At 51.9% G+C, this 272,237-nt stretch overlaps 4 protein-coding genes and 1 long non-coding RNA gene across 10 annotated transcripts; 3 read left to right on the top strand and 2 right to left on the bottom strand.

Moving 5' to 3' along the window:
* Window positions 1-421: 421 nt before the first annotated feature.
* MKI67 (marker of proliferation Ki-67) lies at window positions 422-22,262 on the top strand (the record flags this gene model as incomplete). The annotated part of the gene is made up of 11 exons (XM_053910130.1): window positions 422-514; window positions 3,178-3,223; window positions 3,700-4,767; window positions 6,194-6,363; window positions 7,526-7,844; window positions 7,932-8,050; window positions 8,155-8,326; window positions 11,307-11,465; window positions 12,435-17,380; window positions 18,233-18,676; window positions 20,960-22,262. Coding segments are annotated over 11 exons (7,602 nt in total), but the record flags the coding sequence as incomplete, so codon positions are not given.
* A 6,435-nt stretch (window positions 22,263-28,697) lies between these two features.
* On the bottom strand, window positions 28,698-189,582 carry PTPRE (protein tyrosine phosphatase receptor type E). 6 transcript variants are annotated; one of them, XM_053910048.1, is made up of 21 exons: window positions 189,468-189,582; window positions 125,254-125,276; window positions 72,181-72,299; window positions 65,888-65,987; window positions 65,526-65,599; window positions 63,513-63,649; window positions 57,293-57,383; window positions 53,602-53,678; window positions 52,664-52,700; window positions 50,802-50,899; window positions 46,973-47,092; window positions 45,593-45,756; window positions 41,629-41,764; window positions 41,158-41,307; window positions 40,735-40,828; window positions 39,391-39,467; window positions 38,490-38,624; window positions 35,574-35,699; window positions 34,675-34,841; window positions 32,748-32,883; window positions 28,698-30,096 (listed from the first exon to the last, which is right to left on the bottom strand). In XM_053910048.1, the coding sequence occupies exons 3-21, from the start codon at window positions 72,290-72,292 to the stop codon at window positions 30,022-30,024; spliced, it is 2,106 nt and encodes a 701-aa protein (XP_053766023.1). In that variant the 5' UTR covers window positions 72,293-72,299; window positions 125,254-125,276; window positions 189,468-189,582; the 3' UTR covers window positions 28,698-30,021. The 6 variants fall into 6 exon arrangements, with proteins under 6 accessions (XP_053766023.1, XP_053766022.1, XP_019280155.2 ...); XM_053910047.1 differs by lacking the exon at window positions 189,468-189,582 and adding an exon at window positions 188,700-188,901; XM_019424610.2 differs by lacking the exon at window positions 189,468-189,582 and adding an exon at window positions 125,549-125,734 and having other exon boundaries at window positions 45,593-45,753.
* Window positions 186,397-192,183, top strand: LOC128779062 (translation initiation factor IF-2-like). The gene is made up of 3 exons (XM_053910129.1): window positions 186,397-186,522; window positions 188,052-189,607; window positions 190,910-192,183. Exons 1-3 carry the CDS (start codon window positions 186,397-186,399, stop codon window positions 190,938-190,940), a joined length of 1,713 nt encoding a protein of 570 aa, XP_053766104.1. The 3' UTR covers window positions 190,941-192,183.
* An 11,167-nt stretch (window positions 192,184-203,350) lies between these two features.
* On the top strand, window positions 203,351-218,074 carry CLRN3 (clarin 3). Its single transcript, XM_019424615.2, has 3 exons — window positions 203,351-203,756; window positions 210,085-210,264; window positions 215,493-218,074. The coding sequence occupies exons 1-3, from the start codon at window positions 203,528-203,530 to the stop codon at window positions 215,771-215,773; spliced, it is 690 nt and encodes a 229-aa protein (XP_019280160.2). The 5' UTR covers window positions 203,351-203,527; the 3' UTR covers window positions 215,774-218,074.
* An 11,959-nt stretch (window positions 218,075-230,033) lies between these two features.
* LOC109252272 (uncharacterized) lies at window positions 230,034-233,213 on the bottom strand. The gene is made up of 3 exons (XR_002073920.2): window positions 233,086-233,213; window positions 232,455-232,530; window positions 230,034-231,963 (listed from the first exon to the last, which is right to left on the bottom strand). It is a non-coding gene; the product is annotated as an uncharacterized LOC109252272 (long non-coding RNA).
* Window positions 233,214-272,237: the final 39,024 nt, after the last annotated feature.

Raw genomic sequence — 272,237 nt, 5'->3', positions numbered from 1 at the left:
AAACTGAGGAGATCACAGCAGCCCTAAGGTCTAGGGTGGCTCTGTGGTGACCCTGCAGTAAATAACATCACAAAGTGACTCAGGCCTCAGGTGCCGCAGGGCTTCCTGGGTGACCTTCCAAGTCCTCAGATGATTTCCAGGAATACAAACCAGTGGAAATCCGATCGGCCATCCTATGCACTAAGTTTTCACATAGGAGGTACTCACACGGGCTCGTCCGTGTTCAGAAATCAACCCGGGCCCCAACCTATGACGTTAGCGTTCCAAAAGAAATTTGAGGTGACCTAAGATCTCTCCTAACTACGTTTATTTCCATGAATAAGGTAATATCTTGAATGAAACCTGAAGTCTGTTCCTCGCTCCTTGGACATTAATCAGATAAGGAAGTTTTACCGTCAGTTACAGATCTTGAATCTGAATATGTGTCTGTCCTTCTGTGCACTTCAGGTACGAAAATGAAAGTCACGAGGACGGAAGGAAGTCGACTGAATTCCCAGGACAAAGACGCAAACAGGTGATGAGCGAGAGGTGGCATCCAACTTTGAGTTCTGATTCCTGTGCACGATACTATGAAATCATTAATGTGCACGTTGATGAATGGTGTCTCACAAGTGAGGATGACTGGCCAGTTGTAAGGAAGGTGTGACTGAGATCTTAAACATGATGAACTTAGACAAACTTGAGTTTGTTTGTTTGTTTATATTTCTTTATTGAGAGAGAGTGTGCGAGCAGGGGAGACGGGCAGAGGGAGGGAGGGAGAATCTTAAGCAGCCTCCATGCTCTGTGTTAGCCCCACACGGGGCTGGGATCCCACGGTCCTGGGATTATGACCTGAACCCAAATCAAGAGTCGGACACTCAACCAACTGACAGACCCAGGAGCCCCATAAATTGAAATAATTTCATTTTTTTTTAACATTTATTTATTTTTGAGAGACAGAGAGTATGAGCAGGGGAGAAGGAGAGAGAGAGAGGGAGACACAGAATCCGAAGCAGGCTCCAGGCTCCGAGCTGTCAGCACAGAGCCCGACGTGGGGCTCGAACTCACGAACTGTGGGATCATGACCTGAGCCGAAGTCGGAGGCTTAATCGACTGAGCACCTGAGATACCCCATAAATTGAAATAATTGAAAACTGTACTTCTTTTATTCACAAAGAGTGGACTAGGTCAGTCTAACATTTTGGCCCAAAAGGCCCCTTTAGCATCTCACGATCTGATCTTGCAGACCTTTGGTTAGGACAGCCCATTGCAAGGAATTAAAATCTGGGGATTACATTATCTAGTGGCTCTTGTTGTCTCCCGGTCACTGCTCTTCTCCATCTTTATGTACCTGAGATCATCACATCGGAGCTCTGGGTACCAAAGGGGTCCTGCACGGTGTCACGTGACAGACGTATTGGCGTATCAGAACGCTTGGCTTATCTCCATCCTTGGAGCTTTAGTAGGACGTGTCCCGTGAACTTCTCTTCTTTATGAAGCTACCCAAGCTGGTCTCCTGTGAGCGGGTTGCGATTCTCTGGCTTACAAGTCAGTACCCGTGCCCAAAATGAGCAGGAAGCCACTCTACCGAAGATCGAGGTGCTGCTTCCCCCCTAGAGCAGTGACCTTAATGTTGACCTTGCCACTCATCAGCTTTGGGGGAAAACTAGCTTTTGAGGTTTTCCACCTACTTGGTTGGTGGGTGTAAGGGAACCAACCAAAACGCTGAACTTTGGGTTAGATAAGTGGTCTCGGATTTTGGCTCAGGTCATGATCTCACAGCTTGTGGATTCGAGCCCCCATCGGGCTCTGCGCTGACAGCGTGGAGCCTGCTTGGGATTGTCTCTCTCCTCCTATCTCTGCCCCTTTCCCACTCTCTCTCTGTCTTTCTCAAATAAATAAACTTTTTAAAACATTGATAAGAGGTCTCAGAGGTCTATGAACTGTTCATTGTTGGGATTGTGCTAAAGCCAGTACTGAAACTAAATACTGAGAACATGTGATAGCAGTTGGGCAGTGACTTTTGTGCTGTGGAATATAATGGTACAAAAATGGGCTTGTATTTTGTACATAACTTTTAAGTTTTAATTTATTTTTCCTGTTTAGTCATAAGACTATTGGCCAACTTCATATGGGAAATTAGAAACTGATCCCTCACAAATTTGAGAAGCAATTTTGAGAAGCAGCGGGTTAGATACCAAGAAATCTGAAACAGATTGAAGGAAAAAGTTAAATTATTTGCCCTTGGATATATTTTGTGATTTCTTTTTCCCTCTGTAGTAACTCAGATGAGATACTTTTCCTCCTTTGAAGCAACACTGAACTTTTACATCTTGCATAATTGTTATTCTTTGGTTGTTCCTTGCCCCTTAAAAATTTTTCTGACAGATAGTGAGGGCAGCAGTTGGGGGGACGGGGGAGGGAGGAGCCCAGATCCAATTGTCGTGCTCTGAGGGTGAGCGCCTGTGGTGTGCTGGTTTCACTTGGCCTCACCATCCCGGCTCTCGGGTGCACCTGCCAGCCAAAGCACACGTGCCCAGTGGGGCCCCAGCAGGTCCTGTACCCTATTTCTGACAAAGCTGAGTACTAAGTCAATAATTCCGTGCCCTTGGTAGGTTCACAGACGCTGCATGCAGGTGATGTCTAATTGCAGCTCTGGCTCTCTCGTGGGGGGATGAGAGAGAAGTTTGAGGAACTTCCCAAAACTCAACTGAGCTTCAGTTTATTTATCTTGTTAATGTTTTTTTAATGATTATTTTTTAGAGATAGAGAGAGTGTGAACAAGGGAGGGGCAGAGAGAGAGAGGGAGACTCAGAATCTGAAGCACGCTCCAGGCTCTGAGCTGTCAGCACAGAGCCCGACGCGGACCTCGAACTCACAAACCTGGAGATTATGACCCGAGCCAAAGTCGGACGCTCCACCGACTGAGCCCCCTGGGTGCTTCAACTGACGTCCAGTTTAAACAATTCTGAGCTTCAAGTTTGTTTCTTATACTATCATTATATATTTTTAAAATCAGCTAAGAAATACTTGTATTACGAGCACTTGCCCCTGAGCGTCTTGGGTGAAAGTCTCTAAAATTCATATAAGGACAGTTTGGTAGGGAAGAGCCTCCCTAGCAAGAATATTTTAATAAATATGACTGCCCATGTTTGAAAAGACACCTAAATCACTGTTTTTTATTTTGCCAATTCACAGGAATCTCTGCATCGAGTCTCAAGATCTAGCCTCTCTTCCGACCCTGGTTAGTAGTTTTGTGGTTTTCTCCTGGGATCCTTCAAGGTCAGCTCTCCACGTAGCGTTACGGCGAGGAAGGGGCAGCAAGAACGCCTGTGTTCTGCATTCAGCTTCACAAAAGTTAGGAGGTTGTGTTACTTCCCATGGCACACAGGCAGACATCTGAGTTCACTTTTTCCTCAAGTGACTTAGAGGGCACCGTGCTCACTGGAGCATCCAGGTATAAGCAGTCTCGTTCAGTTACCGGTTTAATTGAGTAGATTAACAGCATTCCATGCCTCACATGGGTTATAGGAGGCTGACGTGACCTATTTGTTTGCCTCATAACACCAGCATCAGAATACTTCTGTTACACGTTTTGGGCATTAAATAATTTGCAGGCTAAGTGAAAAGCTAGACTAGAAGACAATTTGAATACTATAGGTGTTCATCACTGAGGAAAGATTGAACTTTCTGTTTCTTATTTCATAACTCATCGCCCAGACGGGAAGCTTCAAGATTCCGATGCCCGTTCAAGAGCCTCTGAAGACAGTGTTTCAGGAAAGCCTCTGAAGAATGTCCAAGCAGTGGGCACGGTCTCTGGTGGCTGTGAGGACCGGGTTGCAAGCAGAACGCCTAATGTCGTTCGTCCCTCGGAACTTGCTGGAGGTAACTCCAGAAATACCACGGATCCTACAGGCAGGGATTCTAAGGAAGATTTCAGCATAACGTTAGCGAGCTGTAAAGGAGACCTGAAGCCTTTACCCTCTACGCGGGGTCTGGAGAATGGTGCAAACAATGAATCTCCCTTTAAGAAGCTTTACGAGTCAATGAAGGAAGAGCTTGATGCGAAATCAGAAAAAGGAGATGTGCTACAGAGCGGTAAAAAATCCGGAACGCGGAGCCATCGCCCACCAGAGAAGGAATGTTCTGGTGGTTTACAAGGCAGGACACAAGTCCCAGGGTCACTTAAATCCAGACCTAGGTCGGGTCGGAGCACCCAAATGAAAGCAGATCCTGCTTTGGGAGAACAAGGTATTAGCCAGACCGAGGACAGGAGACAAGGTGAGGAGGCTGTGGAGACTCCCAAGGAGACCAGGAGTCCCATCGTCCCTCCTGAGATGACAGCAACCAAGACCCTGGCACAACGTTCCCCGCAGACCTCGCGGAAACGTCAGCATGAAGACATGACGGTCGCCGGCGGAAGTGCGTCTGTGAATTTGGATCAAAAGGAAGGCTTCAGGACAGATAACAAGACGTTTACTCCTAGGAAGTCCTTAACCAGAAACCAAACACCCGCTAAAGTCGAAAACGCTGATAATTTTGGAGATACACCAGAAAACCTCTTTTCCAAAAGGAGGAGGAGTATTCCTACCAGTGTGGACATTCTTACGCCAGAACCAGAAACTCAGAATCACGCGATTTTAGCTCCGTTGCCCGTTCAAGTTGAAAGGAAGATTCCAAACAGTTCCGTCCACCAGCCTGAGAAAGTGGGCGCCGCCGTGGGGCGCATGCACTCTGCATTACCTGGTCGTAGTTCAGTTGATACAAGCAACTTTGGGGACTCCATCAGTAAGTTTACTTAACTGTGCATTTATCGCCACCCCCCCCCCCCCCCCGCCACCAAGCTCATACCTTGTATCTAGATAGGAACCGATGAGCCCTCCCTTCCGTCGGTGGTGATTTCACCACGGCAGGGAGTCTATGTGCACAAAGCCAGATGCACCGTCTGCTCTCATAGACTCGTCCTGAAGACGCGCACGACTAATCCGGGGCTCCGGAGGGAGGGCGGGTTGTCAGGGACGAACACAGCCGGGGACCTACAGGGGTCCAAAAATGTGTTGGATTCTCCCATTCCACCCACAAGAAGATAGAAAGAATAAGCCTAGTAATAAGCATAATGGCTTTCCAGAAACTTTTGAGTTCCGAACTATAAGCACTCGTATCCTGTGAGTTTGCTCCTATAAACTAAGTCCAGGGAAGTCCCTTGGGAATGTTTAAATACAGGGAGGGTGTCTCTCAGATACTTATACTCTGTTTTCCGCGTCTCCTAATAGTAGTTTGTTGTTGTTGTTGTTGTTGTTGTTGCTGCTGCTGTTTTATAAACCACTGGACTATCCCCACGGGTTTCTGTATCAGGAGCTGTTGTAGGTGTTTTAAAGACATGGGCACTTTTGATCCTCTGTGCAGGTAGCAGGTGGGCCCCTGGGACAGGTATCCCTGTTAACTTCCCTTTTGTAAAACGGGAAACTGTGGCCTCCTGTCACCCAGTGAGCGGCAGGGCTATGACCCCCGAGTGGGCTCAGTAGCTCCTGGGTTTTCTCCCATACTTTTCGGAGGTGGGGGTGGTTCTGTGGGTGTTCTGAAGTAGCGGGCTTACCGTCCAGGCTCTGTTTTGCAGACGGTCCCTCATGCGAAGTGCACCCCTCTCTGCAATTAGACCAGCACGCATCCATCACTGTGTCCCTATGAGTCTCAGAAAGGGGGCATCACTCAGACAAGGGATTCTTGTGGAGTGCCAGTTCATGGGGATGTGCGGTGGGGTTGGGACTCGTGAATCGCCTGTTTGAATCACCTGGAGAAGTTTTCAAGTTCACGACTTCTCACTAGGTAGGCCTGGGCGAGGTCCGAGTTCATAGGTGTCTTTGGAAAAAGCCCTATCCGGTCACCGCGGAAGCATCTGTCTGTCATTCCCCTGCTCCAAAGTGAAAGCTGCCCCATCCACACCGATCCCTTTATCAAGCTCTGTCCACGTGGGCATTTTCAACCTTTCCTAGGAGATCTTTGTACTGTCCGGTTGGGACGTGACGCTTTGTGGGTTTGTCCCTGGGTCTTTTCCTGAGCTCCAGCTCCGTGAGCATTACAAAAGGATGAGACGCTGTGGTGTTAGTTTTCAAGGGGGCTTTTCCATTGGTTTGTCTTTAACGGCAACTTGAAACACGTCTTAGGTGTCCGTACATCTTCCATTCCTTCTCCATGTTTGTATTCATTATTTCAGATAAGACTGAGGGAACACCCCTGAAAAGAAGGCGGGTCTCCTTCGGTGGTCGTCTGAAGCCGGAGTTATTTGATGAAAACTTACCTCCTAATACACCTCTCAAGAGAGGAGAAACACCCAGAAGGTCACTTGTAAGCCACACTCCACCTGTCCTGAAGAAAATCATCAAGGTAGGGTCAACGGTCAGTATTCTCACTCCCGCCTAGGGCACATCCTTTCCAAACGCCCCACGCCAGCACAATGGCAATGGAGACCTTTTTCTTTCTAAAAATGTAGTAAAGATAAAAAATTCTAAAGGATGGCTCACTCACTGAGGGGTGGAAAATGGACCCCTGGGCTTGGAACCCCGATTCTCACGTGGCTGAGCACAGCGGAGACCTGTGAAGGCCTCTTCGGGCGGAGGCCTCCTGCCAGCCTTGCTTCCAGAAGACCACTCAGGCTGGGGGAGGGGGGGAGTTCGGTAAAAACTACCAATCAGAGGGGCGCCTGGGTGGCTCAGTGGGTTGAGCATCCGACTTCGGCTCAGGTCATGATCTCCTGCTTCATGAGTTGGAGCCCCACGTCGGGCTCTGTGCTGCAGCTCAGAGCCTGGAGCCTGCTTCAGATTCTGTGTCTCCCTCTCCCTGTCCCTCCCCTGCTCACGACGTGTCTCTCCCTCAAAAATAAATAGATAACCATTAAAAAACAAACAAACAAACAAACTACCGATTAGAAAGAATCTGGAGACATCATGACACAAACCGTAAGGTGGTTTGTTTGTTTGTTTTCTTTTAGAATTATAAGGTGAAAAGGAAACCCTTGAATGGCAACACGCCCATGATTTCCACCATCAGCTATTTAGAACTTTGTAATCACCTACCCTAGGCTGTGTTGTCCTCCTGAGTTTAGGTCTTTGAAAGGTATGGCCTCCCAGCTCACCCCCCTCAGAGGGCCTGGGCAATCTTTCATTTCTTTTCCTACCAAAAGGAGTATAAGGTATGTGTGGCTCCCTTTCCATTTTCTATTGGCTCCCAGAAATGAGCGGCCCTCCTTCCACGTAGACCAAAGGGGATTAGATGCCCACAGGTGGTGTTTTTTCCAATTCAGATCGGAGCATGCTCACTCCTCACTTAAGACTGGTTTGCTGTCCCCCCACCCCCCTCCTTCCTTTTTCTCTTAAATGAGGAGCACAGACTCCCATCTCTGCCTTCCACTTGACAGACAGCGCTTGAAACGTTTTGGTGCTTCCAGATTGAAACAGTTAAAATTCTTTAACTGGGCAGGGTTTTCACATCCACTACAGAGACTCTGTGTTGGCGGTAAGGTATCTTATGAACATTTAAATCTTGTCAGGACCGTCCTCAACCATCGGGAAAAGAAGATTCTTCCGGACTCCATTTGGAAGTGACCGCACAACCGCAGTTCGCGGCATCTCCAGCTCGAGATCCGACCAGGACTTCTCCAGGTGCCCGTGACCCACGTCGCAGGTCACCCAAGGCGTCCTCGGTCTCCGGCGGCAGCAAATCTCATCACACGGATGTTCCGAAGAGGGGAGGCAGGAAGAGCGGTGGCTTGCTTTCAAAGAGAACCTCCATCGACCGGAGCCAGCATGACATCTTGCAGAGGATTTACTCCAAAAGAAGGAGCGGAGCTTCTGAAGCCAATTTAGTCGGTTAGTGTCATGTTCGCGGATGTCTTACGGTCGGTTTTCTCACTTACGGGGCTTCGGAAACCTTTCAACACGTTTTCCTTCTGACAGTGGCAAAGTCGTGGGCGGACGTAGTGAAACTCGGGGCCAAACAGACCCAGGCTAAAGCAGTCAAACACGGCCCCCAGCGACAGCTGAGCAAAAGGCCAAGAAAAGCGAACACTCCGAAGGTATGAACAGCTCCTTGGCCACGTGCTATGATGTAAGGTCGCGTTGGGTGGGGAGGTACATGCTGACGTTTTCTTCATCTTGTTACATTTTTTTTTTTTTCCAGAAGCCTGTTAGCGGTGTTCACAGTGAGTTTAGTACAGGCCATGCCAACTCTCCTTGTACCATAATAATAGGGAAAGCTCACCTTGAAAAAGTAAATGTGCCTGCCCGGCCCTACAGAATGCTCAACAACTTTGTCATCAACAAGAAGGTGGACTTCAATGAAGATCTGTCAGGTAAAAGCACAACCTCGAGGCTTAGAAACCGTAGCCCTTCGATCCCCCTACACGTGAGAACGTGGACGGATGCTGTAGATGTGTATGGTGGGGAGCAGACGGGAGGATCAACGATCTAGTCAGCTCCTGGGGTTCTGGTGGTTCAAGGAAGAACTTGCTGGGTTGGATGAGAGCCGGACCTCGACCGTATCGGGGGTCATGAGTCCCGCACGAGGCAGGTATGAGCGATAAATGCACAGCTTTGCCTCGGATGGCAGCATCCGTGTAGAGTCCTGGAGTCCGCTTCATGGTGAAGAGAGCAGGCTCGCTCTTATAATCGCCCCTCCCCTGCATTTATACTAATCGACCGCCCCGAAGTTGAACAATATTTTACTGCTTCAAGAGTTCCTTCCTTTCCATGACACTTAACTGTTTCTAGAAATGAAAGCCTGTGAAGAGGCCTTCCCTTAAGCATGAACAGTTGAACCAGTGTTTCCATTCTCAGTGACGGTGGGATGTGACTTCCTTATGGTTGTCCTAGATTAGCACCAAGACAGGAACCCAGGGCTGGGATTTCACGCTCCATGGTTTGACCGGTGCTTTCTGCCTTCAACACTTTTGGAGGGAGGGGAGACTTGATTCCACCTCCCATTAGATGGGGTCTTTTTTTTTTTTCTTTTCCTGGCGTAGTTTTTTAAATGTTTTTGTTTGAACGTTTATTTATTTTTGAGAGAGACAGAGACAGAATGCAAGTGGGTTGGGGTAGAGAGAGAGGGAGACACAGAATCTGAAGCAGACTCCAGGTTCCGAGCTGTCAGCACAGAGCCCAACGTGGGGCTTGAACTCACGAGCTGCGAGATCATGACCTGAGCTGAAGTGAGATCGGACGCTCAACCGACTGAGCCACCCAGGCACCCCTATTTCCTGGTGTATTTTAAGATGGAATAGTTCTACTCCTCTGTATAACCCAAATAAAGTCCCCTCTGAGTACTGTCACAATAGGATCACTACACATAGTTTTTTGGGGCACCTGGGGGGCTGTCAGTTAAGCGTCTGACTTTGGCTCGGGTCATGATCTCACGGTTCATGAGTTCGAGCCCCACGTCAGGCTCTGCGCTAACGGCTCAGAGCCTGGAGCCTGCTTCGGATTCTGTGTCTTCCTCTCTCTGCACTTCCCCTGCTTGTGCTCTGTCTCTCAAAAACATATAAACATTAAAAAAAATATATTTAGCTTTAAAAAAAAAACATACCCGTAAAATCGCAGAACAATTGTAGCCCATTTTGATAGCAAACTCAATGAGAAAAAAGTTTTGAGTATGTACCACCCAATATGCAGTCATATGTACATACGTGTACATTATGTAAATTATGTTCATGTGTGAGGGTTCTAATGTCCTTATGTTACAAAGCATTAAAAACCAATCCTCAGGGGCTCCTGGATGGCTCAGTCGGTTGAGTGTCCGACTTCAGCTCAGGTCACGATCTCGTGGTTTGTGGGTTCGAGCCCTGTGTCGGGCTCTGTGGTCACAGCTCAGAGCCTGGAGCCTACTTTGGATTCTGTGTCTCCCTCTCTCTCTGCCCCTCCCCACCTTGTGCCATTTCTCTGTCTCTCTCAATAATAAACATTAAAACAGGGGCTCCCGGGTGGCTCAGTCAGTAGAGCGTCCAACTTTGGCTCAGGTCACAATCTCGCAGTTCGTGAGTTCGAGCCCCACGTCGGTCTCTGGTGCTGACAGCTCAGAGCCTGGAGCCGGCTTTGGATTCTGTGTCCCCCTCTCTCTCTGCCCCACCCCTGCTTGTGCTCTGTCTCTCTGTGTCTTTCAAAAATGAATAAACATAAAAAATTAAAAAAAAAACAAACACCAATCTTAAAAAATATTTTTAAGATAAAATTAGTAGAAATTTAAATGCTCAGTACTCAGACAGTGGATTTTCCCAACCTCCCTTCCAGACCCCTTCCTAGAGAGTGCAACAATTTCCACCCCTTGGTGTGAATAAGTTTCATGACAAAACAGCAGTCTGTACTGAAGCCTGGATCCTGGCTCTTTAAGGGGGGGCCTGAGTAGTGGCAGGAGGAGGAGACTTTTAAGTGAAATGGCTGGTTCGAGGGCCTCCGGAACAGTCTTCTCAAAGACAGTTTGCAATCAGATGCCAGACCGAGAGAGCATTTTGATCCATTGCTGGCAGGATGAGAGTAAGACGAAAGCGGGATAACGTGAGTGTTCTGGAAAGATCAATCTTCCCTTCAAAGAACTGAATTGTGCTTTTCTTTGAGATGATGTTAATACTACTTTCTGGCGTTAAAAGGAAAACATGGTGATGTCGCCATTTGACAGTACTATCGATGGGCAGTCTTTTTTTTTTTTAATTGGGAAGGTTTTATTTGGACATAAGCCCCGGTCTGCCTCAGCTAGGGCTTTTCAAGGCAGCATGAGCGCACCGGGTTTCTGGATGTCTGGCTGGGGGCGCCCGGGGTGGCCTCTGTCTCCCGGCTGGTGGTCAGAATTGGGGCAACGTTGCAAGACTGAGATGTCCCCTTCCCGTATGTGATTTTCTCACCAAGAGGAAAAGCAAAGAAGACGAGATGCCATCGCAACTTCTCATTGCGCTTCTTCACAAATGAGTTTGTTATTTTAAAAAAAATCTTTATTTATGTTTGACCGAGAGAGAGCGTGCGAGCAGGGGAGGGGCAGAAAGAAACGGGGGCAGAGGATCCGAAGCAGGTTCTGCGTGGACGGTAGAGATCCCAGTGCGGGGCTCGAACTCAGAACTCACGAACCGCGAGATCACAACTTGCGTGGCAGTCAGGCGCTTAATCAACTCAGCCACCCAGGCGCCCCAAAATGAGTTCATCATTAATACATGACTGTCTCCAATGAACTCTGGGGAGTGATTCACTGTTCCTTCTCTGCCACTTCCTCTGGGGTCTGTGCAGACTGGCATGGTTGCTGGCATGTATGAGCGATGTGTTCATTGCTTTTCCCATATTTTCGTATACCAGGGTTAACTGAAATGTTCCAGACTCCAGCAGCGAAAGTGAAGCCACAAACAATGAGCCTGCGTCCCAGCGCTTTCTCAGATTCAGAGGACGTTGTCAGAAAAGAGTTTCAAGTACCTGATTCGGGAGAAAAACCTCTGCTATGCACGTCAGAAACTTTTGGTTGGTTTACTTTTGTTTTTTCCTAGCACTTTAATATTTTCAGTAGGAATTGTAGGTGGTATTTTTTTTTTTTTTTTTTTTTTTTACAAGAGATACACTATTATTTGTCTATGACGGATACTCCTGAAAAAGTACCATTTCCAGGCTCTCTGTTCTGTTGTTTTTAGGGGAACTTCCTATTCGCAGTTGAACTAACATTGGCATTCAGCGAGTTGCGTAAAAAAGAGTACTCCTTTAATAATTGTAAACTGCCTGTGCACATTTCTGCTTTCTTTATTTAAAGGGGTTGACCAGCAGAGAAGTAGAGTGATCTCTCATCGTAGTTACATAAATTATTCCAACTCAAAATTGCTATAAGTAACCCAAAAGAAAGAGAATGTGTACATTTAGTGCTGCGAATCTTCTAGAAGGCCTGTGCCCCAGTGTGAGCCCAAGATGGGATGCTCTTGCACTGAGTACTGGTTACCCAGGGCCTGGCATGAAGGGAACAGCTTTACTATATGAACAGTGCATCCTGTGCTGAAAAGTAGATGTTTCCTGTGCAGTTAGGACCCCACACGTCCTGACGATAAGCCCTGTTATTGTATTAGTGGTTCCCCAGGAGAAATGGCTGTTTGCTTCTCACGTTTGAAGGAAAGAATGTCTGCATTCAGGTGACTGAGACACGGTGCGGTAACCTTCGGGATCCTCTTCTTAAGGAATTTTTTTTCTTTTATCTGATCTCTGTGGATCCTAATCACCTCCTAAGTGTGAACCCGCCGTATATCACCAGGTAACGATATTCTTAGGTGCGTGTGGCTCACATGCAATACAGATTTATGGCCATGTAAGTAGCCTCATATGCTTAGCCCAGGTGGACAGGAGGCTGAACTATTGGGTTTTACACAATATCTCATAAGGAAAAAATACCAGATTGGCACAACATACTGAACAGAGTAGATTTCTCACGCGTGTTTTTATTTCCTGTAGGAGAGAATGTATTCCCCGTGACTCAGGATGGACCGCAAGAGCCGTCTGATAAAAGCTTCGCGAGCCCTGTCCTCAGACGTCAGAGTATCAGAGTAAATGTGAACATTGAGAAAACTCCGGGATTGGGGGCTCCGAAGGCCACGTCAAGCGCCAACAGGCTTCGAAGGTCCGTGGGGCCCAGAAGTATACAGATGCCAGGAGCAGGGCGCAAGGACGAAGAAGCCAAGATGGGCGCTGTGGAGAATGCTCCGGGACGACTTCTGAGGAAGACCCCGCAACGAGAACAGAAACTGGAGGGAGCAGCGAAGGAACAGGAGAGCTATTTTGAAGCGAGTGAGAACGATACTGAACCAAAGGAAAATTCTGAAGAGGTGGTCGCAGTGAGGAGATCGAGAAGATATTCAGAGCAAAACCAGGAACCAGCTGCAGACCTGACCCCCCTCAAAACAGAACCCAAGGAAGACCTGGGAGGCATCCAAGGTCTCCTCCGCACGCCCATTCGTGCGCTGGAACCAAAGGAGGCTGAGAATAAAACCGCAGAAAAGCGCCAGAAATCTTCAAAGTTGGAACTAGCTGGCACGCCAGCTGCAATGAGCGTACAGCTTGAGACCCCTCCCCAGAAAGTGGACCTGGAGGAAGGGCCCCTGGCTCTCGGGAAGCCCATCCAGATGCCAGGAGGAAGCACACACTCACACGGAGAACCTGCAGGTGGTGATAAAAACAGCGGATTGTTTAATAGAACTCCAGAGCAGAAGCTGAGCCCTGCAGAAAAAGTACCTGGAAGCAAGAGGAGGCCAAGAACACCCAAGAAAAAGAATCATTCTCTAGAAGACCTGGCTGGACTCAGAGAGCTCTTTCAAACCCCAAGCCACACAGATAAACCAATGACTGGTGACCAAACCACCAAAGCACCCTGCCAATCTCCGCTACCAGGACCAGGCAACACGCCAGCGAGTCAAAAGAGGCGGCTCGAGACCCCTCCCCAGAAAGTAGGCCTGGAGGAAGAGCCCTCTGCTCTCAGGAAGCCCACCCAGATGCCAGGGGAAAGCACAAACTCACACAGAGAACCTGGAGGTGATGATGAAGACATCAACTTGTTTAACAAAACTCCAGGGCAGAAACCAAATCCTGCAGTAACTAAAAGCAAGAGGCGGCCAAGAACACCCAAGAAAAAGGCCCATTCTCTAGAAGACCTGGCTGGACTCAGAGAGCTCTTTCAGACCCCAAACCACACAGATAAACCAATGGCTGATGACCCAACTACCAAAGCACCCTGCAAATCTCCCCTAGCAGAACTAGTCAACACACCTGCAAGTCGCAGGAGGCTGTGCAAGACCCCTCTGCAGAAAGTGGACCTGGAGGAAGAAGCCTCGGCTCTCCAGAAGTCCACCCAGATGCCAGGGGAACGCCCACATGAACACAGAGAGCCAGTAGGCGGTGATGAAGTCATCGGATTGTTCAAGGAAACCCCAAAGCAGAAACTGGACCCTGCAGAAAATGTAGCTGGAAGCAAGAGGCGGTCAAGAACACCCAAGAAAAAGGTCCAGTCCCTAGAAGACCTGGTTGGCCTCAAAGAGCTTTTCCAAACCCCAGAGCACACTCCAGACCCTGTGACTGTTGACCAAACCACCAGAGTTCCCTGCAAATCTCCACAAGCAGAACCAGTCAACACGCCAGCAAGTAGAAATAGGCGGCTCAAGACCCCTCAGAAAGTGGACCTGGAGGAAGAGCCCTCTGCTCTCAGGAAGTCCACCCGGATGTCAGGGGAAAGCCCACACGAACACAGAGAGCCAGTAGGCGGTGATGAAGACATCGGATTGTTCAAGGAAACCCCAAAGCAGGAACTGGACCCTGCAGAAAATGTAGCTGGAAGCAAGAGGCGGCCAAGAACACCCAAGAAAAAGGTCCATTCTCTAGAAGACCTGGATGGACTTAGAGGGCTCTTCCAAACACCAGACCACACAGATAAACCAATGACTGGTGACCAAACTACCAAAGCACCCTGCAAATCTCTGCCAGCAGGACCAGGCAACACGCCAGCGAGTCAAAAGAGGTGGCTCAAGACCCCTCCGCAGAAAGTGGGCCTGGAGGAAAAGCCCTCTTCTCTCAGGAAACCCACCCAGATGCCAGGGGAAAGCACAAACTCACACAGAGAACCTGGAGGTGATGATGAAGACATCAACTTGTTTAACAAAACTCCAGGGCAGAAACCAAATCCTGCAGTAACTAAAAGCAAGAGGCGGCCAAGAACACCCAAGAAAAAGGCCCATTCTCTAGAAGACCTGGCTGGACTCAGAGAGCTCTTTCAGACCCCAAACCACACAGATAAACCAATGGCTGATGACCCAGCTACCAAAGCACCCTGCAAATCTCCCTTAGCAGAGCTAGTCAACACACCCGCAAGTCTCAGGAGGCTGTGCAAGACCCCTCTGCAGAAAGTGGACCTGGAGGAAGAAGCCTCGGCTCTCCAGAAGTCCACCCTTATGCCAGGGGAACGCCCACACGAACACAGAGAGCCAGTAGGCGGTGATGAAGTCATCGGATTGTTCAAGGAAACCCCAAAGCAGAAACTGGACCCTGCAGAAAATGTAGCTGGAAGCAAGAGGCGGCCAAGAACACCCAAGAAAAAGGCCCAGTCCCTAGAAGACCTGGTTGGCCTCAAAGAGCTTTTCCAAACACCAAGCCACACAGATAAGCCAATGGCCGGTGACCAAACCACCAAAGCACCCTGCCAATCTCCACTACCAGGGCCAGGCAACACGCCAGCAAGTAAAAAGAGGCGGCTCGAGACCCCTCCCCAGAAAGTGGGCCTGGAGGAAGAGCCCCCAGCTCTCGGGAAGTCCACCCAGATGCCAGGGGAAAGCCCACACGAACACACAGAATCGGGAGGTGAGGATAAAGACATTAAATTGTTTAACAAAACTCCAGAGCAGAAACTGAAACCTGCAGACAACGTAACTGGAAGCAAGAGGCGGCCAAGAACACCCCAAAAAAAGGTCCAGTCCCTAGAGGACCTGGTTGGCCTCAAAGAGCTTTTCCAAACCCCAGAGCAAACCAAGAAAACAACAGCTGTTGTCAAAACCGCAGTAGTGCCCTGCAAATCTCTGCTAGCAGAAACAGTCAACATACCAACCCACATGAAGACACGGCTCAAGGTAGCTCTGGGGAAGGTCACCATAGAGAATGAGCTCTCAGCTGTCACGAAGCCCACCCACAGGCCAGAGGAAGCCACATGCACACACAGAGAACCAGTAGGGGAAGATGAAGACATCAGATTGTTCGAGGAAACTCCAAAGCAGAAACTGAAACCTGAAGAAGATGTAACTGGAAGCAAGAGGCAGCCAAAAACACCCAAGAAAAAGGTCCAGTCCCTAGAAGACCTGGTTGGTCTCAAAGAGCTTTTCCAAACCCCAGACCCAGGGACTGGTGACCAAACCACCAAAGTTCCCTGTAAATCTCCACGAGCAGAACCAGTCAACACGCCAGCAAATGGAAAGAGGTGGCTCGAGACCCCTCCCCAGAAAGTGGACCTGGAGGAAGAGCCCTCAGCTCTCAGGAAGCCCACCCGGATGCCAGGGGAAAGCCCACACGAACACAGAGAACCTGGAGGTAAGGATGAAGACATCAACTTGTTTAAGGAAACCCTAAAGCAGAAACTGAACCCTACAGAAAATGTAACTGGAAGCAAAAAGCAGCCAAGAACACCCAGGGGGAACATCCAGTCTGTAGAAGACCTGGTTGGCCTCAAAGAGCTTTTCCAAACACCAAACCACACAGATAAGCCAATGACTGGTGACCAAACCACCAAAGCACCCTTCCAATCTCCACTAGCAGGACCAGGCAACAAGCCAACCAATAGAAGGAGGCGGCTCAAGACCCCTCCCCAGAAAGTGGACCTGGAGGAAGAACCCTCAGCTCTCAGGAAGCCCACCCAGCTGCCAGGGGAAAGCCCACATGAACACAGAGAACCCGTAGGTGGTGATGCAGACATCGGATTGTTCAAGGAAACCCCAAAGCCGAAACTGGAGCCTGTGAGAAATGTATCTAGAAGCAAGAGGCGGCCAAGAACACCCAAGAAAAAGGTCCAGTCCTTAGAAGACCTGGCTGGTCTCAAAGAGCTTTTGCAAACCACAGACCCAGTGACTGGTGACCGAACCACCAAAGCACCCTTCCAATCTCCACTTGCAGGACCAGGCAACAAGCCTACCAATAGAAGGAGGCGGCTCAAGACCCCTCCCCAGAAAGCTGATCTTAAGGAAGAGCCCTCAGCTCTCAGGAAGCCCACCCAAACGCCAGAGGAAAGCACTCACTCGCTCAGAGAATCAGGAGGTGATGATAAAGACGTTAAACTGTTTAATAGAACTGCAAAGCAGAAACTGGGTCCCACAGAAAACGTAACGGGCAGGAAAAATCGGCCAAGAGCGCCGAACCCCAAGCAACCCTTGGAAGACCTGGCCGGTTTCAGAGAGTCCTTCCCGAGGCCAGATCACACCAAGCAACGGGGTGATGCTGGTAGCATCCAGGGAGCTCCAGAGCAAACACCAGACGGAGGGAAACCTGTGAAACCCCTAGCAAGAGTCCGTAGGGCCCCTCGAGGAAAGCCCGTGGAAGATCTGGCGGGCCACCGAGACCCTGTAAAATCTCCGAGTGAAAGCAGCGTTTCCCCGTCCCCAAGGAGGAAACGAGGAAACGAGGGAGGTGGCCCAGGAACAAAGAGGCTGCGCTCTGTGACACCTGCCCGGGCCACTGCCGAAGAGAAGCCTCCCCTGAAGAAAAGAAGGGGGGCCCCCAGAGAAGGACGTGACCCCCCTGAGCCCCTGACCGCGAAGAGAAAGCTAAGGATTGTAGCGGAAAGGATGGAAGTCCCGGAGGACCTGACCAGCGGCAAGAGGGAAAGCAGGACAGAGGGGCGAGAAGTAGGAAGGACGACGGCCTCTCCACAACAGGTGATGGCAGATGTCACTTAGTCGCTGTATGCCATCTCGGATGGTGTTCTCCATTCGAGGCTCTTATCCGGTATAAGCCGTTCATAGCTTGAATCTATATGCGAATATCTTCTCCCAAAGGGGTCTGCATTCAGCACAGTGAATAACTGCAGACAAGTTAAAGAATCCTTTGGGGATTTATAGAGAGAATAGACTTCGTGTGGGAAAATAACAGGTCAAAATTCTTATGACCAGTTTTGACGAGAGTTTCTCAGGAACTGAGTGAGTTATGGTCATCTGCAGAGGTGCGAAAGGTGTCGAGGAAAGGTAGGAGCTCGGTCCTGTGTTGTCCCAGAGCCCATAAGCAGGAGCGCTGGGTGGGCGGGGGATCGGGGTCAGTCTTTACGCGGTTAGAACAATCTGCGTGGCCGTCCGGGTCCCGAGGAGAGCCCACCTGTCAGGGTTGTGAGGCAGAGAGTTACTCCTGCACGGACAGTACTTTGTACGTTCCGTTCCAGAAACCCTGACTCTCCTGTCCTGCTTGAGCAAATGATTGCGAAAGGCTTAGGAATTCATTTACTGCCTGGAAAGGGGGCATTTTTCTAGAATGCCCACGTAATGCTTGTTGTAATCGAATTTGCCATATATGACACTCAGGTGTTGTGATGGAAATTGAGCCTGGAAATTCATGGTTTGTCAATAGAGAGGATTTCACCCTGGAATGAAGCGATTGCTGGCCTCTTAAAACAAACGTGAAGTTTTCACATGATTTTTTTTTTTGGAAATTCCCTTTGATTGTTTTCTTCTCCGTGTTGAAGTGTGAGGTTTGTATTACTCATGATTGGCGTGTGGCGGCTGTCTTGCTATTTTTAGGCGATGTCTCTCCGCTCGAGACGGCCAAATAAAACCAAGCTCGAAGAGCAAAGGCCCGAGCCTGTTAAAGCAGCAGCAGAGAAAGTGAAGACAGACAGAAATGACAAGAAGCCCCGGAAGACCTCCCAACAGACGAAGCCACAAAGCCCTGAAGGCAGAGCCAAGAGTTCTACACCTGCGGGCCGAGTCCGTGCAAGCAGAATGTGTCTACGGTCTACAAGACCGAGGAAGGTGCCCTTGCCTGACGTGGCAGAGGAGAAGCAAAGGGAGAAAGGTGTGGGTGTCCACGTGAAGAACCAGGAGGAAGAAGTAACACAACGTTCAGACGTCATGTCTTTGAGATCCAGAAAAGTTAAGATCCCTCCTGGAGGAAATGCTTTGGAGAGTGAATCCCAACAGCAAGTAACTCGGAGTGCCAAGAGATGTGCTGGAAATGTAAAAAAGGTACGTAACTCACTGGTCTTCTTTCCTTTTTTCTTTTTCTTTTATTTTGAGAGAGAAGGAGCGAGAATCCCAAGCAGGCTTCGAGCTGTCAGTGCAGAGCCCCACACGGGACTTGAACTCACGGACCGTGAGATCATGATTTGAACCCAAATCAAGAGCTGGACGCTTAACCGACTGAGCCACCAGGAGCCCCTGTTTTCCTATTTTCACGAGCAGAGGATGTTTCAATCCGATCTTGCCCCATGTTCAAAAACAAACAAACATTACATATAACTTGCTGCCGGGTCCCAGTTACACTAGTGTGGGAAGCATGAGTGTGAACCACGTATTTTGTCGTCGTAGCTGTGTTTAGGGGATTCCACTTCAGATAGAAAACTGACATGAAGATCCCATTCAGGAAGAGGAAGCACTTACTGAAGCAGAAGGGTGGTCCTGTCTGGATCTCCTGGGATTTGCTTTGGAAAGCTAGACCGGGTGAAAGTCAAGAGTGTCCATAAGACGAGTGGTACCACGTGCTTGCTAACGTGGCATCACGTTCAGGAGCCCATGAGCCGTCTGTCATTTGGATAAATCCACGGTGCATGGTTAAATTCAGTCGGTGTTCTTCTGGGGAGTACTTGATGTTGTTAGTTTAAAAGTAGGGAGGGGGTTCAGTAGCTCCCTGTTTGCGAGTGGTGTAAATTTCTTAGCGCGCGGTTGGAGATCTCCAGAGGCCGGTGCCGTGGCCGCCCCTCTGATGTGCGTGTGCGAACTTACAGCTTGACCGGCTGGTCTGATTCAGTGCGAGCGGCGAAGGCAGAAGGGGTCTGTTCACCGCGTGTTGGAATGATGGTGACGGTGCCCGCGTACGTCCCCGCCCGGGACGTCACTGGGTGCCCCCGCCATCCTTTGAGCCGTGAGGGAAGAGGGACAGAGCGGGTGTGTGTGGTCAGCAGAAACCGAATGTATTGCCCCCAGCCCCTGATTAGCTGGTAGAGCGCCCATTCTGCTGTCCTCTGCGGTGTGGGTGTCCACCATGACACTTTGCCGATACTCCGGTCATCGGACGGCCATCTGCGCTGGAGTAAGGTGATACCTTCAGTCATCGTTCAAGGGGTTCAGGGCGCGTGCATTCAAACTGAGCCTTTGGCTTTTTTAATTCTTGCCTTTTGTTCTCCTGACCCTTCCCTCCCTTCAGGTGTTAAAGACCACTTGGTAAGGGGGACCCCTGGGTGGCTCAGTCCGTTAAGCGGCCCGACTGTTGGTTTCAGCTCAGGTCATGATCTCACGGTTCGTAGGTTCGAGCCCTAAATCGGGCTCCACGCTGACGGTGCGGAGCCTGCTTGGGATTCTCTCTCTCTCTGTTTCTCTGCCCCTCCCCTGCTTGCGTTCTCTCTCTCAAAATAAATACACTTAATAAATAAATAAATATCACTTGGTAAAGTCACTGGTGGGGGTCTGCTTCCGAAGTATCCTCAACATGACATACTTTTTCTGAGGGGCTGTTGGGTTGGGGGACAGCGTAAAGTAGGAGCAGACACCCGACTTGGTTCTGAAAAGGCAGATCGTCCTTTGTTTTATCTCGCTGTCCAGAGGGCTGAGCCTCCTCTCGGCTCCTTCTGGAGCACACACAGCGGGAGGTCTCCGGTCACACGCGCTGAGTGTGGAGAGATTGTGCACCTCACACCAGAGATGAGTTAGAAAACCCAAAAGATTTTGTCCTGTTGATAAATTTGAATTCACTTTTTTGAGTGGCTTTTTTTTTTCTTAAGTTTATTTATTCATTTATTTCGAGAGAGAGAGAGAGAGCGCGCAGGCAGGGAGGGGCAGAGAGAGAGCGAGAGAGAGAATCCCAAGCAGGCTCCACGCTGTCAGCACAGAGCCCAACACGGGGCTTGAATTCACGAACCGTGAGATCATGACCTGAGCTGAAACCAAGAGTCGGGCGCTTAACCGGCTGAGCCACCAGGAGCCCCCTGAGTGGTATTTTTTTTTTTTAATTAGTGAAAATGTGTGTATTTGCGTGGCAGTTTTCTTTCTTTTTTTTATTACTGTCTGAACTTAAAAACAGGTTACAGAGCTTCCTGTTTAAATCTAAAAAACCAGATAGTAAAAATATTTTAAAGGACAAAAGCAACGTTCACGGGTTACCTCCTAAAACTCATTTCCAACCTTAAAATTAATTTCCTAGACCTCCAGGCGTGCATCACACCTAATCAGGCTTTGGGATTTTGCAGAGTGGGGTTGGTTACAAAAATTGTTCGCTTCAATTACTTAAGAGTTCTATTTTTTCTTTCCAAACAGGATGAGGACAATGCGTGCATCAAGAAAATAAGAACCAGAAGTCGTCGGGACAATGAAGATGTTTAGCTAAGACGTTTAAAAGGGGTGGGGGGAAGCGATACATTCCATTTAGTGATATGTTGTAGTAGCATATTTGGGTCAATTTAAAAGGGAGTTGTGTAAATAATGTTATTCGGGTGTTTAAGAAATCTTAGAATTTTCTATCTCCAGATGGCTTATTCACAGAGGCCTCGTGGAGGTCATGGAGAAGACTATCCACCATCACTCACAGAGTGATAAAAACGTAAACCTTGGGTTGGGGCGGGTGGGGGGCTTGGGACCTAGAAATGGCTTTCAACTTGGCGAAACGAGGCCCTGAAGTTTATGACCCGTCCGTCCTTGTCAGCCGTGTATGCCAGCACGTGCCGCACGGCTCTGTAAATGCTTCGCGTGGTCTGGGTCCCACATCAGAATGTGAAAGCAGGGGCTTCTGTCTCTGTGTCCCCAACACTGGGCAGGCACTCAGGAAACGTTAGGGAATGGGCAGATTTGAATGGATTAATGAGACGTGTCAGATATTTCTTTACAATGGGGGAGGCTTTTGGCCCCGCTCGCCACGGCTCTTGGCCAGCTGCACAGGACAGCCCTCTCCTCGGTGTCCCCAGCACTGGAGGGAATACAAGTGCGACCTGGAGGAAGCTGGTGGCCCCACCTTCAAGATGGAAGGGGTCACTGAATTTAAGGACCGACTGGGAGGGGGCCTGCCTTCTTCGCTTGAAGAATATTCGTCTCACCTGGGACTGCTCACATCTGAGAAGGCCTCCACCCCGAGCCTCAGGGCCGTCGGCCAGGGCACCCCTCGTCCTTGAACAGTGCGGCCTCTTCCGGCTACTCGTGCTTTCTGTCCCGTCTTTTCCCTTTTCCCAACCTTCTGGATCTGCGCCTGCCTGTGCCTTCTCAGACTGCACCTGTCGGCCTGCCTTAGGGCCCCGCACGCCACCTTGTCCAGAAAACAGCACAAACCCTCCTCCTAAGGAACGGCCGTGATTCCCGGGCTGTCCTCAGACCCAGGCCGCTGGGCATTTCCACCTTCTCGTGTTCTACTTTGTCTCTTTCCTCTTTCTGTGTCCCCTAAGTTAGAAGGTAGCGCATCCTCCCTCCGGTCACCTGTCTGAGTCTTCCCCACTCGTCCAGCCGTGTCGAGGCGAGGATGGGACACAAGACAGGGTAGCTGTCCCCCACGGCGTCCCTGTCTGTCCATTCTTCTGTCATTGTGTCTGGCGTGGAGCCAGGTTCACATAATAAAAAATGTTTGCTGAATGAATGCATGAATCTAGGCGTGTCTCTGGGTCACTGGGAGTTGTCTTTGCCGTTGTGGCTGCCGTAAGAACACTCTGAACAGTGTTGTCTAAAATCGCACGGAAGAGTGACAGCTTGGGGAGGGCGGTAGGTTGGAGCGGGGGTAGGGGGACATCCGAGAGTCCACAGACCAGGTGATGGTTGAACTGGGCCAGAAAGGGGTGGAATCTCGGGGAGCAGAAGAAGGGAGAGTAGTTTAGGAAGGGCAGCTCTTTTTTTTTTTAGAAAAGGCACTTTTTTTTGAAGGTGCGAGTCATAAATGTGTCATTTAGGTAGCAAAACACAAGGAAATGTAAAATAATAGGATTTTCCTATGATTAAGTTGTTCTGCCGACACTTCAGATTTCGTAGTAATTATGAACCTCGCACGTAGAAAAATTTCAATTAGCCATATGCCTGGGGAATGGAATATACTGGTTAATTAAAAACCCCTTTAGGGTTCAATTCTAACCAAAAATCTCACTGCAATATATCAGATTTCCTCACCTTCGTAAGGGTACAGTATTTTAAGAGCACAGTAAGGGTGGTTTTCATTTTACCGTAAATGCTGCGTTAGAAAAGCTCATTCAAACAAGTGTTTGATTAAACATGTCCGCAGGACACAGGTTTCGCTTAGCATTTAAGCATCAGACAAACATTAACCAGCTAGGCCAACTCTGTTTGAAAACAGGGTTGCAAGAAATAAATACCTACTTGCTGTGTGGTTTGGTGACTTCTCTGGGCCTCGGATTCCAAATGAGTAACATCCATCTGACAGAAAGTTCTCGATGAACAGAAAGTACTTTTTTTTTTTTTTTTTTGCCTCCAAGCTTCTGCGTGATCTGCCTGCCAATCTCTCTTTGCCTTTCTTTTAGGTTTTTAAATTTATTTTGAGAGACAGACAGAGCACAGGCAGAGGAGGGCTGGGTGGGGGGGGGGGGGAGAGAATCTCAAGCAGACTCCACACTGTCAGCGTGGAGCCCGATGGGAGGCTTGAGCTCACGAACTGTGATGTGACCTGAGCTGAAATCCATCAGGTGCTTGGGGCACCTGGGTGGCTCGGTCAGTTAGGCATCGGACTTCAGCTGCTTCAGATTCTGGGTCTCTCTCTCTCTGCCCCACCCCTGCTGTCTCTCTTTCAAAATAAATACACAATAATAAAAAAAACAGTCGGACGCTTAACCGACTGAACCTCCCAGGTACGCCGCTCTTTGACCTCCTTTACTCGAGTTTTGTACCAGCCAGCTTTTGACTTCCTTAGGCAAGACCCTTCCACACATACACCCTCCTACACACACTCCTACAACCATATGCTACACGTGCATGTGCACACACACACACACACACACCACTTGTCCCCACCTCCTTCCTGCCTCACAAATGATTTCCTCCAGTCCTGAGCTCAGCTGTGGTGAGGCTCCCTCAAAGAAGCCTGGGTCACCCCTTTCCCAGGCCGGGTTGGGTCCCCGTTTCTTGCTCTGGGGTCATCCTGTGCTAACTTGTGACACGCCGTTCTGTGGAAACTGGAACATTGACTGAGAGCGGGCCTCCTGTCCCAGGACTAAGCTGTGGCCTTCCGTGAAGGGCAGACCGGGTATTTACCATCGCCGCGTGTCAGTAGTGACCCCAGGCAGAGGAGGTACCCAGCCGGGTATCCTTGAAATGAAATTTTAAAACCCAGGGGATTTTTATTAAAGGGAGGAAAGGAAAAAGGAAAAAAAAAAAAAAAAAAAGCAAACTCAGGAGCCAAGAGGGGGGAGCAGCAGACCGGGGCTGAGTCAGAAGGCCTGCTCTTCTAGACTGTCTCCATTTCTACAGCTCTGACATGAAGGGACGGTTTTCCTCCTGGCCCGTGAGCCATCACGTTAACTCTGGGAGCGGCCCTCACATGTAGGGGGAGGGGACTCCTGGAAACCCTAGTCATATATCTGATCAGTCCGGGCACGAGTTGTGTCCAGGGACAAGGACTTGACCCAGGGCCACCAGAGATGGCCAGGAAGGCTGAGGTTGCTCAGTCTCTTATCTGGCTGCCCAAATAGGTCCTGGATCCTGGGAGAGAATGTGTGGGCAGGTCTTGGAGATAGGGGCCAGGGGTGAGTGGGATTGTCCCCGGGAGGAGGTTTTCTGTCGGGAGGTAAAGTCAGGTGTCTGGGTGTGTCTGGAATCTATCACCACGTGGAGGGGCTGAGGAAGGAAGGGAGGGAAAGCCTCCCTCAATCCTACACACAGATCAGGACGGAATCTAGGCCGTCACTGCCTGGCCCCTCACCTGGCCCAGGCATCCCAGGTTGTCGTGGAAAGACTCCTTCGCAAATGTCAACTCCATAAATTCTATCTCTTCACTAAAAATGATTTAAGATATGTGGCTGGGATCCCAGGTTTTGCTGGGCTTTCTAGAAGCTTCCTCTAGATGCGCTGCTGGAGTCATCTTCTAGGAAACAGATCTGGTATTCCAGCCGCAGTTCCCGGGACCCCGATTCCAGTGCTATGCAGATGGCCCAGGCCCCCGACGTGCCTCCAGGACATGGTCCCAGTCTTCCCCCTCTAGGTGTCACCAGCACGAAGGGCCATGCTGGCACAGAGCATTCAACAATCTGTAAACTGGGATTGCATGAATGTTGCTGTTTACAAAGGAACAAGATGCCCATGACTTGTTCCCATGAAGCCCCTCCTTGTGTCTACATTCCTGGGTCCCAGGAATGAAGGCTCGATTTGATACGTTTATTGGCTATCGCCATGCAAGAGCCACAGAGGGCCCTGCTGTGGGCAGCCCCGCCTTGTGCTCATCAACCCAATCTAGAAGCTGGCGAGCCCCAAAGCTTCCTGGACAAGGGGCTTTAACAGCCAGCACTGACAATCTTTTATCAAGCATGGAAGGGAAATATTCGTAGTAAGAATAACAGAGCGTTAGTGTCCGTGCTATAAAAAGAATCACCGAGGAATCAACAATAGATTGAGGAAATAAACCAATGAGGAAAAGCCAAATGACACAACTTGGAAAATGGATAAAAAATATGAATTGGAATTTGACAGTAAATTTCATATATTAAAAAAATAAATAAATAAAAATATGAATTGGTGATTCGCAGATGAAATATAAATACTAAAAGCATGAAGAGATGCTCAACCCAGTAGAAGTTAGGGAGATGCAAATTGAGATGACGTATTTTTTTTTTTTTTTTTTTGGCCTCTCAGTTTTGCACAAATGAAAGGGATCTGCTAACACCCAGGGTTAGTGGCATGTCGGGAAACGGGCACCCCCTGCACCGTGGGCGGTGAGGCGCTGGGGCACTTCTCGGCGGTGGCGAATTGGCAATTCCTATTTCTATCGCACGTGCATTTGCCCTTCGCCCCGGAAACTCCACTTCCAGAAAGCTCTCCCGGAGAAGCGCTTTGCAGCTGAAACGCACACGTGTGCAAGCGTTTTCCTCGGAAAACGACGCGGGGACGCCGTGAGCCGATGCCCACCGTGGAGGAACGGCCACCAGAGCTCGTTAGGTTTGGAGAGGGCCAAGCAGCCCTCGGAGACCAGATGAGGAAGGTGTTCAAGTGCCGACTCGCCCGGATGCCGAGACAGACCTTCGGGCAAACAGGCAATTCACACAACGGCACACCGGTGGCATATATGTCGTCACGGCAAAGACGCCAAGTTTCCATGTATTAATGTCTCGAACATTCAAATGCAGCTCACCGTTGAGCCCTCCGCTGCTAACAGGTGCATTCCTGACCCACACCATTCAGTCCCAGGGAGGTGCTAACCTGCCTCGGAGGTCGTTCAACCCGCCTGTCTGTCCGAGGTCGCTCGCACCTGGGGTCTTGTTCGAAATGTTTCCATTTGATGGCGGGGGGGGGGGGGGGCGGGGGGTTTCCTCTACGGCAGGCCTGGCGCGTCTTCCCTTCCTGAGGCTGTGGGCTCCGGCAGGTCGGCTGAGCCACCTGGTCCCTGGTTGGCTGGTTGATGCCCATCTTTGAACCCCCCCACCCTCCCCCAAACCTCCTTTCTTCCATCCGTCCTCCCCTGTCTGCTCTCTCCCTTCTGTGGTTCCCCTCTCCCCAGTGGAAGGGTCCTGCTGTACCTAGCACTGCTAAGGGGCGTGCAGACAGACAGACAGACCCATAAGGAACCGCCAGTAATTAAGCAGTCCGTACGAGCATGTGGCATTTCACAGCAGGTGACATTTTTCAGAGGGAGGAGGGGAGAGGAGAATAAAAGGTTACGAAATCATCCATTTTAACAAATACAACAAGCCTCATAACATGTATTAAATAAATGCAACCACTAATAACAAGCGTGTGTTTACACTCCACGTGAGGCCTGAAATATCTCGCGGGTGGGTCCGGAAGGGGGGTGGAGGTGGAAGGAGCACAGAGGCAGAGTTGGGGGGTGAGCAGAGACACGCAGATATGCGAAGGGAGGCCTGACGGGGTTTCCGATTTTAGGAGGGAAATCAGCGTCGGAAGGACTTTGTGACTCCGCCTGGCCGCAGACTTGACGCGGTCTGTCATCTTCCTTGGGGACTCCAAGAAACCACCGCTCAGAGCTCAGATCCCTGTCTGGACTCCAGGAGGAGCACGGCTCCCAGAAGGGCGAGTTGTTAGTCTGTGCTGCACGCACGGCTCACGCCTACTGAGGAGCAGCGGGGAGCTGGGGCCACCCCCGGCCGGCCACTGTGCCCACGGTCGGGGCTGTTTCCAAGCCAGGGCGGAGCTACATTTTAGAGGTCCTAAATTAATGGTCTACATGAATCGATGTCTACCTCCTAATGAATGTCTTGTCTAAAAGGACATAAGGCACAGGAATACAACGAAGAGATTTCATGGAAGAACGAGACGCAGGCTGGAAGTCAAAGTAAAGATTTATCCTTGCATCAGACTGTTTTAGATCTTGCAATTTGCATATACAAAGAATTCAGCAACATTCACTGGCATTATAATCAGAGCAAGATCAAATTACAGATGTAATAAAAGAAACTATGATAGTTGAAACGGGGACTACAGATGTATATTATAAAGATTGCACATAAATTAAACACGATTTAGTTAAACAAAAGTATCAGGAACCACACATCTTAAAAATCACATGGGCATGTCTTCGAATGCTGAAACAGACGTGTCAGGCTCATTTAAAAAAGTTTTTAAAAACACATAAAAATACCTTTCAAAACACTGGTATGCATTCTTCATTCGTCTAGCACATGGAGAGAAACAGTAGAGTGAGTCACACAGTGACCGTACAGCTTGTCGATCAGAACGGTAGGCTCCTAATCGCTATTTGGCATTTGGATGCAGCCTCATGCGACACACAAAAACGTGAAGGTAAGAATGGCCTCGTCAGCCCCGTCAGCGGGGCGCTGTCATGTCCATGGACCTTCTTTGACAGAGGGGGAAGGAGAGGTCAGCTTTCCCGGTTGCACAGAGAGGGTAGCGCGTCCCCAAAGGGATTGTTTGGACTGGGTGGGTCGGGGGGGGGGGCCTGGGCAGAGGCCAGGAGGCTGCAATTCCCAGGCCCCTAGAAAGGCAAGTACTGCCCTCGACTGGGGACAGGGGTCCTGTGCCCAAGGGGTCGCGGCTTCTGCCTTGTTTCCAGAGGCGGAAGGACCAAAGCGGGTGCCAGGATGCCTGTAGCGGACACAGGGAGACAGAACAACGCACAAACGGGGCACTTTCCCGAGGGCACCCCTGGTAAGTTCGACCTGAATCGCCACACAAGAGATGCCAGGTAGACCACTGAGGGCCCGACAGCTTCTCATGAGGGCTCCTGAATTAGACCCAAGTCCATTCCCTTGACTTTGACCCTGAACCCTCGGGTACATTACAAATCACTTTCATCACCACGTAGCCAGCTCGGTTTCTAGGGTTTGGTGCCAAATGAAAAGCTTGGTTCTCTCTCTTCTCCTTCAGTCACAGAAAGGCTTTGGTGGGGGGGGGGGGGGTTCTGACAATGAAAACATATGGGACCAGCTGGTGCGTCTTGCAGAGCTGCCTCCATTTTCCTCTTCGACCCGAACGTATCCTCATGGTCCCGGGAAGGACGGAGGGATGTATTCAGCACTGTGTGTGCCCAGGGATGCGGCTGGCGGCGGCGGCATCGGTCACAAAGTTGTGCTCTCGCCCTTCCGGCTGGCACCCCTTCTGCCATGGAGTGGAGCTCAGAGGAGCCACGGAGACTTGATCACCGTGAGGCTATCGTTAGTATGCAAGAAACCCTGGGGTCACATTATGCACACCAGAAACAGACACGGGATGAACAGTGCAATAGGAAGGTGCAGTCACTTCTCGGTGGAAATGTCAAATAAGGCCTTTATATTTCTTTTTAAAAGCAAAAAAACCCACTGTACCCCAAATGCACATCTTAAGTGCTTTTAGTATGTTAGAGCAGGTGTCTTTATTTTTTATATTTTTATATATATATATATATATATATATATATATATATATATATATTGTGCTCATATGCTCATCTGCTACCTAATGGCCACAGAAAGATCACCGTCATTAAATTACACTTTTCTACATTCAACCTCCTCCCTTTTGTCGCCCCATAAGCCAATCCAGTCTGGCAGTGAGATTATTATTATCCAGTGTCAAAGGTCTCAGTAGTATTTCCATTCAAAAATAAGTTAGCCTTTAGATTAAGGATTTCTCTCTCTGTGTCTTTTATTTAAATATTGAGGAGGGGGACTTTAAAAAAAACTGTATAAATCTAGATTTTAAGATTTCTTTTCTTACAAACAATCTTAGCTTGTACAAGATTTAAAAAAAAAAAAAAACAAGCCAAAATATTCTCAGAAAGTTGAAAGCATCAGTGCTTGTGGTGGTCTCCCCAAGCGTGTGCTCTTGGCATCTGCGTGAGTCAGACGTTTGGCTCCCTCCGCACGTTAGGATTAGGAAGTGGTTTGTGTTGAGCCTCTAGGTAGCTCGAGACCAGAGGCAAGAGTGAGAAACGCAGTTGGTTTGATTCTCAGAGACTCCTCTGAGCCAAACACTCAGACAGACGGACAGCAAGTGGCCACGTGGGAACGCAGCCTGATAGCTGATTTTGCCGTACCCAAGGCCACGGGTGACCGTGCCACCAGCACCGACATCTCCCCACTTCCGGCCCAGACAGCACGGACCCAGCCGTGAGTAAACGCACGTGTATCACTATATGGTCACCAACTGCGCTCATGCATTTTATACCTGCACGCGGGCTGTGACGCCCTTGATCTTTAAAATGTAAAAAGTAAACCACATGAGTTGAGACGGAGGACTTCACAGGATCCCCTACTTACAGTGTATCTCCATGAACATTTTACCTCCCGCAAAACGCCACTGCGCAGGGCTGTAAAAATCAGCGTCTGGACAGGGAATTTTCAACTGATTTTTGAGTCCTCGACCGCTTTCTTAACAGCGGGCTCTGTGTTTACTCTCCTGCGTCAAGCACACATTGCATATTAAGATTTTTAACATTTAGACGTGCTGAATGTGTGAAATTATAGGATATGATGAATCTAATGCAAAATTAGAATATTTACCGATATTAGCAGAAATGCATTTTACGGGATATTACTTGACCTTAATACATTACTCCCGTTTTTAAAAGGGGTATTTAAGATTTAATAACTTTATAGCAGTGGCCTTGAAAGCGTAACAAAATATATACAAAGAAATTAGGACGGGTATTAATGTCAACTATGAAATAAATTAACATGATTTTTATAAAATATACTGACCATTAAATTAAAAAATATTTTAAGGCAGGAATTTCATTTGAAATTAGCATAATCAGAAAATATATCAATAAAATCTTGTACCACTTTGTAGCAGAATTCATACTGTTCCTGAAAAAAAAAAACAAGAATATATTAAAATGATTTTTTAAATTCCATTAATTCAATTAGGAGAAACTCATAAAAAGAAGCCAAAAAAAAAAGTCTGACTAGTTACATACTGGTTACACAGAGACGTTTCCAGGTAAAACTGTTTTTATAATATAAAAAAATGTCAGTGATTAGTTTCAACTTAGCGTATTTGAGGAGAGTCTGAGTAAAAGGTCTTCAGTTTTCATACTTAAAATGGAAAACAGGGGCGCCTGGGAGGCTCGGTTAAGTGTCTGACTTCGGCTCAGGTCATGATCTCGTGGTTCATGGGTTCCAGTCCCGCGTCGGGCTCTGTGCTGACAGCTCGGAGCCTGGAGCTGCTTCGGATTCTGTGTCTCCCTCTCTTTCTGCCCCTACCCTGCTTGTGCTCTCTCTTTCTCTCTCTCTCTCAAAAACTAATAAATAAACATTAAAAAACTAGAAAACAACTATTTTTGAAACAAAATTAAAAAAAACCAGAATATTTAACTTCAAATAAACTTCATAATGTAACAAAGAAGTAACCTATGAAAGTTAAAAAAGATGAAAATCTAGGGTATTTTTAAGCCTCAATTTACTCCAAAAAGGGACATTGTTTTATATAAATTTTAGAATTCAAAAAACATCGCCTTCTATCTAAGGCATCTGACCTATTAAAACACTCCTGTGCATCATTTGACTCTCACCCTCCTCACAAATCGTGAGTTAGTTGAGCATCCAACTTCAGCTCAGGTCACGATCTCACGTTTCATGAGTTCGAGCCCCGCACCAAACTGTTGATGAGTTCGAGCCCCGCGTCGGGCTCTGTGCTGACAGCTCAGAGCCTGGAGCCTGCTTTGGATTCTGTGTTTCCCTCTCTCTCTGCCCCTAACCCACTTGCATTCCGTTTCTCTCAAAAATCAATAAACATTAAAAACAAACAAGGAGGTGTTTGCATGCTGAGTCGGATAAGAAATGTTCTTTGCTACAATCGCTGGGAGCCTCCCTGGGTCAGGCACTCACGGGGCCCCTGAGGTACAGACATAAAACAAATCTGCATGCCAACTGAAGGCAGGTGCTGTCGCCCCATTTTCCACAGATAGGGAACTAAAGTCCGGAAAGTGGGAGGAGCTTGTCCAAGCACGTCCAGCCATGATGTTGGGATGACCTCCCAAAGCCCAAGCAACAAAGGGACGCCATGACTTAGCTTTTATACTTAACTGGGGGCAAGACAGGACTAAAGCTATTCATTCTGCCTGGGGAAGCCGGGAGTGGACTCAAAAAACAGGAAAGAAACTGAAAGAGTATGGCTCATAGTTAAAAACTGAATTTCTTGGGACCCCTGGGTGGCTCAGTTGGTTAGGTGTCCCAACTTCGGCTCAGGTCATAATCTTGCAGTCAGTGAGTTCGAACCCCACATTGGGCTCTGTGCTGACAGCTCAGAGCCTGGACCCTGCTTCAGATTCTGTGTCTCCCTACCTCTCTGCCCCTCCTCCACCCACATTCTGTCTCTCTCTCAAAAATAAACATTAAAAATTAAAAAAAAAAAACTGAATTTCTTTTTGCAGGTATTCCTGTTATCATTATTATTTTCATCTAGAAAATCTTCCACGGAGTGGTCTGCTTCTGTTTTTCCCATGCCCAAAGTCGTTCAAGTTCACGATGCCTGTAGGAGGTATCAGCTGTCAGCAGGCAGGCATAACCTTTAGAAGATGCCTCTAGCGTCTTCCAGAGCCCTAGCAAGGACAGTCCGCGCTGGGACCAGGGCTCTAGGGAAAGCAGAGGAGCCTCAGGTTTCTGCCCCAGTCATGGCCCGAAGAGGGGCGTGGCAGGGAGGAGGGTGGGGGGCTGGTAGGCACACCAGTTTTCCTTTACTGATAGTGGCTCTCGAACCTGTATTCACTTCGGGACCACCTGGGAGGGCCAGAGATACGCCGATGCCAGCCTGGCGCCCACCCCCAGCAAGTGTGAGGGCAGCCTGGCAACGGAGCAGGACTGTGAACACTCTCCAGGCCAGGCTGGTGTGCCCTCAGGGTGAGACCCGCGCTCTCGCCCAGCCTGGGGGCGCGAGGCGAACCCCGTTCTGCTCAGGCGATCCTAGCGGCTGAGCTGTCCCTGCGACGGGAATGTGCTGGAGGGGCCCTCCCGGCACCTTCCATGTGATGGCCTGCTTGCCTGGGCACCCTGTGAGTATAGAGAAGGAGCGGGCGAGGAGGGCACATCTACAAATAGGAAGGCTTGAGAAAGAGGACGCGTGAGAACATTTCTTGAAATTGCATTTACTGGGGCCGAATGATTACTTGTTGAGGAAGCATGTCTTCTGCAAACCAGGAAGCGTGTGTTTTTGTCACAGAATGAAAGAGGATGGCCCTAGAATCTGGCGGAATGGTCACGTGACACAGAAAGCTGGGGTATTCAGTGCCTCTGTCCATGGGGTCTTACAGTCTGAAGTCATGGCTGCACCTCTCCTCCAGCGTCCAGCTCAGGGGACCGTCCCCAGCCAGACTCAAGGGAAGGAGAGGGTCCGTGGAGCTTCACCGGGGAGAGTGCCCTGAGTTCCGTCCCCCGAGAAGCTTGCTCTCCTCCCTCTCCCCACACTCAGCACAGACAATTCTCAGCCCTTCCGGAAACACCCTCGCCACTCAGTTTCTTACCAGGGTTTGCACCATATGCGGTCTCTGAAGTCGTAAACTCTTCACAGCTTGGAATACGTCTAAAAGGCCCTCGGCTTTCACTCGTTCCAGAATGTTGCTGAGCGCAATGAATGTACCTGTTCGCCCGGCTCCAGCACTGCGGAGGAAAAGTACTTAAGGGAGACGACGGGGCTTGCCCGTGGGGACGAGACGCGGACAGCCTGCAGCCCATCCCCGAACACCAGCACAGAAGCAATCGCCCCCGAAAATGAGCCAGGTTTGGATTTCCAAAGATCATCTGCGTGGAGCGAGAGTCCGCAAATGTGACATTCCTAAAGCACTGGCCCAGGTACAGCAGACAGGTAGCTCATGAGTGGGATCAAGACCCGGCACAAGCTTTCAAGCTGCAACTCGTGTAGGCGGGGGGTTCTCCGGGTGTGGTCCCCGGGACCAGCAGCATCAACGTTGCCGGGGAACTTGTCAGAAATGCGAACCCTCCTGCTTCAGGTCTGGGGAGAGGTAACTCGGCCTGGATTCTCCTTCTGTGCGAGGGACCTGCCTTCTGAGAGGCGGTGGCTCACAAGGTGTGATGTTAAGACAGAGGGCGTCCCCTGCCAGGGACGGTTAGATAAGAGACACTTCTCAGCGATGAAGATCTGGGTCCACTCCACTTAAGACGGTCATTTTCTTGATAAACTGGATAAACCCCACAAGAGCAGAGCCCAGGCAGCCTTAGGATAGACAAGAGGCCAGGCCCAAAGTGGGCGGGCTCAGCTGGCTCCCCCCAGAGAGCCCTCCAGGCCCCAGAGGCACCCCCCACCCCACCCCACCCCGGGTGGGCTGATTCTCAGGCTCCCGTCCCATTTCAGTGACCTGTCCCCACATCTGCCCTTGTGGGATTTGTTCGTTTTTGCATCCCTGGTGTCCTACACTCAGTCCGGGCCTGGGGAGGCGGGCACTTGTTTCCAGTTTATTCTAAAGGACTTCTACAAAGCCCACAGGAACTGAAACCTGGGGCGTGTGCTCCACCTGCTGGCCAGGCCAGAAGCGCACCCAGGCCCGTCCCAGGCAGAGAGTTCCAATCCCCCCAAGTGAGGCCCAGGCTCTGGTGGCTACAAGGGATGGGTGGGGTGGGGCAAGCGGCAGCCACGCAGAACGGAAGCCACGAGTGGAAAAATAAATAGAAGGGCAGCTTCAGAAGCAAATTAGCACCCCCGACAAGGAAAGCACCCCAAACTCCTGCGAGGAAGAGATTTGCTTTGGTGGCCAGCCCGCCCGCCCCCCCGCCCCCGCTGCTGGCACGGGGAGGGGCTCTGGCATAACCAGAAGTGGGTCAGCACAGAAGGAGGGTGAGCCGACACGTCTTTAGATTGGGCCAGATTCACCCTTCCACACTTGTGATGCTGCTAATCAAGGACCTTGGTGGGGTGCCCAGCTGTCTCCAGGGGCACCCCCAGCCACGTTTCCTTTGGCCTCCCTTGTGCCTGCCTTGGGAGCGGGGCTGGGGTGGGGCTGCAGGCCTTGGGCAGCGATCCCAGCCTGGACATCCTCGAGTGACTCAAGAAAACCTTCCTGCCTCGGGGGTGTGCTGTGGTGCGGACTTGGCTCCCCAAGCCCAGAGGCGAGGACAGGGAGGGGCGGGCACATCAGCCAGAACAATCTTTCAAAAGGAAGGCCAGCAGGCGAGGCTCAGGAAGTGGGTCTGTCAGAGCTGTGCCTGGAGGGGTTTTTGAGGACTTAAAAGGCATACGGAAACGTGTGTTTGAGCGGGTTCCCTGACTCCTCCCCCCAAATGCATCCTGCAGGTACAGCACATGACGTTTCCGCATCCCTGTGACGCCCTCTGTGTACGGGGAAGGTGAAAACTACAGTCCAGAGCAATGACGCCGTTGGGGGCAGTTAACCGGGCGTAGGGTCTGGCTCGGCCCCACCTGCAGGGGGCGCCCACCTGCAGTGCACAGTGATGGGGTGGTTGCCGGTCTGTTGCTGCTGCTTCTGCACGGCCGCGATGAGGTCGAGCATGCCTTTGCCCTCCGCCGGGATCCCGATCTCGGGCCAACCGTGGAAGTGGAACTGGCGCACCAGTCGGGTCTGCTCCTCCTGGCGGGCCAGGGGCTGCGGGCGGGGAAGGGCGTTCAGTGCCGCCTGGCCACAGGACCCTGACCACCGAGGAGCGGGACCCGGGCCCACCCGTCCTCCCGGGGACCCGCGCCAAGGCTTGGGTCCCTCCTGGGGCCTTCGAAGGCCAGCACGGTCCCCACCTGGCGGGCCTGAGGGGCCTGACCAGGCGGTCTGTGGGCTGTGTGCACCCTAAAGGGCAGGGATGCCAGTATTTCCTTCCGAGTGGGGGCAAGACATCCAGAGGATGTTCCCTGGAGCCCCTCGCCAGGGCCCGCCAGATACCTTTATGGGATCCCTGGCAACCTTGCTGGAGACAACACGATCATCTCTTTCTTAAGAAGCCAGGACCCCTCCTGTCCTAGGGGCTCTGAACAAGCCTGGACAGGCCTCTGTGGCTTGACCCACGGCCTTTCCTCCTCCTGCCCCCCCACCACTGCCATTTCTCCCGAAAGGGGAGGTGGTGGCCGTGTGACGCCTCTAGGAGTCGGCCACTCTGCTCCACCATCTCGTGCAGCAAGGAGGCAGGTGACCCCGAGGGTGCGAACGTTGTAGGAGATCTGCCCCTTTGTGACATGGCTCCCTACTCACCGCACTGAACGTGGATACTAAGGTACCAGTTAGAGGAGGTGGAAGGAGCAGGACATTCTGGTACCATCGCCAGCAGACCCTGAGGGATGCTGTGGTGCATTCTGTCTACAAGGGTGGAACGCACTCTGGCGACAATACCTGATTGAAAGTGACCAGGAAGTCCCGTATGCTGATGGCTTCGGAAAGCGTGTCGCTTTTTATTTCGATTGTTATTTCGCCGTGAGTCACCGAGCCCTCTGTTGGCCAATACTGGTAGCATTTATCCTTGGGGTAAAAAATAACATGTTAAGTCTCATAGCGAATAACTTGCTGTTAGCAGTTTGAGGATATGAGGCAGAATCACTCTCAAACCATTTAACGTACTTCATCTGACCAAGTAAATCACATATGAATACGAACATGAATGCCCGTTAATACCCATTGACCAAGGGAATCCAGAAACAGACATGCATGTGGTTGCAACTCAGATACAGAACATGATGGAAAGAAAAGATTCCATAAGTGGAATTGGAAAAACTGGTTTTCCACGCAGGAAAAGCACTGGGTCCCTGACTCACAACCAACCAAGCTTGATATGAACAGTCCAGCCCTCCTGGAGTTGGGCAGTGCACAACCTACACTACCATATGCAGTAGGTTTGAGTCTTCATAAAAATAAACCCAGATGGGTTAATACTTAAAATTAAAAACAAAACTGTGAAGGCCTTAGGAGACAATGTCTTTCCAGTCTGAGGTGTGCAGAAGGACTCGTTAAGCAAGACCCCGACAGAGCTAACCATCCACGGCGCGAAGATTGCAACATCAGATGACAACACAGTGAACTTCACTCCGTCAACAAACATTCTCAAAAGAGTGAAAAGACATGCCATCAGCTGGGACAAGACATCTGTGGTACGTAAAACCCGCCAAGGGTGAGTATCAAGAACATGTAAAGAATTCTTGTAAGTCAAGATAAAAAGAGCCAACAACTCACTAGCAAAACGGGAGAAAGGCAAGGCCAGGCGTCTTGCACAGAGGAAAACGTCCATCTATACATATATGAAGCGAGGCTTGACCTCACAGGAATCAGAGAGATGCCAATCAAAGCTACAAAGGGATGACAGGTACTCGTATTCAACGAACAAAAATGAGGGTGCCTGACGGTACTAGGGGCGTCGATCGAATATCTCTCTCATACACCGCCAGTGTCCGCTTTGGGAAACGGAACCACTTGGCAAAGCAGTGAGGAAGTATCTTGTAAACCCAAACTGTCACACGCTCTCCAGTGTGGCGTAATGTCCCTCTGGAGTCTGCTCTTCATTGCGCAGCATGAGACACGAAGGAGAATGTACCGGTAGGTAGCGCCACGTGTAAAACAATAAAGGGGCATCATCCCAAATTCCCATAGCGGGAGAAGGGATAGAGAAGTGGGTTCAGGATGTCCAGTTCGTATCGTGGAACAAAACAGAGTCACGATGAATGAACCACAGCGATACGCTTCAGGGTAGGAAAGTGTCAAAAGCATCATTCTGAGCGGAAGGAGCAAGTCCCGGCAGAACACGCGCTGTAATGATACCCTTTGTATGAAGTTCAAAAGCAGTAGTTGCTTCAGACACACACGTACATGATCTGAAAAGATTTCTGGAAAAAGCAAAGAACACATCCACTAGGATGGCTTTAAAAAGACCAGTGACAACAAATGTTGGTAGAATGAGGAGTCACTGTAGCCCTGGTCCACTCCCGGCGGGAATTCAAACCGGGGCAGCTGCTGTGCAAGGCAGTCTGCAGTTCTCCAAAATGTTAAGCTGTATGAGTCTGTACGACAGAGTTATGATACGGCCCGGTAATTCGGCCCCTAGGCGTCTCCCCAAGAGAAATGAAAACACAGGTCCGTGTCAGAACCCGAACGTGAATGTTCCCACCATAATGCGTAACAGCCCAAGAGTGGAAACAACCCAAATGTCCGCCAGCTGACGAACGGATACACAAAACGTGGCCTGTCCTTACCATGGAATATTATTTGTCAAGAAAAAAAGAGCTTATTCCTGATACTACACGGTTAAACCTTGAAGACATTACACTAAGTGAAAGAACTCGATCACACAAGACACGTTGTAGGAACTCATCTTCATGAAATGTCCAGAAGTGGCAAATTCATGGTGGTTGCAGAAGCTGGAGGAAGAAGGAATGGGGAGTGGCTGTTCTTGGGTGTGGGGTTTCCTCTGGGGGTGACAAAAATGATCTAGAATTAAATAGTGGTGATGTTGCACAACGCTGTGAGTGTATTAAAAACCGCAAGGTGCCTGGGTGGCTCGGTTGGTTAAATGTCTGACTCTTGATTTCGGCTGAGGTCATGGTTCTCATGGTTCGAGAGTCTGACCCCCCAAGTCGGGCTCTGAGCTGACAGTGCAGAGTCGCTTAAGGTTCTCTCTCTCTCTCCCTCTCTTTCTGCCCCTCCCCAGCTCGTGCACACACGCTCTCTTTCCCTCAAAATAAATAAATAAAATTTAAAAAATATCGCCGAGCTCTACCCTTTGAAAGGATGAACTGAATAGTATGTGAATTGGACGTCAATGTGCTGTTTCCAAGAAAGCAAAGGAAACACAGATTCAGGGTAGCGGCTCTATCTGGGGTAACGTACAGGTAGATGTACATTACTGGTAAGGTTTGGCTTTTCGGTCGGATGGTGGGTTCACGAGTATTTACTGTGTCATTCAATAAAAGACACAAGAAGGCCCTGGACGGGTCTCTGGGGAAAGGGAAGCGTTTGACTCATTCGGCCCACCCAGGACAACACCTGTAAGGTACACATATGTCAACGCCTACGTCCTTATGTCTTGAAGACAGTTAAGATAGGTGAAATGAAATGCCGGCTAAGAGCGAAAGCCAGTGGGCGGTCATGGCTGAGCAAGAGTGGAACCTCTTTCATCTCCAGCCTGGCTCCCTCCCCAGTCCCTGTGGCCTCAGCAGCTGACGGCTGCCACGGGGTGGGACCTGTGGGTGGCGGGGGGCCGCCAGGGGCGCCGTGGGTTCTCGGGAGGCCCCCGCAGGGGGCAGGGCGGCGGGCGTCCCTGACCTGCTCTCGCTCCTGGACCTCCGTCAGCATCACGACCGTGTGGCACTTCCACTCCCAGACCATCCGCCAGAAGTCCTCCACCGTGTGCGCCAGGGGCCCCTGGGTGGCGATGAAATAGTCCTTCTGTCGGTAGCCCTTCAAAGGGGGAACAGAGATTAGAGTCTGACTCCCTTTCCCCCTGGCTCCACTATGGACAGCGGGGTGCAGGAGAGGCCAGGGCCCGGCCAGGGAAAACGTTCTCCGGCTTCCAGGGCCGGGCTGGGCCCCAGCAAACCACCTGCACGCAGCGACAGCCCGAGATGCCCATTCCCTCTGCCACCCAGCCACCTCCTCTGCAGCGCCTGGGGTCGCCTCTGAGCGGGTGGCATGAGCCACGCTGGCCCCGGCCACCTGAGAGAGCACCGGTGACTCTGTTCTCGTGTGTTGCTGTGTTTCGGCTCAGTTAGCATCATGGTGGCGGGCTGGGGGCGGGCTTAGAGGGAGTGGATTCAAATCCAGTTCCTCCATGCGGCCCAAGTGACCTCTGGCAACGTTTTCTCATCTGCAAACGGACGTACTAATGCAGATGTGGCCGCAGCGTCCTTCCGTCCACGCGGAATGGACAGGAGGGCACAGAGACTGCAGGACAGCCAGCCGTGCAAGGGCCCATGTGACCCTGGTGCGTCAAAGAAAGAGTGCCGTGCCTCATAAAGCAAATTCCTTAGCAGTGCACCTGTTACCTCTGTTTCCAAAGTTCATTGTTCGTGTTTTTTGCTTTTTAGAAGCAAGTAATTCTGCTAACGAAATGGTTGGGATTTCAGGACTCCTTCCTGATCGTGAAAATGAGTTAATGAAGAGTCTGCGATCACAGATGAAGGTCACAGTCATCTTTGCAAAGCACAGCCGGGGCCGCTATACTTACGTCGATAAAGGAGGCGTTGATGTAGTCTGTGTATTCTTGACCCCTTTTCATGGAAAGGATCACCCGATTGAAGTCATCTGCAAAGCAGTATGATCCCTCAGTCACAGCACAAACACCGCCCTGCCTTGCAAAGCTCACTCAGTGGCTACAAGCTTCCAAAACACAAAACTTGTTAATAAAATCGCGGAGTCGAGTCAAGTCCCTGGAAGGTTTACTTTATAAAGTAGGTTAATTAAATTGGCCCAGGAAATTGTGTTTTGGTAGGAAAGCTCTGAAATTACCCCAGTTATCATTTTCGTGTGCCATGAATTGATGTAATTCATACCAAAATATGAGCATTAAAAATACTGCATTTCAGGAGTAAAAGGAACGTGGCCCGACAGGTGACCTGGAATTATGGCTGCAGCCGCACAGAAGCCAGTGTCTCAGGCCAAAACAGGCTTCACCCAGCATTCATGCACTTTTTTTTTTCTAACTTTTTTTTTTACTGTTTATTTTTGAGAGAGAGAGGGAAAGAGAGAAAGCATGAGCAGGGGAGGGGCAGAGAGAGAGAGAGGGAGGCACAGAATCCGAAGCAGGCTCCAGGCTCCGAGCTGTCAGCATAGAGCCCAACGCAGGGCTCAAACCCACTGACTGTGACGTCACGACCTGAGCTGAAGCCGGATGCTTAACCGACTGAGCCACCCTGGCGCCCCAGCCTTCACACACTTCTGATTCTCGGCAATCACTAAAGCATGTCAGGAACCCTGAGTCCACATCTGCAGTGAGGTGCTCTCTCTCTCTTCACCCTCTCCCTTCCTTTCCTGTGGTCCCTCTGATCTCTGTGGAGTCTGTTTCTTTGCCTGCACTCAACAAACATGGGCACCCCTTCCTCTTTCTCCCCCTTACCTGGGACCTCGGGGCAGGCCAGGGTCCCAAATCTACCCCTGCCCATTCCAAGGCCTTTCAGGTCCCCTGGCCTGGAGCAGGGCCCCCTCCTCCATATACAGGCTTGGGGGACTACTGGATGAGATGAGAACCACGCAGCCCCAGAGTCACGACCAGAGCAAATCTCTCCGCTTCCAGGAAGTCCTCCCTCTGTCTTGCCACCTACATCTCGTATCACATGCTGCCCGCCTGACACACAGGACTGTCTGGGTCGCTCACTGCTTCACAGGTGGGTGTTCTCTCACCTACCCTTGACATAGCCCCCCAGGAGCCCTTAACCCCAGGCCCGGGGGCTGTCCTGCCCTTGGATCCTGGCTTACAGAGGCGGGCAGTCAAAGAATTCTCCCAGCGTGCCAGCCCCAATCCCATCCTGCCTTGGGGTTTCAATCCCACGGGGCGGCCCCAGGGCTGCCTTACACGGAATGATCTGGATGACTCTGGCCTTCTTCATGTTGGCCGGCAGGTTGCCCGTCCTCATGTCCTCCTTCATGATCCGGACATTTGTCAGTTTCTGCAGTCAAGGACATGGGGTCACAGCTCCAACACGGACTCTCCCGCGCGACTCCCTCAACCCCGGAACAGCACCCCTGTCAAGGGTGCCTGCTGACCCGCAACAACGGCCCGTCTCTGACCCCGGACGTTTCCCGAATGTTGGGAAATGAGAGCCCACGCGTGACGCGCTCCCCCACATGGGCCCCTGCTCAGCTCTGAAAGCCCCCAAGAATTCTTCCCTCTGTGTCACAGGCGGGAGGGCCACCCTGCTTGTTCCGGGCTTGGGCCAGAGCGGGGGTGGTGATTGAAAGGGGACTCCTTTGGCCGGCTGCCCGCCTTTGCACGTACCCTGAACTCCTCCTCCAGCCCGATCTTGTCGAAGTGGGTGGCGGTGCCGTGCAGCGTCTGCAGGTGGTTTTCCAGAGAGGACACGTCCAGCTCGGTGTCCCCGTAGAGGTAGTACTCCAGTAAGGCTTGGTAGATGAACGTGTACTGCATCTGTGGGGAGACCCAGAGCACCCGCGCCCTCGAGCGTGCCCGGCCACCACTGGCCCGGCCACTGCTCACAGCTCAGAGCAACCAACTCCACGCTTTGCCAAGGTAGGGAGGTTTGGGAGCAAAAGTCAGATGCACGGCCGTTACCAATGGCCGCTTATGGCCTTGAGTGAGGACCATATGGCAGCAGGCATTACTGAGCACCTTCTCCCCGCCAGGCACTGTTACCCGTGCACCGACAGCCCGGGGGTGGCCCAGGTGTCTGGGTTTGCTCTGTGCAGCTCTCCCCAGGGCGAGGGGCTGGGCTGGGGGAGGGCTACTCACATCTGTTTGAACCATCTGAGGACGCTGGTTGCGGATTCTCGACACGAAGTCGAAGACGTCGACCTTGTGCTCGGCGTGCATCATGTCCATCATGGCATCGATCACTATGAAGGTGCCCGTCCGGCCCACGCCGGCGCTGCCGGGGAAAAGCAAGAGGCCGAGTCGTGAGCCACGGCACCCGCCCCCCCCGCCCGCCAAAGCTGACCTGTGCACCCGGACCGAAGGACACGCTGCCCTCAACTGGGAGACACAGCCCATCGCTTAACCGAGCCTTTGCCGGGCAAATGAAGAGCAAGTCTACGGGGAGGCCACCAGAGGGCACCACAATCTTCGTAAAATTATCTGACACTGTTCCTCTAATAACTAGACACTGTTGAAAGGCATGTCGAAAAAATCTGTCGTAGTCGTCTCACGTGAGGTTGTAATCGTCCTCTCCTACCAAATGCCGTCTTCTTGTTGTGTGTGCAAGTGGAGTTTTTCCAACGTCACACTGGAAATGGCTTTTCCAAGTTCGTTATAAAAAGGAGGCTCCCCAGGCTGCGTCTGTGCGCTCTTGAGCCAAGGCCAGCCCTCGTGGGAGGCACTGGGTCTCTCTCTGGCACCCCGGCCCTCCTCCCGCGGCTGGCTGAAGCCAGCTGGCCCTTGGGGTCACAGCTGAGCAGTCTCCTGGCCAGGAAGCTGCCCCACTGGCTTCCTGGGTTTGGCTTTCCTTGTGCCGCCGGGATCCCGGTCCCACCCTCCCCCCGCCCGCCGTCCTAGGTACATCTCCACCAGACAGTGGGGCCATACGTGTTTGTTCCCCGGCCCCCAGGACTCAGTGGGCACAGAGCTGCACTCAGCCAACATCTGCTGAAGGAGGAACGCCCTAGTGACCCAGACTCATCTATGCAGCATGAACCACTCCTTCCAGCCCCTGCAGCATTACCCTCTTTAAAAAAAGAAAAGAAGGAAAGAAAGAAAGAAAGAAAGAAGAAAGAAAAGAAAAAATAAAGAAAGAAAGAAAGAAAATGAAAAAAGAAAGAAAAAAAAGAAAGAAAGAAAGAAAAAGAAAGAAATCTAACAAAAAGACTCACGACTTAATGAGTCAAGTCCCCCGCTTTCCCCTTTGTTTTTTTTTTTTTAATTTTTTTTTAACGTTTTATTTATTTTTGAGACAGAGACAGAGCATGAACGGGGGAGGGGCAGAGAGAGAGGGAGACACAGAATCGGAAGTAGGCTCCAGGCTCCCAGCCATCAGCCCAGAGCCCGACGCGGGGCTCGAACTCACGCGAGATCACGCGAGATCACCCGAGATCGTGACCTGAGCCGAAGTCGGACACTCAACCGACTGAGCCACCCAGGCACCCCCCCCCCCAACTTTCCCCTTTGGGTGGGTGGGAGACACCACAACGGGGCTAGGACAGCGGCGAAGACCGTCCCCTCGGGCAGATCCCCTCATTCAGCGGGGAGAACAGGTGAAACGTGAGAGGTCTTCTGGGAGTCTTAGTTCTTTCTCAGATACGAAGTCCGAGAAAATCATCAGGTGCAGGGCCAGGTGAGACACTACCCAACAGGTATGAGAGGGAGGCCACAAAATAACCCCCTGCAAGGCTGTGAGGGTCCCTGAGCCGCTTACAGGACCCCCCCCCCCCCACCTGGCCTGGGGTACATGTGCGAGAAGCCACTTGGTCCCCCATGGAAAGGCTGAGGCCGGCTGACCCGTCCTGGCCGCCTCCGTGGGGACGCTGTTCTCAGGGGGACTCGGGCACAGAATGTCCTATTAAGTGATCAAGAACCAAACGCTGAGGATGAGTGTTTCAGCAAGGATGGCCATCAGGAAGTCAGAGCCCCGGGGCGGGGGCCGTGCGTGGCCCGGAGCTGAGGAGATCCTGTATGAAAATGAACTTGGGGGTGGGAAGGTGGAGTCAAGTCCGCCCTGGGTCTCGGGAGCTGACAGCCAGTGTGAGCCTTCTCCCTAACCCTGCTGGCTTCCGGCAGGCCTGCCCTCCTGGCTCGAATTCCTGCCACCACATCACCGCCAACAGGCAGGCGCCCAGAACCGCCCATCTGCCCACACCGGCCTCTCAGGGGGCCTCAGCCCAGGAGGGGAAGGATTCCTTCCCCCAGAGAGGAGGGGGGCTTTGGGAAGCCCGAGTCGGAGGGCGCCACTGCTTCCATTTACTGTCCATTAAAAACCCGGTGACAGAAGACAGGAGAACGTGTCTTCTGAGTGACGGAAGACAGGAGAACCCGGGAGCCCCAGGAGCTGTGCCAAAGGAACACAGAACCGCAGGGAGACGACCAGGCGCTCAAGAGCGAGAGCTGAGCCTCACGGCCACGGAGGGCGCCCAGCGCGAAAATAAGACGAACGGCGGACGCACCTGCCCTGGGCACCTGTGGTTGAGGGAGAAGGGAGCAGAGAATGGACAGTGGTCGTTCATTGAGATGTCACAAGCACGACAGATCTGGAGGGATGGGGACAAAGCAGAACGGAGCCAGCTCCCAGCGGCTGCCCTCCGACAAGACAGAGGCCATCTCTTTACCTCCCGCCATCCAGGGCGGAGCGGGGCCACCACCACAGGGAGCGGGAGGCAGGGAGCCCGCAGCGGCAGGAACGGTCTTGTAGAGCCAAGAGGACCTGGATGCGGAGACCCCCTACGGCTTCTCCCGCTGAGGGCGTCAGACCCTGGGGCCTGGGGACAGGCTACTGGGGAAGCACCCGCCGTCCCTGCTACGGCAGGGCCCCGGATCTCTGATGGGACTCAGGCCCCTCCGGCCAGGCTTGTTCCCGCCTCCTGGAGGGCAGGCCCTGCTCACTAGGGCGTCCTCAGGATCGTATTCGTTTTCGGCTGTCAGAGCCAGGTTCGTTCTGAGTATCTTGGCACTGACGAGGGACAAAGGGGACGAGGGACGAAAGGCACCTGCACACAGTGATACTGATGCTTGGAACCGGCCACACCGGAGTTCGGCAGAAGCGGCACAGAGACTCAGTTTCACGAAGCCTGGGCAAGCACGGGAGCAGCTGACGGGACCCCCAGCTGCGGCCGCACGGCATGGGCCTCCACCCCCTTCCCCTCTCCAGGGCACCTGCTGGGAGGAACTCGTAGGCCCGGCAGGTGTAATCCCAAGGATGCCACCTCACTCGACGCACAGATGCTCCAACGTCCCTCAGCTCCCAAGCGGCAGGTCCAGGAGTCTATCCCTGGGCGGATGACAGGGGCCTCCCCTTTGGCCCCCAAACTGTCTTCAGGTTCTAACTGAGCACCCACCGGGAGGATGGGGAGTTTGGCCTGGAGCACTGCTCCCCACTGTGCCTTTGTCTTCAAAAGCAGAAAGGGCACAAGCCAGTCAACCAACCCGAAGTCCGAGGCCTTTTCTCGTACGTGACTTTCTGCACCAGCGGCCACGCTGGGCAGGCAGACATAAGCCCCAGAGGGAGTTAGCCCACCCTCAGAGTCGAGTCCCGGGCCCCTCCAGGACTGTCCCTCCCACTGCAGACCAGGAGATCGCAGCTGGGAGGGGGGACGCCCCGCCCTGGACAGCTGCTTCTGGCCACTATTGGCTGTTCCTGGGCCACGGCCCCCAGCCCCTCTGAGCCTCGCACACTCATGTAGAAAGACTTGGGGGGGGGGGCTCTCCATAGAAGCATGGTTTCCACCTCTGTCCCCGGAGATGACCTGGGGTCTGCGGGGGCAGTGAACCTGCCAGAGCCCCAGTAGCACCATCAACCTGGCCCCTCGGCTTTTGTCTGTTTTAAGAATTGGGGATCCCGCTCAGACGCTGCTGACGGACGGGTCCTGCTGTCACAGAGTGGGCTGAATGTCCCTCTGGCTCTCACCCCCAGGGATCCCCCAAGCTGTCACTAGTAATTGTGTTCACAGCAGGCAGGGGGGTGCTTTCACTACGCCCCTACCTGTCCTTCTGCCCACCTTGGGACCGGCCCAGCCACGAGGGCGAGTCCTCCGGGGGCCCCGGCCCGACGTACCTGCAGTGGACCACTATGGGCCCGGCATGGGCGGGGTTGAGGGCCTTCACTTTCTTCAGGAACTTCAGCATCCCGATGGGGGTGAAAGGCACTCCAAAGTCGGGCCAGCTGGTGAAGTGCAGCTGGGAGACCAGCCGTGGGGCTTTGCAGCCATCGGGGAGCTGCTGCGGAGAAGGGGGACACGTGAGTGGGGGAACAGCGCCTGCCCCTCCCCCAGCATCACGTCCTGAGGATGCTCGCCGCCCCCACCCCTGCCATCTAGGCCCCGGGCCGCCGTGGGTCCACCGGCGGCACGATGGCTGCTCGCGGGGTCCGCACAGCAGGACCCACGGCACCCGGCCCAGGCCCCCGGCAGCCAGACGCATCCCTGAAGCCGACCCTGGAGTTCACAGACCCCACTCGTGAGCGGGGAGACCACATCCGGGTCTGCCTGCGTAACTGCCAGCAGCCAACACTTTCGCTCCCCAGAGGCTCAAGATTGAGGGGAAAGATGTGGCTGGCCTGTTATGGGAGACCCCACCCCACCAGCCCCGCTCAGAGCCTCTCAGGTTTCCTCCCCGACAAAGGCCCATGGGTGCGGTTCTCTGGCCAGATCATGGAAGGCTGGATAGTGTATGTGGAAGTGCCTTTGTGTGTGTGTGTGTGTGTGTGTGTGTGTGTGTGCATCAGTGTGTCCGGGAGGGACACAAGCAGGGGAGAGTAAACACCATCACCATCAAGCTCATCCTCTTCCCTTCTTTGCTGTGGCTTCTAGGAACCTCAGACTCCTATTCTGCCATCTGACTATGCCAATCCCTCCACCTTTGACTCCTGATTGCATGATCTTCTGGTTTTCATATATCTTAAATCTCTATTTCATCTGCTTTGTCCACAGGCATCCGTGCCTTACATTTTTCTAGGCAGGGATGGAGTAGGGACAAGTAGGAAATAAAGGCAAAAAATACTGAGCAGGTGACAGATCAACTTTTGAGACTGTTAAAAAAAAAACCTCACTTCATCACTTCAGTGTGTGACATGACATCATGTGACTGAGTGGGGGACCCCAAACCCCGTGCCCCCATGCAAGTGACCTGCCTTCTTCCACCCAAAACAGTGACTGGGGCCCAGGAGCATCCAGAGCTGTCTGAAGACTAGGGGTGCACCTGTCTCCTCCCCTGTAGACCCGACCTCAGTCCACGAAAGCCCAAACCCGCCCCTACCCCCACCCCCGCACTTCCTCCCGACTCAGCCCCCCCTCGGCCAGAGCTGCTCCAACACTGCGGGGAGGCTGTGGTGGGGGTGAGGCTCTTCATGCTAAAAATAATGACACGTGTATTTATTCTTGACCCTGCTCTCTCAAAGGGTTGCCTTTCCAGAAAGTTGGTAACTCAGAACGCTTACCGACTGTATGCAGAACTTCCGGATGGTGTAGTCGACCAGAACCACACAGTCCTCCACGCACACGCGGATGTTTCCGTAGGTCCAGCATCCCTGGTCCGGCCAGTACTGATAGCATTTCTCCTACGTGGGGCAGTTGAAGAGAAAGAAATAGGTCTGGGGCGCCCGGGTGGCTCAGGCAGTTGAGCGTCTGACTCTTGGTTTCGGCTCGGGTCACGTCACGGTTTGTGGAATCGAGCTCTGTGTTGGCCTCTGTGCGAGGAGCCTGCCTGGGACTCTCTCTCTCCCTCTCTCTCTCTCTGCCCCTCCCCTGCTCATCCACATGCACTGTCTCTCTCAAAATAAATAAATAAACTTTAAGAAACAGTAAATAAGTCTGTGTGTGCCCTTCAGGCACATCAGCACCCTCACCCCCTCACCCCCCCATCAACACAGGGCCTCACACACACCAGGTTCCCTCAGACAGTTCCGGAGCTGGGAAAGAGCACTAGGAGGTGTGGAAGCTGGGAGACTGAGGCCACAAAACAGCCCTGAGCCTATACCTGGGCCCCTGTCTGCTTTCGACACCAACAGAGGCTGGGCCTCACGGGAGGACGGCGTGTCCCCAAACGCTTCCCACTGGACTCAGCAGGGTGTCCTTCGGCTCGCGGAGGACAAAGCTGGCGAGCCCACCGCGGAAGAGGGGTCAGCTTAACGCTCCCCACTTATCTCCGCCTAGGACAAGGCAGATGCAGAAATCTGCAGAGGACGGGCACCCTGCCACGCAGAGCCCCACCTCTTTACCTTCCCTCCCTCGGAGCTACAAATGGCTCCATTCGGGGACAGAGCGCAAGGGGCCTAAAGGGCAACAGTCTTCCGTGAACACGGGGCACAGGAGTGTGTGAGGACCCACCTATGGGGGCCCAGATGTGCTCAACAAGCCTTCTAAACGTCAGACAGACAGGGTGCCTGGGTGGCTCAGTCAATTAGGCATCCGACCTCGGCTCAGGGCATGATCTCACGGTTCGTGGGTTCGAGCCCCGCGTCGGGCTCTGGGCCAACAGCTCGGAGCCTGGAGCCTGCTTCGGAGTCTGTGTGTGTGTCTCTCTCTCTGCCCCTCCCCCACTCACACTCTATCTCTTTCTCTCTCTCAAAAATAAACATCAGACAGTTTATTCTGGAAGCTGCCCACAAGTGGCACAGCTAATAAGTCACGAGGATTAATAGTCTTATGAAAAAAGGCAGCCTGGCACTTACCAGGCCCGGCATTTATATTACGACACTGCAGGACAACTTCCCCTCCCTACTCCAGGGCATCTCTGAGGTGCCTTGAAGAGAAACAGTTACCCAAAAGTGCTAATCTGGGCCAGTCCTGGCTTCCTGGGGACCCTCCAGGACCTCCTGAGATTCTCCCCTTGAAAGACTCTGGCCCGGGGCCCGAGGGCTGGTTCCGAGGCCCCCACAGGGCTGTGGGTGTGGACACTTCTCCACCCTCTGACCTCTGGTCTCACCCGACGCCCATGGTGCCCTCCCTCCGGTCAGATCACGAGAAGTCAGGGCGACCGCATTTCACAACGTTCAGCCAAGATGTTGAAGCCGGGAGACAACGAGAAGGGTAAGCACTTAAGAAAAGGGAACTCTACTGAGAAATGGTCTCATCTGAAATGGTCAAAACCAAGATACAGAAGAGGCCGGCTCTGAGTCACAAAAATGGAAAAATCCAGTAGGAGGCTTCAGAGAAAGATCGGAGATAAACGTCGAGTAACATGACGACGGCGGCGGGGGGGGGGGGTGCAGGGGGGGGGTGTCTGAGTCTCCCTGGGTCGCATGTGTGTAAACAAGCCCCCTCCCCCACCCCCTTGCAAGTGGCAGCTGTGGGGCCGCGGGTCCCAGGGGACCCAGGGCTCCCGCGAAGCTTTGGGGGCCGGGTCCTGCCAAGGCATCTGCTGAGAGTGTGGGAAGGGTTCAGGGCTCCTGCCTGGAACCCCCCGTCTCCTGTCACTCTTTCCATCCACAGGACAGGATTCGCCCCATGAGGGTGACCCTTTCCAGCTCTGTCCCAACCGCCCTGGTAACAAAACAAAAACTCCATCCTACTCAACCGGAAACAGTGACTGGAGGCTTTTTCCTGTGCTTTTTGGAAGGCATAAAACAAACCAGTGATGGTGGCGCGGGGGGAGGGGAGGATTCTGCCTGAGGGCCAGTGTCTGCCTAGGGCCTCAGCTGAGCTGCCCCAGCAGGCCGCCTACTTCCATCCCGGGGGACAGCCCTTCCCCTTTCCCTTTCCCAGAGCCCAGCTGCCTGGGGGTCCCCTGCCACTGTGCGAAGACAGGGCCAGGGTGGAGACCAGCACCGCGTGGGGACATGGCAGGCCCAGACAGGGACCAGGAGGACAGACGTCTCCCACCACACAGAGCCTTCCTCGCCCCCGGCCAGCCCCCCCTTGTTCTGGGCCTCAAGCTGGAACATGCTAGAACAGCGTCCCCCTGTCTGGCAAGCCTCCTTCTAGCCTGCGATTCTTTCATGCTGGTGAAAACTCACTTCTGAAAACCCAGGCCCTGCTTTCGGCAGAGAAACCCTCCCCGGGCCGCCTGCCTCAGACTGTCACCGGAGACCCCAGCCCGAGACCCCAGCCCAGTTCCCTGACCCATGGCCAGCGGTTCTGGGGGCACTAGAGGTGCGAGCCCAGCCGAGTACTCCTGGCTTTATGATCACGTCACCCTGTCCCCGGAGCTTCTCTCGGGCTGGATTTGCAAGTTCCCTCCAGCCTTTCAGACATGGTGCCACTCCTGCCCCCACCCTGACCTACACCCAAGGGGGACTGCTCCTCCCTCTGGGGTCCCCTCCTTCCTGCTCTAGAAACCACCATCACGCCTTGCTCTGCCTTATGCAATACGGGTCTGTGCCCCTTAGGTAAAAAGTCAATGGCTGGAAGGCAGGAGAATGGCTCCACGTGCCCCAGCCCCAGATGCCCCGCCCCTCCAGTGTCCCAGCCCCAGATGCCCCACCCCTTCCCAGTGCCCCAGATGCCCCGCCCCCTCCCAGTGCCCCAGCCCCTGAAGCCCCGCCCCCCCAGTGCCCCAGGCCCAGGCCCCTAAGTCCTTGTCTGCCTGGCTCACTTGGCCCTCCCTGCTCATCAGCCCTTTCCTCTCCGTTATTTTTTATGTCACCTCCTGGCACAGTTTATGTTTATTTGCTTTCTGTTTGGCGCCTGCCCCTCCCAGCGGCACTTAAATCACAGGAGGCGGGGTTTGTGTGCTGCCCCCTGCACACTCCCCTGCGGCCTGTCCAGCAGAGCAGACCAGGAGGAGTATCTGTCCCCTTAGGACGTGAATCCGCTTGACCTTCTTTATAGAGGCTTCAAGTTCCTCTGGTGTCCGTGCATTACGTTTTAAATTAGAAGTAGCTAATTAAATCCACATTCCTTCAGTATACCTTGTGTTTCAAATACAGTTCTCTAGTCTGGATAATAAGCAGGAAATCCACTTTGATTGGTCGGCCGAGGCCCACCGTAGCGTATGCCCAGCACGCTGAGCCTCTGAGTGCTGAGCTGCACACGGCCAGCACCGGAGAGCAGCCACGCTGGGGCTGGGGTGGGGGGCTCTCGGCTGAAGAAAGAACTAACCCTGTGACATTTGCGTGTCGCCGCCTAGAGCAGTGAGATGCTTGGAACACAGAATATTTGTTTCGCGATAAAAATGCTGTGAGCCCCTCGTGTTTTTTTTTTTTTTTTTCGTCTTTTTCTGCAGCGATAAGAAGGGAGAGGGATAGGAAAAGGATGTGGTGAGCACACCCCCAGCCAAGCCCCAGAAGCTTAAAGAGTAGAGTCTGTGAGTCAGAAGGCTTGGCTCACCTCCTTCCTTTCTTTCAGGTTCGTCAACATGACAATGGTTGCAGACTTCTGTTCCCAGATCATTCTCCAGAAGTCATTAACTGTCTCCTGTTTAGGGCCTGTATGCAGAGGAGGAGCCCAAAGTCAGACCCGAAGAGGGTCTCTGGCCCCTGTCACCCTGGCCTTGGGGCCCTGGGACCGGGCTCCTCCCAGGCACAGAAGGGCCGACTGGCCCACTGGGGAGGGGGTGCGGCCTCCCCGCCCCACCGCCCACACCCCTGGCCACCCCCTGGGGCTGGGATGTCTTTGGGGAGGCACACAGCAGCGTCCAGGGGGTGACCCCATTCGCAGGCAATCAAGGGTATTCAGATGAGGCTGGGGTCTGAGCCTGCCTGTCCAGAGTGCAGTGCGGCTGCTCAGGGGGCCCCTCAAAGCCTCGGCACGCCAGCACCCGCTCCAGAACTGCACGAGGGTCTGTGTGTGCATGACAGACAGACGCAGACAGAGACGCAGACGGGCTGCGGGCCGACCCACTCACCCTCCACGTCTAACCCCCTTCCCTCATCTCTCAGCTGCCCTCGCAGCTGGCGATGATTCAGTGCCGTCCAGCGGGGTGTGGGCTGAGGTTCCTGGGGAGCGGTCTGAACCAAAGACAAAGCGTCCCCAGAAGAAAGTCCTCTGCCCTTTGCCCTCCTTCCTGCCTGAATGCAGACACAGGGCCTGGAGGCGCAGCCATTTTGTGACCCTGAGGGAGACAGTGACATGCCACGGAGGGCGGAGCAGGAAGATCAAGAGGTCCCTCTCCTTTGAGCCACTGCCTGGGCCCCGGGCTGCCCCCCCCTCTCACGGGAGAGAGACTCCTCTATCTGTGTCAGCTGATGTCTGTCGGGTTCTCTGAGGCTGTACTCTGGGTGTATGCGTCTGTGTGCTTCCCTATTTCCTAAGAGATGTACATTTTTAATAAGCTCTCAAGTGATTCCGACGTGCGCTGAATTTGGGGACCTGTTGTCGGAAAGACTGTCGCCTGCGAGGGAGGAAGCCCGCGAAAGCCGCTGTGGGCTCCACGTCCCCAGCCACCTCTGGGCTGACGGATGGCAGGTCAGACCTCGTCCGTGCAAAGTGGATCGTGTGCAAGGTGAAGGGCGCCTGCGAGGCGCCCCGGGGGTTAAGGCCTTGATCTGATAAGCGACTCCCTCCCTTCCCCAACCGCCTGGAAACAACCGCAACTGGGAGCCACACCCGAGCTCGGCCAGCTGAGAGAGGTTCAGGGTTGTCTAATGAAAGAATCAGCACGTTCAAATGATAACCGTTAACCTACTGGGTGCCCTGTCTTTGCACCATGCATGTGAGGGAACAGGCATGTGTCTGTCTGTCTGTCTACACGCATGCTTTGCGTGGATGTACGTCCAATGTGCCGGCTACACCTACTTATAAATGATGACACCCTCCCCTGGCTGCCCGACCACGGAAGGGGGACCTGGGCTCTTGGGCTCCAACTCGTCTGTTCTTTTGAAGCTCTGTTTGTACAACACGCTTCGTCATCTCGTGGGGCAGAGCTTTGCGAACGAAGGCACAGAATGACCCGAGAAGGCCTGCTGAGAGGCAGATGTGAACGTAGCACGTCTGAGCAGCTCCCAGGACATGCTGACACTCGGGGTCAATGGAGCGCCAGCCTTGAATCGCAAGGCTCTGTGAGATTCGGGACACCCCCGCATGGCCTGTGCTCAGGGACAGCTTGGACAGACTGCAAACAGGCAACACAGACGGGGCGGTACAGGAAGCCCAGGGGAAGCCTCGGGATTCCTGGCAGCAGATAAGGACCAGGTAGCCTCCCACATCATGTTACCAAAATCCCGTTTTGAAAAGAACAGCAAGAAGCTTACCTTGAGCCGCTATGAATTTATTCTTCTCCTTGTAACCCTAGAAACATAAAATCAGGTTTGTAATTCTTCCTCGCTTTCTTGGCTGAAGGCGTTTGCCGTTGTGGTTTGGAAAGTAACGCGTATCAACCACGAGAAAGTTGGAAAACACAGAAATAAGAAGAAAACTCACTAGTCCTTTTGGAGCCAGGGCTACTTTTGTTGGCCCCGCCGTAGATTTTTCCTGGGAATACTTTCCCAGTCGCACACGCACACACACAAGCAGACACACGTTCAGATACTTTGAACTGGTTAGTAAGTACAAATTCTCCTATGTTGTATTTTTATGATAATTTTATAATTTATATTAAACGACATTTTAAGGTTCACTTAAAGTGAACGCTTAAATCTTTTTATCTTTATGTTTATTTTTGAGAGAGAGAGAGAGAGAGAGACAGAGAGAGGGAGAGAGATAGACTGTGACCTGGGGAGGGGCAGAGAGAAGAGAGAGACAGAATCTGAAGCAGCCTCCAGGATCTGAGCTGTCAGCACAGAGCTGGACGCGGGGCTCGAACTCACGAACTGTTACATCATGACTGGAGCCGAATTCGGGTGCTTAACCGACTGAGCCCCCGGGCGGCCCAATTAAAATGAATTCTTAATCCATTGCATTATGGTTCTACCATAGTTTGTTTAACTGATCCCTCTTGTCCTATTTGGTCAGTAATGTAACGAATGCTGTAACAAACATCTTTGTGCTTATCTGTTTCTTGAAAATGAATCCCCGGACAGATGCTAATTCAAAAGCCCCGGGCGACTCTGTGCTCTCTGCGCTGTGGCCAAGCTGCCCAGGAAGGTTGTGACCCGGCCCCAGAGAGGAAAGTCACGATTCACACTGAGTCCCCAAATGGTGCAGGTGTGTGCATCAGGCCCGGCCGGGGACAGGAAAACGGCAGACTTACATCTATGTACGAAGCATTAATATAGTCTGAACAGGGGGCTCCATCCACTTGGCTCAGAATCACCCTGGAATGATCATCTGTTTAGAAGAAAACAAAAAACCATGATATCAGGATAAGGAAATCACACCTGCCATACATTTCTTCCATCTACAGCATTAAACACGGCACCTGACACGACCGGGTCTTGCGTGGTGATCACCGGGACAGAGGACGCGTCCTTTTCAGTGTCCTCATGAGCCCCTCTGTGTCATGAGGATGGGAATACACCTGTTTCACTGAATGAGCACTGCATCTCAGCACTGAGGACAGTGCCCGGCCCTAACCAGGTGTCCGGTAAGACCTGTGGGCTGACAGCAGAGGCATGAATTTCAGCGTCCAGGAGTGGGGGCTGCTGGGCCTCACATAGAAACAGAACAGCAGCACGTGCTGGGGCCCCGCAGTGAGATCACCATATTCTCCGAAACCCCAGCTGGGCCCCCGTGTTCACAAGGCCCTTGCGCACTGAGGAGAGCCCCGGACGGAAGGGCTGGGGTCCACGCTCCCGGGCTTTCCAGGGAAGGGACAAGCCGACTCCACACCCCGATCCCCATCCTTCCAGTCGGCCCTAGGGCTGGAAGGTGGGTGGAACTCACGCTGACCTGAGCTGGGCCTGGCGGGCCACCTGCCTGGAAGATTCTGGCCTGCTGTACAAGCAACTCTCTAGTGAGGGGGCTGACCACAGAGAGCTCTGTGTGGGTGTGTGATGTGTACTTCCTCCGTGTGGGGGCGGGTGGTGTGCAGGTGTGCGTGGTAGGTGGGGGTGCGGTGTGTGTTTTCTCTGTGTGCGTGGGTCTCGCGTGTATGTGTTTGTGGAGTGTGTGTGTGTGTGTGTGTGTGCACGTTTGGGGAAGTTTCAACCAGGGCCCCCACTGTGACCTTGGTGGGTCCTCGTCACTCCTGCCTTCATGGCCCCTTCCTCCATAAAAGAAAAAAGTAAACATTTTATTTTACAACTGTGTTATTAGTTAGTATAAAGCTTACTGTAACCAGACTGGATTATGGTGTTGTTTTTGTTTTTCTGATTTTAAAGGAAATCAGATGGTGTCATGGGCCCTTCAAAGTGTCATGGCCCCAGGCCTGGGTCTCCTACTTCTAGCTGTACAACAGCTAGCGGAAATACTGAGGATGACCAGACCGGGCCCAGGGCCAGGGTCAAGAATCAAAGCTGCTCCAGGGGTGGCTCACACAACCCCGGGCACGGGGCTTGGGACAGAGTGAGCACTCCATATGTATTTACCGCGTTCTATCGTCCTGCTTTGTCCTGCTTTACCCCCTGCTTGTCCCCACAGGTCTGAAACTAACTGAGACATGTGTGTTTGCGGGGTGGGTCTGCAGCAAAGGAGCTGTTGTCTTCCGCATTCTTGGAAGGCGCTGCTGACCTCAGACACCTGTTGACTAGACACGGTATCGCTGGGCCCGATCTATCCTGCCCCCAGCAGCAGAGGCCACTGAGGCTTTCAGGGAAAGTCATGGCTCATATGGGGCAGCCAGGGTGTCAAACCCCAAGCGTACAGCCCGATGGCCTCCTCTACGACACCCTCGTGCTCAGGGGCTGACAGCCCTAAAGCAGATACGGCTCCGGCTGAGCATGTGTGAAGCCAGTTGAAAATAATTTGGAACCATTTTACGCTTTGAGAACAGCTATAGAAAGCCGAGGGTAGAAAATAGCATTCTGGTTAGATTTAGAATCTTGCAGTTTCGGAGAGCTTCCTGTCTTTTTATTCTGAAAGTCACACTTCACTGTCAAAACATTATATTTTGAAATTATTGGCTGTTGCTGTTTTTTTTTCCCCAGAGTAGAGGATGCTGTCTCCCTACCAGTCACCAAGCTTTTCCGAAGCCCAGCCTCATGGACACGCCAGGCATCTTGTTCTCTGTCATCCAAGCTCCCTAGAGCCATTTCCATGCCTGGGTCGAGGGGTTTCTTAAAAATCTAGTAAATTTAGGGGTGCCTGAGTGGCTCAGTTGGTTAACCAGCAGACTCTTGATTTCAGCTCAGGTCATGATCTCACAGTTTGTGAGACTGAGCCCCACATCAGGCTCTGTACTGTCTGCTTGGAATTCTTTCTCTCTGCCCCTCCCCCGCTCGCTCATGAGCACTCTCTCGCTCTCTCTCGTTCTCTCTCTCTCTCTCTCTCAAAATAAATAAACTCACTTTCAAAGAATTTTAAATAAGGTTTTTAGTGAGTAAGAGGCAAATGGGGGCAGGACCCTAGAAAAGTGCTGGGGCTGGGTAGGTAGGTCCTCAACAGATACATTCAGTAGGTCAATGCATAAATTAAATTAATTAACGAAGCTAATTAGTCAAACTAATAGTAGATAATAATACTAATTTGCAAATATCCCGATTTTTATTTGACACAAAATATCCCAAAGATCCCCAGCCTCCCCCACGGTTCTCCTTTCCCTCGAGCTGCTCCAACCAAGCGGCTTGCCTCCCTCCTTCTCTGATAACCCACCCCAGATCCAGCGGCCCTCCCGATTGGACCCCCACTGCGTGTCCAGAGTCTAACCCTGGCCCAAGCCCCTCGTCACTGCACAGCTTCGTGTCCCATCTCCCTGCGGCTCCCTTGGCTGCCTACGCAAATGCGTTTTAGCCGAAAGACTATTTGGTTAATTTCTCATCGTAGTTGGATCATAGTCTTATAGGGGCCTTTGGAAAAAAAAAAAAAAAAAAAGAGGTGTCAATCCTATGCTTGTAAAGTGCAAAAGAATTATTTCTATTAAGTGCTAAGAGTCCAGAGACCACACAAATTGGGGGGACCACAGCTTCTTGTGCCCCTGAAGAGACAGACTTAATTCCAATCCTAAAAATGCCACTAAGTAGACTGAGGCCCACTGCACAGGCTGGCTCCCTTGCTTCCACGGAGGCTCTGTCTGAGAACAGGGAGATTCTCTGGCCTGGGGCTCAGGATTTAAACCCTTCCCGGCTGCCTTTCTGTTAGCCTGATGGGCAAAGCCCACAAGAGGGGTCCAGCTGAACGAAGAATACTGCAACCCTCCTTGGCCAGCTGACAGCTTGGAACATTCAGGTTTGTCCTGGCACCAAGGTGGGCTGTGAAAGGCACCCCCGGGGCGAAGCCTGTCCAGCCACATCCCTGGACAGATCTGTCAGCTATCTGGCCCGACGGCCTCCCTGGACCCCACACCCCGCAGCCCATGGCCCCGTTTAGCTGCTGGCGTTGCTAAGCCCTCCCACAAAGCTGCCAAATCTCTGCACATTTCTCATTCTGTCATTTCTGCCCCTGGTCTGGGGGACACACGGCTGGTGGCCGAGAGCACTGAGTCTGAGATGCGGAGATGCCCAGGGCCGCTGGCAGCACAAGACTGCGGCTCAGGACTGGGCCCAGGAGCAGGCCCCTGCCAGCCTGTGCGGGGGGCACTCCCCTGGGCCCCTGGGCAGCCCAGGTCTCAACATCGAGTGCAGGCTTGGTGGCCAGACCCACGACAACAGAGGTGGCCTGAGCCCGCTGTGGGAGACGGCCACCTAGACCTCCCTGGACAAGCGCCAAGCAGCGGTGCTGGCCCGGGCCCTCGTCCCCTCGTCCTGGGACTGTTATGCTGCCCGGGCAGGTACAGTCCCCAGGAGCTACAAAGGAATGTTGAGTTTACTCCACACGCTACCAATCATGCAGAAAAAGTAAAGTCTTACTGGGAAGGATGTTGGGATATCTGTTTTTTTCTCTATTTTCTTCTTTATTAGCCAGTTCAAAAGTTCCTTGTATGTGTCCAGATGGCAACGACTAGAAGAAAATACACAGTTAGCACTAAACGTGATGAATCTGAACACAGCGTTTACGTCCACTTCGCTAACGGGCACAGGAATTAAGGAAACCCCGGCCTAGCAAACTACGTGCAGTCCACCGCCCTCCCTGCCCGGCGGGCTGTGCCAGGGGCCGGGTAGACACGTGAGGAAGACACAGGCCCGCCTGCCCTCAGGGCGCTCTCGCCAGCGGGCCAAGTGAGCTGTGGACGTGGTGACGACCCCACCGTTGGGCCCTCAGCTGCATGAAGGCGGGGACTTGTCTGTGCACTGTCACCAAAGCCCTGGGAGCCACAGGTCCTGCCCCGGAGCAGGGACTCCACGGATACTTACAGACTGAGCACAGGAGAACTCTGGAGCAGGAGAGGGCAGAGCAAGGGCACCTTGCGGAGGGGCTGTGGAGGCCAGCTGTGCCCGTGGGGCTGGGCTCGGGGATGGGCAGAGGATGTTCGAGCAGCTTAGATGTGGGCCTCCTGCTTGAGAGGCCGCGCGCTCGCGGGCCAGCGGGTAAGGTCCAGCTGGCCTCTTGTGGGAAGCCCAGACTCCAGCCCCAGCCCGGATCAGCGCAAGATCCCCAGGGGTCCTGTGTGCGCACCTGGCTTCAGGAACTCTGCCCTATCCCCCCCGCCGCCTCGGATGAGGACACCGACGTGTGAGACGCTAGCTAGCACCCTGTGACTGATGTGTGGCTCCGTGGACACGAACCCGGCTGACCCTGGGCTCCCTGACTTCTACTGATTCTAGTCGTCCCCCCGCATTCGCTGGCTGCTGGGACGCCCTCCGCACGTAGGCAAGCCCCGTGCAGTGCACTGTGGGAAAGAGCCTTTTGAACCCCCAGATCACGGCCTTCAACGTTAACCTCAACATTGACTGGACTGGGGAGGGGACACTGGAATTCGAGGAACGAGTGTCAATATTTACCAAGCCGCTGAGATGTGCCAGGCACTGGAGGAGGAGCGGGTCACCTGCCCCAGGCCATAGCTCAACCTATTACAAGAGGACACTAGCATCACCCGTTTTCCAGATGAGGAAACTGGCCCCCAAGGCTGCTGGAGATTTGTCCAGGTTCACCTGGCTGGCAAGCGGCAGGCACCGGGGGAGACCTTCAGTCTGGCCTGGAGCTGGCCACCAAGACTCCCCTTCTTCAAGTGTGAAGTCCCCGGAAGACGGGGGCAGACCTCACAAGTGCTGCGTGGCCCTAGGCTTATTCACACCATGAGTCACGAGGGCCGGACTCACCACCCACAGGGGCCCAGAGCCTCCCTCTTCTGGGGCGGGGGGCTTCTCCCTCGCAGACTGAGCCCCTGCCAGCCAGTGAACTCTTTCTTTTGTTTTCAGTTCACCAAACTGGACGGCCACAGGCAGAGAGCCTGGTGGGTGCCTTGGGGTCAATGCCTTCTCTACCCAAAATTCTTGCTTCTCTCTCTATCTCTCTCTCTCTTTTTTTTTTTTGTTAATGTTTATTTATTTTGAGAGACAGAGGGAGACAGAGCATGAGCAAGAGAGGGGCAGAGAGAGGGAGACACAGAATCCGAAGCGGGCTCCAGGCTCCGAGCTGTCAGCACAGAGGCCGACGCGGGGCTTGAACCCACAAGCGATGAGATCACAACCTGAGCCGAAGTCGGACACTCAACGGACTGAGCCACCGAGGCGCCCCTCACAATTCCTGGTTCTTATCAAAGCTGTCTTGACACTGATTTTCTGGACCTAACCTAAACAGAGAACCTGTGGCAACATTCTACAGACTTCTCTCTTTCTATACTCGAAAGCTTTTTTGTCCTCACCCCTGAGAATAAAAACGAGGTATAACACTGTAATGGTGGGCGCATGATGTCATGCATTTGTCTGAACCCACACAACGTACCACACTGGAACCCCAGCTCTGGACGTCGGTCAGTTAGTGACAATGAGTCAACATCAGTTCTCATTTGGAACACACGTAGGGCGTGAACACGGGACACTGTTGATTTGGGATACTGTGGGCTAAGGGGGAATGCTGTACTCTATGCCCAATCTTTCCCTAAGCCTAAAACGGCTCTAAAAATTAAAATCTATGCAAGTGATTAATTGAAAAAGAAAAAAAGAACCCAAGAAACCTCGGAAGGTGGGGTGGCTACGGTGCGGTATGTGGGGAGGTTGGAGGGTTAGGTGTTGAGGGGGGACCCAGCTCTGCCCATTCCCACAGTGGCCTGAGACCCGGGATATGAAGTTGGGGTGGCGATCCCGGCTTTTTGGGCTGTGCGGGGCCACTTGGGGTGAGGCCAGGTGCTCTGTGTAGAAGGCATATCTCCGTCTCCAAGCGCACAGAATGACTGCCACCCCTCACTTTGTCCCGCTGTCAATCTGCCTGCAGACTCGAATCTCCGAGCTGCTCAGTGGGCACAGGGGAAACGGGGCAGCACCCGGGGAGGGCTCTGCCGCGACCGGGTCACCCCCACAGCGCTGAGCGGGAGCCGTGCAGGTAGTGATCGGTCAATAAATACCTGGCAATTGAAGGTGCAATTACATAAATTGGCCGAACAGGGTCGGCTGGTGTGCTTGCTTCTGGACGTGGGATTTCATCTCGGTGAGCACACACAGGAGCCACAGGTCACGTCCCTGCCCCTTCCTCCCTGCTCTGCAGTGCTGGGCAGGTGGTAGCCAATGAGAAGAACAGAGAGCAGCCGGGTGTGGGCTGGTCCAGCATGCTCCAGGGGTCGGGTCTGGCTCACGCCTCCCCTGCGCCTTTCTACAACACGCATGCTAGGGCTGGGGCAGGGCCCCTGAGCTGGACAGACTCTGTCTGGGGAGGGGGTGTTCCTGCCCTGAATGGCACTCACTGGCCGGGGTTTCACTGGGGGGCCTGGGAGAGCCTCTGCTGGGATGGCACTCTATCATGGCGGGCGGAGACTGTGAGACTGGATGTCCCCAGGAGTCGTCCTAAAATGCATGGCAGCCCCAGACGCCTCTCCTGCAGACACTGGGCGAAGCTGGGCACACATCTGCCTCTTTTACGTGTTCGGACAATCCTACGGGGACAGGCAGCGTCCTTCTGGTACAGGCGAGCAATCCGAGGCAGGCAGAGGTGGAATCAATGGACCAAGCAAGCACCCCAGGCTGGTGAGAGGCAGGCCGGCCAGCATTCACGCCTCGACCATGCCACCGAAGTGACCCAGGGCCAAACTCCTTCAGCTCACGGATGCTCTGGGTCGGCAATACACAAACGTCCAAACTCGTTTGGAGACTCGTCCGTCCCTTTCATCGTCTCTGGGACTGGAACTCAGGACATCAGGCGAGGAGGAGGAAGAGGGGAACAGCTGTCTAACTCAAGCGGGGTCATCACAGAGCCAAGAGTGGGCGGGTCCTGGAAGTCTCCAGGGCGCTTAGGAGACAGAAGCCACACAAACACGGCTTGAGACACAGCCAGCTGAGGAGCGCATGGGTCGCTTAGTCAGGGAAGCGTCCGACTTCGGCTCAGGTCGTGATCTCACGGACCGTGGGTTCAAGCCCCGTGTCAGGCTCCGTGCTGACAGCTCGGACCCTGGAGCCTGCTTCAGATTCTGTGTCTCCCTCTCTCCCTGCCCCTCCCCTGCCCGTGCTCTGTCTCTCAAAAATAAAACAAACAAAAAAGACAGGGCCAGCTCTCACTGGCGAGAGCAACAAACTGGGGTTCAGAGACTACAAGCAGCTTGTCCCGGGTCCCCCAGCGCCGGAACCAGACCCTCCTTCCCTCTGCAGATCTACTCATCCTTCACTGCCCGGACGCCTCCAGTGGGCAGCTGGGCAGGGCAGGGCAGGAAGGGTGACGTACTTGCTTCGGGGGCAAACTCTGAAGTGGCACCATAAACCCAGGAATCGAGGTAAAATAATATCCAAATGCAACATTGAAAAAATTTTAAATTCAAAATTGAGGCATGATGTCGAAAACACCAAGCCTTTAAATAATGCCAGGACAGGTGACGGTGGGGTGACAACTCATGGTGTAGCCTGGGACCGCGGGAGAAATCAGTCGGAATGATCTTGTCTTCATTTACTATTTCATTCGGCATGGATGGCCTGCATTAATTTTGATATTTTGGGGGCGCCTGGGTGGCTCAGTTGGTTAAGCATCCGACTCAGGCTCAGGTCACGATCTTGCAGTTCGTGAGTTTGAGCCCCGTGTCGGGCTCTGTGCAGACAGCACAGAGCCTGGCTGGGATTCTCTCTCTCTCTCTCTCTCTCTGTCTCCCTTTTTCTCTGCCCCTTCCCCACTCTCTCTGTCTCTCAAAACAAATAAACAAACAACACAAAAATTTTTTGATATTTTTGAATAATTGAAATACTATTTATCCCGACTGAGCTGCTCATGCCTGGGGCAGGTGCGTCGCCTGCCTGACCCTACTTCCAGCCCTGCTGCGTTGGAGTCGCCCTCACTTTATTTTTTTTTAATTTTTTTTTTTCAAAGTTTTTTATTTATTTTTGGGACAGAGAGAGACAGAGCATGAACGGGGGAGGGGCAGAGAGAGAGGGAGACACAGAATCGGAAACAGGCTCCAGGCTCCGAGCCATCAGCCCAGAGCCCGACGCGGGGCTCGAACTCACGGACCGCGAGATCGTGACCTGGCTGAAGTCGGGAGTCGCCCTCACTTTAGAGATCTCAGCGGAGCCGGCTGGTTCTGACTCACGGTCCTCCTGCTGGCAGAAGGCCGACCCCCACGTCCACGCGGGGAAACACAAGCACAAGGGGAAACAGGACAAGACAGGAGGGGACAAAGTCACACCGCTGCCAACTTGGGTAGTTACTGTGAACGCGGAGAATGAACTTCTCTCGCCAGGCTGACAGATTGCAAAACAATACTGCGTCGAGCTGTCTTTCAAGATGACCTAATTTCCCCAAAATAGAAGACACATTTGGAAACAAAGGGAAGCAAGGCAAAGGCGGGCGAGGCTCATGTTAAAAAAATAAGCAAAGTACCGATGCGACGCTCCGTCACCTCCCGTGCCCTCGCGGGATGCTTCCGTGTGAAAAGCCACGCGTCTGCTGGAGTGCCGTCTCTGGATTAAATAGCTACACCGCACGCCGCTGGTTATGCGGCCCGCTGCCCAGAGCCCCTCTTACAGGCCGGCTTAGAGGCCGGCTGCCCAGACGTTGGCCCTTGTGCCAGGGCCTGGGGCGGGGGGGGGGGGCAGCAGGCTAAGCAAGGCGCGGTCAGCGTCACCGGCCTCTCTTTGGGGCTCAACGCTGAGCACACGGCTGCGTGTGACGTGAGCAAGACGCACAGAGCTCACGAGGAACATGGTCAGGGGTAAACACTGAACGGCTAGACCCCAGATGAGTGTCCCCGGTGTCTCTCTTACCTGCCCCCCCCTCCATGTGCCTCCCTCTCTCCCTCCCCCCACCCCCCAAATCTCCGTCTATCCAACAGAGTCACAATTCACAGGACATTGACGGAAACTTGAATCGCACGAGGCGAGGCGTCACGGACGCACCTTCGTGGTTTTTGTGGAGAGCTGGGGGAATCGGCTTGCTCCCGTGGGGACCGTCACAGTTGGTTAAAGCCGTGCTAGTTGGCTGCTGCCGTTGCCAGGTCCGCAGAGGCGATTCGCCCAGAACGGCAGTAGCTGGGTGATGCCCAGGAGAGGCTGGGGCACAGGTCGAACCGAAGCCCGTGGCCCCTCAAGCAGCCCCACGGCTGTTTAAGTCACGCCACGAGGGTGGTTCGCAAGAGGGACGTTTCCTTCACCCGCGAGATGCACGAGGTCTCCGAGGCCCGTTAGAGGGTGGGGGTGGGGGGGCTCCACCGCTTTCCACACAGAACTGTCACCCTGCCGCCCGCTCGGGCCCTGGTCTTCCACATCAGGGAGACCGCCGTGTCCCTATCACGCTAGATTTTGGGACTCGGCACTCAGAGTGTCTGCGCTGGAAGGGGCCTTCGGGAGCCTCTCGCTCGACCGTCTCATCTTACGAATGAGCAACGAGGGGCGTGCGTGGACCTCGCAGGAGAAGCCAGGCGTCCAGAAACCCCTCTGGGACAGTGTGGTGACCCACGCGGGTGTGTGCGGTCTTTGGGACGATGTGCCCTGAAATGCGGTGCCGCGTTTCCCAGGCCCCGACCCCACGACAAGAACAGCAAGGAACCTCCAAACTCACGTTGAACTCCTCCCGAAAGCGCTTGCAGTCATCCGCCGACCGGACGCGGATCTCCTCCTCCAGGTGTGCCACGGGGATGGGGAAGTACTTCTTGGGCCCGGAGGGGGACCTGCTGAGAAGCATCACTCTTTGCTGCTCTGTGGGACCAGAAGACACATGGGGGCCACTCAGCCAGGTTTCCGGATGGCTGACTCATGAACCCGACGGACCAAGGGCACCCCGGAGGAATGACACAGCCAGAGGGTGGACGGTGCTCTCCGAGCGGGGCCCCGCGCAGCGGAGCGCAGAGGTCTGCCCCCTGCGATAACATCCACACCAGAGGGGCGTCCCTCTGGCCCGTGTGACCTGCTCTCACCAACCACAGTCACCTCGTCTTCCAGCTCAGCCCCCAGCCCCTGCTCCCTCCACCAAGGACCCGGGCACTCTCACACTCCAACTCACTTTTCCAGGCTTGAAATAGGGAGAAACGATTGCACACTAATCAATACGGAAGAATAACTTTGGTTCAGGCGGGAAAGACAGGGAATCGGTTAGGATATGCGTCTCCCTCAGCCCTGTCTCCCTTGTGACAAATAGTCTGCTTGCTGAAACCCCACAAGCTCCAGAAGAAGTAAGAGAAACCCTCCTGGGGGCTCCTGGGTGGCTCAGTCAGTTAAGCATCTGACTTCAGCTCAGGTCATGATCTCGCGGTTCGTGGGTTCGAGCCCCGCGTCGGGCTCTGTGCTGACGGCTCAGAGACTGGAGCCTGCTTCGGATTCTGGGTCTCCCTCTCTCTCTGCCCCTCCCCCCCTCAAATAAATAAATGTTTAAAAGAGAGAGAGAGAGAGAGAGACCATCCCTGCTTTGCGGGGAGCGGGCAGGGAGGCACTGACAACGAGGACGGGCCTCAGGAGAGATCCTTCCATCAACTCAGACTGAGACAAAAGGAGAGATCGCTGGCAGGGGCTTCTCTTCCTGCAACGTGACTGATACTCTTGACAAAGTCCACGTGAACACTCTGCTGTCACTCCTGCAAAGGGCCTGTCCCCACCTGCAGAGCCTTTCTGAAGCCCAGCCAAGAACTCCTCACAGGGCTCGTTCCTCTGAGAGCAGACGCGTCAGAGTGAGTCTGGCTGGGCCTCTGGGCCTCGCCAGCCACACCTTCTTCCCTCCCTTTCAGGGCTGTTGAAACGTGCAGGGAGCGAGCTGGGGCAGGAAGGAGGCGCCCGCAGGCCACAGCAGCACCGAACGAGGTTCTCGGTGACGTTCAGGTCCCGCCAGCACCCCAGGACTGCCCTCCAGCCCCTTGCTAGGTCTTTTGGGGCTGACGTTCTTTTTTATCATCTGGGGGTCGATTCTACAATTCTGTTTGAAGGCTGACCGTACGTTTGCTCCCCCAAACCATGGAACTATTAGGTAGCAGGCTGACTAGAGGAAGTCACAGTCACTGGTGTGAACCAATCATTCTGAAAGTCTCTGCCTCACCGAACTTTCTCAGCCACCTGCACTTGTGGGGAAGAGAAACAGTGTGCCTTGTAAGTAGCATTGAGGCACGGAACTGAGCCCAGAGCCTGAAAGACAAGGCTGGGAATGCCCTCCACGGGGACCTTCCCTGCCGCACACGTTGGTGGATCAGCTCTCTTCCAGCGTCAAGATCCGAAAACGGTGCGAATTTCAGGCGAGCCCTTTAGAGCGTGAACCAGGCTGTCTCATCGTAGGGTGATTTTAAAGGGCTTCCTGAAAACTGTTACACGTCAAAACCCTGTCAACAGGGCAGGATGTGAACAGCATTTCCAACAAAGCCACAAACGGAAAGTCTCCAATGTCTGTTTCATGGCCGAGGGAAAGGAGAAAAGTTTTGAAATGGTAAAACTCTACCATGGCAAACGCCAGCATTACACCGGGTAAAGGGAGACCCAAGTCGCAAAGGCGAAGGGGTTTAACGTTGCAACTAAGAGGCGGACGACAGCCCCCAGCAAACCCTCCCGGCAGCCCCTCCCCCCCTCCCACCGGCCCCCCGGCCCCGCAGGGTACCTTGTTCTTCCAGGATTCCGTTGGGCACCTTCTTGTCATTGGCGCTGACCACGGCTTTCCTCTGCTTCCTGAACCTTCGAGACACAGACTGGTTAGCCTCGGGCACAGGGAAGGTCCCCGGGACGCGGGGCCCTTGCGCGAGGATACCCACCAGGTGAGCCTGGAGAAGCTCTTCCTGCCGCTCATGGCTGGACCCTGCCACGCCGGCCCCCGGTCGCCAGCCCTGCTCGTCCCCGGCCCCTCCGGTCCCCAGCCCCGCCGCCCTCTGCCTGGGCCCACACCCGCAGTGCGGCCTGGAGGAGATCATTTCCTCATCAGAGCTGGTCGGGGCAAGTCCGCCCGCGCCCCGGGGACACTCCTACCTGAAGAAGTAGGCGGCGAGGAGGAGGGAGACGACTAACAGCAGCAGAGGCAGCAGCAGCCAGGCCAGCAGGGGCTGGGACGCGCGGGGGTCCGGAGGGCCTGCGGGCAGAGCCGGTCCCCATCACGATGGGACTCAGACGAAGGGGAAAAGGGGGTTTGGGCGAGGAAGGAGCCCCAGCACCAGACCACGCTTCCCCGTCGGCAAAGCAGGCCACCGCCCGGTGCCTTGTGCTCTCACCACGGATGAGATGAGCCGCCGTGACACGGGGGACAGAGCGTGAACTGAGGGGCCGGTGACTTTGACCCTGGTGAGGGCTGAGGGGCAGTGAAGGCGCGACAGGGAGCTCCCTGCCCGCCTCAAGGAACCTGTTTCCCCGGGCCCGGGGCACCGGGGAGGTGGAAGAGGGTGGAGGGTCAGATGCCCTGCTGTTCTGGGGACAGCGTGGGGAGCTGCCAGGGCCACGCAGGAGCTCAGGGCAATGGGGGTGCAGCCTGGCCCGTGGGCTGGGTGGAGGTCTGTGGCCAGGCCACGACCAGGTCCCCTGAAGCTTCGAGCTCCCGATCTTACGGGTCCAGGCTGACTTTCCTCATTCAGAAGGACCCACATCCCTGGACCAGGGGCAGCTGCCTTTGGCTGCCCAGGACCTGCCCAGTAAGCCCAGATTCTGAGGGGGCTCTGACAGGCTGGCTGTTTTGACTTAGCCCCTGCCTCCCCAGACTCCCACTCACCAAAATGCCCCCACTCCCAGGGAGATCTCGAATGCCCCCTCCTCCAGGAAGCCCGCTTGGCTCCCCTTCTGTGGATCCCAGAGAGTCTCTGTATGCCTCCAAGCACAGACCCTACTCTCTCGGAATGAACAGACCCTGGGGGCGACCGCCTTCACTCTGAGTCAGTGGACGTTCCTCAAAGACAACAATGGTCCTCCCATAGCTTTGTGTCTTCCCAAAGCTGAGCCCAGTGGGGGCACCGCGGTCCTGCAGCTTCCCTCCCCTGGCACCCTGTCCTCGTGTATCCTAAAGGTCCCTCCCCACCCCCGTCCAGGTTGTAAGCAAACCCCCCTCCGGGGCCTCACACTGGCTCTGGCACCTGTCAGTGGCCAAGGCACGTATTTCTAATAAATGCCAGTTTTTACTGATTCGAGTGACCGTCTGATGTAGAGGTGCACTGACTGAGAGACACCTGGTCTGTGATGAGGTGGCCCGGGATGCCAGAAGCCTGGCCAAACGAGACTCCCTCCTTCCAGGCTGAGCCAATGCCTCTCCCATCTGGCCAGGGACCTCCCAAGTCAAGTTGTAGGGCAAAGCCAGGGTGACACCAGGCAGAGCCTCTAAGAGCATGTGCCCCAGTCCCTCTCCCCTGGCCCTACCTGCTGCAGAGCTCCCCTAGGGAGCTGACCCCGCGGGGGGGAGGGGGTGGGGTTTTGGGGGGGGGGAGAGCTTCCACACTCGCCCACCCACGGAGGCCCCGCCTTGCTCTGCCAGGCCCTTACAGCAAACTCAAGCCCGCCTGATGGGGAGATGCCTGACCCCGGGGGGCGGCGGGGGCCTGGGTGTTCCACTCCCCGACTGGGGTCCATCCCTGCCCTGCCAAATGCAACCACAGGGCACAGGCAGGTGCCCTTCTCTCGCTCCCCACTTCTGCATTTGCACAGACCTCGGCTGCCCAGGCCAGCGTCCATCTTGGCAGTGACCGAGTGGTGAGCAGCCCGGTCCGAGGGCTGGCTGCACCTGGCTGAGGGTGTGGGCACTACCCGGAGCCTTGACGGGCACCTGGGCCACAGACAGCCCATCTCTGGGGGGCCTCATCAGGAGGCTCCAGGGTCCAGCCTCCAGGCTCAGAGGCTACAGTTACAGATGTGGGCTTTCCACAGCGTGCTCCTGAGGACCAGGCTGAATGACCCGAGGCTCCAGCGCAGGGCTGTGTGCATGGGCAGAATCGGGACAAATGTCAGCAGCTGCCTCTGTTCTCGGGGTGTGGGGGGGGAGGGGGCAGAGAACAGGTAAGATCACTCAGGGGCCGGCAGGCCTGGCGGGGCTGGGAGAACTGGGGAGTCCGTGCCCCGTCTGCAGGGGCGGCCCCACTGGGGTCAAGCGGAAGGTGGGCCCCCCACACCGTCCAGTTCTCCCGGCTTTGCCAAAAAGAAGAAACTCGTAGCTATTGTAAAACTTATCTGATTTTTAAATTCTGGTAAGTAATTCAACCTAAATGCCATTTTGTGAAACAAAATGGTCCAGAATAAAAGCTCCGCGGGCTGGGCCGTGTCCCCTGGGCCAAGTGGAGTGTGAAAATACAGCAACAGCAACAAAAACGGACGCCGTCCTCTACGGGGCCAGCTCTGTGGCTCGGCCTTGTCGCGCGGTCGTCTGTCTTGGCGAGCCTCTGGGTCAGCACACGCAGCCTCTTCGTCCTGCTTAACGGCTGCTTAGACTTCCACTTTCTGAACAACCCGAGATTTCGACGGACATTTAGGTTCTTTCCAGCTATTTTTTTTTTTTTTTTCTGTTACTTACGATTTCACATCGTGTATCTTTCTCTCTGGGTATCTTGAAAGTGCTTCCGCAGAAAGCTCCAGAAGGACACTTTGTGCGTCAGTGGGCACACACATTAAATCGTCATAGAAACTGCCAAGTTGCCCCCTGCAAAGTTCCCACCATCCGTGCTTACCTAGACTGGATGATGGAGCTGATCCCCCCTGGCTGTGAGCAATCCTTTTAAATTTTGCCAAACAGCTAAATGAAATGATACCACTGCAACCTGCCTTTCCCTACTTTCTACAGAGTAAAGCATCATTTCGTGATTAATAAAACAATCAATTGGGTATTTGCACATCGTTTGGTCATATATGCTTGCTTTGCCACTTTCCTACTGGGCTGTCTTTTTCTTATTAATTTTTAGGAAGCCTTCCTGCAATACGGACAACAGCATTTAATTGTACTGTTTGTGAGTATTTACCTCCAGCTCCTGCGTAAAGGAATGTCTCTTGATGATTATTTGATACATTTTGTTCAAGGAACAAACAGGGCTTCCGGTTATTGGCACATTGTGGCAATGTGCTGTGATCCCACCAGATGATCCTTCTTTCAGGGAACAAAGTTCCAAAGGGCACTTCCCGCGGGTCAGGCTCCCGTCTGGAATTCTAGGCCAATGCAGCCCGTCCACCTGCTGTCACCGAGACCTTGAACTGGAGCCAGCGTGGACTTGCCTCCTGGTTGTGTGACCAGAGGCCACTGCCAAAGCCGTGAAGCCCCGGGCAGAAACTGTAACAAGCTGTGAGGGACACATCTGTTCTCAGGGGCACGAGGTCGCTTCCCTGTCCCCGAAAGGAGCGCCTGACACCCACAGCCACCTTACTGGCCAACCGTTTTCTTTCCAAGTGAAGCGAAGAGGCCCAGGGGTGAGGCTGAGTCACCCTGACGGTGCCCTGGGTGCTAGCTAGGGAAACGCCCACGCAGCTCTCTTCTGGCTTCTCCGCTTTGGGGCAAACGATGCTCTGCCCGGTAGAATCGGGACACACTGTCCTCGGGGCAGGTCTGCAGGGTCTCAGGCTGTGGAACAGCACCAGGGACCCAGCACCCAGGGGCCCTGCTTGAGATGAGGACAGTGACACGGGGCACCTGGGTGGCTCAGTTGGTGAAGCATCCAACTTCGGCTCAGGTCATGATCTCGCGGTTTGTGAGTTTGAGCCCCGCACGGGGCTCTGTGCTGGCAGCTCAGAGCCTGGAGCCTGCTTGGGATTCTGTGTCTCCCTCTCTCTCTCTCTGCTCCTCCCCCGCTCACCCTCTGTGTGTGTCTCTCTCTTTCTCAAAAATAAATAAGTATTTTAAAAAATGTGAAAAACGTACATGAGGACAGTAACAAATGCAGCTTCTGTCTGCTAGGGGCTCCTGTCTTTCCTTTTTTGCAGTTCTGGATTTCTCTGGCTGGCAATGTGAGGACAGGGCTGCTCCGGCCGTCCTCTCTGGGGTCTTGCACCAATGACTTGAGCCCTACTTCGCCCTTCTCTTGGGGGCCAAGGGTGCATTTGTAGGTCACGTGTCTGGGCTCAGAAAATCACGTCAGGCCCTTGAGCTGCATGGGGGTTGAGTCCCTGATCCCAGCCCGAATGGGGCACTTCTAATTATCTCACTCAAGCTTTTTCTTCTGGAAGGAAGTTGATAATTTTTGTTTACCCGGCGCCTTGTGATAATCAAGTGTGATGCTGAATGCCAACCTAGCTGAGCCACGGGGTTTCAGATACGTGGTCCAACGCTGCTGTTCTGGGTGTTTCTATGAGGGTGCTGTTAGGATGAGATTCAGCATTTAGATTGGTGGTCTCTGAAAAGATTACACGCCTCCCCATGCTCCACTGTGGGTGGGCCTCACCCAATCAGTCGAAGGCCTGCAGAGACCAAAAAGCCTGGGCCTTTTGTGAGTAACAGGGAATCCTTCCTCCCTCACTGCCTTCCAACTGGGACATCACTCTTTCCGGTTCTGCAGCGGCAGCCTGCCAGCCTTCGAGCTCAAACCGGCTCCCTGGCCCTGCGGATTTTGGACTCAACAGCCCTAACGGTCCTGTGACCCTGTTCCTTATAATAAATATAAATACAGACATAGATACAGATACAGATATAAATGAAACTATAAGCACATGTCTCACTGATTCTGTTTCTCTGGAGAACACTAACCGATACACCAAGTAATACCTTACCCGAGATGCCTTGAGTTTTATGCCTGGGAGTCTTGGGGGATGGACAGGGAAGGGACAGGGCAGGCGTGTAGGGACTGGCAACAGGCCGTGATACAGACTCAAGGGACCAGGCCTTGCCGGTTACAGGCTCCTACTAAGCCGGCCAGGGGACAGAGCTGGCAGCCACAGACGGCCTCTGGTCTCCCAGGGAGGCGAGTCCGGGCCTAGTCCTTGGGGACCCTGAACTCATCAGCTGGGCACACATCCAAGAAAGAGATACCAAGGGACATTGAAAGGCCGCGTTTCCGGGCTGTAAGCGACTGGCGGGTGACGGGCCTCCCCCGACACGTCCAGCCATCCACAGCGGTGGCCCACGTGGACGAGCCTCTGTACCCAGCTCGGCGGTCTCGTTCATGCTCACAGCGTTGCGAAAAGGAGGCACTGTTATTACCTCCGACTCACAGATGGGGATACTGAGGCCCGAAGAGGTTCAGGAACTTACTCCAGGTCACCTGGCCAGGTCAGCGGGAGCTGAACAAGGGTCACGTGATTCAAGAGCCCCTGCTCTCTCTGCCGCTTCTCCTCCCCTTCCCGTCAGCTTCGCACGGCCTTTAGTTCAACTCCGTGACGCCAAATCTACATTCTACACAACCCACCCGTTTTAAGCAGAAGATCCAATGATTTTTAGTTAATTCCTAGTTGCCACTGCCACCACAATCCAGTTTTAGAATCTTCCCGTCCACCTCTCGTCCACCTGAGGTCACCTGGCCTTTGCCACACACCCCGCCCCCCCCGCCCCCACCAGGCCGGCCAAGCGCTCAGGTACCTTCTCCTCGGTCACCCTGACTATTCCGGGCATTTCCTATCAACGGAGATCACACAACACGTGGTCTCGCGTCCGGCTTCTTCCACTGAGCGTGTTTCTGGGGTCCGTCCACGCTGTCACACAGATCTGTTCACTCTTCCCCAGTCTCCACTCTAACTTTCAAACCACGGAAAAGGCAGGAGCACGGAGCGGTGACCCCCACGTATCTGCCACCGACTTTCTGATGGGGACCAGGCAGCTGGGTTGGCCTATGGCCCCGCCTACCTCCTGCTCCCCAGGGGCTCTTTCTCGAGCGGCTCCCCGAGGGAGGGTTGCTTCCCTCAGAAGGACTTCAACATGCATCTCTAGACACGCGTGGACTCTTCTTTTAAAAAAGTGACTCCAGCCACGGTACCAACATCATGCCTGAAAGGACTCACACTGATTTCTTGACTGGATCAACTGCCATGTCAGTGCCTAACTATCCCCTAGGCACTCGTCCATGTCCCCACTTGTTGAGGATCGCTAGAATCGGCTCCCCACGGCGGGGTCGGGACTGTGAACCCCTGCTCCCCCGCTTCCCACCGAAGCCGATACCAACTCTGAGCACGGGGTTGTGTTTGCCGCCCCCCGAATGCTAAGCTTTGTTCTGGTCAAATTCCCAACAACTGGCTCGTGCGGCCAGCCTGCTTTTGAGAGGCGTTCCGTGTTCGATGCTCCTTCTCCTCCCCCAGCGGGGTCATCACCCCCGGTCTTGAGACCCTACCAGGAGGGTGGGGGATGGCAAGGGCAGGTGAGCGGCAGACAGCTGGGTCCTCACCTGCGGTCGTAGAGGTCAAGTTGCTCTCCGCTGGGGTGGTCTCGTTGCCCTTGAGAGCCTTGGCGAAAGGCAGGCTAACACCTGCCAGGAGGAGCAGACAGAAGGGCTCCATGGCGAACCTGCAGGAAGCAGGGACAGGCTCAGAGTGCTCCCCGCCATGCGCCTGGGGCTGCCCCTCCTCCCCCCTGCCCCAGCCCAGGAGGGAACCTCACGTAAAACAGGGCAGTGGGGGGGGGGGGTGAGGAGGGAGGGGATGACGGTGGGAAGGCTCTGGAGCACTGCTTAGCGAATCTGAGTCCGGGAGAGGGGTCTGTGCACACGGCTGGCACAGTTCACAGCTGTGCCATTTCACTGTAGAACGAGCCAGGTTAGTAACTCCGTGAGCTGCTCCCAGGTTATAAAAGCTCTCGAGGTTCTGGTTAACTTTTTTTTTGGTTTGTTTGGTTTGGGGGGGGGGGGAGGGGAGGCGAACAAGGATGTGGAGGAACCCGGAGAGGAAAAACCCTGAGCACACAAACAAGGAGATCTAAGATTCTGAGCGGCAGCCTCACGGACACTCAGCGAGGCCCTTGACCCGTTGCTTCTAGGTCGTCGCACGGTCAGGGCACCTGGGTGGCTCTGGTTCTTGATTCTGGCTCAGGTCACGATCTCTCGGTTCGTGAGTTCGAGCCCCGCGTCGGGCTCTGTGCTGACAGCTCGGAGCCTGGAGCCTGCTTCGGATTCTGTGTCTCCCTCTCTCTGCCCCCGTTCTCTCTGCACTCCCTCCCTCTCCCTCTCCGACCCCCTCAAAATAAATAAACTTGAAAGAATAAATTGCCACACGGCAATGATTTGTTCAACATTTGGGGAACGTGGGAACATTCTCTCGTGTCCGCTGTGACACAGGTTAGGGTTTCCATTTGCATCATGAGAGCCCAGGGAAGAGCAGCCCCTGGGGAGCAATCTTGGGCTCAGGAGTTAGGCTACCTGGCGTGTGGTCACAGGGCCAGGGGGTTGGGGGTCCAGCCCACCCGCACAGGGTCCACCTCTGCTGTCCCCCTGGCCACAACCCACACCACCGGCCCTTGTTCTGAGTGCCGACCCTCACTGCCTCCCACCTGAGCCTCGGGGCCGGGGGGAGGGCAGGCCCCGGGCCCATGTGTCCCATACTCCCGAGCCCGATGAGCCTTTCAAAGGCCAGCCAAGTCCTCCCGTCCTGAGGAGCCAACCACGAGATTGGAGATGGGCAGGCCGGCCTAGTCAGCGTTCTTCCGAGCCTCGCACTTGGCCTGTTCTCAGGAACTTCCCGCGTGGCTCTGGGGTGAAGGCCTTGCCCGTGACTGTCCTCCTGTCTGCGCTCCCAGGTGAGGCGCAGGGAGGCTCCCTCCCCGCCCAGGAGGGGCCACCTTTAGTTAGCTCATCTCTGAGGAGCCTCTTGGGAATGGAAGGAAGTCTTTACCGGGTGGGTGGGGACATGCACGGAGCAAACCCGGGTTGCCACGTGGCTCAACACGGGAAAAAGCAATCTTTCACCCAGGAGACCTGCAGGGCCACCACGGATCCCTGCCTGGTGCTCCAATTTTGCCAAAATACCTTAGGTCCTCGGAAAATGTGGCAAGGACCTCTCGGGGGTATGGGAGAGTCACCTCAGGGCAAGGCGTGCGGCTGTCTGGGCCCAGTGAGATCTGGTGGTGACCGTGACTGTGGGCTCCCTCCCTCCTGACGCCCCCCTCCGTGGTCCCCTGGCGTGCCTGTCCCCTCAGACGGCACTTTCCTGCAAAAAGCCTCCCCGGGGCACACGGATGGACCGAGGCCCAGAAACACTGGTTCCTTGTAATTAGAGGGGACGCTTGAATGAGCACAAAAAGTCTAATCGCATTTCAGCAGTCACCACTGCTGAAATGGAACCATTCTGAGCAGACAATTATCCTAGAGCAACCATGATGGCCACAATCAATGCTTCCAACCTCTTTCCTCTTGTTTATTTCCCAAATACATTTTAGATTGTTAAAGTGAGCCACACACGCGCGCACGCACGCACACACACGATAGCTTGTATCCCGTGAGCGCCTACCAGTGCTGGGCCCTTCCTGTGGACACTGCCCCACGACAACCCTCCAGGACTCAGGAACAGGCCCGAAGCGGGGGCAGAGGGGATGGAAGAGGCGTGAATGGAACCCAGGACCACCCGAGACAAAAGCTCTCGAGCCCTGACGGTCAGCTCTGCATAGGCTGCACCAGACAGAATCTGTTCTTGAACAACACTTTTACACAGCTGAATACACTGCAGAGTAAGTGATTAGGAAGTATTAACTGGTTTAATACAACTCAGAAATGCACACTTCCTAGTTGAAGCATTTGTCTTGCGATATGCATTCATTCAAGACCCTCCTCTCCAAATGCTCAACGACCTAAGAGAAAGTTGACACTTTCAGGCCGACAAAGGCCATCTCATCACCCATCAGACACCCAGGGGGATGGGTAGTGCCCCCTGGAGCAGCAGGTGATTTGCCCGCTGTGGCCAGCAGAGGGCACTAAACTTTGCAGAATTCAAACCCCCTTGAGTCCCTTTATTGCGATACTTATATTTCCAAGCCAATGACAACTTTCCTGTCCCTGGCGATTCACCCTCGGAGGGTTTGCGCAAGCTACCAATAAGCACAGACACGAATCGGCACAAAATAGTCCTTGAAGTAGTTTAAACCCGTGGTGAATTTTAAGGACTTGTATTGAACCTACCGCATGTTAAGTACTGTGGGCATACGACACGTTGCGTCTCAGAACAGAGATTATCAAAACAGTTTCCAACAGAGCAGCTTTTGTGTTTATTCTTATCAAAAGTCAGCCACCTATCAGTTTGGTTAGCACTGTTTTCTTATTCCACTTGATGCTTTTTTAATACTCTGCTGGGCCACTCTGGAGCAGGCCGACTGTCGGGTCCCGGAGCCGCGAAACTAAATACGATGCCGGTCCTGCCCCAACGCAGATTTGTGGAGCTGGAAGGAAGAGTGGAAACACAGCATCCCCTAGGACCCCCTGTCCAGAGATGAGTGTCCACAGTGCCAAGGAAGGAAGGTGAGTTAGTGATGATTCACTCCCCCCGGGACCGAATCGAGAAGGCCCTTGAATGTCGCGTTAAAGAGTTTGGGTTGGTGTTACAGGCTCGTTTTCCACAAGCAACCTACATTATTAGAGCCACTCAGAGGTATTATAAGAAGATGCCAATTCCTGAGCCCAACTCCAGACGTATGAAATCCAAGTATATGGAGAGCGAAGGGTGTGGTATAGACAACCTTGGCTGTGAGCAGCGAGCTGCCACTGAAGTTTCCAGAGAGAGTGCCGGAAGCCGGTCACAAGCCACAAGAGGCACGGCGTAAGCCTTTGCCTCCCCAGAGTGGTTGGGGGCATGGGCATCCCCTGGGAGCATACTAGGGATGCCGCATCTCAGACACAGCGGGACCTCCTCCTACGCAAGATCTCCAGGCGGCTCCCATGCACATCAAAGCTGAGACGTGCTGGTTACACAGCAGAGTAGGAAGGTCTGGACGAAGCCAGGACAATGGGAACGGCAAGGAGGGAGGGATTTGAAAGGGGCTTCAGAGGTAGGATCCGTGTGAATGGTAGTCAGCTGGACGCGGTGTTGACTAGGGCACCAAGGCACTGGGATTTCCATCTCGGGAGACGGAATGCCATGGGGCATCGTTCATTAGCTGAGATCTGGAGACTGGGGTCCCCAGTCTGGGGATGGAGTGGATTTTGGCCTGGAGTATACAGCAATAATACAAGCTACCATTTACTGAACTCCCCAGAAGTGTGATAAGCTATCTGAACTTCTGGGATAAGTTACCCTCACCATCCCTCACCGCAATCCTATGAGAGATGCCCTGCTGTCTTCGGAGATGGCCTGTTGACTCTCCGGGTCCTGAGAGCACTCTAGCAGAGTGCCAACAGGAACTGTGTCGAGGACCTGGGACCACTCTGGGGGTGTGTAGAGGGGCAGAGGCCAGGCCTCGGTGCCCAGCCAAAGGAGGCCATTACCCTTGGGGACAGGAGTAGAGGAGTTGGGCTGGGCGTCTGGCAAATGGCGGCCAGGGAACAGGAGAACAGGAGGCAGGTGCAGGTGGAGACCCCAAAGCAGGAGAGGGATTCTTCTGACCCGTCTACATCCCCCAGCCCTTGCTCACATGCTTCCCCTCACCGGATGACCCCTGTCCCCTCTGCCTTGATCCCACCAACCTTTGAGGTCCAGCAACCCAAAGACACTCTCTCTTCCTGGGATCAGACCGCCCGGAATTGTTCAGAGTCATTTGGACATTGGGTCTCCCAACCAGACGTCGAGCCTCCTGGGGACTGGGGACATCTGCCTCCTCCAAGCTGGCTTCTCCAGCTGACAGGGACCTTCAGGGCTTTTGAGGGTATGGAGTCCTGCCTGAGCTAGTGTCTTTGAGGAAGGGCCACCCTGCTGAGCCTTCCGGTGTTGGGTGTCCCGCAAGGACTGAGCCAGACTGCCCCCTGCAGCTCCAAGATGGTAGTGTTTTCTTTCTGCAGCTCAAACCCATCACGAGTGGTTCACATGCCTGCTGCTTCTCAATTACAAGACAGACTCCGTTCCCTCACAAAGGAGCAGAGCTAAATATTTGTTCTACCCTTAAAGGAGAGCCCCTGGGATGGGCCACGTGTAATTTCTCATCCAAAACAGGACCTCCGAGAGCAAAAGAGAGGCTGAAACAGTTAAAGCCATATGCTTTCCTACAGTGTTTCATTAGTGGTCAGCATTTGGTTTTATTAAAATGGGAACCCACTAAGTAGTTTCTATTCAAAACCTATCTTTAAAAATTAAAAAAAAAAAACAACCCTTTCTAGAAAACAAAACTAACCTACCAGTGCACTTTAGAGCCATAGTTTATTTTATAAAAAACGTTTCTTGTATTGATTATATGAAAATAAAATGAGAACATGAACAGAACACCTACTCTTGGTACATATTCACCTGCTTCAATTGCCTTCTCAGCCTTGTCTGTTCTTTTAAATTTTTTTTAATGTTTATTTATTTTTGAGAGAGAGACAGAGTGTGAGTGGGGGAGGAGCAGAGAGAAAGAGGGAGACACAGAATCCGAAGCAGGCTCCAGGCTCCGAGCTGTCAGCACAGAGCCCGACGTGGGGCTCGAACTCACAAACCGTGAGACCACGACCTGAGCTGAAGTCTGACACTTAACGGACTGAGCCACCCAGGCACCTCACCTTGTCTGTTCTTAATACATTTCACTTTTAATATATTTTCAATATCCTTAATATTTAAATTTTTTCACGCAATTGTCTGCAAAGTTTTCAAAGGAACATCTTGTGAGCCCTCATCATTCTGTTTGCTTTATTCTTTCCTCGCTTTCATAGAGAAAGATTTTAATGTCTTCCTGTTCATAACCTATGTTTTCATCAGTTGTAATTGTAAAACTTTAAAACGCTGAGGGGTTTTTATTGGTGGTTGTATTTTCCGGTTGCATTTACTTTTACTAAATATTTCCGACTAATTCAGAATGACAGGCAACCAATACTTGGAGCCTTGTTTATAGAAACATTTGCCGTCTTTGTAGGATACTTAGATTGATTTACTGAGCGACTTTTTGAAGCCCCAAGCATTTCTGAGCTCTGATGGGGCGGGAATAGAACATGCCTGTTCCCAAGCTAAGTATTTTTCAAAATTCAACATCAGCTTCATTACATAATATTTCAGTTTAATTCCCCTGCAAGCGTAGCTGTTGCTAAAATCTGACATCTACAGCCTCTATCTTCTCTGCCAGAATATTTACTTGGCGTGGGCGCAATTAAAAATTATCTGTACATCACAATCAAGTCCAAGCGTGGGACGTTTACCACAAACGCCGAGGTCCGCCAGCCCTTATATACTTCTATTATCCCACCAAACAAATGCACGCGTCCTCGGTGTTGAATTCTTTCGTGGCATTTCCGGTGACATTAGCAATCAGGTCAGGTGTTCACCTTTCACAGAAGGAGCCTCCCACTCGTCGTTGGATTCCACGAAGCGGATGAAAAACAACGGCGCCACTACGGGAATTAACTCGTTTTCCGTTTGCAAAGGGCACCGATATAAAACCGGTTATCATCTGACGGGTTGTGAAACGCACCTGCTATTGGGAGCACTGATGGCGAACGCTTCACCTCCCGTAAGTGCGCAATGAGACCTGGAATTGATAATGATCTTGACTCGCTATGAATAGTCATCTGATCTAAATAAACAGCCCTTGCTTCCCAGGGCCGTGTGTAAAGCCCCTTCAATCCATCATCCTGGGGCACAGAGGTCGTTGAGTCACCCTTCAGGGGAAGCGGTTGCTTCTCTTAGAGGCTTTTTTCCCTCTCACGGCTTCTCTGTGGTCAGCGGCACCAGTGCGGACCCCGACACAGAAGGTAAATGCTGATGGCTATTTTGTGCAAATTGTAGCCTCATCATCAACTTTCTTGAAAACAGAGACTCAGTGCTTAATGTGTGCCCTTTTCCACACTTCATTCCTGACGGACGGGTTTAGGGCAAATTCATAAAGTGTTATTAAAAACTAATTAACGCAAAAAGATGTAGATTTACGCCCGACGGTAAATGCCCAAGCAAGTGTCGTGAGAGTTCAGACTGTTGTCTACAAGTTTTATGGCAAAACTCTTTTGCCTCTGTTTCCTGCAACTATGTCAAAATCCTGTAATCTCTCATTTTCCCCATGGATCCTGATGACCAGTGGCCCCTGCCATGGCCTGGCCATGACCAGGGGCCATGGCAGGGGCCACTGCTCAGCTGGCGGGTACCACAGGTGGCCTGCGGGGGGCCTCAGCCTCAACTACTTTTCCCACCACACAGGGGCCAGAAGGAGTTAGCACCCAACCCACTCTTGTCCAAGCTCATGCCTTCTTGTCTAGCCACGTGGTGTCCTCCAAAGGGCACTGCTGTCCCCACTGGGCTAGGGGAGGGTGGGACAGAGTGGAGAGCATGGCTGCTCATGTTTCAGAGGTGATCGCCCCTAAAGAGAGCCCATCCCTTCCCGTGGGTCCCTTGCCCTAAGATGAGACCCTGGAGAAAGTGCGATAGCCAAGGGGACAGGCCACCAAGCCCTTCTTGGGCTCCTTCAGTGCAACTTTTCATAACTAAAATTCTCACTTTTAATTGCAATGAGATGGGAAATGTGGAAGAAATGTGAACATGGACAGGATACAGGGACAAGAAGCAAAGAAGCAAAAATAAAAAAGCAAGTAATGAATAATAAGAGGCCGTCGCAGCGAGAGAGGTCACTACGGGAGCCTGGAGAAGACTGTGGAAGGAGCATGCACGGAACGGAGTAGGATGTTGGGAATCAGCCCGGACTCTCCAGGAGTGCGATTCTGAGGCCAGTGTCATAAGGACGAGTCCTTGTTCTTCCTCCTCTCACCAAAATACACCGTGGGGCTCACCCTATCCAACCTCTTCCAACTTCTTTTGTCCTGAAGGTCACAGCTGAGCCGGCTAGTGAACACAACCGTGTTCACACCTGACTGCTGGCTTGACCCCCCCCTCCCCCCCCACCACATCTGACAGTCACACTCACGGGTCCTTCATGCTCCCCAAAGGCCTGTTCGCCCATCACCCAGAGGAGATGCGTGTTATCAGAGGACCACCGCAGCGACCCATCAGGAAGGTTAATGTGGAGGGGGCGCCTGGGTGGCTCCGTCGATTACGCATCCGACGCCGGCTCAGGTCATGATCTTGTGGCTCCTGAGTTCGAGCCCCGCGTGGGGCCCCGTGCTGACAGCTCGGAGCCTGGAGCCTGCTTCGGATTCTGTGTCTCCCTGTCTCTCTGCCCCTCCCCTGCTCGTGCTCTGTCTCTCTGTCTCTCAAAAATAAACGTTAACCAACTTTTTTAAAACACAAAAAATGAAAGGAAGGCCAATATGGAGGGAGAATCCCTGCCCAAAGCACCTGAGCAGGAAAACAGGGGCACCCACACGACAAAGCCCCATCCATCGGACTTTGGGATTCGGCAGTAGTAGCTGAAAGATGGCAATAAAAGTGGGAAACGCGCGGCCCTCTCCCCACCTCTTCTTCTTAATAGAAGAGACACCCACGCTGAGGCTCACCCCCTCCGCCGACCTTCGACTCAGAGGTGTGGACAATGGAGGGGAAGATGGCGGACCCCAGGGGCTGGAACCACCAGGACACTAACACCAGCTGGCGAGTGGAGGCACTTGTGGGACGCCAGCCCAGAGGGGTCAGAATCAGAAGGCTGCCTAGGGCGAAGGGGTCTCTTCTCAGGTGAGCAGCCGAGCAGTCCAGGGGGTAGTGGGAGAGGAGGCAGAGGCAGCATGAGCTGGCGGGGGCAGCGGGTGCCAGGGGCAGAGAACACGGCGCCTTCAGGAAGCCCCCGAATCTGCACAGGAACCGGGAGACCCAGTGTCTCTGGTGGCAGGACTGACTGATGATGGCAGCGTTTGAGGACGTCGGGGTGGAGGGTGGGGGAAGCTTTCCAGAAGGACTGCTTTGAAGCGGAAGCTAACAACACTGGGCAGAACGATCTACGCCCTGGGGCTTCTTGGGGGCGGGAGCCGCTCTCAGGCACGTCCATCTGGCACAGCGGAGAGGCTTGATGAACGTTCTTGAAGGAAATAGGTCATCAGGGGTGATCGCGGCAGATTTCTCTCCATCTCATCAACCCAGGTCGGTTTTCAAAGAGAATGGGGCCTCCGAGGCTGGGCTCGTTGTGCTTCCGTCTCCCTGTCTCTGTCATCCTCTCCTGCCTCCTTCTCTCCTCTCCCTGGGCCAGGTGAGAGCCTTCGCCAGAACACTTCACCCCTGTGACCTTGCTTCCCTGTGAGTAAGACAGGGGGACCCGTGAGATAATAAATGTGCATAAGTCTTGAAACTGGGCTGATTTTACTTAAACCACTGGGCCCCCCTGTGAACCAGGCACCATCGTGCTGCCAGCACCGACCGAGAAGGCCTGCTCCCCCATCACTTCCTTCTGGAAGCAGCCAGAGCTGTGGGGGAGCACCTGCTGTTTCCACAGTGGAGCCCCAGTCCCAGAGCCTGGGCCCCACTCTGCGGCCCTGGCCGGGAATGTCTACACCCACGTCTGCTCTGTTCTCTTCTGGGGAGGTCGGGTCTTCTTCTGAAGGGTTGGGGGAGACAAGGGGCCTCTCCCTTTGCAGATGAACAATTTCAGAGACAGCCCTGACAGATCTGACCGTGGCCGGGCAGATGCCTGAGAGTCGCCAACGAATGCAGGTCGGTGCCACGATGTCGGCAGCTACGAAAGCCCCAGACCGGCCTTAGAGAGACCTTAGACGAGCCCAGGCTCCGAATCCAAATTCAGCCCCAACCTGGACACACACTGTCGCTTCCTCGCCCTTTGTGTGAACGGCTCGTGATTCCACTGGAACACGTGTGTGATTCAACACATTTTTCTGGAGTCAGAAATAGACTAAAGCTTCTGTCGGAATCTGGCATCATGAAGAAAGGAGACGCACAGGCCTTAAGCGGTACACCCCCCCGAGGGAAGTGCACCCAGGGTCCCTCCACATCCATCTGACCTGCAGTGACTGCGGTCAAGGACAGCGCCCTAGGGCAGTGAGCACTCATGTGAGAGGTCAGTTGTGCCTCCTTCTTCCAGACGGCCCGTGGGCCCAGAGACTTCGGTGTGAATGCCCACGCCGGACTTAGCTCACAGTAGGTGCTCAGTCAACGTTGGTGGCTGGTGATGTCCCCCAGTACCATGGCCCCACCGGGTGCCAGGAAAAGGTAGAGCTTGGGGAACTATGTGGTTCTGCCGTAAGTCTGACGTAAGTCTCTGAGAACCAGCCTAGGCATCCTCGGAGCTGCTCCCTCTGGCTCAGACACCAAGTCACCAGGCGCTTTCGGCACGGGCACCCTGTGGGCATTCAAGTCAACCATCACACAGGTCCCTGGCCAGGCTCAGCGGGAGGAGTCCAAGAGTCAAAGATGGAGACGGCCAGGGTCTTATCTCTACCTCCGAGAATTTGCCATCAAGAGGCCTGCAGGGTAGATAGAACCGCTGGACGGCTTTTAGGTCAAAAGGGAAAATGGAGTGGAAGCCAGTCCCCAGGGGCAGTTGTGACCAGGAGGAAAGCCTGCCAGGGGCACTTGCATCAGCCAAGGAGAAATGGAGCAGGAAGGGCTTTTCCAGGAGCAGCCTCGGCAGGAGAAGAAGCACGGGGGCAGGGTGGGGGGTGATCCACGCGTGGGCGGCCAGGGCCTGAGGGCCACAGGACGGATGTGACGGCAGCAAGGTCTCCAGGCCTCCCAGTGTCGGGGGCTTTTTCCCGGAGCAGACCCACACTTCCAGCCCAGGTTTGCTGCTCTGTGAATGAAGGTGCCAGAAGCTGACAGCCAGGAACCTTGCCTTTCTGGCCCTGGTCCTCCAGTGGGTCACTTAGCCATGGCGGGAGACAGTCCCCGGGAGCAGAACGGGCTGCCCCTTCTGCTCGGCGACAAGCTTCTTCCAGCCGGGCAGTGGCCAGCAGCCGTCTGAACGTTGCCCGCATGCGGGGGCAGATGCAGAACCGAGCACATTGTGCGCCCCGCTCCCCCAATCTTTCCCGGGAATGTGGGTCACAGTGACCTCCAGGGGCAGCTGGATAAAGAAGACAATGGCGCACTCAGAGCCCAGGCAGGCAGTGGTCAAATCCCCGAGCGCGGCTGCTGGCGCGCCTTCCAGAAGAGAGGTCACCTCACGTCACCGAACGGGAGGCAGGCACGCCACACGGCCGTGAGATCCCTTATTTACCTGCAGGGGTGGGGGGGGCAGCTCCTCACTCCTCCCCTGAGTCTGCAGAAGTGGGTAAGAATGTCTGCTGCTCCTTTCTAGAAGGTTCTGAGGATAATGTATGTGACAGGCTGGTGAAGCTTAGCGTTCCCCAGGAATCCAAGGATTCACATCGTCACTGCTTCTGGTCTCCAGAGCCAGAGGGAAGCCCCCAAGCTCCCGGTCAAAGTCAGAGGCACTCCAAGGTCGCTGACAGCCCTGACATGTTCCTCTATGCCATGGCTCTCGGCCTCATCATTTCTGCCCAAAGTCCCGCCCCTTAGCAGCCACCTCTGCCTACCTGGCAGGGGCAGTATCTCTGATCCAGGCTGGGCCCTCTCTCTGTGCCGGCTTTTCCAGGCCTTTTCAGAGGAGGGCAAGCAAAAAGAGAAAGACCAACCATTAACCCCTTTCGGGTGGTCTTCAGCTGCTTTACAGACCCTTCAAGTTCATCTGTGGACCAGGAAATGCAAACTGGAGCTACACTTTCCCCAGCGCCCGCCACCCCGCACCCACCCGCTTGCTGAGGCTACTGTAATTAGGCACAGACGCACCCCCACCTTCTGGGTTAGGAAGCAAAGCGAAGGCCAGGAGACCCAGCCAAGTCCTTTTGTTTACTGAGAAATGTCAAGAGCAGGAAGTCAGTCAGCGGCAACCCGGACGATGACAAATGGGGACCCTTAATGTTCCCAGAAAACGGCCAAGTCCTTCTCTGCACCTACAGGTGGGGGTTTCTCCTCGACACCTGTGGGGTTCAGGTCTGCGAGGGGTGAGTCCTGGGGCACGGGAGATCCCTCCGCCCAGCAGGCAGCCGAGAACAGACGGTTCTGGGAAGACAGTCACGGCAGGCACAGACGGGTGGGCGAGCCTCGTCAGCCTGCTCCCTCCGGAAACAGACTGGGAAGGACACTGCCAGTTTGCTGAAACCTTGGCCGCAAACACAAGTCAAGCACGTTCTGCCACCAGGCACCAAAGTAAGCCCCCCCCCCCACGCCCCTGCCATCGTGTCAGCCCCCGGTGAATCCTCCAGGAACCCAGGACCCCCCTGAGCCTCGGGGGGCCTTGCCTGCCCACGTGTCTCGTACCTAATGCCACCGTGCCTGTTTTCCATAAAATCAGGGCAACATTCCTCACAGGGCACGATTATCATTTTGTCATGCACTGGGGAAGCATAAAACCTCAAAGAACAAAGAGGTGTCCTCACGGTAAAGGAGAAACAAATCTAGGCCTCTTCTGAGCTTCAGGTGTGAATACACATACATGGTTGAAAGACTCAAATAATAATAATAAAAGCCCCGAAAGCAGTCAAACTTGCAGCCTCAGCACATTCCAGATGCACCCACGGTGAGCCTGCCTTTTCGGAGGTTTTGCTTGTTAAAAAGAAAATAAAAGATGAGAAGGGCATATGCTTTTTATCCGAGTTGGGGAAAGGCTGGAACTTAATTGCTTTTGAACAATTAAGCAACTGCAAACATCTAAATGTGAAACCATTGAGACATCACGGAAAAGAGAAGGGCAAAGAAGTCCACTTGTTAGGAGAGAAAAAGGGGGAAAATCCAGAAAGAAATGGCAAGGAGATGCCCGCAGGGGTCGGCGTCACCCACGATGCCCTCCAGGGTCCTCTCGTCTGACCCTCCTCTGGCAGCCACCGAGAGAGGCAGGGGCCGCCTCTGCCTTGACAGGCGAGGACACGGAGGGCAGAGACAGTGTGGTGCCCGCCCACCAGCCCCGGGCTGTCAGGGCAGAGAGCTGGCTCCCTTTGGAGACCGAAGCACCCCCCAGGCTCTGAGGGGGTGAGACCGCACAGTTGCCCACCGCGCACACACGGGGAGTCTGGCCGGGGTTCCCTGGCATACGCAGAACCCCCGGGGGCCAGGAGAAGAATCCTGAGCCCATAGAATTGTGCGGTGGGACCCGCAGAAGTCCTGGGTTGTGGGGTGACCCGTGGAAAGAAGCCAGGGACACCCGCCTCCCTCTCCGTACACCCTTGCCTCTCATACCCCATATACACAGGCCAGGTGTGTCCAGAGATGGCTGAGGTCCCTGGGGAATACACAGCATGCCCTGGAGGAGGGGCCTACCCGGAAGGCTGGGGGAGCTGAGGAGGCGTGGAGCCCCCAGATTCCCTGCAGCAGGTCGTGGGGGAAGTCTGGCTGGACACCCAGGGCCCTGCAGACAGCACCGCTCTCGGCTCACATGGGCAGAGGAGACCTGGGGAGGCAGGTCTCCAGAGAAGAAGGGGCTGTGACCTGCAGGTCAGCGTGGGGTCCCTCAGGCGGCTGCCGGCCCAGCCGGGGGAACCGGTCTCTGCTAGAGACTGTGTGTCCCCCACTGAACCTCAGCTAGCTCCGCCCTGGGCCTGGGACCATCGGGTACCAAGCGCACCGAGTCCGGGACAGACACACCAGTGCAGTGACAGCTTAGAGGACATTGAGATCAAGTTCCCTCCTCAGTTAGGAAGCTACGCACAGGCCGTCAAAGAACTTTCCAGAGAACTGCGTTTTTGTTTTTTTGTTTTGCACTTTCTCACCATGCAAGTACCAAGCGACATTTTTTCTTAAACGAGAGCCGAGGAGACGCAAATTATTTTCACAAGTTGGAGCCGATCACATTGTACTTAAATCACTGGGCACGACGCAGCAGTGGGATAAACTAAGAACAAACGGTATGTCTTAGAAGGTCTCGGTGGGCCTTCAACGTGGAGCGTTGGAAGCAAAGTTGTTTTCAAACAGGCGGCCTCCCTGGCTGTGAGCCCCTGCACCGGTGCCCCGCTTCCCTCCGTAACCGCAGGCTCAGTGCTCCCCAGGTGGACGGAGTGCCCTCGCCCAAGGAAGCTGCTGGCCATGTAGTCAAAGCAGAGGTTAAGGGGGGCTCTTTGGGTTCTTGATGTTGCTCTTCCTCAACGTGGGGTTTATGAAAAGGCAGTTCTGGAAGCAGAACGATTAAGCCTTCCTCTCCGGGTTCATCAGGACCTCCTGGGCCCCTGCCGCTTCTCGGCACAACCCTGAGACAAAGCATGTCCCGAGACAGGGCGCATCCCCAAGACGAGGTGCATCCCTGAGACAAGGCGCATCCCCAAGACGAGGTGCATCCCCGAGACAAGGCACATCCCGAGACAAGCTGCAGATAACTAAAGTCCCCAGAGGGGCCACACATGGTTCCAAGTGAGTAGACCAGTCTGGGAGGTGGGACTGCCCTCATGGGGTGAGGCAGGGAGACCTCATGGCTGACACTGAGCTGAGACATGAGTCATGTCTCCGAGACATGAGATGGCCTCAGAATAATAGGCCCGAATATTGGGGCCATTAGTTCTCAACTCATTAGGAAAAAAAAAAGAAAAAAATGGCTCTGCAGCAAATCTCATTACTCTTCCTTTTAACTGGGGGAAATAAAACCACATCAGCTCATGAAATAGCATCTGAAAATGTATTTTGCCAGGTAAAGGACAAAAGGATATTTCTAGAAGACAAAAGGGCTGCCTGTTTTAGGTGCAAAAGGCCTTACTCCTGTGCTCCCTGTGAGTGGAAATGTGTTTGGAGGTTTCCAAAGTCAAAGGCTTCACGAAGAGAAGTGGCTCCTGGGGAATCGAGAAGTTTTCACTGCAGAACGGGAGGTCTGTTTGAAACATCTGAGGCTTGGTTTGAGGACTGCTGGAGGTGAACTTAAAGTCTTCAGAGGAATCCTGCTAGTAAAGTCAATAGGATTTGGCATTGTGATTGGACATAGACCTTTATCCACTCAATTTTTTCTTTCCTAACAAGCAGGTAACTTGCTTTCCGTGACGGGGCGGTGGCCACATGGTATTCAATTTCACTTTCTCTCTTGTCGTGGTGGTTACTCTTCTCTGGTGTCCATGCAGTTTTGGGGACTAGAAGGGGGCCAGGGGTGGGGGGGGGGGGCATCTGTCGGTGTCGAGGTGGCCCAGATGCACCCCGGGGAGCGGCATGGGGAGGCCCTTGCAGGGGCCGGGGGCAGAGGGTGTCTCTTCACTCCCAGGTCTGCCCCTGACTCGTCAGCTTACTCCTGTGACTAGTCTTTCCATTCAAGAACCGGGAACGATTTGTTAAATGAGTGGCTAACTTTTACGAGAGAGAGAGAGAGAGAGCAGAAAATGTGGAAGATTTGAGTCTGGAAGGTTCAACCTGTGCCCAACTTGACTGGTCTCTTAGAAACTCAAGTTATTAGATTAGGAAAAAAAAAAAAAGAAAAAAGAAAGAAAGAAACAAAAAAGAAGGGGGTGGCTGCAGGTACGATGTCTCAGGTTACTCTTCCATAAAGTAGGACAGGAAATATCTATTGTTATGCCATCCTCAGTTGGCCAGGGGCAGAACCTACCTCCCTTATGGGGGCTGAGAAGCTGGAGAAGGGGTTTCCCTGAGCAAAGGAGGGGTCCGTGAAAGGAAAGGACAAAGCATCCTAAGCAAAGAATCCCCCCTGGGAGTTCCGCTGACCCTCCGCCCCGATGCTGACCTAGTAACAGAGGGGCAATTGGTCTTGAAAGAATTTAGAAAATCCTTTGTGTCTAAGAGTAAAAGCCCTTTATGATTCATTTGAGTGCTTTATTATAAGCACACTGCTAAAGTCCTGTGTGCACATTTCTGGATTATATGCTGAAACTGATTTCACGAACGGATTTTTTTTTTTTTTAAACCCCATACCTGCACACGAAAACCATAAAGCCCCAGTGTATCGCAACCTCTGATGTACTGGTCTGCACCAGGCTCCCTGCCGGCCCCTCCCAAGCAGGGCCCTGGATCAGCACAGGCAAGGGACCCTCCTGAGGACGGGGCGGCACTCTACCTGGGCCCTCGGCAGGGACCTGTAAGAATGCTGGCGTGTCAGTAAGTGTGTTACGGGATAATTTCAGTTTCGATTTCCCATGGACCGTGCACGGATTTGCATCATTCCAATTATGCATCTTGCCCTCTTGAAGCTGAATAGGAAGTAAAGAGCTTATTCTGGAAGAATGAAGTCCTCCCTCACAGTAAAGACAACAGAACCACAGATTGTTAAAGATACAAGGAAGTTTCTCAAAGGCACACTTTCACCCATCCTAACGCCATACTTGACTTTGCTTCATCACCACCAACAAGCCCACCGACCACTCACCTGTTAGAGAACAGGAAACTTACCGTGTTTCTATGGCTGGGGACCAAGAAGACAGAAATGAACCATAGCTGGGCTTGACAGATAAATCTTCCCCCTCTTGAAGAAAATCCACCCTTATTTTCAAAGAACAAATGAAGGAATCCCTAAACGCCTGAAAATGGTAACTCTTCACTCCTGAAAGCATTCACATAAAACCAAAGAGGATGATGAAAGTTTTGTTGCCGAATCTCGAACAGCGTGAATGATGTACAAGGCCTCACAATCGCTCATGGGCTCCAAAAAACTACAAAGTACCAATAACTAATTTCTTTACCCTTGTAGGAGCTTGTAGATTTCCATTTGACAGAAGCTAGACCTTCACCGAATTCTTTATTCATGAAAAATTACCCCTCAGCAGTGACAAGACAGTTCTGTTTGGGATAGTGTTTGGATTTCACCAAAACCAAATTACTATCATAGAATAGACTGTAACTCAGACGGAAAAAATGCCCGGAGGACAGCAAGTTAACCTCTGCAGATATAAGTAAACATTAATAGAAACCAAGGACCTGCCTTCAATACGTTATCAGCTCTTGTTACCTTTTCAGCCAGAAATTGCCACGGCCCTGATGGAGGGCACCAGCAATTTATTTGTAGCAAATTTGAATGGTGATCTTTACTCCCTGGGAAAGGCATTCAGATTATTCTTCATTCGCATCCTGGTGCATTTTAATTTCAATGGAGATGTTCAGAGATGGCCTGCCAAAGCAGTATGACTGAAAGGGGATCCTGGGGCGAAGGTAGCTTCTTTCCATCCCAACTGTCATCTCCTGACCCTTGCTCACAGGCTGCCCCGGAGGCACATGCCAGCCTCGCCCACGTCGCTTCAGGGTCTCACCCACATCCAGGGCCCTGCACCTGCCACTGCCAAGGGAAGCCCTTTCTCCACACCAGTCCCCGGGCCTGGAGGTCTGGGCCGGCACCCACATCTGGTGGTCCCTGCTCCACAATGCTTTCTAGCTCCTCCTCCTTCTGAACTTGGACGTGAACTCCTAGAGAGCCAGGATCAGCTCATGGCCTTGTACTTCCTGGAGGGGCCCGGCAGGCGGAAGGCAGAGTCTGCAACAGTACCCCATAAGCCCGTACGGGTGTCTTCAGGACAAGACTTGGTGGAAGGCTGACTGGGGAGGCAGGACAGCCTGGTGTGGGAAAGGACAGGTCCCGTGTATCTCCTTCTAGGGGACCATCCATCCTCAAACTGTCGGACACCTCCTTTCCTGGACCCGTGTTTCACTAAAACCCCGAAGAATGCACGGAAGGAAGGTGGTCGCGGGCACAGATACCATTTTCACAAAGGCCTGCTCTATTTTCTCACTCGGGCCTGGGGCAGGGAGCAGGTGTGCCGACAGCCCTCGGGCGCGAAGGTCCTGCTGATGGAGGGAGCTGTGCGTTAAGTGTGGTGGCTGAAGAGTTCTCTGGGGCTTCAGAATATGGTCAGAACGCCTTCAAGGGGGGAATCAGACAAATACCTTGTGACTTTCGTCAGGGCCCTGTCGGTAAATCGATTTTTGACATCCTTCAAACAGGATCCATAAATAAACCAACACTCCCATCCCTGCCTCCGGGGGAGAAGCCGAGGTGGGATGCTAAACCAACGTCCTCTGTCTAAATGGTGAATCCTTGTGCTGCAACCTTGGGTGAATTTCTCAGCAAACATGCCAATCGCCTGGGCACGCAGCTCTATCAGAGATCAATCCCTAAATGCCTATTCTAGAGTCGTTCCTGAAAACCGAGGCTGATTACGGTAGAAATCAAAGCCCTTGGAAAGGAAATGTGGAATCGACATAAAAGTCAAATAAGGATGCTCAACCTTCACCTGAAAGCAATCTCAAGGGGAAGCAAATGGTAAGAAACCTTGGACCCGTCTCCTCTCCTGGGCAGCAGGCACCTATCACGGGTTGTGCCAAGACTCTTGGGTTGGGAGAGCTGACAACAATAGCTTTACCTTCTTACCAGTGCTCTGACTGTGCTAATTCTGGAAACAGCCCACATGCTTGAGCACCCACTCCCGGGAGAAGGGTGGAGGTGGCCCAAAGACGGGAGGCCGCCCTGAGACCCGCGCGTTGCTGTGGAACACGGGCGCCAGCCGATCCCGGGGCCTTAGCTTCTATTAACCTCAGCCCGACTGGGTTCAGTGAGCCTCCTCCCAACACGTGGGGGTGAGCTCATGCCGCAGAGGCTCACAGGCTGTCCGAGAGCCCATCCTTGCCCACCGGGGTCACAGTCTCCTCGGCGGCCAGGACGGGACGCGGAGAACGGATGGACGCCCTTGTCACTGGAGACGCGGGGTCTGCGATGCTGGCGGGCGTAGCACTGCCTCGTGGGGTTTGCGACAACCTCACCTGAAGACAGACGCCACACTGGCAGTGATGCAACGCGGCTCAAGCGCCCCTGTCCAACCACAGGGCTCCCGCTCGAGTTCATCACTGCCAGTGGAGCCCATGCTAAAAGCCTGGAGATGGAACCGCGGCTGCTGCTGTGACGACGCTCCCTGACTCCACCCACGTGACACTGGAAACCCAGGGCACCTGCTGGGTACTCACGGCGGGCCAGGCAGCTGCAGAAGCTACTGGCCGTTTTGTTATTGCAAAACCAAATAGTTTGGTTTTAGGTGTGTATTTGAACATATATCTATATATCTATACACACACACACACACACACACACACATATTTTTCAAATATAAATTTAGTGGGCGCCTAAGTGGCTCAGTTGGTTAAGCGGCCAACTCCTGATTTGGACTCGGGTCATGATCTCATGGTTTGTGGGGGTTGAGCTCTGTGCTGACAGTGTCGAGCCTGCCTGGGATTCTCAATCTTTCTCTCTCTCTCTGTCTCCCCCTCCCCCACTCGCTCTTTCTCAAAATAAATTAGCTTTAAGTAAGTAAATAAAGGAAATGAAATGAAATGAAATGAAATGAAATAAAATAAAATAAAATAAAATAAAATAAAATAAAATAAAATAAAACCGAGGAGAGAAGAGACCCAGAACTATCTAGCTATGCATGCTCTAAAACCTAACTACTGAGCCACGGTGAGACTAGCCAGTTTTTTATTTTATCTTATTTTATTCCATTTTATTTCATTTTGTTTTGTTTTGTTTTGTTTTGTTTTATTATTTTTTTTAAATGCTGAAAAGTCCTGAAGTAGATTTCTGTTGTGGTCTACCAAACGGCAGTAAGTTAGTGCAAAAACTGCTTATATTTGAGATCTGATTATATACTTGAACTTGGGATCCAGAGACCAATCAGCAAAGACCAAAGCAGTTAGAAACGGATTTGCATCAGTGCAGGACGCAGCCCTGGAGCCAGGACCAAGGGCAGGACAGCACACTTCACGACACTGCTCACATTCTGACCCTTCGGTAGGAAGGTCCACGGTCCGCCAGCAATTATCCTTGCTTTGAGCACAGTTTCTCTGCCTCGCCGTCAAACAGCTGCCCTCTGCCTCACAGTTGCACAGTCTCCACCTCCCCACCTTCCCTGGGGAACCCCAGGGAAGAATCTTTGTCCTCCCGAGAGGACTCTCGTGCGCCTTGCAAATGGAACAAAGGTTCACACAGGGAGCGTCACTTGGGGTTTGGGCAAAGGCAGACGGTCCCTCCTGACTGTCCATCCTCACAGCACAGATGCAGCGGGGAGGGGTCCCCCAGGAGGCACACTGCGTGCTGTGCACCCTTCACCCAGGACCCCAGCATGGCACCCCTGCCGATCCCCACCTCGACTCACCACTCTGGCCTTGGTCAGAGACCCCTGCCCAAGAGGGGCCTGGGGGACAACCCCAGGGCGCATGGTAAATTCTCAGGAATGTGTAGAGGACAAGTGATTAGATAAATGAATGAATGAATGGACTGTGCTTGAGCAGGACACCATCAAAGAGCCACAGAACGGCAAGCCCACCTGCCACATCTGCCCAGAAAAATCTGGAACAGAGTCTGGTCCTGACCGCTTACTCCCCAGAGCTGTAGGCCTGCGGGAAGCCCAGGACGAGGCCGCAATCACGACCGGGGAGGCCTTCTGAGCTCCAGTGAGTGGCAGGGCTGGGATGTGAAGCCAGAACACCCAGATTCCAAAGGCCTTGCTTGAACCACTGCACAGTCGTGCCTGGGAGGTGGCAGAGGAAGGAGGCGCCCGGGGACAGGGTGAGGTCCCTAGAGCCTGAGGGGAAACGCCCTCGGCGTGGCACCTGTTAGAGTCCCTGGTTTCAACGTGGTGTCTCCCTGGTGCAGTGTGTATGTTACACAAGTCATCTTCCAGAAACCCACTAAAAATGGTCTGTGTGTGTGTGTGTGTGTGTGTGTGTCTGTGTGAGAGAGACAGAGACAGAGGGACACAAGAGAGGGATCCAGGTGGCCTGAGTGGGACAGCACACCCTGGAGGCTGAGAGGCCCCCACTTTCCAGCTGTCTTGTTTTCTGACTTCACTCATCCGGGAGGAAGCAGACTCTGGGGAGGGCTGGTGGGGGGAGCACTCATCTGGGAGGAAGCGGACTCCGGGGAGGGCTGGGCAGGGGAGCACTGGCCAGGGGCAGCTTGAGGTTCAACCCACAGGGGTGGGGGTCCTGACTGCAGAGGAGTGGGAAGCTACAGGGAGGGCATCTCCTGTCTCATCAAGGGACGCGTCCACTTGGCCTCTCATCTTACTCGGCTTCTAGGAACAGAAGAAACGCATGCCTCACCGAGGCCACCTGAATGCAGATCTTGGGGGGGGGGTCACTGAGACCCACTCTGAGTGCACCTCAAGATGGGAAATTCAAGAGCAAGGATGGCACGGGGCGCCTGGGGGGGCCCATCGGTTGAGCATCGACTCTTGATCCCAGCGTCGGGTTCCTCACTGAGCGTGGAGCCCGCTTAAGATTCTCTCTCTCCCCCTCTGTCCCTCCCCCCAGTGACTGTGCTCCTCGCCACCATGCAGCCTGGCTGACTGACCTGTCTGTCTCCCCTTGCCTCTGAGCCCCCTGACTCTGTAGTCTGATGGGTATACAGCAGGTGCTCGATCCATGTGCACATAAGTGTCTGCCTTCCGTTTTTCAGATGTACAGTATTCTCATTCCCTAAACACTTGCAGAGTCAAGAAGGAAAAGGAGGACCTCACAAGACGCCTGGCTGTTGGGTCCACGGCAGAGATGGGGCATCATGCCCTCTGTCTCCGTCCGCCCGAGACCCCAGCTGGCACACCGACCTTCCAGCAACGGATCTTCCCGTCAGGAGGACAGGAAGGCCGATGAGCCTCCGCCATCTCGGTCTAAACAAGGTGAGCACGTGCCTTTAACCTTGCATTTGAAAAAAAGACCAGGAAACGGCAATAAATGCAAGGCGGTGGCGTTGCAGGGGCGGCTGGGGGGGCAGCTATTTGGTGGGATCAGAGCTTCCTGCTTGCCCACCTGCGCCTGGTCATACCACACAGACACCTGCTAGTGAGGGACACGTTTCTCCACCTGCAAACTGAGGGGCCCGGAGGAAGCAGATCCACACAGAAGTTAGAGATCAGAGCCTACGGACCCAAGGCGACCCACGGACAGCCTGGGTTTGACCTGGGATGTGTTTCGGAAGTTTTTCCTTTTTGAAAAGGTACAATCACACACAGTCCATGTACACGCTTTACGCCTCTGGGTTGGAGCCCCTGCGACCCCGGCTGCCGCGTCAGTCTACCCTTCCCCCGACCCCAAGAGGCGGGCGCTCTTCGGGTCTCCGTCTCCAGGGATGATTAGCTTTGCCTGTTCTTGAACTTCCTATAAATGGAGCCACACAGCACGTACTCTTCTGAGTCTAGTGTCTTTGATTCAGCGGGTTCTGGAGACTCGTGCACGCTGCTGGGTCCACGTCTTTCCGGCGTGAAGAATTTTCCAGGGTATGACTGCCATAACTCGCTTCCCCCGTCTGCTCTCGATACACGTTTGGGTTGTTTCCCACTTTTTGCTGTAATGAGCAAAGCTGCTGTGAGCTTGCTTACAAGTCTTCTTGTGGACAAATAGTTTTCATTTATTTGGGGCTTAATGTCTGTAAGTGGAATTGCTGAATTCAAGGAGTGGGTGCACGCTTGGGGTTTAAAGGCTTTTAGATTCGTCTGAGATATTGAAAAAGGGGAGAGTCTACATACAAAGGCTGGAGATCTGGCTTCTCGTGGGAAAACCAGGTCCGGTGCGCATTCCTGCGTGGCTGCAGAGGTTGGTCCCGAACATGAGTTTGGATTTGCAGAGTGCCACGTGGCCCCCACTCTGACCCCATTCCCGCTGTGTCAACCCCACCTGGCTCCTTCGTGACACAGCCTGTGGCTGCCACCCCACACGTGGGCACTTGGCCCCAGTCTCTGGATTTCAGGTGGTTCTCCGTCACCGCCACCCTCACTCAGAACCCCACCGGAGGATGCGGACGTGGGGTGGGGGGCAGGGGGGAGGGGAGACGGGGGGGTTGCCTGAATGTTCTCCTGTCTCAAGGCAAGAAGTTTGACTAATTCCAAGCGAGACCTCTCTTCTCAGGCCACCACTCTCCACTTTGTGGGAGGACTTCAATTTGGTTCGTTTTTCCTTAATATGCTGTAGATACACAGGTTTTAATCTTCTTTTATTAAAAATAAATCCACCCCCATCACTCCGGTCTCTTGTGTAAATATCTAATTAGGCCAGAAGCTCAGCCCAGCCCAACAGGGTGTGTCGCTGTCCCTCAAGGAGAAACCGACTTCAAGCGTTGCCCCCGTCTTCTGAAGAATGTTAATTGGGCCAAACAATGAGCATGAATTATTTATAACCACACCTCTGGTTATTTGGAAGAAAATCTGCCTGCAGATTGCAACTAAGGAAAGAGCTCTCACCATTTCATGACTCAAAAAGCTGCTTCAGACCCTCCTTGGACACCCAACCACAAGGTGGGTACACAACCCCATTTGTGCCTGAAGGGGACAACGGGGGCCAGGGTCCCTTCTGAAGGCCTGGCCCTCTTTAAGTCTGCCCTGGGTGGCATGGCTCATGTTTCCCAGGCAACATGGGAGGTGCACGGGCTCCTGACAACGTCTAGGCTGGATGTTTATGGGATAACTTTGCAAACGGGTATGCCAGGTCCTCCTGAGTGCCAGGAACATTATGCGGTGGGCAATTTCACGCCCCCCCCCTCCCCCAACCTCTGCTCTGCCAATCCGGAAAGGAGAAATTAAGATCCTTCTCCTGGAGCGGAGCTGACCACAACCAGAGAGTGAGAGCAATTTGGCCCAAGTCACATGGCTAGAGAATGGCGGAGGCAGGTTCCCACCTGAGTCTCGTGGAAGTGGTCCCCCGTAGCTTCATTCATTCATTCATTCACTCATTCCTTCATTCAACTATTTACAGGCACCTACTGTACGATGGTAAACAAGATACACGTAGCCCTGCCCTCAGCGACCTCCCTGCACACACCTCCTCTGTCGGCTGTGGGGCTCTTCACAAGACTGCTTTCCTCAACGGGCTGCACCCCATAATGTTGACCTCGATCAAAATCCTTTCTACTACCAGCGCCCAGGGGCACTCAGAAGTAAGACCTCCTTCCATTCCTAAATTATCCCAACACCTTTCTTCATAGAGCCCCTACCTGCTACGTATTTTGACCACACAAATCCAGACCTCCAGATCATCTCCCAGTCTCCTCTTCTTACAGTTCTGGGGGAGAATATTCTCTTTGCCACCTTCGACTCAGCTAATTGATTAGTTTCCATCTGATAGGGCTAAACGCTTGAAGTAATATAGTTCCAGGGTAACATTTTTCTTTATTGGTGCTCTGTCAGTAAACTACCATCAACACCATATAATTATGGAAAATTATAACAGCAGCACACCAGTAAACCAGAAAAAAGCGCTACCCTTTGGGAATATTAATAAATAGAGACTCTTCTCTTTAATAGAAAATTCACGCCTATTTCATAAAATGCTTTGCTCTCACACTGGGAAACATTATGGCACTCATGAATTTTTAAAGAAACGCTGATTTTCGTACGACCAGGAGCCAGTAATAGAGATTTGTTTGTTTATTCATTCAACAAATATTTACTGAGTATCTTCTGGACAAAAAGCATGGAAGGAGGCCTTGTTTAATCAACAACATTAGATACAGATGCTGCCTTCGTGGGATTTTTTTATTCTGACCAGGGAGACCAGTTGTCCCCTGAAAAGAATTTCACTGGGGTCAAGGTGGGGGCGTGAGCTGTGGCTGGAGCCAAACCACTTGAAAGTTTGCCCCTGTCTTTGCGTCCACATAGATACACCCGGTGCTGGAGATGCCACAGGGACTAAAACCCCATTCCTGCCTCTGGGAAGCTGCCACAGGCAGGAAAGGCTACCTCTCCCACACCTAGCGTGGGGTAAGCGTGCATGACCACCACTGAATCGAGGAGAAACGCAGACGGTCAACTATCCGGCTGTGGGAGGAAGCGGAGTATACAACCATCTTCTGAGGTCGCGCTCTCTTGCTGTTCCTGCCTTGGTGAAAAGCTTTACTTGCTTTCAGCAAAGCAAGGAAGGTGTCATATTTTAAGTGTTTGGGCTCCTGGGGTTGCTGTGTCTGCTCTCAGACACAGGACAAGTTGGGTTTATGGGCCAGGAAACTGCGGAGCTGTTGGGTGACCATGACCTCAGAGTTATCCTCAGGGCCTTTTACTCCCCCCACGATAGCCCTTGAACTCACCGGCAGGTTCCAGAAAGCAGCCAGCCCAGTGAGAAAGGCCTTAACACAGGAGACAGGTGGCCCTGGGTTCACACCTGGGCTCCTCTGCCTGTCACCGGGTCAAGTCCCTTGCTTCCCAGAGACTCTCCTCGCCTGCAACCTGGGGGCACAGTGCCTGCCTGTCAGGATTCATGGGGACACACGTAGATTCTCAGAGCTGCTGGGAAGGGCTGCAAGGCCACAACCCGGTGCTCAGGGCACCGCCTGTGCACTGAAATGTAGGTGCCACCCATAGTCGCTGAACTTCTCCTGCTGCACACCAACCGAGACCCCAGGAGCCTCCCAGCCTAACGGGGCAGGTAGACACATGAAAACGAGCATGCTGTTAGAAAGGGGAAGCCGAGTGGCAGGAGTGTCTGAGAAGGGGGTTTCAGTGATGGAAGTATCATAGTTCACATTTCACGGGCTCAACTCGCTCCCCAATTTGGAAGCATCAGGGATGCAGGCCAGCGGAGGGCGGTGGAGCGAGGCGGGCCGGGCCTCCACGCATGCGCCTTCGTGGACACTTGGGTGCGATGGCAGAGATGACCAGCAGGTGGCGCCGTCGGGGAAACCAGAGACCCGTCCACTCGCACCTGCCTCGAGCTCCGGGACCCAGACCAAAATATTCCCGACTCCCGCCTCCTGCAAGGTCAGGCTCTCACACACCCAGCATCTTTCCTGCATCTTCCCGGAGGTGTGGTTTCTGGTCCCCGCACTGCCCCAAATAACAGCCCCGCCGAGGCCAGGACAAACATTGGTTCTCCAGTGACTTCCCTCCCCTTCGTGACGTTGAAGCGATGGACCAGCAGGCAGCATTAGGAGACGCACCTGAATTCTCCCTGACAGGCGCTCTCACACCCACTTTCCAGCCTGGAATTTTATTTTATGATCTGTGGCTCCATTATCTCCACCACAAGCAATGTGACACTCGAACGGCCTTTCCTGGCCTGAAACGAGGGGAAAACTAATAATACATCGGATGACAAGTCACATCCAGGGAGCTGACTTGGTTCTCCCGGTAGCCACCATTCATATTAAAATTAATTGTACCGGACACCGCAACTCAAAGTATGTACAAATAAAGCTCAGCACAAGGACAGAGGGGGGTAAGTAATTAACACAGAAGACTTCCGGGCCACTCTTGTCCTTGGCCTGCCTTCCGCCTAACGGACCAGTTATCAGTCACGTAATAAACCAAGTGATGACAGCTGTGAGGTGTGCCGTTTGCATTCAGGGAGCCTCAGGGGGAGAAAGAAGGAGAGAGAGAAAAAGAGGCAGGAGGGCGGGGAGGGAGAGGGCGTCTACGTGGGGAGGGGAGGCCAGAAGCCAGGCTGGGTGGACCGCATGGCCTTTCCCTGCTGTGCTGTGTCCCAGGGAGGGGAGCGGCTCTTTTATTGGTCAAAGGAAAAACGCCAGTGCCCCCAGCCAAGCCTCTCTTGCCCCCAGGGCACGTGGCAAGGACCCGCTTTGGGAGGCCTCTGGCTTTGCCACCCTCCCCCGCCCCCCACCGGGTGCAGGAGCCCAGGCAGGCTGCCTCTCCTGTAAAATGCGGAGGGGTCCCCAGTTCAAGGATCGCACGAGGTCATGAAGGACCAAGGCCAGGTGTCCAATGTGCCACAAACACAATGGGTGATGGAGGCTGGGATGGGTCGGCCTGGTTCACTACCAGCGGAGGACCCGGCACCGGGGGGCTGCCCGGGGCGGGGCGGGGAGGGGGGCTTGCCGAAAGAAAACGGAGTGGATGCATGAACGACCCCCACGGGCTGTGGTGCCTACTTAACAGAGTGACCACGTGCCCACCTGTCCTGGACAGTCTCGGTTCGTGCCTGCTGACAGCGCGATCCTCTTTCTCTCACGAAGGCACGGAGGCCTGGATGCTCCACTGTGCGCCCGCCCGCCTGGGACAGATGGGTGGACGTGAGGTCACCGCGCTCAAACGAGAGAGACATCTTGTGCCTCAGTACGAGCCCTCACCCGTCAGAAATGTGCTAAAGGAATCCCCCTCGGCATAACCGATCTGTGTAAACCACTCGGAACCGGAGAGACCCAAGTGTGAACGCCAAACGGTTGAGTTCTTCTCAACATCTCTTGAACTGCAGCAGCTCTCCCGGCAGCACAGGTATTAGAAAGAGCCTTGGTCACCAGTTCAGGGAGAGACCCGGGCTCTGGTCCATCGTCTGTGTGGCCTCGGGTCAGCTCTTGCCCTCTCTGAGTCTGTAAAAGCAGCAAAACGGTGACCTCACTGAGCCCCTGGGGAAAGCCTGCGAGATAAGAAGAAAGCCCTTCACCGCCTTTCTGGAATGTGAATAAACACTTTGAAATATGTTCAGCTCCAAGACAGCCAACCAAGAAGCAAGAGAATCAATTTTATTTCTCTTATAATAGACTCTGCCATTCCCAGTCGGGGAAGGGAATCTGGAGAGACCTCAGGTTTCAGTCCCGGAGACATAAGCCTTCAGAACGACCAGGCGGTTCTGGCACAGTGAGAAGTCTTGGGTTCATACACCCGGTAGCATTTATGGAGCCGTGGCTGGGCCCGTGCCCTCCGCTGGGCCCCCGAGACCCTGCCAGGAAGCTACGCCTCTTAGACACCAGGAGAGGGCTGCTGTGATGGCCTGGATGGGACAGCATCACAGAGTAGGTGACAACAGTGACTCCCTAAGCCACCCCAGATGGAGAAGCTTATGCTGGTAAGATCGGCAGACGACACGTGAAGCATGGCCATGCCAGGCGGACCAGAGACCTCCCCTGTCTGTCACCTCTGAGCTTAGCACTGTGCCTGGAACTCACACAGGGTTTGCTGACTCGTATGTTGGCTGGACGCGTGAGCCACTTAAGGAGCAGAGGGATGTGGCAGGATGAGACCACAGCGTGGCTGCCTTGTGCCTCTGGAAGCCCGTCTGCTTCTGAGAAAGGGCCAGAATCTTCCAGCCCCTGCTCCTGAGTCTCCCTTGCTCTGTCTCCTTCTCACACCGCTGGCCAGTGGCAGGGGTCAGGACAGAATGTCCGGAGAAGCTGTGACCTCAGCCTGCACGACCTGAGGAAGACGAGACAGCGGCTCCTCCCCACATCGGGACCGCAGGGGGAATCCTCGCCTCCCACTAGCCCGGGCTGGCTGCTGCCTCCACTCCAGAGTCCCCCAGCCCACCGGGAGGAAGGACACTGCACAACTTGATTCAGAGACAACAAGACTGGGTTTGGAGGCCTCCACGTCTTTAAAATTCCCCCTGGCTCCTGAAAGTTGCTAACAATCTCTAGGATTTCTTCTTTCCTTCCTGAAATGAGGCTATTTCAGGCACACACAGAGAGAGCCCTGCCTCATCCCCTGGCAGGTGCCCGGGCCAGCGGACTCTGCAGGTGCCCCTGGCCCAGAGCTAGTGCTGCCTCCCCAGCTGGGAAGGAAGCCTTCTTCCTGGGGAGGCGGGGGGCTGCTCCCACCCCAGTGCATGCCTGCCCCTTGCAGACGATGGGGACGAATGTGAGTCAGCACTGGGATTCAGGAGGTCTACCTACGTAGGAAGTGGGTACCTGGGACAGAACATGCACCCTTATTTCAGAGACAACCATTTCCAGAAGCAGGGCAGGCGAGGACAAGCAAGGGCACTGGTGATCATGACAGTGACATTTCCAGGGCACTTGCTCTGGCATGGATGGTGCTGCACAAACTTTACATCCTTGGCCATCCCAAGTTCTGGGAGACTCCCCTCATGCCTGTCTTACATTGGGGGGGGGGGGGTCAGAGAGGTTAAGAAACCTGTCCCAAACTTGACAGCTGGAAATCGGCTCACCCTGAGTTCCAACCCAGGCAGTCTGAATATGACCAGACTTTAGCAAACCAGGCCTCCACCATCACAGCGAGCTCATCAGACCCGGGAATTATTCTGAAACTCCGTGAGATTTTGCCGGGACAAGCGTAAGGAGCTTGGGACTCTGTGTAAACTGAAAACCAGTTCCTTGCAGGAAAAACAGAACACATTCTGTAAATTCCAAAAACTCACTGAAAATATTTACTTTCACTCCCGCCCCACCCCCCAAAATCTATGAATTGTTTTTGGCACTAACCCACATTAGCATTTTGTGGGTTTCCGATTCCAAATATCTTTACTCAGAACTTCATTTCCATTCTGTTCTACCTGGGAAACGCCCTTGCCTCGTAAAACGGGCACTTAATAAATATTTGTTTAGTGAGTGAATGGAATGGCAGAAAGGTTTGCAAAAAAAAAAACAAACAAAAAAAAAACACAAAAAAAAACCCAAAACCACAACCAAAGCCTGAGTTGACTTTGTTTTTCCCCAACCAATGTCTTTATAAACACCAGCTGTGTCTCCTCAAATATTTATCAATATAGAGTCACAGAATTTTATGCCCTTTGAGAATTCCTTGTTGAGTTACCAGGAGGAAAAAAAAAAAAAAAAAAGGTAAGGAAAGAGACCTCAAAGGAAATCAATGTCACAATCTGCCAGAAAGTCAGGTAACAGGAAAATAGGAAACAGGCCGTGAGAATTTGGGTTTATTTAGCAATGTTCGGGCCAAATCAAGGTTGGCCTCGTTAAGAACAGTCAAACTGGACATCGGCTGTATCAAACCCTTTTGAGTACAGAACGCTCCTTTATTTGAAATCTGATGACGATAAGGGGGGGGCGAGGGGCAGAGCCATCCCAGAAATGCTTTTTCTGGTGGAAGATTCCTTCATGGGGCCTGACACAGTCTCTGGGGCTGAGGAAGGCTCCTTCGACGGCCCTGGGGTAGGCTTTCTCCATTCTTTTGGCCACCCGAAGGCTGACGGATCTCCCTTCTGCTGTACCCCCAGTCGGGCAAAGTCAGGCCGTCAGAAGAAAAGTCAGCTGCCTTGCCACTCCACGCAGGGAGCCTTTCCACAGGGACGCTTCCCAGGATCAACACGGCCTAAAGACTACTCCGTCTCTAGTTTGTTTCTAGAAACTACGTAAACACAATTTAACCAACTTGAGACACTGTAAGCCTCCCAGTAATTTCTATTTGGCTCAGACAGGAGGAAAGAGACTTAAGCAGTCATTTGCATGTCAAAATCATCGAAGTGTGTAAGGGGCACCTCCACGTTGATTCTGGTGCTCTGATTTAACCTGGCCCGTGAAAATCCACTTTCTCCTTGGTCTGGGAAATTGCACCCGGGGACCCTGGTGGCGCAGACCCCCACTGAGGCCAGAACTCCAGAGAGGAGGTGGAGGCACTGGGTTTGGTCTTAGGAAACCCAACGGTATCATTACTACCCCCCAAGACCTCCAGCAGAAGGGGAGAAACCGCCAACTTCCATGGGTTGAATTGTGTTCCCTGCAAAATTCGGGTGTACTGGGAACGTGACCTGTCTGGAAATAGAGTCTCTGAAGATGTAATGAGTTAAGTGGAAACGAGGTCATGAGCGATTAGGACGGGCCCTGAATCCACTGACTGGTGGCTTGTAAGAAGAGAGGATACGGACGCACACGCACAGAAGGCCACGTGAGGACGAGGTGGAAAAGGGCCAATTGCGGCCATAGGCCAAGGAAGCCAAGGGTTGCTAGCAGCCATCCAAGCTGGAAGAGGCGGGAAGGACTCCCTCCCAGAGCCATCAAAAGCGGTGTGGCCCTGCTGACACCTTGGTGTCACGCTTCCAGCTCCCAGAACTATGACAGAACACGCTTCTCTTGGTTTAAGCCACCAAGTTTGTATTAATGTCTTACAACAACCCCACCAGACTCATACAGGTGCTGAGCTAAGAAAGGTTTCTAAAAATGCATCTAGTGATCTAGTGTCCTGTCTGCCCATGTCTCCCTTTGTTGGCTGCTGGATCCTTCCAGATCCTTCCAGACCCGCCTCCCTCCTCATGTGCCACATTCATCCATCACTAGGTCCCACCACATCCTTCTCTCAGGCAAATTTCACAGCCTTCCTGTGCTCTGTCTCTTTTCCCGGAAGGTCAAGACCTTCTTCACCTCACCCGACGGCGGTGAGAGCTCAGGGAGGAACAGGGCCTAGTATAACCCCGGAACGCGGCGTGCAGGAGCCCGCGGGGGCAGGCCTGCCCGGCGCTGTCCACCCCCTCTGCACCCCATCACCAGGCTGGCGGTCCTCACGCACCCCTCACCTGCCGCCTGCTCAGGGACACCCAGGGGCTCTCTCACCGCCTTCACAAGCTTCCTCACATCATCCACTCATTTTTCTGAGAAAATCAAATATGCAATTTTTAAAAAAAATTTTTTTGAATATTTATTTTTGAGAGAGAGAGAGAGAGAGACAGAGCATGAGCAGGGGAGGGGCAGAGAGAGGGGGAGACACAGAATCCGAAGCAGGGTCCAGGCCCGGAGCCGTCAGCACAGAGCCCGATGCCAGGCTCAAACTCACGGACCGCGAGATCATGACCTGAGCCGAAGTCGGACGCTCGACCGACTGAGCCACCCGGGCGCCCCCAAATACCCAATTTTAAAAAGAAACTTTTTTTTTAAGGTTATTTATTTGGAAAGATGGACACTAGGGGGAGGGCAGAGAGGGAGAGAGAGAATCCCAAGCACGTTCTGAGCTGACAGCCCAGAGCCTGACTCGGCTTGAAGTCACCAACGGTGAGATGGTGACCTGAGCCGAAACCAAGATTTGGATGCTCAACCGACCGAGCCACCCAGCCACCCCCAGAAAGCAACTCTTTGTCATTAGTGTAAATGGAAGAGGCAGCGTTGCTCGCCGGGTCCAGAGCTGACCTTCACGATAAACTCAAGGACCGTGGGGAAGGGGAACTGTGAAATGAAGGCTCTTGGGTCAAAGCCTGCCGTCCTTTCGTTAACAAGGTAGACGAGCAAGCTGCAGAGATGTCGAGGGCACACTGGATCCAAGGTGAGCCTCTCTCTGAGTCCGAGGAAGACAGCAGGAGAATAAAGAAGGAAAGGACTTTGTCTCTTTGTGATTCAAAGTGTTTCACTGCGGAGCTCAGTTTCCACCGAAAACCCTCAAGGACTTCTGTGCATCAAAGGATACTATCAAGAAAGGGAAAAGACAACCTATGGAATGGGAAAAATACTTGCAAACGATGTAGTGGGTAAGGATCTTGCGTCCAGAATGCACAAAAACACTGTTGTTAGCTCAGCAAGAGAAAGACAAGTAACTCAGGCAAAACCAAAATGGACAAGGAACTTGAGTGGACATTTCTCCAAAGAAAACCTCTGACTGGCCAGCAAGCACACGAAAGGATGCTCAATACCACCGATCGTTGGGGCAACGCACGTCAAGCCCACAATCACATAACTGCTTCACGCCCACTAGGGTGGCTATCATTTTTTAAAAACAGAAACTAAAAAGGGTCGGTGAGGGAGTGAAAGGGCTGGAACCCTCATACGTGGCTGGTGGGAACATAAAACAGCGTGGCCACTGCAGGGGACTCTGGCAACTCCTCAGAAAGGTAAACAGAGTTACGATGGCCCCGGTAATCCCAGCCCTGGGTATACACTGGAGAGAACTGAGAACGGCACGCCCGAACACAACGTGGACCCGAATGGTCACAGCAGCACCGTCCACAATGGGCAGAAGGCAGAAAACTTCGAGATCCACTGGTGGATGAATGGATAAACCGGATGTGGCCCATCACCCAATGGGCTGCTATCCAGCCATGAAAAGGAAGGATGTATGGACACATGCTGGGCCGTGGATGATCCTCAAAAGATACTGCTAAGGGAGAGAAGCCAGACAGAAAGGTCACAGATTGTATGATTTCGTTTATGTGGAACAGCCAGAATACTAAATCAGGAGAGACAGAATGCGGATTACTGGTTGCCTGGGGTTGGGGGGGAGGGGGAAATGCGGAGTGATGGCTACCGGTTGCCGGGAGTTCCTTCTGGGCTGAGGAAAATGTGTTGGAACTAGGTAGAGATAGAAGCTACACAACCTGACGGATGCACTAAGCGCTCCTTAACTGTTCTCTTTAAGATAGCTAACGTTACGGTACACGAATGATATCGCCGTAAGGACAGATCGTCCGAGGACCACCGCACGCTGTACTTTGGGATAAAAGGCACCCTCCCCCCTTTGGCTTCCAAGATCTTCCTTCATAGCCAAGGACATCTGCAGAAACGAGAGTAAGCAGCATCCACTGAGTACTGTGCACTCAGAGCTAAGTACTAAGTGCTTTCCATCTGTAACCCATTCAACCCCTGCCACAACAGTAAGAGAGTGGGGCCATTCGGATCCTCACTTTCCAGGAAAGGAAACGGCACAGAAACACGGAGTGACGTGTGGCAGTCGTGACACAGCTTCCCGAGGCCGAAGGGGCGCACACCCCGGGGTGGGGGCGCCCGGAGCCCCGGAGCCACCGCTGCAGATGGGATGTGCCAGCAGGCACAGGGGGGCCCCATGCGGGCTTCCAAGCTCTAAACCTTCCCCCTTCTGCATTCGTCATGTCTCCTGATGAAATTCTAGTCTGATATTCTGCTGGTCCCTTTGTGCTGAATTACATGGTGAGCAGGTACTGAAAATGACACTCATGATTAGAAGTTACGCGGCGACATTCACACTAATTAAGTTAGGTCTTTTTTTTTTTTTTTTTTTTTGGACTATAATCAGGATGAATGTAACAAGGTATAGTTTTTTTTTTTTAATTTTTAAATATTTATTTTTGAGAGAGAGGAGAGAGCGAGTGCATGCGAGCAGGGGAGGGATGGGGGGGGACAGAGGATGACAGCAATGAGCCCGATGTGGGGCTCGAACTTACCATCTGTGACACCGTGACCTGAGCTGAAGTCAGATGTGCTCAACCGACTGAGCCCCCCAGGCGCCCCCAAGGTATAGTTTTAAAATCCAAATCTTATAGTCTGCTTCAGAACTGACAGGGCTCATATTCTTTAATGCATTAGAAAATATTTTGCAAGTTGTTTTTTTTCATTTTGTTTTGTTTTGTTTTGTTTTGTTTTGTTTTTGCCCTAGAGCCTGGCTGGTTTTTAAAATTTATTTCCCGAAGAAATACAAATCACTGCTCTCCGGGGGCATCAGGAGAACAGGAAGGCAGAAATAACAAGAAGGGTAGTAACAGCGATGTTGCCTGGGCCCTGCTCCCAGGCAGGTGGCATGGCCGTGCATCACAAGAGCGGTCTCATCTGGGCCCCCTGGGCCCTGGCTCAAATGAGGTCTCATAGTGACATAGTGACAAGCCAGGATTCGAACCCAGTGTCTAATTCCAAGGCCCATGCTGCTTTTCAATACTCTACGTTATGTAAGTATATATGCACGGTGGGTGGAGAGGGACAGAACATATCATATATGACAAACCTTGCAAAAACGAGTTGACGTTGCCTGTCATTTCGTTCACTTTTATTTACTCATAAAATACTTTTTTAAATGTTTATTTATTTTTGAGAGAGAGAGAGAGGGAGAGAGAGCGTGGGGGAGAGGTAGAGAGAGAGAGGGAGACAGAATCGGCAGCAGGCTCCAGGCTCCGAGTTGTCAGCGCAGAGCCCGACGCGAGGCTCGAACCCACGAACTGTGAGATCATGACCTGAGCCGAAGTCGGCCGCTTAACCGACGGAGCCACCCGGACGCCCCAGGAATGACTTTGTGAACACCTGCTCTGTGCCACGGCGCTGGGAAGACAGGACAACGGACTTCTGCACGCCTGGGATAACGGACTTCTCCTGCCAGCAGCCCCATTGGTGCCTCCTCCCTCCTCAAACCCGTTTCTGTCGCCGGGGCCCCTGGACTCAGAGAGTGAGTCCCAACTTACTCCTGAAGCGCATGCTCTTCCCTGTGCTTTTCCTTTGGAGCTGTCCTGCAGGTGGCCACCTGGGTACTAACTTCCTGACCCCGCGGTCACCACCCGGCGCACACCTGGGACAAAACACCCCGCACAGAAAGCTCCGGTTTCACCCGCGATGCGCCCTTCTCCAGCGCACCAGCAGCCCGACGTGAAAGGAAGCAAATGGAAAACCAAACGCTCCTTGAGAACTTCTCACGTGCACGCGGCGCAGTACCCCTGACATTTTCCTTCATGCTGTCCCGTACACGGGCACGCGATCAGACTTCTCTTGAGCCAAGAACAGTCGGGATGGTTCATAGTTGACTTCGAGGCAAGGGAAGCCCGTTCACGTCATCGACAAAGCACGAGTAAGTTTTCCCCCTCGACTTTCTAACATGAAATAGTCTAATGTTCTCTCTGATGCAAACGACATAAAGCAAACATATTTACCGTGAACTGTGGATGCACTTGCCACGCTCCGTGCGGAGGCCCAGATGCACAGGGACCCCTTCTCCCTGGGCTCTGAGGGAAGCTGGCCGGGCAGCTCAGCTTCCTGTCACCTCTTGAGGTACGATGAGGCTCTGCTCTGCTGAGCACTCAGGGGGCAGGGATTCTCAGGGTAATGGGGCGACGACCGTGTCCTTTGAGTGGAGAACAGAGCTCAGGGGGCACCAAGGAAAGACTGACGTTCTGGGATAAACTGGTTGAAATAAAACACCGCATAGGGGCGCCTGGGTGGCTCGGTCGGTTAAGCTCAGGTCATGATTTCGCGGTCCGTGAGTTCGAGCCCCGCGTCGGGCTCTATGCTGACAGCTCAGAGCCTGGAGCCTGTTTCAGATTCTGTGTCTCCCTCTCTCTGACCCTCCCCTGTTCATGCTCTGTCTCTCTCTGTCTCAAAAATAAATAAACATTAAAAAAAAAAATTAAAAAAAAAAAACACCGCACAGAAGGCAACCTATTCTTTTCTTCCCAGCAGGAAAGGTGTTCTCACCATACGTATCAAAAATAATTCACAGGTGAGTTGTGTCTGGGTTTACCCAGGTAGTAGCGTTAGTAATTGAAAAGTCATTCGTGCATTTATCAAATACAGTCTCTATGAGAACATGTGCTGCTCACTATTATGATACAGCCTTCGGGGCGCCTGGGGGGCTCCGTCAGTTAAGCGCCGACTTCGGCTCAGGTCATGATCTCACAGTTTGTGGGTTCGAGCCCCGTGTCGGGCTCTGTGCTGACAGCTCGGAGCCTGGAGCCTGCTTCAGATTCTGTGTCTGCCTCTCTCTGCCCCTTTCCTTCTCATGCTCTGTTTCAGTCTCTCTCTCTCAAATATAAATAAACATTAAAAAAAAAAAAATATATATATATATATATATGATACAGCCTTCAACCACAAGCCGTGTGGTAGAAAGAAAGAAAGAAAGAAAGAAAGAAAGAAAGAAAGAAAGAAAAAGAAAGGGAAAAATCTCTTCCTCCGGTTTTATCGTGTAATGTTTCAAGTAATTGGTTAGTCAGCTTTCAGGTCAAATTCCTCCTAAAATGCCTTTATAATTTTCACATTAGTTGAAAGACGCATGTCCAAAATTTTAAGTATGTTCTCGCTGCTTAAAGTACATTTGGTTATTGTATTTCAAGTGAAAGAGAAAGCACTTCTATATTAAATAGCAATTTATACCGAAGGAGGAAGGCATAAGACTGGCGTGAATCACGGAGGGTTGATGGGAGGGGGCGGGGGAGAGGGAGAAATGGGGGATGGGCGTTGAGGAGGCATTTGTTGGGATGAGCACTGGGTGTTGTATGTAAGTGATGAATCACGGGAATCTGCCCCAAAACCAAGAGCACATGTACATAGTATTATGTTAAAAAAAAAAAAAAAAAAGTCCAGGATCTAGTCACCATTTGTACATTATGAAAATGCTTCTTGAATCTGTTCGTATTTTCATTCTAAGCCCTATTTGGGGAAAAGAGCTCCAGTATGAAATTCTTTTTCCTTTTATGTATGCTTAGAATTCTTTTAATAAAATATAGCAAAAACAAAACAAAAAAGCAAAACAAAACAAAGCTGCGGAACCAACACCTACAGGGATGTTACGTCTGACCAACTGGTGGCATAAACTCACACGGGGGCTTGGCGAAGAACAGAACGGCCATGACATCCCTAACTTATCAGGGAGAAGCAACATTAGATATTAAACTCTAAAAGCCGGTGGAGAGTGCATTTTTCCTCACAACCTCCATGAGAGACAGGAGGAACCTTCTGGAAATCCCCTTCCGTGTCTGTATTCTGCATCCATGGATACTTACACAGCATCACTTTGTAAGCAGCCCCTAGGTGATCACCTTGCTCAAACCCACGTTCACGGCGCTGGAGTCTCACCGGCTGATAACGTGAACATTTCCAAGCGGGCTACAGATGCGAGAGGTGATACATTATTTACGCGGGGTTTTCCCTTTGCAATTCTCCTCCTGAGGCTGCCGGCCGCAGGCACTCAGACGATGTCATCAGAAACCAGAGCCGAAAATCCAGCAGGGAAAAAGTGACAGGAGCGCGTGCTCATCTCTCGTTGAAATCAATACTTAAAAATAAATTTATAACCGTAGTGGTGTAGTGACATTTTTTTTTTTTAAGCTTAAAATAAATCAGTAGGACAGGCAGCATACAAGCCAGTCTGGCTGCTGGCAGCGGAGGGGGCTGGGGGTGGAGGACAGAGGAAGGGAGAGGACCCGGGGCCCGCAGGCGGAGGGGAGGAGAAGACAGGGTCAGCCCCGATCACAAACCCCCACGCTGCACATGCAGTTTTCCAGCAAAAGTCACTGCTCATGTTATACTTTCAAAAGGGTTCTTTCAAGGCAAAAGGAATTTGAAATGCAAATACAGTGGAACCGGGAAAGAGGCTCCCTGGCACATCCATTAGGAGTCCTTTTCCCCCAAATAGGGTGTAAAGGTACATTTTTTTCATTCTAGAGTTTTCCACTCGGCTTAAAGAGCAGTTCTATTTCAGGCATGGTGCTGCTCTGCAGAGTCAAGTCCTATCAAAAATATCTCTGTTTTCTTCCACAGCACTTCCTAAACTAAAAAGGGAAATGTACCCACAAGATTACTCTCTCGTCTGTTATCCGAAAAGCTGAAACTCTCTGCTGCTTGTGTATTGCCTGTTCTTACCAAGTTCCCCTTCCCTTGCGACAAAGTGGAAGCTTCTGGGTTTCACGTTCTATGGGTTGAACATCCCCGGGGAGGTGGTGGCTTCATACAGAAAGTGCCCTTCCCCGAGGATGGGGCTGTGAGTGCTGGCGTCACAGGTGCACAGACTGTTCTAACACAGGGTCTAGTGTTTCAGGGAGACACTCACATAAACCCACCAAAGTGGCCCGCGACGTTGGAGGATGGTTGGCTGTACTCTCTTACTTTTTTTTTTTTTTAATACTTTTACAATCCCTCTGACCAGCCCCAGGCACTGACTTTCATTTGGTCCTGAGCATTTGATCCTAAGTACTGTTTACTGAGTACTTGCTATGTGCCAAGGAGGTGCTAGTTATATACTCAAGTTCCTTGAATTCCCAATTATGTCTGCCTCCCATTAAAAAAAAAAAAAAACCAGCAATGATCCTGCGCGGCAGGGCCAGTGACCAGGCTTCGAGCAGGCACGGCGGTGGGCACGGGACATACCCGTGGTATTCCCTCCCCAGCTTCTCAAATCCCTGCCCTGCTGTCCTCGGTGACTTAGATTATCACATGGGTTGTCTGCAGATGCATTTATTTTCCGAAAACGCCGCCTCTCATTCAGGGTCTGTTGATAAGGACATTTCTGAAACAATCACCGAAGACCATCTCTCCCGCAGACAGCCAGCGCGGCTCGATCGCAACAGGATTGAGATCTCTTTTATTCCCGAAGGGGGCCATTATTTCCATCGGTTGCCATGGTGACGCCACCGCACGGCGGCCGTGGGTTCCGCCCCTCCCGCTGCAGCCACGCCACACGCTTACCCCCAGCCATTTGTTTCACACGGCACGGGGTTTTCATACAACAAACACCTGACTAGGTAAAACTGAGTCAATAGAAGCCCCAGCTCCCCCTCACGGCGGGGATGAGCGGTGACAGCCGAAAGTGCCCTTGACCCAACGGCCGAAACACGCGCCACGAGATCGAGATCGAAAACAAGGAGACGAAACACCTCCACGGTACCGCCACGTATCCCCCTCTATGAACTTCAGGAAACGTTTCTCACTATTCCCAGTGACCCGAGGAGAGCTGCTCGGAAAGCAGAAGTGAGAAAACTAGAAATCGGCCAAAATACATTTTTGGGGGGGCAGGGGGAGGGGGGCTGGGAGTTCCCTTTAATTGAACCCCTGCCATGTTCGTTTTTGAAGCATCGGCTGAGCATTGTGTACGTCTCCTGTCTTGCTTGTATTTGTCACCGGTGCACACGCACATTCACACACAAACACATACACATACGCTTCTGCGGGCTCCTGGGGGCTCTCACCTGTGAAGCCTGGCTTCACACAACAACAGCAATAACAATAAAACAAGGCAGGTACTACTATTCGAGTGCTGAACTCCACTTGAACTCGTGGAGGCTGGTTCCCTGAGGCTCCAGCCCTGGAGTCCAGGCTGGAAGAGGGTATCTACCCTGTGACAGCCCCACAGCAGAGCAGGGACGTGAGGGATGGCCTTGAAGACGACAGGTGGAAACCTCCCTTTGGAGCACAGGGGCTTCACGGCTTTACCTTCTGCAGACTCCGAGTTTATCTGGACACTTGGCTGCCCTTAGCTCTTTTTTTCTTTTCTTTTTATTTTTTTAAAATTTAGTATTATTTATTTTTGAGAGAGAGAGAGAGAGCGAGCACAAGCAGGGGAGGGGCAGAGAGAGAGGGAGGCACAGAATCGGAAGCAGGTTCCAGGCTCCGAGCCGTCAGCACAGAGCCTGATAAGGGGCTCAAACTCACGAAACGTGAGATGGTGACCTGAGCTGAAGTTGGACCCCAACCGACCGAGCCACCCAGGCGCCCCTGCCCTTGGCTCTTATAGCAAAATGGTCTTAAGGGCTGGCTTGGCCTCCCAACAAGATGGTGTCCATCAAATGAGGAGAAATAAACCTGGAGTGGACCTAAAGTGGTAATTAACTAAAGCCAAGCTTCCAGGAAAATGTCAAATCTAAATTTGGCCCCAAGGGGCGCCTGAGTGGCTCAGTTGGTTGAGTGTCGGACTTCGGCTCAGGTCATGATCTCAGAGTTGGTGGGTTCGAGCCCCGCACCGGGCTCTGTGCTGACAGCTCTGAGCCTGGAGCCTGAGCTTCAGATCCTGTGTCTCTGTCTCCCTCTGCCCCTCTCCCTCTGTGCTCTGTCTCTCTGTCTGTCTCAAAAATAAATCAACATTAAAAAATTTTTAATTTGGCCCCAAATCATGAAGTTAACCTGAGTTTGAGCCAGGTTATTTGTGCATGCAAATGAATGCAAATTCCATCACTCCCGCCTCACCCCCCCCCATCCCCGCCAATGCCCTTTATTTGTTTTTTAGTTTTTGCTTTGCTTTACTTTTTTTTTTTTTTTTTTTGCTACGACTCTATTAAGATTGGCCAGGCTTGAAGCTGAGAAGCTGTTGTTTTAGGAACAGAAGGAAAACTCTCCCCACACAGGAAAGAATGTCATGGGGGCCTTACACCGAGGCTACAACAATGAATAGACACACTTCTCGAAACACCCACTCCACAAAGAAATGGGGGGCGCGGCATTTACAGTAACTCCCAACAGCCAGGACTCGCCAGCCCGGTTTCTGTGACTGCAGAGCCTGAGGGCATGTGGGTTTCTTCACTGGAAGGAAGACTTTTCGTGAGCTGAGCTGCCGACATTCAAGGAAGCGGACAGCGGAAGCTGGGGCCGGGGAGGTGGGGTATCCTGGACGGATGCAGTTGCACAGACATGGGTTCCATACTGAGGGGCCACGCTTAGGAAAACACGGGTGGCCTCAGCGGTGAACCTTCGGGAAGGGGCTTCTTAGGCCAGAGATTGTACAGTTAGAAACTTGAGCAACTCGATGTGCTTTATTGCTAAGTTAGTATGATGCAGAAGAATGGGGCATCGCTGCACTGCCCACCCTCCTGGTGCGCCCACCGGTGTCCGACCCGCCCGGATCTGTCCTTTGCTGCTTATTTTCCACGGCGGAAGCAATGATTTGAACAGGGCAGGTGCTGCGATCTTCCCCTTTATGTGCCACCCGTACTAAATGGGCTTTGCCCATTTACCTGCCTTTGGTGAAACACAGGTGAAATTACACGTTGCTGAGCAACGGAAGCTTCCGGCATCGCGTGTCCTCCTCCGGCTCTCTCCCCTTCCAAATCATTAGACATCGTTCATGGCTCCACGTCCACACTGGGAATAACACACAAGACTTCACAGCATCTTGAAACGAAAAGTGAGTGGCACTGCTTCCTGGCAACGAGATGTCCACGACGTGAATTTTCCCAGAGACACTAGACTCTTTAAACGCCAGGGCCGTCAGCTAAGGCAGACGCAGGTGGGGTGCACGGCTCGCTGAGCTCTCACAGAAAGCTCCCTACTTCCTACTAACACACATTCTAGAAAGAGAGGTCACGTCCATTTGCTTCAAGGCGGTCTGGGGTTTTTTCTTCCCAGCGTGTGTGCGCACGCGTGTGGAGAATGAGTGTAAACATGGGCAGAGATGCTAAATGGGGGCGGGGCGTCTGGGTCGCTCGGTCGGTTGAGCGTCTGACTCTTGATCTCAGCTCAAGTCATGACCTTGAGGTTTGTGGGATCGAGCCCCTCTGCCGTTAGCAAGGAGCCTGCTTGGGATTCTCTCTGCCCCCACTGTCTCTGCCCCTCCCCTGCTCGTACTCTCTCTCTCTCTCTCAAAATAAATAAATAAACTTAAAAAAAAAAAAAAGAAATGACAAATGAGGCATGTAAGAATGATTAGGTTCCTGACCTGACAGTTTTCCCCAACGCTCAGCAAACTCTCAACCACTCCAGGCAATGTTTACTTCAGCCATTCTGCTATGCCATCCAGAAGAACTCACGAAATATTGCAGTGTCACAGGAAAACAAGGCTTTGACGTGTTTATAACAACCTATTGCATGAAGCTATTTATGAAACCCCAGAAAGCCTCGGGGGCCGTCCACTTTCAAACCCCACCGCAGGCTCTGGGCCATTAGCCGAGCTGAGTAATCCCGTGGTGTGATTCTGGATCCGCCGACCCTGAGAATTTAGGGGCCTCGGGGACCCGTCTTAAGTCCTTCAAATGGAGGCCCCAAAAGGCACATGACTGTTTTGCTGTCGTCGGTCTCCTGGCAGGTATGCCCGAGTTCTGGCAAGCCCCCCCACTCTGCACTCTGCATTTCGGGGTGCCAGTTGACTTCATTTGTGTATTTATATCCACCTTGCTCCAAAAAGGATGTGAGGCAGCGTAAGGAATAATAAACACACACTCCCTCATTGTGCCCTCGCTGGTGTGCCTACGTTCCCGCAGGGGACAGAGTGCACCCTCGCACTAGGGCTTGAACGACAACATAAAGAAAGTGAAACAGGGCTGCAGAACGTGACATGGGCTGGGGGTTGGGTAGCGAGGGCTGTTTCAGGGAAGACCTTCCTATGAACTAATGATGCAGAGAGAAATAAAACACTCTTTGGAAATGGACCGCGTTCCTCGGGAACAGAAGTCCCTTATTACAAAATCCAGGAGTGAACATTCCAGCGCTCTGACCATCTTTTCTTACGGCCGGGCTGCTGGGGGGGGGGGGGGGGCGGGGGTAAGAGACCAGAGCTGTCGCCCAGAGACCCACACTCAGAAGGGCCCGGTGCATGGGGTTTCACGCCCAGTAGCCGCTGTCTTGAAGTCTGTAATAACTTTACCTCTGAATTTCTGTGTTTTGAAGGCGCAGGCTGATGGGACAATGGCGCAGGGCTCCGGGACCCTGCAGCCTTACACCTGGCCCACCTGCTGCCACCTCCCCCAGGGCTGGTTCTTGACTCCCTGCTTCCTGCCCCCTGATGTGTGCACTTCCTTACCAAGTCGCGGGGCACGGTCTGGGGCATCTGTGACAGTCTGTGCTGCCTAGAGTAACCCCGTACCCCAGGGACCATGACACTGAATAGAAGGTAAAAAAAAAAACAAAAAAACAAAAACCAAAAAACCCAGCATGACAGGTCCAGAGAGAGACCACAGAAGGAAGAAAAAGGCTTTTTGTCCTACACTTTGAACAAGCAATCCAACAGCTTCTGTAGCTGGCCCCGTTCACACTAAGTGCCACCCAGGCACCGTGGAGAAGGCACAGGTGGAGTTTTCTTTCTGCCCACTGCCTGCTCTCCCCCGCTCCCCGTGCCCGACCACTCTTGCACTCCCCCTCCTTCCGCAATCGTTCGTGGACCTGGGGAGCTGCTGGGTCCCAGCGAGGACACTGGCCGCCCCTCGAGCTGCCGCGTCCCGCAGGTCACAGTCAGGCGCGGAGCCAACTCGCTTGGTCTCCGTCCCCTTGTCTCCTAGCCAACCAGGCGACCGTTCCAGCGATGTTTTCCATATTCTACAAATCATGGAGAACAGAAAACAGGAGTTCAAGAAAAGACGCGTTTCTACAGCCGAACCGGGAGCTCTCTTTCATCAGGCCATTCGCTTAATTTGACTTTTCATTTCCCAAGACGAGGATGTAATTAATTCTCTTTTACCCATATCCTCAAAGAAAACCCTTTCCTGTGGATTTAAGAAACTTCCCACCAGGATTGCCGAGACCCCGCCGACACTGGTTCTTGGTCTTTCGCGGAATCTGGATTAGAGACGTCACGAAAAAGCTTCCTCAGCCATCCACTGAGCCTCGCTGCGCTGTGTGACAAGGGGCGACTGCCAACTGTTTCGTATCTCCCAGGGTCACCCCGACTCAGACAACAGACAAGTTTCTACAAACTGCATAGGAGCCCAGCTGAAATAAAAGTTACCTTTTTTTAACTTTTAAAATGAATTTCAGAAAAGGGGCCACACATTCTAGGGAAAAATGAGGACCCGACACGCACTACAGTGACAAATGCTCAGACGTGGTACTTGGGTTCCTAAAGAACCCTAAAGAGGCATTTGGATTTATTTTATTTTTTTTAAATTTAAACTCAAGTCAGTTAACATCTAGTGTCGTATTGGTTTCAGGAGTAGAATTTAGTGATTCACCTCTTACATACGACAGCCAGTGTTCATCCCAACAAGTGCCCTCCTCAATGCCCACCCCTCACCCACCCACCTCCCTCCATCAACCCTCGCTTTGTTCTCTGTACTTAGGAGTCTCTTGCAGTTTGCCTCCCTCTCTGTTTTTACCTTATTTTTCCCTCCCTTCCCCTATGTTCATCTGCCGTGTTTCTTAAATTCCACATAGGAGTGAAATCATCAAATACTTTTGCACTGTTGACGAGAAGTATTTGGATTTCTTACATGCTACTTGAATTTCTAACCAGGCACTTGGATTTCTGACCAGGTATTTGGACTTGGAGTACAACACCTGCATTTCTGCCATGGTATCTGAATTTCTAGAAAAGGTACTTGGAGAGCCGTCTTGGGAACTTAGATTCTTGATGTAATATTTGTATTTCTGATGCAGTATTTAAATTTTTTTAATGTTTATTTTATTTTTTGAGAGAGAGAGAGAGAGAGAGACAGACAGAACACAAGCGGGGGATGAGGAGGGGCAGAGAGAGAGGGAGACAGAATCTGAAGCAGGCCCCAAGCTCCCCACTATCAGCATGGAGCCCGACATGGGGCTCGAACCCATGAACCGTGAGATTGTGACCTGAACCAAAGGTGGACTCCACCGACTGAGCCACCCAGGTGGACCTGATGCACTATTTAGATTTCTGGGGGCGCCTGGGTGGCTCAGTCGGTTTTGCACCCAACTCTTGATCTCCGCTCAGGTCTTGATCTCAGGGTTGTGACTTTAAGCCCCGCGTTGGGCTCTATGCCGGGCATGAAGCCTACTTAAAAAAAGCAAAAAAAAAAAAGATTTCTGATGCGGTCCGACTCAGTACACAAGCCCCACGCTGGGGTCCTTGGTGCCAGGCGTGGGGCACGAGCTTGGCCGGCTACGCCCAGGCCAGGCAGGAGTGCCTCACTGTACAGATGGAGGCACCCCCCACCCATCTGAAGGAGCGATGCTGATCTGCCAAGGAGTGGAAGCAGGCTGGCAGGGAGTGACCGTGAGACAGGAGCTCAACAGCTCTGGTCCCCAGGATGTGCCCCGCCTCCCGGTGCTATTTTCCATTAAGGTTATGGACCAGAGGCGGCACATGAGCCCAGCTGGGTGGACAGAGGCCGCTTGGAGTAAACAGGCAGACGAGGAGGAAGCTTGAGTGAGTGGCAACTGATTATATTACTGGGCTCTCCGGGAGGGAGACTGACCACGTGGCTTTCCAAGCAGAATGGATTTGTAGCAACGTGAAAAAAAGAATTTTTTTTTTTTTTTTAAACAGCTACACGGCATTCAACAACATTTGTAGAGAAAGGAGGGTCTGGGGATGTATAATGAGGTCCGACCGCCTCTACCCTGGAGCAGCATAGTCACAGGATGATTTCATCACTGCTGTTTCATAAGAGTCCCGGGGAGGCTAAATGCCTCCCCTTTGTGGTATCACCATGTCCCCCTGTCCCAAACACGCCGAGTACCACGGTACCCAGATGATAGCACAATTTTTTTTTAAAGGAAACATGTCTTAATTCTCAGCAGGAGGAAAAACAGACAGCCATGGGTTGTGAATCACTCATTAAAAATTAAATAAATCCACCCACAACAGGAAACAGCACAACAGAATGTCGGCGGTGACTTCACGTTGGAAGGAAGCCAGAAACAGGACTTGGAAACAGTGATGGCTCTGAGGGTGATCTTGCCCACACCGCGTGCATTCAGGACGCTAACTTCTTCCCGCGACAGGCACTTTCCAGCCTGTTCTTCTGCTGAGAACTCGCACCAGAGGGAAGCAGAGCGGCCCCAGGGGGTTTCCATGGTTTCTGAAAAGATTAAGCAATCTGCCTTCCCAGGGAATCACTTCTTCGGGTACCACAAACCATCATGCAACCCCCAGAACCATTTGCCAGAACGGGTCTCAGAACGGTGGGGAAAGGGCCTTTGTTTTACTAACTCGTGTTTCTGCTCAAGTTTTAAAATCAGAGCCGAAGGATTCGCAGTCTTTAATTTGTGCACGTGCACATCATGGGAAGAAGACTGCCCTTCAGAAATGTTTTCCCACTGGGGCACCTGGGTGGCTCAGTCGGTTAAGCATCCAACTTCAGCTCGGGTCGTGGCCTCTCGGTTTGTGGGTTCGAGCCTCGCTTCGGGCTCTGGGCCAACAGCTCGGAGCCTGGAGCCTGCTTCGGATCCTGTGTCTCCCCCTCTCTCTCTGCCCCTTCCCTGCTCGTGCTCTGTTTTTCCACCTCTCTCAAAAATGAATAAACATTAAAAAAAAAATGTTCTCCCACTAATAAGGCCCTGCTTTCTATGCTTCCTGGTTCTTTTGGAGGCAGTGGGAGCTAACATAAACAAGAGCAGAGGCAGAGAGAGCGGCAAAGGACGGCTGCTTTCCTTCCCGAGCGAAGGTTGTAAAACATTTACATCAGGAGGTATAGACAGACATCCTCCAGGGAGGGAAGGAGATGGACGTAACTGGTGGATTCACAGCAGTGGCTCCTTTAGGGAGATTCCTGTGTTAATGCCACATCCAGACAGGCATCGCCCTAGATCATCAACTTCACGTCTAGAAGAGACCTTAAAGAAATTGTCACCCAGCCCTTTACTTTTTTAGACCAAGAAGGTACGGCTCAGGGCATGAAGGGGCATGTCTGAGTCACTCACACTCTAGGTCTGTCCAAATTCCTCTCCTAGGGTTCTGTGCAAAACGCACAACCCCACCTGCCAAAAGAAAGGATTCCGACATAGGCCCTATCGGCAATATTTGCTCAAGCCGGAAACTCGGACCTACCACTTGGGTTTTGAACACCCGGCACGATTATGGGCCCACAGGGGCCACCTGAGGCACACCGGCGGAGGGAACAGACAAAACCTGGGAGGAAGCCGGGCAAGTGTGTGCAAAGAGATTAGAAAACTGAATTTGGTCAGCACATAGCATGTGGAAACACTCGGAACGCTGGCCAAGATCAACTCAACTGAGTGTAAAGTCGTTCCAAAATATAATTATCTACCAGCACGCCGTTTGCCGGACCCGTGGGACATGTCCTCATTTATTGCTGTCCTCTATGCCTCGCATAACTGCAAAAGGATAGTTTTTCATGATGGAAAATGTTGCTTTCTTTTCGGCAGGGCTGCGTCCTCACTGCGGGGGGCGGGAATGAGTGCGGCCCGGCTTTTCGGTTTCAGAGGGAACCTGTGCCCCAGGGCGGGGGCCGCTGCACACGGGCGGGTCCCTTCCCACTGTCCTACCCGCTCACTTCTCCCAGGCGGCCTGGGTCTCTGTCTTCACTTCTTCAAGGCGGAGGTGAGAACGCACGCCCGTGCTGCCTCCAAGGAATCTCGGAGGCCCGAGTGAGGTCGTGAGCCGGAGCTCTGCAAACTGTAAAGTGCTCTACGTGCGTGTGCGTGATTATAAACGGCACAAGGCATTTAACTTATGTGGCAAAACAGGAAATAGATCAAGTCCTGTTTTGGTGAATAATAATTTCCACCAACATGACGATTTTAAAAAATTCATTTCTCAGCAGCAGCAGCAACAACGTGGTAACGGGGTGGCTTTCAACATATTTTTACGTACAGTATTTGAACACAAAACCTCTATCATTGCTGACAGCAGACCAGTCTTGGTGGGGTTGTTTGAGATCAGTTAAACGCCACCAACGTATTTTTAAAAAGTTGTTAGAATCCAATCAGTCCCCATCATAAAAATCACACAAATCCATTTTTTTTTTTTCTGGCTTGTTGCTTATTGCTTGTTTCCACTCAAAACAAGAAGGAAAACTACTCAGAGAATCCGTTACAGGACGGATTTTCGTTCAGCAATTCCACAGAGGGTTTTCCGACATCTTAAATATTTTATACCAAACTCTGTACCATAATAAGCTGTTTAAAAAAGTCACCTCAGAGGGTCAGTCTTCGAACAGAATGGATTTATACTCCTGTTGCCCAGTGTCCCAGTTCATGTGGGGACATCCCCCAGGCCGTGGGACTAAAAGTTGGGGGCCAGCGAGTTCCCGCATCGAATGGGGGTCCGTCCCGGCTCCTAACATTGTGCAGACCTCATTCCCGATTCTGTGGCCCCGGGGGTCTCAGAAATCCCTCTGTAAGTCACACACCCGGGGGGCACCTGGGAGACTCAGTCGGTGAAGCGTCCGACTTCGGCTCAGGTCGTGATCTCGCAGTTCGTGAGTTCGAGCCCCACTTCAGGCTCTGTGCTGACAGCTCAGAGCCTGGAGCCCCCTTCCGATTCTGTGTTTCCCTCTCTCTCTGTCCCCTCCCCTGCTCACGTTCTGTCTCTCCCTCTCTCTCAAAAATAAATAAACATTTAGGGGTGCCTGGGTGGCTAAGTCAGTGAAGCGTCCGACTTCGGCTCAGGTCATGATCTCGCGGTTCGTGGGTTCGAGCCCCGCGAGGGGCTCCGTGCTGACAGCTTGGAGCCTGGAGCCTGCTTTGGATTCTGTGTCTCCCTCTCTCTCTGTCCCCTCCCCTGCTCATGCTCTCTCTCTCTCTCTCTCTGTCTCTCAAAAACAAATAAACATTAAAAAAATATATTTAAAAAAAAGTCATACATCCCAAAAGTTTGATACTCCTCCTGTCCTCTTCCCCGCAGTGTGACCGACGCCACCGTCAGGCAGAGGACGCCGTCTGTTTCCACACCGAAGTGCACAGGCTGGAAAGCCCGGCACACAGAACGCCAGCCCTGCCTCGTGCACCTGATCACAAGCTCCTTGAAGGACCAACTCACTGTCCTGCAGACCAGGTCCTTCCCACGTTCTCACTGTGTCATTTTGAACTAAAATGCCACTGCACAAATCTAGCTGATAAGGCAAGTTAGGAGGGTGGGTCTGATTATAAAAAAAAATAATAATAAAAAAAGGAAACGTCCCATTTAGAATGACTGGGATTCTGACGTGTCACCCAGTCAGCCTGGGGCCCCAACAACAAGTGGAGATTGTTTTCCTAAAAGGTGGACCTCACCATGGATTCCTGGCAGTCGGACAACCCGCCGGCCCTGAGGCAGCCGGCTCTCCACGGCACCGTCCCTGGGCACCACTTGGCCCGGCTGCGGTGGATTAAAACAGTTTCCTGAAGCATAAATCCCAGATTTCCTGCACGGGGCTGGACAAAGCGAACGGAGGCGCTTGCCAAATTTTCCCTTAACGACCGCTTCCTGCTAATACTCTTGCACTGGATTTTTAAACGCCTTAGGAATTATATCACAAACAACCACGGCCTAAATCCCAAGCGACGAGGAAAGTTCCCCTTTCCGGCGCCCCTTTACCTCCGGTCCTACGGGGATGATGCTGGGGAGCCATCCCGGCCCGCGAGAATCCATGGTTTCCTGTCAGCTGGAAAAAGATTTGTGGAAGAATTCCAGCTCTGAACTGGGTCCCCAGGAGCTCAGGGACGAGACACGAGTTTATATAGAAGAGCTGTGTTCCTATTTCCTCTAAGTGGAAACCATGACCGCTTAATATCCATGGCTTTGGCATATGACAAACAATTACCCAGCGGACCCTTTTAGGTGGTACTTCTTGGAAGAATGTTGAAACTTTCCTGGGGGGAGGGGGGTGGAAATGGAAACAAATGAGGGATGAATCCGTTTGTCACCAGCCGGCCCGCAGGCATTCTTCCAACGTGCCGTCACCTTCCAATCTCAGTTACGGGAGAATAACTTCTTCGCGGTTGGGAGAAACACATTTTGCTCGGATAGGAAACCCAGAGGATCCGCTGATGCCAATAAAAACCCAAGAACAGGGCAAAGGCAGGAAATCGAAGTCAAATATCTGAGAAAGTGTTCAAGTCTTGTGAGCTCTGCACATCATACATCACGCTTGTCATTTCTGAAGACGCAGAGCCCAGCAGAGAAACCACCTGCAGAAACGGAGGCCCAGCTGAGGTGGTCAGAAGGCATGTTCCGAGGGGTCCGCCCTGCCTTGCCAAACACAGGCCAGGCCCCCGCACCTCATTTAAAAACCTTCAGATGCTTCTTTTCTTTTCCTGCCCTGGTGGCCATTCCCGCCAACACCGGAGAAGAAAAGGGACTTCGAAGAGAAAAATCACACATACGGAAACTGATAGAGGAGGAAAGATAGATCATTAAAGAGGAGACAGCTAGCGAATGAATACCGCAAGTTAATTTTAAAATAAAATTCACTGTTAATATCAGCACTTTAATTTCATTGCCTTTTATCCCTTTGGTATTTCCAAGAACCAAAGTGAAACAGCCAAGTTACGGTATCATTTAATTTTCCTCACTGGTGGATACCCTTTGGTATAACAAAACAAGACCTCCCAGAGCCTGGAGAAGATATTTAAACCTTAATTACGTGTCTTGCATAAATTCTTAATTCTGACATTCCACTGCATTATTTAAAGACAAGGCAACGGAGACCCACAGAGTCGTAAGCGTTGTCGGGTTGAGGGACTTTGGTCATGTTCAATGGTGGATATGAATTATAGTATTACTTCCCCAGTCTGTATTTACATAGTACAAAAAGGAGAAACAAAAGAAAACCAGGGGGATGGTGGTCATGCTAAAAAGGCCCTTCTTAATCCAGTTTAACAGGGGAAAGTGGACTCTTTTTTTTAAGGCCAGATATTAATATAGAGCGTCTTTTTTTTTTTTTTTAATGAAAAATCAGGCTGTGTGGCTAGAAAAAAAGAACTCCTTTGCTCTCTGTTACAGTCCTGGGACATACATCACTACCCACTTAAATGCCCGCTTGGTATTTTTACTTTTTACTTTTAATTGCAATTTTTTAAAAAGTTTATTCATTTACTTTGAGAGACAGTGTGAGCAGGCAAGGGGCAGAGGGAGAGGGAGAGAGAGAATCCCAAGCAGGCTCCACGATCAGTGCACAGCCCGCTCGAAACCACGACTGTGAAATCATCTGTTAGTCGGATGCCTAACAGACTGAAGCAGTCAGGTGCCCCTTATTTTTATGTTTTTATCTTAAGAGAGAGAGAGAGAGAGAGAGAGAGAGAGAGAGTGCACGCATGTGTGCAGGGGGAGGGGCGGAGGGAGAGAAAGAGAGAGAGAGGGAGGGAGGGAGAGAGAACCTTAAGCAGGGTCCATGCCCAGGGTGGAACCCACGGCGGGGCTCCCTCCCACAATCCTAGGATCACAACCCGAGCCAAAATCAAGATCGGATGCTCAACCTACTGAGCCACCCAGGCGCCCCTAAATGACATCTTTAAACGTTGGAAACAACTGCCATAATTTTGCGATGATGTTAATTACATCAATTTTATTACCTGCTAACTCGGGGTGAGCTCATTTATACATTACAATGACCCCAGGAAGGGACTGACAGCTGAGAGCAGAGGGGGCGCCCGGGGCTCCTGGGTTCACCCAGCAGGTGTCTACTGGGCTCCTGCAGCCACCCCACCACCTGAGCACCATGGCTTGGGACAGTCACCGACCTCAGGGGGCTTGTTCTCTCCTGCCCTGCCCAAAGTGAGCTGTTTATTTAGTTCTAGCTGACTCCAAACCAAATTTCTAAGCCCACAAATTAGAAATAAATTCCTTTCTGTTAGTGGAAATCCTGAAACTCTGGGACAAGACTCAAATGTTTAGCAGTGAATGTTTAGGCTAAGAGAGCCATCCGATGTTCTAACCCTGATGCCCCCAGCAGCAGATTCCAACAAAGGCTTTAAATGAGGTAGCCACCAAAGCAGGGGCTTATGCTTGGAACAGACTTTCCTCACATCGAAGAGAAAATTCCTAAAATAAGCAGCCCTTGTTACCTAACAACTCATAGCTTCCGAGAGCAACCTTTACTTTCCTCCTGGAAGGGAGGTGAAGCGGGGGCTGGGTGGCTCCATCAGTGAAGCATCTGGCTCTTGACTTCGGCCCAAGTCATCTCACAGTTCTTGGGTTTGAGCCCCATGTCGGGCTCTGCGCTGACAGGGGGGAGCCTGCTTAGGAGTCTCTCTTCCTCTCCCTCTCTCTCTGGGCCTCCCCTGCTCACATGTGCTCTGTCTCTCTCTCTCTCTCTCTTTCTCTCACAGAATAAATAAATAAACCTTAAAAAAAAAAGAAAGAAAGAAAGGGAGGTGAACGATGGGACCTGGTTGAGTGACATGGCCAGGGAGTAGGTGGAGTTGCCAAGAGGGCAGGAAACTCTGGAATGGGCAAATGGCAAGACTGGGTTTGGAGGAACCGGTGCGGAGTGAAGAGCCAAGGAGGGTAAAGGTCAGATGTCATAACAAATCATAACCCGGATCTTGTATTTGGGGAGGGGATGAGTCTGTGGGATGAGACCCTCAAATGTTTCATTCCAGCAAGATAGGGAGCCCGTGCTCCTGACGAACAGCATGTTTAATATCCATTGAAACCAATATGGATGAGCCAATGCCTCTCGCTTAGGATTCTGAGGCACTAAGGGACTGAAGACTTCTTGTACGTAAGTCTCTACCCCTGGATATGATTCCAGTAATATTCCCGCTCTTGGAGCCCACTGTTGACTTTTGCTGAAGTAGATCATGCCATCGAAAACTGATTCACATCCGATAATGATGGCATAGAGAAGAGGGTCAACGCAATTAGCTTAGCAGGTGACAAACGGAGCCTTCCCCATTCTCTATCTCGATAAACCGCTGGCTGTATCTGCATTCCTCTGAGACGGGGAGCAAGAGTGCATACAACCCACACGCATTCGATCGCACCGGGACCACCGTAAGCATTTACACCCAGACGGAACACTGCCACGAGACCAAAAGGGGGGGAAGCCAAAGCCAAACAATCGACCCACCGACCTTAGAATAATTCAGGAGGGAGTCAGAGTATTTCATACAAGGTGACGCATGTGAGAAATACAACGTCCTGGCCGCCTACATCCGGTGCACTCACCGAACTTGAGGACACGCACCACCGTGCCCCCAGAGCCACCTGCCCACATACTGCGGCCACTTCAAGAGCTCTTAGATTTTCTTCCCTTGATCTCTTTGGGGGATCTTAACACCAGTAAGTCGACTGAGTAGAACACAAAAAGGCGGTGGTGTTTCCTTCTCTAAGTACTAGGACATCAGGGCCGTGGAACATTGCCTCGATCTCAAAAGGCATAAAACGATGTGACAATGACACTGTTTCTTTCTTTCTTTTTTTTTTAACCCAAAGTGCATTCCAGAAAAGCTCCTTTTCAGCAGTTTCCCCCAAAGCAGATCAATTTAAGAGGCAATTACCATCAATGCAATTACGTGCCTCTGTGTTCCCTAATAGTCATCCAATGTGTTCAGCGAGATAAGGAGAGGCCCTTTGAAAAGTACAGACAAATCAGTGAAAGGAGAGCAGGTTGAAATTGTATTCTCAACAATATAGTTCAGGAGACTGAACAGCAAAGCCAGATTTCAAACACACACACACACACACACACACACACACACACACACACACACTGATGTAACCAAAAGTATGATATGAGCCTCTTCAAGTAGGTTAAGGCGTAACATTCAAATACACCAGCTGATCATACTGGCCCTCTTTCTCTAGAAATAATGCTTCACTAATAATGAAGTCCCATGAAATTCCACACCCCCCTTTTTTTGTTGTTAACTACACATCAGAAAAAAAATGTTTAAGTTTTGTACTCACCCAGGGAAAACGAAGGCTATAGTCTGAAAAAGAAAGGGGGAAAAAAAAGAGAATGAATTAGTTTTCTGGTTACCTGTGTTAGTTAGTTGCTCATTCTAGTCACTTCTTGGTCTACAGCTCTAGTTGGATGTGCTCATTTTTGCTTCGTTGTTGGGGTCTTCTTGAGGCCTCTCTATCTATCTACGTGATGATGACATTTTTTGCTACAGTCATCAGCTTTCACAAAGTGCCCTGCCCCAAGCTCTCCTGTGATCTCTGGTTGTCAGTGTTGGGGGTGGGGGGCGTGGGGGCTGACCTGGATCAGAAGCACTGGGTGTCTAGTCCCCAGCCTGGGAGCCCCCCTCTTCCGAGGCGGTGCCCTCCGTCCCTCTTCCCAGACACTGCCTCTTAAAACCTCCATGGCTTGGCCCCTCATCCAGGTTTTCCAGCTACATCATTATCCAGCCTGCTCACTCCTCAATAATTTAGCTTTTATGTCCTTTTCGTTTTTAACAGCTCATTAGGATATAATTTACATGCCATAAAGTCCACCTGTGTACAATTCAATGGTTTTTAGCATAACCACAGAGTTTTACAGCCACCACCATACCTAAATTTAGAGCATTTTCATCATCTCAACAGAAACCCCACGCCCATTAGTTCATTTTAGCTCTCCAGCCCATCCTCCCCCCACCCCCTCTCCCCTGGCAACCACCAATCTACTTTCTGCATATGGATTTGTCCCTTCTGGACAGTTCATAAAAATGAGATCCTACAGGACGTGGCGTTTTGTGATTTGCTGCTTTTACTTAGTACATTTTTGAGGTCCGTCCATGTTGGAACATGTACCAGTTCTTGGTTCCTTCCTGTGGACGAACACTCTTTCATTTCCCATACACCATATACCGTGCTCTGTCTATCCACTCCTCAGCTGGCCCTCGGGTTCGTGGACATGGCCCTTGGGTTCTTGTGTGAGCGGCTAGTAGGGAAGCCTCACGCTGGAGCTAGAGACCATGAAGAGTTGTCACCATGCATCTGTGCCGTGAGATGTTTCGATCGCCACTATTTTTAAGCAGCTAATGCGGTGCCCGGTGTCTTCCACCAAAATAGAATACTTCTTATCTTAGTCATGGCCAGGCTAGATATTTGACACCAAAGACAGCACTCTCCAGCACACAATCATAACAAGTTGTTGCAGGAATTAAGAAGCTGACCCAGGAAGTAGGTCGAAGTCAAAAAAAAAAAAAAAAAAAAAAAGCAGAAAAAATAGTTCTCCTAATGCTAAGGAATTTTAAATCTAGTTGGGCAAGTCTACAGCTAATGTGATTTTCAGTAGGGAAGACTGAATGCTTCCTCACTAATACTGGGAACAAGGCAAGAATGTCCACATTCACCACTCATATATAACATTGTACTGGTCAACGTAATAAGGCAAGAAAAAGAAATAAAAGACATTGAAACTGGAAAGAAAAAAAAGTAAGACTTCAGCATTCTCAGATGACATGAGCATCCACATAGAAAATTCCAAAGAATCCACCAAAAATCAACTGGGAACCAGTCTGTTGGGTAACATATAAAGTCACAGAGTTCCCAGAGTGCAGCAGGGCCCGACATAACACAAAGCGAATGGCGGGAAGGTGAGGGAGGCACTGATTGTTGGGCCGCTGGTGATCATGGGAGGTGAGGGGAACTGCTTTTCGTAAGAATAATTGTAAGAGTCCCCTCCTTCCAATCCCCTAAGAGAGCCTGGGAAAATGCTGGGGAGAGAGACGTGTGTGTTTGTCTGGGGCCGAGCATGGTGAGAAGCCAGGAGCAGAAAGTGCCCTTGACGGTTCCGCCTTCGTTAGAAATGCTCAAAACTACCTCCCAGTGTAATGTTCAGTCATTTTATCATAAAATAAAACCCAATGATATGCAGAAGCAAAGGTGCAGGCTTGAGTCAAACCACACTGAAAACCACAAGGGAGAAAAGCCAAGAGTGTGTAGAACCAGGCGGGGACCCTGCCCAACGATGGTTAAACAAATGAATAAGCATAATTGACTACATACCAACCAAAAACACACACAACCATTTTGAATTCAGCTTTGAACTCAGGCTGTTTTAGTTTTTAAACTAAGCAAGGATACACGGAACTGTGGGCTGGTCAAGTAGATCACACACTTCATAGCACAAAACCACAACTATCAGTTTCTCAAAGAACAATTAGAACCAAACCCAAGCAACCAGAATACCCTCTCCAGTCAACCCTCGGCACACGAACACTTCCTTCAGCCTAAGGCCCTGATGCAGACTGCAATTCTAATACTGAACACAAGGTCTGAAAAGATGAAACAAGGGCATTTAAAGCTGGGGGTGGGGGAGGTCGGTTCGCGGGAGCAGAGCTGCTCCTCTCGCCAGGAGGGTGTCTCTGAGCTGTTTGCATGGCATCATTCCACACCTGGAAACCTTTCTGGTTGTGGCAGGAATGGTGCCACCCTCCAAACAGGGGAAGGAGAGGAGCCATTGGATTTTGGATCCCGTCCAGGGCCGCTCACGGTGTCTCTCCCGCAGCCCACAGCCAGTCCCACGAAACAGGCCAGGCGAGTCCCATTTGGAAGAAGGGAACACGGAGGCTCGGCGAGCCCCTTGACCAATGTCACACAGAGCAGGGAGGCAGGGAGGCTAACCCAGGGCTGCTGAGACCACTCTTGGCTGGGCCGCACGGGCAAATCCAGCTTACCCTGGAGTTCATTTACCTTTGTTCGCTGGCCGTTGGTTTTTCTTTCTGTGTCTCCGTCCCCAATCCCCCCCGCCAACGAAGCCATAATTCTTTCAGGGCAGGGACAGTCGGCCTTTTCTTTACATTCCTGGCGTCTACCACCAGCTGCCAGCAGGAGGACCCATGAAAGGCATCGGTGGGGCACAAGGCTGCCACAAGCAACTCCCTCAAATCCCTCCGAGCCCCCAGGGAAAGCTGCGGCGAGGTCTGTGTGCGGAAGACCTGGAAAGGCTCAGGCTGGCCGCACACGTCCCGGGCTGGGGGGGGGGGGTGGGGGGGTGGGGAGGGGGGGGAGACGTGCTTCTGTGGGAAGCCTGAGCCAGCGTGACCACGCAAGTGTGGAGGTCTGTCCCTGGGGCGTCCAGACGCGGCCACTCTGCTTCCAGGGCACAGAGGCGGAGGACGCCTGCCAAGCTAGACCCTGGGAAAGAGGAGGTGTGAGGACGAGGGACAGGGGAAATCCACCGAGAAGCGGGGGGGGGGGGAGCCGGGCGGGCGAGGTCAGGAGGGCGGGCACGCCGGCAGGAAGTGGCCCCAGGCTGCAGGGCTCGGTCCTGATCGCTCACGAGATATGGAAAGACCCAGCAACGTTACCGTGTATCCAAACCTCACAAAGAAGAAAATAAAACTGTGACGTTTAGACTCCATCTGCCGGGGCTTCTTCATTTAGGGAAGGAGGTAGAATTATGCTGACTTTGTCCAGCTCTGAGAGGGACGGAGCCGGACAATCGTACCAAACTCAGAGAAAAGTAAAATGTCTTTTGCACACTCACCCTTGGCCCGAAGCATCCTAAACATCCAAGTGGGCGGCCTGTGTGTTGCTGAGGGTGTATTTACAAGCTACTCTTTCACGTGGGCCGGTGGGCAGCAGCCTTTCAAAGCAATTTGGATGCAGGGGTGCCTGGCTGGCTCAGCAGGTTGAGCCTCTGACTTCGGCTCAGGTCACGATCTCGAGGTCCATGAGTTCGAGCCCCGCATCAGGTTCTGTGCTGAGAGCTCAGAACCTGGAACCTGCTTTGGATTCCGTGTCTCCCTCTCTCTCTGCCCCTCCCCCAGTTACGCTCTCTCTCTTTCTCTCTCTCTCAAAAATAAACGTTAAAAAAATTACAACGTTTCCGTTTGTATTTCCACGTGTATAGTCTATCTAAATTGTGAACTTTTATGAAATTTCGCAAAGCAAGGGCACACAAAAAAGCAAACTCGTGCAATCAAACACCATGAATCTGGGCTTGCCGCAGTCTTATCGGCGTGGTCAGACCCCACGGAGAGGACGGCCACCCTGGCCGCATTCTCCTGGATCCCAGGGTTTCCGGAGACAAGGAGTTGTCCCAATCGATCAGCTGTCGGAGCACTTGGCACAGCAGGAGTGTCGCTCACCCTCAGGCACAGCGACTCTCAAGACGAGGAGTAGGGCAATCCATTTAGGCGGGTTGCCCAAAGAGCCTAAAATCCACTTACAAAGGAGCAAACGACGGAAACCGCATCACCTATGCGGTGAGCAGCGCAAGTGCAGGGCGCCCTGGCCGTGGCACGTCGGCTGCCTCCGCATCCCGTCAAGGAACAAGTGCACTCTGCCTCCACGCGGCAACTCACGCCATGGGACACCGTGCAAAATGCTCCCGAATCACCTGGGCTGCAGATTCTACCTGAGATCAGACGCTGACAGAGTATCACGGTCTCCTTGCCTACCTTCCTTCCAGGCATCCGCAGAGCTGTTAATTTCTGTATTTTGTAACCTACAAAAGAGAGGCTGAGAAGGGCTGCTGACCTCACCCGAGGCGGGAAACCTCCCTGAATGACGAGCTGGGGAGAATCCATGATATTCTGCCCACCCCACAGCAAGCCGCCTTGAAGAGGTGAGAGCAGGGGTCCTTCAAACAATGTTGCTAAGGCTGGAGAAAAGATCTGTCTTCCCAACCAGTTTTGCCAATCTGTGACCAACGAGCTGGACTTCTAAATATCCGGCAAATTTTAAAAATGATTCAGGGACAGCTGCTCAGCAAAGACCCACGTGCGTCCCTGCCTGCTTCTTGACACTGTTTCTGAAGCTGGATCCCCAGTCTCCCAACTGCACAGAAGGGCACCTCCCTAATTACCCCACAGTTGGGGGAGGGGCCTCTTTGGATTGGAAAACTATGCCCATTAGCAAGCCAATGACTCCATATTGACAAGTTCAAACGGCTGCTGGCTTCTGAACATCCATGCTCCTCTCTGCCATTATCCTGTGGGAACACAGGACTTTTTGTTTCCTTCTGAGGCACAGGGTGCTCTCCCAGCCCCAGCCTGGAGGGTGGCCCCGCCTGTGCTCCCCTCCCACGGGCCACGTGTGCAGGTTTAGAACAGGCACGTGCCCCTCCCTCTGCCCGGAGCCAGCACGAACCTGGCTGTGGCAGGTGCAGGATGGCACCTGGTCCTTCTGCCCACCTCTTCACCGGCCCACCTCTTGCATTCGGCACAAACGATTCTCAAATAGTGACATTCGTCAATGTCATACTTTAAAAGCCTTTGCCCCAGAAGTAGCATCTTGGTGAAGGTTCTTGTGCTCGAGGGCTAGGACAGTGTGAAAACATCCTTGGAGAAAGTGTCCACTGTAATGACAGGTAGTCCACACCAGAGATCCCGTCAAGTGCACACAGGGATCACTGAAGTCTCTCAATGCTCCCATACAGAGTCTGGTTTAGACCTACTTTGCAGATGGGAAGACTGAGGCCCAGAGAGATTAAGTAACTTGCCACCGGGCATCCCACGACCAGGCGGTGCAGTGGGACTCGGGACCTGGGCACAGGCTTCCTGGAGCTCCCAGGGAACTAAACCAGCTGCACTAGGGACTTAAAGACAAAAGGGCTCTCTGCCTGGACTGTGGAGCTTACCCAGGCTGTGGGGTTTGTCCACGTCCCCAGGTCATTCTACAGCTGTGTGGCCCAACTGGGGCTCTGAGCAGGGCTGGGCACCCACAGCATGCTCAGCCTCTACCTGGGCCCTGAAGGCGAGAGGAAGGTGCTCACCTTGGGACCCTCCCTCCCCTCCTCCACTCACCCCCTAGCCAGCACCGGGTGGTAGGTTGACTGCCCTCATGCGCGTCTGCTTCCATGAACCTCTTTTTCTCTAACTGTGTGGATTTTGAGCATGGAAGCGGAGGTGAGGAGACAGGGCTCCCCAAATACACCTGTTCCCACATGCCCTCCCCTCCCCCAGCCAGCCCACCTGGAAGAATTTGAGGGACCAAAACAGGCGTCTGAGACTCAGCCTCCGAGCCCCCCACTTCCCCTGGATGCTCACTCCCACCCGCGTCCAAAATCCAGTCCTGACACCAGGGGTCCAGCTTCCCCCGGCAGGGGGGGGGGCATTACCCAGGGCTCCCAGCTCCCCAGGTGTGGGAGGTACGGATTTCACATTTTCCTTCAAAAAATTTCATGAGGGAAAAAAGTCGCTCTTGGTGGAAATGTACTGGCCTCTCAAACCCACACGACCCCTGTTCTATAAATGATGGCTCTTTCTATTCTGCAATCGTGTACGAATGAAAATTTCTAATAGATGGAGAAAACCTGGGAACCCTTGGCTTGTCAGCAGGTGGCACTGGTTCAGCCTCCAGGAGGCCTGCTACGTCATACTGGGGTCATCTGTGAGTGTGCCCCTCCCTCGCTCCGATTTTAGTCACACATCGAGCTGCCCTTACTCCACCATTCTCTTCACAGGAAACAGGGTCTCACCTTGAGCCTCGGCCCCAGAGACCTCTCATTCCCTGGCTGCTGGCTCCTGACCCCCCCCCACCCCACCCCATGTGGATACAGTAAAACAAGTCATGCTCAGCCACGTTCCCAGACAATGCTGACCAGTTCCCTTCCCCACCCTTGTGGACCCCAGGGTTCTGGTCTGTGAAGTGGGCTCTGCACCCAGGGAAACCCGGGCTCCTCACGTCGGGTCCGGGCTTGCTGTCTAGAAACAGCAAACATCAGCATCTTTTTTTCCAGTTTGCAGGAAAAAAAAAAAAAAAAATCAGTAGGTTAATCCAATCACTTTCCTTTTTCCACTACCGCTTGCTTACTGGCAATAGAAGGACTGAAATATAAATTAACCATCAGTGGGAAAATGGGGACCAGCCAATCCCAGTGGCTCTCTGGGCCTGTTTTGGGGGCCTCACGAGCTTAGAGGTATCCTTCGATGTGCACACGCAAGGCCGTGTCTTTCCTAGCGAACGCGGAGAGGAATAGCCCACGCGCTTAGAGCCGTGACTGGCCCAGGGGAGGCATCCACACCGAATGGGGGGATGAATTTCACGGTATTCGGAAGGAGGACCGAAGGACACAGGGACGATAAACCTGCACCTGCCCACGCATGTCTGAGGACCATCCTCATCATCCAGGTGATGCTGTAGGTCGAGTTGGACCCTCAAGTCGGTGCTAGAGGCCAGGTGTATCTGCCAAGTGCCGGCAGAGAACGGAAAGTTCCACAGACCACCTCTGAACACGACTAAATGTGTCTGCCAGCTGGGCGAGGCAGGGAAGAAGGTGGGACTGAGAACCGGCTCAGAGAGGGAGCGAACCTCATCCGAGCACTGCCTCCCCTGCGGGCCCCGTGCTTCTCGCTCTCCGCTGCCAGAGCCTTGATCGCATGTGACCTGACGCTGTTTCTCCTGCCTCGGGCAGGGTGGATGGAGTCCGCAGGGCTCCCTGAAAGCAAGGCCTGTTTCCCTCCTCCCCCTGCCTCCAGCCTGTGAAAGGTACTGCCGATGGGCTTACTGGGTGCACGACGCTAATGGCAACTGAAAACCGGATCGGATTCAAAAGATGTTGTTCTTGGTCTAATTAAGGTCCGGTGAGCCTCAAAGAAAACGATTTATCTCTAATATCTGGATCGTTAACGGATGTTTGCAGGTGCTAATTTTTAGAATGCCAGTTTCGAAGGCCCCTGCCTTTCACCAAGGGGCCCCAGGCTTGTGATCAGCCTTAACCGCCAAGGCTTTGGCTGATGACCCTCACGCTCAGCTGTGAACAGCAGCGAGCTGCGGAGGCCTGGGCAAGGCGAGATTTCCCAAGGCAGAGTAAGGGATGAGCCGTAGCGTTAAATAACTCTTCAGGAGGCCCATTATTCCCGTGGACCCAGAATGAGAGGCAACTTATAACGCGCTTCTTAATTTTAAATTATCTATTGTTGCTGTTAATTAAAATGCTAGCTACTACCCGTCCTATACAAATGGCAAAGGGACCAGCAAAACATGCCAGTTCACCAGTGTTAACAAACACAGTTTTATTATCATATAAGAAGAGCTACCGTTCACGAATAGAGAGAAGAGCGTTTTTCCCATCAGACTGGTAGGGATTGGAAGGGGGGAATGTGCCGGAAAACCACCGTCTGGAGAGCGTCACAGAGCTTGGAAGTTTCCGGGGAAGAGCTCCAGCAAGCCACCCACACGCGGTTCATGGGCACGGGCACCCTCCTTCTCCAGGGGGCCCCTTCCCACTTCTAACATCAAACCCCCCTTTCGCAGCCCCGCCAAAGTCACACGGCGCTTCCTCTCCACGGTGTCCGGAGCAGGAACCTTCCAGAGACGCCTCCCCCACACGAAACTGTTTCCACTGTCCTCTAGACACATCGTGGTCTCCCCGTCCCCCACTCTCCTCACGCTGCCCCGGCCCGGCAAGCGTTCCATCTCAGCCCAAACAGCCAGGAGCTCATCATACCCACACCGTCCTCGACACCTCGTCCGAGCCTCCGGGCTCCCCTGAGTTTGTCCCTCCTGGCCGCCGTCCTCCGCTGCCCCATCCGCCTCGGTCTTCCTGCTCCAACCACACTTGCACAGCCGCATAATATCGGTGGGCAGTGGATCAGGACTAAGTCGGACCACCTCTCCGCTGCCCTACGGTGCGGGCAGGCACAGTCCACCGAAGGTTACCCATGACAACAGCAAGGTGCACACACTCACCCAAAGATACATAACCTGTAGCTAGTTTGGTGCTTTCTGCTGGGAAATCCTGTCATCTCTACCTTGAACTTCTTACGTGAACAATTCTACGCACATATCAGCAACTCAGAAAATACCAGTTGGGTCCATGAATAAATGCACCTACACCAGTGGCTACCGTTCGTGGGGTATCTACTATGGGCTTGTGCTGTGCCAAATGCAGAAGGTCTAGGGATCAAAACAGACACACAGGCAAACAAAACACAAGCATAGGAGCTCTAGGTCACCCCCTCTGGAATTCCCAAAGACTGGCTTATAATCAGATCACTGATATGCAGGGGTGAGTTCTATGACCACAGCTAGCCTGGGGGCTTTGAAACGTGGAAGCAATGGAATCTAACCTGTGTTTGGCCAAAGTCAGGGCATCTTCCTCAGGAATGAGATTCCCAGGCAGACAGGGAAGCCAGAGAGTACATGGAACATTCTGGAAATGGCAAATAATTTAAATCCTGGCTTTGAACTTGGAACAAGTCACTTAACCTTTTTGAGCCTTACCCTCCTCACCTGGGAAATAGGAATAATAATCCTCACTGTGCTGGGCAAATAAGAGAGGTAATCCACGCGAGGGACCCGGCGCTGAACTCGGTATACAGAAGATATCCAATAAATCACAAGTACGGGTCTGGAATGTGAGGTGTGCTGGGCCTGGGATGCTGCAAAGGCGTTTGGATTCGGGCAGAAGCTGCAAGGGGGCTGCAGACGGCTGTAAGCCTGGACATCCCTCTCTCTGCCAAAAGGAAGGCCACTGTGGTGGCTGCACAGGGGAGAAAGACTGAGCGTGGACAGTGGATCTGTGAATAAAATATGGAGGCCACGCTGAGTCCAGGGGAGGGATGGGGAGGTGCCCCTGGGGCGGCGGCAGGAGGGATGGAGTTGGGGATAGGTGGCTATTTAAAGATCAAGGGGGCTGAGCCCACCAGTCTTACAGAATGTAGAGGAAGGAAGAAATCAAGGGAGACCTAGGCCTGACTTGGGGCCTGGGTAAAGGGCTGGGCCATTCCTCAAGACGGGGTCCTAGTCTCAGAGTTCCCAGGAAGTGAGTTATGTGGGCGTCCCGCACAGACACCAGAGGAGGCTGCTGAGAGACTCAAAAAATATATTAGCATCATAATAAAAGGAGAAGAACCACTCTAAAAATGGCACAATTCTTTTCCAGGAACCTGATATCCGGAGCAGAAAAGATGTTAGCTATCCCTAGAAAGACTTTTTTTTTTTTTAATTTTGTTTGTAATGTTTATTTCTTTTTGAGAGGGAGAGAGAGAGAGAGAGAGAGAGAGAGAGAGAGCATGAGTGGGGGAGGGGAGGGGAGAGAGAGGGAGACACAGAATCCGAAGCGGGCTCCAGGCTCTGAGCTGTCAGCACAGGGCCCGGCGCGGGGCTGGAACTCGTGAACGGCGAGATCATGACCTGAGCCGAAGTTGGAGGCTTAACCAACTGAGCCACCCAGGCAGCCCTCCCCGCCAAAAAAAGACTTTGAAAAGCAATAAACCAAGTGAGGAAAGATCGGTTCATCAACCAGTTATTTTGCCCAAATAACGACAAAAAGAAAGAACAACAAAAAATTTCAAAAAACACACCAAAACCCTGAAATATTTTACTTTAATAACTTCCCCCAACCAAACTGTCAGATCTGACCCATTAAACCAGGTCAGTACTACGAATCCATGTAACGTGCGCAGAGCAAAGGCTAGCTTTAAAACATGGTGAGGGGGCGCCTGGGGGGCTCAGTCGGTTAAGCGTCTGACTTCGGCTCAGGTCACGATCTCGTGGTTCATGGGTTCAAGCCCCACGTCGGGCTCAGCGCTGACAGCTCGGAGCCTGGAGCCTGCTTCGGATTCTGTGCCTCCCTCTCTCTCTCTGCCCCTATCCCGCTCACTCTCTCTCTCTCTCTCTCTCTCTGTCTCCCTCTCTCAAAAACAAATCAACATTAAAAAAATTTTAAAGAATGTGAGGTGGCAAAGACTACCTTAAGCATCGATATAGCATCTTAAAGTTGAAAGACTAATTATCTCCATCTAGTGCCGAGTTCGTAACGAAAGGTGAGCTTTTGGAGACTTCATACATCACTGAGCTATTAACTAAACTGTCTCCAGGCTTCTGCATATACTCTGCTGAGGACAAGCACCTATCTCCCCCCGCTGCCGCCACTGAGAAAGTTCCGTGAACTTGTAATGAATCCCTCCTCCACATCGAAGAACACTGCAGTATTCACTCGGAAACAAGAACAGCATTATAGCACAAATATGCCTCACCCCATTCTGGAACAATGCGCCGTAACAGAAGTGTGATGTCGGACCTAGAAAGGTCTACCTAGAAAGGTCAGCCCTCCTCTTCCACGGGGAGGCAGTGCGTCCGTCGTTCTCAGGAAAAAGTTTTCGTTGTTTGTTTGTTTTTTTCTTTACGGCTCACGGAATCATCCTAAAACGCACGGGATTGAGTTGCTTCCGCAAACAGCCTGCGTAGGGTCAGGCATTTGGGCCAACGTGGAGATGTCAGAGGCTGGAGGGAGAGCTGAACTAGGATGTCTGCACACTTTGCAGGGACCCCTGGGGCCTCACCTGCTTCGTGCGTGGCTGGTGGTCTGTCCTGTAGCCCAGGTCCGAAGGGAGGGAGGGAGACCCAGTGTGTGTGTTCCCCTGGCCAGAGCCCTGCACACCATCGCAGTGGAAGGGTGGGTGACCTTGGGCGGGCCTCTACACAGGAGGTCACGGGCAGCTTCAGACGATGGTCCGAGGACACAGCATCGTATGAGCGAGCTTGCGAACCGTGAACGAGAGACGGTGAGGTCCAGAGAAGGGGCAGTTCTGGTAAGGACAGAAAGTCCAGGGCCATCCCCTGGGGATGGCAGGGGGGTGGGGCCACAGCACAGGGGTCAGAATGGCACTGACGATCCGAAGGCACAACACTGGACATTCCTCACACGGGAGCCCATCTATCCTCATAAGGACCTTGAAGCAAGTTGCAGGAAGTCGAGTGCCCAGGAAGAGCGAGGGCCTGAAACAAAACCCAGCAGGATGCGTGCCTTCTGCCCCTGGGCGAGAATGCCCCCAACATTAGGAAAACCCCATACTCCCGGTGCCCAGGCCAGAAGTTACTTCCTCGGGAGACAAGCTGTGTGCAGAGGAGTGCTCCCCCAGGACCACGGTGGAGGAAGTGGTCATGACCCAGCGACCAGAGGAAGGACACTTGCAGTGAAGCTTCCTCATGGTCAAGAAGCACCACTTCCTGGGGCGCCCGGGTGGCTCAGTCAGTTGAGCGTCCGACTTCGGCTCAGGTCATGATCTCACGGCTCGGGAGTTCGAGCCCCGCGTCGGGCTCTGGGCTGACAGCTCAGAGCCTGGAGCCTGCTTGGGATTCTGTGTCTCCCTCTCTCTCTGCCCCTCCCCCGCTCACACTCTGTCTCTCTCTCTCTCTCTCAAAAATAATAAATGAACATTAAAAAAAAAGTTGTTTAAACGCGCCATTTCCTTAAAAAGCCAACGGTTTATCTGGTGTGTCCTGTGAGGACCCCGAGATGTTATTTTCCCCCTAACCCTAAACTCAGCTCTAAGGTTCACGAGCAAATGCAAAGGAAGTCTGGCTCATTGAAAGCAGGGCTGGTTTCTGCAAAGGTAAGATCTCTGGAAGGTGAGTTTGGGAAAACTGCACCGAGCTGGACATCCGCACTCGGCAGGAGCCTAAGGGAGCACTGATGGAAACCCCACGGTCTGGCCATCCCAGCAGGGGTCCCGGCCAGCCTTCTGGAGACACCCGCCCTCCTGGCCCACATCTCTGGCCAGTTGAGAGCTGCGAGTCTCATTGCAGAGCCACCGTATTTCCGACAAGTGTCCTTCCGCTTCGACCAGACTGGAAATCACGGGCTCTTGAGGGTTGGCCCGAGAATCACCTTGCATTCGCCTCACGACTGGATGGGAACCTGCGTACCCAGGTGTTCATTCCGTCAAGAGAACCGAAACGCACCGTAGCCATGACGACAGCAAGGCCACGGCTACCGCACACGGGCTCTCCTGCCACACACACCAGGCAGACAATCATCTCCAAGCTCTTGTCACGGGAGGGGGGTGGGGGGGGCTGGGAATGACCCTCCCCACCTCACAGAGAGGACACAGAAACTCCAACGACGGAGGTGACATCCTTGAAGTCCACGTCAAACCTTGTTCCCACCCCAAGTCTGTTATTCCAACACCTGTGCTCCAACCGTTCCCCGGTCCCTCGGCCTGGGCGGGACTCCCTGTGCCCACGAGGGTCCCTCTGTATGGCAGACGTCAGTGGGGTGCGAATGTCTGCACGCGCCCCAGAGGTGTGGTGAGTGCCACATCAGCAAGGCGAACAGAGCCCACAGCTCGTGCCAGACGGGCAATCTCTGTGACACTCCAGTTCTGTGTGATATACTGGCAGGCCCTCCGCGTGTGACAAGGGACACAGAGCTCTTCGCTGCTGTGTGTTAGACGGTGAGCCCTCCATGCTTGTGTCACAGATAGGGGACAGGATGATGACTCAGTCGCTTTTGCTACCACAATTAGTTTTAATGACATAGAAACCTATCTATCCAACCACTAGCCCCAGATAAGTTTCACCAGGGGTGGGGTGGGGGGAGAGAATGGTTTATTTCTGAAGTGACTAATTATTCAAAATATTCATAATTAAAATGAAATGTCCTTTCTCCAACACACGATTCCTCTAACAAGAACAGGAACGTCATCCGCCTAAAATCTTCAGCAACGAGGGGAAAATGTTCACAAAAGCAGCTATAATGAAAACTTCAGCGTCCATTGGTAAACTTAGCCCACTGTGGGGTTAATGAAAAAATAGTTAGAATAATCAAGCTTTTGAGTGTAGAATAAAGAGTTTGCGGGCGACATCCTTGCATCTGAAGCTATATAATATGTAATCGGGTGACAGAGGATATTTACGGAATGTCTGCTACGTTTGATGCATTTGTACAACAAAGTACAACACATCAGTTGTGGATGGTGGTGAGGGGACCCGCCCCCACCGGCCGGTGAGGGGGCGGGGACAGGCAATGAGGGTACAAAAGATCAGCAGTTTTAAAGGGTGGAAATCCAGCCCTGGGTGGTCAGAGACCAGGAGGAGAGCTTGCTCTGGTTCCAAGGAATTCTGCAAATGCAGACCTTTCATTTGCAAAGCGATGGTTATTGTGATGGAGTCCCTCACTGTCCTTGCATCTCAAGGGCCAGCTCTGAGGCCCAGGGTACTCTGGGTGCCCTGTAACAGCTGGGTTCCTGAAGGCCCTTGGAGGACAGGGTCCCCAAGAGCCCCTTTGTGAAGTGGCCCCCTACCCTTCACATCTCCGTGGACTTTGTGTGTGCTGAATTTCCTGACCATTGAGAGCTGGGGAAACACCTTGGTTACACGCTATTCTTTGCGTGTGTGTGTGTGTGTGTGTGTGTGTAAGTTCCTCTATGAAAAAGCAAATAACTGGGGCACGTGGGTGGCTCAGTCGGTTGAGCTTCCAACTTTGGCTCAGGTCATGATCTCATGGTTCATGAGTTCGAGCCCCACGTCGGGCTCTGTGCTGACAGCTCAGAGCCTGGAGCCTGCTTCGGATTCTGTGCCTCCCTCTCTCTCTGCCCCTCCCCGGCTCATACTCTGTCTCTCTCTCTCTCTCTCAAAAATAACTTTAAAAAAAAAAAAACATTAAAAAAAGAACAAAAACCTGAAATGCTTTGATCATTCATGTCGAAGTTGCAAACTCATCCAAATTCTGAAGTTTCCAGGCAGGTGAAGAGAAGAGACCGCCATGCCTCCCTAACTCGGGCAGCCCCACAAGGCTCCGGGCTCTGGATCCGACCCCCATGAGCCCTTGGAGCAAAACTCTGCGCTCACAAACCAGAACGAGCACAGTTGCACAAAGCACCCACGGCGTGTGTCAACGGCTCACTCGGCTTTTGATTAATCAGAGTTTACACTCACACTGATCCTACAGACATGTGATTTGATAGCAGAAAAGGCTCCCAGCCTGAATCCTTCCTCTACAGATGCCGATGCCACAGGACACTTGCATGTACATCACCTCCACCCTCACAGACACATGCGAGCCATCGGGGGCGTCAAAAACCAAGCAAAGGAAGGACTCCCTCCTGTCACCCCAGGCCCTATGCCCTTTTGTTCTAGGTTGTAAAGAAACCGAGAAAGAGAACTCACTCAATCCTAATGGCGACGCATTAGCTCTCCATACTTAATTTATAGCCTCGGGAAAGTATTTTTTAATTAAGGGATTCAAACATGCTATGGAGATAAAAAGGTGATTTCTTCATCTTCTGGCAGAAAAAAAAAAATGGTTGCAAACCCCATCAACTGAATTACTCAGGCTTTCAAAAGAGAGTTGCCTTCGAATCTAGCTCCGGGAAAGTGTTTATATTTCCTGAAAAACTGGGAACATTCTTTTAATCTGACCAGAACAATACAAGCCATTGTGTTTTCATTTTTGCCTCGTCAGCCAGGAAGTTTCGGACCGAATTTTAAGGCACAGTTGCAATCACATCTTATCTCCAGGGAAAGGGAGCTGGTATTTATCGGATGCCTACTTGTGCAAGGCGCTCCCACAAAGTATTTTTAATTGAATGCTTGTAACCGCCCCGTTATTATGATTCCACGTTCATGGAGTAGAACACAGGGGGTGATGAGGAAGAACCCCGGAGCTCAGTCATTCAGCTAGCACGCGGATGAAAAGCACAGAGTATCAAGACATAACAAGGGTCATGCCAGCCTGCAGGCCGGAAACGGCAGAAGCTTCCAGGCACCGGCCGAGGGCTCCCAGGACGTTAGAGGCAGGATTCATCGGTGGCCAGGATGGACAAGCATGTTGTTGGGCAGAGCCCGGGGCTGGAAGGGGACCGTCTGTTGAGACAGCTGTGCCTTCACATCAGGTCCCCGCCGGTGGCTGCCGGGGAAGGTGACTTTGGAAAACCTACCTCCCCTCACACCTACTAGCGACTTCTCTTTATTGTCCTGACTTGTTTGCTCGAGCCCAGAGTGCACAGGACCTCAGCATTCACAAGACCCCCCAACGCAGAGGCCGCATGACCCTGCTGAACTCCGTTACGGTGAGGCTTACATGATTGATTTACCCCGTGGCAATGCCTTCCCGAGCACGCACAGTACGGGTGAGCCGGTCATCGGCGGAGTGTGGTCTTCTAGGACTGGCCTACTCAGACACCTCTGTGACCCATATGGGACACACAGGCTTCCATAAGAGCATGCTGGGATGCACTCGAAGCCAAGCCATTGACAGTCATCGAAGATCTACACAGCTCCTTGTGTATCGTCGGTATTCAAGAAACCTTAAAACAAAATGGACTTTACACCCTCCATGATTCCATTTACACAGAGTTCAGAAGCAGACAAACAGAATGAATGAATGTATGGTGTTAGAAGTGGGGACAGTAGATGTCCCTGGAAGGGACTGGAAGAGAGCACCAGGAGGCTGGGGTGGGGGCCTGGGCATGCGGCATTCCTTCACTCAGGTGCTGGTTACACAGCTGGGTCACTTTGTGGGAATCTGAGGCGTATACATTAAAAAAAATTTTTTTTTAACATTGATTCATTTTTGAGAGACAGAGAGAGACAGAGCGCAAGTCAAGTCGGGGAGGGGCAGGGACAGAAGGAGACACAGAATCCGAAGCAGGCTCCGGGCTCTGAGCTGTCAGCCCGACGTGGGGCTCTAACCCATGAACTGCGAGATCATGACCTGAGCTGAAGTCGGACGCTTCACCGACTGGGCCCCCCAGGCGCCACTCAAGGTGTATACATTTAAAGCTTACGTGCACTTCTAAGTTTTAACTTGATCGACTGTTTTGGATGATGGCTGGAATTGCTTTTTATCCTGTATAAAGAAACAGACAAATTAACTAATTTGTCTTTAAAAAGTCAACTGAGGAATATTCTTGCATCATGCACTCCTCACACAACAGGGCGACAGACGACCGACCGTCAGCGTCAACAGACTTAAGGCTGGAAAAGGAACCGTGCCGCTGGCCTGACCTTGCCCTGGGAGTGTCTGTTCCTTTGCCACCGAAAGCCTGATTTCCAACAAAACAAGTTTGTGTACCTTTAGGCATGAAACTCTGTTTAAAAATAATTTTCTGGGGGCGCCTGGGTGGCTCAGTCGGTTAAGCATACAACTCTCGGTTTCAGTTCCGGTCGTGATCTCATGGTTTCGTGAGGGGCTTTGCACTGAGAGTTCAGAGCCTGCTTAGGGTTCTCTTTCTCTCCCTGTCTCCCTGCACCTCCCCTACCTGTGCTGTCTCAGTCTCTCTGAAAATAAATAAACTGAAAAAAATTTTTTTAAATAAATTTAAAAAATCATTTTCTGATTTTTTACCATTTCCTTTTCAAAAAGGAATAGGGATCTCCAATTTGCACTTCAATCTTTCTTAAGATGTTGGTCATATGGATGCCCTTGAGCCTTCAGCTACGGAAGGATTGCCTCTCACGGCCGTGACCTGGGCACTGCCGTCAGGGCGTGAGGATGTGGGGTCTGACCCGTCTTGGTCTTCCTACCAGACAAAGAACCGGGCTGCTGGCCTTGCTTTCTGAGCCATGGGGTTTCCACTTACAGAACGAGAGACGTCTGCCTTTACCCCGGGGTGGTGCGTGGGGTGACCACTCTGCCCCGCTTTGCCCAAGACTGTCCAGCCTCACGCTGAACCCCCCGCGTGCCGACCAACCCCGGAATGCCCGGCAAAGGGAGAGGCTGGTCGCCCCGTGGCGCTGTGGGATGTGCACGGTGACCTTCCTAACAGGCGCCCTCTCTGGGGTCCGGCACACGTCACGTGCTCAACAAATACGGACGTTTTAGCATTACCACGACCACAGCCTTCTCCAGGAGGCTGGTGTGCATGTGTTTGGCTGTGGTATCTGTCCGAGGAAGCTCCCGCTGTCCCATCTGACCCACCCAGAAACATAAGTGATCGGACCTTTGAGCAAGTCTCCAAGTCTCTCCGGGACACGAGCGTCCAAGGTCCCTGCACTCCTGCCGAGGGGCTGTGCGGAGATCTGAGGCAGCGAGTCCATCCGACTGTAGACCCGGTGCGTCTGGCCTCCCGAGCTTCCCCTGCTCGTGTCCCAATGAGGACGGGACGTCCACCCGCTTCTGGGGGCTGTTGGAGGTGGAGTAAAGACCGGTGTGTCGGCTCATGCTGCGTTCACCGCCCCGTTCGATGCCTGTGGCGTCCATACCCAACCGGGGACACCCGCAGACCACTGGGGAGACCAGTGACCGCACGGAAGCCTCCGGGGGCCCGGGGACCTCGGCAAGAAAGCCGGGAGGGAGGTGGTGCAGGCAAAGGGGCCAGTGCAGCAAAAACAGCGCGGGTGTGCGGCCGCTGCCCGTGAATTCAGCACCTGCTGTCCTGAACGGGACACGGTGCGAGGCCGTGGGACCCTGCGCTCGCCTGGGTCTGAGGAGCGGGGGCTCCAGGCTCAGCGCCTCGCCGCACCTGAGGAGGGGTCCCCGAACTTAGCTGAAATGAAGCCAGCTGCGTTCCTTACGTTTGGCCACTCACATACATTTATATTTACGCTCTAACACAAACCAGGAGAGGAATATAAAACAAAATCATTTAGGGGCGCCTGGGTGGCGCGATCTGTTAAGCATCCGACTCTTGACGTCAGCTCAGGTCACGATCTCGTGGTTCGAGAGTTCGAGCCCCCATGTCGGGCTGGACCCTGTCAGCACAGAGCCTGCTTGGGACTCTCTCTCACCCCCTCTCTCTCTGCCCCTCCCCCACATGCCCTCTCTCTGTCTCTCTCTCTCTCTCTCAATCTCAAAATAAATAAATAAGCTTTAAAAAATCATTGATATATTTTTGTTCTAATATAAACTGTAAAAGGAATGCAAAGGGGAATCACGATTTCTTCCTATTTTCAGGGAAGGCAAGCACTTCTGATTAGGATCTGGCTCTCGTCTACCGCAAATACCGGGCAAGGTGTGGGGAGACCACGGTTTGTAACAGAAAAACCCCCCAAACTCCTGGCAGAGTGGACGTATCCAATCCACGCTTTTTTCACATTTCCACAGGGACGTAAACCAATTTAAGTACTTAAAACAGCCACAGAAAAAAGATCCTTGCCACTCCCGTGACGTTTGGAATGATAACATTTAGGGGATCGGCAACTATTTCCTGCCGTTTGATGAGCATAAACTTTCATATGGAAGTTAAGATTAAAGAAGCTTCTGAAGAAGTCAAACCCACCCGCTGCAGTAGTGACCTACCTATTAAGGAAACGCATCTTAGACCGAATTTCGGAAGCAGAACGCAGGCTCTTCGGAAGGTTCTGAGAACCTGGGACGAGAGGCATTTAAAGCCCAAACGTGTTCACGGCATCTCGGTGTGAGAACGCAGGAAAGGCTGGCTGGCTGCACCTGTCATTTAGTTCCAGGGTGAGCCAGGGAACCCCCCACGCGTCCAGCAAAATGCTGACATCCGGGAGACTGCGGACAAGCCCGTGTTCTGAAAATTATACAACCGACCGTGAGTGCCCGGTGGGAAGGAAACTCTTCGTGGCACTCACTGGTGCAGACGCGTTTTTAAAAATCATGACTTGAACAGGGCTCACGGGCCCCAAAGTGACATTCCCGAGCGTCAGCAACCTGTACCTTCGCGAGAAGAATTAATCGCCGTACAACGCGGGCACCCTCGGAAAGAGGAAAGAATCGCCGAGGCACTTAGGTTTCTTAATAAAGAAGTCAATCTTTCCCTTAAAATTGAGAATTGTCCACAGTTGGCCAAGGGCTGAAAAAATGGAATTAAGAGCTTCATTAATTCTTAGAGACAGCTAGAAGCATCATCTATCAAAATACATTCGTGGACGTTTAAATTCAATAGAAGAAAAGGATACCTTGCAGCCAGAGCGGGCGATGGGCTGCAGTTACACTGGGTTCCGCTTCAAATAATTAATTTTGCAAGGAGGGGGGTCTCGGCAGCAAAGAGGCTGACGACACCAGATTTTAAGACCTAGGGGTCAATGCTAACCCTGACTCTTGCTTTACCAAAGGAAAACTGAACACTTTCACCAAGGGATGGAAACTTAGATGAAAGGTATGAGGCCCAGTATCTCCTCCAGGAGGGAGATGCCATCCCTCTCTCTCGGGCACAGAGGGACAGGGCAGCTTGGAGACGGATGCTCGGCCCAGAGCACAGTCTCCTTCCTTCTCTGTGCACAGCTTGTGGCTTTCCCGGAAGGCGAGCACGTGTTGTGCTCAGCACCAGGGCCGGCGGCCACACACGCCTGCAGGTCACCCCCGGCCCTGTGGCTTCTACGAGAGGCAGGACAACACTCCACTGCACTCACCCTCCACCTTCCCGGGACTGGAGAAGCGTCCCCTGGCCCAGTCTGGATGCGTCACCTTGTTTGGCCGTTCACGCAGTGCAAAGAGGACTCTTTCTTAGGCATCGGGAACAAAGCGTAGTAAGTTACAAAACACTTCCCAACCACCTACTATGTGCCGGGCTCTGAAGATAGATACCCTGATGGGCCAACTCAGAAGCCCTTCTGGCTCTCGGGACGTTTCTAGGGTAACGGGGGAGACGGACATTCATCGCACGTTCTTTGAGAGAAGAAACATGAACACACATGGTTCTCTGAGAGAAGGCAACCCGGGCGGGACTAGCAGTCAGGGAGGGCTTCCTGTAGGAAGCAGCCTTGGCTGAAAGCTAAAGAAAGAGTGGGAGTTGATTAGCTGCAAGGGGGAGCATTCCAGACGCTTGGGCTGGCCAGTGTGTGCGTGCACAGCACGGACAATGGGCTTGCACCACAGGCCTTCAGCTGTCTGCTGGCCCCAGCAGAAGGGCAGGAAAGGACCCTCAGTATCACGGGTCAGCTACGTTTCCACATGGCTCACTGGGGCGTAGCAGCCATCATAATGGTCCTCCGTGGACCCCCTTCCTCTGATGCACATCCTTCCTCCAACATCAGCGAATGTTTCTCGGCCCGTGACCCCCGCCCCTCTTAGTCGAGGCCTCTAGACAAACATTTCCGCCTCTGCCTAGGAATCTGAAGGCACCTCGGTCTGGTGTGTGGCCCCAGTCTAGCTCCTCCCCCAGGCCCTGGTTCCGGTGGACGGCAAGGTTCCGTCCTTCCTCCCCTTCCAGACGTCACCTCAGCCCAGGGTCTCTCGGCTTCGGCAGGGTGACATTTTGCACCTGAAGATCCTTTGTCACGAGGGTACGTCCTGTGCTCTGTGGGACGCTCAGCACCATCCCGGGCTTCCACCTGCTAAATGCCAGTGACTCCGGCCCACCTCCCCAGCCATGACAATAAAACACGTCGCCAGGGTTGGCAAGTGTAACCGCTGCCTTGGGCCGTTCCCGACCGACACACAGCATCCCAGTCTCCTCCCGCTGGTTGTGGGCCCGCTGGGAACCCGCCTTTCCCGACCAGCTCCGGTCTCCGCTCTGGTCACTTTTGTCTGCGTTCAATTTAAAGGCCCTCCCTCAAGCCCTCAACGCAAGCCTGGTACATGATCCGTGTGCGATGGGAGCACTCCTGTAGCGGTACCCCAAATCCATTCCACGCCTCAGGGCTTGGCCCGTTGCTACCTTTTAAGATCGGACCGTGCCACGACCTTGCTCTAAAACATTCTGTGGATCCCCACTGACGTCTCAAGACACCAGGCTGGCGAACTATTTTCCAAACCACGGCCGACTCATCGCTGTGTTTGCCCTCCACTGACCTGAAACCAAAATGAGCTGCACACCTTGTCTTTCGCTGGTGGCAGCTACCTGTGATCCCAGAAGGAGCGTGGGCAGTGGCCTGGCACAAATTTCCGGGGGGGTGGGGAACGCAGCGGGGAGGACAGGGTGCCCGATGGCTCTCTAGTGTAAAGCTGTGAGGGCCTCGGGTGGGCGGTGAAGACGAGGGCTTCACCCGCTCTAACTGGCCGGGTAAAGGGAACGCACAACCGAGGGCGCTTTCTCGGCCTGGACCTGTTACATGGGCAGCATAGACTCTCCCAGAGGCTTGGCCCCAGAGTCAGACTACAGGGAAAAAAAATCAACCCTCTTAATAACTAGCATCGTTAGTGTCCAGGAGACAGTGATGTGAGCAACCAGAGGGCTCCTTGGGGTCAGGGTTTCGTTCCTCCTTCCCTTACAAAATGTGACGAGCCTTAACCCTGGGCACAGCTCCCTACCTGGCTGGGCACTGGAGCAGGTCGGGGCCCTGAAGATGCAACCGTTTGCTCGGCCTCAGGGCCCCCGGTGCTGGGAGACCTAACACAGTCCCCACACCCCATGGGCGCCGGCCTGCGGGCAGGTGCAGGACGCCGTATCGGGGGCCGCCTCCCCCGAATTAGGGGCTGGAGCCACGGGCCGGGATGGCCAGACCGCCCACGACCCCTGCGCCCCAGCAAAGAGGAAGGACCGGACGTTTACCCTGTTTCCCTGTTGTTACGTAGAACTTCAAGAATAGAAGAGATAATGCATGCTTGTTGTTGAATGAAATGAAAACGACCCAATAATTCCTGAAGGACAATCAAAAGTCTCTGTGCCACCTCCCAGAACGAGCATCTCCCCAGCGACTGCATGGGAAGTGTCACACAGGGCGCGTCGCACATCATCTTTCGCCACTCGTTCATCCGGTCATTCATTCACTCGCCCACTCATTCATTCATTCCGCGGCAACCTGCCAGGTCCCCACGGCACGCCTGGCCCTGCCGTGCCTGGACCAGAGTGTGCATACATTCACGGCCACCAAGGGCAGTGACGCTAGGAGGGGACAGACGGTTAGAGACGCTAGGAGGGGAGAGAGAGTCGCACAGCGGTAAGGATGCCAGTCCCAGGGGCCGCGCGCTCTCGCCGAGAGAGCACGTGACAGATAGCACAGAGCACGAAGGGGCGCCCCCCCTTGGTCTCCGCACCATGTGCTGGCTTGAGGTCATTGTCAGGAGCCAGGGGGGCCCCACACCCCATCCCTGGGGTGCTGACCAGCCCCCAGTCCACGGTTGGCCTTTACCAAGCAGCCCCCGTTCTAAATACAACCCCTGCCACACAGAGAGGCCTCTGAGGAAGTATTCTCAGTCCCCCCACCCCGGGTGCACTACGAACGCCCCAACAAGCCGAGCGCTGTTCTCCTCTTACCTCCCGCCTGCCCGGCTCCAAAAAGGGGAGGCTGTCACCAGGAATGCCACGAAGCGGCTACGCTCCAGCTGGGGTGTTTCACTGAATGTCTAATCGCTCGCATTTGTGCGAGCTGAAAAAAGCACTTATGCGCCCCAGAGAAGGCCGCACACACACACTGGGCACGTGCAGGATAAGCAGAGACGCCTCCGAACCCCCGCTCGGCCTGGAGGAGCCGATTCGTTGGCATCGTCTGAATGCACACCCCCAGCAGAGAGGAGAGCTGGGAGAGCCACGGGCTTCTGTAGAAGGAAAAGTCACGTGTGGGGGCTAAAGGAGCCGAGGGGTCACACATTCGGGCGAGGCGCGGGTGACGGCAAACTCACGCGTGTGTGGGTTAGGGTTCCAGAGATGATCTGGACCCACTGCAGGCTCCAGGCAGACAAAGTCACGGTGCGTGCGTGTGCGTGCGCTCCCAGGGGCTCAGGGTCAGAGGTGACCCAGTGAAGCCGGGGCTGAGACCAGACCCCCACGAGACAGAACTTCTGGACGTGGATGCAGAGGAGCCAGAAAGAACCCCAGCGGGCCCAGTGGGTGAGGGAAAGAAGGCACGCCAAGGCCCAAGGTCAGGAAAAGTTGATAAAGGACCATTTATTTATTTATTTATTTAATTTGTTTTATAAAGATTTTTTTTCTTAACGTTTATTTCTTATTGAGAGACAGAGCATGAGCAGGGGAGGGGCAGAGAGAGGAGGAGACACAGAATCCGAAGCAGGCTCTAGGCTCCGAGCCCCACGCGGGGCTCGAACTCACAGACCACGAGATCATGACCCGAGCCGAAGTGGGACGCTCCACCGACGGAGTCACCCAGGCACCCCTAAAAAGGACCTTTTAAAGGAGCAGATAAGAAATCTTGGCCCTCAGTTAGAGGAGGCTTTCCTCACTGTTCCTTTCTCTTGAACTACTCCCTCCCTGGAATCCAACCCAGCATTGGCTTATGAGGTGTTTGCCCCGTGTGGGGCACGGTGTAGACGCTGTGGACCGACTGGAGGAAGGCCCACGCTCCTGGGTACATCCCACTTTGCCCTCAGAGTCCACTTCAGAAACCGCCATCTGACTGTGTAGTGACAGGCATCCAAATCCCCAGACGCCAGGATGCAGGACTGGACGAGTCAACACGGTCAAGACATCAATTCTTCCCAACGTGATCTACAAATTCAACGCAATTACAATCAAGATCCCAGCAAGCTATTTTGTGGATAGTGACAAACTCATGCTACCATTTGTGCAAAGGGGCAAAAGACCCAGAGTAAACAACACGATACTGAAGGAGAACAAGGTTGAAGGACAGGCCCTACCGGGTTCAAGCCTCGCCATGAAGCCACAGTCATCAAGACAGTGTGGTGTGGGCACAAATATTAACAAATCGGTCAATGGAACAGGACAGAGAGCCCCAAAATAGACCCACATAAATACAGTCAACTGATCTTTGACAAAGGAACAAAGCCAAAACAATGGAGGAAAGACGGTCTCTTCAACAGGTCATGCTTAAGCAACTGGACGCCCCCTTGCAAAAAAAAATGAACGTAGACACAGACCTTAAGTCCTTCATAAAACTTAGCTCAATATGGGTCACAGACCTAAATGCAAAACTGAAAACTATAAAACCCCTGAGAGATCACATAGGAGAAAACCTAGATGCCCTTGGGTGTGGCGATGCCTTTCTAGATGCACCATCAAAGGCACGGTCTGTGAAAGAAAGAACTGGTAAGCCGAACTTCGTGAAAATTAAATATTTCTGCTCTGCAAAAGGCAATGTCAAGAGAATGAGAAGATAAGCCACAGACTGGGAGAAAAACATTTGCAAAAGACACATCTGATAAAAGACTGTTACCAACAATACACAAAAAAACTCTCAAAACTCAACAATAAGAAAATAAACAACTTGATTAAAAAACAGGCAGGGGCACCTGGGTGGCACAGTCTGTTAAGCGTCTGACTCTTTTCTTTTTTTAATTTTTAATTTTTTTTTTTTTTTTGAGAGAGAGAGAGAGAGAGAGAGAGACAGAGACAGACAGGGCATGAGCAGGGGAGGGGCAGAGAGAGAGGGAGACACAGAAACTGAAGCAGGCTCCAGGCCCTAAGCTGTCAGTACAGAGCCCAATGCAGGGCTCGAACTCACAAACTGAGAGATCATGATGAAGTCTGACGCTTAACTTCAAACGCTTAACCAACTGAGCCACCCAAGAGCCCCGAGTGTCTGACTCTTGATTTCATCTTGGGTCATGATATCACGGTTCATGTGTTCGAGCCCCATGTTGGGCTCCATGCTGATAGTGAGGATCCTCCTTGGGATTCTCTCTCTTTCTCTCTTTCTCTCTCTCTCTCTCTCCCTCTCCCCACCCCTCTCTGTCTCTCTCAAAATAAATAAACTTAAAATAAAAATAATAACTTCCAATCCTTAAAGAAAATGAGCAAAAGACCCAAATGGCCACGCCCTGAGGAAGTATACAGGTGACAGATCAGCAGGAGAGAAGACGGTGCACACAGATGTCATCAGGCAAATGCAAATTAAAATGGAGAGATCTCACCACCCACCCGGTACAAGGGCCCAAATCCAGAACACTGACAACACCAAATGCTGGCAAGGATGTGAGGCAACAGACACTTCCGTTCATTGCTGCGAATGCAAAATGGTGCAGCCACTTTGCAAGACGGTCTGACATTTTCTCACAGAAACCGTAATTTTATCATACGATCCAGGAATCGTGCTCCTTGGCGTTTACCGCAATGAGTCGAAAACGTAACGCTGACACGGACAACTGCATACGAATGTTTATCCATAATTTTGCCAAAACGTCGAAGCAACCAAGAAGCCCTCTGCTAGGGGGATGGATGAGTAAACTGCGAGGCGTCCAGACAATGAACTGTCATCCAGCACTAAACCCAAGTGTGGTACTACCAAGCCAAGACGCGAAGGACCCCACGCCCGTGCCGAGCGAAAGAAGCCAATTTGAAAAGGCTACATACGTGTACGATTCCAACTACGTAACGTTCTGGCAAACGTTAATGAAGACAGAAGTCAAAGGCAAAGCCATGAAGACAGTGAAAAAATATTAGCGGTTGCCAGAGATGAGGAGAGAGGGAGGGATGAATCGGTGGCCCACAGGGGATTTTTAGGGCAGTGCGACTATTCCGCAGGACACTAAAATGAGGGCTACGTGTCATGTGCATTTGTCAAAATCCACAGAATGGATGTCATCAAGAGTGAACCCTAATGTAAACCATGGACTTGGAGACGTAATGGGGTGTCTGTGTGCCTCTCTGGTGCCAGACATTGATAGAAGACTTGTGTGTGTGGAGTAGGGGGTACATAAGAAATCTCTTCACTTTCCACTCAATTTTGCTGTGAAAGCGAAACTTCCCTAAAAAATAAAGTCTACTAAAAAAGAGGCGATGGGGGGGCGGTGCATGTTCTCAAACTCTCTGTTGGTGTCCTGAGTCTACCTTCATCCTCCTGGGCTCAAAAGGCACGGTCTCCTGGCCTTCCAGGATAAAACCCAGACCCTTGGGCATGACCATTCCCCTGAACTCCAGGGACCCGCCGTCACCATGTTTCTGCCAATCCTGGTTTGGAGGTCAGGCCGATTCAGTTTACTAAATTTTCGAAGTCAGGTGCTTTTCCTGAACACGTGCGCTGTTGCACAAATACGTGATGACCCACTCTGTGTCTCTGCACACCTTTGTTCTTGAACACATAACCGCATGTTCTGAGTGATCTACGTGGTAACTTGCAACGTGTCTCAGCACGTCGTTCGCCGTGCCCACGATTCTCGACAGCCGAGTGCGCGCAGATGTAAACTCTGGGGACACGACACGCACGAGGCATCTTGCTCATCCCACTGATTAACGAATCGCAGAAATCCCACCCTGTTGGCCCTTATAGATCTGAAGCATGCCTCTGATGGGCTGCAGATCGTTCCATGACCCGTAAGTGGAACCAATCTTTTTTCAAACTTTCCGTCTTGATGGGTCCTCATTTTTTTTTTTTTTTTTTTTTGCCACAATCAACATCTCCATGCATATGTCCTTTATTTACTGGCCCTGGAATGAAGGCAAAGTCTGAATTCTCCTCTCCCTCCTCCCAGGGCCCTGAGCAGCATCAGCCACGTAGTAGGTGATCAATATCAGCTGAATGGTAAATGCATGGACGGCCATTCTCCTTCCGTGTATTTTAATGCACGTTTTCTCTTTGTGCTTCGGCCTTGGTGCAGTCTCCAATTAAGTAAATACATTAATTTATTTAATCACTGAATTAAGTAAATACATATATTTATTTTAATTTTTTAAAAAATCTTTATTTCTGAGAGAGAGAGAGAAAGAGAGAGAGAGAGAGAGAGGGAGAGGGAGAGGGAGAGGGAGAGGGAGAGAGAAAGAGAACATGAGTGTGGGAGGGGCAGAGAGAGAGGGAGATACCGAATCCGAAGCAGGCTCCAGGCTCTGAGCTGTCAGCACAGAGCCCTACGCGGGGCTCGAACTCACAGACCGTGAGATCATGACCTGAGCCAAAGTCAGATGCTCCACCAACTGAGCCACCCAGATGCCCCCATATATTTATTTTCAATCACTTGAGGGTTTCAGTGCATCTTATGTATTTATCCTTTAGTGTAAATATAAAATCATTTAGAAGGAAAACTATCATTTTCTTTATAGCACCACAGTTGGTCCCAGGGACACATTTCCCAACATAGAACACCAGCAACATTACCACATCTTGGGGATGGAATATTGAGAAAATGGAAATGTCTTTGAGGCAAGATAAGGAAAGTGTGGGAAATGAAGCCTTACATTGTGGGTTCGCTCAGAACGCTCTGGGCTCGTGGAATGTCTCTAGCTGGAGTCTGACAGAAGCCCTCCACGAACGGCAAACTCCTTCATTTTGAAGGTCGGTCGGGGACCCCATCAGTCGTCTGTGACTGTCTCAGATGAGCGAGGGGAGTGAGCATATTTCTGGAGCGATGGTAAGGAAGAAGAAGGTCCCTCTTTCTTCTGTTCCTGCAGGAGAATTAATCACCTTGGTTCCCCTTCCCAAGCAGGTTGTTGAGGGACCCATTCTCCTTCCTGAGTCTGAAGGGGGAAGCCATCTTCCCGCGCCCTTCGCCCAGCCTCCCTGGTTCTGCTACGTTCCTCGCAGGTCTATCTTGGTCCACCTCACCACAGGGTGATGCCTCACCACTCACTGAGGCCTCTCAGAAACCTGTGGGAAGCGCCACAGGGGACACTCTGTGGAGTCACGCTAGGTCGCGAGCAAACACCCCACAGAGGTGATCTATCACCTTCTCTTCCTCAACTACAAGGAGGACCAGGAGAGAGCCCAACAATGGCAAGCATCTCCCAGGGGTCAGCTAGAGGCGAGACACAGAACGCGCTTCTGTGTTCATGTACCTCAGAGCCAGAGGTGCGGACGCGGTGGGGATGACTAATCCTGGGAAGGAAACGCATCACTGGCCGGAAAACAAAATGGCTCCTGGCCCCCACCCCTTGGAGCTTTGAGAAAAAGAAAGCCCTGCTCAGCGCAGGGCTCCTTGGCCTCTGTGACTCTCACTCTCCTTGGCCTCTGTGACTCTCCTGGGGACACATGACCTACTTCCCCGAGGACATGTTGTAATAGTGAGTCTGGTTGATTGCCAAGCCCTGTTCTCACGGGGGAAGGCAACACACAGTCTGTCCACATCAGCTTCCTTTGCAACAAGGGTGACATTCAGTGTTTGTGACACTTGTCATGAGAAAGGGGTTCCTCAAACAAGAGCCTGGAGCTATGAGACACACAGGTGCCCCGGGACAAGGAGCCCGAAGTCTGGCTGGCACTTTGCCTTGGGCTTGAGATGCTGCCCAGACACGGAGACCTCTTCCCCACAGCCAGTTTGTTCTGGAAGCTTCTCCACATGGACCTGCCAGTTCCTCAAGTCTCCCTGCCGTGCCCCGTGTCACAGGAGTGACACAGCTCTTCAGAGACTGTCCAATCCCAGCTTCATGTTTACCAGCCAGACCAACAGCCTAAATCCGAACCACGGACCAGCGCTGAGCTAAGTTCTGGGGTTGCAGGGAAGGGGCGGGGCCTGCCCTCGGCTCCAGCGGAGGAAGCGTCTTGCAGACAGATGGGTGCCACCAAGGGTCACAGGCACTGTGACTGACGGGATAATCCCTCCCTCTTCCCAAACGTGACCCACTTTCCGTCCCCTACCCTGACGGAAGGTGCTGCCATTCCCCCAGCTGCCTAATCAACGAGGGGTCATCCTCGGGTATTTCCTCTTGTACCCCAAATATCTAGGTCGCTGTTTCCTGAGAACGGTGTTCTTTAAAACTTCGTGGAATTCACCCACTTTCTTTATTCTATTGTCACTCACCTAATTTCAAGGCACTACAATCTCTTCCTGCAGCTGCCTTCCAAACGGTCCCTTTGCATCCAGTCTTGCACTTCCACCAGCCCATTTTCCACATGAAATCAGAGCGATCTTTCAGGCGCACAGATCCATTTGTCACCCTCCCCCTTCAACTCTTTCAATGGCTTTCCACACTATGCTCAACTCCTTATAAGGCCTTCGTGGCCTGATCTGTGCTCACTTTTCTAGCTTCATCAACCTAGGCATCCATGGGTAGGTCACCCCCCGCCCCACTCAGCCTCCCATCCATCCACCCACCCATCCACCCACCCTTCCATCCGCCCACCTATCCTTCCACCTATCCATCCCCCAACCCATCCACCCATCCAGTCAATACTTCCCGCCTACCTTCCAGAGTTGTCCATCTGGCCTTGACCCACCACGTTGTCACTCTGACCCCATGGCTCTGGTCTTACTTTAATCCCCAGTCCCGCTTTATCCTTCAGTCTGTTCCTGGATCCTCATCGTACCCTCTGCACAGAAACTTACCCCGCAACTCAGCCTTTCTGGCAGCGGGGCCCCAAATTACTGCTGCCCCCACCCTGCCCCTGGGGCTGACGCGTTTGCCCAAAGGGAGCACTTCACCTGCTCTTGGGGTCCACAGGGCCGAGCTCCCCAACTGTTGTGGCAACCCCGTTACTCCTCGTTAGACTCCGCAACCCAATACCAAAGGGAAACTACTCCCTCCTTCTGTCCCAAAGTCTGCAGCCAGGTCAGAGTCCCCCGGCCACCCCTCCCCGCCCACCAACACCACACACACACACCCCAGCCAACATTGCCCAGCCCACTGAGGAGGCAGGCCCAGCCCCGGGCATGGTTCCTCCCCGTCCACCTGTCTAATCTGGGACTGGAGAATGTGAGCGACTCTGCGGCAGGCAGGAGGCCACAGGCTGTCCCCAGCTACCCTTCCGTGAGACCAGGAAACTCAGGAATTGAAGAGCCCCAGAGGAATCTCTGACACCCTGCATGCCGGGGAAAAGGACCAGCAAAGTCTTCTTCCTCAATACAGAGGTCACAGAGGGGCAGGGGGAATATTTTGAAATCATCCTGATACGGTCCAGAGTTTGAAAGATGAACGTAGACCGCTGGCGATTCAGAAAAACATACGCTTTCAGAAGTTAATAGAGACACAAGCACGTTTTGCCCTGAACTACACTCGTAGCGATGGTTTCCTTAAATACCCTTCTCAAGTTTACAGAATCCTATTGTTTTCCTTAGGACAGGATGCGGTGATGCCTGGCGGGTCAACAAGAGAAGGATAAAATTACGTAAAAATGGCTGTGGTTTCTGTTAGACAGACGAGATAGAGAGATAAGTCACCGGGTATCCTGGCCTGCGTGATAAGACAGTACTTCCGGGTCTCAAAGGTGTCTTGGCCTGCGATCACAGATGCAGTCCTCAGGTTCCTGCTCTTGTAGGACTGTTTAAGTTGTGGGGAAACCTACAGCACATAAAACTTGCCAGTTTCGTGCCTGCGTGAGTGTAGGGTCCAGTGGCCCTCTATCCTGCTCCCAGAAGGAAACTCTGCACCTAGATGAAATCAAACGACGACTCCCCCACCCCCCTCTCCCGCCTCCGTGACCTCTGTTCTACTTCCTGTCTCTGGGGACTTGACTACTTCTAGGTACCTCTTGTGAGTCGAATCATCCAGTATTTGTCCCCCTGCGACAGGCTGATGTCACTCAGCATCACGTCCTCCGGGTTCACCCACGTGCAGCACATGTCAGCATCGCCTTCTTCTTTAAGACCGAATGATACTGCATTGTTTGGATGGACCACGTCGTGTTGTTCCATTCATCTGCTGGCGGGCACTTTGCACGATGTGGTTTTTCGATCTAAACTGAATTCGATCAAACGGACCTATCAAGGGCATAGGCTCGCGAGCTGATTGGCTTTTCTAAACCAAGGATGTGGTACAACTTAAAGAAAAAGTTTCGTTTTCTAAAATTCCATTTCAGAGAGGCAGGAGCACCGCACCTTAACCCTGACTTCTTCATTTCCTCAATATCCTGTCATTGCTAATGACTTTTCACAGCCTCGGATCGCTGGCAGGTAGAGCAGGGTTCCTCGGTCCCCCTTGCTTAAAATATCTCCCTGGGAGTCAAGACTCTCTTTCCATTCGCACTCATCCTCATTACTTCTGACATGGTGATCGCGAGCTTCCTGGCACGTCAAACGGCCCATCTACACGCTCTTGATTGGACTGCGGGAAAATTGGCCTGCATTTGGGGCGATGCTGACCTATTTTTTCCCTGTGAGATATTATAAAAAGACACGCAGCTTTGCAGAGAAGCACTGACATTCTGCCTTTTTTCTTTGCCTTTTCCCCACTGGTGACACAACCTGGGATGTGTTGATGAGACCAGTGTGTTTCCACGTACTCGCCATGGCTCTGCCCTCGGCCCGGAGGAAGGACTGGGCTGTCCCATGCCTCACCTCCTCGCTACTCTGCAGATCACCTGGCTACAGGTGAAGGGCTCCGGGGCCAGAGTCCATGAACCAAGGGAGCCTAGACATAAAGACGGAGCCTTCAAGTGCACCCGTGGGGACTTGGCTCACGTAGTTCTGGCAAGACGGAGAAGGTGGCGCTGTGTGGCATTGGAAATGGAGAGCTCTTGGAAGTCAAGAAACGAACCGAGATGCATCAGTTGGGGTGGAAAGCTGCCTGCCCGGAGACCAAAGGCAACGAGAAACATACCCTCTTTAGCCCTTCTGGTGTAAAAAAGAATGTACTTCAGTCATCCACATTTTTATTTTTTTTATTTTTTTTATTTTTGGGACAGAGAGAGACAGAGCATGAACGGGGGAGGGGCAGAGAGAGAGGGAGACACAGAATCGGAAACAGGCTCCAGGCTCCGAGCCATCAGCCCAGAGCCTGACGCGGGGCTCGAACTCACGGACCGCGAGATCGTGACCTGGCTGAAGTCGGACGCTTAACCGACTGCGCCACCCAGGCGCCCCCATCCACATTTTTTAATTGTAGCATTTCCCAACCCAGTCTAGATGTCCGGTTTCTCTCGAACAATCCGAAGGCTTGCCCACCGGGGCTGCGCTCCGGGCACGGACGAAGGCCGATTCGGAGCAGCAGCGCCCCCTGTGGCCACGGCAGGTACTGCTTCTCCTAGCTGAGGCCTGCGGGGCTCTCCCGGTCCCTGGACATCGCCTGCCTGGCATCTGTGTTTGTGACTCCCCCGGGGTTGCGGTGCCAGTGCACGGAGCAGAATGGGCACTCGGCAGGCATGTGTTGTTCCCACGACTGCTGCCGGGCAGCTGTCCAAGAATCCCCAGACGGAGGTGGAGGAGGAGGAAGGTGCTAGCTGGAAAGAAAGTGGAATCTGAAGTTCTTGATTTTATCATCTGCAGACCTTCGAGACCGGAGCACCCCTCCACAACCTAGGGCAAGCCCCGCCTTTTCAGTGGCACTGGCCTTGGCCTCTCAAACACAAGAGCCTTGCCTTCGCCAGCGTGGTGCCTCCCCCTGGCTCCACCTTCTGCTTACGTGGGAAGGGCTTCGTTCGTTCATTCCCAAGCACACACTGATGCCCCTGTGAGCGCCGGGGGCCGCCGGGCCCAACAGCCCAGGGAAGAGGGCGCAGACTCTGAGGCGCACGGAGAAGGGCCCCAGAGAAGGAGAAGTGACCCAGTGACGGAGAAGGGGCGTCAGCTCGTACTCCCTCCTCCCGGCCGGAGCTATAGCAAGACTCACTGAAGGAGGGAATGTCCTGGGTGCAGGGGGAGCACTGCTCCGTGGGAGAGGGAGGAAGTCCCTGAGGGCTTCCTGGAGGAAGGAACGAGGTGCTACTCGAGCAAAGACTTGGATGAGGGGTGCGTGTAGCAGGGACGTGCCAGGCTGTGCGAGCAGCATGGCGAGCAGGTGTGGTTAACCAGCAGGGGTGTGAGCAGAGCACCTCTGGAGGACAGCAGGATGGGAGGCATCAGAGGTAAGCTGGGATCTGGTAGGGGCCTGTGGTCTAGGCTGAGCAGGAAGAATTCTTGCATGAACACAACAAGGAGCTTGCAAGGCATTTAATCAAGGAGGCACCCAAGGCAGGACAGGATTGTCAGAAAGATATTCTGAGGGCAGGTGTATAGAATGGACCAGAACCACAGATGGGCTGGATTGTCAACCCACAGGTGGCCTGCCTCCAGCTGCCTGTCCTTGGGGACCCATCCCTCCCCTCTGCTCATCTGGGCCCTGCCTGCACCCCGGTGTGTGGAATACGTCCCCTTGGGGTTGCTCGTTCACTTCCCATTGTATCTGCCCTTCCCCCCGGACTGGAATCCCAGGGAAGACCGGGCCACGTTTTCTCTCTCCACGCATCCCCCTGCCACCACCCCACATGGCGATGTGGTGGCCTGCACCCAGCTGACCCTTCTAAAATGTGTGCTGCAATCGCTTACAGTAACAAAGAATCCTGTGTTTGGGCCTCCGGCTTGTTTTTTTTCCGGAATAACTAGACCTACAACGCGAGAATCCTGTTTGGAGACGGCAAAATGAATGCATCTTCCAAAGACAAAACTTAACGTTGTTCTGGATGCTCACCGTAGGAAAATAAGAAGTTTAAAAATTTTTTTAAATGACGAAGGAATCCAAAAACGATCCTCGGAAGATTTCTGCAATCGACGGAACGATTGCCAGTACGGGGGGGAACGTCCTAAAGTCCTATTTTACTAAAAAAGCTATAATGTGAACCACAAACAAATGATTTCTCTTGCTGAAACATCTGGAGAAACATTTCACTGGAATGTTATGCTATTTAAAGATAATGAATGATGGGATTGGTTCATAGCCTTTGTTCAGAAAGGCATTCATAAAATTGTGTTCCAAGAGAGGGAAGGAAGCATTTCTCTGCAGCAGCAGCTTTTACTTTTTGGGGTCCTCCGGTTCTTTCTGGAAGATCTGAAACACAAGGTCCTAATTCACTCCGGTGAGTTAGCGCCCTGGAACCTTCAGGTCCGGGGGCCGGGGTTGGAGAGGAGAGATTTGGGGCCAGAGGATGGAGATGTTGCCTTCTGGCTCCGTGTCTGTTTTTCTAATTCCTAATAGTTACGCCAACCATCACCCTAATGTACAACGCAGTACAAGTATAGACATTATATACACAGTGGAGTCTCATTCGGCTTTTCAGAAGGAAACCCTTCCACTTGTAACAATATGGATGGGCCTGGAGGCCATTCTCTTGAGTGAACTAAGCCAGACACAGAAAGACAGATGCTGCATGATCTCACTTAAACGTGGCATTTTAAAAAGTCAAACGCACAGGGGCAAAGAGTAGAATGGGGGTGGCCAGAGGCAGGGACGATGGGGAAAAGGGAGATGCTGCTCGAAAGGCACAAAGTCTCCGTTATAGGACCAGTAAGTTCCGGGGATCTAATGCCCTGCATGGTGACAACAGCTTATCACACTGCACTGGAGAGGCGCCTGGGGGGGCTCAGTCGGTCGAGTGTCCGACTCTTGATTTCTGCTCAGGTCACGCTCTCACTGTCTTTGGCTCAAGCCCCGCATTGGTCTTCACACGGGTGTGGAGGCTGGTTAAGATTCTCTCTTTCTAGGGGCGCCCGGGTGGCTCAGTTGGTTAAACTTCCGACTTCGGCTCAGGTCACGATCTCACGGTTCATGGGTTCGAGCCCCACGTCGGGCTGTGTGCTGATAGCTCGGAGCCTGGAGCCGGCTTTGGATTCTGTGTGTGTGTGTGTCTCTCTGCCCCTGCCATGCTCACGCTGTCTCTCTCTCTTTCTCTCACAAATAAAACATTTGAAAAATTTTAAAAAAGATTCTCTTTCTTTCCCTCTGCTCCTCTTCCCTGCTCCCCGACCCCACCAAAAAAAAATAAAAATAAATAATATAATGCCGCACCATATACTTGAAACTTGCCAAGAGCGTGGATCTTAAGTATTCTCGGCACACGCACACATAAAGGTGAGGTGACAGTTGTGATGAGCAGCTTGACTGTGTCATCATTTCATAATTCATAAGTGTATCGTGGCCTCACTGAGTAGCCCTCAACCATATGCAAGAAAAGTAACATCAATTCTAAAAATAGTCTGGATTGAAGAAAATACAAACTGACTGTTCTAAAAATGTCTGTTTAAACAACAAATTGAGTCAGGGCTGAACAGTACTCTGTAATTAAGACCAGGAGCACCCCAGCAGCCTGGTACAGGACCCCTCACTGAGGGGCTGCTGTGCCGCCTTGTTCACAATGATTATCTCATTTAGCAGGGGTGGGGTTTTTTTGTGAATTTCTGTAACAGTAACTAAACAGAGTCTTCAACAGAAAAGCGATTTTGCACACAAGTAATGGCAGGACATGGGGAGCGTGCCGGTTTCCTGACGTTACATTTTTTTAACATTTGTTTATTTATTTTGAGAGAGAGAGAGAGAGAGAGGAGGGGGAGAAAGAGAATCCCAAGCAGGCTCCGTGCTGTCAGCAGAGAGCCCGACGTGGGGCTCAAACTCACGAGCTGTGGGAGCATGACCTGAGCAGAGCTCAAGAGTTGGGCGCTTAACCAACTGAGCCACCCAAGAGCCCCTTTTTCCTTTCTTTAAAAAAATTCTTAAGTTTTTTTCATTTATTGTTTCTGAGAGAGACAGACACACAGAGCACAAGCAGGGGAGGGGCAGAGACAGGGTGAGACACAGAATCCAAAGCAGGCTCCAGGCTCTGAGCTGTCAGCACACAGCCCGACCCGAGGCTCAACCTGACAAACTGTGAGATCATGACCTGAGCCGAAGGCAGATGCTAAACCTACTGAGCCAACCAGGCACCCCTAAAAAACTTTTTAATGTTTATTTATTTTTGAAAGAGAGAAAGAGAGAGAGAGAGAGAGAGAGAGAGAAGGGCCTCCTGACTTTAAACTAGCATTACACCCTACTAGGTTGGTACTCTGAGATATAGGAGAATGAAAGCTTTTTTAAAAACCATATCATATCTCATTAAAAAACACATGAGATAGCATTATCTACTTGAATATTATTCATACATATTTATTAATATGTTTAAATAAGAGTCACAGGGTTAACACATACACACACACACACACACACACACACACACGTAAGCAGTTTATTAAAAAGAGTGTAATTCAGGAATCCCTCCTTTTCTCACTACCAAGGTACTGATCCTACTCGAATGAGAAAGGGCCCCAGGACCTCTGTTTTTCATCTGCAAAATGCCATTCCCGGTTTTGGCAACTGCTAGAACCCCTTTCAGCTCAGAGAGTCCGGGATTATAATTGTAAATCACACTCCTGATTTCATTTGGGCAAGTGTAGAGGTGCAAATCACCCGGTTTTCAACGATTCCACAGTGAATGAGCTGTACAGGGTGCTGGAGAGGAATTTTAATCAAATGATTCACGAGAAGGTGCCTTTTTATTTCTTCCTGAGGTGGGGGAAAATGCAGATTTTTAAAAGGGCATTATCACGTGCAGTACAACTCAAGTCACGGATTTAAAACCTCAATCCCCCTAATAAAAATGTTGCGGCCAAGTCACTGGGATCAGTGCCTTCGTTCCCGCATTTTGTTTGTTTTCCAAGTATCGTCAGGAGTAAAAACATCAAGAGTCCTGCCTGCAGCAGAACGTAACGGCCTCTGGACACAGAAGCACATTCCCGCAGGGACTGTGATCCAGACTTCCTTCTCCTGTCAATTCTAACACCGGCCACCTTCACTGTAGCAAGAATCATTGAAAAGGACGGCAACCACAAACACTTGGTCATCTTTAAACTGAGTTGGCATTAGAGACGCTCGGCTCATTAGCAGCTCGAGTATCAGCGGGGGTAACAGTACGATCGTCCGGTGAGCTGGGATCACGTGGTTCTGGGGAGTCGCACAACACCCACTGGGCTGGCTTTCAGAACCCGTGCTTCAGTAAGGTTACTGACCCGGGCAAGTCCAGACAGACAGACACACGCATAAACCAGCCACCATTCATTAAATACCACAAGTGTTGACTCAATGGCTCAAATAATGTCTGATTTCAAAGCCACGCACGCTTACCCAACAGTCTCCACACAAACTTCACTATTGCCTCTGCTGGGCCATGATTGGTGAGGCTCCAACACCTTTTTTTTTGTTTGTTTTTTCTTACGCCTCTTTATTTATTCTGAGAGAGAGAGAGAGAGAGAGAGAGAGAGAGAGAGAGAATCCCAAGCAGGCTCCACACTGCCAGCACAGAGTCCGAAGCAGGGCTCAAACCCACGAACCGTGAGATCATGACTTGAGCCAAAATCAAGAGTCAAACAAACGCCCAGCCGACTGAGCCCCCCCAGACGCCCTCCCCCAAATTTAAATTCTAGCTGGCACACCACATTACGTTAGTTTCAGGGAGGTACACGACCTAGTGATTCAACTTCTCTATACTCTGCTGAGCTCCCCACGATGGAGCCACCACCTATCGTCCTGCTACGATACCATTGACTCCATTCCCGATGCTGTGCCTTTCATTCCCAGGGCTTATTCATCCCACAACTGAAAGCCTGTGTCTCCCATTTTGCCCTTTAAGCTTAAGGCAGACATCAACCTCTGGGAGGCCTCACACATGGAGAGTCATTTTCAAACGGAAGTGAAAACTGGGGGGGGTGCGGCGTTCGGGGGAGTGTGCGGGGCTGGGCTGCGGCTCGGGGCGCGGCACCGTGGGCGTGGTTTGCCCCGTGCACAACCTTTTGTCGTGCAAGGAGAACGTGTCCCCGAAGCTGAGACCTGGGACTCAGGGGCCACTGCCGTCTGCACATCAAGGAGGAGGATGAGCGGGGTGGGCAGAGGGAGGACGCACGAGACCGCAGAAGCCATAGGTGTCTGCCTCACGGCCTCAGAAAGCAATTACACGGTTTTGAGGCTCAGTCCACACGACCCACAACAGGAGCTTTTTCCAGGAGCTTCTACCTGGGTGACCGCCTGGGCTCTTAGCAGACCCTGTCTTGGGCCCTGGTGGGAGGCTGCAGCCCTTGGTTGCCCAGCATGACCCTGGAGGGCTGCTGGAAGCTTCTCCAAGGCAGCGTACTTTCCAAAACAGGTCAGAGAAGGTGTCCTTAGGTGGAGATGACTGAAGAAGGGCCCCCCCACCCCCGGGCAGAAAGGTGCAGGGCACAGACATCACTTGGGCCGGAAGGGCCTATGTCATCAACAGCTGCCCACAGAGCAGCCGGCTGGGTCTGGACACAGTGAGCATCCGTCATCAGTAGGCAGGAGAAGGAGGGCCCAGGGTACCCTGGCGCAGGCAGGCGGGAGATGATCTCCTGGGCTGCTTTTCGTAACAAAAGCTCCACCCTGCCCGTGGTCAAACTGGGACCCACCTGCCAGGGGGCCACCCCTGTACGTGGCGGGGGTTGGGGGGAGGCGGGAAGTCTCAGCCACCCGGGCAGAGGAAAGGGGAGGGGAGACCCACACCCTACAGCATTCAGAGGGACTGCTGGTGGGCCTGGAGACGACACCGTCAGCTGGACGTCCCCGCTGCCAGCCTCTCCATGGAAACCGGAGGAGAGGAGGGCACTCGCAGATGGGAGCCCCAGCCGATTAAAGGGTTCGCAGGCGCCACGGAAGTGCGCGGAGGCAGCAGTGCTGGTGGGGAGGGCGGAACTGGGGGGACGCAGGGTCGGCAGGAAAGCCTCTGTCCGGAGGGGATGTCCTAGCGGGGCCCCAAACACCAGCCCCGCGCTCAGCACTGCCAGCGAGGGGCACGGCGGTCCTCTGCGTAGAGGTCTAAAGGAGGAGGCCGCCTGGGGGTGCAGTCCCCAGGGCCTGGAGGGCCCTCCGAGGCCGTGTCTTAGAGACGGGCCCCACCCGACAGCTAGGGCGGCAGCTCCCCCACTTGTGTGCAGAGCCCCTGCACCCCAGCGCCCCAAACCACCGCAGAGTGCCGGGCCGGGGGGCGGGGACCACGTTGTCCTCCTCCCCTGTGAACGCACAGGTGGCACAGTGCACAGGTCCCACGGGAGATGGGCTGCGCCACGGCTGAGCCGGGGAAGCGCCAAAGGTCCAGAGTCCGGCGTTTCCGAATAACGCGGTTATCCTTGGGGAGGAATGCAGCATTCTGGGAAACTCCGAGCTCCACGGGGTTAGCCAGGAAGCAAATGAGGCCTGCCCGTCTGGAGAGAGGGCCAGTTGCCATCTGCGGGGGGCACCTCACGTAGTTTCTTGCGGGTGGATTTCAGAGACATGTCCCCAAAGACAAATGTGTGTGACTTTCTCCCCAACGCAAATAAACATTCTAACACTGAAGGACAGGAACATCATCTTCACAGAACAGCACTCACACTCGGGCAGGTGACGGCGAAACAATCAGATGGGGACCAGCGAGCTGAGACTGTGTCTGCAAGAGGGGCTGGCGTGTGGCACCTCCAAAAACCCACCGGCAGCTCTAAGGAAAAGGGGAAGGTGAGGGGCGCCTGGCGGCTCACTCAGTTAGGTATCTGACTTCAGCTCAGGTCATGATCTCACAGCTTGAGTTCGAGCCCCGTGTCGGGCTCTGTGCTGACAGCTCAGAGCCTGGAGCCTGCTTCGGATTCTGTGTCTCCCTCTCTCTCTCCTCCTCCCCCACTCACATTCTCTCTCTCTCTCTCTCTCTCATAAAAAAGCCGGGGTCGGGAGGGGAGGCGAGCCTCATCTTTTTTGCTTTTGATTCCAAGATTATCCCTTCATTTCAGAAACCTCATTCCTCTATAATGGTTCCAGAATTTTTCAGAACAAGTGTGAAGAAAGTAAGCTGAGTCCCAACCACTAGTTTCTCTCTCCCTCTTTCCCTCTGTGTGTGTGTGTGTGTGTGTGTGTGTGCGCGCGTGTGCGTTTGGTTGTCTAAGTAACCAGTGTCTAGCTCTCCCTAAGTTACAGATTATTTTCTTAGATTATTTTATTCGTTAAATCCTACAAGCAAGATGATCATCCCCACGACAGGAACACAGAGGCTTGGGACCACAGAACTTGCCAAAAATGGCCCTGTTTGGAGGGTGAGGACTGGGGAGAGAAGAGACTGAATCCAAACTCTAAGCCTGAGCTTCTGTTCGCCACCACATAGGGTCGATCTGTCTTTCCCGGGCGACAGAGGTTGTCCTGGGCAGCCCCAGGGAGGAAGATAGGATGTGTGTTTAAAATTACTTTCTCTGGTAAAGGCCAGGGAACCTCACATACATTCTTGATGTCATAACCAAATAGCCTTTTTTTTTTTTAACATTTATTTATTTTTGAGAGACAGAGTGAGACAGAGCACAAGTAGGGGCGGGGGCGGGGTGGGGGGGGGACACAGAATCCGAAGCAGGCTCCAGGCTCTGAGCTGTCAGCACAGAGCCCGACACGGGGCTTGAACTCATGGCCCGCGAGATCGTGACCCGAGCCGAAGTCAGACGCTCAACTGACTGAACCACCCAGGCGCCCCTCAAATAGCTTCTTAATATTAATTTGTGATGACTCTTGCACAGAAATCCCTAGGAAACCTAAAATATGCTGTACATTTGAGCACGTTTTTATCTCTCGTGCATCTGAATCCTCCCAGAGTTTAACTTGGCTCGTGGTATAAACAATTCCTCGTTTCCATCCAGAATGCGCAGCATGTTGCCATGTTTTCGGGAAGGAGAAAAATCATCTTAATTTATGTAAAGAGAATTCCTAAAGATATGTATAATGGAGTCCGTGAGGCATAAACACCAAATGTGTAAATATCACAGAATTAGCTCAGCACATATTGTCTCAGAAATGGAAACAAATCCCTTTGCTGCAAACAGTCGCTCAGGAGAACCTTGAGTTTTGTTATTTTGCTATTAATGTGCACGTGTAGGGCGCTGATAGGCAGAATTCCGAGCATATCCCCCAAGATTCCCACCCCTCGGCTTTCTCCATCAAACGCTCACCTAGGTGCTGCCGCGAAGGGGCTATGAAGATGGAATCAGGGTTATGAAGCAGCTCCCCTCGACACAGGGGAACATCCCGGATTGTCGAGTGGCCCAGGGCAGTCCCACGAGCCCTCATGAGCACCAGTGAGAGAGAGGTGGCAGCGGGGGGCACGCAGAGACCCAAATAGGAGAGGGCCCCCCAGACGCTGGCCTGACGCTGGAGGACGGGGGCCACGAGCCAAGGAGAGGAACTGCCGAGACCCGGGAGCCAGTGCGGGAACGTGGATCCCACCCAGTGACCTCGGAAGTGACTCATCCCAGAGCCGCCGTCAAGAAGCACAGGTAACCTGCGGATACCCTGATTTCGTCCTGCGAGCCTCTACGCAGGGAACCGGCCAGACGCAGAGGCTGTGTTGGGTGCTGACCTTGGGAACGGGGTGCAAGCCACGGGTATTGCTTTAGGCTGCCACATTTATGGTAATTTGTCACAGCAGCAAGAGGAACCTGATACGGCTGAGTGGGAGAGTGGCCACAAGCACACACGTGTGCAAATGTGCAGACGCGCCTTCCCCACCCTGCTTTCTCTGCAGGCTACGAGCTGAAACCGCCCACGTGAGTTCACAGGACTTGAAACGGACTCAGCGAGAGGCACTTGTTTGTCACCGTTTCACTCTTTGTGCCCATGGAGATCCTCATGTGCCCAGAGGGACGGCCCACAGCTGGAAGGTAAGGAGCTATTTCATATCTCCTACTCCCTACGCCAAAAGCACTTAACATTCGTTTGCATACGCTCAGTGAGCCAAGTATTAAATTTAGGGTATCTACTTATCACTAGCATTCATCCTAAAACAATAATGAACACATGGCACAGTTCCTCGCCGTGGCATATTTTTATGTGTGTGCCAAACGTGGATTTTCAATATATACATTGCATTTAATTCTCTTGTTCAACTGCTGTTTTCTTTCTGATGGGGAAGAAGAGAATCTTCAGGAAGACCTTTCGTTAAAGTAAAATAATGTAACACAACGTTTCTCTGCCTTATATCTTCCCTATATTCCTTCATACAAGAAGTATCAGACGAAACTAATGTATTGGGCATAAATAAGCTTATGGTTCCTGAAAATACTAGGCATTGAAGACTGTATTGAAATTTGACTCATAGATTCATTTATGACTAAGTCAGAATTTAGCTGTCCACTTAAAAGGGTCCATAAGAGACTTTTTAAAAATATCACAGTCAGATAAAAGGCATTTTTTCCCAGGACATGAGATTCGCTGAGGAGCTGTGACAGAAACACAGAGATCGGGCAGAAAAGATGTTAATCCACGATGCCATACAGATGGCCCACACACTCACGCTGTTTCCCTGCATTAAGACAGAGCTCTTAATTCAAAATCTGGAACAGGACCATTCTCCTGGAATATGTTGGTTCACATTTTTCCTTCAAATTAAGATTCCTTCCATTTGAGTAAAGAAGCAAAGAGGGCCAAAGAATTTCATAAATAAAAATAGAAGCCGTGCCTTTACCGCTTGCTGAAGAGGAGGGAGGTGTAAGGAATCCCGCCCACACTTGAGAGCGATATCTTGAAAGCGCATTTTATGTACCCGGAACAGAAAGGATGATGGGGGTAGCGGCATGTTCTAGCACGGGCAAGCTGCTACCTTGGAAATGGTGTGTGACAGACTGGGAACAAGGGGATGTTCCACAAGAAGGTGCAAAAGCATCAAGAATAAAGATATTTTAAGGATAATGTGTCTCTCAAGGGCTCTTAACCTTTTTGGTGACGTGGCTCCGTTGGGTCATCTAAGAAAGCTTATTCCTGTAATAATACTTTCAATGACCTGAGAGAAAATACATAGGACTAACAACGTAACTTTGTAAATGGATGAAAGGTTTAAACAGACGCTACCAAAGTTGTATTCTGGGCACATAAGCACATGAACAGACGCTCAACACCACTGGTCACTGGGGACACGCAAATTAAAACTGCGGTGAGATCCCACAGCTCACCTATCATAAAGGCAAAGCATTTTTAAAGGAAAAAATTGACACTATCAAACGCTGGCAAGGGTACAGATTAAGGGGAACATTCACACTCTGGAGGTGGGAACACAAACGGTGACACCCACCGTGGAAACCAGTCTGGAAGTGTGTTATGAAATTAAACATACGCGACGTGCAATCCAGCAATCCCATCATACTTACTTCTCCCAAGTGAACTGGAAACCTAGTTTCACACAGAAACTTATGTGCACAGGTCGTAACCATTTGATTCCTAAGTGCCCCAAACTGGAACCAGACCGCACGCCCCCCAACTGGGGAAAGACTAAACACACAATGGTCCTTCCATACGACAGAAAATGGGACGAGCCGTGGACTAGAATGATTCTGAAATCCACATGCTACGTGAAAGAAGGCAGACTCAATAGGCTACATCCTGTAGGAGTCCGAGTAGATGACATTCTTGAAAAGGCAAAACTGTAGGGATGGAGAACAGATCAGTGGTTGCCAGGAGTTAGGGGTGGGGTTGGAGGGTCTCACTTTAAAGACACAATACAGGAGGATTTTTCTTTGCGGGGTGAGGGGGTAGGCAATAACACTTCCGTGCCTTGATCGTAGTGTTGGTGACACAGCTCTGACGTATTTGTCAAAACTCATGGAGCCATCCCAAAAGAAATGACTTCTACCGTGTGGAAATTTGAAAGTCAAATTCTAAGACGAAGTTGTTTCATTGTCTCCCCCATAAAAAACACTTTTTTAAGGTATGAGGAAAATAAAAGTATGAAGGAAGACAATTATATGGAAATAAAGAGGTACATTTTCTCACCATCTAAATTTACAGACCCTCTGAATTCTACCCGAACACTCACAAGAGACCCCATGTTAATAATTTCAGAGCCCAGGGGCGCCTGGGTGGCTCAGTTAGTCAAGCGTCTGACTCTTGATTTCGACCCAGGTTTGTGAGATCGAGCCCTGTGTCAGACTCTAGGCTGATTCTCTCTCTCCCTCTCTCTCTGCTCCTCCCCGTCTCTCTCTGTCTCTCTCTGTCTCTCTCTCTCTCTCTCTCTCAAAATAAGTAAATAAACATTTTAAAAAATTTCAGGGGTGCCTGGGTGGCTTAGTCGGTTAAGCATCCCACTTCAGCTCAGGTCATGATCTCGAGCTTCGTGAGTTCGAGCCCCGGGCCAGGCTCTGTGCTGACAGCTCGAAGCCTGGAGCCTGCTTCAGATTCTGTGTCTCCCTCACTCTCTGTTCCTCCCCCATTCATACCGTCTCTCTTTCTCTGAAAAGTAAACAAACATTAAAAAAATTTTTTTTAATTAAAAAAAAAAAAAAAGAAAAAGAATTCCAGAGCCCAGACCAACATACTCGGGAATGTGGTAGAGAGAGAGTCCTGCAAACAGCTGGTGTTCCTGAACTTCCCAAAGGGTACTCCCTGCAGGCCGCAGCCCTCATTTGACCATGCCTGGCAGAAAACCCTGGGGCGCACCTGTCCCAGGGAACCTTTTGGGAAGGTCATGCTAGATTAGCAGGTTCTTGAAGGCCGTGACCATGTGACCTTTCTGTCCCTAGCACCTGGCCTAGAGATTTGATAAATCCCTGTATTTGTTAGACAGATAAAATATCTTTGCTGATTTCTAAAAAGAAATCAATTTTACCTATTTGCCATACAACTGATACTTCCATGTAATTTACTTAACATACTTTATTGCATTAATACTAAGGATTTAGGTAGCAATTTAAATGTATAAAGGGATGTGTAACTTTGTTATTTACACGGCACACACCGTGGAAGAAATTAACCTGAAAAATTACAGTTGACAGAAGCTAATTACATAAGCCACCATGGACAGATGCCAAGGACCTCCTAACTTTATCTTACGATGTATATTAAACTCCTTCCCCCAAACAGAAATGGCTTAACGTTGTAACGTGAAGTGTATACCAACCCAAGGTTTAATTTCGCTTTTAGGATTAAGCAGCACATGTGTAATTTAAAACTGATGTGAATCAGCAAACAATGTCATCGGGCTTACAACTCATGAGGTTTTGACAACTGCAAACAAACTGAATGCATCCATCTAGTCACAACGGTCGCTGTATTTCACAAACATGTCACTTCGCTGGCTATTCAGCTCATTCTCCCTTCGCAGGGTGAAGGCTGATGTGTGCTGACCTTGACCTCTAACACAGCCACTCAGTGTTTTGCTCGGCTATAAAAGTTGGGCTCAAAGGCCGACATGAAACCAAATGCTACAACTGTTTTCTGATGGGGGTGGGGGGTGGGTGCAGCCCTTAGCTACCAAATACCGCGCTTTCCAAAATGTCCTTTTGAAGGGAGACACACATTTCCACCACATACCGCAAAGTCTGCACCCAGGATGGGACGTTTACCAGTTTTCACTTGGTACTCAGGCAGCCTTGCAGAGGGATCTGGGATCAGACAAGCATGCTGACCTAAGCCAGCGCAGCAAATCTGTCCCACAGCCAGAAGAAATGGTTCTCGGGCACCTGGGTGGCTCGGCGGGTTGAGCGTCTGACTCTCCATTTCGGCTCCGGTCATGATCTCACTGTCTGTGGGTTCAAGCCCCAAGTCCGGGCTTTGCACTGAGCGTGGAGCCTGCTTGGGACTCTCTCTCTCCCTCTGCCCTGCCCCCCTACCCTCGCTCATGTGTGCACACGCTCCTTCCCTCCGTCTCTTAAGAAAGAAAGAAAGAATGAAAGAAAGAAAGGGAAAAGAAAGAAAGAGAAAAGGAAGGAAGGAAAGAAAGAAAGAAAGGGAAAAGAAAGAAGAAGGAAGGAAGGAAGGAAGGAAGAAAAGAAGGAAGAAAAAGAAAGAAAGAAAATAAAAGAAAGAAAAGAGGGAGGAAGAAAAGAAAAGAAAAGAAAAGAAAAGAAAAGAAAAGAGAAAAGAAAAGAAAAAGGAAAAGAAAAGAAAAAGAAAAGAAAGAGGGAGGGAGGGAGGAAGGAAGGAAGGAAGGAAGGAAGGAAGGAAGGAAGGAAGGAGGGAGGGAAGGGTGGGTTCTTGGTGCACAGAGAAAGACCATTAAAACGTGAAAAGAGGAGCGGACTCACACTGGAAAAGTCTCCAAAGAGGGTGGATGGAATTGATAGGCAGCAATGATCCAGTGTGCATGTAAAAGCAGTTACGGAACCGTGTTATCTGCACTAAGTTTTCTACTATTTCCTTCCTGCTCAGAAAGTCCGGGCTCTGAGGAAACACACAGAGGCCTGTCAGTCAGAACCAGCACAATTCACAGACAGAGGGAGCAGCCAGGAAGTGGGCGCAGCCCAGACACCTAGATAAGCAGAACCTGAGCAATCAGAGATTGGCTTCTTTGTCAAATCAAGGGGATTTTAAAGTTTGTTCAGATGCTGCGTGTAGTAGGTTGGGAAATAAGCAAAACACCCAGCAAATCTCCCAAATAAATCTTCTCTGAAGTTCCGCTCTACCCATAAATCTGAAGGTTACCACTAAGGCAATACACGAACCTGGAGGAAAAAAGCAATTCAGGATTACTGTCTGCAGGCAATCAATATTCTCTCTAATAGTTTTTGTAGAGTGCATCAATTTTCTTAGCTAAAACAATGATGGTGCTTTCTGTTTTATAGCTAAACACAGTATAAAATATGGAAAGAGCCACCTAAAGGGGAAAAAAAAGCCATAATGCTTTAAATAATAACAGTAATACAATAATAATAGTATGTTAAAACGCACCGGGATTGGCATTTTGTCTTAAAAGTAAAATTAAACCAGGAAAGTGAATCACTTTATGCCCTAGCATGGAATGAGTCAATCTGATGGAAATGACTAAAATAAATCACTGAAAAATGTTACTTTTTGTTTTTTCTTTAGCCACGTATTTTATGCCAAGACGCGACCATCTCAGGATCACGGTCTAGCAGGCCACGAGGAGTCGCAAACAAGCCGCCTGGCCTCCGGGCGGCTTCCCCCCAGGCTGCTCCTCCCCGGCGAGACCTAGCGTCCAGGTCTGGCGACACGCCCCAGCTGGCACGCACACGAACCCGGCCTTGCATCCCAGCTCGGCCACTTCCCGGTTATGTGGCCTTGAACAGCTCCTTTCACTGTCCGAGTCTCAGTTTTACGAACCATAAAATGGGCTGGCATCTCACACACGTGCCGCTCTCAGACGCAAGACAACTCAGCCCCACTAAGGGAACCCGAGATCTCCTCCTATGCCCTCTCCGCGGGGCATCCACAATGAGTAGGATCCTAGTAGTTCAGGGAATATGTTTTTTTAATAACGCAGCCCCTGAAAATATAAGCCACTATTTCATTTTATCAACCAATGAGCCCTATGGGTTCTAGTGCTGGAGGAAGACGTAGCCGAACTGGTCTCCGTGAGATATTAATGCCCTCCGGGTCTACAGTGTGACAGCCCCCGAGAGGCGTGTGCGAACCCACCACGGCGGAGGCCACGCCACTATGCCTGCCTGGCTCTGTGCGAAGAGAGACAAGAGCACCTGACACTTGGAGGTGCCTGAATGGGAGCCATTACTGGGCTCTCTCTCTCTCTCTCTCTCCCATCTCTTTATTAGGTTTTGAGAGCGGCTGCCCCACTGGTCTCCCTGCCTGCCTCTAGCTCCTCACCTGCTGGTTATCCACGCTCCCGTGGCCATCAGGACTGTTCTGGACGCGCAGAACCTGTCGCCAGACTGGAGCGGAGAGTCTATCTACTCTCTGTCTGGCTCACCAAGCCCACCCCGTCCAGGCTCCTGCCCAGCTGTCACCTCGGGGGCCCCGCTCTGTGATCCAGGAAACGTGAGAGCAGCTCTAAGAAATGGAACAAAATATTCCCGCTGTAATGGGAAAGCCTCTCACGGGAGGAAAGAAATGAATGTTAATGGTGAATCTTCCAAATGTGACCTACCAGGTATAACAACTAAAAACGCCTGCTTCCTCCCTCATGCAAATGCTCCAGTTAAGCTGGCTCCTTAAACAGCCTTATAGGTAAGAGAAAATAAACAGAAGCTACTTAAAAAGTTTAATAGCCCATACTTCCTTCCAGACAAGAATCTATTACAGCAGAGGAAAAACAAAAAACAAAAACCAAACAAACAAAAAAACTCAGCTTCTTGTTTTCACACAGCATGAGACATTACAAGGAGTTATCTACAAACGTGAAACGTTTCCTCACTCTGAGCAGAAGAGAAAACCTGGACGCCCGATACTCTGCCTTGAGAAAACCCAACATAGGGGTCTGGATCTTTAAACATAAAATGGCTAAGAAGTGATCATTTGTTCTGTAAAAGGATTAGCTGCTTTACAAAAGGATTATCTGCGTTTTTCTAAAAGGTACTAAGCTTAGCCAGTGTATATAAACCGCAATTCGAATCAAGGTAACTTTTCAGGACTATGTTAATGCTGTGATACTGGGTATATTTGAGATGAAAAATAACCCTGGAGCTCAGCACAAACCAGGTGGCTGAACGTCTGCTGCTTGGGGGCTGCCCTCTGCATCTATATCCTCTTCCTACGTCCTGGCATCCCTCTTACAGGTCCCAGGGCAGGGTCCCACCTGCCGGCCCCGCCCTCCGTGCACCTGTAGGCAAACTTCAACAGGGAGGTGATGTAGGCTCCGACAATCAATCCTACCCAAGCCTTCGGCTCTTCGGGGTGAGTCACAGACCCAGGGACGTTTCGGAAGTGTCCGCAGAAGCCACAGCTGTGACAGGCCGGTGCCAGCAATGCCCAGGAGCTTCAGCGCCACGGACCACAGGCCACATCCTTACCAAAAGCTTCCCGCGGCTGGACTTTAATTGTGGTTGAGAGCCTCCCGGGCTCCTGCCCCCTTTCTGAACCTTGTTCTCCAGACTTCCGGTTGATTCTGAGAACTATCCAGTAACTTCTGTCCAGTTCCTTTTCTTGGTAAGTTAACCAGAGTCAGATTCGGTGGCATCCAGCTAAAAGCCACAACCCACACACCCAAGATAATGAAAAATGAGGGTTCCTCACCAGCACGGACCCTCAGGAAAGAGCCGCTCCTTCTTCCCCACATGAAAAGGGCCAACCTGTGTGACCCACAGGACACTGTGGGGAAGACAAGATGACTTCTGAGGTCAGGTCCCAAAAGAGGTTGTGGCTTCTGCCTCGCTTCCTCTGGGATCGCTCTCTCTGGGGGAAGGCGGTTGCCGGGACAGGAAGATGCTCCCGCGGTGCTGTGGGTGGATCCCCGTGGAGGGGAACGGAGGCCTCCTGCCCCACCACCAGTGTCACTTTGCCGGTCATGGAAATGGGTCTTCTTCGAGTGCCGGCCAAGCCTGCAGGGGTGCTGGCTTCGGGCAGGTGAGATGAGGGAGAGCCGCCAATTCTGTCCCGGCGCTCGGAAAACCGCATCAGCATAGTTGACAGGAGCAGCCTCTTCTGTGCCTGGGAACGTGCATTTCCAGGAATCCCAGGGACTCCTCCACATGCAGACACATGGTGCCGATGGGTGAGGTGTTCTCGATCTGTTTATGCATCACAACAGCGACTCTGTCGCAAGCTCACCTACAGTTGTACCAACGCTCAGTAACTTCTAGATTGAAAAATTATGTATTACCAAGGTGGTGCCTGGGCGGCTCAGTCAGTTAAGCATCTGACTTCGGCTCGGGTCATGATCTCACAGTTCGTGGATTCGAGCCCCGCGTTGGGCTCTGTGCTGACAGCTCAGAGCTTGGAGCCTGCTTTGGATTCTGTGTCTCCCTCTCTCTCTGTCCCTCCCCTTATTGTGCTCTCTCTCTCTCTCTCTCTCTCTCACACACACATACACACACACACTCAAATAAATAAACATCAAAAAAATTATGTATTACCAAGAACCTTTAGGAAAGCCCCAAGTTATGTGGGGCATGTCAATTCTCCCATGTTCCGTAACCCAGTGGGACCCTCTTGAACATCTGCCCAGGTTGTCCTGGGTAATCTTGAAGGTTTTATTGCTTGGGTCGTTAAATGTTCCCCAAGTACAGCGAGGGAAGTTGGGCAGAGGACAAACATACTGACGGCAGGGCGACGGCGAAACCCCGCTGACAAAGCACAACCCACCTGCTCCTGGGTCTCAACAACATGTCGCCCACCTTCCCTTGGCCTTTCTGGTGACAAATGTCATGCCTGTGCCCCTGTAACTCATCCCCATTAAGAGCACAAACTCTTTCTCAATAAAAGTGCTTCAGAGTTTGTCCTCACACCTTCCGGTAATTTGTTCAGACACCCAGTTTCCCAGAGACATCTTCGGCCTCGCACGGGGCTTAATGTGATTTTTCATGCATCTCGACACAGTATTTAACCTCCCCCCGCCCCCCCACCAAATGCACCTTGCACGTGATGTGGATATCTTCCAGCTGAAGCCTGCAGAGAAGTCATCCCCCTTCCAGCCGGACAAGATCTGCTCGCTCTCGGATCCACTCTGCTCATTTAAGGGGCTCAGCCCTCACCCAGCAGAAATCAGGCAGCGGGAAATGAGTGCCAGGCCGTTAACCCCCAACCTCAGACTCAACCAACTCTTGCCAGAGATGCCCGGAGTGAAATGTTTGGATACTGCATGAAAGAAAGATCGTGATGCCAACAGACGTTGTGGGGTACCTTGAGAGGACTTGGCTCGAAGCAGAAAGTCTCTATGGAGCCCTTCAAACACACTCGAAATGATTTTCGGTCAGAAGCAAAGGGGCAAATCGTCCCATCGTCTGGTTCCTCCCAGGTTTGCACTTCTCCCCCCGGGTCCCGGACAGACCCCTGAGGCAGGGCCAGGGCCCAGGAGGCTGTCCCCCCGGACTGCTCATGTGATGAGGCCATCGGGCCATCCCCTTGAGACTTGGCAACCGCAGGGGGAAAATACTGGACATTTCTTGGACCAGCTTTGCTATTACTCATGTGAAAAGAATGGCATGCCAGCCGCTCTGACGGGCGAAGCACCAGCTCTCAGGGCCTCTGGCCTGGGCAGGGGCACGTGGTGGGGCGGCCACGGCTGCCGGCAGAGCCGCGGTCAGTGCCACTGGGGCCGGGGGCCGGGGTCACAGCACTCGCGCCACTAACTCGAGCGTCCCCAGCGGACGGGAAGGAGGGAGAGCTCAGTGGGGTCTGGGGCTCTGGAAGAAGAGGCCTTGGTGGTATCTGTGGGTGGGAAAACAAGAGGAGGGTGGGTGGGAAGATGGGAGCCAGGGAGAGAGCTGGGGGGAGGGCAGGCCCCGACCGCAGCCGCTCTGTGTGATGCTGCTGCCCAGCCCCCTCGGCCTGAGTCCAGTCTCCTCTCTACGCCGTAGTCAGGAGCAGACTCACAGGGACCACACGGACTCCGAGACAGATTTCGTCCTGTGCTGCTCGCAGCTCAGTCATCAAGGCCTAAGTAGCAGCAGGGCCTCTAACGAACACACGCCCGGCAGGATCCACACAGAAGGGAAGTGGGACCCATACAGTTCCCAGCAGGAAAGGCCTTCCCGGTCCCCCGTGGGGACCTCAGGGCCGCGGGGCCACCCACGATGACTGTCCCCGGCCCGCACACCACACACGGTCTCCAGAGCAAGGCTGAGCTGGGCACTGCTGGCTTTTCAGGGGAATCTCAGGGGCAGATGGACAGAAAGACAGGGACACCCAGGCCCCAGGTAAAGGACACAGGGCAGGACCCGTGGATTTTGCTGAAGCCTCAGCATCTGGTAGGTCTCCCATTAGTATCTGTTGAATGAATGAATGAACGAACGAACGAATGAAAGGGCTGTGTAAATGACCACGCCCGCAGCTCCCAAGGTCCCACCATCAGCCGACAGAAATCTGACAATAGCTCTCTTATTTGGTTTAGGTCTCGTCTGTCCCAAGCTGTCCTCCTTTTAAAAGCCACCCTTTGGGGCGCCTATGCGGCTCAGTCGGCTGGGTGTCCGACTTCGGCTCAGGTCATGATCTCGCAGTTCACGAGTTTGAGCCCCGCATCGCGCTCTGTGCTGATAGCACGGAGCCTGGAGCCTGCTTTGGATTCTGGGTCTCCCTCTCTCTCTGCCTTCCCCTGCCTGCTCTCTCTCTCTCTCTCTCTCAAAAATAAATAAACATTAATTTTTGTTTTTTTAAAGCAACCCTTTGAGGGGCACCGGGGTGGCTCAGTCCGTTGAGCAACCGACCGACTCTTGATTTCGGCTCAGGTCATGATCTCACGGTTCGTGACTTCCAGCCCCGCCCAGGACTCCGTGCTGACACCGTGGAGCCTGCTGGGATTCTCTCTCTCCCTCTGTCTCTGCCCCTTCCCCTGCTCATGCTCGCTCTCTTGCTTTCTCAAAACAAATAAACTTAAAAAAAGCAACCCTTTGAACTGGCCGAAGTCGCTAACACCAGGTGGCGGACTAGTCTGGCAGCTGCCCGCCTGGACAGAAGGGACAAGCCTCTCTTGGTCGAGGCACTCGGGTGGCGGTTCTGTGCGTCTGCGGGCTTGGTGGCTCTCGGGGAGGGGGGGGCGGGGAGGGGGGGCTAAAATGATACTAGGTCACAGAAAAGGGGTCAGGGATGCTCCTCCTGTCTGCCCGGTCCAGCCACCAACCCGGACAGAAGGGAGGGGCCCCGCCCGTGTGCAGTGCGGGGGTTCGCGCAACCTTCCCCGGAGGCTGCACCCCAGCCTCAGCCCCAGCCAGTTCTGAGACTTCTCCGCCCGCCAAGACGCCAGGCCACTAAAGGAAGCATAATCTCCCCAAGACTTGTACAAATCAGTGCTATAGAGAAAAGACAACAACGGAATCCATCACAAAGCAGAATAACCTGAATCGATGCCTTTGATCTCCGCACGGCCCTGACCGTCCATTCAGGGGATGCATTTCAACATGACAAATAAAAAATCATGCGCTAAACAAAAGCACGCTACGCACGGCACATACACCTGCAACGGCCTTCTAAAATACACCTGGAAGCCAGTTTCCAGGCAGGAGCCACACCCAAGGAGAACAGGCCAGCGTGACCCAGGCCAAGGGGACAAGAGATAGGTGCAGAGCAGTGAGGTCTCGCCTTCCGGTCCCGCTCAGGGTCGGGATGCACCTCCAGCCAAACAGACAGGTGAGGTGCTCTCGCCTCCCAGAAGCAGGCAAGGGGCCTCCACGTCCTGAGACCCTGCCACACGGACGGTGCAGACACGGCGGGACGAAGGGGTCAGCCCACCAAGGCGGCCAGGACAGGAAAAGAGGCTCATCTGGGTCAGGACAACGGTTCCCGGGGCAGAGGCTGTGACCCTGGGCCGGTCCCACACTCCACATTACAGCTGGCCACCCGCTCAGACTCCACGAGGGCGGTCAAATTGTTCGCCAAACCTCAGAGAAACCATCTAAAGTGAAAAGGTACGAGTGGCTTTGGTTTTTGGTAAACTGGAAGACTTGTGCAGAAAGCATATTTTTGGTCACCTAAAAACGTACGAGGATGGTTATTAAGAAATACCTAGAGGGGCGCCTGGGTGGCTCAGTTGGTTGAGCTCAGGTCACAATCTCGCGGTTCGTGAGTTCGAGCCACACGTCAGGCTCTGTGCTGATAGCTTGGAGCCCGGAGCCTGCTTCAGATTCTGTGTCTCCCTCTCTCTCTCTGCCCCTCCCCACCTTGCACTCTGTCTCTGTCTCTCTCAAAAACAAACATTAAAATAGGGGCACCTGGGTGACTCAGTCGGTTGAGCGTCTGACTTCTGCTCAGGTCATGATCTCGCAGTTCGTGGGTTCAAGCCCCGCGTCGGGCTCTGTGCTGACAGCTCGGAGCCTGGAGCTGCTTCTGATGCTGTGTCTCCCTCTCTCTCTGCCCCTCCCCCCATTGAACTCCGTCACTCTAAAACTAAATAAAACATTAAAAAAGAAAGAAAAAACTGAAAGTGATTAAATGCCTCTTCTTTTTTTATTCGATGATAATAAACTCAAGAGGTTGCTTTCCAGTGTGCAATGAATTCAGTTTCCTGAGCACAAACGTACAGCTGAATTGCCAAGTCCTGTGTCAGTCCCGGGAACTGCTCTGCACAGAAAGGTTGCCAGGGTCGGCTTGACTGTACGACGAAGGGAGAAAACGGATATTTAATGCAATGGGGGCTAGGCCATCATCTAGGACCACCGTGACGTTCGAGGATGTTCTACCCACCAGAGAACCCTCAGGAAAACTTCCTTCCCCCAGAATGGAAGACAGAACTGGGATTCCACTTGGTCCAGGTCACTGGAGTTTGGAGGAAGGCTCGTGCTCGTCGAGAAATCGGCAAAGGGGCTCGACCCGGGGTCAGAAACTCCTCCAGTCGCTCCTGCTGTAACTGCGTGACTTTCCCCCCACTCTGCCAGGATGCTTGGCAGACTGGGGCCACGCGGTCGTAAGTCAGCCGTCCCCCGGATACGGTGTGCATCGGGGACCACGGCTCCTTCTGCCCGTCCCCCAGAGGAGCAAAGTCCCGTCCCTTTGATAACACATTGTTTCGTACGGATTTTCTCCATTGGAAACGGAAATTTAAACGTGGCGCTCCAAGTTCCGAGGTCCGTCAGGCAAGAGTTGTGGGTGCCTGAGAGGGAGCGGGGGCGACTCCCAGTTTGGACGTGTCAGAGGCCAATGATAACCAGCCACACTGAGCTTCATAAGCCCATTCTTACCCCACATCCTGGGAGAGCTGGCTCTCCCAGTGACACAGCCATGATTTAATGACCGATTCCATGTTACTGTATTGGGAATACTGCCCGATACCCACGAATGTTCTCTGTAACCGAAGTTTTCATAAGAAGACAATAGAACAGATAGCACGGTGAAGCGACGGACGTTGTCACGGCCACTCTGAAGGTGAAACTCCCACCGGACAGACCTTTTCTAGTAGAGTCAGCCACCTGGATTCAAGAAGTCCATTTGGCTCTGCTAAGGCACCTGAAACTCAGCCCGCAATCTGAGGCCATCATCATCTCTTAGATCCATGTCTGGCCCGGATGTATGTCGTCTCCTCAGTCGAAAACTGTGGGGCTTTGGTCAGGCAGGATTTTCTGGAAACCGTAAACACCAAACCAAACCCAAAACACCTGTGTGCCCACATGCAGTTTTCCACGAACGAATCCATCCATATTCTTCCTCGGAATCTCAAAGGCGGCCATGATCCGAATCTCAAAGGCGGGCCATGATCTCAAACGGGTTCAGAACTGTTGGTCCATCAAGTGGACCCACACTCCTCAATGGCTTTCAAAAGCTTGGAGAAAATCTCAGATGCTCCAGCCCTCTTGTCTCTTCCCGTCCATCCCTGGGCTCCAGCTCCACCCACACACCCTCCCCAGACAGAACAGGCTACTTCTCACTGCTGGGCAAGCACACGGAAGGCCGTCCATCTGGAATGTTCTAGACGTGTTGGCTGCCAGGAATACCTCCTTGGAAACCAAGCCTGTTCTATCGGTGAAGCCCTCTAGGACTCCCTCTGCAGCCAGCGTTACATTTAACACACCCTGGGAGTGATGCATTCTGCCTCTCACAGACGCGGAGCACCCACAGGGCAGGTGCCATGACTTTCTTTTGCTAACTCCAGTACAAAAACAGAGCACGTACGCTGTGGGTACCCAATAAATGTTTAACATTCCTGTCTCTTCTCAATGACCTTACAGACTTGTAAACACTACACGCGTTTGATGAAAACCAAGAAATATCCTTTGAAAGAATATCGTTGGCTAGCTCAGAGCGGGCCTAGCTTGGCACGGTGTGGTACCAAATTATTAAATTTCTGGCTTTTGCATTCTTATATTACATTGGGCCAAAATCAGGGCTTTTGCTCAAAGGAATCTAAACGGGGTGGACGGATAGCATCTCCAAGAGATGACTGAACTTCAGCTGATGCTTGCCACATTAGCAAAAAGTAATTTATTGAATTCCTGATGCACTTAATAAAGTACTGCCACAAGCTTGGGGAGGACAGAATGCTGAGTCAGCCTGGCTTCAAAATTAAGGACGGGGCTGGGCTACTGTTTCAAAGTCTCTTTACATCCGGTACTTAACCATTCGGCTGTTTATGAAACCAAGGCTCCTCCGGGAGCCAGAAAAACCATATACTGAAAAGAACGAACAAACAAACAAAAAAGCGTTAATGATAAGAAATTGATTTGACTGGTAACCATGCAGGTTTTGAGATGATTTGAAATGACAGCAGCAAAGGCCAGTTTCATTAACGGGTGTCATAGTTCAGCCGAGATTGCATAGGGGCTTATTCGCACCTAGTTCAGAAGCTGGAATATTTCTACCTCTTTGGAAGATCATTTACATGTTTTCTAGTCATTAAAGCAAGTAGCACCCGAAGGCAGCATTTTGTTAGCCCAAATAGAGTTCCCGGAGATCCGTGCACATAATACAGAGACACAAGTTTTCTGGCTTTTTGTTCGTTCACTCTGGTTTTCTCCTGTAACCGTGGGGGACGACAGGTCCTGCGTCAGGGACTCCCAGGGCCTGGCTCTGAATATTAGCTCCATATGCTGACGGCCACTAGCCATGCCACCCCTTTGCCCTCTGAAACTGTCCCAGGCCACACGTCTTGGCCACACGTGTCCAGGATCCCCGGCTCCCACCCGGGGTTTAAAGGGAAAGCGGAGGCAGCCTCAGATGACATAATCCTGGAAGAAAAAACACGTTAGTGTCTGAGAGTCTGTGTGTGTGTCCTCTCTATGTCTCTGACTCTGTTTCTCCCTCTCCTCTCTTACTTTCTCTTCTGTATGTACCACAGTGGAGAAGTATGCTGAGGACAGGAAAGGTCTGGAAAGAAACACGAACATTTGTAGGAACAGATGCTTGGCTTAGCTTAATTCACTAGCACTCATTTCTGGAATCTAGAAAATCAGCAGAGCATTCTGAAGGGAAGATCTATTTGTCTCCATGGCGGGACACGGGGTCTCCGAAGGCCCATCCCCTCTCACCTCAAAAAGAGCCCTGCCTTTCACTGCAAGTGGGTTTTGTAACACGTTTGCTCTTCTCCTCCTCTGTCTCCTTAAACCCTTCACCCCAGGCCCCCCACAGGAAGCGAGTCAGCCCTAGAACTCAAACGTGAGAGCCCACACTGAAGACACAGCCCTTCTCACCGAGGGATTTCCACCTGTGCTGGATTTCAAACAACAAGATAAAAGCTTTATCCCATGACGAGAACCCAGACAAGCAGGCTGCTAGGGGAGGTGGGCATAGGCCTCGGGGCCGTGACATCAGATCGGACAAGTGGGTGTCCACCTTTGAAGCCGGCCTTTTGAACTAGAGAAGAAAGGAAGACCAGAGCGCCCGCGGTTTAATGAGGAACCTGCCGGGGCAGGACCTTCCACTCGCCCGGGCTCTGCTCCAGCGGGGGCACCCCCACCCCCCCCCACCCCCAGGGCACTCAAGTGTGTTGGCAAAGGAGTACGGGCCAGGTCTGCTGAGAGCCAACGGAAAAGACTCACGAAAGTCCTACTACACAGACACAGCCTGAAAACTGCAAAGTCCTCTTGGAATAGGAAACAAAATAAAAAGGCTGCGTTCAAGGATCACGTTGAATAATACATTGTAATCAAGTAGTTATGTGATGGGACATTCTGAAATCTTGGTTGAGGAGAAGAATGGAACTCATTTGCCACCCCCCCCCCCCCCGGTACAAAAATCGGTGACTAACATTCAGCTGGAAACGTCCAAATAGATTTACAGGCACTGATAACTGGAAATTATGTCCGCGTTTATAGAATGGGAATTAAGTGACTTGCCCTGAGGACAAAGCGAATGTGGCAGGAGAGAAATCCGAGCCCAGATTATGCCAATCCTTGGACTGAAGGCCAGCCACCCCCTTGACTCCCGGGCACAGGAAAAGGCCACTGACCGGTTTGGCAGGCACTACACTGGGCTCCCTACACGTGACCTCAGTCCAGCCACACGCCAGCCCCGTCTGGGAAGTGTCACTGTCCTCATTAGAGAGACCAGAAAACACTGGGAAAGGGTCAGTCACTTGTCCAAAGCTTCCGTGCCATGAGTCTCAGTCTGACCCCGCCTCTCTGCTCCAAAGTCTGTGCTCCGAGCTTGGTGCGGAAAAAGTAAGATCCTCGCTGGGAGTGCCCTCTACAAGCAGCCTCTTCCGCTGCCCCTGCCTGGCTCCCACTCGGGACTATCATTTGCTTCCTCCAATGTCTACACTTCACTTACAAGAGCTGGATGTCCTGTGAGCCCCAGGCGTCGCACAGGCGTCCCCCCATCCCCAGAGAGGACCGTGCAGCCACACGCGTATCTCGGGAACACGGCTGCACCCTGCACACTCGTTCCACCATAAGCCCACCTACTGGGTCAAATTCAGTGTTGCCGGCACCCCAGCCTGGGGCCCGCACAAGTTTTCCTATCCATTCTCATTCTTCACCCAAGAAACACTGACATCAAAACACCTGCCCAAAATACTTGAGATTTTTAGCGCATAATCAAGGGTCTTTTTTTTCCCCCCTTCCTCACCTCCTGATGGAGTTTTTATTTGCTTCTGGGTGTAACAAGACTTTTTCACCCTTTTTGGTTTTCTCATATAAGATGCACGAATGGGCTATATTAATTGGAAAGTTCTTGATTTGTATTGGGAAGATATTTTTAAGATAGACAGCCTTGAAAAGTACTTATTTGGTTCCTATTTCGATAGGAATCGATATAAAAGTTGTTTTTCTGAAACACGGCGTTAAAATTTTTCTATTTCGTAAGCGTGATCAGCCCTTTTGAAGTATTTATGTAGTTGAAAGAAAGGCATTATACCCACATTTCTGGCTCGGAGCCGGGTGCTGTTCAAGTTCAAAGAGGCTGTGAACCACATCAAAACTCCCTGAGTACAACACCTGGATGGGGCAGACTTTGACTAATGACATTTGGGGAACAGCAGCGAGACCAAGAGGAGAAATGAAAGCTGGCTTAGTAAGCCCTGAACTAGGGATCTCCGTGCCCGCGTCCGGCAGAAGCCCCCCACGCTGTGCACCTGTGTTTGCTGGAGAAGTTAGTAAAATTCAGTGAGACCCCATCACCTCGGATGTGGCTGGTCCAAAACCCCAAGCAGCCGGAGTATTATCCAGCACCCTGCTCCGGGGGCAAAACTCCAGACGACAAAGTGACGAGAGGGCTAACCCTCCAAGATACATCTGTGGCGTGTCTGGGGTCCGTATTCGAAACAAAAGCGTGCCCACTGTGCCCACGGGCCACATCTTACTTTATGGAGACCCGGTACCCAGAGCGGAGACAGGCGTGGCTGAAGGGAGGAGCCGAGAACCGGAGGCAGCCGGGGCCCTGGATCCGATCCGATCGTGCACATTGGGCGGTGCTGCCTCCACCGGCTGGGGACAGGGTGAGACTGGTCAGGGCACTGGCGCTAGGAGGGGCTCAGAGACGGCCTGGTGCCACACTTCCCTCTGCGGAGGTAAGAAATGCTAAGTCCTGAGCGTGTCAGGGGCAGTCCACAGCTCCGCGGTTTATATGTTCTAGTCCACAAGCCGTTCCAGTTCTAGATCCAGGATCTAGACCCTGGGTGCACACACCTGGTTCTAGCCCACAGTGCGTCCTGGTGCGGGTTTGGCTCACTTGCGTGTTGTCCCGCCCACAGACTGGCTTAATTCAGTCCACGAGCACAGGTCAACGTGCAAGAACCACCTCTCTGCCTCACAGACCACTCTTAACGCCGCAGCGTCAATGGAGCGCGTTGAAGAACGGGCTTGTTCTTGGAGCACAGGGAAGCGGCGACGTCACGAGATTAAAATACTTCATCACACAACGTTTACATCATCCGCCGGATGATCACCAAAAAATAAAGTTACCTAGCATGTCACACCTTACCCATCTGACCCAGCGCTCCGGATGGCGAGCGAGATGTATCTGTCAATACGAGTTGTGACTCGGTTAATTCACTCCTTCAGACGTCACTGGTTCTTTTACCACACGCAGGGCACAACTTCAGGTGTTGTAGCCCGGCCCAGTTTACTGGGTGCCAGTCATCTGCCTTGTACTTTCCATGTATCATCTGCCACTCTCAAAACAGCCCCGTGAAGGGGCGCCTGGGTGGCTCAGTCGGTTAAACGTCCGACTTCGGCTCAGGTCATGATCTCACGGTCCGTGAGTTCGAGCCCCGCGTCGGGCTCTGTGCTGACAGCTCAGAGCCCGGAGCCCGTTTCAGATTCTGTGTCTCCCTCTCTCTCTGACCCTCCCCTGTTCATGCTCTGTCTCTCTCTGTCTCAAAAATAAATAAACGTTAAAAAAAAAAAATTAAAAAAAAAAAAAAAAAGCCCCGTGAAGTAGAGATCATCGCTCCCATTCTACAGAGGAGAACACAAGGTGTCAATTTTGAAGAGCTCAGCCAAGGTCACAGCTGAGCCAGGATTTATGTAAATCCATACCTGAATTCAAAGCCCAAACACTCAGAGACACATCCTCTACCCTAGAAGCACTGACCACCTAGTAGACGAGATAAACTATTTGGACAAGCCCATTGGAAATCAAAATAGGGTCTGATAAGTGCTCCAGAACAGGTAGAGTTAACCTTCTGTGGAACTGAAAGAAAGAGAGATTTTTCTTAGGTAGAGGGGTCAGGAAGGCTGTGGGGAGCCCTGAGGCATTTGAAGTGGGTTGTGAGGTATGAGTAGGAGTCCCTCAAGATGGAGACAGAGGAGAAGGAGATTCAGAGCAGGGGTGGAGCAAGGGTCTACCTCCGAGGCTCTGGAAAGCATGGCAGTGCCCTCAGGGAGTAGCGAGCCATGGGTTCACTAGGACGCACCCGCCAAAGAAGAACTGGAAATGCTCGTGAAGCTCACAGTTTTCTCCTTAGTGATAATCAAATATTAAGAAGGCCAGTCTTGATCCCAACGGATACATCCGTTCCTGTTTCGACAGCAGGCGCTCTGGGGGTGGACCTCCAGTGCAGGGACGAGGAGAGCTGCCTCGGTGTCCCCTCACTGCTCCCAAGCCTGCCTCCTCGGGGGTCATCTGGAGTCTCTGTGGTCCAGCCCCGTCCACAGCAGGTGCGTTCGGCATCACCAGAAGAACTGGCGATGTGACCAGTCCAATCTACCCCAGCAGGATGTGTGGCCGCCTACCAGCCCCGCTGTCGCCCACTGAGAAGACACGAATTCACCTGCTTCAGAAGATGGGCTCCTAAAACGTTTCACTTCCTCATGGGTTCATGTGGCCGATGACAGTTATGACCAGCCCACTGTCCGGTGCTTGGCTGGATGCTGAGGGTACGACATCGTCCGCAGGGAAACTACAATCCAGCCTGTCTTTCCATGGCGGTGGGCAGGCTGGTGCCATCAGACGGGTAAGGAAAACAGGGGGACAGTGTTGGGCTGGTGGGGGCGGAGGATCAGAGGTCTGACTTGGGGAACCTCGAGATGGGGCACTGATATTCCAGGAGAAATGTCACCGGGGCAGCCGGGAAGGAGAACTGCCAAGGGGCGGTCTGGACTAGAAACTCCCCTCTGACCTGCAAGGAGGGAGTCTGATAAAAGGGGGCAGCCTGGGCTGCGATGACCGCAGTGGACACAGAGCCAAGCGGACCCACGGAGGCGCAGTGTGAAGGAGGCCTAGGTTTTGACCAACTGAAATTTGTATTTCGGCTTCATTACTAACCACCCGGCAAATGCCGTCGATTCCTCAGGCATCCGCCCCTCCGACGCGCCTTCCCCCGCGGCTGTGGCGGCCCCTCTCGGGATGGATGGTTTGCACACGCTTTCAAGAAGTGGCCTCTGTGCACAGCATGGGGACCAGGCCACGCTGCTTCCGGCTCACTCTGGGCCTCCCAGGGGCCCCAGGGACTGTAATTCCGTCATCCACTTCCCACACTGACTCAGCTCCGGGGGGAGGGGGAGTGGGGGGGGGGCGATGCCATAGATCTTGATATGTTTTCAATCTAAAACCTTCCCTTCTGTAGGGACAAAACCAGCTCCTGGCTCATGTCAACACAAGGGGAGTCTAGGGTTGTTGTTGTTGTTTTCCTTGCGGGGGGGGGGGGGGTACCGACGCACGGGTATCACTCACCCCAGCGATCGAAGACCTCTCTCCCTGGGGTCACAGTCAGAGGCACAGCCAAGTCTGAGAAGGGCCGGGTGGCCTACAGGCTCCTGACTGAGAACACAGACCCATCTCTTGGGCCCGGTCCACATCACCAGCTGGCCTTTTCCTCCCTGAAGGCCTAGAGCTTGTGCTCAGGGAGCACACACCCCGACGCTATTTGCACACAAAGCTCTGCCCCATCTCAGGAGCCAGCCGTAGCCACCCACGCCACCAGCACCCCTCCCCCACCTCCCCCGCATCGAGGCCCTCCTTGGGCTTATTGCACCGGTTTGGGAGAGACGCCCTCCCCTCCCTGCCCCCTCCACTCACACTCTGGATGGGCGTGGGTCTTTATTTCACAGAGACAGCATTTCACCCATCATGGAGACACAAAGACCTCCAGGCACTCTGGGTCAAGGGGCACCCGGGGTCAAGAGCGGACTGAACAGGGAGGCCGTGATTTCTAAACCAAGCGACCGGCAGCATTCAACTCAACAGCCTTCCACTCTAAAACACAAGCACAGGGCCACGTTCTTCTTTCCTTGAGTTTCCTGCGTTGAAACTCGGCTAGAGTGGTCCTGATTCAAGACAAATTAATATAATTGGGCAAGCATAACGTTAACCTTTCTGGAAAGGCTGGCCACGCCAGGAAGGAATTTAGGCCAGGTCCAGCACGGTCTGGCAGGGCTTGGCTCTGCGTCTCTCCCCGTGGGTCTGCCAGCCGTCCCCAGTCGGGGCCCCCCCGAGCCCGCAGGCGTGGCACCGCGCTGACCTCTGGTCCAGGCGCTCTGACAGGTCACCGCACCGCCACTGCGGATCCTGGCAGTCCTGCCTGGGCCCGCCCGGCCTGCCCGCCGCCGGGGGTGTCCCCGCGGCACCTCTGGGAGCCCTCCGGCCCTCCACGCTCCCCTCCCTGCCAAGGCGAGGGCGCGGGACCCTCGGGGCGGCATCCGCACGGCGGCCCGCGCCCCTCCCAGAGTTGGCGCAACTCCGAGTCACTTTCTCACAAGGCTCCCGTCTCCACGCCTGCATCGTGTGGCCCTCCACACACCCCGTGGGACCCCCTCTCGGTCTCGGCCGCTTTCACCTACGTCCCTGTCGCCGACCCACGGCACTGTCGCCACCCGCAGACACGCGCTCGGGGTGCGGGTTTCCCGAGAGGGAGCGCGGGAGCCGCCGAGGTGGTGGCCAAGTTGGGCGGGGGGGAGGGGAGGGGTCCGAGGCGCCGAGGCCGGGGTCGCGCCGTCCCCAGCCGCCGGCACCCGGCGCGCCGCGGGGCCGCTGGGGACCCGGCTCCGAGACCCGGCGCCCGGGCGCGGCCCCTCCCTCCCGCCGCGGCGGCCCAGGCGGCGTCCCCGGCCTGTTCCGGCCGCCCCGGTCGCGCGGTCCCCGGAGGGGCGCACGGCCCCCGCCCGCACCCCGCGCGCGCGCGCGCGCGCTCACCTCGGGGGGGCCGGTCCGGTCGCGCCGATCGCGCCGCCGCGGCGGCTCCGCATCTCCCGGGCGCCCGCCCGCCGCCCTCCGGGGCGCCCCTCGGTCCCCGCCGGCGCCAAGGAGGGTCGTGGGGACGCGCGGAGGCCGCGGGGTCCGGGCGCCGCCGGCGCAGCCTCCAGCCGCCCGCAGCCGAGCAGGAAATTTGCCGGGTCCCGCCGCCTCCTCCGCTCGCGCTCGGGCTCGGGCTCCGGCTCCGGCTCCGGCTCCGGCTCGGGCTCGGGCTCCGCGGCGGGGGCGGGGGCCGGCGCAGCGAGGAGCGGGGGCGACGCCTGCCGTCCGGCGCGGGGAGCGCACCCCGGGCGCCAGCCCCACCTGGAGGCGCCCCGCCGCGCTCGCTGGCCGTCCGTCTTCCCAGGCTGGCGCCCCTTCCGGGGAGAGACCCTGGCCGGGGTGGGGAGGGGGGGCGCCACTGCCCGGAGCCGCGCGCCCACCGACGGGGACAGGTGTGACGGGCGCTCTTCCGCGCGGGAAAGGCCCTTCCTACCCCGCCTTGGCCCTGGGCACCGGGAAGTGACCTGGCTGGGGACACGCTTTGGGTCACGCAGGGGGTACAGGGGAGCGCGCGGCTGGTACCGCTTCTGGTTCCGAGAAGTACAGAGAGAGCCCGGAAAATCTCCCGAGCCGGTGTCCTCCTCGCTGAAGAGGGGATGGGGTCACCACTTGGTTGGTGAGGGGCTTGGTGGTCCAGGAGGCAGAGCCCGGCAAAGGGAAACCCACCTACACGGAGGAAGAGCCGCTGCCAGGAAGGGTCGGGACCTGCTGCTCTCGGGGACTGCTCTCCAGGCGACCCGCTGTGCGCTAGGTAGGGAGGTGTCAGAGTCACGGGCGTTCCAATCCGGAGGGCAGAAGGGATACAGGTAACATCATTGGGGTTCCGAAGCTTGGCCCAAGACCTGGCCTTCCTGAGGGAGATTGCATCCCTGCCGTGGGGACCTCACTGCTCCGGGTTTGTGAATGCGGGAACCAACTGGAGAAGGTGGCAGTGAGGTCACAGAACCCGACCTTGCATCACAGCCCCCAGGCGATGCCTGGGGCAGTAGGGGCTGTTGCCCACAGAGCTGTCGACCCCAAAGACTGAGGAGGGATGGGGCACCTGCTGGCTGAGACCGTCCACAGTTGACCTGCCCAGAGTAAAGCTTCCCTTGCACAGGAGGTAAAGAGGGTGCAACAGTGGAGATCTTGAACTCTGCTTCCCCTTCCTGTCCCGCCCCCATTGTGCCTGGGGGATCGGGTCCCACTCCAGGGCTCCCTCCACCATCCGTATGCAAAAGACTCAAATAAAGGAGAGCTTCTCCACAAAGCTCTGCCCCTTCTCCCACCATCTCAGGCCAGTCTTGCTCTGACTCAGCCTCTCCACGAGCATCCCCATCTCTACCTCTCCCCCCACCTCGGATTCACCTCTGCCTGACATCTCGGCTGCTCTGGGCCCTCACCCCTGTGCCCCTTCCCTGTTGGAGCCCAGCTCTTCCCCACCCGCGTTGTTCCCCTCTGCCCCCGGAAAATCGCCTGGCACTCCCGTCCTCTGCTACTCTCTCTGAGATGTAGCCATTGGTCTGGTGTCCGTCATTCTGGTCAGCCACTAGCCCCCCACCCCGCCCCGATCGCGTCGGGGCTTTGAGCCCCAAGACGGTCCGTGCCATGCGGGACTCCAGCACCTCTCTATCTCCGTCTCAGGCTCCTCACACAGCCCCGATAGCCAGGAGGAGTCAATGAAAGTATGTGGGCTGGCAGCTCAGAGGAGGAGGGGCCCAGCAGGCAGCACCAGGCAGACTTGTGTTCGGAGCCCAGCTGGACAGGCGGCTCCCCTCCCCCTGCCCCGCCCCCTCCAGGGTCCCTGCGGGGGGGGGGGGGGGGGGGGAGCAGCCCAGGTGGGTGGGCCCAGGTAGGCCAGTGACATCACCCAGGTCTCAGTGTGCCTGCTGCGGTGGCCTACAGAGCCAGGCTGGTGTACATGAAGGCCACCGTTTCAAAGCCCCGGGGAGCACGGTTTTGCTTGTTAACTCTGCGGGGCCGTGGAGACAGAGACCGTGATGCAAGAAGAGAGGAACAAGTCGCCTTTGTCAGACATCTGCTGTTGGAAAGTCAACAGCCCTGGTAACATGATGAGGGGCAGATGGCTCCTGTCTCCTGGTAACATCCTCTCTGTTGGATTCTTCCAGGAATGAAGCAGCATCCCTTCACTTCTTCTAGAGTCTGAAGACATCCGTCATCGTCACGCTGAAGCATGTTGTCAGAGGCATTGAAGCCGGTGTTGTGCTGGTTCCCGTACGGAAGCCCCTTGATCCTTCTTACCCTTCCCCGTTCGGCTTCTCTTCCCGCTCAAGCTTCTCACACCTGAGACCGCTCCCCTCTTCTCACCCTAGGCTTCAAGGATCTACCCTCCCTCTTGCCATCCTGCCCACTTAGCCATCTTCCTCTTTTAGACCCAGGCCCCAGCGCTTGTTAAATCTGCCCCCATCAGCACTTCCTGTTCAATCCCACCTAGGGAGCCCTGCTCCCCCCCAAACCCTGCAGCTCCCTTCCTGTAACGCGCAGGAGGCTGGAGGCAGTTTTCCTGAGACCGTTACTCTTAACCCTCGCTGTGTGTCTTGTCTTCTGTTTATTTGAGGGCTGAGACTTTGGGCTCGAGTTCAGGGTAACACAGATTATGCTCATTGACCTTAAAGGCCCCGGTAGATGTCAGCTAAAATTAAAACACTCGGGCCAGAAATGCTCTCTAGGAGGATAAACAAAACCAAAAAAAAAAAAAAAAAAAAAAAAGGCAGAATTGGTATGGAGGAAGCACATCACAGTTTGCTTTTAAACACTGTACAGAGACATTAGCATAAAATGACAGGACTTTGGGAGATAAAATCGGAACGTCTTGGTGACTGATTGGCCACAGGGCAGGACAAGCAAGGAACACTGACTTTAGGACCAATGCCCACAAGGAGGAAAACACAGGATGGCTATTCTGATCTCTAGAACGTGCCAGAACGAATAACTCCAAGGGGTACAGAACTTTCTATGTTTACATTACCCAATTATCCTTCCCGCTCTTTCTCCAAGTTATGCCCAAGTATTAACAGTTATTAACCAGTGAAATTGAGAGAATGGGATTTTTGCAAGATTTCTCCAGTCTCCCAGGAAAACAAGTAGTTGTCTCCTCCTTCAGGGGGGTCTCGGAGCATTTTAGCTCTTTTTTTTTTCTTGCATTACTTTTCATTGATGAATAACATAGGTGAATTATACAAATCTTAAGTGTACAGTTTTATGAACAAAGACAAATACGTAAAAAAGTGTCCCAATCACATTTCCATCACCCTGGAAAGTCCCCACATGTCCCTTCCCAGAAAATTCCCGAATCCCACCAAAGCAGCCCCTGCTCTGGTACTTTTAACCATGGTCGTTTTTTGTGTTTTCTTTTTTTTAATTTTAGAAAGAGCTAGAGAAAGCGAGCACCCAAGAGTGGGAAGAGGGCATAGGGAGAGAGAGAAAGAGAGAGAATCTCTCTGGTGGTAGGCTTGATCCTACCACCCTTGGATCATGACCTGAGCCAAAATCAAGAGTCAGACACTCAACGGACTGAGCCCCCCCAGGCGCCCCACCGCCCAGGGGCCCCACCATAGGTCGTTTTAACTGATCTCGATCTTCACATAAATGGAATCATACAATGAACTTTTTCACTTATGGTTTCTTTCACAGAGCGACATTTGCGGGGGGGAGCATTCATGCTTTACTACCTATATCAGTACTTTAGGAAATGTATCTTCTTCCTCCAGCTGCTTCTAAGATCATCTCATTGTTTTTTGAGAAATGTGATTAAAATCCTATCCCCCCTCCTTCCACAAACTCAGAAGTGTATCATCAGTCACTCCCCACAATCCCAGGGCAGCTCTTTCTGCCCATGGGTCCTGTCCCCATGCTGTAACAGAATCACCTTTTTGCACCAAAAAAAAAAAAAAAAAAAAAAAAAAGAATAAATAAAATAAAATAAAACGACACGTCTTAGTGTAGTTTTCTTTGTGTCTATCATACTTAGGATGAGCTGGGCTTCTTGGTTTATAGGTTTATAGTTTGCATGAAATTTGGACATTTTCAGCCATTTTTTTTTTAATATTTTCTACTTTCTCCCATTTCTGGGACTCCAACTATATGTACGTGATATCTCCCAATACTATCCCATGGGTCACCGAAGGTTTCCAAATCTTTAAGTCCTTCTTTGTCTCTGTGATTCAGTCTGAGTAGGTTCCTATCTTTCCAATTAAGCAGTGCTTAATCCTCTGTTCAGTCCCTTCAGTGTTTCCTTTCAGATATTGTATTTTTAGGTCACAGAATTTTTATTTGGTTCGTTTTATGTGGTTCGTTTTTATTTGGTTCGTTTTTATTTCTCTGCCAGGGGTCCCCGCGTTTTCTCATCTTTTCCTTTAAGTTCTCGGATGTACGTCTAATGGCACCTCTGAGCTCTTTGCTAATTTTAACATCCGTGCCATCTTTGCATCTATTGATGCTTTTTGTCCTGATTATTTTCCTGTTCCTTTGCACGTCTAATTTTTTACATATTTATTTATTTTTGAGAGGGGGGAAGGGGCGGAGAGAGAGGGAGAGAGAGGATTCGAAGCGGGCTCTGCGCTGACCGCAGAGAGCCTGATGTGGGGCTCAAATTCACGAACCAGGACATCGTGACCTGAGCCGAAGTCGGACGCTTAGCCGACGGGGCCGCCCAGGCGCCCTTGCACGTCTAATTTTTTAACTGTCTGCATTCTTGGGAGTCTAGATTCGTTTCCACGTTATCAGCTTAAGCTGCTAGAAGCCCTTTCTCCAGAGCTCCGGTAGCCCCAGTCATAAGCATGGTTTTTCTGAGCCCGGAACTGAACGCCTAACGCATCTGACGAGGTCTTTCCACCCTAGCTGGTCGGAGCTCCTGGGATCCCCTCCACTCTCACAGCCCCCCGTAGAGGCTTTAGGAAGCAAGGTTTTCATCCTGATGATGCACAGCTCACACGAGAGGGAAGAGTTCAGGGCTCTCGTGCAGAAAGCCGTCGCTTCTTTTCTGCACAACTTTTCTGCTTCGGTACCCTCCTCACATGCTCCAGTCCTCCTGGCCACACACTGGGAGCTGTGTCCTCCGCTCAGAAAGAACGCTGCTCTCTGAGTGACTTTGCTTCTCCAGGCTGCCGTTCAGAGGTCGTCCCTGCCAGCACGCAGGGTTAATGGGACCGTCTCCCACGCCCCGTCCTCGCCAGGTTCATGGTCGTCCATTGACCCAAAAACACCCTTTACCACACACTTTTTTTTTTTCCTGTTTCATGCCTGTGGATGGCAGGAGGCTAAATTTGGTGTCTATTACTCTGTCATGGTTGTAACTGGATTTGCCACCTTTACTTTAACTGCTTACTGCGTTGGTCTCGAGCTGTCTCCATGGATCCCTTCCCCAGAGGCCGAGTCCCCATGAGTGTTGCATCGTCAGCACTCAGCGAGCACCTTAAATGGCACCGAGTGAAAGATTTTTGAAGGAAACGTTAAATGCACAGCGCACACATAGGTAGCAATTCGAGTTCTATGCTATATGCTGTTCAGAATCGCGGTTAGAATGTGGAGTCAAGTTATGTGATTCTGTACTTAAATGGCAGCTGACATCATACCTAAAAAAATAAGGAATGCGCACACACAGCTCAAAATACAAAACGTTTTTAAAAATGAAACTGGAAAACCTAAGTCTCGCCGACTTCCTTATTCCCCTGACAGCCGGTTCGTCTCTCCTGAGACAAAGTCAGTAGCCAGTTTCTTCCCTATCCTTCCAGAGGAACCTTGGACATTTACAAAAAGATACACATAGGGATTTTCTGCCGCCTGAATTGTTGTGCTCTGTGGATACGCTTCATACAAATATTCATTGTAGCCACTTGAAGCCTGTGGGTAGATACACCCACATTTATTCAACTGCGCTTCTGTCCTAAGCCACTTAGGTTGTTCCCAACTCTTTTCTTTTCTATTCTTTTCTTTTCTTTTCTTTTTTTTATGGTTTATTTTTTTATTTGGTTGGAGAAGAGGGAGAGGGGCAGAGAGAAGGGGAGAGAGAAAATCTCAAGCAGGCTCTGCACTGTTAGCCCAGAGCCGGACGCGGGGCTGGAACCTATGAACTATGACATCATGGACTGATCCAAACCAAGTCACGAGTCGGACGCTTAACCAGCTGAGCCCCCGGGTGCCCCCCACCTGTTTTCTAAGACAAATATGCCGCGAGGAGCATCCCTGTCCATATGTCATTTCACACAGAGGAGAGTACATGTAAATAGGGAATGCAGGTGGTTTCTTTTACAATACATTGTGTATGCGGGGTTCTTTTGGAAACAAGTTCACATATGTACGTACCAGGACAGGTTTTTGTTCCATTCACAGTAACAAATCCATTAATTACTTTCCTTCTTTTTTTTCTTAATGTCTATTTATTTATTTTGAGAGAGAGAGAGAGAGAGAGAGAGAGAGCGAGCATGAGAAGGGGAGGACAGGGAGAGAGGACCGAGAGAGTCCCAAGCAAACTCCACACTCAGTACAGAGCCCAACGCGGGGCTCAATCTCATGGGCCAGGAGATCCTGACCTGAGCTGAACTCAAGAGTCAGACCAGACACTCCAATCACTTTACTTCTTGCGTGATTAAGAAAATTTGATTTAAGCCCTTGATAAACTGATGTCCAAAAATTATGGTTGGTACCACTGGGAAGCCAAATAATAAAACAATCCGGCACAGAACTTCTGTGATCTGCTTCAAGTGATCTCGTAATGCATGGAATATCTTTTTACACCTCACTTAAAAATCAAGTGTCTCAGAAATGTTTACGCTTTAGCAAAAGTGTGTTTTTCCTTCAACTTCTTTTAGCAGAAGGGACTGATTTAATTTCCTTGTTTGTCAGCATGAAATGTGTGCGTGTAATCCACCGAACGTTATCACGTATGGAATAGTTTCTTATCCACCCGGCTTTTGCCTCGTATGTATTTTCACTTTGCTCTAGGGATGGAGGGAAAAGTTGGTGATAGGACATAACGCAGCACTGAGATACTCGGGAAACACTCTTGGCACATAGCATTTAGGTAGCTATTTCTGATAGTTATTAAGGCAGGATAAAAAATATTAAATGTTTGACTCCTTGAGGCATTGTAATGTCAAGAAAGGCTTTTATGTATTAAAAACTCGCCTCTCTCGTGGAAAATTAGGATCACATCAAAGCAGTCTTTCTCCTGAAATGTCCCGAAGTACATATAAACTACACGCATTTCATAAGAAAAGCATGGATGTACATGAATTAATTCAAAGAGTAAAATGAACGCTATTATACACTGTAGAGGTCTGTGTGACATAAGGTGCCTTTGTGATGTTTTTTTCAAGAAACCACACACATAGTGACCTGCATGATAAATGGAAAAAGGAGTCAGCAACTTCAAATTGCAGTGAAAAAGAAAAACAAGTTAAGAGCTTGTCCCGCTGCATTATGGCAACACAGGGAGCAGGGTCTTCTTCACATCGTTCAGACCGGCATTTCCCAGAGTAAGATCCCATTAGCAGCGATATATGTCGAGGAGGTGAGAGACGACTGTGGATGGCAGATAGTGCAAGAATGGCCATTTTAAACATTTCATATGCAAATTGCATGTTTATTTTCACATACTAGGAAAATATTATTGGTACATCATTTGACATTTTGTTACAACTAAGCTAAAGTAAATGGTGTCATGGCCCATTAATTTAGACACAATTACTTTAGACCAAAAATACTCAGAGGGATTCGAGATGGTAATGTTAAGAGTCATAACAGTGCAGCCGAAATGACCCACTCAAAGCCACCTGCTGGCTGCTCTTGTGACCCTCGCCCCGGAGTTTGCTCTCGCCCTGGCCCCCACCTGTAGGGGACTCATGCCCCAGACCGTGTTCTGTGTGCAGTGGCCTCTGTGCCCTGGGCCCTGACATCTCCCTCCCCCGACCCCTCGCCCAGTGTTGGTCTGCCCTAGCCCATCCTAGATGTAGCCCCTTTCCTGGAGGGGTTCCGGGCTTCCTTGTTCCCCGGACAGGAACAGACAGGTGACACCGTGTCCCTCTCACACCCTGGGAGACTCCCAGACATCATTGTGGAAGGTTCTGGACTTGCAGCAAGGTCGCAACTTCCGCCTCCCCAAACTCAAAATGAGTCCAAAGCAATTCCAGTACCTCCTCCCCCAAACACTAGGCCTGTGGGTCACAGCCTGACCACATTCGAGCTACTAAAAAATGCCAACAAATTTGTCGGCAGAGGCACGAGGGGGCTGTCGTCGCTGTGTTTTCAGGTTTGTTTGTGTTTTTTTTTGTTCTCTTTTGTTTTGTTCTGCTTTGCTTTGTTTTGTCTTGCAGTAACTTGAAGCTGACATGATGAACGTTCTGGAAAAGGAGGAGAGTCTCTGGACTCAGGAGCAGAGCCTCAAGAAACACAACCGGCAGATGGAAACAGAGCAAGATGAGGAGACCGCGTTTGAGGCCCTGGGTCAGGTGATGCGTGAGGCTGCCATTGGTCCAGATTCACACGAGCTTAAGCTGGTCAGAGCTCTCCCTGTCCATTCTTTCCCTCCTGGGTGCATTTGGAGCAAAAAAAGATCGAAAGTCGTCCCAGACAAACACCGAAGCTTGGAGAAGATACAACCAAGTAGCCCAGAGGAGGTGAGCAGGGTATCAGGGAGAAACACTCGAAATCCGTTAGAACAAACCAACGGTTGGACAGGACGCCCACTTTCAGCATAAGCAGCGGGGGGAAAATGCCAAGGGAACTTTGCAAACATTCAGCAAAAGGAAAGAAAAACAGCGAACCCTCTTCAGGCTGGGAGAACACTCGGTCCCATGAACAGAAGCAGTTTCCCCTGGAAGAACTTATAGTAAGAAGAATTTGATAAAACAAAGGAGTAATAGAGAAATAGTAAAACACCAGAGACGAGATGAAAAGGAAATTTCAGAGCAGAGAAAACAAATTAGAACTCCAAACCACACAATGTCAGATTTACATATTTCCTATTTTTATACAAATTAGAAAAAGGCTTGGCTGAAAGACAAGTTCTCATTATGGAGGGAAGTAACAGTGTATTCAGAGAAAAAAGATCAGAGGCGAAAGCAATCAGAGAGAAATGGTGGGTCAGAGATAACCCAACTCAAGAATGACTGGTGTGCCTGAGGGAAGATTTCAGCAAAGGGAGCTCACAATTCACAGATATGATACAGAAAAATTTCCCCGCGATGAACTGAATGGGAAGACTGGAAAGACAACCCATGAAGAAAAAGAAAGAGAAAAAGAATTATACAGAACAATCTATGCAGAAATGTATCCAGGTTACCAGGTGACTAGATTTCACCAATGAAGACTTTTGTTGCTATGCTGTTGGGACAAGTAAGTCCCAATCAGAAGCAAAAAACAAACCTCGGACTTTTCCACAACAGCCTTCAGGGTCAAAAGACGACAGCCCCGTATGTACAAAAGTCTGAAAGGAAGACCATGTGGCCGCCATGTTGCCATTCAAGAACAAAGCCTCCTTTGACCATGATGGAGAGTAAGAGCGACCAGATTGGCCCTCCAGGCTTAAAGAATCAATAGAACAGAAAATGGTATACGAAGAAATGGTCTCTGCACACCAGACATCTGGCAGTATAGGACTGTGATTCCGGAGAGAAAAACAAATGAAAGGAGACTGACCACAGCCCCAGGTAAATTCCAAGGAAGAAGAGGAAGCCATAAAGAGCCCAAAGAGAGGGAGATCAGAAACTGGGAAGCCAAAAGCAACTGGAATTTGTGGTATACTCCTGGTGGACAGAGGAAACTGCACACGGATCCCTCGAATCTGTGGTTAAGTACTGATCCACACTTGTGAGAGGAAGCTGCCTGGGGCCAGCAAGAGACCCGCAGAAAAGCAGCGTGACCGACAGTTCCCAGAGCTTATACAGGGCTGGGAAGAAAGGCCTTGTAACAGAGAATCCAGAAAGAAACCCACACAAATGTGGTCATCTGATTTTCAACAGGAATGGCAAGGCAATTCGTCAGGAAATAGGCTTTTCATGAAATCGGTTGAACAGTTGCATATCCACATGAGTAAGGATGAGCTGCAGACCTTACCCCATACTCTATACGGAAAGTAATACAAGATATGCGATAACCATAAACATAGAAACTAAAATTATAAAACTTCTAGAAGGAAACATAGGAGAAAAAGAATCTTTACAATCTCAGGTTAGACAAAGATTTCTTACATATCTCACTTGAATCACAATTCATAAAATAAAAAGATTGGTACATATGACTTCACCAAAATTTTTAAAAAAATTCTCTTTGAAAAATACTGTTAAGAAATTGAAAAGACAAGCCAGAGACTGGAAGAAAATAGTAGCAAAGCATGTATCTCATGAAGGATTTACATGCAGGAAACACAATAGAAAGAACTCACAGAATTCAACAGGAAGAAGACAAACCATGGTAAGAAAATGCGCAAAAGATTGAAATGGACATTTCACCAGAGAAAGTATACAGAAGGTGAGTGAGCACATAAAAAGATGCTCCATAATAGTGATGTTAGCAAAATGCAACTCAAAACCATCGTGAGACACCACTAAGCACTCATTATAATGCCAGATTTTAAGGGACTGATAATAGCAAGTGTTGGAGAGGATATGGAGCCACTGGAACCCCACACTCAGAGCTCGTGGGAATGCACGTTAGCACAGCCCCTCCGGAAAACATCCCGTCAGCTCTTCTAAAGTTAAATATATTTACCATACGTCCCAGCAGTTTCTCTCCTATGAATCTATGCAAGAGAAAGGAAAGAAAATATCTGCACAAAGACTTGTACTCAAATGCTCCTAGTAGCTTTGTTCATAGTAGTCAATAACTTGAATCTACCCAAGAGTCCAATGGCTGAATGGATTAACAAATTTGGGGTCATTCAGATGAATCTCAAAGCAAACCATATACAAAAGATTACATACTATATATATCATTTCTATGAAATTCTAGGAAAGGTAAAACTATAGTGATCACAGAGAGGTAGATCACAGAATTGTTATGTAACAATTACCTGTATTACCGATAACAACGTCCAGAATTTAAAAACGTAATAGCCAGTCTTTCCCAGCACTATAGGAAAGAGAGCTTTCCCATATGTTGTTGTCCAAATGTCCAAAACAGAACATTGTTAAAAGAATGATGGTAGGGGCGTCTGACTCTTGATATTGGTTTACGTCATGGTCTCACGGTCGTGAGATCGAGTCCAGTGTCGGCGTCCGTGCTGAGTGTGGAGTCTGCTTGGGATTCTGTCTCCCTCTCTCTCTTCACCTCCCCTGCTTTCATGCCCTCTCTCTCTCTCTCTTTCAAAACAGATAAATAAACTTAAAAAATAAATGATGGTAAGTCCATAAAATGGAATAGCGTCAAGTGACATGAAATGCTACAAAGGTTTATATAAATGGCTTATAAATTGACACAGAAAATATCAATAAAATGCAAAGAGTAAACATTGCAAGACTACATTCTTTTATCAAAATTATAGAAAAGCAAAAGTAAATAACAAAAAATAGAAACTATACTATCATATCACTATTTTACAAACTTATTCCTCTTTAAGGAAGAAACAAAAATTGCAATTTCAAAATGTTACATGTCAGTTTGCAAAAGACTCTACCTAAAACCTATGGGACTTGGCCAAAGTCCTACATTGAAAGGAAAATTCAGTATTAAATACTTTCACTATTAATCCCGTAACAAAATAATTAAGGAAATGAAACATTTATTTTTAAAAAAAATTAGGAAGAGGAAAGCAAAATAAGTGTAAGGACAGAAATCTGATAATGCAAAAAATGACACTTAATATAGAAAAAATAAACCCAGAAGAGTGGAATATATGTAGAAAGGAGCAGAGAAAATGGAAATTGCGAGTTTGGGGTGAAGTCCTGAGTTCTCATTGTCCCCCTCCCCTGGGAACTGTGATATAACCATACAAAGTGCATCCCTTTTCCATTTTTAAGAAAACTTGAACTGGTTTGAATATGCAGAAAGCCTCATAACTTGGGAGTTGAGATATCAAATCCAGGACAAATAAGACAAATATTTGGCTGACTAAATAGACATTTTTAACTTCAGGCAGCAAAACATTTACAAAGATGTTAAAAAAACAAAAACCCTACAAATATGTGAAATGCAAACACTGAAATGAATGTACGTATGTATTCGTGTACATCTGTGTGCCGTGTGGAGTTGACACGGGTTAATACCCTTACTGTACAATCAATCACATACAAAATAGCATCTCTACATACAATAAATGAACCAACACTGCCAATGGAAAATGTGTGAAAACGAAAACACCAATGAACGATCAACATACTAACATAAGTTAATCATCACTGCTTCTTCTTGTAAAATAACACCGATAACCTCTTTCTCCTCTCCCAGCTTGTAAAAGGTTAAAAGGATCAGTACTAGTGTGTGGTGATGAGGTTGGGGTAAAATGAAGTCCCCGCACAAAGTGCACAATGTTTAAACTGGCCCAAACTTTCTGCTGATCTGCACCTATTTGTTGACTCAACAGCTCTGTGTGTCAGAATTCATCAGGAAGAAACACCTGGAAAGGCTAACAAAATTCAACACGTAAGGGATCTCATCACATCGTGGGTACAGCAGTGAAAATGCAACACAAGTGTCCCCCCAAAAAGACACGTGTAAGTAAATTATGGTTACCTGGTACAAGGATAAACCTGATTGACGAGGAGTCCCATGAAAAATTGCTGAGATTTGTACTAGCACATTTTTTTTTTTAATTTTTTTTTCAACGTTTATTTATTTTTGGGACAGAGAGAGACAGAGCATGAACGGGGGAGGGACAGAGAGAGAGGGAGACACAGAATCGGAAACAGGCTCCAGGCTCTGAGCCATCAGCCCAGAGCCTGACCGGGGGCTCGAACTCACGGACCGTGAGATCGTGACCTGGCTGAAGTCGGACGCTTAACCGACTGCGCCACCCAGGCGCCCCTGTACTAGCACATTTTAGAGTTCAACAGAGAGTAGAACTTGGTTTTAATATGAATGCATGTATAGACATGAAGGTGTGAGGTAAAAGTCTCTGCCCAAGGCTGACCAGAATTACTTCTCCTAGGGTGAATTTTTAATCGTAATTGCTTTTGTCTTTATTTCCATTACTCCTATTCGATATAGTTTTTGTAATGAGCATATCTCATGTGCATATCCTGATACAAAATTATGTTCAGAAAACGGGCTAAAAGGAAATTCTGTCCCACCCCTTAACATTCTGAAGTTGTAATTTTAAAATTCTGAAATTCTGTCCCATCCCTTAAAAATGTAGTCAAAATAAATAGACTTAATTGGGGGGAAAAAACAGTTTTCCCGATACTGTGCAATGCTGTGAAGCTCAAGTAAAGCGTGCCATTCGCTGTGTGAAGAGGGGGTGGTCAGATCACTGCAAATTTTTCTAATGAGCAGCTGGGCAGCAAAAAGCAACAGCTTCGGTAAAAGTTCACGTGCTCTGATTCACTTCCAGAAATCTAAGCCAGGAGATACCCAGAGATATAGACAAGATTTATGTAGAAGGATGTTCATGCACGGTATAAATATATATATATATATATATATATATTGGCCATCGTGAATTAAAAACTGAAACAGCATACGTGTCCACGATAGTGGAGTATTTGTTTTTGTGTCTCCAATAATTCACTTAACCAATATGGGCTGAGTCTGCTCTTTGACAGACCCTGGGGTCTAGTGTTGAGCAAAACAAATACGTCCCGAGTCCTGAAGCCCCCACAGCCCAGTTCCTCTCAGGAGAAAGACAGACAACCGACTCGTTCCACCACAAACAAGTTTGGTGCTATTCAGAATAGCACTGGGCACGAATGTGCCTACACAATATTACTTTGTAATAAGAGAGCACAATAAAAAAGAGGAAGACAGACACGTTGTGGACATCTTTTTATTATCTCGAGAAGTGATCTGCTTGCAGCGTGGGGGAGTGTCTCTGAGAGACAGAAAGGAGCATTGGTAAACCATTAGTTGCTTAACAGGGAGGATGGATAGGTGGCAGAAAGCCCTAATGCCAGAATGTTCAGAACCATTTCCATCAGAGCACGCGAGACAAATAAAGATGTACCTTCTCAAGTTATAATTTAATTAACGTGCAAATATAGTCTAGTTTGGAAGAGGAAATTTCAAACGTGCACCTCTCTAGCAAAGTCAAAAACTAAGGAGCTTGTAAACTTTTCTCTTTTCGTTCCATAGAGCCTTTAGCAAAGACTTAATCTTCTTAGGGTTCTTTTTGAACTGTTGTTAGGGTCAAGTCCTTAACCAGTAAAGCAAGTCTATGTTGTTGGCTGCTAGAATCAGCAACATTTTTGAAGGACAGATCCACATTTTTTTAGGGATTCTAGTCCTGTCCTGACATGGTAGGCTGAACTTGCTTCGAGGGCACATGGCAAAGAGTTACAAATTAATTGTGTGATCCAGGAAGTCCTTAGGAAGACCATGCCTAGCCCTTGTTTCCACTGGTTGGCTGTAACCATAGCAACCCCTTACTCCAGACCAAAGTTCAGGTGCTGTAAATCTTTATGGCCATGTTCATAGTCCAATGGTCCTTGGTATATTCCTTCCTATGAAGAGCAAGCTTTCATATTTTATAAGAAGCATTCGACTCCATTTCTAAATACTGGACTCCAAGTGGGTCCAAAATTATTATCAAAAGATCTTTGATATTTTTTTAACCTTAGGACCCCTACTTTCTGGAGAAGATGCCTACGAAGAAGAAAACACTGATGTTTTTATCCAGCTTCTTTACAAGCTTCGGGTCATTCATCGTAGTCTGCTCCATGCTTGGGACTCAAGAATGGGTCAGCAGTCAAATTGCCATCAGTGACTCGTCTTCAAACGGTAGTCTTGTTATCACCTATGGACTTTTTCAAGGCAAGAGTCACCAAGAATTCAGTCATGGACTTGAGGAATCACAAAAAGGCTTTGAAGGTAAACGATAAATTAATCTGAATGGGGTGCAGTGAGACTGTGTTAGCTGGGTAAGACCCAAGTCATCCTCCTTATGGGCCAAAGAACTGTTCAAAAATGATCTCCTTGTAAGCGTTGAGATGGCTTGCAGGTATGAAAATATATCTTTAATTTTGAAACTTCACCACACTATTGTTTTAGCTTCCTCGGTTCTGGTTGTGTCTATGAGCACCGTGGTCCACACAATTCTGGCAGAGGCGAGGTGTAAGTGATATTACCAAGTCTACTGACAAGTAACTAATTATTTAAATATATGTAGCAGGAATATGGTATCCAACATAGGAGGGTAGTAGGAAAAGTGTGTGTATGGATGGTGGATTTTTAGATGGGGTGACAGTCCCTGTCCAGAACTTCGTTAGTGGCAAGGAAAAACTAAAGTGGAAAATGTGATCAGGTTCTCCTTCCTAGATCTCCAGTTCATTTCTTTAATCTACTCGAATTTGAATTTTTACCTCCAAAACATCTCATTTTTGTCGGACCTGGTACTAAATTTCTGTTAATTCTATTAATTGCATATTTTGTAGGAATGCCCCATTTTTTTTCTGATTTCTTATATCGTAATGCTCTCCTCTCTTGATGGGTGGAACACAAAAATTCACTGAGAATGCTAAGTTGAATTCAGCTACCTATTGGACTTTTGAAGATTGAACATATACCACTACGTTTTCAAAAATTAAGAGCGGTCTTTGTAACTTATTCAGCACCTTGACCTTGCATTAAACAGTGTGGCATACAGGTAGACAGGCATTATCAGCCCGATACAGTCATTACCTCTTGACTTGTAAATGTGCACGGTTTTCTATCTCGTACAAATGTAATATTTGGTTTGAGTTGGAGCCTTAGACTCAAACCTTTAGTCTGAGTTTGAGCAACGTGGTTGTATTTCCAAGTTATAGAATTTGTCTTTTAAGACATTAGCAAAAGCAACGTCTCCTCCAGCCTGGCAGTAATGCCACCTCCCTCCCCGTCCCCCCCTCCAGCCCTGACCTCCGCTTCTCAGGGAAAGGAGGAATATTCCCTTTGCGGCACCCAGAAGCTAAACTTTCCAAGATTCAGTCACACATTCAGAATGTGCATAGCATTTTCAAAACCAGAATGTGTCATAGTTCCTGAATCTCCAGACACATTTAAAATTTTTTAAAATATGTGATAGCAGCCTGCGAATTTTTTGATTTTCATGCTGTGTCTGTTTGGAATCAGTCGGCTCCAATTTGAGAGACGTGGCTTCAGGGACAGCCCTGCTTCCCTGTGTCAGGGAACCTCAGAGGCCGCAAGGGTAGGTCCCGGCCTGGCTCTGCAGCCCCGTGTGAGGGAAGTGGGCACCATGGAGTGGAGAGGGCAGGGGTGGGCGTAGGCTGGGACAATCCTGAAGGCTCAGGGCCCACATTTGCCTTTGCTTTGCCTGGCTCTCTGCTTTTACTCTGTTACTGCAGAGCCGGGTTCCAATGTCGTGAAGTCACTGCCAGCCTCTAGGTGCCGTAGAAGATAAACCATGTCCTGATCAGTGAAGGTACACAGTTCAGCTGCTCCAGCTCAGGTCTGCTAAGGGCTCCCCAGAGCCCATGGGGGCTCCCTTGCTGATGGTTTTTACAACCCTTGAACTTGGAGTACTCAACAGTTCTCCAAGATAGGGAAACGTCATGTAACTAGGATGTATATTGTGGTGTTCAGCCGCTGCGGACCCAGGGATGTTTTCCCTGGAGAGCAGAATTGGAGACTGAGGAAGGGGTGCTGCTCTGCTGGTTTCTCATGACCACCTGGGGCTCATCTCAAATCAGCAACCAATCATCGGCGGTATAGTAGTATCTGTATAGATGCCACTTCCTTCTCTGGCAGCGAAGGGCTAACCTCTCCATTTAATAAGATGTCAACCATGCCAGCTTCTTGGCCTGAAGATCTCCAAAGAATAGTTACTATTGCCAAGCTCTGCTATATTTCTGCATGGGATTGAACATATCGTGCCGACGGGGGCTGTAGATTTGGAAATGACAGCACAGCATAAAGGGACAATGGCTGATATCCACATGCCAGAAGAATCCAGCCACCAATATGTCAACTGGTGGGGGAAATATTCAGCCAAACCTGGAAAGCAAACTCTCCAATGTGTCGCTAGATTATTTGGGCAGCTCAGCCTGACCAGGACATCTCCTAGCTTCTTCTAGTGGTCTCCAGGTTTGTTCAATATCCAGATGAAGAGTTACAGGCCCTGTGTCTACCAGTAAGCACCTGGCTTTTGCTACTCCAAAAGTTCTGGATATTGAATGTCAGTCCAAAACACGTCCCTGAGCAGCTGCTTCATGAGGGAGGGGCGGGGATATGAGAGGCGTCGCACATGGCTGCTGGCCTTGGTCAACTCACCATAGCTTCTATCTAGAGAAAGGCCCCCATCAGTTAAATCAGGTGGTGCAGGTTGCTATGAGAGCAAGAGAGAATTTCACCCAGTCTGCAATCTTCCCCCACCCAAAACAACAACAACAAACAAACAAACAAACAAACAAACAACTGGCCCACCAGTCTCTTTTCTCCACCTACCCAGTTTGTTCTCAGGGGACCCAAAATTGCACTATTGGCCCAAGCTACCAATAAATAGAAAAAGTAAATCTGCTGAAAAAATCAATGAATTGCAAGGAGATGAACAAAAGAGGCTTATTTCTTCCTTAATACTCCTACTCGCCTATATACACCTATGCTTTTCCAAGGACGAGCAACTTGTTACTTGTCCCCAGAGACATGACCACGCTGGGTGATGGAGCATAAGGGTGGAAAATGCCCTCCTTCTCTCCCCGAGAGAACCCAGATACATTTCCCAGAGGCTCGACATGCCAGCTGGGACTTTTTGGAAGATCTCAAAGGCCCAGCTTGTTAGGGGTATGCTGTGGTCCACGGGCTGAGGCGTCCACCAGGCCAGGCTCCCTGATGACCAGGTGTTTGAGGAGCGGGTGGTGGCGGTTCCTACCCACCCACAAAGCCACTGGCTCTCCCCTGAGTTCTGAGGACTTCTGGAAAACCAGAGCTAGAAGGACCAGATGGCTAGTGGGTCCCGAAGGGTTAAATCTCCATGCACAGAAAGCCCGGATGTCCAGATGACCCATTTCTGCACACTGCCCGCGGCCCCCAGCACATTTCTGCCTCCCAGCTGTGGGGGCCATGGCCTCTTTCCTGAGGTTGCCAGAATCTGGGCAATTAGTTCCAATTGTGAGGTGGTTTTCCTGATTCCAACGCTTGGCCCTGAAAAGGAAGAGAAAAGAACGGAATGTATTTGCTAATTTTGTAGGCAGGGAGCAGCTGTCAGATGCTATGGGGGTTTATTCTATTTCGTTCTTGCTAACTTTCCCCAAATTTCCAGCTTCCATTGTCTGAGTTCTGAGCAAGGAGGGGGCTGGGAGATATAGCTGTCATACCTGCGTGGCAGGATATTCAGAGGCTGAACTAGAATTTTAAAATACGGCAGTTAAAATTAAGATAAATTGCTACATCAGTACAAAGAAAAGTCTGAGTCAGTAGGCTCCAAATTGACTCCCTTTTGAAAAATCATGTCTGTTAGATCTTACCAAGAGTCTAAAACAAAGCCTAACCTGTCACTTTGTAGTTTACTCTGAACAAGAGGAATGTTCACCATTTGCAAACGTACATCCATTTACGGCATTTACTAAGTGTATAAAGCAGAAATATTCTCCAGGGCACTTCAGAGATGGCATTTTCCCCACACTGAAATGTCTTATTTTCTAGTTAAGTATCCAAATTATTTCTTATTGGCTAAACACCGAGTTTGGTCCCCGGCACATTTCTGATTAGACCTTCGAGCTTCCTCCTTGGTGTCCAGGGAGGAGCAATGCTTCCTTGTGGTGACGGCTGGAAACTCTCCAGACCCCGTACCGCTGAAGACGTGTGTCCTTCTTCCCGTTTTTGTCCTACTCCTGCTCTGGTGTCGTCATCCACCAGTTCCAAAGCAGGTGTGTGCTACCCGAGAGCAATGAAAATCTCAGCCTGAGCTCAGGGCCCTCAGAACAGCCCGACCCCAGTGGCTGCCCTGGAGGGCGTGTGGTGCCCGGAGGGCAGGTGGCCATCGGACCCTGGCCGTCCCCACCCAGGCAATCGGCGGTGGCGGGAAGGACCACATTTTTAGTTTAACCTGTGTCATTAGATTTCTTACCTGGGATGCGTCACACAGAGAGCGGTGCTAAGGACTTGGCCCTGCCCGTGGGTCATTAGCAGAAGTCCAGGTACCGCTGGGCACAAGGGGACTGGCCGTGTGGGAGGTGAACTTTGCTCTCAGGCCCGCCTCTCACCGAGGAGCAAAATGTTCTCCAGCCAAGGGCGGTGACGTCATCGTGTCCATGTCGCTGGGCTGGGAACCCCCTTCTTCTGCCCTCTGTGCTCCCCCACAGGGCTCCCAGGGCTGCACGGGGCAGTATCCACGTCTCTGCTCTTGTTTTCGCCAGTTTAGTTTCTGCAGCCTCTCGCTGTCCACTGTCTGGTGACAGGAAGTCGGTTTCCCTCCTAGAGGACGGCTGATGAACAGCCACAAATCTGAATTCACAATGTAGATGTTCGGACCCCGGGAGAGCTGTGCCTTCTGGCCAGCGTGTTTTGAAGCTTGGAGTCAGAGTAAAGTGTGTACAGAGCTGGGGTCAGGCTGGCAGGAGCTTTGGTATCATGCCTGACAAAGAACATTCCGGAGACGCGGGCTGTCAATCACACTGGGGTTTCGATCTCTCTTCAAATACCTGAAAGGCTGCCAGGCAGAGCGGAGCAAGGGGATTCTGTGTTGCTCCAGAGGAAGCATCAGGACTCTGGGCAGAGTCCTGGAGATACGAATCTGGGCACAGCACGATGAAGAGATTTCGAATAATGGAGGCGACACGGTGATGAGAAGGAGACACCTTGCAAAGAGAGGGCCCCTTGCTGCTAGGACGCTCCTCCCTGGTGCACACAAGGCCCTGGGGCTCCTGTTCTTTGAAGCATTGGGACCAGAGACAGAGATAAGGGGCCCCCGAGCCCTGGGACAAGGGATCTTTCCTGGCCCTTCTGGTTTCTGTTCTTTAAAGCTGCTCTGTGGTGAGGCTGTGAGTGGCTCTCTGCTCTATCCCAGGGGCCTGAGAAACAGGAAGGGAAAGAAGAAGGCTTTTACTTTCTCTTACCAGCCCCCTAGTCACGGTTCTTACATCTGGCAACTCCCAAGGATTTTGTTAGCGTGTTACTAGGAGCTCGGAAATCTTTTTCCCCGATTATTTTTTTCTGTACGTCGCCGTGGCTTTCACAGAACATCTTGGTAAACCCTTTAGTCAATGTGGTGGCAGTCACCAGGGCCCCAAAACGCACCGGTAGCCTTTGGAGACGTTCTGTAAGTGCCTGGCTGGGGTTACAGGTAAGCGTGGGGACACACGCCTCCGGTCACCGGTCGTTTGGTGTCGTAAACAGAGGAGCGAGCAGAGGAAGCAGGGACACGGGGAGGGTGGCTGGTTGCGGTTAGAAACAGCAGGATGGCAAAAGCAGGAACTGATGGCTAGGGGCCCAGGGCATCTGTGTTTCAGACACGAGTGCGTATTTATGTCTGGAGCCCCTCTGCACGTAAGAGATACGCGCGTTTTATAAAATGCTGTCAGGACCCAGAGGAATTCAGCTCGGAGAGAATTCTGATGGTTCACCCGAGGTCCACCCTCCACATGCATTCGAGCCACGTGGGCCCTGGGTCCTCTCCGGCTCCGGGGAAGTGAAGTCGGGAAGTGTGGAGACACCTCACTTGTCCACACAGCAGTCATCTGCCGGTCTCCAGGGCCAGCTACCTGGTCACCATCAGCTCCTCTCCTCCTGGCCTTCTCTGTAACGGGCCGACCTCCGAAATCTCAGCCTCTACCAGATCCTCTCTGTCACAGGTTTTCAGAGTGGCCTCCTGTAAGTTCCCCCCAAGTGGAAGCATCGTAGTGCTCCGAGCGGGGGGGAACACTGTCCGTGATGATGTGGAAATTTCCATGGCAGGTGTCTGAGGCCACAACGCACTGAGGAGGGCCGTCCAGCCCTGTAGCGGCTGTATCGAGGAGGGCACCCTCTTTCCTCTGGGAAATTGAAATCGGGACGGTCCTGTGGTTACACACATTCAAGGGGGGCCTGAGCATCGTGAGGCCCCGCCCCTTCCTGCTCCCGCACACCGAGATGCCCCCTGCGACTCCTAACCCCGGTGCCCAAGCGGATGGAGTCCAAGAGCCCCCCGGGTGGCGGGGAGCGGCCCTCCCGTCCGCGGGGCTGGGGTTTGCATTTTGCGCTCCCTGCTGACCCAACGCTGCTTTAGTTCTAGAGAAGTTGAACAATTCTTCCCGAAGAACGCTGCACCTGGTGGCCGTCCTGCTGCTGGTGCTCAGCCTGTGCACGTCGCTGCTGAGTTCCGGGTTCACCTTGTACAACAGCATCAGCAACCCCTACCAGACGTTCCTGGGGCCCGTGGGCGTGTACACCTGGAGCGGCCTTGCTGGTGAGTGTCCCCGGGAGCACCCGGCGCTCAGCTGGGAGGCACGTCCTCGGCGTCTCTGCGTCTCTGGCTTTGGCACACACAGGAGCCCACGTGGCCACCGCCGGGCTGTAGAAACTGAGGAGACCCAGTAGGTGCCAAGCTGCGCGCTGCGGCCTGGGCTCTCCTTCTGCCCATCTGCAGCGTTGTTAAGCATCCTGGGAAATAAAATGGTTTTGAATGCACCGGTGAGAGGCAAGGGGCCAGAGGAGGGCAGGGTGTGACGTGTTAAAATGCGTAACAGATGCCAGTCTCTGCTCTCGAGTGTAGAACGTAAGGAGTTAAACATGATGCTTCTAAGTCCACAAAACATTCATCTGTGACAACAAAACTCCTGTAGCGTGTTTAACTCCAAGTGGGGTTCCGTGTAAGGTATAGAGGTGCACACACACACACACACACACATGCTCATACACACACAGGTGACAAACACACATACATACACAAGTGTGCACACGCATGCACATACCTACATGGATATGCACACACATGCATACATACACAGTTGTGTGCACACACACATACACAGGTGCGCACACACACACATACATACATCGGTGCGCACACACGCACTACAGGTGTGCACACACACAAATGTATACACATATATGCACACAAGCACATACTTCTACATGCATACATGTGCACGTATGATCACACACATACGCCCATGTGCATGCATGCACACCCACACATATGCACACATCTAAACACATACACACAGATGTGCACACACACAGAAGTGCATGCATGCATACACAGATGCACATACACAAACATGTACACACGCACACACGTACACACAGTCACACACACACGCACACACTTATTTACTCTCCTTCTCACCTCCAAGTAACAACAGTCAATGTGGGCTAGAACCCAAACATGACGCCTCTGTATGGCTGTGCCACAGAGAACCGCAAAGAAGGTCGTTTACAGGATCTGGGGCCAACACCCTTCTTGCGGGTGATGTGTGAGCCCCGGTTGATTCTGTGCAGTGTGACTGGCTTATTTTACTTGTTTATTGGTCCAGGCTGGGGTGGGGGTGCAGCGCAGATGGGAAGTGCATCCCAGGTTGAGTCACAGCGTGTGTGGCTCTCGCTGGGTTTTCGCCAGGCTCTGCAGCTGCCGTAAATGCCCAAAGGCCTGCTCCGTGGGGGGCCTCGTTGCCCTCGCCAGGTGGCCAGGCTTCTGCTTTCTCTCTCTCTCCACCATGAAAACCTGATCTCGAGAAAGGATCTGAAGAAGTCTGTCCTCCCCTTGGGAGGACTCTGGACGTGGTTTCATCTAAGTTCTAGGTAGTGCATTTTAACCCCGGGCCTGGAACTTTCCAGCACAGGAAAGGTGGTCTGGTATCAGGAAGCCCCAAGGAGGACTCGGGGCTGCTTCCTTCTGTCCTTCTGTGAGAGGCCATCCTTGCACAGGCCGGATTCAGGTGGCGGGAAGAGGTCCCCGGGTCTCTGAGCTGTGGCTCTCAGCAGTGGTGTGCTGGAGAAGAACAGGGCTCTTGGGGGGCGGGGGGGGGGGTGGGGAAAGGACGCCCTGGCTGGAGCCCAGGCAGCTCCAAGTGGTAAGGACACTTCCGCCTTCTTCACACTAATAGTTGAGGAGCCAGCCCCAGACGGCATGAAACAGGGGAAATCCATGCAGCTCGACGCTCACAAATGGGATGCTCTTAAGAGTGCCATTCATAATCGGCAAGCCAGGCCAGAGGCGGGAACCAGGAACGCCTGTACGGCCACACTGCATACCCACCCCTCGGCTCTGAGGATTGGGGTTGGGCTGCTTTAGCCACATTCATGCATGACTTGCCCTTTCCTTTCTCCCTGTGGTTGTATTACCTGGTGGTAAAAACAAGCCAACCCCCCGAGTTAAAGGGCATCCGCCGTGGGCCAGGCCCCACAGCGCTGTAGAATGAGTGTTCCTGCATCAGCTTTCCCCAAGAGTCATGCTAAGGGACTCGCTTACAAACTCAGATATCCTCACCCAAAGGCCAGGCTTCCTTTCCCCAAGCTCTTTCTACCACTACAACTCACCTCAGTCAAACCAAGGGCAGGGTTCATTGGCACTCTTTGCCAGGGTAAAAAAAAAAAAAAAAAAAAAGGATTCTTTTAATTTTTGCTCAGGTAATTAAGAAACTAAAAAAGGTGGTGGCTTCAGGTGCAGCTGGATTCTGGGTCTCAACCCACGCCCTCAGAACAGATGCCTTGCAGGTTGCTTCTCTCTTGATTTTCCCAGTGTTCTCTCTGATGTTAAGCAGCACACAGGTCCCCTTAAAGTCAGGATGTTGGCCAACAACCCCTTTCTTCTGAAAGGACTTCTTTTCCCCCAAATCTGACTCTCCCTGGAATTGTCCTTCCCCGGCCCTGGAACAGCCTCCATGGAGTTGAACTCACTGGCTGACTCAGCCAACGGCTGGGGTGCCTGACCCCTTGGAGCAGGGGCTGGGGGCGTCTTCAAGAGGGAAATAAGGAGCTAGTGTCAGAGGAAGATTGGATACGGGGTCGTAGGGACAAGACGGGACGATGTCGCCACTCTACAGCCTGCAGGCCTCAAAGCCCATTGCCTCGTAGACCCTGTTTCTGCAAAGCTGGAGCTTTAGGCTCTGTCTCCACAGTTGAGTATGCACTGGCTCTTTACATGGAGGAGGCCGATGCATGTTTGTGGAAGAAAACAAGGAAAACACCAGGCCGGCGGCCTTCCCCTCAACCCCTCCATCCCCACCTACTTGTAACAACAAAGCTTTGTCTGACGGGGAGAGAGTCACGTGGCGTTCCTTTCCCGGCTTGGGGCAAGTTCGAACACACAGAAGAGTCTGCAGGGGAGGCAGGAAAACAGTCTGAGATGATATCCGTGTGTCAGGAGGAGGTCTGCATTCTGGCAGAGGTCACAGGGAGAGCTTTGTGGCGTTGGGCTTTGTGTCTGGCCTCCTCTGAACGCCTCCCGTGACTTCTTGATCCCAGAGCTCTGAGAAGCCAGGCTTTTGCCCCGGGTTTGCCTCTGGGGACTCCCGATCGTCTTCACATAGGCTTGGGCTGTGTGGAAGGTAGTGAAAACTCCTTTTCCGTGAGTCTCCACCTGCAGTCACCTCCCAGGCTCCTATGTCCCCTGACCCCAGCCTGCCCTTAGCACCACGCCGGCCCAGCATGGCCCAGCCCTGACCATAGCGGGTATAACCATAGGAGAATGTTGGAGCCTGAGAGAACTCTCCAGATTGTCTTCCCCCACACACTTGATCCTCAGCCAAGAAACCCAGAGAGCAGAAAGTGATGTGACAGGTCCCACGGCCTGAGGGTGACGGGCCAGGACTGGCGACAGTGTCCTGAGCCTTCGGGAGATCCCCCTTCTACCTTGGGGCTCCCTTTATCCCTCTGTGAATCCCCTGTCCCCGAAGGCTGGAGAGGAGACAAGGAGAGGCATCTCCTTCATACAGGGGCTCACGTCAGCACCTGTCTGCAACAGCCCCTCCCAGTTCAAACCAAAGCCAGCACGTTCCATCGAATGAAAAAATGTGTTAACCCTGTGTTCACCCCGCCCCTTTGTGACTAAGCTTTCATAAGAACTTTCACAAGAGCGCAATGAAGGCTAATTGGAGTGTGAGACGCACAGAGCATCAGAGGAGAGGGCTCTCAGATGTACAAATTATTGAGCAGTAAAACCGTCACACTGAGGATGAAGGTCTGCCATCGGGGAGAGTCAGAGCACTCTTCTCACACAAAAGCCCGCAAGCTAGAGCCTTTGGAGGCTTGGGGAAAGTCCCCGGGTGTGGGCTGCAGCCAGGACACGTTGACCGCTCCCCCCCAAGTCTGTCGAGTGTTGGGTACATGTTCCCAGAGATGTGCAAACGCCACCTCCGTCGGCCTTGGAACGTTGCATCAGTTCAGAGGGAACCCCGTGCCCTTTGGCCATCACCCCGTCCCCACTCCCAGCCCAGCCCTAGTTCAACCAACCATGAATCTGAATCTTCTCTTTGCCTCTAGCTGACCCCCTCTGGAAGGCTAGGAAAGAGGTCCAGGGAAGTGCACAAATCACCCGGGGCCAGGAGGCCAGAGCTCGGGAATCCACTTCTCTCTGACTCCAGGACTCTGTTCTCCATGGGGGCCAAGGTGGCTGTCCAGAGTCAATACCAAGGCACATTCTCCAGGGGAGGACGTTATGAAGAATAAAAAAGGGACGATAAGACAACCAAAACATTCTAAAATGAGTTTATGGGGTGCCTGGGTGGCTCAGATCGGCTAAGGGCCTGACTCTTGCTTTCGGCTCAGGTCATTATCTCACGGTTTTGTGAATTCGAGCCCCACGTCGGGCTCCAAGCTGACAGAGCAGAACCCGCTTTGGATTCTCTGTCTCCTCCCCTCTCTGCCCTTCCCGGACTTGCACTCCCTCTGTCTCTTTCAAAATAGATAAATAAACTTTAAACAGAATAAAAATAAAATAAAATGAGTTTAGTGAGAAGACCCTTCCCAGTGAATCGCCACACTCCATTGTGTGCAGAATGAAAGTCTAGCCTCCGAGCCAGTGTCTGGGGCTCCCTGCGGTGATCTCCTCCTCTGATATTCAGTGCTCAGGACCCTCGGAGCGGCTCCCCATCAGTGGGGTCCTCTCTCACAGTCCCAGCTGCTCTGAGCTCACTGTCCCCCGGGTGGGTTTGTGTAGGCCGTGTCTTCTGCTTGCAATGCTGTGTCCTCCCAGCCTCTTTGTATCCTTGTCGTCTATCCAGACCTCTCTAGAAAGCTTCCTGCTGACTCTCCTGTCTCCTCATTCCCCAGTTCATTCAGCACAGCTCTGTGTGCACTGGGAGGGGCCACGTGACGTGCCCTCAGCGGAGCAGACCCTTCGGGAAGGGCTTGAGCTGCGTGTTTGCCCTTGGCCGGACGCTGCCTGCACTGTCTTTAGCGTCCCGCGCCTAGGATCTAGCTCGTCTCTTACATTTCTTTTACACCCTAACACCTAGAAGACCGTCACCTAGCCATCCCATAAATGCCCACAGAGCACATGTTCCATTGAGAAAGAAAGTGACATGTTAGATCTAAGTGATGAATCACTCAATTCTGCTCCTGAAACCATTATTATGCTGTATGGTAACTAACATGGATTTAAATTTAAAAAAAAGAAAAGAAAGGAAGGAAGCAGCATGAGAAAAATGCATCACAACACTTCACGTTGTTCATGAACCTGAATCTTCTTTCCAGCGTTGTTCGTTTTCCTGACCATGATACTGTTCGTGGCCAACACACAATCCAATCATCTCTCGGAAGAGCTGGCCCAGATGCTGTACCCGCTGTATCCAACAACCACCTACAGAGGAACGACCCACAGCTACGGTTACTCGTTTTGGCTCACGCTCCTCGTCATTCTTCTAAGTGCTGTCACCGTGGTCATCATCGTTTTCTACCAGAAGGCCAGGCACCAGCGGAAACAGGAGCAGAGAAAGCCAATGGAATACGCTCCCAGAGATGGAATTTTATTCTGAGCTCTACGTTACGTTGTCTCGTCATTATGTCTAGTCTGTTGTACGTCAGCCCCCGAGAGGTTACTGGCTAGCTTGTCTGGACAATCCGCATGGTTAAGGGCAGCCCTGGTTGGCTGTCACTTTGTGATAGTTTTGTATCTCGTGACGCTCCTTAAATGATGTACCCTTGACCAGGTTTCTTCCCTCTAGGGTGGGGAAGAGGAAAGGGAAATGTCTGCAGGCCATGCAGCGTTCAAAGCAGTAGAATGATTCCAAGACCATGGATCCTTCCAGCCCGGTCTCACTCCCTAAGATAATAAAGGTTTGTGGTACACACCTTTACTTTAAGTAGTTCAAAGCACTTTAGCACCTAGGATCTCCTCCTCAGGAGGGACCAGGTATTTTTTATTCCACTGTCTGAACAAAGACTTTCAGGTACAGAGGGATTCAGAACTCATCTTTCCAGGACCAGGTGTTGGAGGCAAAAGGTGGGTGAGACTTTGGGGTAAATTCCCTGGTCCCCGGGACCCCTAGTTGCTGACATAATTCAAAACCAGTGGCGGGTAGGAGTATTGATATATGACCTGCAAACCCATTTTTGAGGCGGCAGGGTGCAGTTTTTATATGGAAAAGACTAGGAAGTGAGAAGATTAAGAAAGACAAAAATTATAGCCCTGCAGCCTTCACACTAGGGAAGCTAAATGTATTTTTGGTTTAGAAGGATTGCGGTGAATTAGTCAAAACGAAAATGTCACATCGCAACAAGTTCTGGTAACCGACCCTTTGCCGTTGACACAGTCTGGTTGCCTGGATGGGAGTGTGTCAGCCCCAGCAGAATCCGGCCCAGCCAGAGGCCAATAAATGGCTTAGAGCGCCGCGGCTTGCCGGCATTCCCCGAGTCGAGGCCAGGGCAGACGCGGAACACAGATGCTGGTTTGCCCTCTAGAACAGGTGGATAGAATCGATTCACAGTCTCATGAGAACACAACAGGCAACTAGGAAATTTTTGGAGAGCTCCCAAATGGATTAGACCTACTTTGCCCGTACAATATTCTTCCAGAACATCCCTTTGAGGATCTTTTGAGCTTGAATATACCACTAGTCAGTCAGAGTGAACACGGACAGGATTCTGAAATAATAACTCTGTCATGTCTTGACGTAACCAAAGCCAAACAGAGCAGAAGTCTCTCGGTGTAGTTTACAAAATGTCGTGTCTTTGGACGGAAAGATATATCCTTTATGAAGCTATTAGGGATTCTTGACCTCCTTGTCTACTATTTTTTCACAATCTGTCTTAGAAATAATATTTTTTCATTCAAGAAACATGAATTGAATACCTGTGATGTGATCAGTCCTGTGCCAACCGGGATACCTGCCCCCCACGGAGCTTACTGTTGAGAAGTCAAGACAGACATTGCAAAAGCAGGTGTTACATTCCACGTAAAACAGGTACTTAGTCACAAAACTGTGCTCATTCTCTGAAAAGTCAGTTCTCTATAACCACCCACCCCAAAGTCAAGGTTACTCCAATCAATTAACTTGTGCAACTTTGAGCGCATTAAAAATATGATTCTCAACAGTGAAAATGTTCTAAATTCTTTGAAGCTAAAAACATTTATGTTCTTTGAAGGTTTAATTTTATACCAGAGTGTGATAATGCAGGCAAGTCATGGAAGAGAAAACAGATAAGGGTAACAAATCCATGCAAATGGATTGCTAACTAGGCAGGCACCCCCACCATGTCTTGGTGCAAAGGACATTATAGGATATAAAGACTGCATTTATTCCTCTCAACGTTTGAGCAGAGCCTGGTTTCGTTAGGGGACAAAGTATCTCAATCCTTAAATCACAGATGACCTATGAGGAACCATTCAAAACAGGAATCTAGTACAGGGAACTAGCTTGCACAATTCTGGAGATAAAGAGCATGGCTCTCCCACTGTGTCTGAGGTAGAAGGTAATGAAACTGTGTGTGTGTTCTTTAGAAATCTTCTTAAGGAAGAACAGAGTTTGCAGACCACTCTTGGACATAGACGTAATTCGCTGTTCTAAAATCACTTAACATTGGGGCGCCTGGGTGGCTCAGTCGGTTGAGCGTCCGACTTCGGCTCAGGTCATGGTCTCGCGGTTTGTAGGTTTGAGTTCCATGCCGGGCTCTGTGCTGACAGCTCAGAGCCTGGAGCCTGCTTCTGATTCTTTGTCTCCCTCTCTCTCTGACCCTCCCCCGTTCTGCTCTGTCTCTCTCTGTCTCAAAAATAAATAAACATTAAAAAAAATTAAATTAAATTAAAAAAAATACAATAAAATCACTTAACAAATGTGCATCACGTCTGTTGTAATGGACCCACGTGAAACACTATGGAGGGCTGAGCTATTCTACGGAATTGGAATGTTTCAGCGGTCGTGATACGAGCCCTTAATTAACCCGTGTGGTCCAGTTAGGATGAGCTAGATGGCAAGGTTCGTCCACATTTGCAAAAATAAAAAAGTCACGCAGAATATTGTGCTCCTCCATTTTATAAGAACACAGGGTCCACGATGATAATTTTAGGGAAATTAATACTTTGCACTAATGTCAAAGTGATGAGGCTCCCCTCCCCCTCCCCAGTGAGTTGTTTGCAAAGCACTCCGGGAGGCAGGGATAACCTCCAGGTAGGCTCTGCTATCATTATTCTAATTTTATTTGATCATCTCAACAAACCCTGTGGATCAGGCAGGGCAGGAAAAATGGTCTCCCTGGACGTGACACTTTTCAGGGTCTACAGTGTTCTTACAGCCAGCCCCACATGGCCACGCAATACCGGTGCTCCCATAAGTGACACGCGGCCGTGCGGGCAGACAGATGGGCAGCCTTCTCGGCCTCCGGGAGGCCCTGGGAGCCTGCAGATTCTGCGAAGGACAGGCAGGCACTGAGCGTACTTCCTGAGTAAGCTGGGCTGCCTGCATATCGCCCAACGTCTTTCGCTGACACCTGCCCCAGAATGTAGACGGGCGGCCAGTCTGAACGAGGCATCGCATGTGTGGGAGGGAGGGGTTCACAAGCAGGAACCTTCCTCATTCTGAAACTGCAGCACAGAGACTGGTCCTTGGTCCCTGAGCCACACTCAGGGTGCCCTCCTGACCCCGGAACCCAGAACCCCCAGGGGCCATGGACAGGCGAGTCCTTCAGTCGGCGTGAAAGGCGGGTCCCTCCATGGCAGCCCTCTTCCCCGTCCTCACCCCCACACCCCCAGCACCCAGGGCGAGGAGACACAGTCAGAGGCCCCGTGTCTCAACTGCTCTGGCATCTCGTAGCTGACCCAGTGACACCCCCTCCTGAGCTTCTGTTTCCTCGTGACTAAAAAATAAAATACAAATAGCAGAAATGACCATCAGTGTAGGATTGAGCAGGGAGGTTCTGGCATCAGGCTGCCTGGGGCTGGAGAAGTTACTTAATCTCAGGGAGCCTCATTCCAATCATCTGTGAAATGGGATGACGATCGATACCCAGGATCTGCTCTCAGGGTTGTGGGAGGAGCCCTGACAAGGTGTGCAAAGGGCTCCTGGCGGCCATCCTCCTCCTTCGCAGAAACCTGCCGTGTGTAAAAACTGTAATAAAGACTAAAGGTGAGATCATGAGCTACTGTGGGCCACATCAATCCTTTTGCTTTGTAAATGAGCAAGGAACAGACACCTGAGACCCAGGAGGTTAATGAACTTGACCAAGCATCCAAAGCCGGCAAGTGGCAAAGGAGAAGTCAAAGCAGCACTCAGACACTTACTCTTTTTTTTAACCTGTTTCTGACTCAGTTCCATAAACGCTGTTTGCATCAGGCGGCTGGCACAGGCCTGGGGCTTGGGGGCACAGAGACAAAAGTTCGAAAGGAGCGTGGTGTCCACAGAGAGTGTGGCCTTCTGGGTGTGCCTGTCACCTTTCACGGCATGTGTGAGGCTCACGGTGGGTCTCGTTCACTCAGAACAAGCAGGAGCGGCTTGCTCAAGCAAAGGCACCCGGTTTGTTTCACAGAAAACCTTCAGCCCGGCTGGGTGCTGACCTAAGCTGGAGAGGGTGGGGTCTCGGCGACAGGACCTGCCCACACACGCCCAGAGAAGGTGGCACATCCTGTGACCAAGGGACTTTGTGCTCCTTAAAATAGAAAGAAGGCCGGGTTACTCATGGTGACCCGGGTCACTGGCTTACCAAGGCTGCTCTCGAGCAGGAACTGAGGTATGAGTGACGTCCGACGCGTTACCTGCCTGCCCGAGCGGGCCGGCCCCAAAGGATGCTGAGGATTATTCCTGTCCCTCATGCTCTTCCCGCCTTGTGTCCTCACTCTGCCCAGAGACCACTGGAGTTTCAGATGACCACCCAGTTCCTTCCACCATGCGTTTGCGTTTGGGTCAGGCTTCAGGCCATGAAAGTTTTATTTGCAAAATGTTAAGTTGTTTAGTAAAAAAAAGAGAAATTGAGACAGAAGTCTATTGTGTTTTAAGACTATTTGTTTGGAACAAACTACTTTGCAAATGAACACTCCTCCCAATTCCTACCTCACTCCTGACCAAGAGGGTTAGGCTTTTTTTTAATGTTTATTTATTTTGAGAGACAGAGAGAGAGAGAGAGAAGGAGCAGGGAGGGGCAGAGAGAGAAGGAGACACAGAATCCGAAGCAGGCTCCAGGCCCTGAGCTGTCAGCATAGAGCCGGATGTGGGGCTCGAACCCATGCACCATGAGATCATGACCTGAGCTGAAGTTGGATGTTTAATCGACTGAGGCACCCAGGTGCCCCCAAGGGTTAAACTTCTCATGTTTAACCGGGACCCTTTGTGAAACGCTCTGCTCATCTGATTACATTGAAACACCTTACTTCCACAAAATGTTCAGCTCATAAATCAATTTTCCAGGAGGAGTTTCTGCTTTTCTGGTTCCGGGCACCGCAGTGGTGGCTGGGCTGTGGTCCTCGTGGCTTTGCCAAGAGCAGTGGCCACGGCTACCATTACCTCAGTGTGCCATCCCCTAGATGCTCTGCAGGAGGCTTCCCTGGATCCTCGCGGCCAAAGTCTGGGTTGGTGTATGATTAATCCCACTTTTTAGGCAAGTGACTGAGGCTTAGATTGGTTAGATAGCCTGTCTGCCATACCACACAAGGGAGAGGCTGAGCAGACCTTCCATCGCAGACCATCAGCCCAGGTCTTCGGAGAGGCACAGAGTGGGACCGATAATCTTACGGTAACACCACGCGTGTTTTTTAAAGGGTTGGAAGACGTCTCAAGGGCAAATCCAAGCATTAGAGCTTGGCCTCCATGGGCGCCCCCCAGGCATGTGGCATTTGGGATTAACTGAGTTTGCTAGATTCTCAAAGTGTCTAATTGGGTAATCGTTCACCTTTTGATTAAGAACGTAACTATTTTCACACACCGTGTGTTATCTTTATGTACTTAAGATAAGACTAACCTCTTGATGGCCCTATCACAATGGTGAGTGGGGATTAAGTACTCCATCAAAGGTAGGGCAGAAAGCACAGGCTTCAGTCTCAGTGAATACAAAGTGCACAAATGTCTATTGAGTGCTTAGTCTACTTAGCACACAAAGCAGGAGCACAGAACGCAACAATGTGCCCCAGACATGCGGCTTCCCGTGCAGCTAGGCAGGTAGGCAAGTGGAAGACAAGGCGGTTTTTGAAGCAGTCCTCCGGGTTCTGTGGGAGCATCCCGAAGGAGAACCTGAAGGCTTCCTTGAGAAAGACACGGCTTTAGCTCCTCTCTAAACCCTGTGACCTTAAGCAAGGACAGCAATAGACCTTAGAGGGGATCTAACGCGACCCACCGGTCACACGTTGGAGTAAAGGAACCTCAAATATAGTGAGCTAAGGCACGGCTTCCTTGTCTCTGCTTCCTCACTTGAAACATAAAAATAAAAGGGTAGGAGAAGATTTGGGAACCTCTAAATTCTTTTCTTTTCCTTCTTAATTTCGCGGAGTTGATTTCTTGAAGAAGCATTTACGTAAACACCAAATGCGATCAGGTCAAATTTTCAAGTATGGAGGACCCATGGAATAAGTGTGTTCCAGAGAATGTTCCTATAAAATTTTATTTCCATGCTTTTATTCCGCAAGGGATATAACGAGCTTACTCTGCGGGGATCTTACTTTGCTGCACAGTGTTGTTGAAACATTTTCCTCAGCTTTTGCTTAACAAAAGCAAATGGATGAATGATGACAATGGATAGGATGTAAAAAGTTCATTTCATGCTCCAGAATGGGGGGGGGGGGGGGGTTAAGCTAAAACAGCCTATTTTCCAGACTCTTCCTTCAGTTTTCACTTATACTTAGGTGACAAAGAGCCAGTGGTACATGTGCCGTTGAGGCAATTCCAGGGTTATCCCCGTGGGAGCTGCATGGCTTTTTACTGAGGATCCCAACCCAGGACGTCTCATATCCTGTGCTAAATGCAGCTCCTTGGCAAGACTTTCATAGCTATTCTCCGACCCTAGTCAACTAATGCCACATCGACTGATAAATTGCTGACTTCAGTATCACCCAATGTAAATTGTCTAGCTTAACACCTTCATGAAGATGTGTCCATTATGGACTCGTTCAATCAAATCAAAACTTGTAAAGAATTGATAGCGGGATAGATGATTCATCACCCTTTGAGAACATTGTAGAGGTTGATGGCATTGAAGTGGCACCACGGCCACAAATCAGGAGGCCTCAGGTCTATTAGTCTCAGGACCATGTGGCACCACATGGTGTCTCTAATGATTAAAGACCCTGGAAATTTTTTGTTCATTTGGGCTGATTCTGCCAATATGTACCACATTAGAAACTAAAATTATGAGTATTCACAATAAAATGTATTTACTTATTTAAAGATAACTAAACATATTACAGGCTAATAAAACATTTTAATGAAAAATATGAAAAATTTTAAACCAAAAAGTGTGAATCTCATCAATATTTGGCTTAAAGGAAGACAGCTGGATTCTCGTGTCTGCTCTGTCTTCCATCTGTCATGATAAGTTGTTTAAAAATTTTTTTATTGTTTATTTATTTTTGAGAGAGAAAAAGACGGAACATGAGTGGGAGGAAGGGGCAGAGAGAGAGGGAGACACAGAATCAGAAGCAGGCTCCAGGCTCTGAGCTGTCAGCACAGAGCCCGGCATGGAACTCAAACCTACAAACCGCGAGACCATGACCTAAGCTGAAGTCGGACACTTAACCAACTGAGCCACCCAGGTATCCCATGATAAGTTGTTTTAAATCCGACCACTTATAGAGATATAGTCAGAAAAGGGAAGAGCATTTTTTTATAATTTTTTTAATGTTTGTTTATTTTTGAGAGAGAGAACATGAGCAGGGGAGGGGCAGAGAGAGAAGGAGACACAGAATCCGAAGCAGGCTCCAGGCTCTGAGCTGTCAGCACAGCTCGAACCCACAAACCACGAGATCGTGACCTGAGCAGAAGTCTGACACTTAACCAACTGAGCCACCCAGGCACCCCAAGGGAGGAGCGCTTTAATGGTCTTTTTAGAAAACCATAGATATTCTCCTATGACACTACACCAAAACTTGACAAAGTGTCACTGCTTAAAGGTCAGTTGTGATGTGAAATCGGAAACTATGTGAGTGAATTGTTCTCTGTTACGTTAACACACTGTATCAGTCTCTTATGCTGTGACGGGACCTTTCACCCATGTGTGGCTTTGGAACATCAAATATTGGTCGCTTAAAAAATACTGGTTCCCTGAATTGGGCGGATCTTCCCAAAGTTGATGATAAATTCATTACAAACTTTGAAAATTCACCTTCGTGAATACTGCCCCCAGTCTCGTCAGAAAAGGCGGCACGTATCGGGGAGCCGGGGAGCTCGGGATGGCAGATATTTCAAGTTTTCCAGAATTCCAATCTTCACTCGAAAGCTCACATTTTATCATTGGCAACAAATACTGTCAGTTGTTTTCCTTGAAGTGACAGACTCACTTTATTCCTTTTTGAGAAAATGTTGCCAAATATTCCATGCTGAATAACCATAGTTGGTTTGTCATTCTTCCAAGTGAAAATGGAGTTCACGAAAAAGACAGCAGAGCTCACGATTCAACCAATCCCACGGTGCCGTTCCCGGAGACGACCGCGCACTTCAGCACGCAGCGCACAGGCTGTAAGCACGTCTTTGTTTCGATCAAAGGTGGTCCTAACGAAAACTGGCCTTTTCTTCCCCACTGCCAACCTGTGGTGGTGAAGACCACAGGACACCCAGTGCTGTTTGAGGCACACACCTTGGTTCGTGCTAAGTTGTAAGCAATTTTACCCACCGTTGCTTTCCCACCATCAGCCCAAGCATCGACTGGCTCAGTAGAAATGGCAAATAACATCTTAGTGTTGTAATGAAAGTGGTCCTGACCTCGCAGACCTCCCGCGGGGGTCTCAGGAACTCCCAGGAATCTGGGACCACCCTTTATATTTCCGGTCAAAACCCTGCCAGTTGACAATAAGTGAGCTGGACAAAACATATTAAGGAAGAGCCACACACCTGATTTGGGTCTTTCCATCGATGAGGTTTCAGTGTAGGATTGATTTCCAGGAGCTGAAAGGGCTCTGGATCTTTAAGAAAATCTTCTGTTTAGTTTGTTACTGTCCAATTCCCAGCGGGTAAGCATCTTTGGGCCTTTGGGCAAAGACCCTTTCCCTAAAGGGTGATCCATGGAGAGCAGTCAAGAATTCAAGTTAGTTTGATGACTCAGAGTTTATATGTCCATGAAACAAGGATTTGGATAGTTGGTCACTGACTTAGAGAAAATCAACTCATCATTTCATGAGTTCTCAACAAGGGAGTTGGAAGTCAACATTTCCAGTGGGTCAGGTGTTCGTCGAGTCTGTGGGTGGGTCTGCCTCCAGGATGTTGTCAATCTCTGTGTGTTTACCACCCAAGGCCCTGCTCTGTAAATTAGAATTAATTTTGTCTTTGAGGGCTTCATTGTGTTTTTACAAAAATTCGTGGTTTTGCAAAATATTTTCAATCATATTTCCTTTGTCTTAAGGAACTTGTCGTGAATTCATGGGAAGCATATCTAGTGATGTAGAAGCAAGCTGTGTTTCACACGTGAAACCTGATTTTAAGCTTGAAAATCACAAGTCATTTTCTGTTGGAACAGATGCTCCCTCTGGGAGGTTCACCCAAAGACCCTCTAGCACAAGATTTTCATTTGGTCTTGAGGGAAATCTGCTCTGGAATGTTCTCTGAAGCCTCTGGCTTCAGTAAGTTTAGTTTTAGGCTGAGGTAATCCACAATTTTCTGTATTTCTATCTTTAAATGCAGGAAAATGAAGATGACAAAGAAAGGATTGTTTTCATTGTCCCCTTGAACTGCAGAGAAGGTTTTGAAGGAAGCTAGGCTGGGTTTCGAACCTTCAGGCACTTTTTTTTTTTTTTTAAACTTTTATAATCTTTTTTTATTCTTATTTTTGAGACAGAGAGAGACAGAGCATGAACAGGGGAGGGTCAGAGAGAGAGGGAGACACAGAATCTGAAACAGGCTCCAGGCTCTGAGCTGTCAGCACAGAGCCCGACACGGGGCTCGAACTCACGGACCGTGAGAACATGACCTGAGCTGAAGTTGGCCGCTTAACCGACTGAGCCACCCAGGCGCCCCACCTTCAGGCACTTTGATCTTGGACTTTCAGCCTCCAGAACTGTGAGGACTAAGTGCCTGCTGTTTCAGCCCCCGAGTCTGTGACACGTTGGTGCAACGGCCTTAGCGGGCTACGGCAGGACCCGCTCACCTAAGGAGCCATGGGGAACTTGAGGAGAAGACAGGCTCAGAGGTAACTGTTTTCCATAAGCACCAGTGGAAAAGTAAGTAGCTGCAGGGGCAGGAAAGTAGTGAACCGGCCAGTGACCCTTGAGTAGGATGGAAGGAAGAGGAAGGGAGCTAAGCTCAGGTGCGTATCCTCCAGGGACGGACAGATTCTAGCAAAGAAGGAAGAAGAAAATGAGATGCATAGATGGAAGGCTAGCAGCACATCCCCTGGGTCTGGAGGCTGGCACGGACTCGCCTGGGTCGTTTAGAACACATCTGGGTACTGTTCTCTCTCCCCGACGACTCAGCACGGGTTCAGGAAGGGCGGTCGGTGCCCAGGTCAGGAGAAGAGTGATAAGGATAAGACGTGTACAAAGACCACCTGTCTGAGCTGTGAGCATGTGAACAGGGCAGAGCACAGGGCTCGTGCCTGCCTGGGATCCAACCCGCGAAGAAAGGAAATCTGGCAAGAGCCTTCGAAGGAGACTACATGTCTGGGTCACCATTGGCTAGACATGAGAAAAGACAGCCACAGCCTTTGAGGGACCACGATACCAACGGTGGTGGCAGAGGGAGGCATTTTCTACAGGGAAGAGCTTGTCCACCCCAGATGTGAATGAATGAGAGCCTGGAGACACTGAGGACACCTGCTCCTAGAGGCAGTCCTGCCTCCCTGCCCAAGACCTACCGTCAGGTGGAGGGTTGCCAATTACACTTCGGGGTGTTCCCAATCGGCCCGACTTCACCCCCACATGATGCTCACCTGCCCTTCAAGGTCAGGTGGAGTCCAGGCTCGAGGGGCAGATTTAGCAGGCCTGTCCGTGGCCGTGACAGCTGGTGTTTGACTGCCCCACAACTCCCACACGCCCCTCCTGTGCAGGGACTCGGAAGAAGTGATGGCCAACGCTCTCCCCCCAGGACCCGCCTGATGTGCATTCGCTCCGGCGACCCGAGATGGCACAGAGGCTCTCCGGGACTGGAGGAGCCCCGAGGGACCACGTCCACTCTGCGCCCCCTCCCCAGGCGTCCACAGACGGAGCCCCAGTGCCCACGGACGTCCTGCTCGGAGTGAGTTGGAGCAGGCCCCCGCAGTGGGCAGGCTCTTGGGGGTCTGTGTGCAGCGGCTGCCTTGCACTCCATCCCCTTCAGGGAGGCTCAGCGGGGAGGTGATGGGCCTTGTCAAGGTTCTCCAGTCGAAGCTGGACCGCGGGGCCAAGAGTGTTGTTTGGAACAAACAAATAAAGAGAAACAAGACATTTTCAAAAAAGCGTTGTGCCGGCTTTGGCACCGACATACAGCAAACAGTGAGGTGGGTGTTGATCGCCCGGAATTTGGGGTTCTGCAGCTCTGACTGTGACCCCTGGCTCTGCCCCCGAGAGCCCTGGGAGGTCCCAGAGGGATGCCCTTGGTGTTCCGCCATGGTGGCTCCCTTTCGTCGTCTGTGAAGAGGTTGCAACGGCAGGCCTCCTCGGAACATTGTGCGTCGGACAAGGTGACGTGAGATGGTCCACGAGGAGGCCTGGCCCGTGGCCGGCACATGACGTGGCAGGACTGTTGTTACCACCTTATGTGATCACGGGAAACCACAGCAGCTCCTCGTGTGAATCAGCGAGCCTCCAGTTGACTCATTTCCAGATGGGTCTATGTCGGAAGGAAGCAGGGAAAGACGGAGGGCAGGACACAGGGCCAGGTGGGGCCGGAGCTCTGGGGGGCTGGGGCCGGACGTCGTCGGGAGCCCAAGCGGGGGCCTCCTGAGGAGGGCGGGAGGACCGTAGTGCTGGCTCCTGATTGCCGAAGCCCCGGCTGCCAAAGGATCGTCCTTCCCTACATGCCTGTGGCTTGGGGCAGGCCGCGGGGCCCGTGGGGGCAGGGCAGAGATGCAGCTGGCAGGTGCCGTTGGGCATTACAAAAGCCTCACTAAGCGTCCTTATGTTTGATGACGTCCTGGTGAACTTCCGGGGGAAGTCTTGCTACAGGAACTGAAGGAATGACCTTCTGTCTCAGGACGACAGCCGCTCGGGGGGCTCTCGGGGCTGGAGTCCCCGGAGAGAGCTGCCCTGGCCTTCCTCGGTGAAGATCTGCTGGGGGCAAGTGTGGGGGGCAGCCTGCTCGGACCCCAGCTCCTCCACGGGTAATACACCATCCCCATTTTCTAAGGGCAAGCTGTGCATAGAGCCTTTGGTAAGCAAGCTAGAAAGCGACCCTTTATTCATTCATTCATTCATTCATTCATTCATTTTTTTGTTTATTTAGAGTGAAAGCAGGAGCAGGGAAGGGGCAGAGAGAGAGAGAGAGAGGGAGAATCCCAAGCAGGATCCACACTGTCAGCCCAACAGGGAGCTCAGACTCAAGAGTCGGACACTCAACCACCTGAGCCCCCCTGGTGTCCCCCTAAGCAACACAGTTTCAGTATGAACACACAGAAAACAAAGGGAATAGTGTGCAGCGTGTGCCTGCTCTAACCACTCAGAACTTAAAATGTTACACGTCTTTGCTCCCTGGCGTTACTCGTCAGGGAAATACAAACCAAAACCGCATTGCGAGACCCCCTCATCCCCTCTAGCTCGGCTGGAATCCAAGGGATCAGACACTAGGGAGTGTTGCTGGGGACGTGAGCCATCAGAGCCCTCACGCGGTGCTGGCGGGAGCGTGAAATGGTGCAGCCGCTTTGAAAAAACAGTCTGGCAGTTGTTCGAACAATGAAACAGTTACATGCAACCCAGCAGTTCTAGTGCTGATATATAGATACATATATATACGCGTATATGTATACACACACACACACACACACACACACACACACACACACACGTATATATACGTATCTATCTCCAAGAGGACTGAAAACCTGTACGTGAATGTCCATGGCAGCATTACTCATAATGGCCAAAAAGTGGAAAGCATATAAATATCCAACAACTGACGAACATATAAACAAAACATACATCTCATCTGTATAATGGAATGTTAGCAGTCCATAAAAAAGAATCCACAGGGGCACCTGGGTGGCTCAGCGTGGGGGAGTTAAGCGTCCAACTCTTGATTTCTGCTCAGGTCATGATCTCACGGTTCGTGAGTTCGAGCCCCGTGTTGGGCAGAGCTATCAGCACAGAGCCCGCTCGCGATTCTCTCTTCCTCTCTCTCTCTCCCCCTCCCCTGCATGTTCTCTCTCTCTCTCTGTCTCTCAAAATAAATAAATAGACTTAAAAAACAAAGAATTAAGTACTGACACGTGCTGTAATGTGGATGCATCTTAAAAACGTGATTCTCAGTGAGAGAAGTCAGACCCCAAAACCCACATACCGTGTAACACCATTCATATGGGATGTCCTGAATCGGGAAATCAGGAAAAACACAAAGTGTTTTCTCAGAGCGGGGAAGGGGTGCAGGAGAATCGGGAGTGGTAGCCGAAGGCACTTTGTGAGGTGATGAAAATGTTCTAGAATTAACTGTAGTGAGGGTTACACATCTCTGGAAAAACACTAAAAACCACTGAATTGGACTCGTTCGTGAGTGAATTGTATAGTATGTGCAATATATCTCCATAAAGCTACTTTAAAAGTCTGTTACGTTGTTTTCTAATATTTTTCACATAAAACAAAACATTACTAAACATGTGGAGGTCCCCTTTCCATCCCTGCCCCCCCCTTCCTGTGTCACTGAGGCCACCGTGAGCACGGATTTCCCTTCCAGTCTGCTTTTGATTCTGTTCCATGTGGCCCCGTCGCCTTTTCTTCCATGTCTCATTGAACCACCCTGAAAGTTCGGAGACCACGCCATTGCTACCTCCGCCTGACAGATGAGCAAACTGAGGTCATAAAGGTCAAAATTGAGCTACCCGAGGTCAAAGAACCAGGCTGACCCAGGCCAGATGCTGTGGTTCCCTCTCTGGGTTACAACCCACTTTCTCATTCCCTATTTTTCCCAGCAAGCTTCTTTGGGAAAGCCTCACAAGTGATCCCACTGATCTGTTTCCATGAAAAGAATGTTACAAGTAACATCAATAGCGAGTACGATCCATGCAGAGATCTCAGAACGCCTCTGGTATTTCCCAGGAAGCGTGTGTATATTCCCAAGGTGATTTTAGAAGTCCTTGTCTAACAGGTGAAAAATGGCGAGTCTGAACAGCTCGAGCAGATGGTCTAGATTTCTGAAGCACAACTCGACTAATTCTCACGTCCCAGGCCTGCAAATGTCACCAACCTCCCAACAAGCCTTGAGAATGTTACTACTTTTGTTGGCAAAGGATGAAAAGCAGAGAGGAGCTGAGGTGCTCTGAATTTCAGATACTGCATCACGGGAGAAAACGGACCTTCGCTGAACCATGAAATAGTTGCCAAAAAAAAAAGGGACAAGTCAACGGATAACCTCTTCCGGAAGGCTAGCCACAGGGAGCCTCCGATCCCTCCAACCCCAGACGCCCTCCTCCCGCTGCTTGCTTTGAGAAACCAGCTGGTGAGCCTCAGGGATGAGCCGCTGGGCCCACTGGCTTTTCTGGGGCCCCATCGTCTGCGAAGTGTTGGGACACGCAAAGATGAACAACATCTGGCCCTTGCCTTCAGCGTGAAATTATTTATTAACTGATGCTGAGTTGTTTCTTACTGAAAGTTGGCCCATCATAGTGAAAAATAGCAGGTTTTTTTTTTTTTTAGATGCTCTTTATATCCGGGAACAGACACACAAATTAACTGGTACATCTCAGGCCACGGGGTTTAGTGGATGATGTAGTGGCCGTAGTACCCAGCCACACTCCAATGAGAGCGATCTAGGTGAGACCCTCCCTGTTACAGGTTGAATTGTGACCCCCAGAAAGATAGGCTGAAGTCCTAACCCGGGTACCCGTGAATGTGGCCTTATTTGGAAATAGGGTCGTTGCAGGTGTAATCGGTTAAGATGGGGTCAGACTGGAGCAGGGTGGGCCTTTAACCCAACATGACTGGTGTCCTTATAAGAAGAGAGAAATCTGGACACAGACACACACAGAGGAGACTTGCCATGAAAACACAGACATACAGGGAGAAGGGAGCCATGTGGAAACAAGACAGGGACTGGAGTGATGTGGCCACAGCCAAGGGACCCCTGGGGCCACCAGCAGCTGGAAGGGTCATAGAAGGACCCTCCCTTCTCTTTGTTGAGCACGGGGTCCTGGACCTCGGTCTGGCCTCCCTTTGATGTTCTAGGTTGCCCCCTGCTCCGAACCCTGGGATACTCCCAGTCTGCATGAACCTAGCCTGGCTTCACCCCGGGATCCTCAGAGAGCCACAGAGACGTGCTCTTAAGATTCTGCTACCACAGACCCTTGTGTGTGCACTCTCTCTCTCTCTCTCTCTCTGAGAGGCTCTGTCAGTGATAGGACACAGAGCTGAGTCCCCTCAGCCTCCAGACTTATCACAGCATCTAAATCTAGGGTCCAGACAAGTACCCCCAGGCCTGTGGACACCGGTTAGTTATTTCTAGGAGGCTCCGAGGCTCGTGGAAGGAGCCCACCCCGTGACCCCAAGGAGCCTCCCTACGTCAGCCAGTCCCAGCCCCTGCAGGACCCATCTCCGTGCTTCCTGGTCCCCTGCAGCCCCCTCTCTTCCCAGGAAACAGGCCCCAGGGTTTGTCCAGGCCCCTGAGACCAGGAGGGTGTGAAGAGCCAGGACGCTGGGACCTTCGGGCCTCCTGGCCCCCATGATGAGGTCCCTGTCCTTGATGAGCCTCCATCTGGCAGGAGTCTCCTCCACCCTGAGCCTGGGGCCCTGCTCACCCTAGTAGTGCTCATGTAGTATGTCCTGGGAGCTCTAGCAGGGCCGACGTCCCTGTGACCCCGGGCTGGGAGCTTAGTGATGTCCCACGGCCACTCCCGAGGACACACTTCACAGCAGGGGAGGCGCAGAGCCAGCAACTATGATGTCAAGGATAGTCGCAGCATGAAGTGTTGTCCCGGGCACGATGTCCTGGGTTCCTGGGAGCCTCCTGAGCCCCAGGTGGCAAGCCCCAGACCCCAGGGGGCCCCCAGAGCCAGCTGGGCTGACCCTGGAGCTAACACTGAGGCAGGCTTGACCCAGGCTCACATCAGCCTCGGGGGCTCAGGCTGCCTCCATCCACCATGATGCGGGGAGCGGGGCTGAGAGTTTGTCAGCCTTCACAGCCATTCGGCAGAGCAAGCGTATAACCGTTGAATCTAATAATGTTCGTTACACGTCTCTTCATCTCCATTTCCCCACTTCCATATTTACTGTATTTTACAGAACTATCAGCCCATGATGAACTGAAAAAAAGAAACAAAACTGGCCCCGAACCGCAGATGGTCTGGGAGGCACTGGTCTCACATCCAGGGCCAGGAGCAAGCAGATCCCAGAGGTTCAGGGGTCCCTGGTGCTGAGACTGGAGGGCCTGGCCCCATCGGGCTCTGTCCTCTGGCCCTGGTGCTGAATGTCCGCCGTAGGCCCACCCTGTGGACACAAAGAGCAGATACCCTGGGGATCAATAGACACAAATAAGAGAGACCCAGAGCTGCCCAGCGTGGCTTGTTAGGCAAGCCAGGATGGCTTGCTGTCTTGTTGTGGTGCCTTTCTGGGATAACTGGCAGAGCCTTTGGGAGGCTCCACGCCAAGCAGGAAGGCTGTGGGGTGGGGCAGGCATAGGGTCAACAAAGGCCAGAATGAACGAGCGGATAGATGAATGAGTGAATGCGTGTTGAGGCGGGATGGAGGGGAACTGGAGGTGTCAGAGTTGAACACGCACCTTCTCTTCGCACCCTCCTATCCCCTGTCCTTCCCCCTCTACCCCATCCCCCCTACCTACAGCTGAGAAGTGACAGCCTGGGGACTAGGGAAGGAGCCAGGCAGAGTAGGTGGGTTTGCTGTTACTTGGTCAGGATCTCATTTCCTAGCCTTGGCCACCTTCTGCCACCCCCTGCACTCCCCAGCCCCAGTCTCCTTACCTGTAAACCGAAGGGGCTGCCCCAGACCAAGGGTCAGTAAGCTGCGTTCTGTGGGCCAAATCCAGCGAGGCACCTGCTATTGTCAACAAAGCTTTATTGGAACACAGCCATGCCTGTGCTTTTATGCACTGTCTGTAGCTGCCGTAGGGCACCTGGCAGGGTTGAATAGTTTTGTCAGACAGCTTTTGGCCTGAAAATCCGTGTTTACTCTGACCCCTGTTCTAGAGGAGTCTTTCTCAATAGGAGCAACACTGTCTCCTAGCGGGCAATTTGGAGATTGCGTGTCTGCTGAGCCCATGAAATACCCATTATAATATCTTCTATAAATACAATTGCTGAATCATTATGTTGTACACCTGGAACTAATATAACACTGTATTCCGCTGGGGCATGGGTTAAATAGGTTAATAGTTAATCTCCAGATTAAGGCGTGCACTTGTCCTGATGAGCACCCGGTGACGTATGGAAGTGTTGAATCACTATATTGTACACCTGAAATGAATATAACACTGTAGGTTAACTAACTGGAATTAAAATTAAGACGTTTTCAAAAAAAAAGGGAAAAAAATTACTTTCCTTTCAGTTCTTGTAGTCCCTCTTTATATTAGAGTTAAAAAGGCATCATGCTTACCTTTTTGAAATTTGGAGCATGAGCAGGTGATATTCTCTATGGACGTCATTACGGAGATATTAAAGAATATTTCTTATAAAACCGGGGCGTCTCTTCTGAGACAGCAGGGACGCCGTCCTTAGGGGACACGCAGCCCAGACTCCGCATCAGCATCAGCGCGGCCGTTTCAATGCGACACCACTAGAGGGCAGCATACGCCTGCGTGTGCGGCTGGAGCCCGGGCAGAGCACCTGCTGACCCACGCTGGGCCCAGGAGGGCTCCAAAAACCTTTGTGGCCTGGTTCTGAGCTCTAGGCAGGAGTCTCCGGGCGGGGGGTTCAAACCATGGAGGGATGATTCCAGTCTGTGAGACAGGCGGGAGCAGAAGGACACCTGCCTATATTTGGATGTCTCCTGCCCCTCCCCCCCCACCGCCTCTGTGTTTCTGGGGACACACTAATCCTCAGAGAGGCTCCTGCAAACAGTTCTGCCTTCCCCATTCCTTCCTGCAGGCAAGGCACGCATTTGCCTACTCAAGGTGCCAAGAATTCAGGCAACAAAGAAATCTGCCCACTCAGCTGAACTGATCCTTTCTCCAACTTAGTTGACATTCGGGTCCTCTGTGCGAGCCTGTGTGCGTGTGACCATTACCTCGACCGCGAAGCAAGCGTTGGTAAATGCTGACTTAGCATTCTGGGGGCTGCTCCTTTTCAAAAAGTTGGATCCTTGTTCATTTTCAAGCCATCTTTACCAATAACGGGAGTGGGTTTCCCCAAGCAGGGGGGAGCAGACTTGGGGCAAAGGGGTGTGCGCTAAGAGGGAGAGTGGGGCTCGGGGATTCTCAATGTACTGGGACCTCCTCTGTCATAACGATGGGTGAGTTTGCTTCTCCTGATTCCTGGGGGTCCCTTAGTTGTCTGGGGAAACGGGGGGGGGTAACCGACCAAAGCAGCCGGAATGTTAAAAAACTATCACCCAAGAGAGTAACTTAAGAAACACAGAGACCCCAAACCACACGGTGCCTGGCCCCTCCTCTCCACGTGAGGCTGTGCATCTCCCTGCTGCACCACGGGCTTCTGGGCTGGGGGCTGGGGGCCCTGTCCATCCCCGGCAGCCCAAGGACATGGCCCCCGGCAGTAGAACGAGGGCAGTTGGTGAATGTAGCCCCAAGAAAACGCAAGCCTCCGTTGCCCTCATGCTGGCAATGTCACCTTGATGCACCTTGATGGGGCTAGATGCACCTGACACCTCCATGATGCGGAAGGTCACCCGCCACAGTGGACCCCCGGCCAACGAGAGTCCCCATCCTCACCGATGACTGTCACCCCACTGTTGACATCTGCTGAAACCCTTTCTAACTTCCATGCTTATTACATCCTTGGAGGGGCTAAGTGTGGGAAACCCCCCCACCCCCCAACCTCACTCGCCGACCCCTAACAACCTAAGCTATTTAATTCACCCGCGTGGCGTTGGTCAAGGGCTGAGATCGAGCCACCTCCTTCATGCAGCCCTCCAGAGCGCCCTGTGCTGCACTCCCTCAGCATTTTGTTTGCATCTCTTGGGCACTGTCATCCCACCCACCTGGCCAGCATGGAGGGTCCCGGCACTGGATCCTTCTTGCACAGGGTAAGTGGGTTAAATGAAGCGTGCGTCAATGACATCATTTGCTTCCCCTGAAACCATGTTACCTCTGAGCAGGGACACATCCTCACAGCTGCTCAAAAGCAGCCCGGGTGTTGACAACCAACAGGAGGGTGGTCTTCAGACCCTGGCAGGAGTGTGCATCGATGCACTGGGCTCTCCTTTCCAGGCCCTCATCCCTTCCCACCTGGACAACCTCCCCTTGGGTATGTTCCCTTTCCGGAGCTACACGGACCCCGCCTCATGCAGGGGTCTCAGCTGGTCTTTATCCGGCTCCTCTCTCTCAGGCAGCTCTTCCCTCCCTGCCTGGCCTCTCTCTTGCCACTTTCCTGTCTGGGGATCCATCCGCCCCCCGGCCTGGTCCTGCCTGCCTCTCCCAGGAGGCCCCGGCGTCTTCCTCTGTGACCCCTCTTGCTGGCCACAGCTTCGTCCTGCCTTCCTGCACCTCCTTGGACATCCCCACCGAAGCAGACGCCGGTCACCTCTTGTTCCTCTGGAGAAACTCCCAGCTCCAAGTCGAGATCAGAGGAGTCTTGGAAAGGTGAGCCAACCTCCGCGCCCCCGACAGACCCCGATCTGTCCAACCAGCCTCCTCTTTCCCGAAACCGTTATGTCTCCCCACCTAGTGGCTCCCACACCAGCTTTCAGCGTCCTCCAGCTTCCGTTTTCAAGGCAAGTGTCTCATGCCCTCCCCTCCCCCCCACCCCCTCAAGGGGCATGAGCCACCCTCCTGCCTTCATCCTGCCCTGCCCACAGCCCTGCCTCCACCAGAGATCCCACAGCTTCCTCATCACTGCCTCCTGTGGCCTCTACCCCTGCTTCTTCCTGGCCGTCTGGGCTCCAGCCACCCAAGAGTCCCCAACTCTGAACACTGGTTTGGACCAGTCACCATCCTGTCTGCCTCTCCCTCTACCTCCCTGAGCCTCATCGCTAGTTACAGCCCCTGGGGTGCTCCTGGGGACAGTCTGGAGGCTGTGGCTGTCCCTCTGAGACTTTCTGTAGGCTGGCTCCTCATCTGCACGGCCTGCCCAACACGCTACTTCCAAAGCTCTGCCTTCAGGGACTTACCGCCCTCACCTCCCACCATCCAGCCCAGCTGAGGTGTGCCCCCCTACCTGGCCAGGTCCCACTATGCCCCTCGGACAACAAGTGACAGAGCAGTCAGGCTTTACAGACCACACTTCTGAGTGGGCACGCTCCGAACCCGTGGCTTGAAGCTCACACCCAGTTTTGAATGTTCTCTTTGTCCATCTCAGATAGTGACGTTCATAACAACTCTTCTCTCCTCTGCCTTGAAGAGTGGTGGCCACGGCTGGTACCCGGCCCTCTGGCCTCTGAGGTCACTGCCTCCCAAGAAGCATACTCACCCTCAACAAAGCCCCTGCCTGCGGCCGCTCGGCCTCAAGGATCTCACCCCCTCTGCTACAGATCTCCCCCGCCAGCCAGGGCATCGCCAGAAGAAGCAAACTCTCTGGCAGTAGAAATTGAGATGTAAACGTTGATTATTTTATTGGGCTTAATAGGAGAAGAACAACAGCCAGCCGACAGGATTTGTTGTCAAGGTTATTTTCAGAACGAGCTTTCATTCCGTATCGATTGTGGCAGGTTCGGTGCAGGGTGGGGGGAGGGATCAGTGTCTTGGCCCTTCTGGAGATTTCTCGGAGTCAAGGCGTCCTGTCTCCTTGTTTTATAATTAATCCATTGCTCTTAAAGAAAGCAAACAGGAAGAATCTCCTGAAGCTGGGGGTTTCCCTGAATGCAATGTTCTCAGAGGCGTTGCCAGTCTTTCTAGAACAGATCAGAGCAGCCCTAGGCAGGTGAGTGTGAGCTGAGGTTAATTTGAGGCCGCTTAATCCCTCCTAGAGTGGAGACCTGTTTGCATTTTGAGCAAACTTCCTTCTTGGGCCTTGAGGGGCGGGGTGGAGGGCGGTCACGCTGCCTCCTTCCACCGGGTCCCCCTTTGATGGGATTAGCGCAGCTCGCCCAGGACCCATTTCACTTAAGAGGCTCTGACCAGCGGCCTTTGGCGGGGTCAGCTCAGAAACATCCCGGGGCCTGAGGGAGAAACATTTCTTCTCCTTGAAAAATGATTTCTCACGGGCCATTGAAATTCTTTCTCAATAGGGATCTTCCATAAAGGTGCGGCTCTTGGAGATTATCAGTCTCTAAATGAGATTATCCTCCTCTCAAAGAAACTGTAGGATGGAAGGTGGATTCTTTTTTTTTGTTTGTTTCTTTTTGGTGCTCTTCCTGTTGGATGTTCAACGTGTGTATTTGGTTTATTGGAATTAATAGGTGGGAATTAACAGGTGGGTTAAGACAATGGTCCCGTGGAGCCAGCACTGAGGTCCTGGAGCAGATCCTCGTTCGACCCTCGAGCATGGGAAAGGCATTGGCTTTGTGTGTTTCTCCGCACTGTTTGGAGTCCAATGTCTTATTCGAATCCACGTGCTGTGAATATCAGAGGTCACCGAGCTGGCCCCAGGGGGGATGTGGGGACCGACTCCTGCGGAGGCTGCGGGCTCACCCTTCCACGGGCTGGGTGCTTGTCCCGGTCAGGTCTCGGGGCAGATGCGCCTCCTCCCAGACCTCCCCTCCCCTCCCCACCTGCAAAACCTCCCCCACTTGCTCACGGTCCCTTCCCCCTCCTCGCTGAACCCCTAGCACATTCTTTCTTGGTTTGTCTGCTTTCCCGTCTCCACCTTCCTTCTCTAGAACTAAGTTCCGTGAGGGCAGACCCAGGGCTGAATGCACCTGCTACAGCAGCCCGAGGCGTGGCTGGTGCCCACAGAGGCTGCTAGGGGAGTGAATGGGGGACGAGAGGGGATCTGCAGTCTGGTTCAGGTTGGGCTGCATCTTCTGAACCTCCGGGGAGCGGAGTGGCATCCCGGGTCTGCCCTGCAGGCCTGGGAGGTGGCCGGTTAGCTGCTCCAGAGCCGACCGTGGGCCCTGGCGGATTGTGGGTGTGATGGACTCCTGCTCCCCAGGTCCAGGGGAGAGGCGTGGAGCTGCAGCCCTCCAGCCCAAGCGCCATGCAGCCCGGCGGATGCTGTGCCGTGGGGCGGCGCCTCCCGGTTTCCCGTGCAGGTGGATTCCAAATAAAGTTTATTAGAGAGAAGGAAGCGGGCAAAGCGTCACTTGTTGAGTGAGACACGGTTCAACAATTGCTGAACAAAAGCCGTCTGTGCACCTGACACTGAAGTTTGAGAAGAGTGGGTGGAACTTCCCAAAGATGCGGGGACACGGCGTCTCCCCTGCCTCCACCGTGAGCAGGTGCTCCACGGAGAACGTGGCTTTTAGGTGACGGAACACAAGACCTCAGAACTGTGGTTTTCGAAGCCGGAGCTCCCGGCAGCTCATCCTTCTCACATGCCTGTACTACATTTACATTCATACATATATGAAGTTTATATTATGTACAAGTATATAGGTAACATATAATACAGATGGGCTGTAATAAACCATTTTTGCATATGCAAATATAAAATAACATAGTGCACGCACGTATATACACGCGTTATCCCAGGGTCTCAGCTATGCTCTTAAATGCATAACTTGTTTAAAATGTTTAATTTGAAAACATGGTTATCCTGTAGGCTGCAGTGATGTTAACTCTGGTGGATTTTTCCTCTGAGACATGGTCATGGGGTCCCTGACTCCCAATCTGAGAAGCAGCAGGTCTGTGGCCTGAGTGTGTGAGCCCCCACTTAGATGAACTGCGTGTGGGGCAGGATTTGTCTGCTACCCTTTAGGGAACAAACGGGAAAAGTGAAGCATCACTGGGGGAAAAGGAGGGTGGGATGGGATGGAGGGACGTATCAGAGAAGGCTTCGAGGAGGTGGTGACCTGAAGGCCAGCGGGAACTAGCCAGGCAGTTAAGGGAGGGAAAGGCATTCGGGTAGAAAGGAGCTGTAAGGGGCTCCATGGGGTGGGGGGTGGTGTCTGGGACACAGGTGACAGGAAGAAGACCGCGAGAAGGCAGTCCTCCCAGGACACTGTAGGGGGCAAGGGGTGGGGGGCACCCTGCCCCCCCCAAGGAACTTTCCAGTGCTGGGCGCCTCCTCTCCCCCCACCTGACCGCCCTGAAAAGATAAATCCGAAAATCTCCCCGGATCAGTTTCAATACCTGGTGAACTGAGTGCCCAATGGACGACTGACAGGCCGTGATAGAGATCTCTCCTTGTTTACCCGGCAACAGAAACCCTCAGGGCCCTGAATACCCCACTAATCTCTTCCTCTGCTGTCCCTTCATTTAAGCAGAAGACAACAGGGATTAAAAGGCCCCAAGAGACATGAGAAGCCTGGGGCTTTGTCCTTTCCTGGGGGAGACTTGGGTGCCTGGAAGCTCCCATCTCTCTCTCTGTTTCTCTCTCTCTGTTTCTCTCTCTCTCTCTCTCTCTCTCTCACACACACACACACACACACAGGGACTTGATTCCAGGCTCTGACCTGCACATCTGCAGCCCCCACCGGGTCTAGTGCTGAGCCTTGGTCGTGGACAAACGGACACGCACACAGGCTGTCCTGTTTTCCAGAGAATGATAAAGACGTGGCCTGGTCCCCGAGCAATTACAGGACTGTTTGTACCCAAGGGACAGTCAACTGGTCATCAGGCCGGTGAACCTGGGGGTGACAGCACTGGAGAAGCTGGGGAGGGAGAAAGCTGGTGGCCTCTCAGGTTGGCAGAATGCCTTGTAGAACTCAGTCGGGGTGGGGGCTCCCTCTGCGGGGTGTCTGGGCTCCCGGTGGGCGGCCTCCCCAGGGAGCCCTCTCTCACCTCCACCAGGTGGGATGCCCTGGGACACAAGTACCTCTCTTTCACCATCAGGGAATAGAGAACACAGGGGACATTTGCAGTGTCTCAGGGGGGTCTCTGCTGGGCTTCCCATGACATGGCCACACCCTCTTTCATGACCATCCCCTGAAGGGGTCACCCCGCTGAGCTGACCGGGGACCACCCCACAGAGGACAGCTTGTCTGGGCTTGAGATGTCTTTCCACAACTGAGCCTGCTGGACACAAGGCCAAGCGTGGTCAGCCCAGGCTTCCCGGGGACGAGGCAGGTCACCCACCACTTGTTTCAAAACTGTAACAGCTCCTGGTCAAGGCCCCTGGGGACTTTGTTAGAGACACCCTGTTGGGGACAGCAGTGGCTGGACACGGGGCACCCCCGCCATCTTGTATGTATCTGTGCACATGTATCTGTGGGCGTGGGGACTCTGCTGATGACTGCTTTTACCCCGAGGATGCCCAGTGTGGGGGAGCGTGTCTGCCTGAACTTCTGGGGCGGTGTATTTCTAAAAGGTCAACCAGCGGGGATGACCCATCTGCCTGTGGACTTCCAGCTCTCACTGGCATCTTGGACCTGGGAAGACACTTCACATTTTCAAAGGATATGCCATCAACCTCTCCAGAGATTCACCTGAGGATCCTCACCCCTGAGTCCACCGCAGAGACCCAAGGAGCCACACCTCCAAAACCCAGGGGCAGGTCGTAGCCCCCGCCTTCAGCTTACGGCCCCGGCAGCCCATCAGCACCCCCAACTGTGGTTCCTGAGACGGTTTCCCAGATGAGCCCTGGGCTCTGGGTCTGTGCCGTGGAGATACCTCCCTGCCCAAAGTGGCTTTTGGGGGCAGGCATGACGCGGGGAGGCGTGGGTGCTCTCTGGACACCGACTTCCTCCCCACTCCTTAATTCCCCAGCCCCATTGACGAGGACCGCCATGATCTGTCTGCCCCCTGCTTCCCACCCATCTCATCACAGGCAGCATGTGTGGTGGTAAAATGCTTTCATGCACTTAGTTTATTACTTCTGTATCACGCACACTACCGACAGCCAGAAACCATCCCTTGTCCTCAGCTCAGCCATCTAGATTGCCAGACCCATCCAGTGGGCAAGCCGAGAACAGGCTTATTTTCACCTTACAGGGAAGGCACCAAGCCCCGGGAAAGTAACTGACTTTCCCGTGACCACAGGATGTGGGGAGAAGAGCCAGAGGCAGGCTCTGATCTGGGTACTGAGGATTCCAGGGCTTTTCCCAACACAGGGTTAGGATGGAGCAAAGGAGGGATGTGGAAAGTTCCCAAGGATGCATCAGGTGGCTCTCAGCCCTCAGCACAGATGAGTGGGCCCTCCGCTCATCTCCTTGTGTCCTCCGGACTGGCCAGAGAAGCCATGACATACTTCAGAGGGAACGAACCTTCAGTGTGTTCACCCTTCGTTGAGGGCCATCCCCTGGGTACGCAGTACTAGGGAGGACACCAACGCACTAAGACACGGCTTCTCTTCCGGGGACCTTATGGCATCACACAGTTGCCTTCACCCTCTGCACGCTCACCGCCTTTCCAGGTTCACGGAGGTCACCAGAGCCAGAGAATAAAGTCTTAATGGAAAAGCACCCTGAGGAGGCAGAGCTTGCAAAAGTACACAGAGACACGTACGTAGGCGCTCTGCACTCTGTTTTACGAGTCACTTCAGGGTTCCCCAGAAGACGTAACTGTAAAGTCTGCACCTACATCATGGCGTTTCCAAATGCCACACTTATTTCGATCTTGGGACCCTCGTCTTCCTTCTTCCAAAACACATAGTCGAGAAACAGAAGGAGAAAAGTGACGTTTCAGACGGAGGAGTGCTCCTCAACACCTAAGACTTGGTCGATCAGGACTGAGGTCAGCGCACATGTGAAGTCAGGTTCCCGCAGCCAGACCTCAGTTAGGAAGGTTCCGTGTGCTCCCCACTGGCATCCAAGTGCTGCAGAAACACGAGGCCGTGGGAGGGAGGTGTGTCACATTAGGTGCTCTCAGTACGAACACCGCTGAACGCGCGCACCCTCTTCAACAGGACCTGTGTGGCTTCCCCACACCACGATACTCAGCCACGGGTGACCACCTCCCGGAAGGACGACACTCGAGGATGATGGTTCACCAACTCCTGAAAGCAGGCTTTTTTTTTTTTCATTCCCATGAAGCTATCACCTTGATGGCTTGATGATGGGATGATATTTACAATCGGGCCCTGAACCCCAAAGCCCTGATGCTGGCTGCAGGTAAAATCCCCAGAGAGAAGCAGGTGTTTACAGAGTTCTCGGAGACTGTGGGTCATCTACCTGGAAAAGAGTGGTCTATGAATTGAAACGGGGCCTGTGACCGTAGGGAAAGCACCGTTCTAAAATCTTGGTGCTATTTGCCCAAAGATACTGCCGGCTCCCACAGAGCGTTTCTAGGGTCAGGAGGACCCGGGTAGGGTTTTGCGGCGCAGAGAAGGAGGCCATCCATGCTGGGAAGGTCCAGGACGGTCCCTGAGCCTGGCGCCTGGCCTCGCTCTGCCGGCTACCCAACCCGGAAACCTCAGGCACATCAGTTCTGGTGTATTTTTCCTTGTATGTCATTAAGGGTCAGTTTCAGCAGGGCCGTGCTCTTGTCTGGTTGATGCCACTAAATCAAACTAATGACGGTTGACAACAATTACACAGCACCTACTAGGTGCCAGCACCGTCCTATGCGTTTTATACACGATATCACCTAGGTGCTATATGCGAAGGACATGCTCTACGTATCCCCACTTCCCAAATGGGTACATTGAGGCCTACGGAGGAGAAGTAGCTTGCCAAGGGCCACACAGCCTCCACACAGGTAGCAGTGGAGCAGAGCAACAGCAGGCAGTCTGCAGGGCTCTGTCTGTAGGAGCCAGAGCGGTGACAGGCAAGGGAGGAGTAGCATTGGAGTGAATCCAAGGGAACACCCAAGGGACACCCAAAGCCGTTGTTTTTTTTTAAAGTAGGCCTCACACCCGGTGCGGAGCCCGAGGTGGGGCTTGAACGCACAACCCTGAGCTTAAGACCTGAGCTGAGACCAACAGTCGAAAGCTTAACCGACCGGGCCACCCAGGCTCCCCATCCAGAGCCATCTTTGAATTCTTGCCTCGTACGCCCTTCTGCACCCCTGCTCACTGCTCCTGCGGGGGCCCGTGTTCGGCATACCCACTGCCCAGGCTCCGGCCGGCCACACCACCTCCCCAGGGACCTCCCGCTTGTCTTGGAAGCTATTGATCTAAACAGGCTTCGTCACCCCAGGATCTGGTCCAAACTATGCCTTTGGCAAAACACAACCAAAGAAGGTCAGCTCTTCTCTCCTCTGCTCCGGGGGCGTGGTGGGCCTGAAGTCAGCCCCAGGGGTTGGGGCCGGGGCCAGGCGTTGGGGGCGGGGGCAGCTGACCTTCAAAGCCAGGTGTGTGGCCCCTGGTTGCTGACAGCATACACACCTCACACGACACCTTCCAAGGAATATTCTCGCTTGCAGCAAACGCCCTGTTTCCCCCGAATGTCATTCCAGAGCAGTCAGGAGCTGCCCTTGCGAGAGCAGCGCTCACTCCCAGACCCGCTCCTGAGCTCCGGAGCCCAGTCCGGATCGCCACCCAGGTGAACAGCTCTTGTGCGCGGGGCTGATATTTTCTCGAAGGCGTGAGCCCCAATCCTGGGGATGTAATCCGAAAGTGCTTCCTTTTCGGTACTCTCAGATGCTCCCGGGGGACCCCTTCCCCACCTGGTCCTCAGGACACAGCAGGTACTGCTCGGGCGAGGTGGCAAATACCGACCGAAGGCAGGTGGCAGGGATCCAGCCTTCTTTCTCGGCTTCATGTTCTGGAACAACTCACCTTCCTTCCCCTCGTCACTCTGCTGAGCTGAGTAAGCCTCCCGCGACGGACCTGGGTGCTTGGCTTCCTAATTATTTAGATGTGCTAGCAGCCCGAGAAAACCCTCGATGACCCGTCTGGCCGACAGTGGCATCCTCAGTGCCTCAAGGCGTATGGAAATGCGCTCCAGCTGAGTCCTCGGGGAATGAAGTTTTATTTATATAATAAGGTTTAGAAAATAAACCCAACTAAAAGCTGTGGAAACTGATAACACCTCCCGTGGCACTGATGGGCAGGTGCGGTTACCAGACAAATGGCTTCTGGATGAAGAGCCAGGGAATCCCTCCGAGGTCCTTATCGACCTGTGCCTTTTGATTTACCTGGCCGCCTGGTGAAAGGCCACAGCATGGCACCTTAAATCAACCTGACCGCAGGACCTGCCAGCCCTACCTCATCAATCTTCATTTGTCTTCCGCGAATGCCGGAGAATCACTCAGCGCGCAGGGTCCCCAGCTTATCCCGGCTGCCCTTGCTAAGGGACTTTTTGAAGCCCTCCCAAACAAAATAAAATAAAACTTAAAAAAAAATTGTTTTAATGTTTATTTTATTTTTCAGAGAGAGAGAGAGAGGCAGAGAGAGAGAGAGAGAGACAGAGAGACAGTGTGAGCGGGGGAGGGACAGAGAGAGGGAGACACAGAATCAGAAGCAGGCTCCAAGCTGTCAGCACAGAGCCTGACATGGGGCTCGAACCCACGAACCAGTGAGATCGTGACCTGAGCTGAAGGCGGTCGCTTAACCGACTGAGCCACCCAGGAGCCCCCAAAACAAAGCTTTTGATGGTAACTCCTCACATAATTTCCCAGCTTGCACTCTCCTGCTGACAAGAAACACATTCATCTGAATGTTGGGATCGTTGACACTGAAATAAAAATAATCCCTCTCGGGCCGATAATTCCATGTCCTTTCTTGTTTCAATCTTTAGGACGTGCTCTGCTATCCCTGTTACACATGGAGAGACTAGGGAGGTTTCTAAAACATTTAAACTTAGGGGCGCCCGAGTGGCTCAATCAGTTAAGTTTCCAGCTCTTGGTTTCAGCTCAGGTCATGATCTCATGGTGTGTGAGTTCGAGCCCCACATCCGGCTCTGTGCTGACAGTGCAGACCCTGCTTGGGATTCTCTCTCTCCCTCTCTCTCTTCCCCTCTCCCATTGGTGCTTGCTCTCTCTCTCTCTCTCTCTCTCATCACAGCTAACACATCCTAAGAGAAAGAAACACGAAGCCAACCTTTCCAACTCCAAGCTCTCCTGAGTGAAGATCATTCTGCTGAGACATCGCGTTAAGAAAACTATTTCGCAGAGCAGTGACCTCTTTATTTCAGAACAAGATCAGGTTTTTGGCATTAGGACACCGATATGAATACTTTGGAGCTAAGAACCTGTGGAATGAGAGACGTCTTAAAACAAGAGCAGAAGCCAACGTCCTGCCCAGAGCGCAGTGTTGCAAGAAGAGTGGCCGCGGGGGGTGGGCAGAGACCTGCACCTGCTCCACGGAAGGGGATGGGCTGACGCAGACCCCGCCGGCTGCGGAACAGGGTGGGCTGGTTTCGTCGCTATTAGGTGTCACCTTTTGACAACCCGGTGGGCTCCCTGAGTCCTCTATTTGCCTCAAAGGAGATCCAGACAGCTCCCTCACAGGACGCTGCAGCTGTGGGGATGCGGGCCGGCGTTCCTTTCGAGCTGAAGTCATTCCATCCTCCATCTGGGCGCCAGCCCTCCCGCTCGCCCCGCTCCGACGGCACCTCCTGTCGCCCCAGAGGGCACGCAACTTCCTCGGACGCCCCGTGCTCCAAGAAAAATACCTAGCCAAGGAGCCGTTTCCTTCCCGAAAAGGGACAGCTGGCGGCGGGCGTCCGAGGACCTTTCTGTGGCACAATTTCAGTAGGACAATTTCATCAGCATTTCTCAACTGCTATCTTGAGAATTTGAAAAGCCTGTTAGCAAAGGAAAAGTAAAAAAAAAAAAGAGAGAGAGAAAGCCTGGAGGCTCCTTTATGGTGTATCTCCTTCAACAAAAACCAATCATCACGAACCTCCATCAGGCCAACTGAGCATCTGTCCCCAGGAATACTCTACACCTCCAGCCTGCAGAAATCAGGAGGGATTGAATTTCTCTTCCAAACTTCTCCAAATTAAACGCCCTTCTATGATTTTTAAAATACGTCTGTCACCTCAGCACAGGAAATTGTATGCTTCTTCATCGTTGCTTTCCTCTGGGATCTCAGACGTATATGAGGAGGCGGGTCCCCCTCTAAGAAGGCAGAATATTTCCCTTAGCACAGAACTGCTTGGTGTCCGTCACGGGCACTCAGAGCTAGGAGACTCCTGTGAGGGTCCCCACAAGAGCAGAGTGTGACTCCAGTGAAAACTTAGCCTAAATTACCGAAAAGACACATTTTGCCATCTGTCAAGTGACATTTCAGTTGTCTTTTCATTGTCATCCGTCTTTTAATGTTTCGGTGTATCGGGGCGCCTGGGTGTCTCCATTGGTTAAGTGTCCGACTTCGGCTCAGGTCATGATCTCGCGGTTCGTGAGTTTGAGCCCCACATCGAGCTCTGTGCTGACAGCTCAGAGCCTGGAGCCTGCTTCCGATTCTGTGTCTCCCTCTCTCTCTGCCCCTCCCCTGCTTGTGCTCTGTCTGTCTGTCTCTCTCTCTCTTTCAAAAATAAATAAAAATATCTTTAAAAAATCAAGTTTGGGGGTATTAACTGGTGAACGTGTTGCACACCAAGTGTGGACTCCAGGTTCCTGTTTCTGGTCTGCGTGTGAGGGCTAATACGGTTATGTCCTCACACATGGGCCTCTCATGCATGTTCCTGGTTTCCTTCGTTACTGGCAGCTTTTAAGCATTCCAAATGTGCCTCTGCTATAACCGTCAGCATAGCCAAAGGGGTGTGTGTGTGTGTGTGTGTGTGTGTCCCTACAGAATCTTTACTTACTAAGTGGATGAAACACAGAGAGCTGCTTCACCAAAAACAGACAGCTTTCGGGGCGCCTGGGTGGCTCAGTCGGTTAAGTGTCCAACTCTTTTATTTATTTTTGAGACAGAGACACACACACACACACACACACACACACACACACACAGAGTGCAGGCAGGTGGGGAGCAGGGAGACAGGGGGACATGGAATCCGAAGCAGGATCCAGGCTCCGAGCTGTCAGCACAGAGCCCGACATGGGGCTTGAACTCGAGTTACCACGAGATCATGACCTGAGCCGAAGTCGGACGCCCAACCGACTGAGCCACCCAGGCACCCCAAGAGTCTGACTTTTGATCTTAACTCAGGTCATGATGTCACCGTTTCATGAGTTTGAGCCTCCAGTTGGGCTCTATGCTGACAGCAAGAAGGCTGCTTGGGATTCTGTCTCCCTCTCTTTCTGTCCTCCTCCCCCCCCCCCTTGTTCTCTTTCTCTCTCTCTTTCTCTCAAAAATAAATAAATGTTAAAAAAAAAAACAAAACAGACCGCTTTCGTGGGTATCAGTGTTAACTGACCCCAACAGCAGACGGATGGTTGACAGCATTGGGTTGGCCCAGCCTGCAAAGCCCACAGGGACATGGCCGGTCTTTTACCAGAAGTCTGGAGGCAGCTTCATAATTTTAGAGCAGGGTTTCTAAGCCTCAGCACGGTGGACATTTGGGGTCTGAGAATTCTTTGTTGCAAGGGGGAGGGGACTGTCCCAAGTTATAGGCTGTGTGCCACCGTCCCTGACCGTGCTTACTGGTTGCCAGTAACACTCTCCCGCCGCCTAAGTTGTGACCACCCGAGATGTGTCCAGACCCGGCCACATGTCCCGGAGGGGTGAAGTCACCCCGAGTGAGGCCCACTGGTATAGAGGACTGTGTGTGTGCTGCTGGTGACGGGGAGACACGCGGCCACACGTACATCCCAGAGAGCCCTCCAGGGCATCGATTCTAAGCCATCTGATCCTCGGAGGGATAGTGGTTCTCAGCACAGGAGTTTCTTTTTTCCTGTTTACCTAACCAGACAGGTGGACAGCTGGTGTTTTTAGAAAGATTAACGACTCCTCTCGAAGAAGCTGTCCTCACTTTACCTTCGGGGTTCTGCCTGCTGCCCCGCTCAGTCCCTCTCCCGGACCCCCGTCTGTTCCAGGAGTCACTGAGACAATGGTGACAGGAGTGCCGATAGCTGAAGATCCAGGAGTTCAGGGGGCTCTGTGGGTCATTCCCAGGAAGCTGCGTCTGTGTCCCCGGCCTCGGCCCTCACCCACCCAGCCAGTTTCCTGCAGCCCCTGACCCCACTTTCCTGATCAATGAGGGAGACTTTGCCTCGGGGACATGGCTCCTTCCTTTACATCCGTTGGAGGCAGAGAGAAGTCTCCATTCCTCAGGGATGTGGCCGGCTGACCCTATCTGCACCCCCAAAAAGGAAGGCTCTGGGCCGTCATTCTTCAGCCTCCTGGTCCCGGGAGCCAGGTGTATGCACCAGGATCATGCAGTGAGTGTAGACAGGCTTCCGGTGGTAGTCTCTGCTTGGCCCCCACAAAGCCAGAAATTGGCGCCATCAACAGGTGAAGGAAGGGACCGTGAGTGTTTCCATCAGCCTCTCTTAGCTCCTGCATCTTCTTTGAGGACCTGGTCCAGAGACTCAGAGGGGAGTGAACCTTCGGTCCTGGTCCTGAAGAGGGACTACACAGTGTGCACATGGGCGTGGGGTGAGGGGAGGTGGTGGGAAGGCCCAGATGCATCTCCAAAGGCTCTTCTCATTGATCCATCTGGCACCAGCTGCACGTCACAGACCCCTTGTCTACCAAGCATTTTGCCCGACACCGGGATGCAAAAGAGATGGCTCCTTCTCTCCAGGGGCGCGGGGACAAAGGGCTCAGGGTGTGGGTGGGCCATCAGCACTGCTGTGGCCGGGTGCCGGGCCCCTCGTAGAGGTGGGAAGGCAGATAGCCCTGGCCTCTTCTCTCTAAGGAGCCCTCCCAGAGGGCGGACAGGCTTCCCACCCAGGGCCTGGAAGGTGACTCAGGGCCACAGTCCCTGGTGGGATCAGCCACCTGTCTCTGCAGGGATGAGTTTGGCCGGGCTCTGAGCCTGGTGGGTAGCGACACAGGCCTCTCTGTGCTCCCGGGGGGCGGGGGAGGGTCCCGCAGAGAACCTGTGCTATTGCCCAAGAATACAAGTGGCTGTTTAAAGAAAAAATGACTAGTCTGGCTACCAGAGGGAGTGGGTGTGGGGGCAGGTGCCGTAAATCTTCTTAAATAGTTGCGTGAAGGTTTTGTCCTTAACCCTGATCCCTGGGGGCTGATGTCTGGGTCTTGTCTGAGGCGTGGTGCCTTGGTCAGGGGACAGAGGACAGTGGAAACGTGACATCCTGAGCAGCTCAGCTGGAAAGTCTCTGGAGGCCTTTGCTAGCCAGGGCTTTGGCACTAGAGTTATTCGATTGAGCAAATGAAAGCAGAGGAGGCCAAATCAAATTTTCACTTTAGATAAACAATAACTGAGACATATCTACACTAAAGATTATTTGTTATTTATCAGAACTCAGATTTAACCAGGCGCCCGGCATTTCCCGTAACACCGGCACCAAGTGCCCAGGGTCAGCCGACTCAGAGGGAAGCCCCTATTCTTGGCCCCGGGGACAGCCGAGAGTCGGGCTGTGACCGGGAGGCGGGTGTCCATCTCGACCTCATGCTAAGCTGCTGCTAAGCCGCCTGGCACGGGCCACCTGCCCTCTCAGCTTCTGCCGTTGGACAAGGAAAACTTGCCCGGGCCGTCTCCAAAATTATTGGCCTATAATTTAATTTCTCTTTGCTTTTTAAAAGTACCATCCATTCTATTAAAGCCCATACCACTTGACATGAAGCAAAGCCTTCAGTGAAGCTGCGAAGTGTTTGGATCCTACATCATTTTCTTTTTCCCCCAAACCGTGGTCTTGAGGACAACAGCAAGTTAAACAAAATGAAACACACTTTCTGCCCCCAAACTGCCTTAAGAACTTGCCGAGAGGAAACGGAAAATATTCCAGAGCAGTCTTTTCAAAGAAAATCTGTGCACTGAGGTGCCTGCGTAGACCAGTCAGTGAAGCGTCCGACTTTGGCTCGGGTCGTGACCTCACGGCTTCCACATCGGGTTCTGCGCCGACAGTGTGGACCCTGCTTGGGATTCGCTCTGTCCCCCTCTCTCTGTGTCCTTCGTCCACTTTCTCTCTCTCTCCAAGTAAATAAATAACTTAAAAAAGAAAAGAAAAACTGCCTATCAACATTAAGTAATGCTTGCAAACCCCAAGTGCATATTCAACCCAAAGTAAACATGCAGTGAACGTTAACTAGGATTATTATCATTAATGGTATTATGGCCTCTAATAATTTATTTTTTAAAAACTGGATTGGCCAGCTGTCTGACAAAAATGGACTTAGTCAACAAGTTTTGATGTGAATATTCATAATAGTTGAGATTTTAGTCCATAAAATGCGGATGGGCACCTGGGTGGCTCTGTCGGTTAAACGTCCGACTTCAGCTCAGGCCATGATCTCATGGTTCGTGAGTTCGAGCCCCGCGTCGGGCTCTGTGCTGACAGCTCAGGGCCTGGAGCCTGTTTCAGATTCTGTGTCTCCCTCTCTCTCTCTGCCCCTCCCCTGCTCGTGCTCTGTCTCTCCCTTTCTCTCAAAGATTAATAAAACATTACAATAAATACATAAGCAAATAAATAAATTACATCATTTTAAAGAGTTAAAACGCATTTTAAATTTAAATTTGGATGCCATTAAGTAATCTCTAGCAAGCACTTAATTTATGCTAAGTTATATGGATTATAACTCTAAGGACTCCATCAAAAAATATTTTAAGAGAGAAAGATAGTGTAATGCCTCTTGCCAAGGCTCTTCCCAAGTGTGCTCTCCAGAGTGAGTGTGGGCAGTGAGACAACCCAAGGACCTGCCGGCCCCTCATCGGGGCAGAGCCGTAGGATTTTAGTCTGTGAAGACGTGGAAGCATTGTCGTTTGATGTGGCATTGTGAAACATAAGGTTGTTACTTCAACCAGCGCTCAGACATTGACACAGCCCTCTGTCACCTCTCCTGCAAGAACTTGGAAATGCCGAATTACTTTAGGGAGAGGGCATACTCATATCCAATGTGGCACCTCCTTAAGGAATGTTGAGAGGAATGTTCCAGGCTAATTTTGACCAGATGCTCTTTAAAATTTGGTACTATAGCCATGATTGACCTCAAATTGAGCAATTTACACCCCAATAAAGTATTCAAGACCTCACACTGTGTCTGTGGGTCATGAATTTGGTCATTGCTTACTAGATGCCTCTAACCTGGGGTCTCTCCTGAGGTTGCAGTCAAGATTTGCAGGAATTGACAGCGATTGACAGAGATTTCAGGGACTGACAGGGGGCTGTTGTCACCTAGCTGGGGCTGGAGGAGCTGCTTCCAAGATGGCGCCCTCCCATGGCTGTTGGCGCAAAGACTCAGCTCCTCACCCCCTGAAATTCTCCATAGAGCTGCTCGAGTCCCTCGAACGCAAGTCAGTCGCCTTCCCCAGTGCAAGTGATCCAACAGAGAGTAAAAAGAAAATCTTTGATGTCTTTTATAACCTGGTCACGTCCACCAGGTCTATTCATTAAGAGCCAGCCATGGAGTCCAGCCCACACTCGAGGCGAGAGGAATGAGGCTCCACCTCTTGAAGAGAGGAATGTAAACAAACTTGCGGACATAGCTGAAAACCACCACAAGGATAATAAATTCTTAAGCTCAAGAAATAAAACTCAAACCTGTGAGGTTCGGGTCTTCAGCCGGAAGGAGGGCATGTGTGGGATCAGGGTTCCTGGAGCTTTGGCTCCCAGGTGGCCGTCCCTGCTTATCAAAGAGAAGGTGCCTCTCAGGGAAGCCTGTAACCGTGTGTCTAGAACCCCTGGACTGGTAGGAGTCTCCCAAATTTTGGCTCGGGCACCCGGGATGTAAGCTGACCTCCCCCTGGAGGGCACTGACCTGGTGGCCACAGGGCTGAAGGCAGTGGTATTGATGGCAAAGGACCAGCCACTTCGGCTCCTGGGATCCCCTCCCTTCTAGGCTCTAGAGAGCCCCCAGCAGGATAGAGGGTCCCCCGGGCCCTCTATGCGTGTGGGAAAGGACATTTTGAGGGCAGCTAGGGCTTGAGACAGAGAGAAAGGGAGCAGGAAATTGCAGGAAGCTGGGTCTCAAGATCACCCGGAGGACAGTGGGGATGAAGCTGGGGTCTGGGATCCCCTCGGAGACGCGTGGGGAGAGCCCAGCCTCTGAAGCCACAGGAAAGCGTTTCGAAGGGCCTTGAAGAAGACGGTATGAGGCTCCGATCCTGCGTTCTTTTCTGAGCCTCCCAGTTCCTCCTCCAGGGGGCCTGAGGTTGCCTGCAAAGCCCCTTAGAGTCGTCTCCCGGAAGACGCTCCTGGAGTCCTTCCAGGCACCACAGCGGGAATTATTAGTCCCACTTTACAGACGGGGAAACAGAGGCACCAGAAGCCACGTGACCGTTCAAAGTCACTTCCTCAGGGAAGCATAATCTGACCACCCAGGACTGGGAGGGGGCCCCTGTGAGGGGCTCTAGCACCCCCAGGCAGAGGAAAATAACTCTATGGGGCTGTGTTATGTCAGTGCTGTGAGATGGGTCCTCCTGGCTCTGTGCACCACTGTCTCCCAGCGCCTGGCTCGGCGGGGGGAGTGGGGGACTGATGGAGGGAACTGAGGGAAGGGACGAATGAATGCAGGAATGGACCATGCACCGAGCCAGGGTTAGATGCTGCGTTTCCATACAGAAGAAAAGAAACAGGAGCTGGGAAGCCAGGCCAGCTTGGGTTTGGGTCCTAACTCTACCACGTTTTAACTGTTTGGCCCGGACTGAGTTGCTCCTCTGAGTTCCGGTTTCCTCATCTATAAAGGAGGCTCTTTAAAAAAATAAACGAATAAATAAAAAGCTTATTTATTTATTTTGAGAGAGACAGACCGAGAGCAGGGAAGGGGCAGAGAGGGAGGGAGAGAGAGAATCCCCAGCAGGCTTCGCTCTGTCAGAGCAGAGCCCGATGCGGGGGCTTGAACCCATGAACCGAGAGATCGTGACCTGAAAGGAAATTATGAGCTGGTCGCTGAACTGACTGAGCCACCCAGGCGCCCCGAAAACCAATCTGTGGGGTGTTGTAAGGATGGACAAGAAAGTAGACCGTCCTGCTTTCTGTTGTTGGTCAGAGGAACCCCCGCCCCGTGCCCCTCCTCTGGATTTCTGGGTGCTGCTCTTTCCAGACCTTCACCAGGCACCTGGACACACAGGCAGAGGCAGAAAGGTGCCAGGCAAACAGGTGTGTGTAAACAAATCAGAGCTGCCACTGAGGCCGGACGCACCCGGGAAAGGGCTTGTCTCAGAGCGTGCGTGTCCCTAGGCTGAGCCCGCCTGATCTGCTCCTTCAGCAAATATGGGCACCAGTCTGGGGCTCTTTCAGACCGCGGGGCCCTGGTCTCTCGGACCCGTACCCGGGATGGTGTTGACGGATGCCACGAAGGTCTCATCAGAGCCCGATTTTCCAACAGTCTGCAAGTTTTAGCTACGGGCCTGTCACCGTCCCAGGTGGCTCTCAGGGCTTGCTGGAGAACACGGAATCAAGACCCCTGACCTTGAAAAAGCAGGGAGTCCAATGCCAGGCCTTACGGCGCACGGCGGCCATGAGGTCCAGGCCTCTTTTAGGGCCCTGCAGCATATCGACAAATCTTTCTTCCCAGCCGACTTCTTCAGACACACGGGAGACCCTGAATGAAGGTGCAGCCTTGGGATCACCCCTCTCAATGATGATGGAGGAGCCTCAGAGGGGCTCCTGGGAGGCTCAGTCCATTAAGCGTCTGAGTTCAGCTCAAGTCATGATCTCACGGTTCATGGGTTCGAGCCCCACGTCGGGCTCTGTGCTGAGGGCTCGGAGCCTGGAACCCGCTTCGGATTCTGTGTCTCCCTCTCTCTCTGCCCTCCCCTGCTTGCGCTCTGTTTCTCTGTCTCTCAAAAATGAATAAACATTAAAAAACAAATTAAAAAGAGACTTTGAAAGCCATGCTAATCAACGAGCCCAGGGGGCTTTTGTCTTTCCCACGGAAGCATACAAATGGTGCCCACTGATTGCACGGGTCGTGGGAATCTACAAGCAAGAGGTTTGGGCCACAGTCAAACCTGTTTTCCTCAAGCAGTCGGAAAAACCCAGAGTAGCATGTCAAGTGTGACTATTTTTAAATGAAATACGGATCGGGGGAGGAAAAGACCAATTTAAGCCAAATTGGCAAAATGCGTATAATTTACAAAATCACGCGAAAATAAAAGCCTTCAACCTCCCTTCCATCAAGGCACATTCTGTGAGGAAAACCTCAGACCCCCTCGCACCCCTGCATTTGTGCTGTTAGGAACTGGGGGTAATTTGGGGCTGATCTGTAGCATTCTGAGTAATTTAACCCAGGACATCCCTGAAAACTCTCAGGGGCCAGCCTGGGTGCCACAAAGGTCGTTAACTTCTATCGGCGATGATTCTCCTTCTTCCCCTCGTGGGCTGTTCCCCTGGCAACGCTCTTCTACTCGGACCTTCCCCGGCTGGTCCCAGAGCACTTTCTCCGGAGCTGATCAGCTTGACTGTGGGCCCCAGCCAAGGAGGGTAGAGGGGCAGGGATGTCCCCTCCACTAGTGTCCCCACGAGCATCTGTCCCCACGACCAAGTGCCCCGGGCCCAGAGGACACATCTCCACATCCCTTCTCACAGTGGAAGGCAGCCATGGCCTCCACCATCTGGATTTACAAGCTTCGCCAGAGCCAAGGTGGAGACGGATGTTATTTGGGAGAACGGGGCAGCCTTGAGTGGCAGAAGCTCTCGGAAAAAAGACAGATGAATTCCTGTCTAACCTTTCCCCTCGAGGACAGCAGGGTGGAAGTTCTGGCATCACAGAGCATCGGTCACTGGTGGTGCCCCGACCCCATTCTCTCACTTCTCCTCCTGGTCCACTCTCAGCCCTCGTGGGCTACACACGGCAGGCGCGGACACACCTGTTACCTGAGACATGGCCTCAACTTTGCCCAAACCATGCCGTGTTGGGGGCCCCATTCTACCGTCATAAGCGGTATTGTCTGCGTCTGCCCATGACGGAACATTTTGATAAAACGCATATCTGGATATTGCTCATGAGACGGTGAAATTGCTTAATTTAATCGCTTCATGGCTTTATGACTTATATGGTAGACAACATATTTTGAGTTGCTTTTTGTTTTCTGTAACAGCCATTCATCTTACGAGACCCCATTCTAATTTTTAAGTATGTTCTCTGAAATTTATGGTTCCTTGGTGAACTTAAGCATTGCTTAAATTCTACCGCCAATTCCAATCACTACTGCCTCAGCGGGGCAAGCTTCCTTCAAGTTGAACGTAAGACATAACCAAGAGTCACAGTAACTCCAGAAAGGTCGCCTAATTTGGCATTGCTGTCAATAGAATACAAAGTATGTGAAAGTCTTGACGGAAGGGACAATCGGTGGTTGTCCTGCAATGAAGGTGTGGAAAATACATTTGTGGATTCCGACTATAGAAACTTATGGATAAAACACGCATTTTGCCACTGGTCCAAATATTGCTAGCCTATCAACAGAATACCCAGACAGATAACTAAATTCAGTGCTCACTGGTATGTTGTTGGTCTCAGATATATACAACTATACCTTTCCATGTATTTTTCTACGTTGTCGTCATGAAGATAAATGCATCATAGCACGAGGATAGAACACATTTTATTTAATAACTTGTTAAGTTGATACATCACTTTAAAGACACTTGGGCCTTAATCTGTGTGCTTGCCCTGGACCTCGGGGGCTCTCTCCTCCACCATCCACTTCCTCTCTGGTCCTGCTAATTCCATCCTCTCCCCAGCCCCACAGGCCCAGGGAGCTTCTGGCTTCCCACTGTTGCTAGTTGCTGGGGCCTCAACCTTCTTGGTGGTCCCTTAACCACCGCCCCCACCCCACACACACCTCCATACCCGTCCCTCCCGTAAGTGGCTTCCAAATCAATCGTTTGGAGTGCTCTGCCTGCTTGTTTTCCAGAACCTTGTGGGATACTCCTGGTGTGTTAAGAGTGTTGAAAAGCACACTCCCTTCTCACGCGTTTTTGGTCTTCCTGACATGCTGCATTTTCCTCACAACACCGACTCCCTCTTGACATTATAGGATCTGCACAGTTATGCTTGCTTCTGGTCTCTAGACTGCGAGGTCGCTCAGGGTGGGGACTTTGATTTGTTCTCCGCTGGAGCCCGAGTGCTGAAAACAGTGTGGGTCACGCAGCAGGTGCTTAATAAATATATGGTAAGGAAACGACTGAATGACCTTCAAGGGAAGAAGAGAACATATAACCAAGGTCTACAAAAACATCTCGACTCTAACATACTCTAAGCACCGGCCCAGGGCACACTTTCGTATAACAGTCAGTGACATGGGAGTGGGAGTGGGGCGTATTTCAAAATGATCTAGATGGGGCGTCTGGGTGGCTCCGTCGGTTAAGCGCGTGACTCTTGATTTTGGCTCAGGTCATGATCTCGTGGTGCGTTGGGCTCTGTGCCGATGGCGTGGAGCCCGCTTGGGATTCTCTGTCCTGTCCCGTCTCTTTCTACTCCTCCCCCCTCCCCCTCAAAATAAATAAGTAAACGAACTTAAAAAAGATAACAGCCCAGACACCCTCCAATCGCACTGTGCAAGTCGGAAGGCTGACACGAGATCCCCTGAGTGTCACCCAACGCCTGGCCCACGGTGGGCATTCGATCTACCTGAGTTCTCTGTGCACCCCTTACTTAGGTAGGAAGCAAGTGGGACTTCTCAAGGCCCCTGCCCACCTGGATTGCTCTTTGTTCCATCAACTACTTCAAAGACGAGGGGCAGGATGCTAACACTGGCGAGGTTATACATTGGCTCAGAGGAGAATTACGACCTTAAACCGAGAGAAACAGCTTGCAGATCGGGAGTCTCCCACCTGTCAATTAAACCAAGAGTTGCCTGATGTGCGGCTCACCCACATCCTGAGTTTGTTTCTTTTTTCTTTTTTTTTCTGTCCTTCCCATGATGAGCTGCCAGAGACTGTGGTATGCAATCACACAGCAAGAGTTTGGAACCCGCAGCCCGAAGAACACAGTGCTCATTAGCTGGAGGGACTCTTCGGAAAAAAATGGATTAGGTCGTGTGAGGGTCGGGCTGCCCGGGTGAGGAGCACCCTGGTCTCTGTCACTCAAAGCGGAGCGAGGCTGGCAGCCCCAACCGGGGAAATTGCTACCTGGCCGCGTGGGGTGGCAGGCACTCACTCGGTGGCCGCCGGAGAAGGAACAAGCGTTGTCAAAGGGGGTCAGGAGGTAATTAGTAGCCCCTCGGCTGTCTGTAAACAAACACTTTTTGGTGCGTGCCGCGAAGAAATGAAGCTATTCTGGTGATCAATTTTGCACTCCCAGGAAGCAGAATTTAATCACTCCTCTGATCTCCAGCCCTTCGCCATGCCCGCCCCGACGGCGACATGCCCCCACCTGTGGGCTGGGAGTGCTCAGAGGCCAGGGTCTCTGTTCTGCCTTTCCCTCGCTCTTGTCCAGCGAGGTGAGTCACCTCTCTCCACTTGCTTTTATTTTTGTTTCTAAAGTTTGAAAAACGGCTGCAGATAAACGTAGCTGAGTTCATAAACCTTTACTGGGCACCTAGGAGGGCCCCCTGTTCCTGGGCCTACGTAGGGGCGGTGAAGACAGGAGGATTGAGGCTCAGCGTCCACCCTCAAGGAGCTTGTGGGGGGACGAGGGAGGTGGCCACATCGAACACGGGCTGTTAAGGCAGAGTGTGGAAGACAGATTCATTTCCCAGGCTCCTTTTCTGTCCCTGACTCAATCTAAATGTCTGTTTATTCATGTTTTTCTTTTTTTAAATGTTTATTTATTTTGAGAGAGAGAGAGAGAGAGAGCAGGGGCGGGGCAGAGAGAGGGAGAGAGAGAATCCCAAGCAGGCTCCACGCTGTCAGCACAGAGCCCGACACAGGGCTTGAACTCACAAACTGTAAGATCACGACCTGAGCTGAAACCAAGAGTCGGGTGCTCAACCGACGGGGTCCCCCCAGGCGCCCCGTTTATTCGTGTTTTTAACACTCGTTGAACAGCTTAGGGCTTAGACTCTGCAAGAGATGCAAAGGTTAATGAGAACAAAACCAAGATGGTTTGTATTCGTTTAGCACTCAGCATATGGTAAATGTATAATCAAAGTAATGACTAGGGTCTCATCAGTGCTCAGGAAACCCCTCGACATAGAGGCTGTGATTGCCACCATTTGAGAGAAGGGGAAACTGAGGCTGGGAGAGCAAAGGCAACGTGCCCCAAGTTATTCTACCCCTGGTGCCCCTGTGTCCTAGGCCCCTGGGCCCTGCTGCCTTCGAGATACGACGTGGTGCGTCTTCTCACGGCTCGCACTCCCTCGTCCTGGGAATGGAGAGGAGGAGCATGTATGGACGCGGACGTAACCTATCCGCAGGAGGCGACAGTGGGAGGGTGGCCTGCGTGTGACAGTCCCTGGCCCGTGGGGTCCAGGTTATGGGATGGGGGCACCTCTTCTGGCTGCCTACTTTTGCTCTGTTCACGTCGGGGGGCGGGAGGCTGTCAGCGGGGACACCTGAGCCTCGGGCGGAGCTGAGAAATTCTGTTTCAGCCACACGGGTCCAACGTCCCCAATTTATACTCCCCTGAAAATCTGGGGAGCATTGAACCCTCCAGGTGGTGCCCCCTAACCCCCCTCATGTTAGCAAGTAAATATCTCCCAGTGGAGCCTGTCTGCCACCACGGAGGGGGGATTCGCCAGTAAAAGCTTCCACGGTTGCACGCCAGTCCCCGTTCAAAGTGTGGTCTTTCAAGGGTCCGCAGCGACACCTCTCCGCTTCTTCTGTGCCCACGTTCGCTGCCGGTCAAAGTAGGGCTATACAGCAAGCCTAAATCGATATGCATGGAAACACAAACAAAGAGGACAGTTGCATAGACGCCAAAGACCCGGAAGGTATGTGAGGTCTATGTAGGGTCCATAGGGCTGATTTTCTTTTTAAAAGATGCCTTCCTGGGGCTACTGTCTCTGCACCAGAAAGTGGGACTGAATCCAAGGCTCCGCGGGCTCCTGACTGATGGACTCCCGGGAAATCCCGACGTCTCCTTGATGGAGGAAGCGAGGGCTGTGTCTAAGAGCCTAGGGTCTCTGTAATGCTCGTGGCATTTATATTAACCTGCCACTTTATCGTGTGGGGAACGAGTGGGAAGGGCTGTGTAAGAAGATCGAATTTCTCAGAGTAAAGCAAACGCCCCACACACCCCTGCCCCGGGAGGTGTGCTGACAAGAAACTTCAAAAAGTTAGCGTAATTCTCAGCACATAAAGGCCGCCTTTCCTGATTACATGCCAAGCCTCCAACATGCAGACATAAAATGATTTTCCCCGAAATCTTATTTGGAAAAACATGTTTTTAAACGGTTAATAGGAATGGCTAAGGATTAGCTTACAGAAGCTCTGCTTCCTGGGGGTGATTGAAGGCGCGTTTGACCCTTGGGAGTCACGCTGGGGGGCACCGTGAGAGCAGACCCGGGCCAGGGGGCCGGGGGACAACCAGACAGGCTTTATCAGCCTGGCATGTCACACGGAAAGGGCTCCGGGTTGGTGTCGGGTCCCGTCTTCCTCCCTCCCTCCCTTCCTTCCTCCCTTCTTCCCTCCAATCCTTCCTCCCTCCCTCTCTCTCTTCCTTCCTCCCTCCCTTCCTCCTTCCTCTATCCCTTCTTCCTTCCTTCCTTCCTTCCTTCCTTCCTTCCTCCCTCCCTCCCTTCCTCCCTTCTTCCCTCCAATCCTTCCTCCCTCTCTCTCTCTCTTCCTTCTTCCCTCCCTCCCTCCTCCCTCCCTCCCTCCTCCCTCCCTCCTTCCTTCCTTCCTCCCTCCCTCCCTCCCTTCCTTCCTCTCTTTCTCCCTTCTTCCCTCCAATCCTTCCTCCCTCCCTCTCTCTCTTCCTTCCTCCCTCCCTTCCTCCTTCCTCCCTCCCTTCTTCCTTCTTCCTCCCTTCCTTCCTCCCTCCCTTCTTTCCTCCCTCCAATCCTTCCTCCCTCCCTCTCTCTCTTCCTTCCTCCCTCCCTTCCTCCTCCTTCCTTCCTTCCTTCCTTCCTTCCTTCCTTCCCTCCTTCCTTCCTAATGATGGTCAGTCTCAAGAATCTTCCAGCAGAGGTCACACTTGCCTTTGTGTTGATGGGAGGTATTTTTCATTTTAGAGTACAGAACTGATTGTTCCGGGCTGTAAATTTCCACAATATTTGGAGAGATTCCACGGTGGCATGAGGCCATGGAGAGGTGTGGGAGCCCCCGTCAGAGACACAGACCCGCCCACCAGCTGCGCGTCAGGCATGGTGACAAAGGTGACAACACCCGTGCTGCCGTGGTCTGTGTGCCCAGCGCTGGCCTCACATGCGGTCACCCGCACTCGTCCCCTCTGATGTGTTGGCTAAACCAGTGATGAGGACCCCTGAACGTTAGCCTCTCCTTAAGGGTCTGAGTATCACGAGGGCTTCCTCATCCAATCTTACCTGTCCACAGATCGCAGGGTTTTCCTGAACTGCTGCATGGCCGTGGCAGGATTCTGCAGAAGGATCTGGACTCACAAGCAGCTGCCCAGGTGCTTCCAGTTTGCTGGGGTGGGAAAGCACCACCCGTGGCGTTCGAGGGGCTTCACGGAGAAAGCGTGAGACCCGAGCAGGGCTTTGGGGGATGTGTAGAAACTGGACAGGCAGAGGGGAAGTGGGAGGATACTATCATTCAGGAAGAGTCTGAGCGACTTGCCTGGGAAGTCATGTGGGATTTTTTTTTTCCGGCCGATAGTCCCTTGGCTTCCAGCACTAAATACAGCCTGGAGAGCTGAGATTCGACGAGTGCTTCCTAAATCCACTTCTCTGAGCTAAGTGCTTTCCCTGCGCTGTCTTGTGTTGGTTCTATAGTTGAGAAAATCAAGGTTAAATAGTCCGCCCAAGACTGTGCAGCTTCTAAGAACCAGAGCCTACAGTCAGACCCAGATGTCTAATTGACCAGACCCGACTTTCAACTGTTACTCTCGGTGACCTCCTTCGAGATACAACTCGGCTCACAACACAGGCGCTAACTTCACTGGGGCTGGTGAGCAGGGCTGCGGAGCTGGTGTTTCATGGGCGTGAAAATAAGACAATGTTAGTACATGGCCACCTCCCCCTTATCACCTGGGTCCTTTCAATTTCTTTACACACACACACACACACACACACACACACACACACACCTACCAAAGTTAACAATTTAAAATGAACCAGAGATCAGCTTTCTGGAGTTTGGGCTTTGGGCACTTGGCTAGTAAAGATTTGATATCACGTGTCTACCAACTGAAGGTCCCAGGGCCTCGAAGACCGACAACCGCTATGACTGACGACCGCCGTGCCTCATGTGTTTCTTCTGAAAGTCTTCATTTCACATAAGCTCGAGTAGCTCCTGGTATGGTTTTCGATCCAACTGCACTGAGGGTATGTGGGACGACAGAGTGGGAATGGTCCTTAGCTGTCAGGAGGAGGGTTTACTGGTGACACAGAAAGTGTCAGGAGCTGCCTCACTCGTGAAGCAGGAGGTCCCGTTTCCGAGGTGACTTCTGATGTCTCCCCTGTCACCGCGGCCCATGCAAGCTGGCACCAGAGTGGGGTGCGTAGCATGTAGACAATGTTAAAGGGATCATGCTGTGTGCCTACTGAGTCATCACATGGGTCTTGGGAGAACCAAGAAATGGACTTTTATCTGCTTTCTTATCCTTTTCTCATCTGCACAGACCTGACATCAAAGTGCAGGCAGGTAGAGCTATAGCCCCAGGAAGAGTGGGAGCCACGGGACACAGAGATCTGGGTGTGCTCCTAAGTGTTTGAATTAGCTCTACCCATCGATTCTTCCAGAAACTGACCAAAGCAGAAAAGGGCTCATTTTTCAATTATTTGTAATAGTCCAATCACACCCTCGCTTACCCTATACCTCGTTTCCTCCTCTGTAGGGACTATTTCAGGTTTTTCCAGACTATTTAGGAAGTAATTGCCATCTCACACCATTCTCCCCAGAATTTAATCCCTGAAGATTTGGCTCAGTAACCGATACTGTTGAGGTAAAAAATGTGTTTTCCTCATCATTTGCTCCTGAGCTAATATAGGTTTTTCAAAGCAGAAGGGCATCCATTCACTCACCAAATATTTATTGATCACCTATTACGTGCGGGGAACGAGGTCAGGTGTAGACAACCAGTCATTGCTGCTACCAGTTCTTTAACATGAGAAAAACACGTCATCTCGCAGGTGGTGGTACGTGCTACAGAGGAAACTAAGCAGAGAAGGGGGTCAGGAGCCTCTCTGAGAAGGTGACATGTGAGTTTCAATGATAGATGTCCCCATGGTCATGTCAAGGCTTCTGTTGGCATTTGGGGCACTCGAATTTTAAAGCGAACTAGATGCAGGTCTGAGGCGTAAAGCCAATAAAAGGCTAGCCCTAGCGGGGACCTCGCAAACCCTGTTGTGCAGCCCCATGCGTTCTACTTGTGGAACAAGTTACCCGACCGGCTGTGTCTCCACTCAGCCTTGGGACCTGCGCACTGTGCCTCCAACATAGATGCTTCTGTGTAATTACCTCCCCCTGAGAATCCAGAGTCTACCTGCTCCCCTCCAGAGTTACGTAGGCTGCTATGGACCAAACTCTAATCATTGTCACGGAACAAAAGGCAAGCAGACTCCCCCTGCAATTGTGCATTTTCTCAGACTCAGAAATGGCTGGAATTCTGCTCGGGAACTTGGGGCCATCCTATGGAAATGAACTCCAGAGGTTTGTAGGCAAACCGATTCACATTTCATAGAAGGTATAGTGCACCCTCCCCCATGTACTCGTCCCCTAAACTCCCGCCAGCATTGACCTTCGAGTGGGAGGGGAAGCACAGATCGAAGATTCCGCAAACTCCGCTCCATCTACATACCAGCCTGAGCGTCGGTGGCCGATGCGTGTCACAATGCCAAGAGGGCTGGCTCTTGTCTCTTTAGTTTTATAATGTATGTCAAGTATTAATGCCTTCTTTCCATCTGCTTTGCAAAGAGCAGATGCAGAATTTGATGTGGAAAAGTAATTGAGATTCTTCTCCTGGAAACATTATGTTCTACAGAATGGCAAGTTCCCAGTGTTGTACCAGGCAAGCCATGGAGCCTGGAGGGCGGGGCTCTGTCATGATTTTTTTTTTAATTTTTTTTTAATCTTTATTTTTGAGAGAGAGAGAGAGAGAGCAGGGGAGGAACAGAGAGAGAGGGAGACACAGAATCCAAAGCGAGCTCCAGGCTCCGAGCTGTCAGCACAGAGCCCGACCCGGGACTCAAACTCATGAACTGTGAGATCATGACCGGAGCCGAAGTCAGACTCTCAATGCACTGAGCCACCCAGGCGTCCCGTCATGGTACCTTTGAGCAAAGTAAGAATATGTACTTCGATCCAACCATCCAGACAACTCACAGGGTCAAAAGAAGGTATACTTCCCTCCTACGGTGAGTTCGTACGATGGTAGTATTAACAGGAATAATAAAGGCAACATACTATACTGGCCCAATCATCTTAATTCAACACACATCTTAAACACCACCGCAGATGTTACAAGGAAGAACAAAACAAAAGGAGGTCCTCACCTTCTATGGGGCTTGTAGTCAGTGTGTGCGTGAGGGGGTCAGACCTGTGAAGAAATAGCTGTAGATCAGGTTGCTAAGTGTTACAACTGCGACAAGACACAAACTCTTCTAGGGGAACAGAGGAAAGGGTACCAGCCCTGCTGGGCTTGGGGTCAGGGAAGGCTTTTTAGAGGAGGTGAAATTGAAGCTGGGTCTTGAGGGGCGCGTGGGCACCCATCAGTAAAGAAGGAGAGAGAAGGCACTCCGGGCAGCAGGAACCCCAAGCAGGAAAGCATAGGGGTTCTACAAGAGCAGGGGTGGGGTCAGAGCCACAAGTCATGGCACGTGCGTGGCTGGAGAGTGAGGTTCAGACAGGAAGGCGAGGTGGACAAAGCCACTTGGGCCCTGTGGGAAAGGCCCGACGGCCTGCTGATCCCCATCCCCAAACGTGAAGACTGTCTCGACCTGCATGTTGGTCAGATCGTGAACTTGGAAGTCTGCACTGGGCACCTACAGATGGCCCGACGTGTCCCTTCCTGCCTGGAATCAGGCTCCCATTTCCCCACATCCCAACAGCAGATTCGCGGCCGCTCGGAATTGGGTGAATTTTCTCCCTCTTTTCCAAAGGCCAGCCTTGCACACCAGCTCTTCTGCACATCAACCAGGCAGCCCCGCTCATCGCTAATTGCTGTGATTGTTATCATTATGATAATGGGATGGGTTCCATCTGAGAATCAGACCCAGCTTTGCAGCCGGGGAAGTCTGCTCGGCCCGTGCCCGGGTCTCCACATCATTGTCCAATGCGTCAGTGGCAGACAGAGCTAATTGGGAGCTGGCGGCTGTGACAGCTTTGCTGGCCCTGAGACACTACCGGGTCGCTGCAGTAATTTCACACGAGCGAGAAAGGGCAGCTTGGGGTGGTTTTCATCTTCTCTGCAAACCAACAGAGCTGTTGGAATTTGTCTTGGGCAGGAACAGAGGGTAGGCGAAGCTGCAGTAAATGTGATAGACAGATCTCACCGTGGAAGTCTTCACGTGCTCCCGGCTGCTGCCGGGACTGGGGACAGCTAGGTATAGAAACGCCTCCTCTCTTTCCCTCTGTCCTGTCTTCTTCCCTTCGGATTGCACCTTTCGTGTGGCGAGGACGTCAATTAGACCACGGCGGCGAAGTACCCCTGTGCTAATCCCTTCTTAAGGAAACCAAGGGTACATGTCGAATCCCTTAGAGTAAAGCTAACTGCAAATAACTAACCTCATTTAAAAAAAAAAAAAAATGCTTGTTTACATTTTCCGAGAGTGTGGGTTTCATGGCTGTAATTAAGAAAAGGAATCTTATGAGAAACATTAGAGTCTATTAAAAAGCACACAACGGAAGAACAAGCCCACCAACACCGGCTGCAAAAGAGAGGGCTGCTTAGCAGGAAGCGTGTGGGAAGGAGGGAGGTGGCGTTTTTAACGTGCACATGGAGAAGAGCAAATGTGGGTAGGGGTGGAGACGTCCCAGATCAGTCACTCAGCTCTAGAAGATTTACCGAGGGCAGAATATGGAATTAGTGCATAGGATTAAAATAAGAAGAAAGTATCCCTACCCAGTAGGAAACTAAGCTTTTTTTTTTTCTACGGCAACATTTTCAGGTCCAAATAATAAATACCATCCAAATAATGGGCTGCCTCGTGGGGGACTCTGACCGGGGGCCTGCCGCCCTGGACGGGAAGGTTCTGGAGAGCCAGCATTCTGTGGTTACTGAGAGACAAGTAGAGATTGCAGGTAAGAGAGCTCACAAGCTGGGGAGTGAGGCTCCAAGGCCCTGCTAAGGAGTTTGCAGAGGAAAAGACGAGTCTGGCCAATCAGGGGCCACATGGCCAATGATGAGCAGAAGTGATCACGGAGAGAAGGCAGAAGTCCTCAGGCCCCACACAGAACCAGGGCTCCGACTGGCTGTCCATTTCTTTTTTTTTTTAATGTTTATTTATTTTTGAGAGAGAGAGAAAGTGAGGGAGAAGCAGAGAGAGAGGGAGAGAGGATCCCAAGTAGGCTCTGTGCTGACAGCAGCGAGCCAGATGTGGGGTTCGAACTCATGAACCAGGAGACCATAACCTGAGCAGAAGTCAGACGCTCAACCAGCTGAGCCACCCAGGCACCCCAGGTTGTCCATTTCTGCATATTCTTCCCATCTTCTGGAATCTAGAATAAATGGATTTCCAGCCCTCCCCTCTCTCAGAAAAACCCCAAGACAGCAATGGTCCCAATCTCGTCTCCTTAACTGGTGTCCTTTCTCCTCCATACCTCAGTCCACTTCTGGATTTGGTCCCCCAGATATCTGGGAAGGAATGCCATCGGAGTTTCTAGAAGGAAAGACCACCTTTTGGACTTTTTGACTACCCCGGTGGTCTGAGTACAACCTCTGGAATCTAAGGTCCTAACTACGCCCACCTGAGGTGACCTTGGGAAGCACCCTCCTGTTTTTGTCTACTGTATTGACAGTCAACAGTGAGGAGAGTTGTCCCAGCTGTTTAGAATGCCAGAGAAGGCAGGTGCCTTGGTGCTATTTTGACCGGCGTAAAAATAATATTTACTGTAAATGATTCGGGTTGCTTCCTCTCTTCTACACACGTTCGAAAAAGAAATTGGGTTCTCTGCCGGATTACAAGAATTATGTCCCAGATAGGTGACTACAGGGGGGTCAAACTCTCCTTTGTCCCAGGAGCCCTTGGCTTACGTTTGGAAGAAAGGAAGTCTATGGAAACTCCAACCCCAATGTCTTGAAAGGAAACCTCAGGGGCTGCAGAGCCGAACGCCTCAGTTTCCAGACAGACACCCCGATGAAGGAATGAGACCACGCCGACCTGCCTCTTTGTCATATCAGGGTTCACGCCGAGGGAGCGGGATGGATTTAGGGAGGTTGTTTTGTCTCTCGACTGGAAATGAGACAGCGTATTGGTGTTTACCGGGCAGCAGGCTGTGTCAGAAGTGCAACTGCCGTCACCATGGCGACCAGATGCTCGCGTCTCTCAGCACCACCACCTTGGCTGTGCTTGAACCATTTCTCAAAGCGTCCGGAGGCTTATTTCCCAGTGGACATTTCAACCTGACATTGCACTTGCAAAACGTCGGCCAGAGAACTCACGCAGAGTGTGCCTCTTAGATTCAAGAACGCTCAGACTTGGGAAGTTCGCCCAACGCCCCCACCTACCCCAAAACAACCACCACCACAAACAACACAAAAAATAATGGTCGGTCAAAACCCTGTGGAAGATGAGCTTAGCAGCCAGGCAGGGCAAAAGGTTAGGATGTTCTCCACTGAAAACGTATAGATTTGGCCCAAGAGAACAAGGAACCGTTCGTCATACACCCCAGACGAAGTCCATCTTAAGCCAAAGCACAAAAAACAAGACCCAGCGCCAGGTCCTGAAGCCTCTGCCACAGGATGAGAAACCACAAAGGAAGCAGGAGCAGCTAGAAGAAGAAAGAGAGTTTTTAGGCAAGCAGGCCCACAGATGTCATCTAAGAGGTGGTTGAATTCTTTGTCAAAGCTGTAGCCTTTAAGGTGACGTGGCCTAGCCTCGATGTAGGGTTTGCTATGTATTAATTCTGTGACTTTGAAGAGGTTACTTGACCTTTCCAAGCCTCAAGGATTTTACTGGAAAAGCATGTTTTATCATTTTAACTCCTGTAGGCGTCGGGGAGGATCGAACACCGCAGTGCGTATGAGCCCTGCAGCGCTGTGTCTGACACACAGTAAGTGTGTCACTCACTCACTTTCTCGCTCACTCTCTATTGTGCACTTCGAGGTGATGTGGACATTCAGATGAACATGGTCCAATTCGTACCCCGAGGAGGTGAAAGGCCAATGGGGAAGGGGGTAAATAGGTAACCCCCTGACGGTGATGCGGCGCGGCCCGTCTGCGAGCAGAGAAATAACAAGGCGGTCAACCCTGCCAGAAGAACCCGGTGAGGCTCCGGAGAGAGTGGCCCCAAAACTACGTCCTACAAAAAGCACCGACATTTACCAGGAGATGTAGCTGGAAGGACATTCCTGGCCGGAATGGCACCAGAGCAGAAGGTGGGGCTCCTTGGCGCACCGGGGAGCTTCAAGAAACAGGATGGGGTTGGCGTCCCGGGCAGTCACCCAAAGCCTCTTGGCCGGTTCCCTGATCACGATGTGGGTTGGGGGTGGGAAGGAACGGAGGGTGGTCAGGGACCACAGACCGCCTTAAGACAATGAGTGCAGGGGCGCCTGGCTGGCTCAGGCAGTCAAACGTCCAACTCTTGGTTTCGGCTCAGGTCATGATCTCACAGTCCGTGATGCCAAGCCCCGCACTGGGCTCTGTGCTGACAGGACAGAGCCTGCTTGGGATTCTCTCTCTCGCTCTCTCTGCCCCTCCCCTCCTTCTATCTCAGAATAAATACATAAGCTTAAGAGACTATGAGTACGGTTTGTCCCCCAAACATCAACATACTTGCTTATTTTTAAAATAATAGTTTGGACAAGATATAATTGACATACCATACAATTCACTCATTTAAAGTGTGCATTTCAGTGGCTTCTAGGATACTCACAGAGGTGCAACCATCACCGTGGTCAGTATTAGGACACTGTGGTGTCCTCAAGAGGAATCTCCTGTATTTGTTAGCAGTCACTCACTATTACCTTCCAACCTCCTGCGCTAGGCAGCCACCAATCTTTCCTTCTTTGTGAATCTACCTATTCTAGACATTTCGTATAAATGGAATCATATAACGTGGTCTTTTGCGACTGGCTCTTGTCACTTACAGAATGTTACCGTTTCAGCACGTATCGGTACTTTATTCCTTTTTATGGCCGGATTATATTCTATCCTATGGATATATCGCATGTATTTATCCGTTAATCAGTTGGTGAATATTGGGGTTGTTTCCACCTTTTTGGCTCTTATGAATAATGCTGCTGTAAGGATTCCTGTACCCGTTCTGATGCGAACATGCGTTTTCATTTCTCTTGGATACGTGCCTAGGATAGAATTTCTGGGTCATCTAGTAACTCTGCGTTTCACCGTTTTGGGAACTGTCAGACGGTTTTCCAAACTGGATGCTCCACTTTACTTTCCCACTCCCGGTGTGCAAGGTTCTGTTTTCTCCCCATCCTCTCCAATACTTACGACGCTTCTTTTTTATTTTAGCGAGGCTCGCGGGTGCTAAATGGTATCTCCTTGTGGTTTCCATTTGCATTTCCCTAAGAGCTGATGGTTCTGAGCATCTTTTCAGGTATTTACTGGCCGTTTGCACATCTTCTGTGGAGACGTCTTTATTCAGATCCTTTACCCCATTTTTCATGGGGCTGTCTTTTTATTGTTAAGTGGCAAATGTTCTTTATAAAATCCAGAACAAGTCCCTTATCAGACATAATTGTTTGCGAAATTCTTCTGTCCTTCTGTGGGTTCTTTTCATACTTTAATGGTGTCCTTTGAAGCACATAAGTCTTTTGTTTTGTGGCTGTCTAATTTATCTATTTGTTCTTTTGTTGCTCGCTTTTGTTTTTGAAACCTAATTATAAAAGAGCTTTGAAACTTCAGATCATTCAGCCCTCTGCATACTTCTGATGTACGTGGGTAACTGACCATATTGTCTGGGAAGGAAATAAGTGTTGGGAATGTTAGCTATGATTATGGGTGCAATGGTAACATAATAAATGAAAACAACAACAGTATTAATTAATTAATAGCAATAATTATTATTCAAACAATTAAGCAAATTACTTGACTTTCTGGACTGTGGTTTTTCTATCTAGAAATGAATAAACAAAGAGAAAGGAACTTTCCGTTTGAGTGCATATTATTTGTTAGGCACTGTGATAGGGACTTCAATAGGTAGATGAGAATCCAGAGGCTCAGAGATGTTTAGTAACCTGCCCAAGGTCACACAGTAAATGGTGGAACTGGAATGAATTTGAACCTGAAAGGAGGGCTCCAATATCTGTGCATTTTCTGCCATCAAAGTAATACATCATCATACTGCATAAAAACGTCTTGAGGACAATTTTATTTTAATAATGTAAATTATTCTACCAACAACACAGAGGATCAAGGTTTGGTGGAAACTCAGAATAAAGCAATCAAATATGTAGCCTGCAAATGTGAGTTTATGGAGTTTTCTTCTTCGTCTTTGCAAGGTGAGACGTGACGGGATGCCATTTGATGAATGCTATAAAATTCACCATCAGTTTACATTCCAGAAAAGAGCAGTCTAGAGGGCGGCCAGCCAAGGTGCCAGGGAGGGCTCACGCAGGTTTCGATGAGAACGCATGACATGGGGGTGAAGCCCCCCTAAAGGGTACGAGTCTTCTGGAACCCCATTTTGCAGAAGACTTGGTTGGGGGGACAGCCTGGGTGGAATCTGCTATGCTCCTTCATCTTTGGCATCAATTTGGTGACTTCTCCACACACACACACACACACACACACACACACACACACAAAACCAATTCATTCCGAGAAGCCATTGCAGTAGTCCCCAGAATCGAAAACAGATTATTTTGAAGCGTCGGTTGCAATTGCATATTGGCAGGCATCGAATGCTGGAGGACTGTGAGTCTGATCGATGATTTGAGATGACGCAATCACCGTGTGCATGGATTTTGCTGCCACTGCGGGGCTGGCAGCAGGATTTGAAAGTGTGAAGTATTTGCACAGCTTGAGCAGTAAAACCATTCATGCAAAGCGATTGATTCCCTCTCCATCCCGGGGCACTTTCTGTTCTGAATGAGAAGGACATCTTGAAGGCCCCCACAGCCTCCTTAACAGGCTTTTTGCCCGGGGCGACAGAGGAGATCCCTCCCCTGTGCCTTGAGGTGCGACCATGCTGCCTTGTCACTGTCCAGGGTGCCTGCCTGTTCTTCCCCAGGCCAGAAGCAGGAGCCAGCGTGTGGACTCCTGGGTAGACGCACGGAGTAGCATGTCTTGGGTAGAGGCATGGAGCTCCCTCTCTCTCCCGCACCATCTACCTGGTTCACTGAGGCACGAGGAAACGGCAGAGTTTTGCTTTTCACGTTTCGTTTCCTGTCGAGTTCATAAACTTCTCTGTGTTTCTGGGGAAGCTGCCAGATTCTCCGCGGAACAACCTGTCTCAGCAATTTTGAGTGTGGTTTTAGCCTTTGGACAAAAATCCCTGAGAAGAAAAAGTTCCCAGGGCTGCTTTTCTCTTGTGAGACACAGCACCAGTTTCTCTGCGAAATCAACTTGAGGTAAAACAAAACCAAACAAAAAATAACAACAAGAGTCCAAAACCGGGCGTTTTAGACCAACGAATGCCTGTTCCAAGTCCCCAGCTTTCCAAAACCCACAGCCAGGGTTGTGACTGAAGGACACTGGCTGATTCCCTGATGTGCTCCAACAGCCCTGAGCCTGGAGGCCCAAGGTGGGGTGGGCGGAGGGGCAAGGCCTCCTGTCCACTTGCAGGCAAGGAGGTCCTACTAACCCAAGCCCTCCTTCCACTGGGCAGAAGGGACAGCAGGTGTGTGGCATCCTTGGGCAGTTTCCAGTGGGAAGGTCCCACTATGCTCCTGGAAGATGAGGTTCCCCCAGTCCCTGTAGTGAACCCACTATCTCCCCACTCCTTCCATTTCTTCAGAGCACTGTGTTTAAAGCAGACATCATCTGGTGCCATAACTCAAGACATTCCTTAATCATCAATAATTTATTTTATCAACCAGGTGACATCCTTCGGAGACAAAGGGAATTTAGAAATAATATTTTCTAGTTCTCTCCATTTTATAAATAAGACCCACAGAGGCCCACTTTGGTTCCAGTTACACAGCGAGTGGATGGCAGAGCCAGAACTAGACCCCATGGCCTGAGCCCCATCCAGGACTTGCTAAACTAAGACAGATTGCCTCCATGTTAAATTTTAAATAGCGGCTGGTGGAGGTGTGGTTGGGATGCAGAGAGACACATGGTTTGGACCAAGTGGAGTAACTATCAGAGTGGTAGGAAGTTCAGTGCCAGAAGGGAAAAGACACTGTTAGACCAACTAGTCTTCTAGAACCTTCTTCACCCCCGAACCTAGAGACTGAGCGTCTACAGCTTCGGTTACGATGAAAGGAAAACATAAACAAGGAAAACTTAGCTTACATTGAAGAGACACATGGCTTAGCTGACCTCATTCACACGTGTGTTCCCCCTTCCTCACCATCTTTGACAATCACTAAAATGATCAAAGCCTCTTCCTCGGTGGTATTTGTGACTCTCAAATCATAAAATGGGCACGTGGCTTTAAGGTCTCAGAAGAAATGCTTCAGCTATTTTTGTGGACTCAGGAGTTGGTTTGTGCCTGATTCTCCGCATGCTCTGACATTTTCTAGAGCAAGGATGTAGATTAGGAGTGTTCCTTTACCGGCTGTCACCTTTTCACACTATTGATTTGGTGTGAAAGTTTAAGAAGAGCAAACGTCTATCACTAAGCGTGGGAATGTTCTCAAGAGAAAGGATGTCCAATGTATTGGACTTACAGAAAACATTGTCCATGACAGCAAGAAATTTCTCCTCCTTGTCCTCCAGGTGCCCCAAAAGAGGCTCAGCCGGAGGCGGAAGCCAATCATTGGCACTGAAAAATGAAAGCTGAAGTCCTTCAAAGACAGAAGGACTCCCCACTCCTGGCGGAAGCGCCTGTAGGCATCAAGTTTCAGTTGAAAAGTATCAGTAAATAACATTTGCTTTGTAGGTAAATACTGGGTTAGGGGGTGAACAAGGACAACTAGAGTGCTCTGGTTGTATGCAAATTGCTAGTTGAAGTGAAGCCAAGGGCTCTGAGTGGTCAAACAGGGCCAGCATCCCTGGGCAGAGCTAGCCTGGAGGGTGTGTGTGTGTGTGTGTGTGTGTGTGTGTGTGTGAAAAGTTATTGTTTTCCTGGAAGATGAGGAGGGCCTTCCTCCCCTACCCCCTTCAATGCCTCTCCTTTCTTCCTTCCCACATCCCTGCATCAAACACTATGCAGTATGTCCCTAGGGAGGGAGTATCTCCCTCCCCCCTAGTATCTCCCTAGATATGCCATCTTCTCTTTGCCAACACAAGTTGCCTGAGTGATGTGACGACAGGATTTGCCTGTCCCTGCTCGTCACTGAAGCTCTAAACACCAAGGACAGTGCTTCACGTGTTGCTCACCAAACATTTGAGGAAGGAATGAGTGAATGGAG

Source organism: Panthera pardus, unplaced genomic scaffold (assembly GCF_024362965.1).
Source record: "Panthera pardus isolate Hobbes unplaced genomic scaffold, ASM2436296v1 HiC_scaffold_22, whole genome shotgun sequence".
Classification (NCBI taxonomy): domain Eukaryota; kingdom Metazoa; phylum Chordata; class Mammalia; order Carnivora; family Felidae; genus Panthera; species Panthera pardus.
This window is presented reverse-complemented; position numbering and strand designations above follow the sequence as displayed.

What these genes read in the sequence shown, in the direction of transcription:
- LOC128779062 (XM_053910129.1), top strand. Translation starts at nt 186,397, where the DNA reads ATGACAGTTATGACCAGCCCACTGTCCGGTGCTTGGCTGGATGCTGAG. An exon ending in AGGCTGGTGCCATCAGACGG is followed by an intron (nt 186,523 to 188,051) that starts GTAAGGAAAACA and finishes GCGCTCTGACAG; the next exon opens with GTCACCGCACCGCCACTGCG. An exon ending in GGAGGGCAGAAGGGATACAG is followed by an intron (nt 189,608 to 190,909) that starts GTAACATCATTG and finishes GGATTCTTCCAG; the next exon opens with GAATGAAGCAGCATCCCTTC.
- PTPRE (XM_053910046.1), bottom strand. Translation starts at nt 125,668, where the DNA reads ATGAGGGGCCAAGCCATGGAGGTTTTAAGAGGCAGTGTCTGGGAAGAG. An exon ending in ATAGCCTTCGTTTTCCCTGG is followed by an intron (nt 72,300 to 125,253) that starts GTGAGTACAAAA and finishes TGCTTCCTGCAG; the next exon opens with GTTCGCCATGGAGCCCTTCT. An exon ending in TAAATTCATAGCGGCTCAAG is followed by an intron (nt 50,900 to 52,663) that starts GTAAGCTTCTTG and finishes CTCTGCATACAG; the next exon opens with GCCCTAAACAGGAGACAGTT.
- CLRN3 (XM_019424615.2), top strand. Translation starts at nt 203,528, where the DNA reads ATGCCTACGAAGAAGAAAACACTGATGTTTTTATCCAGCTTCTTTACA. An exon ending in ATCACAAAAAGGCTTTGAAG is followed by an intron (nt 203,757 to 210,084) that starts GTAAACGATAAA and finishes ACGCTGCTTTAG; the next exon opens with TTCTAGAGAAGTTGAACAAT. An exon ending in CACCTGGAGCGGCCTTGCTG is followed by an intron (nt 210,265 to 215,492) that starts GTGAGTGTCCCC and finishes TCTTCTTTCCAG; the next exon opens with CGTTGTTCGTTTTCCTGACC.